Source organism: Annulohypoxylon maeteangense (assembly GCF_022496945.1).
Source record: "Annulohypoxylon maeteangense strain CBS 123835 unplaced genomic scaffold GGS22scaffold_26, whole genome shotgun sequence".
Classification (NCBI taxonomy): domain Eukaryota; kingdom Fungi; phylum Ascomycota; class Sordariomycetes; order Xylariales; family Hypoxylaceae; genus Annulohypoxylon; species Annulohypoxylon maeteangense.
In genome coordinates, this window is record NW_025953273.1 from 56,322 (window position 1) to 313,885 (window position 257,564).

General features: G+C 45.9%; 85 protein-coding genes and 4 non-coding genes across 89 annotated transcripts; 41 read left to right on the forward strand and 48 right to left on the reverse strand.

The window, feature by feature from the left end:
* Window positions 1-10,241: 10,241 nt before the first annotated feature.
* On the reverse strand, window positions 10,242-11,923 carry GGS22DRAFT_83816 (uncharacterized protein). The gene is made up of 5 exons (XM_047968234.1): window positions 11,427-11,923; window positions 11,188-11,325; window positions 11,033-11,114; window positions 10,778-10,965; window positions 10,242-10,719 (listed from the first exon to the last, which is right to left on the reverse strand). The coding sequence occupies exons 1-5, from the start codon at window positions 11,602-11,604 to the stop codon at window positions 10,511-10,513; spliced, it is 795 nt and encodes a 264-aa protein (XP_047814264.1). The 5' UTR covers window positions 11,605-11,923; the 3' UTR covers window positions 10,242-10,510.
* Window positions 11,924-12,050: 127 nt separating this feature from the next.
* Window positions 12,051-15,284, reverse strand: GGS22DRAFT_174838 (aconitase family-domain-containing protein). Its single transcript, XM_047963166.1, has 4 exons — window positions 14,999-15,284; window positions 14,162-14,908; window positions 12,685-14,013; window positions 12,051-12,619 (listed from the first exon to the last, which is right to left on the reverse strand). Exons 1-4 carry the CDS (start codon window positions 15,107-15,109, stop codon window positions 12,446-12,448), a joined length of 2,361 nt encoding a protein of 786 aa, XP_047814265.1. The 5' UTR covers window positions 15,110-15,284; the 3' UTR covers window positions 12,051-12,445.
* Window positions 15,285-17,077: 1,793 nt separating this feature from the next.
* Window positions 17,078-17,863, forward strand: GGS22DRAFT_83846 (uncharacterized protein). Its single transcript, XM_047968235.1, has 3 exons — window positions 17,078-17,233; window positions 17,286-17,591; window positions 17,659-17,863. The coding sequence occupies exons 2-3, from the start codon at window positions 17,362-17,364 to the stop codon at window positions 17,786-17,788; spliced, it is 360 nt and encodes a 119-aa protein (XP_047814266.1). The 5' UTR covers window positions 17,078-17,233; window positions 17,286-17,361; the 3' UTR covers window positions 17,789-17,863.
* A 74-nt stretch (window positions 17,864-17,937) lies between these two features.
* GGS22DRAFT_193204 (DASH complex subunit Dam1-domain-containing protein) lies at window positions 17,938-18,686 on the reverse strand (the record flags this gene model as incomplete). The annotated part of the gene is made up of 3 exons (XM_047965352.1): window positions 17,938-18,136; window positions 18,189-18,313; window positions 18,372-18,686. 3 exons carry the CDS (start codon window positions 18,684-18,686, stop codon window positions 17,938-17,940), a joined length of 639 nt encoding a protein of 212 aa, XP_047814267.1.
* A 1,575-nt stretch (window positions 18,687-20,261) lies between these two features.
* Window positions 20,262-21,828, forward strand: GGS22DRAFT_193205 (phosphatidylinositol transfer protein CSR1; the record flags this gene model as incomplete). Its single annotated transcript, XM_047965353.1, has 4 exons — window positions 20,262-21,029; window positions 21,077-21,118; window positions 21,168-21,267; window positions 21,317-21,828. 4 exons carry the CDS (start codon window positions 20,262-20,264, stop codon window positions 21,826-21,828), a joined length of 1,422 nt encoding a protein of 473 aa, XP_047814268.1.
* Window positions 21,829-21,965: 137 nt separating this feature from the next.
* Window positions 21,966-23,144, reverse strand: GGS22DRAFT_83859 (HIT domain-containing protein). Its single transcript, XM_047968236.1, has 5 exons — window positions 22,837-23,144; window positions 22,635-22,717; window positions 22,390-22,551; window positions 22,269-22,283; window positions 21,966-22,210 (listed from the first exon to the last, which is right to left on the reverse strand). The coding sequence occupies exons 1-5, from the start codon at window positions 22,880-22,882 to the stop codon at window positions 22,103-22,105; spliced, it is 414 nt and encodes a 137-aa protein (XP_047814269.1). The 5' UTR covers window positions 22,883-23,144; the 3' UTR covers window positions 21,966-22,102.
* An 816-nt stretch (window positions 23,145-23,960) lies between these two features.
* GGS22DRAFT_t132 lies at window positions 23,961-24,095 on the reverse strand. The gene has a single exon. It is a non-coding gene; the product is annotated as a tRNA-Arg (tRNA).
* Window positions 24,096-24,537: 442 nt separating this feature from the next.
* GGS22DRAFT_174863 (alpha/beta-hydrolase) lies at window positions 24,538-26,160 on the reverse strand. The gene has a single exon (XM_047963168.1). It carries the CDS (start codon window positions 25,622-25,624, stop codon window positions 24,782-24,784), a length of 843 nt encoding a protein of 280 aa, XP_047814270.1. The 5' UTR covers window positions 25,625-26,160; the 3' UTR covers window positions 24,538-24,781.
* Window positions 26,161-26,550: 390 nt separating this feature from the next.
* Window positions 26,551-31,531, reverse strand: GGS22DRAFT_83897 (UDP-glucose:glycoprotein glucosyltransferase). Its single transcript, XM_047968237.1, has 4 exons — window positions 31,080-31,531; window positions 30,670-31,020; window positions 29,784-30,615; window positions 26,551-29,723 (listed from the first exon to the last, which is right to left on the reverse strand). The coding sequence occupies exons 1-4, from the start codon at window positions 31,226-31,228 to the stop codon at window positions 26,595-26,597; spliced, it is 4,461 nt and encodes a 1,486-aa protein (XP_047814271.1). The 5' UTR covers window positions 31,229-31,531; the 3' UTR covers window positions 26,551-26,594.
* A 408-nt stretch (window positions 31,532-31,939) lies between these two features.
* On the forward strand, window positions 31,940-36,441 carry GGS22DRAFT_174866 (Coatomer, alpha subunit). Its single transcript, XM_047963169.1, has 6 exons — window positions 31,940-32,224; window positions 32,319-32,368; window positions 32,436-32,755; window positions 32,814-34,712; window positions 34,767-35,890; window positions 35,951-36,441. The coding sequence occupies exons 1-6, from the start codon at window positions 32,195-32,197 to the stop codon at window positions 36,191-36,193; spliced, it is 3,666 nt and encodes a 1,221-aa protein (XP_047814272.1). The 5' UTR covers window positions 31,940-32,194; the 3' UTR covers window positions 36,194-36,441.
* GGS22DRAFT_174868 (SAC3/GANP/Nin1/mts3/eIF-3 p25 family-domain-containing protein) lies at window positions 36,442-38,051 on the reverse strand. The gene is made up of 2 exons (XM_047963170.1): window positions 37,176-38,051; window positions 36,442-37,053 (listed from the first exon to the last, which is right to left on the reverse strand). The coding sequence occupies exons 1-2, from the start codon at window positions 37,734-37,736 to the stop codon at window positions 36,760-36,762; spliced, it is 855 nt and encodes a 284-aa protein (XP_047814273.1). The 5' UTR covers window positions 37,737-38,051; the 3' UTR covers window positions 36,442-36,759.
* Window positions 37,798-38,160, forward strand: GGS22DRAFT_193211 (uncharacterized protein; the record flags this gene model as incomplete). Its single annotated transcript, XM_047965354.1, has 1 exon — window positions 37,798-38,160. One exon carries the CDS (start codon window positions 37,798-37,800, stop codon window positions 38,158-38,160), a length of 363 nt encoding a protein of 120 aa, XP_047814274.1.
* Window positions 38,161-40,629: 2,469 nt separating this feature from the next.
* On the forward strand, window positions 40,630-44,958 carry GGS22DRAFT_174875 (uncharacterized protein). Its single transcript, XM_047963171.1, has 3 exons — window positions 40,630-41,426; window positions 41,733-44,361; window positions 44,436-44,958. The coding sequence occupies exons 1-3, from the start codon at window positions 41,344-41,346 to the stop codon at window positions 44,445-44,447; spliced, it is 2,724 nt and encodes a 907-aa protein (XP_047814275.1). The 5' UTR covers window positions 40,630-41,343; the 3' UTR covers window positions 44,448-44,958.
* A 301-nt stretch (window positions 44,959-45,259) lies between these two features.
* On the reverse strand, window positions 45,260-47,912 carry GGS22DRAFT_197505 (recombinational repair protein; the record flags this gene model as incomplete). Its single annotated transcript, XM_047965986.1, has 1 exon — window positions 45,260-47,912. The coding sequence occupies one exon, from the start codon at window positions 47,910-47,912 to the stop codon at window positions 45,495-45,497; it is 2,418 nt and encodes an 805-aa protein (XP_047814276.1). The 3' UTR covers window positions 45,260-45,494.
* A 708-nt stretch (window positions 47,913-48,620) lies between these two features.
* On the forward strand, window positions 48,621-49,896 carry GGS22DRAFT_83989 (solute carrier family 25 member 45). The gene has a single exon (XM_047968239.1). The coding sequence runs from the start codon at window positions 48,847-48,849 to the stop codon at window positions 49,768-49,770; it is 924 nt and encodes a 307-aa protein (XP_047814277.1). The 5' UTR covers window positions 48,621-48,846; the 3' UTR covers window positions 49,771-49,896.
* Window positions 49,872-50,674, reverse strand: GGS22DRAFT_83984 (uncharacterized protein). Its single transcript, XM_047968238.1, has 3 exons — window positions 50,598-50,674; window positions 50,481-50,545; window positions 49,872-50,407 (listed from the first exon to the last, which is right to left on the reverse strand). Exons 1-3 carry the CDS (start codon window positions 50,623-50,625, stop codon window positions 49,973-49,975), a joined length of 528 nt encoding a protein of 175 aa, XP_047814278.1. The 5' UTR covers window positions 50,626-50,674; the 3' UTR covers window positions 49,872-49,972.
* An 894-nt stretch (window positions 50,675-51,568) lies between these two features.
* Window positions 51,569-55,252, forward strand: GGS22DRAFT_84001 (lethal giant larvae like, C-terminal-domain-containing protein). The gene is made up of 3 exons (XM_047968241.1): window positions 51,569-51,898; window positions 52,066-54,161; window positions 54,216-55,252. The coding sequence occupies exons 1-3, from the start codon at window positions 51,780-51,782 to the stop codon at window positions 54,944-54,946; spliced, it is 2,946 nt and encodes a 981-aa protein (XP_047814279.1). The 5' UTR covers window positions 51,569-51,779; the 3' UTR covers window positions 54,947-55,252.
* On the forward strand, window positions 55,253-58,450 carry GGS22DRAFT_84002 (glycoside hydrolase family 3 protein). The gene is made up of 5 exons (XM_047968242.1): window positions 55,253-55,847; window positions 55,942-56,055; window positions 56,159-56,536; window positions 56,631-58,117; window positions 58,172-58,450. Exons 1-5 carry the CDS (start codon window positions 55,559-55,561, stop codon window positions 58,403-58,405), a joined length of 2,502 nt encoding a protein of 833 aa, XP_047814280.1. The 5' UTR covers window positions 55,253-55,558; the 3' UTR covers window positions 58,406-58,450.
* GGS22DRAFT_197507 (uncharacterized protein) lies at window positions 58,451-59,512 on the reverse strand (the record flags this gene model as incomplete). The annotated part of the gene is made up of 2 exons (XM_047965987.1): window positions 58,451-59,029; window positions 59,143-59,512. 2 exons carry the CDS (start codon window positions 59,510-59,512, stop codon window positions 58,614-58,616), a joined length of 786 nt encoding a protein of 261 aa, XP_047814281.1. The 3' UTR covers window positions 58,451-58,613.
* Window positions 59,513-60,728: 1,216 nt separating this feature from the next.
* GGS22DRAFT_193219 (uncharacterized protein) lies at window positions 60,729-61,253 on the forward strand (the record flags this gene model as incomplete). Its single annotated transcript, XM_047965355.1, has 1 exon — window positions 60,729-61,253. The coding sequence occupies one exon, from the start codon at window positions 60,729-60,731 to the stop codon at window positions 61,251-61,253; it is 525 nt and encodes a 174-aa protein (XP_047814282.1).
* Window positions 61,254-61,796: 543 nt separating this feature from the next.
* On the reverse strand, window positions 61,797-62,330 carry GGS22DRAFT_174887 (uncharacterized protein). The gene is made up of 2 exons (XM_047963172.1): window positions 62,249-62,330; window positions 61,797-62,185 (listed from the first exon to the last, which is right to left on the reverse strand). Exons 1-2 carry the CDS (start codon window positions 62,252-62,254, stop codon window positions 61,943-61,945), a joined length of 249 nt encoding a protein of 82 aa, XP_047814283.1. The 5' UTR covers window positions 62,255-62,330; the 3' UTR covers window positions 61,797-61,942.
* A 171-nt stretch (window positions 62,331-62,501) lies between these two features.
* On the reverse strand, window positions 62,502-62,833 carry GGS22DRAFT_193221 (uncharacterized protein; the record flags this gene model as incomplete). Its single annotated transcript, XM_047965356.1, has 2 exons — window positions 62,502-62,566; window positions 62,614-62,833. 2 exons carry the CDS (start codon window positions 62,831-62,833, stop codon window positions 62,502-62,504), a joined length of 285 nt encoding a protein of 94 aa, XP_047814284.1.
* An 800-nt stretch (window positions 62,834-63,633) lies between these two features.
* GGS22DRAFT_84023 (uncharacterized protein) lies at window positions 63,634-74,562 on the reverse strand. The gene is made up of 12 exons (XM_047968243.1): window positions 74,046-74,562; window positions 72,172-73,991; window positions 70,947-72,118; window positions 70,767-70,869; window positions 70,517-70,691; window positions 66,899-70,463; window positions 66,414-66,813; window positions 65,925-66,328; window positions 65,771-65,864; window positions 65,591-65,717; window positions 64,872-65,505; window positions 63,634-64,811 (listed from the first exon to the last, which is right to left on the reverse strand). Exons 1-12 carry the CDS (start codon window positions 74,399-74,401, stop codon window positions 63,933-63,935), a joined length of 9,729 nt encoding a protein of 3,242 aa, XP_047814285.1. The 5' UTR covers window positions 74,402-74,562; the 3' UTR covers window positions 63,634-63,932.
* A 2,390-nt stretch (window positions 74,563-76,952) lies between these two features.
* GGS22DRAFT_193223 (uncharacterized protein) lies at window positions 76,953-77,732 on the reverse strand (the record flags this gene model as incomplete). The annotated part of the gene is made up of 1 exon (XM_047965357.1): window positions 76,953-77,732. One exon carries the CDS (start codon window positions 77,730-77,732, stop codon window positions 76,953-76,955), a length of 780 nt encoding a protein of 259 aa, XP_047814286.1.
* A 2,169-nt stretch (window positions 77,733-79,901) lies between these two features.
* Window positions 79,902-85,816, forward strand: GGS22DRAFT_197519 (P-loop containing nucleoside triphosphate hydrolase protein; the record flags this gene model as incomplete). Its single annotated transcript, XM_047965988.1, has 5 exons — window positions 79,902-81,638; window positions 81,707-82,348; window positions 82,447-84,215; window positions 84,270-84,343; window positions 84,403-85,816. The coding sequence occupies 5 exons, from the start codon at window positions 79,902-79,904 to the stop codon at window positions 85,710-85,712; spliced, it is 5,532 nt and encodes a 1,843-aa protein (XP_047814287.1). The 3' UTR covers window positions 85,713-85,816.
* Window positions 85,817-87,452: 1,636 nt separating this feature from the next.
* On the forward strand, window positions 87,453-91,655 carry GGS22DRAFT_197521 (uncharacterized protein; the record flags this gene model as incomplete). The annotated part of the gene is made up of 2 exons (XM_047965989.1): window positions 87,453-88,125; window positions 88,194-91,655. The coding sequence occupies 2 exons, from the start codon at window positions 87,453-87,455 to the stop codon at window positions 91,349-91,351; spliced, it is 3,831 nt and encodes a 1,276-aa protein (XP_047814288.1). The 3' UTR covers window positions 91,352-91,655.
* A 1,190-nt stretch (window positions 91,656-92,845) lies between these two features.
* Window positions 92,846-94,714, forward strand: GGS22DRAFT_193226 (uncharacterized protein; the record flags this gene model as incomplete). Its single annotated transcript, XM_047965358.1, has 2 exons — window positions 92,846-92,925; window positions 92,980-94,714. 2 exons carry the CDS (start codon window positions 92,846-92,848, stop codon window positions 94,712-94,714), a joined length of 1,815 nt encoding a protein of 604 aa, XP_047814289.1.
* A 203-nt stretch (window positions 94,715-94,917) lies between these two features.
* On the forward strand, window positions 94,918-96,824 carry GGS22DRAFT_84102 (PLP-dependent transferase). Its single transcript, XM_047968244.1, has 2 exons — window positions 94,918-95,100; window positions 95,211-96,824. Exon 2 carries the CDS (start codon window positions 95,228-95,230, stop codon window positions 96,548-96,550), a length of 1,323 nt encoding a protein of 440 aa, XP_047814290.1. The 5' UTR covers window positions 94,918-95,100; window positions 95,211-95,227; the 3' UTR covers window positions 96,551-96,824.
* GGS22DRAFT_197525 (uncharacterized protein) lies at window positions 96,635-99,372 on the reverse strand (the record flags this gene model as incomplete). Its single annotated transcript, XM_047965990.1, has 5 exons — window positions 99,170-99,372; window positions 98,861-99,097; window positions 98,529-98,801; window positions 97,115-98,460; window positions 96,635-97,071 (listed from the first exon to the last, which is right to left on the reverse strand). The coding sequence occupies exons 1-5, from the start codon at window positions 99,343-99,345 to the stop codon at window positions 96,635-96,637; spliced, it is 2,469 nt and encodes an 822-aa protein (XP_047814291.1). The 5' UTR covers window positions 99,346-99,372.
* An 858-nt stretch (window positions 99,373-100,230) lies between these two features.
* GGS22DRAFT_193229 (uncharacterized protein) lies at window positions 100,231-100,521 on the forward strand (the record flags this gene model as incomplete). Its single annotated transcript, XM_047965359.1, has 2 exons — window positions 100,231-100,271; window positions 100,338-100,521. 2 exons carry the CDS (start codon window positions 100,231-100,233, stop codon window positions 100,519-100,521), a joined length of 225 nt encoding a protein of 74 aa, XP_047814292.1.
* A 1,560-nt stretch (window positions 100,522-102,081) lies between these two features.
* On the reverse strand, window positions 102,082-103,594 carry GGS22DRAFT_182313 (DNA replication/checkpoint protein; the record flags this gene model as incomplete). Its single annotated transcript, XM_047963951.1, has 2 exons — window positions 102,082-103,394; window positions 103,453-103,594. The coding sequence occupies 2 exons, from the start codon at window positions 103,592-103,594 to the stop codon at window positions 102,082-102,084; spliced, it is 1,455 nt and encodes a 484-aa protein (XP_047814293.1).
* A 400-nt stretch (window positions 103,595-103,994) lies between these two features.
* GGS22DRAFT_174908 (uncharacterized protein) lies at window positions 103,995-105,341 on the forward strand. The gene has a single exon (XM_047963173.1). It carries the CDS (start codon window positions 104,059-104,061, stop codon window positions 105,124-105,126), a length of 1,068 nt encoding a protein of 355 aa, XP_047814294.1. The 5' UTR covers window positions 103,995-104,058; the 3' UTR covers window positions 105,127-105,341.
* A 3,158-nt stretch (window positions 105,342-108,499) lies between these two features.
* On the reverse strand, window positions 108,500-110,042 carry GGS22DRAFT_174911 (uncharacterized protein). The gene is made up of 2 exons (XM_047963174.1): window positions 109,305-110,042; window positions 108,500-109,250 (listed from the first exon to the last, which is right to left on the reverse strand). Exons 1-2 carry the CDS (start codon window positions 109,944-109,946, stop codon window positions 108,636-108,638), a joined length of 1,257 nt encoding a protein of 418 aa, XP_047814295.1. The 5' UTR covers window positions 109,947-110,042; the 3' UTR covers window positions 108,500-108,635.
* A 1,324-nt stretch (window positions 110,043-111,366) lies between these two features.
* On the reverse strand, window positions 111,367-119,987 carry GGS22DRAFT_182315 (uncharacterized protein; the record flags this gene model as incomplete). The annotated part of the gene is made up of 11 exons (XM_047963952.1): window positions 111,367-112,212; window positions 112,278-112,598; window positions 112,676-116,353; window positions 116,441-117,552; window positions 117,639-118,314; window positions 118,401-118,557; window positions 118,630-118,720; window positions 118,786-119,128; window positions 119,250-119,518; window positions 119,593-119,737; window positions 119,796-119,987. The coding sequence occupies 11 exons, from the start codon at window positions 119,985-119,987 to the stop codon at window positions 111,367-111,369; spliced, it is 7,830 nt and encodes a 2,609-aa protein (XP_047814296.1).
* A 520-nt stretch (window positions 119,988-120,507) lies between these two features.
* On the forward strand, window positions 120,508-122,294 carry GGS22DRAFT_84149 (uncharacterized protein). Its single transcript, XM_047968245.1, has 5 exons — window positions 120,508-120,934; window positions 120,998-121,017; window positions 121,082-121,189; window positions 121,270-121,655; window positions 121,715-122,294. The coding sequence occupies exons 1-5, from the start codon at window positions 120,703-120,705 to the stop codon at window positions 122,202-122,204; spliced, it is 1,236 nt and encodes a 411-aa protein (XP_047814297.1). The 5' UTR covers window positions 120,508-120,702; the 3' UTR covers window positions 122,205-122,294.
* A 660-nt stretch (window positions 122,295-122,954) lies between these two features.
* Window positions 122,955-125,278, forward strand: GGS22DRAFT_84245 (cytochrome P450). Its single transcript, XM_047968246.1, has 4 exons — window positions 122,955-123,407; window positions 123,457-123,607; window positions 123,659-123,718; window positions 123,768-125,278. The coding sequence occupies exons 1-4, from the start codon at window positions 123,354-123,356 to the stop codon at window positions 125,105-125,107; spliced, it is 1,605 nt and encodes a 534-aa protein (XP_047814298.1). The 5' UTR covers window positions 122,955-123,353; the 3' UTR covers window positions 125,108-125,278.
* A 1,000-nt stretch (window positions 125,279-126,278) lies between these two features.
* Window positions 126,279-127,147, reverse strand: GGS22DRAFT_174943 (uncharacterized protein). The gene is made up of 2 exons (XM_047963175.1): window positions 126,532-127,147; window positions 126,279-126,476 (listed from the first exon to the last, which is right to left on the reverse strand). Exon 1 carries the CDS (start codon window positions 127,019-127,021, stop codon window positions 126,542-126,544), a length of 480 nt encoding a protein of 159 aa, XP_047814299.1. The 5' UTR covers window positions 127,022-127,147; the 3' UTR covers window positions 126,279-126,476; window positions 126,532-126,541.
* A 1,152-nt stretch (window positions 127,148-128,299) lies between these two features.
* Window positions 128,300-129,352, reverse strand: GGS22DRAFT_193237 (uncharacterized protein; the record flags this gene model as incomplete). The annotated part of the gene is made up of 1 exon (XM_047965360.1): window positions 128,300-129,352. The coding sequence occupies one exon, from the start codon at window positions 129,350-129,352 to the stop codon at window positions 128,300-128,302; it is 1,053 nt and encodes a 350-aa protein (XP_047814300.1).
* A 1,520-nt stretch (window positions 129,353-130,872) lies between these two features.
* On the forward strand, window positions 130,873-131,667 carry GGS22DRAFT_193238 (serine hydrolase FSH; the record flags this gene model as incomplete). The annotated part of the gene is made up of 1 exon (XM_047965361.1): window positions 130,873-131,667. One exon carries the CDS (start codon window positions 130,873-130,875, stop codon window positions 131,665-131,667), a length of 795 nt encoding a protein of 264 aa, XP_047814301.1.
* Window positions 131,668-132,112: 445 nt separating this feature from the next.
* GGS22DRAFT_182317 (MFS general substrate transporter) lies at window positions 132,113-134,177 on the reverse strand (the record flags this gene model as incomplete). The annotated part of the gene is made up of 7 exons (XM_047963953.1): window positions 132,113-132,456; window positions 132,521-132,700; window positions 132,761-133,298; window positions 133,376-133,593; window positions 133,643-133,833; window positions 133,891-133,946; window positions 134,013-134,177. The coding sequence occupies 7 exons, from the start codon at window positions 134,175-134,177 to the stop codon at window positions 132,113-132,115; spliced, it is 1,692 nt and encodes a 563-aa protein (XP_047814302.1).
* A 2,821-nt stretch (window positions 134,178-136,998) lies between these two features.
* On the forward strand, window positions 136,999-139,198 carry GGS22DRAFT_84282 (putative GMC oxidoreductase). The gene is made up of 4 exons (XM_047968247.1): window positions 136,999-137,287; window positions 137,338-138,160; window positions 138,218-138,800; window positions 138,892-139,198. The coding sequence occupies exons 1-4, from the start codon at window positions 137,078-137,080 to the stop codon at window positions 139,100-139,102; spliced, it is 1,827 nt and encodes a 608-aa protein (XP_047814303.1). The 5' UTR covers window positions 136,999-137,077; the 3' UTR covers window positions 139,103-139,198.
* Window positions 139,199-140,114: 916 nt separating this feature from the next.
* On the forward strand, window positions 140,115-140,900 carry GGS22DRAFT_193241 (uncharacterized protein; the record flags this gene model as incomplete). Its single annotated transcript, XM_047965362.1, has 1 exon — window positions 140,115-140,900. The coding sequence occupies one exon, from the start codon at window positions 140,115-140,117 to the stop codon at window positions 140,898-140,900; it is 786 nt and encodes a 261-aa protein (XP_047814304.1).
* Window positions 140,901-141,503: 603 nt separating this feature from the next.
* GGS22DRAFT_84285 (uncharacterized protein) lies at window positions 141,504-142,770 on the reverse strand. Its single transcript, XM_047968248.1, has one exon. The coding sequence runs from the start codon at window positions 142,700-142,702 to the stop codon at window positions 141,707-141,709; it is 996 nt and encodes a 331-aa protein (XP_047814305.1). The 5' UTR covers window positions 142,703-142,770; the 3' UTR covers window positions 141,504-141,706.
* Window positions 142,771-143,090: 320 nt separating this feature from the next.
* GGS22DRAFT_174954 (dabb-domain-containing protein) lies at window positions 143,091-143,734 on the forward strand. Its single transcript, XM_047963176.1, has 3 exons — window positions 143,091-143,186; window positions 143,246-143,356; window positions 143,409-143,734. Exons 1-3 carry the CDS (start codon window positions 143,121-143,123, stop codon window positions 143,562-143,564), a joined length of 333 nt encoding a protein of 110 aa, XP_047814306.1. The 5' UTR covers window positions 143,091-143,120; the 3' UTR covers window positions 143,565-143,734.
* Window positions 143,735-144,062: 328 nt separating this feature from the next.
* GGS22DRAFT_174955 (uncharacterized protein) lies at window positions 144,063-146,541 on the forward strand. Its single transcript, XM_047963177.1, has 2 exons — window positions 144,063-144,629; window positions 144,777-146,541. Exons 1-2 carry the CDS (start codon window positions 144,550-144,552, stop codon window positions 145,876-145,878), a joined length of 1,182 nt encoding a protein of 393 aa, XP_047814307.1. The 5' UTR covers window positions 144,063-144,549; the 3' UTR covers window positions 145,879-146,541.
* Window positions 146,542-146,741: 200 nt separating this feature from the next.
* Window positions 146,742-149,851, reverse strand: GGS22DRAFT_174957 (uncharacterized protein). Its single transcript, XM_047963178.1, has one exon. The coding sequence runs from the start codon at window positions 149,682-149,684 to the stop codon at window positions 147,123-147,125; it is 2,562 nt and encodes an 853-aa protein (XP_047814308.1). The 5' UTR covers window positions 149,685-149,851; the 3' UTR covers window positions 146,742-147,122.
* GGS22DRAFT_t131 lies at window positions 146,847-146,933 on the reverse strand. Its single transcript has one exon. It is a non-coding gene; the product is annotated as a tRNA-Lys (tRNA).
* Window positions 149,852-150,280: 429 nt separating the features above from the next.
* Window positions 150,281-152,250, reverse strand: GGS22DRAFT_182321 (DUF580-domain-containing protein; the record flags this gene model as incomplete). The annotated part of the gene is made up of 7 exons (XM_047963954.1): window positions 150,281-150,471; window positions 150,564-150,609; window positions 150,667-151,419; window positions 151,469-151,586; window positions 151,658-151,826; window positions 151,885-151,942; window positions 151,993-152,250. The coding sequence occupies 7 exons, from the start codon at window positions 152,248-152,250 to the stop codon at window positions 150,281-150,283; spliced, it is 1,593 nt and encodes a 530-aa protein (XP_047814309.1).
* A 105-nt stretch (window positions 152,251-152,355) lies between these two features.
* On the reverse strand, window positions 152,356-154,536 carry GGS22DRAFT_84309 (major facilitator superfamily transporter). The gene is made up of 3 exons (XM_047968249.1): window positions 154,175-154,536; window positions 153,865-154,111; window positions 152,356-153,812 (listed from the first exon to the last, which is right to left on the reverse strand). The coding sequence occupies exons 1-3, from the start codon at window positions 154,476-154,478 to the stop codon at window positions 152,870-152,872; spliced, it is 1,494 nt and encodes a 497-aa protein (XP_047814310.1). The 5' UTR covers window positions 154,479-154,536; the 3' UTR covers window positions 152,356-152,869.
* Window positions 154,537-154,662: 126 nt separating this feature from the next.
* On the forward strand, window positions 154,663-155,987 carry GGS22DRAFT_174962 (uncharacterized protein). The gene has a single exon (XM_047963179.1). It carries the CDS (start codon window positions 154,899-154,901, stop codon window positions 155,964-155,966), a length of 1,068 nt encoding a protein of 355 aa, XP_047814311.1. The 5' UTR covers window positions 154,663-154,898; the 3' UTR covers window positions 155,967-155,987.
* A 27-nt stretch (window positions 155,988-156,014) lies between these two features.
* GGS22DRAFT_174963 (MFS general substrate transporter) lies at window positions 156,015-158,156 on the reverse strand. The gene is made up of 2 exons (XM_047963180.1): window positions 156,850-158,156; window positions 156,015-156,791 (listed from the first exon to the last, which is right to left on the reverse strand). Exons 1-2 carry the CDS (start codon window positions 157,851-157,853, stop codon window positions 156,191-156,193), a joined length of 1,605 nt encoding a protein of 534 aa, XP_047814312.1. The 5' UTR covers window positions 157,854-158,156; the 3' UTR covers window positions 156,015-156,190.
* A 609-nt stretch (window positions 158,157-158,765) lies between these two features.
* On the forward strand, window positions 158,766-160,842 carry GGS22DRAFT_84365 (fungal-specific transcription factor domain-containing protein). Its single transcript, XM_047968251.1, has 2 exons — window positions 158,766-159,275; window positions 159,336-160,842. The coding sequence occupies exons 1-2, from the start codon at window positions 158,918-158,920 to the stop codon at window positions 160,766-160,768; spliced, it is 1,791 nt and encodes a 596-aa protein (XP_047814313.1). The 5' UTR covers window positions 158,766-158,917; the 3' UTR covers window positions 160,769-160,842.
* On the reverse strand, window positions 160,843-162,260 carry GGS22DRAFT_84360 (putative NAD dependent epimerase/dehydratase). Its single transcript, XM_047968250.1, has 2 exons — window positions 161,417-162,260; window positions 160,843-161,341 (listed from the first exon to the last, which is right to left on the reverse strand). Exons 1-2 carry the CDS (start codon window positions 161,964-161,966, stop codon window positions 160,917-160,919), a joined length of 975 nt encoding a protein of 324 aa, XP_047814314.1. The 5' UTR covers window positions 161,967-162,260; the 3' UTR covers window positions 160,843-160,916.
* A 636-nt stretch (window positions 162,261-162,896) lies between these two features.
* Window positions 162,897-164,914, reverse strand: GGS22DRAFT_174967 (uncharacterized protein). The gene is made up of 4 exons (XM_047963181.1): window positions 164,198-164,914; window positions 163,788-164,148; window positions 163,447-163,735; window positions 162,897-163,389 (listed from the first exon to the last, which is right to left on the reverse strand). The coding sequence occupies exons 1-4, from the start codon at window positions 164,838-164,840 to the stop codon at window positions 163,045-163,047; spliced, it is 1,638 nt and encodes a 545-aa protein (XP_047814315.1). The 5' UTR covers window positions 164,841-164,914; the 3' UTR covers window positions 162,897-163,044.
* A 561-nt stretch (window positions 164,915-165,475) lies between these two features.
* Window positions 165,476-167,702, forward strand: GGS22DRAFT_84391 (HET-domain-containing protein). Its single transcript, XM_047968253.1, has 2 exons — window positions 165,476-165,842; window positions 165,898-167,702. Exons 1-2 carry the CDS (start codon window positions 165,500-165,502, stop codon window positions 167,649-167,651), a joined length of 2,097 nt encoding a protein of 698 aa, XP_047814316.1. The 5' UTR covers window positions 165,476-165,499; the 3' UTR covers window positions 167,652-167,702.
* GGS22DRAFT_84388 (acc synthase) lies at window positions 167,673-169,821 on the reverse strand. The gene is made up of 8 exons (XM_047968252.1): window positions 169,249-169,821; window positions 169,146-169,187; window positions 168,826-169,088; window positions 168,619-168,764; window positions 168,277-168,562; window positions 168,054-168,221; window positions 167,782-167,997; window positions 167,673-167,718 (listed from the first exon to the last, which is right to left on the reverse strand). The coding sequence occupies exons 1-8, from the start codon at window positions 169,363-169,365 to the stop codon at window positions 167,694-167,696; spliced, it is 1,263 nt and encodes a 420-aa protein (XP_047814317.1). The 5' UTR covers window positions 169,366-169,821; the 3' UTR covers window positions 167,673-167,693.
* Window positions 169,822-172,351: 2,530 nt separating this feature from the next.
* Window positions 172,352-174,645, forward strand: GGS22DRAFT_84413 (amino acid permease/ SLC12A domain-containing protein). Its single transcript, XM_047968254.1, has 3 exons — window positions 172,352-173,090; window positions 173,161-173,193; window positions 173,332-174,645. Exons 1-3 carry the CDS (start codon window positions 172,570-172,572, stop codon window positions 174,476-174,478), a joined length of 1,701 nt encoding a protein of 566 aa, XP_047814318.1. The 5' UTR covers window positions 172,352-172,569; the 3' UTR covers window positions 174,479-174,645.
* A 1,127-nt stretch (window positions 174,646-175,772) lies between these two features.
* Window positions 175,773-176,722, reverse strand: GGS22DRAFT_174978 (uncharacterized protein). Its single transcript, XM_047963182.1, has one exon. It carries the CDS (start codon window positions 176,375-176,377, stop codon window positions 175,850-175,852), a length of 528 nt encoding a protein of 175 aa, XP_047814319.1. The 5' UTR covers window positions 176,378-176,722; the 3' UTR covers window positions 175,773-175,849.
* Window positions 176,723-177,237: 515 nt separating this feature from the next.
* GGS22DRAFT_174979 (AhpC-TSA-domain-containing protein) lies at window positions 177,238-178,202 on the reverse strand. Its single transcript, XM_047963183.1, has one exon. The coding sequence runs from the start codon at window positions 178,044-178,046 to the stop codon at window positions 177,405-177,407; it is 642 nt and encodes a 213-aa protein (XP_047814320.1). The 5' UTR covers window positions 178,047-178,202; the 3' UTR covers window positions 177,238-177,404.
* Window positions 178,203-178,899: 697 nt separating this feature from the next.
* GGS22DRAFT_84421 (transmembrane amino acid transporter protein-domain-containing protein) lies at window positions 178,900-181,432 on the reverse strand. Its single transcript, XM_047968255.1, has 2 exons — window positions 179,003-181,432; window positions 178,900-178,934 (listed from the first exon to the last, which is right to left on the reverse strand). The coding sequence occupies exon 1, from the start codon at window positions 181,184-181,186 to the stop codon at window positions 179,438-179,440; it is 1,749 nt and encodes a 582-aa protein (XP_047814321.1). The 5' UTR covers window positions 181,187-181,432; the 3' UTR covers window positions 178,900-178,934; window positions 179,003-179,437.
* A 337-nt stretch (window positions 181,433-181,769) lies between these two features.
* GGS22DRAFT_t129 lies at window positions 181,770-181,859 on the forward strand. The gene has a single exon. It is a non-coding gene; the product is annotated as a tRNA-Asp (tRNA).
* A 530-nt stretch (window positions 181,860-182,389) lies between these two features.
* GGS22DRAFT_193258 (NAD(P)-binding protein) lies at window positions 182,390-183,488 on the forward strand (the record flags this gene model as incomplete). Its single annotated transcript, XM_047965363.1, has 5 exons — window positions 182,390-182,431; window positions 182,487-182,642; window positions 182,700-182,806; window positions 182,878-183,203; window positions 183,298-183,488. 5 exons carry the CDS (start codon window positions 182,390-182,392, stop codon window positions 183,486-183,488), a joined length of 822 nt encoding a protein of 273 aa, XP_047814322.1.
* Window positions 183,489-184,994: 1,506 nt separating this feature from the next.
* Window positions 184,995-186,321, reverse strand: GGS22DRAFT_84453 (carbohydrate-binding module family 1 protein). The gene is made up of 5 exons (XM_047968256.1): window positions 185,885-186,321; window positions 185,653-185,830; window positions 185,441-185,588; window positions 185,160-185,374; window positions 184,995-185,099 (listed from the first exon to the last, which is right to left on the reverse strand). Exons 1-5 carry the CDS (start codon window positions 186,250-186,252, stop codon window positions 185,073-185,075), a joined length of 936 nt encoding a protein of 311 aa, XP_047814323.1. The 5' UTR covers window positions 186,253-186,321; the 3' UTR covers window positions 184,995-185,072.
* A 724-nt stretch (window positions 186,322-187,045) lies between these two features.
* On the reverse strand, window positions 187,046-188,538 carry GGS22DRAFT_84460 (NAD(P)-binding protein). The gene is made up of 2 exons (XM_047968257.1): window positions 188,070-188,538; window positions 187,046-188,015 (listed from the first exon to the last, which is right to left on the reverse strand). Exons 1-2 carry the CDS (start codon window positions 188,100-188,102, stop codon window positions 187,146-187,148), a joined length of 903 nt encoding a protein of 300 aa, XP_047814324.1. The 5' UTR covers window positions 188,103-188,538; the 3' UTR covers window positions 187,046-187,145.
* A 237-nt stretch (window positions 188,539-188,775) lies between these two features.
* On the forward strand, window positions 188,776-192,266 carry GGS22DRAFT_174987 (uncharacterized protein). The gene is made up of 6 exons (XM_047963184.1): window positions 188,776-189,262; window positions 189,347-189,412; window positions 189,472-190,168; window positions 190,227-190,295; window positions 190,383-190,540; window positions 190,602-192,266. The coding sequence occupies exons 1-6, from the start codon at window positions 189,114-189,116 to the stop codon at window positions 191,839-191,841; spliced, it is 2,379 nt and encodes a 792-aa protein (XP_047814325.1). The 5' UTR covers window positions 188,776-189,113; the 3' UTR covers window positions 191,842-192,266.
* A 90-nt stretch (window positions 192,267-192,356) lies between these two features.
* Window positions 192,357-195,786, reverse strand: GGS22DRAFT_174989 (translation initiation factor eIF-2A). The gene is made up of 2 exons (XM_047963185.1): window positions 194,480-195,786; window positions 192,357-194,418 (listed from the first exon to the last, which is right to left on the reverse strand). Exons 1-2 carry the CDS (start codon window positions 195,062-195,064, stop codon window positions 192,883-192,885), a joined length of 2,121 nt encoding a protein of 706 aa, XP_047814326.1. The 5' UTR covers window positions 195,065-195,786; the 3' UTR covers window positions 192,357-192,882.
* Window positions 195,787-196,622: 836 nt separating this feature from the next.
* Window positions 196,623-198,387, reverse strand: GGS22DRAFT_84540 (uncharacterized protein). Its single transcript, XM_047968258.1, has one exon. The coding sequence runs from the start codon at window positions 198,064-198,066 to the stop codon at window positions 197,206-197,208; it is 861 nt and encodes a 286-aa protein (XP_047814327.1). The 5' UTR covers window positions 198,067-198,387; the 3' UTR covers window positions 196,623-197,205.
* A 1-nt stretch (window position 198,388) lies between these two features.
* GGS22DRAFT_197539 (heme peroxidase) lies at window positions 198,389-201,036 on the reverse strand. The gene is made up of 4 exons (XM_047965991.1): window positions 200,190-201,036; window positions 199,888-200,111; window positions 199,374-199,784; window positions 198,389-199,314 (listed from the first exon to the last, which is right to left on the reverse strand). Exons 1-4 carry the CDS (start codon window positions 200,581-200,583, stop codon window positions 198,748-198,750), a joined length of 1,596 nt encoding a protein of 531 aa, XP_047814328.1. The 5' UTR covers window positions 200,584-201,036; the 3' UTR covers window positions 198,389-198,747.
* Window positions 201,037-202,411: 1,375 nt separating this feature from the next.
* Window positions 202,412-203,297, forward strand: GGS22DRAFT_193265 (uncharacterized protein; the record flags this gene model as incomplete). The annotated part of the gene is made up of 2 exons (XM_047965364.1): window positions 202,412-202,846; window positions 202,926-203,297. The coding sequence occupies 2 exons, from the start codon at window positions 202,412-202,414 to the stop codon at window positions 203,295-203,297; spliced, it is 807 nt and encodes a 268-aa protein (XP_047814329.1).
* A 124-nt stretch (window positions 203,298-203,421) lies between these two features.
* Window positions 203,422-205,090, reverse strand: GGS22DRAFT_84551 (FAD/NAD(P)-binding domain-containing protein). Its single transcript, XM_047968259.1, has 2 exons — window positions 204,811-205,090; window positions 203,422-204,756 (listed from the first exon to the last, which is right to left on the reverse strand). Exons 1-2 carry the CDS (start codon window positions 204,886-204,888, stop codon window positions 203,506-203,508), a joined length of 1,329 nt encoding a protein of 442 aa, XP_047814330.1. The 5' UTR covers window positions 204,889-205,090; the 3' UTR covers window positions 203,422-203,505.
* Window positions 205,091-205,292: 202 nt separating this feature from the next.
* On the reverse strand, window positions 205,293-206,392 carry GGS22DRAFT_197543 (putative short-chain oxidoreductase; the record flags this gene model as incomplete). The annotated part of the gene is made up of 2 exons (XM_047965992.1): window positions 205,293-205,851; window positions 205,900-206,392. The coding sequence occupies 2 exons, from the start codon at window positions 206,390-206,392 to the stop codon at window positions 205,463-205,465; spliced, it is 882 nt and encodes a 293-aa protein (XP_047814331.1). The 3' UTR covers window positions 205,293-205,462.
* A 1,890-nt stretch (window positions 206,393-208,282) lies between these two features.
* On the forward strand, window positions 208,283-209,917 carry GGS22DRAFT_197545 (ankyrin repeat-containing domain protein; the record flags this gene model as incomplete). Its single annotated transcript, XM_047965993.1, has 1 exon — window positions 208,283-209,917. Exon 1 carries the CDS (start codon window positions 208,313-208,315, stop codon window positions 209,915-209,917), a length of 1,605 nt encoding a protein of 534 aa, XP_047814332.1. The 5' UTR covers window positions 208,283-208,312.
* A 631-nt stretch (window positions 209,918-210,548) lies between these two features.
* Window positions 210,549-212,139, forward strand: GGS22DRAFT_175005 (putative short-chain dehydrogenase/reductase). The gene is made up of 2 exons (XM_047963186.1): window positions 210,549-212,014; window positions 212,072-212,139. Exon 1 carries the CDS (start codon window positions 210,854-210,856, stop codon window positions 211,670-211,672), a length of 819 nt encoding a protein of 272 aa, XP_047814333.1. The 5' UTR covers window positions 210,549-210,853; the 3' UTR covers window positions 211,673-212,014; window positions 212,072-212,139.
* Window positions 212,140-212,607: 468 nt separating this feature from the next.
* On the reverse strand, window positions 212,608-212,696 carry GGS22DRAFT_t130. Its single transcript has one exon. It is a non-coding gene; the product is annotated as a tRNA-Pro (tRNA).
* A 258-nt stretch (window positions 212,697-212,954) lies between these two features.
* GGS22DRAFT_175006 (metalloreductase Fre8) lies at window positions 212,955-215,888 on the forward strand. Its single transcript, XM_047963187.1, has 4 exons — window positions 212,955-213,869; window positions 213,928-214,839; window positions 215,061-215,717; window positions 215,826-215,888. Exons 1-3 carry the CDS (start codon window positions 213,479-213,481, stop codon window positions 215,471-215,473), a joined length of 1,716 nt encoding a protein of 571 aa, XP_047814334.1. The 5' UTR covers window positions 212,955-213,478; the 3' UTR covers window positions 215,474-215,717; window positions 215,826-215,888.
* A 7-nt stretch (window positions 215,889-215,895) lies between these two features.
* GGS22DRAFT_175007 (ankyrin) lies at window positions 215,896-218,343 on the forward strand. The gene is made up of 2 exons (XM_047963188.1): window positions 215,896-216,485; window positions 216,535-218,343. Exons 1-2 carry the CDS (start codon window positions 216,214-216,216, stop codon window positions 218,210-218,212), a joined length of 1,950 nt encoding a protein of 649 aa, XP_047814335.1. The 5' UTR covers window positions 215,896-216,213; the 3' UTR covers window positions 218,213-218,343.
* Window positions 218,344-220,305: 1,962 nt separating this feature from the next.
* GGS22DRAFT_197555 (FMN-dependent alpha-hydroxy acid dehydrogenase) lies at window positions 220,306-222,067 on the forward strand (the record flags this gene model as incomplete). The annotated part of the gene is made up of 7 exons (XM_047965994.1): window positions 220,306-220,385; window positions 220,447-220,683; window positions 220,743-220,872; window positions 220,948-221,165; window positions 221,223-221,247; window positions 221,358-221,786; window positions 221,865-222,067. The coding sequence occupies 7 exons, from the start codon at window positions 220,306-220,308 to the stop codon at window positions 221,895-221,897; spliced, it is 1,152 nt and encodes a 383-aa protein (XP_047814336.1). The 3' UTR covers window positions 221,898-222,067.
* A 2,976-nt stretch (window positions 222,068-225,043) lies between these two features.
* GGS22DRAFT_197557 (Clavaminate synthase-like protein) lies at window positions 225,044-226,445 on the forward strand (the record flags this gene model as incomplete). The annotated part of the gene is made up of 4 exons (XM_047965995.1): window positions 225,044-225,320; window positions 225,374-225,860; window positions 225,924-226,223; window positions 226,283-226,445. The coding sequence occupies 4 exons, from the start codon at window positions 225,044-225,046 to the stop codon at window positions 226,443-226,445; spliced, it is 1,227 nt and encodes a 408-aa protein (XP_047814337.1).
* Window positions 226,446-227,485: 1,040 nt separating this feature from the next.
* GGS22DRAFT_197559 (amino acid transporter) lies at window positions 227,486-229,747 on the forward strand (the record flags this gene model as incomplete). The annotated part of the gene is made up of 9 exons (XM_047965996.1): window positions 227,486-227,753; window positions 227,822-228,061; window positions 228,122-228,217; window positions 228,269-228,344; window positions 228,404-228,684; window positions 228,750-228,924; window positions 228,988-229,124; window positions 229,189-229,637; window positions 229,733-229,747. The coding sequence occupies 9 exons, from the start codon at window positions 227,486-227,488 to the stop codon at window positions 229,745-229,747; spliced, it is 1,737 nt and encodes a 578-aa protein (XP_047814338.1).
* A 673-nt stretch (window positions 229,748-230,420) lies between these two features.
* Window positions 230,421-231,790, reverse strand: GGS22DRAFT_193275 (Di-copper centre-containing protein; the record flags this gene model as incomplete). The annotated part of the gene is made up of 4 exons (XM_047965365.1): window positions 230,421-231,147; window positions 231,197-231,282; window positions 231,364-231,526; window positions 231,576-231,790. 4 exons carry the CDS (start codon window positions 231,788-231,790, stop codon window positions 230,421-230,423), a joined length of 1,191 nt encoding a protein of 396 aa, XP_047814339.1.
* A 1,367-nt stretch (window positions 231,791-233,157) lies between these two features.
* GGS22DRAFT_193276 (uncharacterized protein) lies at window positions 233,158-234,584 on the forward strand (the record flags this gene model as incomplete). Its single annotated transcript, XM_047965366.1, has 6 exons — window positions 233,158-233,313; window positions 233,369-233,392; window positions 233,450-233,819; window positions 233,879-233,996; window positions 234,048-234,146; window positions 234,200-234,584. The coding sequence occupies 6 exons, from the start codon at window positions 233,158-233,160 to the stop codon at window positions 234,582-234,584; spliced, it is 1,152 nt and encodes a 383-aa protein (XP_047814340.1).
* Window positions 234,585-234,637: 53 nt separating this feature from the next.
* GGS22DRAFT_193277 (alpha/beta-hydrolase) lies at window positions 234,638-235,533 on the reverse strand (the record flags this gene model as incomplete). The annotated part of the gene is made up of 2 exons (XM_047965367.1): window positions 234,638-235,305; window positions 235,443-235,533. 2 exons carry the CDS (start codon window positions 235,531-235,533, stop codon window positions 234,638-234,640), a joined length of 759 nt encoding a protein of 252 aa, XP_047814341.1.
* A 488-nt stretch (window positions 235,534-236,021) lies between these two features.
* On the forward strand, window positions 236,022-237,725 carry GGS22DRAFT_193278 (MFS general substrate transporter; the record flags this gene model as incomplete). Its single annotated transcript, XM_047965368.1, has 2 exons — window positions 236,022-236,387; window positions 236,451-237,725. The coding sequence occupies 2 exons, from the start codon at window positions 236,022-236,024 to the stop codon at window positions 237,723-237,725; spliced, it is 1,641 nt and encodes a 546-aa protein (XP_047814342.1).
* A 25-nt stretch (window positions 237,726-237,750) lies between these two features.
* GGS22DRAFT_197563 (uncharacterized protein) lies at window positions 237,751-239,225 on the reverse strand (the record flags this gene model as incomplete). Its single annotated transcript, XM_047965997.1, has 2 exons — window positions 237,751-238,921; window positions 239,025-239,225. The coding sequence occupies 2 exons, from the start codon at window positions 239,223-239,225 to the stop codon at window positions 237,776-237,778; spliced, it is 1,347 nt and encodes a 448-aa protein (XP_047814343.1). The 3' UTR covers window positions 237,751-237,775.
* Window positions 239,226-240,695: 1,470 nt separating this feature from the next.
* On the forward strand, window positions 240,696-241,661 carry GGS22DRAFT_197565 (uncharacterized protein; the record flags this gene model as incomplete). Its single annotated transcript, XM_047965998.1, has 3 exons — window positions 240,696-240,998; window positions 241,081-241,405; window positions 241,471-241,661. 3 exons carry the CDS (start codon window positions 240,696-240,698, stop codon window positions 241,659-241,661), a joined length of 819 nt encoding a protein of 272 aa, XP_047814344.1.
* Window positions 241,662-248,036: 6,375 nt separating this feature from the next.
* On the forward strand, window positions 248,037-249,207 carry GGS22DRAFT_84638 (ras-domain-containing protein). The gene has a single exon (XM_047968260.1). It carries the CDS (start codon window positions 248,162-248,164, stop codon window positions 249,044-249,046), a length of 885 nt encoding a protein of 294 aa, XP_047814345.1. The 5' UTR covers window positions 248,037-248,161; the 3' UTR covers window positions 249,047-249,207.
* A 786-nt stretch (window positions 249,208-249,993) lies between these two features.
* GGS22DRAFT_84650 (acid protease) lies at window positions 249,994-253,290 on the reverse strand. Its single transcript, XM_047968262.1, has 6 exons — window positions 252,921-253,290; window positions 252,626-252,865; window positions 252,377-252,571; window positions 252,223-252,313; window positions 251,747-252,162; window positions 249,994-251,691 (listed from the first exon to the last, which is right to left on the reverse strand). The coding sequence occupies exons 1-6, from the start codon at window positions 253,192-253,194 to the stop codon at window positions 250,397-250,399; spliced, it is 2,511 nt and encodes an 836-aa protein (XP_047814346.1). The 5' UTR covers window positions 253,195-253,290; the 3' UTR covers window positions 249,994-250,396.
* A 447-nt stretch (window positions 253,291-253,737) lies between these two features.
* GGS22DRAFT_84643 (AMMECR1 domain-containing protein) lies at window positions 253,738-255,047 on the reverse strand. Its single transcript, XM_047968261.1, has one exon. The coding sequence runs from the start codon at window positions 254,962-254,964 to the stop codon at window positions 254,140-254,142; it is 825 nt and encodes a 274-aa protein (XP_047814347.1). The 5' UTR covers window positions 254,965-255,047; the 3' UTR covers window positions 253,738-254,139.
* Window positions 255,048-255,889: 842 nt separating this feature from the next.
* GGS22DRAFT_193284 (DUF455-domain-containing protein) lies at window positions 255,890-257,239 on the reverse strand (the record flags this gene model as incomplete). The annotated part of the gene is made up of 1 exon (XM_047965369.1): window positions 255,890-257,239. The coding sequence occupies one exon, from the start codon at window positions 257,237-257,239 to the stop codon at window positions 255,890-255,892; it is 1,350 nt and encodes a 449-aa protein (XP_047814348.1).
* Between the last annotated feature and the right edge of the window lie 325 nt (window positions 257,240-257,564).

Consider the following 257,564-nt stretch of genomic DNA (forward strand, 5'->3'; position numbering starts at 1 on the left):
ATAATTACCTTAAAAATTAAGTTTTTATTTAATAAATATAATTATATTTATTCTTTTATTAATATATAAAATTTTATAATATTATATATCTTTTTTATTAAAAGTTTCATATTAAAAAATAATAATAATATAATTAATATTACCGAAAACGCCGTTAATAAATTAACTTACTTTTATATATTCGATAAAATTCGTAACAATAAATATAATCTTTTATTATTAACATTAATAAAAAAACTTAATAAAAAAATATTAATTTTTATTACGTTAAATTATAAGTTTTAAACGACGGGCAATTAAAATATATTTACTTTAATATTAAAAAAATCAAAGTATAAAAAAAATATAATATTTAAACGATAACCGATTAAAGTATATTTATTTTAATATTAAAAAAATTAAAAAAATTAAAACATATTAAAAAAAAATTATTTTAATTAAGTATATTATAAATAAATTATTAATTAAAATAATTAATTAATTATAATAATTTAATAAAATAATAAATATTATAATTATTATTTATAAATAATAAGTATTAATATTTTCCGGACTTTTTTTTACTTTTTTATTAAATTAATTTAAAAAATACTTTAATTATTTAAAATAATATTAAATTTTTTTAACATTATTTTAATTTTAATTTTTAAAACTTTTTATTAAATATATTTTTTAATTTAATAAATTCGTTTAATCTTTAATTAAATAAATATTTATTTATTTAAATAATTAAACCTTAAAATAAATAAAAAATTTCTTAACGCATTAACCACTTTTTTAAATCCAAGTTTAAATTATATACTTTATAATTGTTTTAATTTTTTTTTAATCTTTCTTTTTTTAAACGTATTATTCCGCGGTTAATAATTAATAATAACATAAATTAATATTTTTATTTATATATATAAAAAAAAATAAAAAAAAAATTATACGTAAATTATAAAAAAAAAAATTAAAATTATATAAAAATAATTAAAATATAAAATTAAAGTAAATTACGTAACGTGTAATATAACTTAATAACCCGAGCGTAATTTTACTTATAAAATTACTTATTTATTACTTCGTTATATATATTTATTTAAAAATAATAATATTATTACGTTTTTTTATTAATTTATTTTATTACTTTAAAATATAATATTAATATTATAACCCGGCTTTTTTAATAATAACGATTAATTATAACGAATAACGTTAAATTAATATCCCGAAAATTTATTATAATATATATTCATTTAAAAATTATTTTTAACTTATTAAATATTTTAAATTAAACATCCCATAAAAAATTAATATTAAATTAACTTAATATAATTTAAAATTTATTTATACGTTTTTAATACGCGCGTTACCCGATATAAATAAAAAATGTCGAAATGCATAATTAAATTAAAACTTACTTAACGAACTCGTTTTAAAAAAAAATCGGTCTTTATACGTATCATTATAATGTATATATACGTTATTTTTTACGTTTTTATTTAAAAGTAACGAAAAAAATTAACCCATAATATCGTTATTATTATCTTTATTTTTACCTTTACCTTTACCTTTACCCTTATTTTCATCGTTTACATCGTCGATTTTATTATTAATATCGTTAAAATATAATTATAATCGTTTATAAAATTATTTATTATTTAAAAAATAATCGCTTTATTAATCGCCGGGTTTATATTTATTAAATATTAATTTTATTTAACTAGTTTAAAATAAATATAATAAATTCGTAATATTATCGTAAATTACTTCGTTAAAACTTCTTTTTTAACTTATTTAAACGAACGTAAAAACTTTTTATATATCGATTATTTTAAAAAATAATAATAATATTTTATATATAAATAATTACTTAATAACTTATTTATTAAATGTTTTAAAATTAATGAAATATACGTTTTCGTTATTATTATCGTTAAAAAATATAATAACGAAATTAATGAAAATAAACTAAATAAAACGAACGAAAAAAAACTTAATGAAAATTTTACGAAAAAATAAACATAATATATTTTAATATAACGCGAAAATCTTTATATTAAAATTAACGAATTTATTAAACAAATAAAACATATACGTAATTAACTAATACTCGAAAATATTAAAACTCGAATCGAGTTTAAATAATATAATAAAATAATTTTAATCTTAAAGAAAATAAATATTTTTTCGAATAAATATCTTATTACTAAAAATATCGTAAGTAGTTTTAACTTTTTATATATTTAAAAACCGGCGTATATTATTATTTTTTAACTATTATTTTATACTTAAAAGCATAATATAACATTTTTTAAATAATGTTAAACCGGTTATAATATAATAAAATTATAAATTTAAATCGTATATAAAATGAAAGTTACTTTAATCGATAAATAAATCGATACTAATTCTTAATTATTTTTAAAATAACGGTAACTTATCGGGAAATTTTTAATTATCGAAATTATAAAAAATAAGAAATAACGGGTTTATTAAATTAATACGATTAATATAATATATAAAAACGTTTTATAATAACGAAAATATAATTTAATCGTTCGTATATTTAAAAATGTGGAAATAATATTTCTTAATAAATAATAATTTAATTTATAATAACGAATTATTTAATAAAAATAACTTTAATAAATAAAACTTTATTATTTTATCGTTTTTTTTAAATCTTTTATTATTTTTTTAAATATTATTTATAATAATATAATAAACTTAATATATTAATAAATAATATAAACTATTCGAATTTAACGCGTTAAAAAATATTAAATATATTAATTATAAATATTTAAAATAATATATTTTAATTTTAAATATTAATTTTATTCAAGTTATTTTAATTAAAAAAAACACGAATAATAATAAAAACTTTAATAATATTATTTTAATTATAATAAAAACCTAATATATAAAATAAATAATAAAATAATAATAAAAAAATTAACGTTAAAATAATATAATATATATTATATTAAATAAAATATATTATAAATATTAAATATTTAAATAAATAATTACGTATATAATTAAAATAAATTAAATAATTATTCTTTAATTATATAATTATATTTTATTTTATATAATTATAAAAAATTACTTATTTTTATTATACTTTTTACTTTATTATATTTCTTTAATTAAATACCCATTTAAATATTAAGTATTAATTTTTTTTATTTTTAATTTAATATAATAATTTTTTTAAAATTAATTATAAATTATTATTTACTTAAAAAACAAATAATTTTTATAATTATTAATTATATTAAATACGTAGTTTAAAAAAAATAAAAATAAATTTTTTTTTTTTTCGGTTATTATAAGAAAAAAAAAAATACTAATTTACCTTAAATTATTTTATAAGTTCCTTATTTTTACGGGAAAAAATTTAATTAATTAAAAATTAATATAAATAAAAAAAGCTTAATTTAAATTAATTAAAATAATATTATATAATAAAAACATTTTTTTTAAATTAATTAATAAATTCGTTAATTTTACGTTTTTTAAATTATACTTTTCTTTAAGTTATTTTTATATATTCTTTATAAATATTTAATTAATCTTTATATTATTTTAATTTACCATAAAAAAACTCGTTAAACGTTAACCGCGGTTTTTTATTATTAATTATATATTATTTAAAATAAGTTTTTAAATTAAAATAATTCTTAATATACGAATATTTTTAATCTTTTATATACTTTAATAAATGTTTTATTAACTATTTATCGTAAATACGCTACGTTTTTAACGCGAAAAAATTATTAAAATTATATTTATATAATAAAACGCTTAATTATTTTATTAATTCTTTTAATTTTAAATCACTTTTAACACTTTATCCATAATTAAACACGTTAATATTTTTAAAATTATTCCATATCTTATTTATTTAACCGGTAATAATATAATTTATACTTAAATAATATTAAATTTAATAAATATTTTAATTTTTAATAAACTTAATAATCTTTTATCATAAAATATTCTTATATATAACATATAAAACGACTTAATCCAGTATTAAATTTTTATTAAACTTATTTATATTAACGAAAAATTTAAAATATACTTAATAACATTAATATAAATTTATAAAATATAAATTTTAATTTATTTACAATTTAATAATATATAATTTTTCGAAAAAATTATTTTTATTATTATTTAATTTTTTTATTTTACTTATTAATATTTTATTTATAAAAATCTTAAAATATATAACTTTATATTTATTTATAATTTATATTATTTACGTCCTTTATAATTATAATAAACTTATTATATATAATTAATTAAAAATACGTTATTATTATAAACAACGTTTCGATTTTATAATTTATTTAAATAAACCATAATTAAAACCTTAACGTTTTAATAAAAAACAAATATTAATTTAATATATTTATTAAAAAAAAATTAAATTTATTAATATTACACCAAAAAATTTTACGTAAATACGTATTAATATAAACGTAAATCTTAAATTTAATAAAATAAAACTTTATATAACCGTTTATAAATTATATATAATTTAATTTTAAAATTATAAACTTTTTACTTTTTTACTTTTCGTTATTTAATTTATTATTATAACATTATTATACGACTTCGAAATATCATTAATAATATACGTTATATAATTTATTTTTTATAATAAAAATATAAATATACTTACGAATACATTTTTAAACGTTATTTTTCCTTAACTTTTCGAAAACATTTAACGTTTATTTATAATTATTAATAAATTAATTTACTTTTATTATATTACGTAATTATTAATATAAGTTATTAATTTATTTTTTTATACTATTTTCCATTTAAATCTAAATAAAAAAAGTATAATTAATCATTATTTTATACTAATATTATAAATAAATTAAAATTAAATCGTTACGATAATTTTTTTTATAAAAATAATTTTATATAATATTTACAAATTCTAAATTATAATCGAGTTTTTTATAATAAACTATTTTTTATTTTTTTAACTTACGTTTTAAAAATTATTTTAATATATTAATCTTTAATTATTCTTCGCTTAAATAATTAATAATAAAAATATATAATAACTTTACTTCGAAAAATTAACGAATTTCCGCTTTAATAAAATTAATATTTAATTTATTTTTATAAAAACTTCATTATTAAAATTATTATTAAAAAATACGTAAATTAACATTAAAATTATATTTATTTTAAAAAAAATGTAAAATTTCTTTTTATAAGTTATTTTTTTTTAATTATAATTAAAAAATTCGATTTTTAAAAACTCGAAAATTAATTTAAACTCGTAACATATTAACCTTAATAAAAAATAATAATTATTAACTTCTTTTTATTATTCGAATTAATTATTAATATTAACCTATAAACATAAAGTTCTCGCGTGGTACGAATATAATATTACTTAATTAAAACCTTTAAAATCTTTAAATTATTATTCCGTGGCTTTAAACTTTTAATATTATACTTTTTTTTTTAACTTTTTCTTATCTTCTTTTTTTTTTTCTTAAATTTCTTTTTTAATATATATAACGAATTTCTTTAACTTATTTACCCCTTTTTTTCCTTTTATTATAATTTAATTAAATTAAATTTTAAATTATTATAAAATATATAAAAATATACTAATTATAATTATAATTATTAATAAAACCTTCCGGCCGATTTTAACTATTATTTATAAAAAACTAAATTTTTTAATTAAACTTATTTTTTTTTATATTATAATTAATTATAATTTTTTTTTTTATTATATATATCCTTTATATTTATTTTATATATTAATATAATATAATTATTTTTATTAATTTATTTAAATTAAACTTAATTAAAAATATATATTTTTATATTAAATATAAACCGCTATATAATCAAATCGGTAATAAATGATTTTATTCGTTACATAATAACGCGTAATAAATAATTATATAATAATATTAATATAATTATAAAACGAGACGAATATAATATAAAACAATTTATTTTCTTTATAATAAAATTTAAATTAATAATTTTAAAATAAAAATCGAATTTTCCTTACTTTTTAATACTTATAAAATATTTTTATATATAATATTAATCGTTTATATAAATTTATTTTATATTATAAATAATTTATTTACTTATTTAAATATTACTTAAATAATATAATTAATCGTAAAAATAACATTATTTATTATAAATTTTTTAAACGTATATAAAGAAAATTATTAATATATATTATTAAAAGTTTATAAAAATAACCCTAATTTATCACATAACATTTTTTATTTATAATTATTAAAATAAAACCGTTTAACCTACTTTTTTTATTATTATTTTTATTATTTTTTCGTTAAAAATAAATATAAAAACGAAAAAAAACGTAATAAATTTATTAACTTATTAATCTTATAACTTATTTCCTTTCCATTAAATCCGTTACATACTATTTAATTTATTATATATTATAATTTTAATACATTTTTTACGGTAAAATACGAACCGGTTAATCCCTTTTAATACATATAACTTTAAATTAATTTTATTAATAATAAATAAAACGAATATAAATTAAATAAATAAAATAATAACGTTTTAACTTATATAAATAATACTTACACGCAAATATTAAATAAATAATACGCTACTAAAAAAAAATATATTAAAAATATTATAATAAATAAATTAATATACGATAAAAAAAAAAATAAAATAATTTTAAAAATTATTTTATACGTTTACGAATATTATATTTATAAATATAAAATAAAAATAACATTTATAATAATTAAATATTTTAAAATATATAAATTAAATTTAAGTTTATTTAATTAAAATTATTTTTATAAATATTATTTAAAAAAAAATAATATTTTAATCTTTCTTTTAAAATAATATTTAACTTTATAAACTTAACTTAATATTAATATTATAAATTAATTTCAAATTAATTAACGAAAAATCCTTAAATATAATTATTACGTTAAATTTATTAAAAAACTTTAATTAATAAAAAAATATTATATTATTATTTCGTTAATAAATATTATTAAATATAAGTAAATAATTATTAATAATTTATTTAAAAAAAATAAAAATCCTTAAAATAAATTAAAGCTTTATATTAAAAGTAATACCTTTAAAATTTTTATAATTATATATAAAAAACGAATTAATATACTTTTATACGTATAATTCGTAATAAATCTTCGTAATTTTTATATTTTTCGTATTTTAACTTTTATTATATATTTATTTATAAAACGAGTAAAAAATTTAAATAATCCATTCCTCGAAAATAATAAAAAAAATTAACTTATATAATATTAACCGGCATATTTATATATAAATTTTAACCTTATTTTATCGCCGATAAAAAATTAAATACTACGAAAGAAAATTTTAAATTAATTTAACTTATTATTATTAATCTTTAAAATAACGCGATAATAAAATTCGAAAAGCCTTACTTTAAAACGTTTTAAAATTATAAATTTTATTAAACCATTTTTATTATTAATTTATTATTAACGTTTTTTAAAAAAATTTTATATTAATTAAACGTTTCGTAATTTATGCGATATATTAATAAATTAACTTTATTAACGAATTACTTATTATAAATTATAAGTTTTTAAGCTTTTATATTTTTAATTTACGATAAAAATAACTTGGTTTTTTTTTAAAACCGAAAATAAATAATATAAACGAAAAAAGTTTAAAAAAATTTATACGAAAAAAACTAATTACGTTTAATAAAAAAAACTTATTTATTTTTATAAATATAATATAAATCGTTAATGTAAAAATATTATCCGTTTTTTACGAAACGCGAAATATTCTTAATAAAATTACTCGTTAATTTTAATTTTTTTAAAACGTTACTTTATTAAAATCATAATAAAATTTAACTACTTAAAATAAAACTTTTTTAAATAATTAAAATTTAATTATTAATATAAATCCCGTTATTATAATTACCGCTTTAAAATATAATAATAATTATAATTATATATTTATCGAAAATTTTTTTATATTTCCTTATAAAAATTACTTACTAAAACTTAAAATAAATGTTAAAAAACGAAAAGTTAATTAATTCTTTATTAATATTATTAATTTTAAAAACGAAAAAAACGGTTTAATAATACGTTAAAAAAATAAAATCGTTTAATTAATAAACGTAAAAAAAAATCGAAATAACGAGTTACGTAAAAGCCGTAATACTTTAAATTCTTAAATCAATAAAAAATCGTCGACTTTTAAATATAATACTCGTAAATAATCGAAATTATTAAAACTTAAATATTATAAAAAACTTATTAATAAATAATAAAATATTATATAAATAAATAAATTTAATATATCGTTTTAATTATTTTAAAAAATAATAAATATTATATAAATAAGTATTTTATTTTTAAAAATTTTTTATAATATTAATATTATATTAATTAATATTTTAAATATTAAAATTATATAAATATATTAATTTTTATAAACTTATTTATTTATAACTTTATATAATATATTTAAAATATTCCTTTTAATAATATATTATTACGTAATATTATTAAGCTTTAATAAAACTTAATATAAATTATATTATTTAATTACGTTTTTTATAAAATATTAATATTTTTAATTATAAATAAATTTAATATATATAAATAAATAAAATTATTTAAATATAAAACGGAAAAATTAAAACTTATTTAAATATAATAATATATTAAGTTATAATTCTTTTTATATAAACTTAAATTAATCGAATATAATTAATTAAAAATAACATTTTTTAATTTAATATAAAATTATATATATTACTTTATATATTTTAAACTTAAAAAAAATTTAATTAATTATAATAATTATTCTTTAAACTTTATATACTTTAATTTAAACACGTTTTTTTTACATTATAATAATAATAATAATAATAACATTATAAGCGATAATATTAATTTTACTTAATAAATCTTTATTAACGTTAAAAATATATTACGATTTAATTTCTTAACTATTATTCCAAATTATAAAAATAAAAAAAAACCATGTTTTTTATTAAAAACGTATTTAAATTACATTTAATAACGTTCGAAAAGTTTTTAATAATATATAAAAACATATAAATATTTTAAACTAAAATAAATCGAAATTATATTATTATTTACGTAAAACAAGTAATAAAAAAATTAAAAACATATAAATAATCGTTTATTACTTATTTAAATAAACACGAAATAAAATAAAAAACTATAATTATTAAAAGATTAAATTAAAAATAAAAATATAATTATAAAAAATAAAAGTAAAAATAAATAAAAATTATATTAATAAAAAAAAATATTAAAACTAAGTTCGAAAAAATTTTATTAAATAAAACTTTATTTCTTAAAAAAAACATTAAATAATTAATAAATATTTTATTTATTAATCGTAAAGTTATTTTTTTTATTATTAAAAAATTATTATTAAAACTTTTTACTTTTATACTTAATATACTTTTTATTTATTTACTTATTTTCGAAAAATTACTTAATTAATTATTAAATCGATAGTAACTTAAAATTTAAGCTAATAACATATTAAATTATTTTTTCCTTACGTTTAAATATAAAAATTTTTACTTATTTTAATATAATTAAAAATTTAAATAATATAATAAAATAATTAAATTAATTTATTTTTATTATTATAACTTTTAATATTACGATAAATAACGATTATATATTTATTTACTTATTAAATATTTAAATATAATAAAGTTTAATTTAATTAATAATTATTATAACATTATTAAGTAAGTACTTATTTTTTTAATATTTTTATAAAAATAAAAAAATTTATTATATTTATTTAATAAATATTTACTTATACGTATTATAGTTTATAAGCCTTTTAATCCTTAAATTACGAAGTATAATATATTTTCGTCGTATATTGTATTTATATAATATACCTTTTAATACATTAATTAAATTAGCGGGTTAGCGGATTTGTCCTTATGGTCCGCCGTCCCTGGAGCTTCCCGACATGGAGTCCCGTCACTTAAAGTTTCAGGGGTCTTTAAGTAAGTGCTACCTTATGTAATCAGCCTTACAGCCAATTAACTTTTATATGCATACCTTATAGTAACATATATAGTTTATAAGAAATCTAGAGTGATCTCTGTCCCTTTCAAAGATCCTCTAGCATCCGTATGAGCGTTCTCGAGCATCACGAAAATACGAGAAAATTCAATCGGGTTCGAGCCATAAGACGATCCATAGGTAATATTTGAGCGCAATATATGAAGGCATTTAAAAGGTCTATTAGTATACAGACGACCAACCCTCCTTTATCCTTCATACGAACGAGTAAGTATACGACCTCGCCACGATTACACTTTTATAGACCCTCCCGTAAACTCCGTGTCATGCAATGCCTGGGTAACAAAAAACACACATGCTATGTACAACCGTGACTCTCACTCGGTTCGTGACCTCTTTCTTCTAAGAGAGCCGTGGAAACCGTACTAGGGACCTAACCTCTGTGTAGAACCTATCAAGCCTAGTGGTGTCGTCGAGCTGGTTGAGTTACTAGTCGGCAACACCCCGAACCGTCCATACGTCTTCTGATCTACGCTAACATAGTGTGGTAATCGTCCCAGCAGGTTAAGGCGGCCTTCGATCCATCGAAGCGCCTTTTCAGGCGGGGATAAGAACTTGAGATAGCCTAAGCCAACTAGATCACCTTCGATTAGCAACCCAAGGGTAACAGAAATACTGTGAAATGTACTTACATAGGTAACCCGTTCCTACTCCACATAGATGACCAATGAAACTGGTGTTGGGGATGAGAGCCTCAACGACCAGCACTAACAATAGGGGTGTCGTCCAAGTCGGGACATGATGAGTTCCTACTACGAGATAGGGGTTGGTTCGGTACGTTCGAATAGCCTCTATGCCTAGTAGGAGAAACACCCAAATGCTATCCCGCGCGCCCAACATGTCAGCACCAAGAACTCGTTCGAAAAATGTAGGGGTCGTGTATATACCTAGCGCCCATGACGGCCGTGTTTCCTCTTAGCACGAACTTTTCTATGAATATGTATACGAAGGCCGGTAACGTCGTTAAAGCTACCAGGATCATTAACATCAACCACGCTCCAACAAATTACGATCAAAGGCTCATCATAACAAGCGCACTTACGACCAAAGAACAACGCAAGTGAAGTCAAAGTCCCAAACTCGGTCTCGAATCGCTCTAGTAGCGGCGTCAAGGAGAGGATGTTGAATAGGGCGTGGAAAAAGTTGATGTGGATCAGAGGGAACGTGTTCACCCGGTACACTGGATCATGATCGCATCAGTTAGCAAGTGGTCCGATCCAATGCGATTCCCACACAGTATCAAAATCTTCCAGATACAAATTAATATAGGGAATAACTGACTAGTTGTGATGCCCAGTTCATCCGGAATCAGTGCGCCCCATTGCCGCACATCCCACGCAGACTGTAAACCGGCAAGCCAGAACGCCACCATCAGGACTATCATCGCGCGCGTAAACAACGGTAACCGGAACACGTACGAGCGCGCGCGGATCATGTTGAAACCTTGTATCGTCGGCATCTTTCAAATCGGATCGTTCGTTAAGATTCTAAGTTAAACTGTCCCAGCACCTATCCGTCGCTCTCGTTGTATTCTCTTCTAACAGTTCGCTCTCCTCGGAAGCCGAAGCTCCGAACAAGAAATTAGGTCGAAAGGAGCAGCACAGGATACGTCCTGCTAGACTTATAAAAGATGTGTGCTGCGGGTCCGAATCGCCATTGAAAAAAAAGAAGAAGATGTGAGGCAGTTTGGAGAGAGCGAGAAAAAGAAAAGTTGGAGAGGAGGAAATGGAAAGTCGAGTCGTGTGCTTTGCAACCGAAAGTCGCAGTTGCGCCTGCACATAGCCAGGTAACAGCCGTAATAGACAGGGATATTATAAGCTACCGAAGATGACACGCTAGAACAACCGATCGGCGACTGGGCAGAATCTTATCGATAATTAGGTATTTATCAAATAATATGTAAATCCAGAAATGGATGCAATTAAAGGCTACATACAGAATACTTCCTACCTAACCCTTACAGCCCCTATCAACTCCCCTAAACTAAGCTGATGAAAGATCTGCAATAGCAATGGATACTAATAGTCTAACGTCACATGTAGGAAATGGGCTAGCTGACCGACAATGTTTTAACTTTCGTAAATTCATTTTGTACAAAACAAAAAAGGTTCTAATAACGGCTCGAGTAATGTCACGACGAATTGGGAATATAATGATCCCATAAAACATGACATGCGTAACCCAGGACCCTATACACCCCTTGTCCGACAGTTCTGGCAGGCCTCCCCACAATGCGCCTGCGTTCTCCTGTTCCTTTCCTATATTACTAAGCTGGTCGACTGCTTCATTTAGTGACCTTTTCATTTCTTGCTGCGCTTGGCCATTGTGTTCAATGCGCTTCCGTTCTTGAACCATTCGATCTGGGCCTCGTTGAACGTCTGGTTCAACTTGACCTCGAAGGTCTCGCCGTTCTTGGGGTGTACCCTCATTGTTAGGGGTTTCCCAACGGCTAGTTCTGTGCAAAGCAGGTCGATCTAGATTACGAGTTAGTCACTCAGTCTGTGCACGGCAAATTTATTATAATGAGGGGGGGACTCACTCTGTCTTCGGGCTTGATCTTGTCATAGTCGGCGGGATCCGCGAAGGTAAGAGGAAGCATACCCTGCTTCTTCAAGTTGGTCTCGTGGATACGGGCAAAGCTTCGGGTAATGATGGCTAGACCACCGAGATGACGGGGCTCCAAGGCGGCGTGCTCTCGAGAACTTCCCTCTCCGTAGTTCCAGTCACCGATGACGACCCACTTAATTCCCTTAGCCTTGTAGTCACGGGCGACAGCCGGAACCGCGTCCCATTCCTCGTTGGTCGAGTTCTTGACCTTGTTCGCCTCACCGTTGGCTTCGTTGATAGCACCGATCAACATGTTGTTGGAGATGTTGTCCAAGTGGCCACGGTACTTGAGCCACGGACCGGCCATAGAGATGTGGTCAGTAGTGGTCTTGCCCTGCGCCTTGATCAGAATGGGCATGTCTAAAGAATCCTTGCCGTCCCACGGTTGGAAGGGCGATAAGATCTGGAGACGGTCGGAAGAGGGCGAGACCTGGACGCTGACGGAGGCGCGGTCGGCAGGGGGAGCCTGGTAAGTGTTATTACCCGGGTCGTATCCCCTGGTAGGGAGACCGTCACCGGTAGGGGCCTTGAGCTGGAACTCGTTGCCATCCTTGTCCTTTAGCTTGTCGGTTAAGGGGTTGAAGTGTAAGCTTCCAGCGATGGAGAGGGCGACGACTAGATCGGGCGAGGTAACGAAGGAGTGGGTTGCGGGGTTGCCGTCATTTCGACCGGTAAAGTTACGGTTGTAGGAAGAAAGAATGGAGTTTGCCTCGCCCTTCTTGACGTCCCGTCGATCCCATTGACCAATGCAGGGACCACAAGCGTTAGCTAGAACAACACCGCCGAATTCTTCGAAGGTCTGGAGTTGACCGTCACGGGCGATGGTGGCACGAATCTGTTCGGAACCGGGGGTGACAACGAAAGCGGCCTTAGCCTTCAAACCGTGGTCAAGAGCATCGCGGGCAATGGAAGCAGCCCGAGACATATCCTCGTACGAGGAGTTCGTGCAGGATCCAATCAGACCAACCTTAAGATCCTCCGGCCAGTTGTTAGCCTTGACAGCCTCGGTGAACTTGGAGATGGGCGTCGCTAGATCGGGAGTAAAGGGTCCATTGATATGCGGCTCGAGGTTGTTAAGGTCGATCTCGATAAGCTGGTCGTACTCCGCACCCTCATCCTCGCGCAGCTCCTTGGCATAGTCGCGCGAAAAGTTACCGATGTCGGTACGCTTGGTAGCCTTCAAGTAGTCGTACATGCGGTCGTTGAAGGGGAACAGAGAAGTCGTAGCACCGATTTCAGCACCCATGTTGCAGATCGTTCCCTAAAACAACAATTAGCTATCTCTTCTGGTTGGAGTCTGGGATATTCATGCATATCTCGAAAATAGCCTGCGAATTTGTTGCTCCTGAAATTTGACACCAGAAAATGAAAGTGAAAGCGCGTTGCAGGGGCAGCTTGAAGATACATACCATTCCTGTGGCAGAGATGCTGTCAACACCGGATCCGTGATACTCCACAATAGCACCAGTACCACCCTTGACGGTAAGAATTCCAGCAACCTTCAGAATAATATCTTTAGGCGAGGTCCAGCCGTTGAGTTTACCAGTAAGCTTGACACCAATGATCTTAGGGGCCTTCAGTTCCCAAGGGAGGTTGGCCATGACATCAACAGCATCAGCACCACCAACACCAATGGCGCACATACCCAGACCACCAGCATTGGGTGTGTGGGAATCAGTACCGATCAGTAGACCACCGGGGAAAGCATAGTTCTCGAGAAGGATCTGGTGAATGATACCAGAACCAGGTCTCCAGAAGCCGATGTTGTACTTGGCGCATGCAGAGGAAAGGAAGTCGTAAACTTCCTTGTTGATACTAACAGCTCGCTCAAGATCCTTAACCCCACCAATTTGTGCCTCAATCAAGTGATCACAGTGCACAGTAGTGGGGTTTGCCACTGAAGGCATGCCAGCAGACATAAACTGTAGGATAGCCATCTGGGCTGTGGCATCCTGGCAAGCGACACGATCAGGACGTAGCCTTAGGTAAGAAACGCCCCGCTCGATATCTTGTCCATGTGGGTCGTCGAGGTGGGAGTATAAGATCTTCTCGGCGTAGGTTAAGGGTCGGTTAAGACGGCCGCGAACAATAGCTAGGTTCTCAGACATCTTCTTGTAGTTGATGAAGTTGCTTTCTTCCCAGTTATTTTGTTTTACCTGTCATGTGCGGGAAATATTAGTCTCTATTTTCACCCTTCGCCTATTAAGCTGGCCGGGGCTGTGAGTTTTGCGACAACAGTAACCTACTTTTCTGTCTAGGGGAGAATCTGTCACGGTAGCCATGCACCTTCGCATGTTCATGCCAGTCATGACCCGCGACCGGGCAACATTGCCCAGGACCTGTCGAGTGGCCAACATGGTGAAAGCCGTGGTCCCGACAATAGCTTATGAGGGGTTCAGATGTAACAGGGCGATGTAGTGTAATTCCGCTCTTAGGATAGTAGGAAGAGAGGAGATCGTCAAGGGAAAAACAAGACGACTCTAGGAACGAGAGTGAAAAAGGAATTGGTTATTCAAGGAGGAAGAAAAAAAAGATGTTGTGACGGAAGAGAAGAGAAAAAGGTGGAGAGGTTTTGTGGTTTGCGATTAAAGATGCAACATATCTATGTACCTCCGTGCTTGCTGGGTAACCTAGGCCACGGTACTACGGTACTACGGTAAAGGGAAGTTGCCAAATCCTACTGGTCAAAATGGCCGCTTAGGTGGCTACTGCTGGCCCAGGTATGCTGGGTATCAGGGAACTACAGGAAACTACAAGGGAGTATCAGGGAGTATCAGGGTACTTCGGCTAAGACGAAAAGGTACATCCATAGTCCACTGTGTTGCCCGGCTGAACGGACGAATCACAGCGAATCCGATTACCTTCAAGTCAATTCTGTGACCTCACACTGCTTTCCTGGGATCAGCCACCACCACCATCACCTTTGCGATAAAGAAAGCCACGCGATTAGAAGATTACGTATTATGCAATCATTTCCATATGTCAATATTTATTTGAATAATAGGGTCGTCATTATGACCAAAGCTACGATATTTGTTTTCCACGTCCATCTTGACTTGTGAAATCTTTAGAAACACACGACCATTTATTGGCTATTAAGCATCAGTGCCCAATGGAGATACTACGGTTACGCTAAATATTGCAAAACGTCCGAATTTTCTTGAAATCGGCGGAATGTGAACGGACGAAAGCGGTTATGAGGATATTAACCAAACTATGGTTTTGAGCTAACACATGTATTTCCGGACTTAGACCAGACGTTACTTTTATTAGTCGTGTACTAACCAGCGCAGTTTTTTCAAGATCGCAAGTTTAGGTATGCTACACGTTGAAAACACATTTAAAGATAATAAGATATATCATGCAATCGGAATATTAAGTTGTCTTCATCTCTAGCATGTAACATTCTCTTGAGACTTAATTAGCAACTCAATCGATAGGTTATGAGACTTTTTCATGATCTCTTGTACCTAGCTCAAGCCTCATTGGGAGCTGAATTATTATCTATGACCTAGCTCCTCCCGCTTCTCCTTAATCCCTGCACATCTTTGAAACCTTTAGGGCAGTAAGCGCTGCATATCACCTCCTTCAATCAGATGTCAGATAATTGAATTGCTGGATCTTCTCGCTGCAACAATCTTAGAAATGTCGCTGTAATTGTAATTGCGATTACAAACTCCCTCCAAACTATTGGTTAAGCCATTGGAAAGGTATGATAGATTATAGAATAATTATAACCTGAAGTATCTCGTTCCTGGACTCGATGTACCTTGGAAATAACCGCAGGTACCATTTCATCATCTCAAAAGTATCGCCGCGATGCAGCGCTGAATCGCTTCAAAACTGCAAGAAGATCCACATTTAGAGGTCTGCAGGTCAAATTCGACAGGCCGAGACAAATTTTGCTGAGTCTGGAGACCTGCTGTGTGGGTCCGAATTGGCCAATCGGCGAAAGCAATGGATACAAGGGGAAAGGGAAAATGCCCCCACGTTAAAACTTGCCTCGGTGTATGTTTGTCACCGAATCTGCGATTATCCATCGAGTTTGAACGCATCGGCACGAGGGGATTGTTAATCATAAGTTTCTCGTGACCAACGTGACCAAACACTAGACATATGCCAATATCAATATTAATATTAACTAGACATTTTTATAAAAAGATCTCTTGTTGATTAAATTTTCGATTCATTTAACTTTCATAAAATATATAAAATTCATACCACTGCGTTTGTTATGAACTTGTAAGATTAGGATGACGACGGCAATGCCGCTCGCCCGGGACTGCAAAAGCGGATGTAGCCGGATGATATTCGGGAGCGCGGAACATGTGAACCGTCGAGTTAAAAGAACGCATCCAAAAGCTTTGACCACTCCTTGCCTTTCTCATGGAGCATTGGATGACTAACCGGAGTGTTTAACCCCACCAAAAATCTTACACATGAGAAATCTCCAAATCGACTTATCTAATCGCAAAAAAACGGTATACACATACCTGTGGGCACTATTGCGACGAGCACTCATCTTTTAAACAGCCTACCTAACGAAAACATATCCAACCCATATTTACTGGTATAAGTTCGACCGTTGGAGACACCTATACCGCTGAGAATGGGGGTTACCAACAAGCGCACATTATCCAAAACCCGTCGAAAGACGAGAGATCTCGACCAAATCAAAGCCGACTTGCGCTCACCGAAACACTTAGCCCAATTCAAGGCAACGAAGGCACCAGAAGATCTACCAGACTTGGGGAAATGGTATTGCACAGAGTGCGCCAAGTGGTTCGAGAGCGAAGTAAACCTTGTGGTCCATAGAAAGGGAAAGCCGCACAAGAGACGGTTCGTATTTTCCATACCAGCCTATGGTATATGGTGTTGGGTATCTAGTCTAACAAATATGATATAGGGTGAAGCAACTCCACGAAGAACCGTACACCCAGAAGGAAGCTGACGCAGCGATTGGCCTGCGTACCGACAATCATGGTCCCGACACATCTGAGCACACAGCAGACGACGAAATAATCATGGCGACATGAATAATCTGAACCACGCCCTACGAACTCTAGATAGACACTTCTTGTGTCGCCGAAAAACTTATCGCGATGCTGTCGATTAAGAACATAGTTGAGCGCATTGCAAAGTGTGCCTGTATATCGTCGGTTCTAGGTTGAGTTTTCGACCTCGCTCATCTTAAACCACGAGCTCTCGGTCTGACGAGGCCACTCGTGCGACCTCTTCCAGTTCCACCTCTTCCCCTCGATTGCGCGCCGCCGCCTCTAGATGTATTAGGGAGGCGAGATTGACGGGTATCCGGAGTCGCAAACTTTTTCGGAGTCGGTTTTGAGACGGTTGGTGGATTCTCTACAAAGGATGTATCTGTAGTCCTAAACGAATAATCAGAGTCGTGGCCCAGAGCCATGAACCAGATTCACTTACATAAATGTTGTCTCTCCATCAAATTCGCCTCGTTCTGTGCTTCTAGATCGGCCTGTAGGCGGTTGCTGCTGTTGCTCCTCCTCCTCATTAAGCTTTGCCCGACGAAATGATTCCGCAATAGGACCCTGTAATTATAAGGCATTAAACGCTGTATAGCTTCGTAGGAGTACATCGTCTATTTACCTCGGGGAAATCGACACAGAAAGCATTCATGTTCAATCCATACAAGAAACTTGCGAAGCTCTCGCTAAACCGAGCGAGACTCTCATGCATAAGTTGAAAATGCATCATATTCACCTCCAAGTCGGCGACGGCATCGGAGAGTTCGGCAAAAGCGGGTTCGAAGGTGTTCAGCGGAAACGGCTCGCCGCCGTCAACGCTACGCTGAGCGGATTCGCGGAAGGAGGAGCGGGAGGAGGGGCGGAGGGGTGTTGTCGGCCGTGATCGCGACGTGGAGCGCGGCCTTCTCACGCTATCGTGGCCTTCGTTTCCCGACATTGTCTTATTCTGAGATCTGTTGGTGATGGGCTGATGTCCGCCAAAGTCTAATAATCTACTACCTTAGTACCTTAGTAGGATATCAACTGGTAAGCAGTTAAGACTTAGACTGAGCGTGGAAAACAATAGACTCGCGATTTATTACAATTGATGGATTTCTCAAATAAATCGGATCTTGGCAACGGATCCACTATCTAGGAGCAGTGGGGTTAGTGGGGTATTAACTTCGCTGGATTGTATTGAGCACGTGCCACACTACTGCTTGGATATTTCTTTCCGGGGCTAAGAAATCCAAAAGTGACGTAAACCCCTCTATTTTAGAGGGAATAGAGAAGGAACGGAAGCGTGAAGGCTCGCTTGTATACATCATGGATGTATGGCTTGGGTAATCCAAGGTTGTCTTACTTGGGCTTAGCAGGTACTCGGTACTACTAGGTAGTTTATTAGTCAACAAGGAAAGGATTCACTCTTTTTATTTCCAATCCGTACATTCAAGAATCCTACCTTAGTACATACCTACTTTTATGGTTGTATTGTGTTATACCTATTTGTTACGACTTTCTATAGATGTTGTCAAGACTTGACTGCGACTATTCTTTAGTACTCAAGACCTAGAACATAACGAAATAACTATTTATACAAAGTATTCAGAACAACTACGTTAATTTATAATAAATTCGGCGCCGACTTACCTAGTTTAGTCTCGTATGCGCTTTTGGTTTGCGAGACCGAATACGATTGGTTCAAGAAGCAAGGGGATGCAACAATTATTTCCTTATTACACCCTACTACGACGTGCGTAGTATCAGCGCATCCGCATCCGCATACGTCAACCCCGGCTGCCCAGAAGATCCAACCTCTCCCAGAGCTCTCCTCTAACATTTTATTGTCTGAAGTAGTGTTGACTCGCATACCGTAAGCAAGTCAACATCTTGCGACAGGAGGCCTAAGACAAGAACCAACCTACCAACCTCTTTCCTACCTACCTAGTAGGTAGGCTGGAAATCTGTGCTTTGCGCTTACACGGCGACACAGCGGCTCGGGTCCTCCGGACATTAGTTGCGCCCTCTTAGCATTGTCTTGGACCTTATGAAAGCTCCAGCGTCTCGGGCACCGCAGTCATTTTTATTCTCCACAGCTCCGAGACTTGGCCTTATTATTACTCGTCTCGCTGGTCGTCCAAAATCTAATCTGCATTCATCTTCATTTCGTGCTTCGAACATCTTGCGCGCATTCCCTAGCCCCGCCCTCCCTCTGACTCGTCCGTTATCGTCATCAAAACCTGCACTGCCCCGAGGGTGTCTATCGCAACGACATATTTGCGATCGCAAAACTTATCTGCGGCTGCTTACTCTACAACTAAGAAAAGCGCATTGCGAGAAACGAGAATTTTCGGAATTTGGCTACAAAAGTCGGCGGGCCTTAAAAAGTCAAATCTCAGCTGCGTTATATATTATACCATTGGTCGTATTCAGTTCCATCGTATTTTACGGCTGGATACCTTATAATTCCGATCAGCAACTAATCGCCCAGGACCTCGCTGGAGACTATTCCAACGCAGAGGTTGAATTCGCCATGGAACAACTTCCAGGCAGACCGGGGAACCTGACCCCTGAACAGGAAGAAAAGTTACGCAAATTCTGGGAGATGTTTCTACAAGTATGTGGCGTTCTTGGCGATGACGCCGCCGGTAATGATACAGAAACTGCTTCCGAGACTGCGTCGCGAACAGGAACCAAGGAATCTGAAAAACCTAAGAAAAGCCGGATGTCCCTATTCAAGAAGAAGAAGGATAAGGAAAAGGGGACCACTACGCCTACCAAGATCGCGGCGATGGAAAGTCTAAAAGAAAATGACCCAGAAGACAAATGGGGTGAAAACAAGGCATACCTCGATACCCTAGCTACCCATCCCCCAGAGCAGATAAGAGCTACAATCTGGTCCATGGTGAAGCATGACCACCCTGACGCTCTTCTTCTACGATTTTTAAGAGCTAGAAAATGGGACTTACAAAGGGCACTTGTGATGTTGATGTCAACTATGAACTGGAGATGTTCGAATGCCCACGTTGACGATATAATCATGGCGAACGGCGAGGAATTTGCCGCCGTCAACGAGAAGAGCGGGGATGCAAAGAGCAAAAAGTTAGCCGAGGACTTCTTAGCTCAGTTGCGCATGGGGAAAAGTTATTGCTATGGCGCTGACAAGGCAGGAAGACCAATTTGTGTCGTCAGAGCTCGCTTGCATAAGGCAGGCGAGCAGTCAGAGGAAGGCCTTGAATTGTTTACCGTCTACTTGATCGAGACTACACGGTTCATGCTAAGCCCCCCTGTGGACACTGCTGTGAGTGCATTATAATCTAATGAAGAACCCAAAACTAACATCGGCAGTGTGTTCTATTTGACTTGACTGGATTTTCATACGCTAATATGGTGAGGGTAGACATCCCAACTCAGCCTCGGCGAAGCTAACATCCGATAGGACTATACGCCAGTTAAGTTCATGATTAAATGTTTCGAGGCGAACTACCCGGAAAGTCTCGGAGTGGTCCTTGTTCACAAAGCCCCTTGGGTCTTTCAAGGTATGCCATCCGGCTAGAGTTTTGCTTTCGCATTCTAACCAAACCTTAGGTATCTGGAAGATTATTAAGGGGTGGCTAGACCCAGTAGTCGCAAGTAAAGTGCATTTCACAAACAACCTCAAGGACTTGGAGGAGTTTATCGCTACGGACAGGATAGCGACCGAGCTGGAAGGCGCATCAGGCTATACTTACAAGTACAAGGAGCCGATACCAGGAGAGAACGCCAAGATGAAAGACATCGAGACCAAGGAGAAACTACTCCAGGAACGCGAGCTCCTGTATGAGGAGTATGAGAGCAAGACCCTCGAGTGGATCAATGAACCGGATGCTGGGAAAAGAGCGATACTTCACGCGGAGCGGGACGCCGTCGCTAAGAATCTGAGAGAGCAGTACTGGCGCCTAGACCCCTACCTTAGGTCGCGGTCATACTATGACAGGGTAGGAGTCATCAAATCTGATGGAAGCGTCGATTATTACCCTTCAGCGACTGCCCCGGCCCCTACCAATGGAACGGCGGCAGCGATTGCCGCAGGAGAAACGGCTGCTGATGACGTGGACTGAATAGATAATGGGCGGTGTAGCGTAGAGGAATAAAAAGCTCAGACCGGGTGCATGGGAATGGGAAATTCGCATAGAATAGGCATTGTATACATATCATCGAAATAGGATGGCTGGGGTTTCATCATTACCTAATATCTCGTTCATAAAACGACTCTGGTTGTGAATCTTGTCTTATTCAGGAAACGATTCTATTATTTTAGGTGAGCAGTTAGGTAACTTGTTTGTAACTATAGAGACACCATAGCTTCTAAAGTTTAAAGTTATTTTGGTCTAGTTACACTTTAGGCTTGATATCGTCGAAGAGAGCCTTGAGGGCTTCCATATCCGTCTCCTTCTGAGGCCAGCCTACTCCAAGTCCTTCTGCCTCGTTCGGCTTAGGGATCTAGCAAGTACGTTAGTAGAGCGCATGAGAAGAAGGTGGATTGAGGATATGTTGTTACCATATGGAAGTGAACCTATAATTATAAATTCGGTTAGCCAACTTGTCTCATAGTTACTCACTTCTCTACCTAGGGATCGCAATATAAATATGTAGATAGACATGAAATGAATCAAACTCACGTGGTCAACGACCTGGTGGGCGATGCGACCGTTATTCTGTAGGATGTTGAAGTCTACGGCGCCAGTGGCGGTAGCTAGCTTCTTGACGACGGGTAAAATCTCACTTAATTGTTCGTCGGGGATGTCGGTCAGTTTCGCGCCATGGAATTTAGGGATAACGAGCTGTATGTATGTGAGAGTTATGTGAGTTTACTAGCCACTTGGGATCATGTATAAATGATGATTTCGTCGGAATTATGCCTTACAGCGTGGCCCTTGCTCAAAGGATTAATGTCAAGGAAAGCGAGAGTCTTGTCGCTTTCGAAGAGCTTGAAACAAGGGATTTCTCCTAATCTATTGTTAGTTGGTTATATACTATGGAAGCTCATGGTAGTAATTATATGAATCGGCCATCGATGTATCGGTATAGCTTCAAGTAACATTCATTATGAGATTGGAGACACTTGCCCTTAATGATCTTGCAGAAGATACAAGCGGCCATTTTAGATGTCATTGATAGATTAGGATGGATACGTGAACCTTGATGGCACTCTGGATCGGGATATATAATCCGTACTTGTCACTCTCGTCAGAATAATGGGTTCTAAGGTTGTTAAACAGCTCACATTTCGGCTTCACTACTAGTTACAACTTAAGACGTCACAAACAAATGGAGGGGCTCGGAGCTACCCCGCTATTCCTCCGGACAGGGCGGAAAATTATCGGCAAGGAAAGCCATCGCCTCATATTTACATCTCTGGCATAACTATTTGATGGGTTTTATGTGAGGGATTGAGGACAGAGATGCATCGACCAAAAATCAAAATATATTGAAGTCAACTATAATCAATATATTGTTTTGTTTAATGGTCGCAGAAAAGCGTGGAAGTGAAGATAGTAAATGAATGAGGCATCCAAAAAGGAGGGGTGAAAGTGGGGGATTGGGAATTGGGAATAACTTCAGCTAGTATACCTGCGTAAAAGATATGGATGTTAAAAAATAAGATGAAGGGGGGGGACAAGGTGAATTAATGCATGTTAATGGTAGAGACTAAAAATTGCATGGGAAATGGTGTAAAAAAAGAATGCAAAAATTTTGACTAGCAAAATTGAATCTGGAACTTCCAGAGTATTGTTTCCAAAGATTAGTGTAAAGGAGCTTTTTGGGTTACGCAAGGTTGAGTCAGGTAAAAGGCATGAGTCAAGTACTTTTAGGCAATCCCGCTCCTGAAATTTTTGTCATTTATTAATACCTATAACCATACTATGGGCAGAAGTATTTTGACCAATGAAAACTTGTGGTCAATGCCACCAGCACACCGCCTCGACTATCTGGACAGTGCTTGTAGTTTGAAGTTATGCAACCGATGATGCAATATTCCAAAGAGGATAATGACGATTGTTTGTTATTAAGTATCTATTGGGTCAATATCTATTATCTAAAATATGCATAAGTCACAAATACTCGTTATTCGGGCGACTCGACGTACGATACCGTCCTGCTTTACGAGTTATCGTATTCAATACACGACTTAAAAATGGAATAGAAGTATATCTACAGAATCTGTGAAAATGGCAAAAAGATATAGTTGAGGAGCTAACCGGGATCGAACCGGTGACCTAAGGATATTCGTGTAACTGCAATCCTTCGCTGTGGGATGTTAGTGACAATGCCCAGAGGATAGAATGGATAGAATTACTGACCTCTACCACTGAGCTATAACTCCAAATTGATTGGTTGAGGTGGCGACTTTCAAAGTCTACTATAAAGTAAGGACACCTAGTACAGGGTAGTGGCTTCTCCGGACGGATAAATAAGCCGGGCAGCAAATAACGTTGCAGGTAGGTTCCCGGATACCAGGCCGAGCCTGCACTGCATTACTTAACGAAAATCGCTTACGGCTAGACTTTGGTACCAGGTATGTATCTCGGTAGGTAGTAACTAAACTGCATATTCGGGCAGGAAAGAACTTGGCCATAATAAACAACCCGCCGAATGAAATGAAGTTAAATACATAGCTAAACCTTGAAGTTGAGTGCAATACATCGTTGACAGAGGCTGCATGAGAAGATAATGACTTGTACGTAGGTTAAGTAGATGGTTATTGTATACCTACTTCAGTAATTTCGACTACTTATTTCTATACCCAAAATTTTCAAAGTCAGAGCTGGTTGATGCTTCGGCTTATATAAACTCCCTTTTAGTCAATTGGTATTTCACAAATCGTAATCCGTCAAATCATACTAGACTCGTAACAAAGCCTAGTCATCATATCCATATATAGGTAATTATGATAATATCGTCAAGGGGCTGCGAGACAACACGGGACCGAGTTTCTTCAATCCTTTAATCTCCAAGTCACCGTCCGCTCGCAACCCCGAATCCCAAACTCCTCCCAAAGAAATGACCATGCTATTGCTTCACCATAGGTATTCCCTGCGCCTTTAGAAACTCCACCGCATCGTCCATCCCGAACGGCGCGTTGAACCAGTGTCCCCCGTCCGGGTACTCATGCCACTTGACCTTCATGCCAAAGCTTTCGAGCCCATCCCGTAACTGTTGTCCGTACTCGATGAACACGAGTGGGTCATTCTCGCAGTGCCCTACAAATACCGGCGTGTTCCTTACCAGCTCGTCGCTCTTGCTATCCAGAAACTCCTCCAATCCTAAGACTTCCCTCGTCTCGTCGAGCGAACCTCCGGGAAAAGGTAACCAGGCCGAAAAGCCCATGAGCCCGCATAACTTCGGCGGTCTATCCTCTTCCGCCTTCGCATCGGCATCGACGCTCTTCTCGACATAGCTTTCGCCTCCCTCACCATCCTCCAACGCGCCTAAATGCAACAGGACATGCGCCGCTGTTGCGCCCCCTTGACTGATTCCAGCCAGCACGACGCGATCGTACCCGCCGACGGCCCTAGCCTCCCTCCTGACGATACGCCTAACACTCTCAACGCTCTCCTTGAGCCCGAGGGCCTGCAGCTCCTCCCTGTCGGTCATGTCGAGGATGTTCCAGATGTCGAACCACTGGGGCCACTCCTCGCCGGTGGTCTCGACGATGCTGGGCTCGGCCTGCGGGAATACCCACCGAACCGACGGGAACTCGTCTATCAGCGTGCGCCCGCGCGAGTCCCGCGTCCACCGCAACAGCGCGTCCGCCATGTTCTGAGACGTATCGCCGCGCCCGTGCAAGAACACCACCGTGTGCGTGTGCTTGTGCGGCTCTAGCGGCGCTACCACCGAGCAGCCGAGCTCCATTCTTTTTTCCCCTTCCTTCCTTTTCTTTTCTTTTTCGCTTTTGCTTTCTTTCCTGCCTTGCTTCGTTTCTATTCCCAATTCTCCAATTTCTGTCTGCTTTAGGTAGGTAGGTATGTATTTTCTGTACTCGAATACTTAGATACCTAGGAAAATGGCTTGGGTGGGTACCCAAATCAATGCCTTTGTTACCTTGCACTATTCTGGTACAGGAGGTAAGTCGGTGGTCGACCTTACCCACCCTACCTAATTACCCAGGTAGCGGAGCGCGACGGGCAAAGAAATGGAGAATCGGGATAGAGGGAGAAAGAGGCGTGAGGTAATACGCTTGGCATGACTCAGCCCCCTCTCTCCAAGAAAAAAAAAGAAAGAAAAAGAAAAAGACTAAAGAGTATTAAAAAAATGACTCGATGCGTAACTTCAAAATGTTTGCGTCGAGGTGTTTTATTTTTCTCTCGAACGATCGGTAGATCGGTGAGTGTGGTATGGGTAAGCTGGCGTAGATGGGTATAGGCACTAGTAGGTATGTAAAGTGCATGTAAGCATGTAAGACTGATATAATATGAAAGGTGCCGGCCGGCTGCTACCTTATAGTTTTGGGTCCATTGCTGTCCATAGGATTCGCTTATCCCGGTCCTGTGCGCTTGCCAAGCCGGAACACCACGGAGATCGTCGCTAAAAGTCGTGATTTTAATTGATATCCCGCTTCGGTAAAGTAAGTCTAGAAGGGGTTAATCAATTAATTGATGATATCGACATTAATAAATGGGGTTATACGGTAAGCCATATTCATAGTCATCATGTACGGCGTATCCAGCTGAAGGAGATCGTACGCTATGTACGCTGTAGATTAGTTATCCTTAAGTAGGTAAGTACTATAACTACTAGGTATCCACGGAAAAGGAGTTCAGCTAAGATGACTTGATCAAAATGGTTTCATTTACTCTATGTAAGTACTTGTATGCCTGAGATTCTATAGTTCATCTTTCTTCGTCCTAGGTTCGGACTCTTCAAGCGTTCTACTCTTGGTGTTCTTCTCTTCGCTACTACCCGCAAGCACCTTCTGCGTATCATCGTCCGTGATTAAACCTCTCCGTCGTCGATCTACCGCCGCAATCTCGTCATCGTATACGGTCCACTCTGGTACCTGTCTTCTAGCTCGATCTAGTTTTGGTTCCTTAGTTTGTGGGTTGTTGCATAAATCGATGGTACGTGCTTCTTTTTGACTCTCGTCACTGCACCACGTCTCGCACCACAACCACTCTTGGGATAAGCTGTGGATTGGGATGACAAATTGCATATGATTGGGCAAGTCTTGGTCGAGATTGGAGAGAGAAGCCGGGTCGGCCGACAGTTGGTGATAATGCTGCCTGAGCCTGTCGCCGGCTGCGAGTTGCCTAAAACGGCGAAGATCGACTACGTAGAGAGCCGAGATGTGGTATGGATTACCACGGAGGTAATTCTTCCAGTAACCTTGCTTCCAGAAGCGGAAACCCTCCATCTCGGTCCGAGAGTCGCACATAGGCGTAAACCCGTAGGGCGCGCCCTCAAGATCGAGATTGACAAGATCCATCATATCCGTTCTCACAATCTGATCCGCATCGACGAATATGACCTTGTCGAGAGATAGAGGGAAAAGGACATCGAGGAAAAGAATCTTGTAGCCCCAGATTTCACGTTGCTTTTCCTTTTGCTGGCGTAGCCAGTGTGGCCATTTATACGTAACCATCTCGTATTTGAAACCGTACTCTTTGGCAAGATGGGGGATGAAATCCTTAAAGGACGGGGATAGGAATTGCTCAATGAACCAGAACTTGACTGTGTGGTTCGTATTCTTCATAACAGATACCATCATGATATTGAGCATGCGCTCGTAAAGGTGACCGCTTGCGACGGAGAAGATATTGATCTCAGCATGCACTTCGTCCGACACAGATTTCAACTTCGACTTTGATCCGCCGAGAATTCCCTCGGCAAACTTAAGGCCGCGGGAAAGGATATCTCCTCCAGTATCCGTGCCTTCTTCGAGGACATCTTCGAGTTCCATACCGGGTTTTCTCTGGAGCCGTGGGTATAACGTCGTACCTTGGAAGTCTATAAGAGCAACTTCGGTGCCTTCATCACCCGGAACTGCGTTATATCCCTTTGCGCCTACGCTGATGATATCGAAAATCTCCGAGCTTCTCCCTTCTTTGAGATGTATATTGTAATAGCCAGGATTGGCTTTAAATTGGAAATATCCAAGATTGGACATGATTATTGTGTCATCAAAATGGGGGTCAAGCTCGGTACCAAGCAATAATTGCACGCCGCGAGGAGGACTGCTCGTGCTTTCTCGGGAGTGGCCTTCAATGAGAATATGCTCGAGTTCGTAGGTGGCATCTACATCTGCTTTGATGGAACTTAGCTTCAAATTATCCAAGTCATGAACGGAGTATTTTGCTGCTACTAGCCAAGCAGGTGGTACGTCCATGCCCAGGTTGAGGAGAGCTTCAGAAGGAAGTCCTTTGAAAGTCGCACCTAGAGGGCTGACCTTGCCGGAATCGTCAAAAGACGGTGCTGAGTCTAATATGTATCGGTAAAATCTTTTGATAGGAAGCTCTTCGAGCTTCTCCTTCGGATTTAAGAAGATTTGCATGTAGACGCCATCTAGCTGAGATAGAACTTTGAGTATAGCAGCCCACTTCTGCCCTACCTCGCTAGCAGGGTTGATCATAGAAACGAAGTGGATGTTCGCTGTAGAAGGATCACCGACATCGATCATCGTATGAGTTGAGTTCCACTGGTCATACATTGTTGTTCTTAGAGTTGGGGCTGACTCAAAAATCCCCTCGGGTAGATCCGACATGGTAGATAAAGCCGTGACTGATGTAAGTTTCGCGGCGGCTAGAGGTCCCGAAATCTTTTCTGTTAGACCTAGTGCATCTACTGCTCTATATACTGGGAGTATTCGTGCTCCTTGTTCAAATTCGAGAAGCAAGTCGAAATCGCTCTCCTTGAATGCCGAGCTAGCAGCAAATGGGCCAACTACACGACCATTAAGGATAAGCAGCTGGGAGCCTGGGATGATGGCGGCGGCGGTAAGAAATCGTGACAAGGCAGCGTTGTATCCATCATCCCGCACGTCGATTGCCCCTGATAAGAGTAGCTCGAGGGTTTCAAGATTCTCTACCTCCAATAACTTGGTAACATCCTTTTTGAGTAACACGTTGGTCTGATGCGCATTACTGGATGGTAGAGGGTTATTGATGATATCAAGACGCACACCCGGGTTGTTACGTCTGAATGATAAAGCCGACAATAAAAGATGGAGACCTTCTTGAGAGCTTAGATCAGCGACAACAGTAAGAGTAGCCCACGTTTCCTTGCTCGTGTCTTCGCTTGCTTCGATGGCAGGAATCTGATCGAATAGATCCTTGTGCTCCGAGTATAGCTTGTTGACGTTTAAGACAGTGAGGGTGTTATCGCCCTCGGGGAAGATGTAGGAATTACGTCGGGTTGGTGCACCCTCTAACAAAAGACCCGGGATCCATGTTTCGTCGTCGACCGAGCCCATGAAAATACCCTGTTGGACTATCTGTAGATCACTACTCATCCTCATACTCATCATCTGAAGCCATTTATCCTGCCGGGGTATAGCTAATCCATTGAGAAATAATAGAGGCACTTCAGGGTTGGCATTGAGTCGTTCTACCCAGTGCCTGGAAAGTTCAACTTGCTTGGCATAATGTTCTGACTCGAGGACCTCCTTGAATGGGAGGGGAGTCGCTTCAGCTTTCGGAGATCGATTTTTGATAGCCTTGTCGAAACTTGCTTGCCCGGAATGGCCTCCTTTGCTACAGGCCTCTAGGTAGGACATCAAGCTAGCTAGCCCATAGTTCTCGAGGAGGTGGTAGACCACCTTTGCTCGTTCCTCGGCTTCCTTAGTCGGCGTCAAAGGGACCAGCCCGAAGCGGACAGGCAATAGTCTCTTAATGAAGGATTGAAGTTGTTCGACGACTAGAGAAAGGTCTTCCGGTTTGCTGAAGTCAACTGGAGCGATAAGGTTGAAAATATCTTTACGAATCTGAGGGACCTGCCCCGGGTACGTCCTTTGCATGAGCTGTAAAATGGTTGGTTAGTTACACCGTAAGGCACATTTGATTAATGCATAACTACTTACGCTCATAAGACTCTTGGGGTAATCAGCATAACGCTTGTCTTTCTCGATGTTGTTTAGCCATACAATAACACGGCCCTCTTCGATTTCGTCCCGCCAGTCGAATCTACGAGGTTCATCGTCGGACTTAGCTATTGTCACTTCTCGGTTCCCCAATAAAGAGACAGCCTCTTTACCAGTTAGACCCAAATCCGTTACACCTTCAATGAGCTTTCTTTCCCTTCGAATGCTGTCGACGAGACTAAATGGGTCAATTTGTCGCTCAATGAGTTGGACGCCGTTCATCCAAAAGACATTCATTCCAGCAGGAACTCCTAAAGCCCGGTTATGACGGTGCTCCTTAACGAACGCGTCTGAAGCATTGTGCGCTGCGATTGAGGCCGAGAACTTGGGGAAATCCTGGGTCAACTTGATTAAGGTCTGAAAAGGGTCATCGCTTTGCATAATGAAAGAACCCGCCTTGAGTCCTAATGATGCTAATTCGGAACTCGATAATGGCTTCAAGTCAGTAACCTCCTCCTCGCCGTCGAGTACAACATCAGTAGGAGCGGGTTTGTCTGCTGAATCTGTCTGAGCTTCGGCCTCGCGATCGTCAATGACGATATAGTCCGTGCGCTTTAGTTGAAGTTCTATTCCGTACCCGCCGACCGGCAGCGGCTCTCGTTCTTCAGCTTGATCGACACGATATCGAAGCCGATAAGTGACTTCTCCCTTTCGGGCCATATCCACTAGGGATTTGTGAAAAGAGCTGAATTCAGGCTTAGTGATATCCGCATATAATATCGCCTCAGAACCAGTACCCAAAGTACGATCGAATGGGAGCGATCGTAATTGTCTAGGATTGTATTAGATAAAAATGAACAGACTTAGAGATATGTAGAATACGTACGAATCTCCTGTAATCTGCCCTTCGGCGTGCGTAAGTGAAGCCGAACAATACTGCTTTCCACCAAGGAGTATCCATTCAGCACAGTCAGCTCTGGCTGCTCCCAGAGAAGGCGTTACGGCTGTATCATAGTATTGGTAATGCGCCTCTATTCTCGGAGCCGCTGACCTCATGGAGAGAGCAAGTTTAAATGTGGATAACGCCTTGGGGGTCTGCATATGGCCATCCTCCTTCAGAACCTGGAGGAACTTCTCATAGAGTTCCTTATCTGTCTTTGCGTTTGTAAAGGCACCGTCGGCGATACGGTCGAGGAGTGGGAAATAAGACGTCGCGTTCTCTCCAGCAGCGGCTTCTCTAGACTATAGTTAGCCACACACTATCCCGGAGTCTATTATATATGGATAACAACCTACAAAAGCTCAACGATATACGGGGGCGCAGGAAAGGCAGCTCTCATGGCAACATTGACAGACGGCCCAGCTACGGCATGACCCGTATTTAAGCAAACTGTTGCCAAGAGAGTGGCAGCAAGGCCACATGGCAGTTTAAGAAGTCGTATCATGGTGTTTCGATATCGTTTGTACAGTAATGCGCCAGGCGAATATACACGAAACTTGAATGGATGAGAAAAGAATTAGGATAGCTCCGTCGCAAGCTCTCGCAGGCGGCAGAGCTTTGGATTATGGAGTTTACAAAACCATATATTTCAAACTAGGTTAAGGACGATATTCTGAAGTCATGGCGAGCGAAAACCAGTGAAAACCAGTGAAACCTAAATCGGTTGCCGTTTGTAAATGCAAAGTGGCTTTTTGTACAGAATAGGTCTGGACTTTTGATAGGGAACTTATCCAAGCTTCCGTGTAAGTGAACGAATATTAATGAATTGAAGGTGCAATTGAACACCTAGACGAATAAATGGAACTTGACCAATTAAATTTACCTAAACATTTAGAGTTGCATGAAACAGCCAATGAGAATAAAGAAATGGAGACCTGAAGCTCAGGAGAGCCAGGGGTTTTACGTTAATGGCTGGCGGTTGCTAGTTGAATGACCATGCTAGAGCTTTGTTAGGTAAACTGCCCCTCTATGATGTACTCGATACAGGATCCTGAACCAAAGCTATTCGCAAAAAGAGGTGCTCGGTACTTGATCTAAACGATAGGGATAATTATTATTCCGACAGGGCACAATCAGGACAGCTGGAACCTGCGAACACTGAAGCACAAGCCACATGCAAGCACCACAACGGCTAGAACCTTGTCAGGAAATAATCCACCAGTCCACCGTCACTTTTGGGGCCACGAATTGACTTATGTATGTAATTGCCTGAACAATACCAAGAGTTGGCGTCAAGACGATACTTCTCAGAGCCTCACAGCTCACTTCCTGTCGCCATACACTACACGCCATAATCATCTAATTCTCTGTCGATCAATTTCTAATATTCGTCACTCAGTTTTGGCGCAACCTTTCTTTCCTATTCATGACCCAAGCTTAGGGGCTACCTGCTGCCTCTATCGTCTTCACAATGCAGGCCTCTTCGGGAATGCTAACCAAGGTATGCACACTACCTAGTCTACCATATACTCATTGCCATACCTTAAAGCCTAGTCGCATACTTCCAAGCCAACTACTGACGAATTCTGCTATAGTTCGAGTCCAAGTCCTCGAGAGCGAAAGGCATTGCCTTTCACCCAAAGAGGTCGAGATCCCTTTTCGATATACCTATAACCGTCACCGCCGTTCGTTGCTGACTTTTAAGTGATTAGACCATGGATCCTCGTTTCGCTACACTCCTCCACGATTCAATTATGGGACTACCGCATGGGTACCCTCATCGATCGCTTCGAAGAACATGACGGTCCCGTTCGAGGCGTCGATTTCCACAAAACACAACCCCTGTTTGCCTCCGGAGGTGACGATTATAAGATCAAGGTCTGGTCATACCAAACAAGGCGCTGTCTGTTCACCTTGAACGGACATCTAGACTACGTACGAACCGTCTTCTTCCACCACGAGCTTCCATGGATCATATCAGCTTCCGACGACCAGACGATTCGGATATGGAACTGGCAAAATCGGTCGCTAAGTATGGACTATAGTTGAATCAGGATATAAGGGGCAATATGTGCTAACACCAATTTTAGTTTGCACGATGACTGGCCATAATCACTATGTTATGTGCGCCCAGTTCCATCCCAAGGATGATCTTGTAGTATCCGCATCCCTAGATCAGTCCGTTCGCGTTTGGGATATCTCTGGCTTGCGAAAGAAGCACTCCGCCCCAACCTCCATGTCGTTCGAGGACCAGGTTGCTCGATCGAATGCCCAGCAGACCGATATGTTTGGTAATACCGATGCAATGGTAAAATTCGTACTCGAAGGTCACGACCGCGGCGTCAACTGGGTTTCTTTCCATCCCACGGCTCCCCACATTGTCTCCGCCGGCGACGACCGCCTCATAAAGCTATGGCGATTTAGCGAAACCAAGGCTTGGGAAGTGGACACCTGCCGTGGTCATTTTCAGAACGCTTCTGGTTGCTTATTCCATCCTCATCAAGACCTGATCCTATCGTGCGGCGAGGACAAGACAATTCGAGTGTGGGATTCGCAGAAGCGTACTGCTGTCCAGTCCTTTAAACGAGAAAATGATAGATTCTGGGTTATTGCGGCGCATCCCGAAATCAATCTGTTTGCTGCTGGTCATGATAACGGTGTAATGGTTTTTAAGCTAGAACGAGAGCGTCCAGCTTCGACTGTCCACCAAAACAATCTTTTCTTCATCACTAAAGAGAAGCACGTTCGCTCGTACGACTTCCAGAAGAACGCTGAAAGTCCGACTTTGTTGTCTCTGAAGCGACTCGGTAGTGCCTGGGTTCCTCCTCGGACGCTGTCATACAACCCTGCTGAACGCTCTGTCCTTGTCACATCGCCTGCTGACGGTGGCTCGTATGAGCTAATCAATCTTCCGCGAGATGGCTCTGGCGCTTTAGATTCTACAGACTCAAAGCGCGGCCAAGGAAATTCGGCGATTTTTGTCGCCCGCAACCGTTTTGCTGTGCTTAATACATCTACTCAAACTGTCGACATTAAGGATCTCTCTAATAACACCGCACGATCCTTTAAGCCACCTATTGGCACTACCGACATTTACTTTGGTGGTACCGGAAATCTCCTCATTATTACTCCTACAGCCGTTCACCTCTACGACATTCAGCAAAAGAAGAGCATTGCGGAGTTGGCAGTGAACGGAGTTAAATACGTTGTCTGGTCTAATGATGGCCTTCATGCGGCACTTCTGAGCAAACACAATGTCACAATTGTTACTAAAACGCTCGAACAGGTTAGCACACTTCATGAGACTATTCGGATCAAGAGCGCAACTTGGGATGATGCGGGAGTTCTCCTTTACTCTACCCTAAATCACGTCAAGTATACCCTCATGAATGGCGACAACGGTATCGTCAGAACTCTCGACCAGACAGTATACCTTGTGAGAGTCAAAGGTCGAAACGTCTACTGCCTTGACCGTTCTGCCAAGCCTAAGATTCTCCATATTGATCCGACCGAATATCGCTTCAAGCTGTCCTTGGTCAAGCGTAACTACGAGGAAATGCTTCATATTATACGTACATCCAGTTTGGTCGGCCAGTCCATCATCTCCTATCTTCAGAAGAAAGGATACCCAGAGATTGCGTTGCAATTTGTACAGGACCCGACAACTCGTTTCGAGCTCGCTATAGAATGTGGCAACCTCGATGTGGCTGTAGAGATGGCTAAGGAGCTGGATCGACCCAAGCTTTGGATACGATTAGGAACCGAAGCCCTGGCGCATGGAAACCACCAAGTTGTCGAAATGGCCTACCAGAAGCTGAAGCAATTCGATAAGCTTTCATTTTTGTACCTTGCAACCGGCGACCACTCAAAGTTATCGAGAATGGCTAAGATTGCTGAACACCGAGGTGACTTCACAGCGAGATTTCAGAATGCGCTATATCTTGGCGAGGTTGAAGACAGGATACAGATGTTAAAGGAGATTGACCTATGTGAGTAGTACTACTTTAATTTTTCGCATTGTTTGAAGACTGACAAATTTGCAGATCCTTTGGCATACATGACTGCAAAGGCTCACGGCCTCGAGGAAGAATGCCAATCAATCTTAGAGGCAACTGGCATTACCGAGGACCAGTTGACATTACCTACTTTTGGCGAGAGTCTCACCCCTCCGAAGCCGGTTGTGCCAACTTACAAGGCTAATTGGCCTACGAAGGCGACTTCGCAATCCTTCTTTGAGAAAGCCCTTGCCAGCCAACTAGAAGGCATAACCCTTGAGGATGAACCTTCAGCAGCCGCCAACGGATTTGGTGAGGAGGCTGTGGATGAGGATGTAGCTGCGAAGCGAAATGGTGGATTGGAAGCTGAGGACGACGAAGACGCGGCTGGTTGGGATATGGGTGACGACATTGCCCCTGAGGCCGAGAGTGACTTCGTCAATGTCGAGAGCACTGACGCTGGAGGTGCCGGTAGTAGCGAGGCCGATCTATGGGCTCGCAACTCACCATTAGCTGCGGACCATGTCGCTGCAGGTTCCTTCGAGTCAGCTATGAATCTTCTTAATCGGCAAGTCGGTGCTGTTAACTTTGCACCGCTCAAACCGCGTTTCCTTGAAATTTATTCGGCATCAAAGACATTCCTACCCGCCTCTGCTGGGCTACCCCCTCTAGTTAACTACGTACGCCGGACGTTGGACGAGACAGACCCTAGGAAAGTCCTACCTATCATCCCACGAGATATTGAACACCTCGCTACCAACGATCTTCATAAAGGATATGATACCATGAAGGCAAATAAGTTGGACGAGGGTGTGCAGATTTTCAAGGGTATACTTCATGCTATGCTCGCAAACGCTGTTTCAAGCGAGACCGAGGTAGCAGAAGCGAAGAAGCTTATTACTTCGGCAAGCGAATACACCGTCGCTATGTCGATTGAGCTTGCACGAAGAAAACTAGGCTCTCCGGATACCGTGAATGGCAACCCTGCTCTTCTCAAGCGAAGTCTTGAGCTCTCAGCATACTTCACTATACCCAAGATCGAGGTTCCCCATCGACAGCTTGCCCTTCTAAACGCCATGAATCTGGCTTCCAGGAGTAAGAATTACAGCTCTGCATTGAGCTTTGCCAACCGCATCCTGGCCAACGGCGGTGCCAACAGAATTCTTGAAAACGTAAGTTTCCTCTCCCGCGAACACTCTCATATTATTACGTGACTTACTGACCTCGAATAGGCACGCAAGATAAAAGCACAATGCGAGCGCAACCCTCACGATACGGTTGAGATCGAATACGATCAATTTGCCGAGTTTGAAATCTGCGCAGCCAGTCATACTCCTATCTACAGCGGCACTCCTTACGAGGAGTGTGCGTTCGACGGGTCCAAGTATCACTCTAAATACAAGGGCACCGTCTGCGCAGTCTGCGAAGTGTGTGAAATCGGAAAGCATGGAAGCGGGCTCAAGCTGTTTGTTTAGATGGTTGTTATTCTTGAAAGGCCAACTACTGAGTAATGTTACACGGTGGGTTTGGCTTGTGGGTTGAGAGAAAAAGGCATTATTGCTGGACGGAGGGGGATAGGGGCTAAAAAGATCACATTAGAAGCCTGGGATGAGGTAGTCGTCTAAACCAAACGAGTCCATGTCGTTGATGCAAATAGGTAGTAGTTGTGTTTGGAACAAAAATCATGAAGTTTCTCAATTACGAGTTTCGAATATTCATCGCGTGCATTCAGAAGACCTTCACTCATAGTTGCTGTCTATTGGTTGATTTGCGTTTATTCGTACACAGGCTCATGAAACTTTCTAACCGTGTCCTATCCACGGTATAGTCAGCCTAGCATGTCCCATCTCTCATATCTTATGGTGGTATTATTATGTCTATCGGAACTCCCGCCCCCCGCGTAGCTCATTAAGCTGTCAGTCACATCGCCATCCAACCTTGAGTTTTCACCGTCCCGAGCCAGCCTAGTCCTGCTCGCCCTGGTCCCAACTTCGGAGAATTGATTTTGAGTCCTAATAACGTTTTGTAGAATCAACCTGATTTAGACAATAGTCTCAAGCTCGCGGGCATATCCAAGAGCGTTCTCAATGACCATACGGCTGAACTCCTTCTCGTCGCCCTCTTCCTCAACACCCTCGTCTCCTTCAGCACTTGCGGTCGATGAAGGGAAGTAGATTTGGCCATCACGGACGTCCCAGCCGCGGTGGCGGGCGAAGTCGACGACAGCACCCTCGGAGTCGAGGAATAGGAGAGATTTGGTACTACTTAGAGGGAGGGACGGGTAGGCGCGTTCGCTGCTAGAGGCAATTTCGGAGCGGATTTGAGATGTTAGAATCTATTTTGGTTGGGTTAGCTGAGTTACTCGTAAATATTAATATAGGAGTAGGAGTATGGGAGGGGGAATGAGGTAGGAATATATAGCAAAAAAGAAAAATGCAAGATATATCAGAAACCCACCTCGGAGAAAACACCATATTCTTCACTAGGCACCTCACGGCTCTTCATCGCCTTCCATACGCGGTCGTAGCTCCCCTCCATCAGCCACCGCTCCAGCTTAATCGGGTAACCCAAAAACCGGTCTTCCTCGATCTCGCCGGCTCCACCACCCTCCTTTGCCCGTGTCCCCAGTGTCTCCAGCTCGGAGTGGAATTCAGAGTACCGACCCTGCGTCAGTAGCAGTAGGAGGTACAGACCCGTCACCTTGTTGCGCTCGGCGTTGTTTGCGGGCGAGGAAGGCAGCACGGAGGCGGAGAGCTCGTAGAAGGGCTGTAACTGCGATACATATCGCGTGAAGGCGTCAGGGTTGCGCGAGCGGATGCTGAAGAGCGCGCCTTGCTCGTAGATATCCCGGGCTAACGCCAGGTGCGCGGGTGAAGCGGGGGAAGGGCCCGGGGTCGCGGCTTTGAGGGTGAGTAACGAGATCTTGGCTTTCGAGAGGAGCGTGTTGGCTTCGCCGTAGCTGAGACCCGGGTTCGAGCGCAGCTGCGTTAGGATCTGCTGTAAGGTGCGGTCGGCCATTTTGGTTGGGCTCGGGGGTGCTGATGGGGTGGATGGTGGGGATGTGGGTGAGGATGGGGTTATGGTGATGATAAGTCTGGGCTCGCTGGCGTCGTCGAGCTTGGGCTCTTTTGATTTCGTGGGAGACGGAGAACGGGATTTCGGTGTGGGAGCTTTGATGAGCTCGGGCTTCCGAATTGTTCCTCCTGAAGATCTCCTAGACGAAAGATTCTCAACTATTCGGACTGGATATTCGGAGGGAGTTGGTGATGACGATGACGATGATGTTAAATTTGTTAAATTCGGATTTGGATTTGGATTTGGATTTGGATTTGGTGGTTTGGTGATGCAAGGCAAGCAGGCTGAGAGGCTGACGAACGACGAGAACCGACTAGACCCACTTTGGGGAGATGTGGATGTGGATGTGGATTTCCTCCTAGCTTGATGCCACAGGTGGCTTGACCTCTGGAAAGCACTTGTGGCTGGGAGGCTAAGACTTTCTAACACCTTCATCCTTTCTCCAAGATTCACATTAAAAATTAAAATCCGATCTACCGATACCGATCACCGATTACCTCTTTTGGAATATGGAGATATGGAGAGAGTCACGAATGAAGTTTTCAAGCATGTCTCAATGTCTCATTTTTTTTCTTCTAATATAATTGGTATTATGATTTATTTTATGTGTCTATCCTTTCAAACTACCTAGGTAGCGAGTTGTTGAAATACCCTTATCGTGGTGGCCGGTGGAATTGGTATGAGTTGTCAGTTGATAGCTACCTAGTACCTACCTATTGCATGTCCCACGAGGTGTTGGTCATGCGTCGCCTCTTTACTTATTGGACTTCCCATCGATGCCGCCCACATGGGCGTGGAGATCTGGAGTTCACATGACACATGGACTTCAGATGAACCCATGTTTCACTGCGTCCTATCGACCGCCTGAGCCTTTGAAGCCAGCAAACAATTCCTCGACCGAGATTCCTTTCCTGCCGAAATCCATTTCGGGAATTAGGACAACATCATACACATCTTTGTGTCATCGTTGTCCGACATATTTCGTATTACTTACCTACATACATTCTTAAACCTTCTCTAATTATTCCATTCGACTAATCCTATGATTCTCCATAGAACATCAGGATGATATCGATATTTATTCGATAATTGTTCGCCAACTTACTATTCGCTGGATTGACATTTATACGACAGGAGCATCCTTGTACATCTAAACGACAGCAAAAGGATCGGCAGGAAATTGATTATTCGGACAATGCTACGATGCTACTACTAACAGTGGGATCCCGGATCTCTGAGGCTAAGGTACCGTACAGTACATCCTTCAATTCAGCTCTAGCTGCGGCTACGCTAACCGCTGCGCCAAGAAGATCCTGAAATAGAAACATAATGAGGCTGTGACCTGTTCAACTTCTATCTGGTGGATCCGTGCGAGGTACCGTCGTAAAGCTTATTTCGCCTACAACTATGTATTACCTACCTATCTACCCAGTACACCAAAAATGTTGAATCGTGTTGTTTGGGTTGTTTGGTTATGTAGAAGTATGTCGCCGGCGAAAACTAACGAAGACATGGTTATATGCTTGTCTCTTTTTTATTAGCTTCCTTTTCCTATACTATTTTCCGCACCATTTTCTACGAAGGATGCAGAAGCTTCATTTTACTTCGTAGTTAAACTGCCTAGGTAAGTAATCGTCACGTTGGCTGTGCCCGTCCGAACATTCCATTCATTTAGCGCCAGGCAGCGGATTTTTCTCTTAATTCCTACCAACCTGAGTCAAGTAAGTTAGATGGTTTCGGCCGTCGAACTGCATGTCAAATAGTTAGTATCTTCTAGGGTAAAATGAACCTGGAAGAATTATAATAATAAAGAAGCTCGAGGGTCCTCACCTTGGATTTTGATTTCTGTATTACCCCATATCTCGAATAGTCCTGCATACCTCCTAAATGCTTCGAATGCTTCTATTTCCATGATGTTGCTGTTTCTTCCATGACATAAACCTTGTCACTTTATAATACGACCGACATTACCTATTTAATTATCAACCATATAGATTACGAAGCCTCTAATTAAACCAACAACCCATATTTGAGAAAATGATGACGCAACGTCCGGCAGTTTACGTGTGGCCTGAGGTAGTAGCTCCGGATATGTCACCTAAAATCATCGTAGGTATGTAAGCAGATAACCCCTTTTTCTCACATTCCCCAGTTCTCGGTCCCCATTCCCCATTCCCTTGCTTTCCAACACCTCCCTACCACCTCATCACTGGAACCCAGGAAGTTGTGTGGACGAATTGGACGAATAAGACCGACCAAGGTTTTCCCGGTCCAGCAGATGCCGCGTGGATATTCCCGTTAGTCCCTGACATGCGAGTACCCGGCACCGAGCATTCAGGGCAGCAACTTTATGTACGACCCCATATTCGGGACGATCATGCAGGGACGAGTGGTACATACAGATCGTCTGTACGAAGCCGTCACCTCCCAGCCTTTGGAAACATATAGGCTATGAGGCTGTGATGTCAGGACATTTCATACGCGTTTGGAATATTTGGTGACGCAGGAGTTTGGATCGATGAAAGGCTTACGTTTAAGCCATTTTATTTCGGTACTTCCATGGCAGATGAAGAAGGCACCCCCCTGAAGAAATTCGCATGGAGGAGAAGCTGTTACCTGTTGCTACGTGCTAGGCACGCCTCTAGCACGTCCTAGGCCTATAAAATTCCCCCAAATACCAAATTCCGACCTAGGTGGAACCCGCGCAGGTGGCTTAGCGTTTTTGGTCTAACCGGTCTAACCTATCAGGGGAAGTGGGAGGGTGGCAGCAGGATCCCAGTAACGGAAAGCGGTATCTCTGAGCCCCTCAGCACTGGGCAACTACGCTGAACCTTCATAACTGGCACTTTTGGAGAAATAAGAAACGACAAACCTGAGACCGTTCAACAACTGTTATTTTGGTTATTCTCCCCTTTTTTCGCCGGACCCGGGAAACTGAGACTTCTCTCGTAAGACCAAAACTACTTGGGTATTCTGCAAAAATTTGGAGCTATTCCTGGATCATAGGACGGGTTACCTAGGGATTATCCTTGCTTTTCCAGGCAGCCAGGTCAGATCAGGAACTACCCAGTACTTCCAGTACTTCCAGTAACTATTGTGGATTAGGACTCCTTAGGAAGTCAAGGACCAAGAACCCAAGGAACGAACAGCGAAGTGGGAAATGCGAAATGCGAAGTTAGAGACACGCAGTTCTTTTTTTTGGCCGCCACTTCGTCTGTTCGTTCGCTCGTTCGAAAATAGGGGACCCCGCAGCACGCACCTACATCACCCAGTACCCGGCATCTAGCATACGCCCAGCACACGCCTAGCATTAGGTACCCAGTCAGTCAGCCAGTGCATCCAGTAACCCAGTGCACCACCCAGTACATCCACCACGCACCTAGTTTTAACTAACTCCTTACCTACCTTACATACCTTTCCATATTACGCCGGTCAACAAGCTGGTTCTCGCTTGACTATTGGCTCAAAGAACGGGCAGGCTGACAAGTACATCTTATCTTAATTTTATGCAGCTCCTCACCAGCCTCAAACAAGCGAAGACGATTTCGAAATGCCTAATTTTGGAGCAACTTTCTATCCCGGTGGTTCAGACGACTACTATATGCCCGAAGTAGTAGCACCGTCACCACAAAGGTGCGTTTTTTTAGACAACTATTATCTTATTATTATCTTTGAGACCCCAATCCCGCACATTAAAAACATACCTATACTGCCATATACTGCCATATTACCATATACTACCATACATACATCATAATCTCATACAGTCCATACAATCCACACAATCCACACACCCACACAACCCACCGTACACAGTAGTGTTATGACTTGATTGCCGACATCTGACCTAACACTACCTGACCCCATCACCGGCTTGACTTAGCTTACCCAACTTACCTGACTTACCTAATATACCTCCTAACCTTTCGCTCGTTTTAGGGTAATGCCAGAAGTTCCCGAAAACATGCAGCAAGGTCTTCAGCGCATGGAATTAGAAGCTCGCTCTGTCGAACCGCGAGGCACAGCATCGCATCCTGAATCTGGTCCTCGACACGCACGCGAACCTTCTCTTTCCACCGTATTAAACACTAAGGTCGGTAGTTTTGGGCAGCAATACCAACAAGGCCGGAACCCCGCCACCGACTACAGTCCCGCATCCAATTTCAGCCCGTCCAACTACAGCCCTTTCCAGGAGACACAGGATCGCAATCCCCAATTTGAGAGGAATCTCCAAGATATGCGCGAATTACCATCATTCTCCCCATTTCCTAAAGTCCAAGGAGAACACATACCTCCCAGCGATGAGGAGAAGGAAGCAGTTCTGGCCGAGAGCCGCGAACATGTCCTCCACTCTAACGATCCCGACATGCAAATTTGCTGGGCTCGCGATGTCTTATCATTCGTAGAAATAGCCGCCGAGGCCGCCATTCGGGAAGAAGAAGCTACGCGCGGGGCCAACGATCAAGGTCTGCCCGTGCGGACAGCGACGCCTAAAATCGAGCATGAGCTGCGGATCGACGCCATTAATATTGTTACCTATCTCGCAGATCAAGGCCATCCCGAGGCCTTATTCATAAGAGGAAAGTGGTTGGAATTCGGCAAGTTTGGAAAACGACAGGATAAGAAAGAGGCATATACCTGCTATTCGACTGCTGCGCAAGCTGGTTGGGGTCGCGCCGATTATCGAATTGGTATGCTTTACGAAAATTCAAATGACATGGACAAAGCCATGAGGCATTACCAGATGGGTTTGGATGCGAAGGACTCCGCGGCGATGTACCGACTGGGCATGATCAACCTCCTAGGTCAACGAGGTCAACCAAAAGACATGGCGAGAGGGTTGGATTTGATACATTCTGCTGCCGATACAGCTGATGAAGATGCACCCCAGGGTGCTTTCGTTTATGGCATGCTTATCGGAAGGGACCTCCCTGACGTTGCCGTCCCTGATAAAGTCTTGACATACGATGTTGGCGTCGCTCGCCAGTACATTGAGAAGGCAGCTTATCTTGGTTTTGCTAAGGCCCAGCTAAAGATGGGGCAGGCGTATGAGTTATGCCAGCTCGGTTGCGACTTCAATCCAGCACTGTCGCTACACTATTACGGTCTCGCGGCTAAGCAAGGTCAACCCGAGGCGTCTCTAGGTGTTAGCAGATGGTTTTTGTTCGGCTATGAAGGGACATTCGCAAAGAACGAGGGCCTCGCGTTCAAATATGCCCAACTAGCGGCCAAGGCGAAGCTACCAACTGGAGAGTTTGCTATAGGTTATTATTACGAAATCGGAATATCAGTCGAGAAAGACTTGCGAGAGGCCCGAAGGTGGTACGAGTTGGCAGCAGATCACGGCAATAAAGATGCTGCGGAGCGGCTGGATAATCTATCACAATCTAAGACGTTGTCGAAGAAGGACCACGAAACGACGGCTTTGGCAAGGATCAAATCGAAACATGGCTCCCAGAGGGGCCAGAGACCGGACCGATTTAAGCAAGCAAACAACCCGATGCCAGCCGTGTCCGAAGACCAGAACTCCCCTAGGATGTCGCCACAGCCATCTCCTGGACTAGGCAATTTTGACCATACCGATATGCCTGACCCATCCCGAGTTAATACAGGCGGTGCCAACCGACCACCAGCCTTTACCGTTAACCTACAGGGGAAGGCAGCAGTGCCATACCCTGAGGATGATAGGCCAACAAATCTGGCTCTACGGCCGAAACCTGCTTCCGTGCCTTACCCCGAAGATGATATTGGGGGCATGAAGCCGCAGCTATCGCCTTACTTTAACCCTAGCATCCGGCCGTCAGGAGGCCCAGTTGCGGATCGTCCAGGAAGTTCTTTTGGAATCCGCACGCAGTCCCCTAATGCCGCTGGTATACGTCCTTCGCATTCCGCCGGCCAGCTCCCTCTCCCCCCGGCTGGTATGGATCCAAACCGTGGCCGGCCAGTCTCTGCCGGTTGGCAACCGCAAGTCGCAGGTGATTATAGGCAGCCTAGCCCTGGTCGGGCTCAAGGCCGCCCTGTAACGGGACAATTCGACCAGCGACCTCCTCCCGGAGCTTATGACCAACGACTAGGCCCCGCCCAACCTAATACGCATAATAGACTCACGAAGCAAGGCCCACCTCCTGGGCAATTTCCGCAAGCTGGGTACGGTCAAAGGGAATCATCCTTACCGTTACCTCATGCACCTGGTTCTCGGATTTCTGCGAACCCGTACGATGCTGGAGGTCGGGGCATGCCTTCTCCAACTATGAGCGGCGGTATCGGTGGTCCTCATAACAACTCTTTCCCACAGGGAGGTTTACCCCAAGGGGGTCCTGGCGGCGGAAGAATATCAAGCGCTGGTAGACCTGGCATACCGTTGAAAGAGCGCCCCGCCCCGTTGGATAACGTAGGTCGTTCGAGTGCACCGCCTCAACAAGGGAGACCTGCAGTAGCGAGTCCTCCACCGGCCACTACGCCTACGTCAGCAGCGTCTGCACCGGCTTCAAAACCCGCGGCCAAGCCTAGCGGTCCTGCTACTTTTGAAGCCATGGGTATTCCTCCTGGAAAGCAAGACAACGATTGCGTAAGTTCCTTCTTATCTTATGCCACACCTCATACTTCCATAGTAACAGCATATATTAACTCTTTGGGATTTAGGTTGTTATGTAATGGATCGAACACATCTTGCTTAGTATAGAATGGATGCGGGTTTCTCAGTTTTTATCATGATACCACTTTTGTTAAAACGCCCACGAATCAAACGAAATCTTTTTTCATGCCCAGGAAGGACGATATGTCGAATAGCATGATAGGGTCGGGCGAAGCCGTTGCGGCCTGTTGGATAGAAGCTAGGGCTGGGCATCACATCAAAAAGATTCTTTATAGCATGGCAAGACTAGGGCGTTACTTGTGGTTGGACCTAATGAATGATGTACCTAGGCGTAGCACGAGCCTTCGTGGGAGACGGGTTCCATCGCGAGGGTGGTGAAATATCAGCGTGCCCGATATGGAATTTTGATGAGGCTTGGATCTCTTCTCGTCAATTCGTTGATAGACTTATTGAATATTTGACATTGGTGTTTTTCGGTATCATCTAGACGTATTGAATGAATGATGGAATGCCTTGGCTAGAGATGGGAATGTGTGTATTGTACAACTTAGCTTGTTTCTAATAAACTGCTTTGGATATTATGAGGAGGTATTATGTGCAATTGGCGTCGTAAGAGTATTTTATTCGATACTTTGAGAAAACTGGTCTCATAACGACTCCCACCAAATCTTTCCCATGCGGTTGTGTAGATAGATAAATATGAGATGACAGTGTCGTAATAAAAGGGGGAATATTTTATATTTGATATTGTACAAAGCCGAGAGTCGAAATAAGATAAGAATGCGGTGTACGAGCCATCTATCCTCATCAATTATTCCTAGGTGTGTACACTTGAAAAGTCCATACACGAAGACATTTCAATTCAAAATTTAGGTAGTTTTATTGAAGCAGTATGTACCTAGCTAACACCATGCTATGTTGTACCTTTGGAACCCGTGAAGCAAGGAGCCAAAAAACCATCATCCCAAACACCAGCAAATGCGTCATGCCATCACTCCGTCTTGTAGCTCATCATTCGAATACACCGTGCCAAATCTATCATCATAGAGAGCGAAGCAAAGAAAGCTACCTCTTCTTCGATCTGACTCCAAAAAGTAAAACGTAGCCTAATGCGAGATATACTGAAATACAGCAGATACTTCGTTCTCCCCACACTCTTGACGTAGTAGTAGATCTTGTATGGGCATCAAGTCCTTGTTGACAAAGTGGTTCCAGGTGCTAGTATCACCGTAGAGCATGGCCTGCGCTTTTATGTATTGCTTGCCATCTGGCTTGCATCGCTTGCACTTGAAAGTTTCGTGCGTATCGCTCAACGTGTCCGGTCTGTACTGGAAAAGTTCTCGAAGACTATCCAGGGAGAAGTGGCGCTCTACGTCTTCAGCTGAGTCGACGACGCAGGATGATAGCGACTGTTTGTGGGATTGACGCTGGAAGATCTTCTCCTCGATGGTTCCGGTTGCGATGAAACGGTAGACAAAACAATCCTTCTTCTGCCCGTCACGCCAGACACGAGCTAGAGCTTGCTGATCGGCAGCCGGATTCCAGTCAGGGTCGAAGAGCACAAGTCGGTTAGCACCGATGAGATTGAGACCGCATCCACCGGCTTTGCTGGATAGCAAGAACACGAACTCATCGCCGTCTGGATCATTGAATCTGTCGACAAGCTTCTGGCGCTTGTTGACATTCATCGTGCCGTCGAGACGTAGATTGCCGTATCCACGATGACGACAAAGTTGAGCAAAGAGGTCGAGGGTTGTGGTATAGTTACTGATGAGGACGATCTTGTCGTTTGTGTCTTGTCGGATACGCGCAAGCATGCGGTCGAGCACCTGCATCTTGCCGGAATACCAGGGCTTGATGTCACGGTCACGACCGCGGGAGTCTTTGGGAGCATAATCTTCTGGCCAGAATTTTTCGCAACCTGGTAAGTCATCTGATAGATTTAGTAGATCTGGGTGATTGCAAAGCTTCTTGAGCAAAGTGATAGCCTTCAAAGGTTGGCTTCCTTTACCACGCAAGAGAGCTTGGATATCTGGACTTTTGATGAAGTAGTTGTATAGATCTAACTGGAACGGAGCTAGATTGCAGAATACGACATGCTCGTATTTGACGGGGAGGTACTTTGATAAAATATCGTTCGTACGTCGGATGATGAATTTGTTGACGACACCGAGTAACTCAGTCAGACATTCATCTCCCTTTTTGCGTTCGGCTTCACCAGCATCTGCATCTCGGCCTCGTAGAATGGGGAGCTCGAATCGCTTTCGGAATTCGAGCCGATTACCAAGTAAACCGGGATTGGCAAAGCTGATGAGAGAAAAGTATTCCGAAAGGTCATTCTGGATAGGTGTACCAGAAAGAATTACTCGCCTAGTGACCCTGAGGTTATTTAAAGCGGTAAAGGTCTGACTATCTCCATTCTTTAGCCGATGACCTTCGTCGCACAACATCAGTCCGATTTGAGTGTGCTTGAGTTCCTCAACATTTAGTCGAAGTGTCTCGTAGGAAACGATAATAACCGGTCGGGTGACCGCACGACCGGTTGAAATAGCCCATTGGCGTAGTTGTCTGGTCAATTCCTCCTTGGATGCTTTGCCGTCGATTGCAAAGGGTGTGATGGCATCTGCACCAAGCCACTTGGTAAGCTCATTGGCCCAATTTCGGACCAAACTGGAGGGACAAGCGACGATCGCTTTCTGAATAGTCGTCTTGCCGGCATCTGGTGATTGCTTGAGGAGAGTCCAGAGAAGTGTGATACACTGTAGCGTCTTTCCCAGACCCATTTCGTCGGCCATAATGCAACCATTGGCCTTCTCATCAATCATGCCAGTGACACATTTGTACATGAATTTGACACCTTCGATCTGATGTGGTCGTAACACCTTGGCAAGCCTCGGATCGATGACAACTGGTACTCTCGGATGTTCATTGTCAACTTTCTTCCTGATACCTAGAATCTCGGCCAGACTTTTATGGACTAGTGGTGCATCCAACTCTTCCTTGGTCATCTCTTTAGCCTCATCTTCTTTTGGTTTGTCTGGTACTTTTGGTTTATCATCGACAGTCGGATCATGAAGAACGATTGAGAACTCTCCACTTGGATCGTGCAATGGTTTCGCGACGAAAACAGCTCCCTGTCTCAGACCAAGTGTTGGAGGCGGGCGATTCGGATTATAGGCTGAGCTATTCTTATTGATTAAAGGCACACAAAATGCCTTTCTGAAGACCTTGTCTTTATCCTTGGCTTGAAAAACAGGGAATCGGTTCACATCTCGATTCGCCAAAGCTAATCTGTCGGCATTCGTGTATGGTTTGTCCCCATCGTCATCGCCACCAGCACCTTTATAATCAACCCTCTTTCGTTTTCGAGCTGGACGATCGGTGGCTGGAGTTCTCGTAGCAGAGCCTGGGCATTTGAATGGTTTATGTAATTGGTCTACGGACTTCTGCGAATGAAGACGTTTTCCCGGTGCGTTATTCGGCTTGGCCATGGGAGTAGAAGGAGTGCTCGCCCTATGCGACATTAGTAACTAGACTGCTAGATAACGGTATTGAGGGATATGCTGAATACATTTTGCTAAGTGCTCCTTAGAAGAGAAGCTATTCAAGGTAGAGCCTCTTCAAAGGTACACTGTAGCGAAGAAGATCAAGTTTTAGATTTTAGGTCGCAGATTTCTAAGGTTGTCATTTGGGTTTCAAGGTTTCGGCGAATTAGAAATCAATTCAATTAACAATCCGGCATATTGTTGACTTCTGGAAAGCGCGACGCGCCGCTCCCGTATCTAGCGGGGAATTGACACCAAGTCACATGATCTTGTATGATGCCAGGGTGTTTTGCTACTATTACGTAATAATATAATTGGCTCCAACTCCATCTCCGAATTGATCGTCATTTGCTTCTTTCTATTCGAGTAACTTTCCAAACCTAAATATATATTTATTCCAGCTTTTAGAAAGCAAATATGGATGTCTTATCTTATCGATTCGCAGGCCGATGCCTACCTAACCAAGTATACCGCGTAGTTTACGACGTGATCTCTCCGCTAATCCAGGAACCTTGAAGCTATTACAACTAAACTCCGCTCTTTAGAGTTAGCTCCATTTCTCCCCCCGCGTTGAAGCGCTATCACATGGGAGATGGAGTCTGTATTAAGGGGTTTACTCTTATATCCATAGCGGGGTTTATTTGGTAAGTAAATGGCTATATTGATTTTGTCTTCTAGGCCTATTAGATTCGAATCTTTATCAATGGCATTCATATGTCTTCGGAAAATCTGACATAATTCGCGCTTATCATTGCATGGGTACTTCATATCGGTTGATAAATCCGTCTTTTAACCCCTCAAGTCTTTGTTCTTATCTACTTGGTACATATAGGTATCCACGCCACCCCCTTATTTCTAGCGAGCTGTGTATGACCTGGAGGGGACAAGAACTTTGTATAGCAAACGCTAGAGTATGTCCGCTGACTTCTGGGCCGGGTACATCAGCGGAGCTGTTGGCATATTAATCGGCAACCCGCTAGATCTCATCAAAGTGCGGCTACAAGCTCGCGATACGATAGCCACTCAGACCGCCACGTCATATGTGCGACAGTTCGAGAGCAAATCGGCTTTGGTCGCCGGAACCGCAGCACCCGTGCTCGGGTACGGCGCCTTGAATGCTCTACTATTCGTCTCATATAACCGTAGCGAAGCGGCTCTCAATACCGCATTTAGTACCCAATCGAATCTTTGGACGACGTGGCTGGCTGGTGCCATCGGTGGGCTTGCTACATGGGTTGTGAGCACTCCTACCGAGCTCATAAAATGTCGTGCTCAATTGTCTTCACCCCCCGAGTCAAGCTGGACCATCGCTAGGCAAGTCCTCAAAACCGAAGGCATCAGGGGTTTGTACTTCGGTGGTGTCATTACAGCATTGAGGGATAGTATCGGATATGGATTTTACTTCTGGTCTTATGAGCTGAGTAGCAAATGGGTCGAGTCTAATCGGCCGAACGCCTCGGCTTTCTCACAAGACGCCGCGAAGGTCTTGCTTTGCGGGGGCTTGGCTGGCGTCGTCACTTGGGCTAGCATATTTCCCCTTGATGTGATCAAGACTAGGGTTCAGGCGCAAACTTTCGGCGCGGAAACAACGCCTCTGCTTGGTTCTCTCTCCGGACAAAGACGCTTGGGTGCCGTTGATACCGCTATAAACGCGTATAGAGAAGGAGGCGCGCGAGTATTTTTCAGAGGATTGACCGTATGCAGCGTCAGGGCCTTCATTGTCAACGCGGTCCAGTGGGCTGTTTATGAATGGATTATGCTCGAACTCGGTCAAGGAAGAGATAAAAGATTAGGCCAAGATGACAACACAACATTACGAGCGAAAGAACTGTATTGATATCGCACATAACTGAGAAGTAACCGAGTAACTCGACCGAGAATACCCCTCATTGCTTAGACATCTATTTGCCCCTGAGGGTATCTCGTACCAACTTAAAAGATTGTGGTACCACACGAGTGGCTCTAACTACTATCCCTATTGGTCTCGTTCTCCAACTCTAGCAAAAGAGGCTCCATACCACATTCTTGGTAGTTAGTCCTCACTCCCCTTGTTTGGGTGCCTTATCGTTAACATCAGGGTCATCGATAGATGCCTTGCAGCCATATGATTTGGCGCGGCGTCGCGAACGTGATTCTTGGTCTATTTCCCTCTTTATCTCATCTGGTGAGGCTTCTTCCAGTCTCTTAATGCGATCTCTTAAGCTTGCGTTCTCCTTCTTAAGTTTTTCCTCTCTGAGGCTAGCCATGTAGGCTACACTTCGCTCTGTGACCATGGCCGTGACGTCGTGGAATTCGGCGATGAGCCCCTTTAAATGGATCTTGCGTTGCTTGATATCCGCCTTGGTTTCACGGATCTCCGACATGGCGGCATCAAGTATCGTCGCGGCATTTGCGAGGCTCGACTTGAGATCTGCTAGCTTATCATCCTCTTGACCTGTTTTCGCAACCTTGGCCCGTGGAGCTTCACAGTCAGACTGATATAGTCAGCGGTGGTTTCTCTAGGTATCTAAACGCCAAGGACCTAGGCGAAGCATGGAAGAAACTTACGTCCCTTACTCGCTTCCGAGAGCTTGTTGGACCTGTGTTTCCGCTCGCAACTCTGGAATCGGCAACTACCATCATTAGACGTTAAACTAGGCCTCGGGGCTAGGCAGAGTTACTTACTACCATTGTCCCCCGGAATGAACGGCATCTTGATGGATATTAGATTCGTTTGGAGTGAATAAATTTTGATGAGAAAGTTGATGAAGGAAGAACTCCCAATTCCGTAAAGTCACGAATACTAAAAGTGCAAGCTAGAGAGTTATCTAAGCTGCTGCTATCTGGTGTGAATATTAACGTGAATATGAATGTGATGAGTCTGCTTCACCCCCATACAGCACTAAAGCGATACTCTCACATCATTGGAGGTGATTAAGCCACTCGCCGAATTAAGTAACACCCATGCTGCTATGGTCGCAGTTAAAGGACGAGGTTATTTCATGAAATTTACTTTTATGCTAAGACGTCCTTAAGGAGGATCTGCTACTGTTCCTACTTGGTATGCTGGAGGAATATTTAGTAGTATTTTTCGAGAGAAGAGTTACATAACCTAGTAAGTAGGTACGAATGGTAGTTAAGAACATGGAACTCAATCTTCCTTTATAGAAACAGAAATCATGGAAGTTTTTAGAAGTAGGTATGTAAATTAAGTATCTAATGTATCTGGCACAATGCAGCGATAATCATAAGAGAAAAGTCATAGCAATGATATTCTGTGAATTGAATGCATCTGTTGGATTGAAGCATTCAATTATTGATGAAAGATGTATCTTGTTCTAATTCTATTATTACAAACAGAAACTCTTAGGAAAAGTTCTTCTTGTCTCAGTGAGGTCACGTGAGTAACCAGATTTTGACAATATCTCCAAAGCACAGACAGGATAGCTATTCAGCACAGACCACCTGAAATACCTAATTCCACATGACAGATACAAGGAGAGAAAAGTGTATCTGACAGCATCATTAATTGCTGACATAACATGCTTACGTACATTGCTTACATGCCAGACCTCCTCGGATTAAAATGCTTACATAAAAGATCACAAAAGTGATTACGTTATACATAAACTTCCTTACATAATTACTTACATAATAAAGTAGTTGCTCAGTGCCGGGTTACCGGTTATTGCGGGGTCTTCAAAGTTTGGACTGTTTCAAAATAGCGATGACGTATGTTCATCAGGGTCCTGGAACAGGCAGCCTCGAACTATCTTTGTCCTAAAGTCTGAAAGTTTTTAGTTACATGAGATAGTTACTTGAAGTAGCATTCTCCCAATACTAACAGCCAAAAGATCCATCAAAATCATGGCGACCTTTTTTCGAGGGAAGCAGGCGGGTATGCAAAATGACCTGTCGGCGAACATAATCCCGGGTTCATTTGCGCCGGATGATCGTGCGCGATACGGAATCAATTCCCAGATTAGGTATGCCATTCACAAACTCAACTCATCGACTAATGTCGGACATAATCATCAACCCGTCACGAACCACTATTTTATATCTACTACCCAGTTCCCAGTTCTCCATGTTGAGCTATCAGTTAAGTATGCTGTAATTAGTCATCGAATCTAACCATAGTCTATTCATGTAGCTGCATCGCCTATGAGCCTATCCAATCTCTTCTCGCCCTCGGCACAAATGAGTCTAAATTTGGAAGTGGAAGGATATATGTCTTCGGTCAAAACCGTGTCCAGAAGTTGCTGGTTCCGTCTCGGTCATGTTCTTTCGCAGATATCCAGTTCTGCGCAAACCGCTTGGTCAGCCTCGATACCAAGAACGAGGTAGCGATATGGAATCTGGATACCGGTAAACGCATTACTGGCTTCCGTGCCCCAGGTGTCGTCTCGTGTATGGTTACCGACCCTATGTTAGATTGGTGCTTCTTGGGCATGCAAACAGGCGAGATATGCGCATATGATCTGGACCGGGAACGTATGTCGTCCTTTCGCCTTCCCAATTTCTGGACGGAGAAAGATCCCAAGACAAGGGCTGTCGCCTTAGTGTCAATGCAGTTACATCCACGCGATATAGGCAAATTGTTAATCGCTTATACTCACGGGGTGGTCGTTTACTCATTCAAACAGAATATACCTAATAAGTTTTTCGAATATCAAGTCCCGCCGGGGGCCCCGGGTGGTTCGGGCGCCATGGTCGAGTCTATGAGACGACCAAAGGTCACTCATGCCTTATGGCATCCTACCGGCACCTTCATACTAACCGCCCACGAGGACGGCAGTTTAGTGTTCTGGGATGCTAAGGATGGGCGTGTAGTTATGGCGCGAACATTCTTTGAAACTAATGTCGATCAACCAGTGCCAAATCCAGGGTCCTCAGCACCAAAACATCCGTACGTACGCATTGCCTGGTGCTGTAAACAGAACCCAGAAGATAGTGGACTACTTATTGCAGGTGGCCAGAAGTTGGATGAACCTTCTAATGGGCTGACCTTCATTGATCTTGGAATTACGCCTAACTATGCTACTTCGTCGTGGCAAATTCTATCGGAATATACGAAAGGTAAACGCACGAATGCGTTAGAGACCCCTCCTGGAGTCGAGATCACCAACTTCTTCTTGATTCCTCGTCTATCGCCCCATTTCGCTGGTTCCCAGGACCCAATTGCCGTGATGACATTGCTCGCATCGGGAGAACTCCTCACATTGAGTTTTCCAAGTGGCTATCCTATTTCGCCAACAAATCAACTCCACCCATCCATATCCTTCGTTCACCCATTTGCCACACACTTCGCAGTTACTACCCTCGATCGTGGTAGGTGGCTTGGAATGGTCGAGAACCGAAGTCAAGGTGAGCCGCTGCTGAAGGGAGGCGCACAGGCACCACACCCACGCCGACGATTCGAAGGGCGGACTATCATCCAAGTTGCTCATGCGGATAGCACGATTCGAATTTGGGATGTGGGCCATGGCGATGAAATCGAGAACCCCTCACAGTTACAGGTCGATATTGCTAGAGCCCTTAACCGTTATGAAGACGTGGGGATCACAGCCATGACCCTGGCTTCTACCACGGGTGAATTTGCGGTTGGCACTAGCAAGGGCGAGGTAGTCATCTACAGATGGGATAGCAATAAGTACTTCGGAAACCCTCCAGATCAACACGTCGAACCGAACCCTGGTGGGATCTCAGATATCAGTGTTAGGGCTGAACCGTCCCTAAAGAGCGGACTCATGCCGTATTCATTGTATGAGATGATGCAAGGGTCAATTAGCGCCATAAAACTTTCGGACGCAGGTTTCCTTGCTGTTGGATCCGAGAATGGGTTCATTAGTATAATTGACCTTCGAGGGCCATCGGTCATGTTCCAGGCATCTATGGCAGAGTTCATAAAGCAAGAGAAACGATCCTCGTTTCTCAGAAGCCGCTCTAGCGTTTCCGCTAGCAAAGAATGGCCGGTAGTATTTGAATTTGGTGTCATGACACTTGACGACGACAAGTACTCTAGCATATGTTGTTTTGTTGGCACAAATTTGGGCAAGGTCATCACATTCAAGTTATTGCCATCTGGAAATGGATATAATGCTACCTTGGCTGGCGTAGCTAACTGCAATGATAAAGTGGTATCTATATGTCCTATCGTCGCGGACACCGGAAAACCTGCCTTAGCTACAGCCCACGCAGTTGCCGGACTCCGAGAGGGTAGGCATGTAAGCGGCCTACTTGTAGTCGGTAAGTTATCCTTGTACGGAACGATATTTTCAGTAAGCGCTAATTCTCTCCTAGTCACGCAAAGCGAAGCTCGCATTTTTAAACCAGCAACTGCGAAAGGAGCATCGAAGTCTTTTGACGACTACCTTTGTGATGCTGCTACGGTGACCGAATATGAACTACACGGAATGGCGTTGGTGGGTGTGTTCGGGGACCGGATAACAAGGGCCTTCAGTCTACCGGGTCTCAAAGAACTTGGAAGTTATCCGTTACCTATGATGGATGGCAGCCGAGGCAGTAACTCGGCGATAACTGAGGATGGGGAGGTATTCTGCTGGACAGGACCATCCGAACTTGCGCTTCTTCAGGTATGGGGAAGTGGCCAAGAGATAGAGAACACGGCCGACAAACTCGTTAACCCTGATCTGGAAGTACCGCCAAGGCCAACTATTTCGAATGTCCAATGGATTTCAGGCACCCAGTATGTCTCCCCGACGGATCTGGATCTCCTGATCGGCGGACCCGATCGACCTCCTAGTAAGCGAATGATGTCTGCGACGGCAGCAATAGAGCGAAATCTTGATTCAGGACCTAACTCGGAATACGCGGGGACTGGGAGTCAAGAAGGCTGGGGAGAATACCTCACTAGGCAACTAAACGAGAGAACAGAGAAATTAAATCTGGTGAATGATAGCATGGATTCCGCCGCCGACGCAAGCCAGAAGTGGGCCGATGACGTTGGCAAATTTGTCAATCAGCAGAAGAGGAAGATGCTCTTTGGAAGCGTTACAAGCAAGTTTGCTTAGATCGTACGTATTCATGTGCTTGCGGTACAGATACCTACCTACCAAGCCTTCAGCTATTATGGACTGTGGAGTTATGAGAGTGGCATAGTAGAGGTATTCCCAACCACGTCGTCGACGTAAGACTTCATGTTGACGACTAATGAGCATATTTATTTCTTCCTTTATACGGTCTTAAAAGCTTAGTACTGAATTAAAAACTCATATTACCAGGGAAACTACCTGTTTTTACTAGATGTGTCGTACCGAGACACTCGACACTCGACTTTATCCTCCGACGGTAGATCTCTTGCATTCTGCCGCAAATGAACGAACTCAATCAGGCAATTCAAGTTCGGTTATTAGAACCGAAGATGCGATCTGATTGATCATATATATTTCTGCTCTGCTGTACTTTAGTTCTTTGGAATACATGCGGTAATTGGTTCCGTCTGTAGGTCTGAATGGCGCGATCGCCTCCACCTCGAACTCGAAATAACGATACTATTCCTTCTTCATTCTTGTTTTTCAGCTTGCCGTACTTAATAGAATTTTTTACCATTAACGGCTTTAACTGCGAAGAGAAGAAACTTGCTAGTTAAAGAACGCTGCTTAGGTGCCTCCTCAACAATCGTGATGCGCATCTCCGCTGCTGTCGTCTTCTTCCTGGCGGCGCGCGGCCGCGCACAGCTTGCCACATTTGAACCGTACTACCCGTCGCCATGGGGAACAGGTGGTCCTGGATGGGACGAGGCGTACGAAAAGGCTCGCGAGTTCGTTAGAGGGCTGACGTTGCTTGAGAAAGTCAACTTGACGACCGGCACAGGAAACCAAGCGGACTTATGTACAGGGAACACAGGTTCGGTACCGAGGATCGGGTTTAGGCATTTGTGCTTGCAAGATGGACCGGTGGGGGTACGGTATAGTAAGTTGAGATCAAATTTCTGGATCTGAGGATTAATTAAGAGTAAAAGGGGAGGATGCAAATGAATGAAATGTTAACCTCTGCGAATTGGTAGCCGATCTCAATTCTGTCTTCCCGGCGGGTATTAGCGCAGCGGCAACCTGGTCACGGTCTCTACTACGAAAAAGGGGTGAGGCGTTGGGTGAGGAATTCGGAGGGAAAGGGATTGGTAAGAAATCTCTATTAACTACTTAACACGACAGTTGAACTTCTTTACATCAACTCGCATTTTAATTGTATATGGCGAGGGACTAAACATGAGTTGGTCGCAGACGTACACCTCGGTCCCGTCGTCGGACCCCTCGGTCGCGACCCCGCTGGCGGCCGCAACTTCGAAGCCTTCGGGCCGGACCCGTACCTATCCGGCGTTGCAGTCGCCGAGACAATCATCGGGAACCAGAACGCGGGCGTGGTGGCCAGCGTCAAGCACTACGTGCTCAACGAGCAAGAGCACTTCCGCAGCGGCATTAGTTCGAATCTCGACGACAAAACCATGCACGAGGTTTACCTCTGGCCGTTCGCTGATGCTGTGAGGGCGGGAGTCGGGAGCGTTATGTGTTCGTATAATCAGATTAATAATAGTTATGCGTGCGAGAATTCGTACGTACTTAATAAGCTATTGAAGAGCGAGTTGGGATTTCAGGGGTTCGGTGAGTACGCTTTTTTTCCTTCAAAGGTTGGGGCATTTGAAAAAAAGAGGGGGGAAAGATAACACGACTAATCAAACACTTTCGAATTATCTAGTGGTTTCCGACTGGGGCGCTCAGCATAGCGGCGTTGAAAGTGCACTTGCTGGTCTGGATATGACGATGCCCGGCGAAGGATTCGGAGCGGAAGGCTACTCAACGTACTGGGGAGGTGCTTTAACCGAAGCCATGCTCAGAATCGATATTCCGCAGTGGAGACTTGACGATATGGTTATTCGGATTATGGCTGCTTTTTATAAGGTTGGCCGGGACACCAAGCAGATCGACATCAATTACTCGTCCTGGACCAATGAGACCGAGGGTCCGCGATACTGGGCGGCCAAGATGGGGAATACGACCGTGAATCAACATGTAGATGTGCAAGGGAAGCACGGCGAGTTAATCCGCGAAATGGGAGCGAAGGCGACCGTTCTGCTGAAGAATATTGACAAAGCACTACCTCTAATTGAGGAAACGGTGATCGCAGTCATTGGCGAGGATGCACAGGATAACCCAGATGGGCCTAACGGCTGCGTCGACCGTATTTGTAATAATGGAACGCTTGCGATGGGGTGGGGTTCGGCGACGGCGGAGTACCCCTATCTGATCTCACCGGCCACAGCCCTCGAAAAGCAAGCGACAGAAGATGGCACGGCATTCATCAATGTCAAGAGTAACTTCGACCTCGAAGCTGCCAAGTCGGCCGCAAGAAACGCGTCGGTTGCTATTGTGTTTGCTAATGCAGATGCGGGAGAGGGATACACGACACTCGACGGCAACTTTGGCGATCGTAATAACCTGACACTCTGGAAAGGCGGTGATGAATTAATCCAAGCCGTTGCATCAGAGAATTCCAATACTGTAGTTGTTATACACAGCGTCGGCCCAGTCCTGATCGACCACATCAAGACGAATCCGAATGTTAGCGCAATCGTGTGGGCAGGCCTTCCGGGGCAGGAATCAGGAAATTCGCTGGTAGACGTATTATACGGGAAAGTGAACCCACAGGGACGTACGCCGTTCACCTGGGGCAAAGACGCGAAGGATTGGGGTGTCGAAATCCTAGTGAACTCAACATCGCGCGAACCGCAGCAGGATTTCTCCGAGGGCGTGTTTATCGACTACCGGTACTTCGACCAGAAAGAAATCGAGCCTAGCTTCGAATTCGGCTTCGGGCTCAGCTACACCAACTTTAATTACTCGGGTCTGACGACCGAGCTCCAGGACGTGGGGCCGTATGTACCGGCGAGCGGAGAGACTTCGCCAGCTGGCATGTACGGTTTTCAAGATACGGACCCGCGTAATGCGGTAACCCCGGATGGGTTCGAAAAGATACCACGATTCATATACCCCTATATCAATAATGCAACTCTGCCCGATTCTACGGCCAATATCCCGGAAAACAGTCACAACAGGTCCGCTCAACCGATTTTACCGGCAGGAGGACCGTCAGGTGGAAACCCGGATCTATACAAGGTCCTATATGTCGTTAGCGCAGACATTACAAATATAGGGGAAGTAGCTGGGGCTGAGATCCCGCAGCTTGTGAGTGCCTCTTTTCCCCGCCCCCTTTTCGTGTCTATCTAACGTGTGAATTAGTATCTTTCGCACGGTGGACCTACTGAGCCAAAAGCTGTGTTACGTGGATTCGACGAGATATTCCTTGACCCCGGAGAGACGAAGAAGGTCGTGTTCAATCTAACGTATCGTGACCTGAGTAACTGGGATACTGAGGCTCAGGACTGGCGTGTTACCGAATACCCCAAAACGGCGTACGTTGGAGCGAGTTCGAGGGACTTCAGGTTACAAGCAGAGCTTCCTATTCCGAAGTAAGGGTTTGGCCTTTTTTTTTTCTTATTAGGCACACATCTGTTCAAAAAGGAGAGAGTAAAGTAGATGCTGTATTGATAATGGCATGTACATTTATTCTGAATGCCTTAAAATCCGAACTCCGCTAAACTCGCTGAGAGTATGACATGCTTTGGTATCTATCCTGTCGAATCCACCGCATCCAGAAATATGCTTAAAATTCCACTGTACTTTAGTAACGACCATTGTTCCAATTAGAAAATTGTATCCCCTGAGGAAATTGCTGGTGAAGGTAGTCTTGCGAGGGGTATGGCTGAGACTGTTCTGCTTCTGGTTCAGGCTCAGGGTCCTCTTGAGGAATACTTGAAGGATGCACGAGGTGTGTCACCATATTGAAGAGGTACATGTCGATCATGTCTGACTTTTCATGGGCTGCGACGGTCACTTTTCCGATCTTAGCGCGGTTAAATTGCTGTCTGTACTCTCTGAGCATCTTCTGCTGGCCTTCTAGGAATGGATTTCCTGTAACCAGTGTTCGCCATCCGGGGCTATTGCGATCACTGTTTTGCATTAGCGTGCCTGTCGAAGTTATGAAGATGAAGATATGTGTGCAGAGAAAAAAAGGGGGTAGATGCGTATTTAGACGTACTGCTCGAAAGTTAGCTTATCACTGGATTACATGTAATCTTGAAGATTCTAGTCAGATCATACCAAGTCAACTACTGCCCAACCTATCTCTGGCAGGGGTATCCCTCTCTCACTGAAAGCACTTTCGATACAGATATAGGCTTCGCTGTTGGTAATGAAGGTAACGGCGATCTTTTGAAGAGAAGCCAATTCTCCTCCCGCTGCCGTCCAGTTGTCAACGATAATATCTCTGTGTTTCATTTTTGGCCTCGGTAGATCCTGCGTGTTGATGTGGCTGACCACATAAGCATTATTGGGGAGGGAAATGGTGTATTCGGATATCTTCCGCCGCCCCCATTCTATCTGCATGTCTTCCCACAAAGCCCTGTCCTTGTGCTCAGCGTCCATCCATTCCATGGCATTCTCAATCCATAGTGGTTCGCGATCAGCGGGAGATCTGCTGAGGTGGAAGCTTTCGATGCTGGCACCCCGAGATATCGACATACTTTCTATTCTCGAAATGATAGGTAATCATGCGCTGGAGAAACTTTACTTGGTAAAAAGCGAATGTATACCGTAAGATGTTGATTCCAAGGTTGAAAATTCGCAACGAATATTAAGTGTCAACATCTTCGATAAAGGTAGGTCGCGCGGTTGCACAGGTAACAGCACCATCATCACAGGTGACGACGGTTGGTGTTGATACTCACCTAGTACCTGCCTCACCACAAGTACTGACTTGGATATCTACTTCCTGTTTGAGCTGAAGTGATTCATTCGTGAGAAAAGATCGCCCCATTGCAGCTTCTCGCTAATTGAGAACCTGATAAGCGCCAAGTAAGGACTAAGTGACTACACATGATCGACAGTACGACCGAGTACTCATTGATTGTACTACAGCCGCGTTGAACGTTGATGTATCGCCCCTGCGGACGTCATTCTATTGGTCGACTTTGAAGAACATATACTTGAACGTGTAAATGGAAGGAGAATAAGTGGTAAAATCGAATAGGGGGTGAAATTTGATATTTGAAGATATAGATAGATAAGAGAAATAGAAATTCGATGGAATGCAGCTGGTAATATAGTAACATGAGCAAAATAAAAAAATAGAAATGCTAAAAAAAAGCTGGGAGCTGAATTGAATTCAGAACCTACGAAAAACCCAGTCAGGCCAGCCTAGGCGTCAAGTGCAGTTACCCGCTCCGCCATATCGGCATGCCTCGTCGAAGTTTTCTCTAACCTCATGTCACCCAGGATACGTCCTTTTTGTGGGGTCGGTTGCGAGAATGTTGTTTATTATTCCATATAACCCTCATGCAGTCCGGAAATATTCCGGTTGATTGTAGCGACGGTAAGGTCTGAGATGATGACTCATAGGTGGATACACTGGTGGGTTTCCCGGCCACCAAACAGGTATATAAACAATGTTGTAGGTAACCGTATACTTTCTTATGCAATTTTACTTTGAGAATGGAAAGGCCTGTCAAAGGAGGTATCATTCCGCCCCTTTCTGAAAAGGGGTTCATATGTACACATACGAATTTCCATATCTCCGGTAAAAAGATAATAATATTGTCGACATCTAGAACAAGAGAAGATAAAAATTGCTTGCTGCGCTTTGATAAGAACATAAAAGAGACCTTGTTCACAATCCTTTGACCACTTAATAATGCTATTGTCGAGTTCGCCTTGAAGGCACATACAATAATACCCTACAATGGAGATTATTCAACCTCAAAGCCCTCCTACGGACAACAGAATTTCTATAAATTTGACGGATCCTCGAAAAGATTCTATGACTATCATTCAAAAACACAGCAAGAGAAATAACCAACGCTTATACCAAGGTAACTATTCAACTATTCTACAACTTACAAATTTCGTGAAGAACTCAGTCAAAATGGTTCCCTCAAAGATCTACTCCCCCATCAACATCTTCTGTATCTTCGTCATCCTCTTCATCTCAGTTTGCATGAGCCACCCGACGAATTGCACTGAAATCCATAACCACACTAGTGCTGCTACCATCGATAGCCCCTTAGGTGGTCCTAAAAACCACTCTATTGGCTTCATCGGCCAGCAGCGTAACATGACCGCCCACGCCTTTCCGGAAATGCAGGACAGCCATTACAAACATGGAGAGCCCTGCATGAGTGAAGGTGCCAGGCCTGACTCGATTGTGTCGAAGGGCTTCCTTGCTACATTTATTGCTATCATCCTAGGCGTGGCATTGTCTATGTAAACTAGGCGGAATGAGAGGTGATAGGTAAGTAAACGTAGATATAGAGGCGATTGTTAGCACAAGCTGGATACGATATGTCTTTGTAGATCAAAAGATTAGTTATATACTTGCTGCATAATGTTAACATCAGATTGTAATTGCACTGTGATGCGTTGTAATTCGAAATAAGTCAAGAAAATAGACACAACGATGAGATTAGTTGATATGTCTCTAGGGATCAGACTTATTTATATGGCCCATTAACATTTCGTGACATAGGTATCTAGGCAGGCTTAAAGTTGTTGTCGCGTCCCGATGAATGCCCCTTGATAACGGATTACCTAATCAACCACCCCTTTGCTTACCTAACATTTCCATAATTCATTGCTTAGGTAATCGTACCGATGCGAGGGAAGAAGTCTTGATTAATGGGTCTTTGAGATAATGCAGGGGCATTTTCTATTCCTTTTGATACATTATTTATCAATATATTCTGTCAGACATCTGACCTTCCTCCAAGTTGGTAGCTAGAGGTCTATGGGATCGGGATTCAGCCCGTAGAGTCCAGGAGCAGGACAGACAAAAAGCTTCACCTGTATATATACCGTGTCCTCCATAGCGAGAGTAGTTAGGAGCTCCTCGCGCAACAACGTCGTTGTTTCCTAGTATTTTGGTTCCGCCTCGTGACACCCCTGAAGCTCTGTACGCATCTAGTTGGGCTTGCATTTACAAACCTGAATGCCGCAATACGAGTAATTGCCAGTATTCAGAGAACCATCATCATTGCAGCTGACAGAGTAACGTTCCTGGCACAGTTTCGTCGAGTTCGGGGTACCACAATCGGGATGGTAGCCTGCCTGCGAGGAAGATGTGTTGACAATGTCTTCCGTGCGTTTACCGGTCGGCGTCGCGTTAATAGCGGTAGTAGCTAGGGCGAGTAGAAGAAGGTATGTCTTAAGAAAGAAAATTAGCTGATTTGTGACGATGCGACATTTTCATACGTTCGATTCTGTTACCTTCATGATGTTTGATGCGGCATAGCGTATATCACAGCGCGTTATGTGGAAGAGAAGAAGAGAACCAAATGCGTGTGCTGCTGGAGACGTACAATTTTGGACTTGTCGCAAATATATCCACCGAGGTAGTTTGCTTGGTTTATAGCAAACATGAGAAGATTAACTTCTATTGTATGGTGTCATATAAATTGGACGATAGAACGCAAACCGATGTGAGCGAAAAAACCTGTTAACTTCCGCTCGACACATTTAATCATATTTCGTCCCAGAGATCTGGCACTTCGTTGGCAGTAACCGGAACAGCCTCCCTGCATTGTTCTATAGTTGTTAATTAATTGATTCTGGTATATATGACTTGAACTTACTAAGCCATGGGTATGCTTTTGCCTCTTCCTCAGGACTCATCTTGCTATTCCGTTCGTAAGCTTCCTGGAATAATTTATTGATGTCTTCCTTTGTCATGCTTCTGATTCTCTTCTGCTTAGTGTTGGAATCAGATCCGGGATCCTTGTTATCCGATTCTTGACTTATTTTATTATCGGGCGAAGATGTTTGCGATTTCTGGGATTCGGTAGTGGAAGGCATTTTAAAGGTTGTAAAGGTTGTAGAGAATTTGATTATTAAATTATTTTATAAAAGTTGAGGGTTTCAAGTTTTAAATACTTATGTCACAAGCAGAAGTTGGCGCACCAAAACCAAAAAATGAGGTTTTAAGGTGAAAGTGCTCTACCGATTTATTACGGGTAAAAGGTGGTATATGGGGAGCCTGAGCCTATGTAAGCGAGCTTACGTAAAGATTTCCAAGAGCTCTTTTTCTCGCGATAAGGTTTAGGTTTTAAGTTTTTCTATGAGGTGAGGAGCCACCATAAGGGAGGCCATTTTTAGGTTAAGTGCGCTAATTCTAGGGGCTTTTATGTTCTGTACATAGTACCTAGACAATAGCTAAGAAATGGATAGCATCTCCGCATTCATACTTGATTGATATCTAAGTAATTAAGGTATCTTATTATTGAATTCTCCATTAAAAGGTCGCTCATTGGATATAATTTGCATCGTATGCGCTGCATTGTAAGCATACATACACTCTCCTAGGTAGTAGGTTGTTATAAAGCTTTGTCTTGAGCTGTCGCTAAGCTGTTGCTGAAGATAATGGTGCCCAAGGATTGACTGGAATGGCTCACTATAACGGCTCACTAAGACCGCCTATAACTCTAGCGCTAAATGGCGCCAAGTCCCTTGGAATGCAGTGGGCGAAAACCAACGGAAGGTAAGATTGCGCTTCTTATGGTGGGGGTGGTAATAGTTCAGGGCCGTGTATATCAAAATTGGTTTGCACCGTGCGGCATCTTTCTTTAGTGGTTCAACTCCCTAGATTATAACGGTTATCCACTAGAACTTCGCGATCATAGCGCCGTTAGGTCTTGGTTTTAGCCTAAACCCAATACAGTATGAAGTCACCCCTTTCTTATTTAATCACCTTCCTAACTACTACGGAAAGAACAGAGAACAGAGGTACGAGGAAAATACCATTCATTCCCTCGCATGTGAGATAAGAGTTACCATTCGCAGACCCTAAAACTTTCAGCTCTGAAGGCTTCTACGCCTCATATACATCATTCATCATTCATCATTCATGTACAAATTCCTCTGACAAGTACCCACAAATTATCGAAACAAGTCCCCTTTACCTCCCTTTACGCCTGGCCGACCGCTTTCCACGAATCGAGCTCGGAGATGGAGCTTCGGTACTTGATTTATCTGTGTCCTCCTCTTCCATCCGATGCATGTCAGATTCATCATACTCAATAGTGATTTGGTCCTCATCGTCTTGGATCTCCGCCGAGGGATCATAGTTTCCCAGATCCATCGCCTCTTCACCTCCTTCCTCGGTATTGTCAGCCTGGGTTATCCCAACAGGAACAAGACCTTTGCGACGTCGCACGGCATCTGCACGGCGGAAGAACGGGCTGTCCTCGCTCAGCGGCTTTCCATTGCATAAGAAGCCCATTGGCGTGTGAGTAAAGTCCTGACCGCGTCGACGAACCGCTAGATACTCCTGCGTGAATGTGTACGGCTTGGATGTAAGACCCTTGAGCTTCTGGCCTGTTGGTATGGAATTTGGCCTAGGATTAGAAGCGACTCTTTGCGATCCATCTGGATCGCTCGATACTTCGCCGGAGGCCGTCTGTTGGTCAGTATCCATCTCCGAACTATCAAACTCATCCATTCCAGGCGTAGACAAGTCAATTCCAAGCATGTTGCAGATGCTATGGTACTCTGACCAGTCGAAATAGAGCCTCCCTGCAAAGAAACCAAGCTCGGTAGCGAGCCATTCGGAAGGCTGCCAGTCTCCAGAAATAGGTGGCATAGAATAAAAGCTCAGCTTGTTGAAGTGCATCATTCGTCGGGTGACAGGTGCCGCATATGTCAAAAGACGGGTTGGGCTAATCTGTCCCCCCCTCTCTGTCTCTTGTATGATTTGAATTAGGTGCTCGGCTTCCTCTGGTGTCACAACAATTGCAGCTTCGGGAGATCCTGTATGGAGAATCCACTGTACAGGGCGCTATATGTGGGGGATTAGGTACGTAGTAAAATAGGGGGCGGGGTAGGGGTGGGGCAATACCATAAAATTGTCATTGGCCGATTCAATGATTAACTTGACAGTCCGCTCGAATTCACTCGAAATGAAAAGCTGCGAAGAGCTTATGTCGTAGTTCACCTTATATTTTCTCCCAAGCGCTGTCCTTGCCAATGCTCTCAGTATATGGATAAAATGGTCCGACCCGGCAGGTATTCTACCTGTCCTGGCAAAGGTTTCTAGATCCCTGTGAAGACCGGGGAACTTGTGAGGCGTGTAAGGTAACGGCTTTTTGACTTGTCGCACAGCCTCAACCTCATTCTCCATCTCTCGCTCCTGTTCAACTTCCTGTAGTGCTGAGGCATGGACTGCTTGGCCAGTGTCTTGGAAGTTCTTCTTTCGAGACTCGAGCTCTTTGGCAAATCCTGCTATTTTTGGATTTGTCTTTGCCGATGCGTCTACCTTGGCTCTAGACTGAGGCCCGTACAGTTGTTGCAGGGTCTGTCGTTCCTTGTGTTTAATAGCATTAATGAAGGCTGCTCTGTGATCGTCATCCACTAGGAAATTTGGGAAATCCTCAGCTGCTTGCATTCGGTTGCAGTAATCTGTACCCTGAGAATAATAAAGAGGCTGCAGCTGCTCTATCCCATCACAGGTATTGCTGATGAGCCAGCGGATCCTGCAATCCCATTAGTTCTTGCTTCTAATAAACTGCGGTACATGGCGTCTTTATATCAGTATAGAAAATAATAATTTCAACCTACACGTCGTATGAATTTATCCACTCCGAATCCACTTTACCACATAAATCTCGAATGCTTTGATTCACCTCGGGCGGAGCGAAAAATGCCACTGACTGCGTCGTACCGAGTTGGCGGAGTCTCATAGCAGCTAGACCGGGTTAGGTTTGTTGTATGTTTGAATTGGTTCGTTAGCAAACGTACCTTGCACTGTATGATCCTTTGTCTGGGATAACCCTAGGGTGAGGGCAGCGCGAGCGTATTGACCAAACTTGAGATCAGTTCCCCGCGTATGGGCCTTGTTAAAGTAGGTAAGCTTTAGATCTCGGATGGATATTCAATAGGATGAGAAACATACCTCATCAAGGTACACTAGAACTTCATTTAAGTTGTCTGCGTAAGGCGAAGCAAGCAGTGGGGTCTTAGTTCCTTGCTTTGAGAGGATCCATGGACTATCGCCCTCGAAGTACAGTGCCACTACTGCGCGACCGTCTACCTTCAACCAGTTCTCGGCCAACTCCTTGTTTGATTGTTCGAGAATTTGAGCTCCAGAATCAATGAGAATTCGGATATCGCGCCTTCTCAACATATGTAGAAATGAAATTTCACTAATGCGTTTTTGGTTCTGGTCGACCATCACACTATAGCTTTTGGATCGAGGCTGTAGGAGGTATGTGAGCACCTCTGCATTTGTATGAGACAACGCAGGCAAATCATCCTGCTTGATAGTTAAGGGCAAGAGTGGCTTGATGTCATTTGTGCCTGCGTAAAGGGAGTTGTCAACAATTTAGGTTCATTTGAAGGTGAACGGGGGAGTTGAGAGGGGTAGGGATGATGTGATACTAACCAGAGAAGCCGGTAGTCAGTCCCCTTGACTGATTCAGGGACTTGTTCTTATTTGGTTGGCTAGACTGGGTATGAGACGGTAAAGGTATGTCCCAGCCGTTGGACTGCAACCGAACTTTGAACTGTTTTGCGTGGGGTGGAAAGACAAAGTTATTCATAAAATAATCGATCACCGGCACCTTGAATCGCACGCTGTTCCAGATTTGGCCCATTTGCTGAGAATCATCAACGTTGATTGAATGCCAGTCTCTTAAGTAATCTGGAAAATCTTCGTCTTCGGTCCATTTATCATACTCGGAAGCAGGATCATCGGACTTCAAGACAGCTTCTAAAGCTTGACGAGTCTGCGATATACTTATACCGCAGTAATAAAAGGCTAGGGCAGTTAATAAGATAGCGACCTGGTATCAATCAGTATTTGCATTACGCTTATCCCTGGGACTATACAACATTTGAACCAGTATGAGAACGGAAAACTTTACTTACATCGACATGACCAAACTCAGATTGGTCACTTGGAACTCCTTTTGCATGAAAAGGAACTGCTACCGGATCTCGCAAAGGGTGAAGTCCATATTGAACGCCGTATCGTTTCTTAAGAGACATTATAAGAATCCGATGAACGAACAATCCACGAAGCAAGTATATGGTCTGTCTTATATGGGGTCGATCAGGACACAATCTGCTGATGCGATCCAAACTTGCTTGCCGAACTTTGCCACTGGAGAGAAATTCCTTGATCGCAATGCGATCTGCCGGTTCAATTGAATCAATTGGAATTATGCCTCTGGCACCCCGACAGACATCATACCTGAGGCGGATAACCAGTTCCTCCTCAACATCTGGTCGGAGGAAGAAGACAAAAGGGAACCCTCCATGTGGGCGTCTCACAACCTCGATTGAATATCGGTAGCTGGTGGCTAGCTCGTATAGGTGCATATCCATTAAGCCCAAAATTTGTTCAACCACTACCCATCGATGCGGATGCCCGTCCACAGTCATCTGTGACCCGGAAGGATATATGAGCTGCGTCTTGACGGCGAGAGTATGGTCGCTCTCATCGAGAATGTCCCGGGCACATGATTGAATCCACCCTTGGACTCGAACCATCATGTTAGCTTCGGGAATCTCTTGGTCAAGCACCCGTTGAAGACCAGATAGCATGAACGACATTTGATGTTCTGGAAGGCAAAGCATTATCCCGTGCTTTCTCTGAATATCACGATGCAGCCTGTGAAATAACTTGATATGGCCTTCCTTCGTCGAAGTTCTCCGAGAAAAAGGCACATGGCTGATCTCTCTACCAACTAGACCCCCCAGGCGACCATGAAGTAGTTGAGCGGTTGTTTTCAGTAGGGCTTTAGGTACAGACACCCGAACAAGGTTTTTGCCGTCTGCAAGTAAAACCGCAGCCATCGGAATGATACACGATGTCTTGCCTTGTCCCATATTCAACTGGAGGACGCTATTGGCCTTTGACTCTGGATCTATTATTGCTAGAGCGACTTCAACTTGAGTTTCACGAATCAGCAAGTTTGATTCAACTTCAAGTAAAATCCAGTCTGGATAGTCTTCTGGTCTCCAATTACTATGACCAGTATTTATTCGTTCTTCTTCGTAACGAGCGTGTTCATTTGAATTCTGGTATGACTGCATTCGTAGCTGTCTTTGCAAGCTTGTAATCGATAAAGCGAAATCCAGTAGTCTTCCCTTCATCCCCGTTCCGAATGAACGCTTAGTGGTCGCTCGAAGTTGCTCGAGAAGGGTAATCCGAGTGATAGCAGGCCATAGTTGACCATATTGCAGCCAAAGTATTTGTCTAGCAGAGTATACAACATTTGGTTGCTCTACTGCAGATTCTATCTCAGCTAGGATTGATTTTACAAATGCCTCCAGTTGATTGACTGTATAGTCATTAGATGACGGCAAAGCTGAGACAGCTGCGGCTTGAGAACTGTGGATTCTAAAAGCAGCTAAACTCTCTTTCAAGTCTGCCGCGTACCTTTTTTTAATAGCCGATTTGGATTGAGAGAATCCGTCGATGATCTGCGCTAATTCCGACGAAGCCTTTTCTGTCGAACTATTGCGGAAAGGTAGCCTGGGCTGTGGTGCATCCCCCCCAGGATTGATGCGTTGTTTTGTGATATTTGCCCTAACTTTGTGAATAGGCATTCCCATCATGTCATGACTTAGGGTGGGTAGCCTGTAATCTGGTTGTTGGATATTAAACATTAACTCAGAAGGAACAAAGTCTGGCCTTTGAAACTCGATATCCGAATGTCTTTGGTTCAGAATTTCCTGTACTGCTTGAAGGTGTATATAGAATTCATGGTTCCGGTATGTTCTTTCCCACTCGGGGCGCACATGGTTCAGAGCGGCGGGGACGTCTATTAGATAGGAATCTTCTGTATGCTTTGCGTTTAGATTGGGAGTGGGCCATTCGTGTATTAGAGCTTGTGCCAACTTTTTACAGTCGGAGCTTGCTTTTTGTGCATGGGCAGCCTTGGCCTGGTAGACCTTTCGTTGGTTTCTACCGCTGGCAAATTCCATCAGGGGAGGATCTTCCGGAGGTGGTGCTTGGAATGGCTCGATAAGCTTGACTAGAACGTCAATTTGCGGGACTTGGTGTGGCCGGAAGCTGCAGTACTCATCATAAGGAGGAAGGGACAAAGATTGAAGATCATCCCAGTGAGCGAATGCAATCAGCGTTCGAATCAAGTGCATATTGGCGTTCGATCGGAACGAAATTACCCCCAGAAAGAACATGAGCTTAAATCGGCCTTGTATATCTTTTACAGCGTTGACAAGTGGGCCGAATTCTCGACGTATATCAACCTCGAGGCGATCATGTAGTGTTATCTTGTCGAAATCCTGATTGTACCCTTTTATTACGAGTGATTGGGAGAGATTCACTGCAAGATCTCTCACAGTAGACATGAACCTTGGTTTGTTGCGTATTAAAACGGCCGTCTCCAAGACGTTGGAATATCGCGAACTACTGGCGCGGGGATCGTGTCTTGATTCGTACACAGTATCATCCGGAGTGTCAAGGGATAGTCCATAACTGCATCTCTCATAATGCTGGCGTCGGCGTAGAGCGCGCAAGTCTAGATGAGTATCACTGGATGATGATAGCTTTTCTGTCTCCATCTTTTGGGGATGAAAGGCATCTAATCTATCAGATTGAGAGATGATCTTGTCGGCTAAGATATGGAATTCTTCTCGTTGGACCAAGGTGGGTAAGTCGTGATTCCAGATCTCCTTCTTCATGACCTTGAGGTCTTCAGGATAGTATTCCCGCTTCGGAGAGAGTCTTGAAAGAGCGCATAGTATGTTTGTTGGGAGGACTGTTAGTGGTGCCCATGGTTGGGATATACCCGAAGTCAAAATGGATAGAGAGCTTTCAATTCCAGTCAAGCCCGTTAAGGGGTCCGGTAGAATGAAGGAGGTGAGTGCGTGTATCTCGGCTTTTTTATATACAAGTGCAGGCTCCGAGGCGCAATCAATGCGACCGAGAGTTGTATTGACCATAAACCGTATATAGTTTGCAGATGGTGTTTGAGGGTGTGGGATCTGCACGATCACCTGAACGTGGCAACCTCGCTTTCTTGCTCTGAGTAAACCCAACGGCGCAAGAACAAAGCGATCTTGGGGATTTTTCAAACTGCGACAAACCAATTTACTGTCAAACCCATACCAAGTGTCAATACATTGGGAAGGGTCAATCTCGGCTTGGAGATGCGAAGATTGTAGTAACTTGTTTCTGTTGACAAACCACCTAAGCTGCATTCGAGGCATCTCGACGGTGGGTGAAAACTTGCCGCCCGGCTGGTAGATTGTCAAATGCATCGGATGTTCGAAATAAGCAAATATTCTTGACACGCGGTTGAATAGTGGACTATAGGGGTCCACCAGCGTCTCTTTACCCTTCGCACCGGGCGTAAATCGTGAACATGTCGATGTTGTAACATCTAGTCTCCAGTTGTGTGGGTGGGACTTCCAAATATTCTTGGTTTTTGACCGAATCTCGAGGATCCCGGTAACAGGGTCGCTACAAATGTTAGCTGCGGGGTGGATTTTCCTGAAGCTTACTAGCTAACTTACAGCCAATGAATACAGTTATCAATAAGGTGTGCCGGGAGGTCAAACTGATTTCCGTTGCGGAACTTCTCTCTTGGGATCAGTTCTAAGACCCGGTTCTCTTTAATGGCTCGAATTATAGTCTCGGCGCCGTCATACCCAATATGTGTCTCATAACCTTCCCTCTCAAAAGCCAAAACTAGATCAAACATCGAATTAGCCAGAAACTTTCCATTCTAAGTTGATAGAAGGAAAGAAACGAGGGGACACGTACCATGAGTCATTCCGGGACTTGTTGAGGGGTATTTCATAAGACTTGTCTGGCTCCCAAAGAGTTCCTCGAGGATTATCGTGCTTTTTGGATCCGTAGGGAGTTTCTATAATGGCGAAGGTTAGTACTAGGTATAGATTGTTTGATACAAGACGATAATCCGACTAGGATCCAAATACTTACACCGAGTGGTTCCCCATCCACTAACAAGATACCAAATATATAATTGTAGCTTGCGCTCCCTAACCCTTCGATTACATCATTCAAACTAATTTGAATCCACCCGTCATTTTCAAAGGTAATAGCAAAGAGCGATTTTGATGCGGCAGCCGGCCACAGGTTCCGAAGCGCAGCATGAAGAGGACCCCCCGAGTGCCTCTCAATCCACTGCCGTATTTTATCCTTTAAATCATACATCATCCTTAGATCTCTGATGAAAGAATTCTTCATGATTTGTCCGAGGGAGGCGATATTATCCGGGATATTGTCGTAGACCGTTGCACTACATTCGATAAATATAGAGATATCCTCCTCCTTGAGATATTGGTTGATTTCAATCTGGTGCGAAGCATATGTTCTTTTACAGAGAAGAGCAGCCCATAGAAGATATGACTGGCAATTCCTCTTATTATCCAAATCGCCCGTGGAATACATCTCTTTTCGTAACATCCTTACCCACTGTAAGGTGATCTGTCTAGCTTCAGAAAGCAGATCTAACGACTTTATTGTCAAGTGATTTGTACTCGGTGCCGTAAATGCAATCAATCTAAGAGTCAAAATGACGACGATCTCCATTAGATGGGTCTCGCGCCAATTAGAGGCAATGGCCTCTAGCTTTGTCTTGAGCTGGTGTAGCAAGGCTTCACAAAAAGAAATGTCTTCGAAAACATAATGGATAGCTCCAAGTAGCTCGTGGTGCTCGTCTGATGGACCGATCTGATGTGCTAGATGATCAAGCAACATGGTTGTCGTTTCTGTAGATAGGTTGAGATTTGATGATCCCAGCTCTCTCAAGATAGTGATCCACCGCCGACGTTTGCCAGACAAGAGGTATTGAAAGGCTGTATATTCGTGTGGGTTAAGACTGGATGGACAGTGTGAATGAGATGCGGCGATCTCGTATGAGGATGGACCATCGCCATAAGCATTAAAGCTCTGAGACTCGAGGAGATTTGAGAATGGAGAACTCTTCGGAAGCGATAACTTGCAGTGATGCTCAAAGGTGGGGCGTGCTGGTCTATGGCCGGGCCAGGATTTAAAGGCCTGGTCGAAATACGATAACTTGAGGCCGTTCGGATAACACACTTGATCGAGATCAACGGGGAATTTCTTCCCCCTATAGTGGGTCATTAAGACTAACTGATGTTAGTAATAACCCTATTAGAGACCGAACTGTGTTGTAGCTTACATGATTTCGTCGTAGATGCAAGAGATATACTGCCAGGAACTCTGGCGTACATCTTTAACCCCGAATAGTCTTGTAAGCATATCCTGGGTTTAATCCCCACTTCCTGCGATGGTTTCGCAACGCCATGTAAGATCGCCCACGTCGCATCGCGATAGGAAGCAAGCGCCTCAGGGCATCTGAGTTCGAACACTATCGCCTTTGCCATTACTGTGTTCTCAGGAAGCGGCGACTCAAATGCTCTTATTGTCATACGGGATCTCCGTTTATCTAACTGACACTTTGGACAGGTGTACTGATCGTGTGTCGGGTACAACCCATCCATCGACTGAACGTAGACGCATGTCGCAGAATCATACTCTCTAGTCAGCATCTCGTATTCGGCACTCATTTCACGCCATTCTTGTTCTTTCTCCTTTAGTTGCTGCGCGGAAGTGGACTGTATCTCGGCAAGTATATTTGCGAGTGGGCTAGAACCTGAAGATCCGTCGAAGTACCTCTCCGCGAAACAGCCTTTGCATGGGTCGTCAAATAATGTGGCCCGACAGTCTCCCGATCGAGATATACGGCCTCGGATATATGACTCAACTTTACGCGCACGCGAGATGTCGGATAGTAAGGGGAGGCGGAGAATTTCCAATAAACGAGCGGTAAAGACGGGGTGAAATTCATATAAGAGAGGAAACATTTTGCACGCGGCATCGTCAAGAGCCGTCCATGTCTCCATCAAGGTAAGGAGCATGATCGACTTCTGCTCCACATTATCATCGTACTGGCCATTGATTTGGCCGATGTAATCGTGAATGACTCCATGCAGTTGCTGAACCCGTGCTGATAAGCTTATTGAACCTAGGGATAAATCGGAAACTGTGTATCGGATCTGTTTTTCCTTTTCAAAAAGCTTAAGAAGTTTATTACTGGTAGCTTGGATATGAACTTTGGGTTGATGGGGAGTTGTAAGAGGTTGGGCTGTCCTATATGGTATCGTATTTTGAAACCTCTTACGAGCATTGTTTAGATATTCACGACTCGAAAAAAGACTTAGGCACAACTCCTTTGGATTCGCTTGACGAGGCAATGGTGGAATAGGCCTAATCATTCCTTTCTTTTGTTGAGTCCAGACTTCATTGATTCTAAAATCAACAGCCTCTAGAGTCTTTTTGAATAGAGGGGTAAACACGCGGTTCAATTTACCGTAAACCTCCTGAATGATTTGCGGTTGCTCTAAGCAGTCTCGGTCGAGCTTGTAGAGGCGACGACATAGTTTTGCCTTGAGGAAAGATTGATCCTCCAATGGAACAATGTCTTCGATATCATCGAGTATTATACCATGGATGATGCACATCCAGAACTTATACTGGATTCGGCCGTGTGGTCCACCAAGAATGGTTGCCAGATAGCGGGCTATACCGACTCGAAGAACAAGCCAATATGGCAACCTTCGCCAAGGTGCATTGCTGGACCAGCAAATATCATCTCTCACCCTTTTCTGAAGGAGTGTGGGTGAAATGCGTTTGCCATTCGCCTCTAGGACCGCGGTGAGAAAAGACGTGATTAAGGCTGGATCTGCATTTTCCCTATTTTCGGTGACCTGGTGCCCCGATTTCGTCGCATACTCGGAGAATTTCTGGGTAGATTCGACGGAAGCTTGCTCTAGGAATACCGAAAGACTGTCGATAAAAGCATCGTCGTAGAATGTCGAAGAAGGTACCAATACGGCAGTTCCGGGGAACGTCCACGAAAGAGTTTGGGACGCCAGGACGGATTCACGCTTGGGTGATGCCTCGAATGTTTCAAATAGAATATTTCCTCTCAATTTTGGACTGTAGGAGTATTGTGAGTTTGATACTTACGAGAAGGGTATGTGATCAACTTACTCAATAGGCTTGTGAATGATAATGCCTGCATTCTGGGCTGCCACATGAAGAATGATTACATCGGAATCGCGAAGCTGTTTCAGATGTATACTCAGTTGGCTTCTTTCTAGCTTCCCGCCAATATTGAGAGCTTTGCAAATTTGAAGCGAGCGCCTGAGCGAGTCCCAGATTCGCCAATAGGCAGGATCTTGGGCGTCTCTCATTAGGTTAGCAGCAACGGTTAAGCGATCTACCAATGCACGCTCAATTTCGTCGATGCTAGAGTCAGATTCTTGTGGTAACTTCACAGGTAAAGCTATATGGTTGAAGAGGCTCTCAAGAACCCCAGGTGGGGTGCTGGTGGTTTTGAAATCCATTGATGTGAATGTATTATCATAGTATGCGGGAAATATCTGGGTACTCTGCCTGATATGATATCGGACGCCAAGGAAGTTCAAATATCGGAATTTGTAGGTATAAGAAGTAGAAGGATTGTGATAGCTAGAATCTGCGAGTATGGGGTGCTATGGTAATTTCGTGGGGGGGGGAGGGGATTCATAGAGTATTGTAATAAAACTACATGTAGGTAAGATTAACGGAAAGACTTTGGAGTCCTCAATGACACGGGAGGTATCACGCTGTGACGTGGTCGAGGAGCTAAGGCAGATGTAGGCGTCGAAGGGGACGAAGGAGACGAAGGGGAAGGGTTACGAACATAACGGGAACGATAAACTTGTTGTTAGTTGACGAGAGTAAATCATTATTTTTAATATATGTACCATAAAAGATTCGCCGTATGATGTGAATTAATGCTGTTCACTGTAACCAGATTGACGAGTCAAGGGTTCAGCTGGTGTTGTGACCTCTCACTGGAACCACTTGGCGCGCATATGAGTTGGAAGGCAGCGAACCAATCTGTTTGAATGACTTGTTTGGTGTTGAAACGCCGGAAAGTAAAGCGGGAGGCAACCGAACGAGGGTGAATGAAGTTATCGATCGACCCAGTAAGGCAGCCCGAAACAAAATCAGTCGTGCTTGCCCTATTATCGTGATTGGCTACATGATTACATAACTCGATAATATGACCTGTCACCTGTTACGCGGCAACTGCTGGCAGCTGGCATCCGCCATGGATTTCGACGGAAGGAAGTAGAAAAAGTACGCGGTACATACTTTTGAACCGTGAAATACAGCAATGAAGGCAATTGCACTTATGTAGCTACTAGGTACTAGGTATGTCCATTTCCATACTAAAGCTGTTAGGTAATAATAGTATAGCTAGGAAACTATTATAAAAAATTATAATCCGTATTCTCGTTTCGAAGATAATAATAATGAATTGTTTGACCCTTCAGGTTCACGGGCGTTTGAAAGTATCCTTACAAGGTTGGCAGCTTCGATATGGGTGGATCAAGAAGCTATAATAAGCCATCCTGATTGGATAACTATTACTGAGTAGTAAGCGGGTTATGGCTTCCTTATAATTGGTCCATGGTCAATTGATTGATCGCATTGTCCCGCAGCGGTATCCACTACCTAGTATTTTAGTACTATGCGTAGGGATATCAATTTGCTTCGAATACATTTTATACCTCAGAGCAATATCGCTAGTGACATCCTGCAAAAAACAACAAGCGAACCTCGCTTGAAAGTCTCTTTAGTTAAGACTTGAAGGATTTCCACTATGTTGGCCGGATACCTTTAACTATGGATAGAATACGAGAATACATTTTCGCAGAGTGGGAAATGTTAGGTAGGCATAAATTATCCAAGTATGATGACTCACGATAATACGCGAGATGTGACAGGGGGATTAGTAATAAAGCAAACCAGCAATTGTCAAATCCATGGATGTACTATACAGCTCGCTTATGGCGGTTATAATGTTGAACCTGCATCGTATTCTATTTATGTGTATGGGTCATTTAGGATTTTCTTTTGGCGAAATATGTATGCATTCATTACAGCCTCATGTTTTAGGCGGCAACAATTATATGTATCTTCAACATTGGTAAAGGGGATCAAATGGAATTTGACAATCCCGTATGTGGCTATACCTAGATGGGGCTTGCGGCAGTGTCTTAAAAGATTCGCTCTCAAATATCTGACCGTAAGATGCATTCGTCATGTGGCGCTGTGAGGACCGGTAAATCGCTAAAAATCTGGAACGCCATAAGAATTTATCTAGGCGCCTAGTTGGTCGCACTGAAACAACAACGTCTTCCCTTCGTAGGCTTGCTTATATTACCATCGGCAATGAGACGGATACCAATCGATCTGATCTGGTAAATCGGAGGGATCTCGTGCCACGTGCTAGGGTACGCACTAAATTGAAATGGAAGCACATCTCACGTTTTATTTGGCTAGACCAGGATCTGCAGGATGGGGCTGGTCAGCTCATAGGGCTGAACAAGACCCACCCGTATAGGCCACGAGATACCGGCTTAGTCAGTACATAGTATACTTCTATAGCATCGGCCTATGAGATCGTCGTATCTATAACGACAAGTTGTTAAATCATTTTGCAACCTTGTCATGAACAGTTCCAAGAGTACCATCAAACGAGAAACGCCTCCTTATACCGGAGGATTGCTCATTCTTCACCGAAGCCTAAAATCAGCAACTGACGTCCTACTAGAGACATCAACATGCTTACTTACATTGATATCATGTATAGAATGTGCATAACGTGATATTCATATTCAGCCGAACCATGCAAGAAATATTGTTAAAACAGTCTATTGTAAAAAACAAGAGTAAATACTAACTACATGAGTACATTGAAGTGTAAAATATCTATCCCAGACCGCATCTATATTTTAAGTCATCCATATTTCCCGAGTCCATGCCAGCATGGACTAACTCCCACTTTGCCAACCTCTAAACTGTAGCGTGAAATTGATACCCCGATGCTATTCTATTGCCCCTTTAAACCAACATAATATTCCGAGATGTGACGTAGATGGTCCGAACAGGGAATTTAGCTCTGATGGCGTCGATGACTGGATCGCTAGCAACATCCACCACTGGAAGTCCACTGCTAGACGATCTACTTGCGAATCTAATTGCAGGGGCAGAAAAGGTGACGTGGCGTCCATCGCTAGAATGTCTGTCGCCCTCCGGGACATTGACTCTCTGGCGCATCTTTCCAGACCTGAGGTCGATTTCGGCAATAAAATCCTCGCTTGTTCTCCCCTCGCGTCTCCTTTTCTGCGCTGGTTCGAAGTTTGTAACTAGTCTTGACTCGGGATCAATCCAAATGGTTCCCCCATCGACGTGAACGTGAATGTAAGAGCACGCTGCGTCCAATTCCATACAATGCGGGCCGGTGTACGGGCTTATGTCGATCGTGGAAGTAATGTCGCCAATGGAAATATCGAAGATGGAGATTTCATGAGATAGTTCGATAGGGGCAAAATTATTGCCCTGCCTGTGACGTTGGCTTATGTAAAGCAGGTTCCGGCTCCAGTCGTGGACAATCTCCTGAGGCTCTGCAAGGAGGTCATCGAGTATATAGACGCGATAAGAGACTGCGACGTCTGCGAAGGTGCACGGCTGGCTTTCCGATCCACTCATTTTGGATTCTGTATCTTTTGCTTCTCCGTGGTTTTCAGAACTGTTCTTAGTCGCAAAGATATTCCGAGAGCGATCTGTGCTAGGACGAGTCTGAATGAGATCTCTGCTTGTCTTCTTGTGTTGAGATCCCATATTGACGGGTGTGCGGGATCAACTTATATCGTTCTACGCTTGCCTCTTATTCGGAGGCCCCCACCGTCACCGCGACTCGCGTTGACTGTATTATTGTAGGTACCTCGAAGAAAAATAGATTCACCTGATCTACGGTGCAAGTAGAAGATCTGTTTGAGGCGTAACGTTAAGTCCAATATTTCGAAGAATAAGAGAAGGAAGAAAAAAAGGAACGTGCCCTGCTACGCCATCTCGTTTTCACGTGTAGGACTTCATGATTGATGTCAAATATCGGGACCACGGCGTATTTCCAACGCACCCGGAATGCGATTCCCAGTAGTTCGGTAATGAACCCCCATCATTGATTATTCCCCTGCAAATATCTATCAGCTCAATGCTAGGGCTGACCAATCACAATCTTAAACGGCAACCCAGCTCGTAAGCCGTAGCCAATCAGGAAATTAGCTTCACGAACGCAGCCTCATTACGGGTGCTAAAACTAGCGGTCCGTTAGGATTCGGGGGTTTCAAAAATTACTTGGGATCTGAATAGGCATCAGTTTAACCATACGACCCCGAAGTCTGTACCCGGATTCGGCTCGCTATCTGGTTAAAAAGTAGCCGCAGTATCTTAGATGAGCCTGCGGCCCCACCCGGACCATCACGGAGTTCGCTCGAGGCATATTCATCGGATTTACCTCTAGTAAGCAAGATTACCTATTTGTCAAATTTCTAGGTCTGCGCGCGGGACGACCTATAAGTCATGCTGGAACTCTCTATAAAACAAAATTAGCTAATTCGAGTCACGCGGATATAGTCAAATAGTTTTCAAATACTTACTTAGGTAATCATTAGTAGTTACGTGAGAATGTCGTCAAATTTATGAATATTGAGGCTTAGAAAATGTTGCTACTTTTGTGCCTTTAAAGGATAAGTGGAATGTTATATCTCGAGCGTTAATCATATAGGCATGTGCCGCCTAACAACCCATGTCGGCTCGTTTAGCTATGTAGTAACTAAGGAATACATATAGCCACACCTGCATTCACATTATACATGTATATACAGGAAGTCCTGAGCAAGGTATACCTGAAGGAGCGGTGGTTCAAAGCTGCCTAGAATGAATATAGACTCTGCAGATTACATGGTTCTTGCTGAAAGTCTGCTGTTATACTAACTAGCAACCCATAGTAGAGACTTTCTCTAAGTAAGGCTTTCACTTACTTAACTACTAAGTGAGTTATAAATCACTAGGTGCTTTGTTTCTAGACCGGGATGGCTACTGATAGATAAATAAAGTGATTATTAGTAGGTACCTATGTAACGGCACCAGAAAAATAAATATATCAAATTTTCTTTTCGAAATTTGTCACTTCGTCTATTCATTAAAACAGCTTGGCCATCAGAATACTGCGTGTCTACTAGGGAACCGCCTATATTACTGGGCTAACTCGGTGTATACAGCAGATTCCCGTGATAATATCTCGTCTAGCTGAAGACTTATGAACTCGTGTCTGACCGAGAATCCGTACTTGATACTTGCCTTGACTGCCTAGGTACCTAGTATCTCTAGGACATACTACTGAGTCTGTATGTATTTACTAGGTAGGTATACATACATGCTCTGTACGAGGCGAGTACATTCCCAGGTACCTATGACACTCCTGAGCTATCTTCGATTTTATGTGCTGTAAACCGGTGATTCTGTCCGTGATTCGGTTCACTGCATCAATCTTGATAAACACAGGCACGCTTTACCAGATCCTTTTCATCTTTAACCTTTCCTTCATAATTCTAAGGTTCTTCATCCTTCTCTTCACAAACTTTCCATCCCCAAATTCACTCACCTTTGCTTTGCCGCTTTTGCTTTATCCTACTGCAAATCACAAAACGGAGGCTCCAAGGGAATAGCCAGGAGCCTCCAGCATTATAGGTACATCAAACCTGTACTTAATCTCTTTTTTCGACATCTCTTGCTCTCAAGTCTACTCCCCGCATCATCTTCTGCTGAGAAAATCCTCAGGGTAACCAAGTGACCATGGCACCCCAAGAACAGTGAGTTATTGCCTTGGTTATTATATCTTTGCTTTATATATATTTACACTATTCCCTATTCAATATACTAATTATTCACAGGAAATCCCAGGATCACGATGATGCCTTCTATAGATGGCGAAGGATCATTCCACGAATGACCCAAAACAACACATCTTCCTTTGGCTCTAGATTGCCATACTTCTTCCAACAGGGACAATCCCTCGTACAAGGAAATACCGACACCGTTCAGAGTGTAATCACGGAACTTGCGACAGAAGAAGGTATTATCTCTGTCCGAGAGATGATAGATGAGCATATCCCTTTTTGCAAGAATGATATGGAACGAATCAATCTTTGGAGAGCTTGTATTCGACCTTTTTTCCAGATACTAACCGAGCCGCGAGTAGCGCGGTCCGCGATACTGGAACCACAAACGGGAGCTATATATGCTGTTGTTGTCGGGTTCAATGCCACTAGGCTTGAGATTCTTTTCAATTTTCTGCTTGGACTGGCCGCCAAGTGGAAGGCTCCGTTTATCCAGGTCGGTGATGGATCTAAGGATCAATTCTTGGAACTCTGCGTCGCAATTCTGTTCAGAACAGTTGACTACAATGTCCAAGGAGTGAACGGAGTAATTATGCGGCTAGTTGGTAAACTACGGGATGTTATCGATGGGCTTGACCGTAGCTTTTGGAGTCTACAGGCGACGAAGCGTCTTGACTACATTCAAACACGTCTCGGTATGGTGAAGAGTGCTGCCCAAGGCGCTGTCTCAAATCCTCATTTGCCTTACCATGCTACTTTCACACAGTTCATTGATCTTCCCGGAGCTCTGTCAAAGCGGGGACCACGCCACGATAATGACTTTGAAGATATAGGCAATATTCGGATTTTACCAACCATGTCAGAACTCATGTCTGACCGGCAAGATTATCGACCAATGCGCGAACTTTCCCAGTTACATTTACCGGGAATTCAAGGGTTAATCGATCGTCACTTTCGATTACTTCGAGAAGATACGGTTGGGCAGTTGAAGGAAGGTATCAGCCAAGAGCTTCGAGTTCTCGAAAACCCCGGCGATAAACCTCTATCTTACGAGATACAGAACTATGGTCGCAAGTATTCGTACAGCATTGTGGATGTTGTTGATACTACGTGTACACGTAGGCGTGGGCTTGAGTTTCATCTGAGACTCAAACAGCCGCCACCAGCGAGCGAAATGACACCTGAAGGGCGTGGAGACTGGTGGAACATGTCGAAGCGCTTGGAGATCGGCGCTCTCGTTTGTTTCTTGGAAAGAGACACTGCCGTATTCTGTGCCGTCTCTGAATCTACCGTCAGACCTAAGATTGACCCACTCCGTAAACCCACCAGCGGAATCCGAAATCGCCCAACTGTCGAAAAGCGCGATCTACACAGTAATGCGGATTTCGCATACGTCAGCCTAAGCTTAGCCGAACCCAGCGATACGGATCTCAGAGTAATGCTTCGCGCCATAGGATCAAAGAAACCTACCCAGAGATCCTTGGTCGAGTTCCCCGGAGTGTTGGTGCCGTCATTCAAGCCGACTCTAAGCGCACTTAAACAGATCTCCAAGACGTTAGATCTTCCATTTACTAACCTTCTTGCACCAGCACCAGGTAGTCCGGCTCAAGTTGCCATTCCGCCTCCTCTGTACACGGCGAAACCCAACTTTGCCTTCAGTTTGAAGTGTCTTACATCTGATGGAAGTAACCCACTTTTCGGACCTAAAAACAACTTAAACGCTCGTGATCTTTCCCGTCGATCCAGACTAGATGAGGGGCAGGCTCTAGCTCTTTTGAACGCACTGAAGAGAAGCCTGGCATTAATCCAAGGACCGCCGGGCACAGGAAAAAGTTACACTGGTGAGGTAAGCTCTTCTTCCTGTCTATCAAGTTACCAACGATATATATAAAACAGATAACTAAGTGAGTATAGGCAATTATCAAAGTTCTTTTGGCGAACAAGAGCACGACAGAAATTGGGCCTATCATCTGCGTCTGTCGCACCAACCACGCCTTAGACCAGCTTCTTGAAAATCTCTGGCACGGTGGAGTGAAGCAGATTATCCGGATTGGTTCGAGATCCCAGTCTTCGATCCTTAAGAATGTGAACCTACGCAAGGTTGCACAGGAAGTAGAGCGCACCAAATCCGAGAAAACGGCATTATGGAAATCTGCTACAGCATTAGAGAAAGCAGAGAAAGCATTGAAGACATTCATAGAAGGGATACGGACATCACTAGTCTCCGAAGGGGTAAAGGAGCACATCAAGACTACGGCGATTCTATTCCATGAGGCGATATTTAACACGGAGCCGGGTCAGTGGACTCCAAGTACCACCGAGAATGATAACGCCCACTTACGCCGCTGGGTTGACGCGGGTATGGTATCAGAGAATACACCCAGAGCAGTCGATTTCCTAGTGAAACAAGATCCCAATACACTGAGCCAACAGGAACGATCCGTTCTCGGCAAAATGTGGGTATCTGCCATCGTATCTGAGTTGGAAGTCGAGTTTATCTCTCTTCATCGCGACCATTGGCATGCTAAGAAGAGACATGAGACGGTCCTAAGTGAAGTAAGTTTGATATCTCGTTTAGTTGAATATCGTCTCTGCTCAAAACTGAGGCTCTATGATTAACGATTGCTCAATTACTAACGGAGCCTCTCGCCTAGGTTGACCTTCGCGTACTTCGAGATGCCGATATAATCGGCGCGACAACCACGGGTCTGGCCAAGAATCTGAAGGTATTTCGAAAACTTGACTCCAAGGTTCTACTTTGCGAGGAAGCGGGTGAAGTTCTCGAGAGCCACATCTTGACAGCGTTGCTCCCATCGGTGGAACACGCCATCCTCATTGGGGATCATCTTCAATTGCGTCCCCACATTGAAAACTACGAGCTGTCTGTAGAAAATCCTCATGGAGAACAATACTCGTTAGACGTGTCTCTTTTTGAGAGGCTCGTTAAGCCTTTCCAACCAACCGATTTGAAACTACCGTTTGATATGCTTGGGACACAGAGGCGAATGCACCCGTCGATCTCCAACCTGATCAGAAGCACTATCTACCACAACTTGAAAGATTCTGAGCAAGTTAGTGATTATCCCGAAGTATCTGGGGTGAAGAAGCGACTCTACTGGTTCCACCATGAACATCCCGAATCAACATTTAGTCCAAATAGCCTGTTGGATACGTCTCGGACGAACTATTTCGAGGTTGAGATGATTTGCGCTTTCGTATCTCATCTTGTACGCCAAGGTGTTTACGGCCATGACGACATTGCGGTCATTACGCCATATCTTGGTCAGTTGCATAGGCTGAGACATAGGCTTCAAGAATCGTTTGAAGTTGTGATGGAAGACGAAGACCTCGAAGACCTGCAGAAAGAAGGTTTCGAGGAGGCTCCTAGTGTCTACAAACAAGACTTAGGAAGCTGCGTACGGCTCGCGACAGTCGATACCTTCCAGGGAGAAGAGGCGAAGATCGTTATCATTTCCCTGGTACGAAGCAACCCAGATTGGCAATGTGGTTTCATGAAATCTACGAACAGAATCAATGTCACTCTCTCACGAGCTAAGCATGGGATGTATATATTCGGAGACTCGAATACGTACGGTGCAGCCCCTATGTGGTCACACATCATCTCCATACTAAAATCGACCGGGAATCTTGGCACTAGCCTTCCCCTGCAATGTCCAAGACACAAGGATACACTTATCGAGATATCAGGCCTTGAAGACTTTGATCGATTATCTCCCGAAGGAGGTTGCGATGCGCAATGTCTCCAGACACTCGAGTGTGGCCATATGTGCCCCAGTACGTGCCATGCAGCACAATTACATAAGGTCACCAAATGCCATGAGCGATGTTCGTTGTCGAATAAACCCTGTGGCCACGACTGTTCGAACCGTTGTGGAGAGCCATGTGAAGAGGATTGCTCAACAATACTTGAAGGGAAAAGGCTCCCTCTACCGTGTGGGCACTTCTTGACTTCTCCCCGATGCTGGCAGACTTTGGTGCCCGAACAAATTAAATGCACTCAACGCAGGAAGATATCTTTGCCGGGTTGCAATCATAGTGTGGAGGTACCTTGCCATGAGGATGTCTCCGCCGGAGACATTATATGTCGCGCACGGTGTGATCATACTCTCTCATGTGGTCATAGATGTCCAGGTACTTGTAATACTTGCATTGTTCGCGAAGGTGGGAGAGTTGTGGAGGAAACTCACCAAGCTTGCATGAGCATTTGCGGTAGAAGCTACGGCGCTTGCGGTCATGTCTGTACACGACCGTGTCATCCAAATGAGGAGTGTCCTCCTTGTGATATGGATTGCGATGTTCAATGCGAACATATGATCTGCCGCGGGAAATGTTCTGAGCGATGCGCTCCTTGCAAGATGGATAAATGCTCGTCCAGATGTCCCCACAGCCGTTGTACCATGCCGTAAGTTTACTTAGTCGAATATGCTAGGTTGATGCTAATGCTAATACTCAATAGGTGTGCGGCGCCATGCAATTGGATCCCATGCTCCAGACGTTGCAAGAAGGTCTTACAACCTTGTGGTCATCAATGTGAGTGTTAATTATTTTCCTACAGTGTGGAAAACATCAATGCTAAGAGTATTATTTAGGTCCATCTCTTTGTGGTGAGGTCTGTCCCGATGAAAAATATTGTCAGGTTTGTGCATCTGAAAATATCAAGAGCACTATGGTGGACATGAACAACCTCCGAGAGTATCGTGACGTTGATTTGGACTCGGACCCTTGCATCTTCCCAAATTGCGGCCATGTGATGACAGTATCGAGTATGGATAGCCACTTAGGCATGTCTGACTACTATGACTGTCTTGATGATGGTACGGTCATCGCTATCAAGGGTTCATACAAACCCCTTTCGAGCGTTACCATCAAAGCTTGCCCGAAATGCCGAGGAAGTTTGCGGAACATTTCCCGGTATGGAAGATTAGTCCGTCAGGCCTTGCTGGATGAATCGACTAGAAGATTCGTTCGGTGGTCGTATGCTCAATCGGTTATGCTAGAACGACGCCTTCTAGACGAGCAACAACGACTAGAGTACCCGAATAATTCCGAGAAGCTTCTTGAATTCTTTAGCAAAGGAGGCAAGCATGAAGTGGGCGGCCGTCAGCTTGAGCACATAATAGCCATTGAAAATTGGATCAACAATGGTCGATATAAGAAGATCATAGCTCTTTTCTTCGATATGTTCAATCGTATGGATCATATTAGAGACGAAGAAAGGCCATACAGACGAGTATTTGACTGCGTCGAGGTTCGCCGTATCAAAGGCGTAACAAGCCAACCTGATTTCAATCCTTCTTGGGTTCAGACTTGTGGTGAGCTTTCAGCCAGGGTCATACTTTTCCGTTGTTACCTTATGGTGTTGAGCGACTTCATAAAGTTGAGAAATGATGCGCCAGAGAACGGTGCCACAATACACTTCTGGTTGGACCAACCACTCGAGAGCTGTGTGATGTTGATTAAGTTGGCGCAGGCGACCGGTTATGTCGTCCAAGAAGCGGAAGGCCACCTCTTCTTTGCGCGACTCATCGCTCTCATCCAACAGTTAGCTACATCCAAGGAACGCGGTGATCTCGAGGCAGTTGGTTTATCTAACGCCATCATAACCAAGGCCAAAGCCCATTATTCAGAAGCGAAGAATATCGTATCTGAGCATCGATCGGCCGCATACCTCGGAAAGGAATTAGACGGCGTTGGGAAGATGCTTAATTGCGGTGTTTTTTATGGTGGGATGTCGGCGCAAGAACGGCGCATCATCTACAGGGAAACGGCTAAACGATTCAGCGGAACTGACCCTTGGTACACCTGCGCCCACGGCCACCCATTTACCGTGGCAGACGGTACGTTTCCTATGCCTAAGTGCCCGGAATGTGACGCGCCTGTTGGGAAGATCGACCCCTAATTCGAGGTTCGTGTTAAGCACGGCGAGGTCGTTGGTGTTGTCATAAATCCCTCTTTCTCGTTATCGCTTTTATAAACACGTAATCGGCTCGCTATAGACACTTTTTGTTTTTTAGAGGCAGAACAACGAAAGAAGAGATGACTCGCCCGTTTACTGGGTACCGCTAAATGTTGGTAGGCAGGGTGATATTTTACCTGTCACTGTTTGATCGCGTACTCATACCAACTACCTAGACAAGAAATCAACAGGAATTTCCGTATTCTCTTTGTGTTTAATAGTGGTTGAATTGTGAAAGTACCCCCTCCCCCTTGCTTTTGTACCGACGCCCCACGCGCCCCGATCGCCAACGGTAAGATTGATTTTTTCAAAGATGAATTACTCCACTTCTAGAACAGGGATGCGCTATAGTATATAGGGCTTATAGCGCCTGAATTCCCCTATGAGCACCTCCGGGGCTATTAACAACAGAGCGTATCTCCCTAAGGGTTGGCAGAATACCTAGTGTCGCGTAGTTGTCCTTAGTCACTAGTAGGTACTAGGTAGTTTACCTTGGTAGTAAGCTTTTGACAAGGACATTAATAACTTTGTAACTTTATATTATATTAATTTTTTTATAATAAAGCTGGAAAGAATTTGTTTCGAAAGGTCTCAATCTGGGATATTGAACGATACACTTTAGTTAAGCTGTTGTAGGTTGAAATAGTTGCACACGTATAAGGCGTGTATCGTTAGATGTCAATAACTTTATTCATAAACTATCTTGAAGGCGAACGGGTGTACGCAAGGTATATCAATCAAGTAGAGTTGTCGAGGACCAACCGAATATATAAGATAGATATTTTCAATTGAATGTTTAAGAAAGCTATTGAGATATAAAGCTGAGTGTGTGTAAGGTAGAATATATTGTAGTTATGGGAGTTGAGGCTTTGGAGGTGCGCATCCGATTCAAGTCTTATAGAAAGACGATCGCTATTGAGCGCTGTAGCTTACTAGGTTGGTGGGGTTTAGCGCTGTGCCTACGCTCTAAATCTATAACGTTCCCCGCCATAAAAGTGGGTTACGTAATCCTCCTTTCCAAAAAGTGAACGATCTTAGTGTTGAAACAACAATATTGAATCTATTGATTATCACCAACTTGAGGGAGGAATATCATGTATACTCGACGGGGAATACATCAACGTTGTTATTGTTTAAAATTCTCAAGTCTTACCACCAAGAGACAGCAGCATGCATAAAAGTCATGTCCCTTGTCTCTCAATGGCTCGATCCCAAGATAGGGAAACCTTTGACAAACCAGTCTCCGAATAGCTAGGTCAATACCCAAGTCATCCAGATCTCTAGTAGTAATTATTATTCATGCGAATCTGTATAATTAATATCGAGGCTAACTATTTTAAATATTAGACTTTTTCTTTTGCAGGGATTTACCTGGCTCATTTAACCATATCATTGTAGTGGTTCGCTTTCTATCATTCTGATGTCATCACAGGATTAGTTGAGATGAGTTGAAAGGTTTGGGAACCCCAGACAATTCCAATGATTATCTACCTACTTACTCCGCTATTTTTCGAATTCTTAATTATTGGACATATAAATACACTCTGTTTCCAGGCCCGGATTAGGGGCTTCTGGCGGTAGATATCAACCTTGGGTATCTCCGCCCAGTTTTGGGAGGGATATTAAAAGGTATCGAGGAATCTTATATTAGGAATTCAGTATCGACCTAGGTTGTACATCGGTATGGTTCCGCCTGCTGCCATGAAGAGGCGCGCTTCGAGCGTTAGCACCGACGAGCTAGCTCGACAACTTGATGTCAACAAATATCACCAGCCGTGGCTCGACTCGAGGAAACTGAAGCAAGTTCCTGCAAACACGGGACCCGATGAAACCCGATCGGTACGATGTTCTCACGATACGACGCTTACCGCACTCGCTCAGTTGGCTGCCTTAAGATTGAACGTGAAGCGCGGGATGGTCTCTTTAATCGACTCGAATACGCAGATAATCCTTGCCGAAGCTACCCAGACCGTTTCGCTCGTTGATGAGAGGCGACACGCCCCTGACGATCATATATGGCTTGGGAACGTCTCTCTTCCGCGGCAGGATTGCATGGATGAGCATGCTTTCGGGGCTTCGACAACATTCGAGGACGGAGAGGGCCGAAAAGTGGAGGTGCCAGGCTTTGTTGTTAATGACGCCTTGGAGGATGATCGTTTTAAACATCGTCCGTATGTCACATCTGGAGCCAGCGTTAGATTCTATGCGGGTGTACCGATTGTCACGAAACAGGGGTACGCTATCGGTGTCTATGCAGTCTCTGATACTCAACCGAGACCTCAAGGTATTACTCTTGATGAGGCACAGTTTATGGGAGACGTAGCGCAAGTTATTGCCGACCATCTGGAGAGGGTTAGTGAGTAACACCTCTATTTATTTGTTAAGTATGTCAAAGATGAAAACAACTAACCATGGACATTATAGTGGATGCGATTGGCCGTGTGTCGGAGAGGGATTTTATGAGAGGCATCTCATATTTCCTAGAGGACTTATCCGAATATAAATACCAACTCAGCAAGACAGACCGTTTCGTACAACCACCTAATAATAATACTAAGCGACAATCGGATGTTCAAGCAACCGATCCTCAGAAGGAACCTACGCGAGGGCGTCTTAGTCAATCTAAAGCGACCTCCCTGCCTAGGCCCAGCTCAATTTCTCGTATAAGAGGCAGTACTTCACGCGATCAAGTTGATGGGGTTCAAGTACCCCGATTTTCTAGACAGCGCGTCTCTAGAGGAAGAGGAAGAGAAACCTCTAATTCTTCAGATGACAATATTCGCAGAATCTTCGCCCAAGCCTCCCAATTGCTTTGTCAGCAAGCTAATGCTTCCGGTTGTGTATTCACTGATGCCTCATCAGGCCTATTCTCTCGTCAATCCGAAGGAGTCTCACCTCATGCCGATGACGACCCTTCTTTGGTTTTAGATGTCAATTTCGAATCTACAGAGGACGAGGAAACTGATGGTGATGTTATTGAAAAAGATGACGAACTTTCCCCAGGATGCGGGACTAGCCTACCACAGACAAATTTCAGTGATCGGCCTGATGAAATGGCGAATATACTCAGCTCAACTGTCGTGAATGGTCCCGACGATAGGCACCGCCGAGGTATGGTGAAACGAAAGAATCTGAAAAAGCTAATCCTACGCTATCCATTCGGTAAATGTTTCTACCTGAATAATGGACGCGTCGTATCGGATCAAACCTTTACTTTCGATGAAGTGATTGCTGGGGGCGGTGCGAGCCATTTCGTGCTGAATGCATCGATGAATAATGCAGAGGAGCCGCCCCATAAGCTATTGCCGCGGGAACTTCTTAGTTGCATACCAGACGCAAAATGGTTGATATTTTTGCCGCTTTTCTATTATGCCCAAGGCAAGTGGTTTGCCGCAGGATTTGTTTGGGGCGATGACTTCAAGATGGGCGACCCCGACGATGTACTGCCCTATTTTAAGACATTTGGGTCGTGCATGATGAGCGAGGTAGCAAGCATGGAGGTCATCAATACTAACATTGCGAAATCCACGTTTATTGCTTCAATCTCTCATGAACTCCGCTCTCCTCTTCAAGGTATCCTAGGAGCTGGGGAGTTTTTGGAGGATACAATGACTTCAGCCTATCAGACAAGTCTCATAGGAGCAGTGGAAACGTGCGGTAAGACATTATTAGATACCATCGACCATCTCCTTGATTATGCAAAAATCAACAACTTGAACCGGGCGGGCTCCTCACGCTTCACGGGGTCAAAAGATGGCAAGATGTGGAAAAATACACACGGCATCGAGGAACCTCCATCGGCTACCTTTGACCTTGCCATCCTCCTTGAAGAGGTCGTCGAAGCAGTTTTTGCCGGCCAAACCTTTCGGAAGATAAATCTTCGACATTATGATCCGGTCAACGATTCGACCGCGCAAATAAAGTCGATGGGTATTGATGATTCATCAACGACTCGGGAACTGATCCACTCCGGTAGCCATAAGTTCTCTGGAAAAGTTTTCTTAGTTCTCCATATCCAAAAACAGGAATCGTGGTGCTTGGAGGGGCAGACAGGGGGTCTTCGGCGCGTCATCATGAACGTGGTCGGCAATGCAATCAAGTACTGCACGACCGGGTGTATTGACGTGTCACTTACGTCGAAACAAGTGACAAAATCCGATATCGAGGTCGGAATTTCCATTAAGGACACGGGAATTGGCATGTCCCAAAACTTCCTTTCCAACCATTTATTCAAGGCATTCACGCAAGAAGACTCTTTTATGCCAGGTACAGGACTCGGTCTCTCAATCACATCTCAGATTGTTCAAAACATGGGGGGCGGGATCAGGGTTGATAGTGAGAAGGGAGTCGGGACACATGTCAATATTGCAATTCCGATGAAGATCGCTACTACAGGGTCGTGTGACGGTGTCCAGAGCGATGCCCTGCGTGACGCGATGAAAGCTACCAAGGGAAAAAAGGTTTGCCTCTTAGGCCCCGTAATTGGTAGCAGGGAAGGCCCTAACAGAGAGCTCTCCGTGCTCGAGTCTTCTATTGCTACTTTTTGCCGAGATTGGTTCGATATGACCATTGTCGAAACCGATTCCGCCGAGGCCAACAAAGAGACGGCAATCTACATATATGCCGAGCCGCCACCGATAGAACGTCTGGTGGAGGAACATTTAAGTCGGGAGAAGGAGAGAGAATATGACAAACCAGCCTGGCTCGTTATATGCACGAATGCCTTCGAAGCCGCTGCACTGCGAGCAGCTGGTATTCAGGATCTCGTTTCTCTTGGTAGAACAATCGAGGTTATTAGCCAACCTGTGGGCGTCCGTAAGCTTGGAAAAGTACTGTTACAGTGCATCCAGCGATTCGAAGCTAATGAGGAGAATAAAAAGGATGGTATCCAAAACGCGCGCTCTAGAACACCTTCTCCGTCTAGTGCACGATGCAGAGGAGACGCCGTGGAGGTCGAATCCAATTCTTCATCGGCGACACCTAGTCCTGGCAAGGGGCCATGTAGACCATCACTCAAAGATTTCAAGTGGAAAACGGAGCAATTGCAGCCGAAAATCCCTTTAGGCAAGAGAATCATCCCCATATCGCGTACTAGTGACATGTCCAACTTTTCGGTGACGCAGCGGAGTCGCACACAGTCCAGGGACCTATCAGCTCAATTGCCCCGCATGCTTCTCGTCGACGACAACGCGATCAATCTCAAGCTCCTAGTAACCTTCATGAACAAGATCGAGTTACCGTACGTGGAGGCTACTAACGGCCTGGAGGCGGTGACCAAGTTTAAAGAAGCGCCGGATCAGCAGCACTTCGACTTCGTGCTCATGGACCTCCAGATGCCGATTATGGATGGTCTAGAGGCGACAAGACAAATCCGGGAGTTCGAGCTCGAGAAGAGGGCTACCGGCAGAGCGACGGCGCCATCGGCGAATGTCATCGCGATCACTGGGGTGGGTAATGAGGATATGCGGAAGGAAGCGATGGAGGCGGGTGTTTCGCAGTTTTTGACGAAGCCGATTAAATTTAAGGCGCTGCAGCAGATTCTACTGAAGCAGTCTACGATCGGGGACGGAGAAGGACTTTGATGGAGCGTTGGACCCTGATTGGTGGTGTTGATGATATTTATGGCTTGCGATAACTTCTTGATTCTTCATTTTGGATAGGGTTGTTAGTGAAAGCTTCAATTGATATTTACCTACAAATTGATTATGTAATATCTTTCAGCTGCTTTCTGTCACTGGCAAGGTTCCATCTTTTCTTCTATGAGTACTGGGTGGTTAAGGATGCTTTGCAGCGAAATATTACATTGAAAAAAACTGATTGTCATTCTGAAGCTTTGTAGACTGATGAAATAACCATTGTTGTAAGATATAAGTAACAATATCTTGTTGATGCTGAAAGTAAATAGATGCTTTGAATTCTTTGGTGGTAGGAAAAGGGTGACAATGCTGCATGACACGTGATCTACAAACCATTGCTTTCTTAGTCAGCTTAGTAATCAGATAGTTGACCCCACCCCCACCTTTTAGTCTCGATCCATCAATCAATTTGAATCAATTTGTCTTCCTTCGTCTTTTTCCTTCCCTAACCAACATCACGCATGAAGAGTCAAATTCGTGAACGAAAACCAAGTGAGGCGCGAGTACTTTGGACGATAAATATCCTCTCTTGCATACCGTCTTCCGATACTACTTTATACCAGACACGGTACTAACACCCAATCAATCAATGTCTCACCGAGCTCTTCAGTGTTTGGTGGCCGCAGGTGGTTCTCTAGGGGCACAGGCGATTGGCTGAGAGGCCTCATAGCCGCCAACTAGCATGATGCCCACCACCAATAATACACAGGCGCGCGTCTCTATCTCCAGTTGTCGAAACATCAAGATGGAGAGACCTCAAGTACCCTTGAAGCGCTTAGCCAACCTTTCTTCAAGCCCAATCTACTTATGATACAACGGTTAGTTGCTAGCTTTACTAAATCGTCCTCTGCCAAGATGGACCGAGAAGCCTTACCCAATACAATATTATTGGTCAATCTCTCCCGAGCTGTCTGGTCCTCTCGACGGGCCTCAATTTTATCTTACGAGCCCATCTTGGCCGAAACTACAGCAAAACCCGGTCCCTTTAACGTCATGGGCCTGGACCCGATGGTAAGAATTTCCAGATGTGCGCAATCACCTTGTCCAATGTTTTTCTACAAGATGAGACCTTTCCCCCATTACTCCGGCGGGTGAAGATCTTCGAAGCAGGTGATCATTTTTCTAGATATTTCGCGGGTCGTCTTCGTGATCGTGTGAGGCTCTTTTTTCTCCGCTCATTTTCTTTGTCGTTTATCAATAACCATTCTCTTGTTTACTATTGTCTTCCCGTGGCTTAGCCCTTGTTCGATTCTGAAGGGTATTTTCCACTTCTTTGAGACATTTTCGTTCTTTATCGCCCCGACAGAGTAATATGAATCGCTGTTGCTCCATGCCTGCAACATCTTGATATACTTCTGTTCGGTTTCGTTTTTCCTTTTCTCTCATAGACTTTCCTTTCTTTTTTTTTTTTCCTTACAGAAAATTTCAAAATCATTCAAAATGCTCATCATAGTTCTGTTCTCACACCTCCTTTTATTTTCCGAGGCCTCGGCGGCAGGTCCGCTGAGGAGAGGAGAAAGGTACGTCCTCGAGAGGATAGAGAGGGTTGATGATGGCCGACTAACGCGTTATAGATTAAGATGGCGGAATGTAGCAGGGGCATCGAACGTTTACAATTTCGCGAACACTTCTAGTGTAGCTATTACGTCGATAACGTCTGTAGAAAATGAAGCCTCTTCGCTACCATCGCTTAGCGAAACGTCAACACAGTCTTCGTCTCAAAATCTAAACTCATTTGTTACATCAGACTTGGGCGCCTTGTCAAGTTCATCATTAACTGCGGTTGCTTCGAGTACGAACGCTCCGTCGAGCCCATCGAGCCCATCTGGATCCGCATCTTCCACTTCAATCTCCCGATCATTCACTGTCGCCGAAAGTAATACTATTCCCGCCATTAACATATTTCCATCCTCCACAGTGCTTGTTGGACCTTCCCCCACCAATGGAACCATCTCGAGCTCGACCGTGAGTGCCGCATCATCTAGCGTGGAGAAAGGACCATCAACAAGCTCGACTAAACTTTCTATGTCGACTTCTTTATCACTCCCGCTTATGTCAGCATCCTCAGCTATTTCCAGTCCTGCTTCTGACTCAGAACTCCCGTGTACCTCAGACCAAAGCGAGACTAGCCAGCCAACATCAACCAGCGTCACTTCCGCATCAGCATCTGCATCATCAGTCTCATCGTCTGCTATTAATCCTTCTACATCAACCGGAAACAGGGGAATTGGTGCTACGAGTAGCTCTTTGGCTTCAAGTGCTGTTACGCTTGCACCATCGAGCTCTGCGGTATTCGTACCAATAACAAAATCATCATACACATCTCACTCCGTGTCAGCGACTGGATCAACAAATGATAATATCCCCACCATAATCAGCTCCATTCCAGCTTCCAGTACAACAGTATCCCCCGAAGTGCTTGCCAGCAACTTGGCTGATGCAAAGCGCTATAATGAAGTCTTCGCTGGATTGACAGAGCAGTCCGCTTGTACGGCAGGCCAAGTCGCCTGTGTCAATGGAAACATTGGTCAATGTTCCAGTGGCGGCACATTCGACATAATCCCCTGTGCCAGCAACCTAACTTGCTACGCCTTGCCGATGACGACAGTTACTGGTGTCCAGATTGGTTGCTGGGATGATGCTACCGTCAAGAAGGCTCTGGGTGGTGATGTGCCTTCTGTATCTAGCTCAAGTTCGAAAGCATCTGATGGTTTAATCACGGTGACGATCACTCCAACTTTTACCGAGACTGCTCAAACTACAGTAACGATGAGTCCATCTACAGAGACGTCTTTGTCTACCAAAATATCTTCGACGACCGATGCTTCGGTGCCTAGTTCTACCGAAGCCCCCGCAAAAACAGTTACCGTCACCCATTTCATCCCTAGCACCTTCAGCACCGTAACCAAATCGAGTTCGAGTTCAGCTCCTCAGATAATCACAGAAACCGTCACCGTAACCCCCTCTTCATCCAGAACCTCATCTTTGACTTCATCCTCTTCGATTATTTCAATACCTTCGCCGCCGTCATCTACTAGTACATCCACTCGAGTCCATTCTACACCTACGGATTCAGGCCTCCACGTCATTCCAATCGAGACCGACGCTATCGGTCTCCCAGACTTCCCTGGGTTACCTGGTAATGATAATAATGGTTCTCCATTTGCCACAAACACTAGGCATTTCGGTTTCAGCACCGCGACAAATGCTCAAGCCCCTGCCACGATCACAGTGACAGAGAAGGAGACAGAAACGGTAACAACAACTACGACAGATATGGTGACGACAACTGCTACTGTAACAAATTAAGTACACATGACGAAATGTCTATGCGTAATGAGGTCTCGAGGCGTCTTTTGAAATTATATCTAGCACGGAGTTTGAGGAATATTGATTATTATCTAGGTACATATTTTATGGGGTTGGTAGTGCAGGAAAAGGAAATACCCTTCTTACTAATATTTACTTCAATTTACTACTTTTAATATACTTATACCTACATTTCTATTTTTCTATGTCTCATTCATCCGTTGCCAGCCGATATCATGCGAAAATATCTCCTATGCCCGATGTATCACGTACATAGAGTTGACCTGGGTGGTTACATTGGGAGAAAGCGAAGCGGGGTCGACAGACGTATAAGAGGCAATGGTGCAATACCAATCGATGGCAATTACAATTGCTCTTATAGGAAGGTAAGATATCGAGATCGGTTGGTATAATTTGAATAAACTCGACATCATTTTTTCGAATTCTCTTCTGGTCCCTCGTTTCATCATCATGTTGATAGTCACCTTCACTACAGTTCCGTAATTAGTAATCATGGTATCTCGTCCACTCTCCAGGAAAACACTCCATGATCCTGAAAACACCAAAACTTCGCCCAGAGAAAATGACACCAACGAAGATAATCGCCTGTCGGAGAAATTCGCAACATTCAGACACCTAGTCCCTATCACCCAAAACCCCGACGTCATCTTCCTCAACTCCGCCTCCGCTCCACCCTCAAACCTCGTCGTCCACGAGGCCATCACAAAGTACTCCTCCGACGCCCTCTACGAGCCGTACCCGTACGCAAAATGGCAAGGCACCCGCCAAGAAGCGCGGGGGCTCATCGCCAGGTGCATCAATGCCGAGACACCGGAAACGCTTGCGTTCACGCGTGATACGACGGAGGGGTTGGGAGGGTTTATACGCGCACTGGCAGGTGGAAGGGAAGGGTTTGGAAAAGGGGATAATGTGGTGCTGGTCGATAACGAACACCCTAATATGGTGTACTGCTGGCTCGCGCTGCGCGAGCAGGGACTCGAGGTCAGGATCGTGCCGACGGTCGAAGAGGCCCGGAGGACGGGGCGGATACGTGCTGTGGGGCCGGATACGCTGAGACCGTATGTGGATTCACGCACTCGCGCGGTGGGGATTAGCTCGATTTCGTTTGATGCGGGGCAGATGAACGATGTGGAGGGGATTTGCAGGGAGTTCAGGCCGAGGGGTATACATGTTTTGGCGGATGTCTCGCAGCATGTGGGGATTGCGCGGATCGATGTACAGAGGATGGACGTCTCGGCCGCGGCGTTTAGTCTGCATAAGGGGTTGAATTGTCCCACTGGGATAGGGGCGTTGTATATTTCTCCCCGAGCATTCGCGGAGTTGGGGGATCCGGTCCCGCCGATTGTTAATATGGCTGCCGTGCGGAATATGAGCGAGAATTTGCTGGTTAGTGCGGATGAGCCCGTGGATTACTTCCCGGATGCGAGGAGGTTCGAGCATCAGAATATGAGCCTTGTGGGTGTGGCTGCCGCGGCGGCGTTCACGAGGTTTTATCTCGGGGTTTTGGGTCCTGCGGATGTGGAGGCGTATTTGTATAATCTGACGGAGTTGCTGAAGCGGGAGTGTGAGGGCTTGGGGATTGGAGTCGCGGGTCCGATGGAGAGGGGGGAGAGGGCACCGCATATTTGTGTGCTGGAGCTGGCTGGGGAGACGTGGGGGCCGTATCTAACCAGGGTTTGTGGTGCGAGGATTACGGTGAATCGGTTGGGGATTCGGGTCTCGTTTGGGTTCTTCAACTCGGTGGAGGATATCAGGAGGCTTGTGAAGGTGCTAGAGATAGGGGTTGCGAAGGGGTTACGAGTGAGAGGCACATAGTAGACATGTCCTGCAATGACCTATAGATGACATTGCCTTGAAAGACCCAAACGAGAGTTGCCTGCCTATATCACAGTTGAACCTCTACCCGTCAAAGCTTCCGAAGCATCTCTTGATAAAAGTAGTACGCTTCCAATCATCAAGATTCGCATAATACGATCTGCAAACCTCCTCCCTCAACGGACATCCTGGATTTGCTGCTTCCAGGAAAAGACCACACCTCGAGAAGGGTTTCAATAAGTCGTCTTGAGGGTCTTTCCCGGTCCCTAGAAGCAGTTTAAGATATCGATCATCGTTTTCTTCCAATCCCTTAAGGAGGAGTTCCATATCAAACCGGGCGGATAACCAAGGGTCATTCTCGCTCAAACGGCGATACGTCAATATTTCTGCCTGTATGGCCGCCCAGATCATTCCCAATTGTCTATTGCCGCAATAGACTAGATTCTCTCGGGAAGATCCTTTATACATATGGGTACCGAAATCGCAAGTCTGGATATTTTTGAAATCGCTTATGTCGGTTTCTGGTCGGCGCTTCCTGATATCATGCTCAAGAATGGCAATTACCTAAGCATTTCCAACCTGTTCGTATTTTGTGTGACCATGTTCCCCCTTTATGTGAAAATATTTCCAACGCTAGCTCTGCAGCATTCATATATTTGTGCTGACAATCCTCGCTCGTGTCGTATCCTACCCATGCTGACATTGGAACTTGTACAGCAACACGGGGATCCGCACGAAAGGTCAATAAACAGACGAGACAAGATACCATCCCAAATAGACTTTCGCCAGGGATGCCATCCTCAGCGAGGTGGTATGCGGTCAAGATTAAGGCATGGAGAGGTCCAACTTGAAGCTTCAGCCCACAGTGACCACAGCGCCTCAGAAACAATCCACTTGGCGTATTGATAAATGGGTGATAGGGCCGAGCGAACATTATAGATATGAAGTGGCATACTGCTTGAACCGATGTATGACAAAACACATGTTTCCACTGAGGCGGGATTGTCGATTGCCCTGAAGCATACAGCTGTCGAATACAAGGCGAATCCGCATCCCATCTCCCGCAAGGGTCAACACCCTGCCCAAGATCATTTGATTTATCAATGAAGGAATCACTTATGACTCGAAGCGGGACAGTACTATGCGAGCGGAGGATGGTAACAAACAGGGTGTCCAACACGGTGTGTCCGTTATTGTCAACGTAGTTGGCACGAAGTGACATCTCATTACCTAAATTGTCGAGTAACATCTGTAGAACGAGACAGCAGGTCTTGGCCCCATCCAGGAATCTTGCTGCTAGATGAAATGGGAACACGTTCGAAAACCACGCTGGAAAGTTCCCTTCATAGTTGTAGATGATACTGTTTATGGCATCAAGATTGCGGGACATGATAGCGATGCCGAATATCTCTGCTCGAAACTCATCCGGGCGCTTTTCTATAATATCCGATACTGAATCAGCGTCTAAGGGGATTTCCTCCGGCTCCACCGAATTGAACAAATTCTGATGGAGCCCCTGGGAAATGATCGCTCCGGGGTCTTCAGGGGGGTCAGTAACAGGCCATTCGGGCCATGTAAACTCATCATCATTTATATCAAATCTGCGTTTGCCTTTATCCACTAAGGATTCAGAGGGCGTTTGGTCTCTTTGATAACGAGGTGGCTTATAATGGATAGCCCATCTGCAAAGCTGCGTCGGATTGTTGAGTGGGGGGATATATGCGAGGCGTGGGAGGAATTCCGATACTTGGTTTCCCTCAATGCGATTCTTTGGCACATATGTGAATGGGTTCCTGGAAGGCGACATGGAATCTACTAATTTCAGACTCCAAACCATAGGCCCTTTACCCCAGTGCTTCATCGTTGTAAACGAGTAAATCCAAAAGTCATGGAGCCATGCCGCGATATGCCTGATGGAGGACGATGAAGGTTGTCAGCATTAATCGCACGCAGTAGAATACTTAAAGAGGTGATATACTTTCTCTCCTCCCTATCTATTTGCGCCATCAAGTCGTACTCTCTGCCTCCCAGAAAGAGCCTAGCTCTATCTAAGAAAACCTTTCTCTGGATTAGTTCTTTGGTCGGTGAGATTGTACCATGATTTCCAGAAGCAGAGTCGCTCTTTTCTAAACTGTTTATCATCAAGTAGTCCGGGGAGGCAGGGCCTGCATTAGGTGATGATGCTTGTGATCGGTCGTATCCCCCGATATTATCGACCAAGGCCGTATATAGGGGGTTGTATCGAAAGAACCTAGGGAGTAAATGAGTTCAGTGACCTGCTTCAGGCTATCCCTTGTTGCTTCAACTTACAATCCCGGGGTCCAAGTCAACGGCTCACTATGCCGAATACTCTGATTGATATGTCGCTTGAGTTGTTTTCCATCTATAGCTTTTCTTATACCTCCTTGATCTATAGTCACGTCGGTTATGCTCCTTACATCTTGCCGACGACGTTTTCCGAGTGAACTAATAACAGCATTCTTCTCTTCTGTCGTAGTCCTCTTCTTGACCCCCCACTTTTTGAATCGATACCGGTAGTGAGGAACTCTGATCATTCAGATACTTGATTAGATATCACACTACTCAGGCAGATAACAGCAATATAGCCACGATACTAACTGAGCATCAAAGTCATAGCTATCTTTCATTCGCTCTGCAACACGTGCAATCTTTTCGTTTTCCTCCATATAAATTTGAATGATTGTTGGTTTGAGACACTCCCATCTTTGGTCATGGGGGACGTTCATGAACTTTTGCACGGAGCCCTCGGCAGCGACAGGTAATGAGGAGTCCATACTGATTGGATATGTACGGCTTGTGATGATATCCAGAGGTGAAAAGAAGGGGGGGAGGGGGAGGGGGGAAAGTGAACAAAGCCTTTCCCAGTTCTGGGGAAATAATAATGAACATAGAAAGTCCAACTAACTGCATTAGGAAGAAACAAAAGGAGAGCAGCGAATCAGAGTCACCCATGATTGGCGCAAAAAGAGACCGGCCAATTAAAAAACGAAATGCGACGGTAAAATATACACTAGGTAACCACTCCTTATTTTGGCCGGTAGTGACCGCCAGAGGGAATTTGTTTAGGAGGCATCATATATGAACAAAAGGATACTGTCCAATTATGAACATCTACATATATAGGCATTTTCATGATAAATCACCGCCCTGGAATAATACATCCATAAACACTAAACGTAACTTGCGGGTTACCAAATATAGAACCACAGATCATAGCCCACAAGGAGAATGGCCAATCAAATCAACTACGTCTGTGTACTTGATGTTGAATATCGAAACCTTTTGCTTTTTCATGTGTAAGGCTTAATAGTATCAATGATGTTTATCATAGGCAACCGTGAGCACATTGAAGCTATGAAGAGGGTCAGGTACTACAGGAATACAGAATAAAATGTGGTTCCGTGTAGATAAATACCTAGGTCTTCTCCCCTATTTTCTCTTCCTTTTCCCTACACTTTCCTCCTCGGAGCTAACTCCTCAACTGATGAAATATCTGTAACTCGCCTTGAGCTTTCTCGGTCATCTCTACGGATACAGCTTTAGTTCTTCCAAGACATACGACACCCATCCAGTTTTGCTTAGCATCCTTAACCGCATTGTCTTCTATCTGAGCTTTTTACCTTATATTTTTTTATCTCTTCTACTTCGATCAGACGAACATGCCTCACGAGCCATCCACCGCTGGTCATAAGAGCAAGTCGTGAGTGATACTACTTAAATGGATATCATATCTCGTGGTATACCAGTTCTGACGTTTGAGTAACAGTAGCCGAAGACGTAATAGAGCGAGCAAAGACAACGATAGTACGAAGACTCATCGTGGATCACCGGCACCTCAGCCTCCGGACGTATCAGACCATAATGACGCTGCCTCACGGGTCGATAGCGACAAATACAACCCTGATTTTTATCTGCTCGGCTTTGGGGCTCAGTTTGATGATAAGAAGTAGGCCTACATGGATAGACATAGATGGGTGACTAGTACATACGTGTGGCTATACTATAACACAGTCATCAAGTCTACTAGGTACTTTTCTTGGGGCTGGACATCCCCATGAGTTATGTGTACTATCACGCTAGGAATAGTCGCCAACCTGATGGTGTATCCCGAAATAAACTATGTCTACCGTCATCAGATAAATTCCCTGGAGAGTATTGAGAGGATATCACAAGGTTTCATGACTTACGAAGTATACGCGGGAGGTTTCCTTAATTGCAATAAACACTTATAGATTCCTGTTATCAGATAGATCAATTCATTACTACCTTCAGCTACCTAACCATGCTACTGACATATCAGTACATGTATTCCAAAACACGCTGAAAAAATAACCTCATATCTAATTGTTCAATTTCAAGGCTTATAGGGTTTAACCTGACCTAAATTCCTTGGGAATAACATTTCATATTGTGACTAGGTAATTCATGAATCTCTAAAATTGAAACTGTTCCATGATTAATCATAGTTACAGATTTTTACACTGTGAGTGCTGACCATCTGTAATTTCATTGACCATAGTCGACACATAGAATACAATATATCAGTAGATATTACATCGGTAGGTGAAGTGAAGAATATACTGCTTGACGAATCTACGAGATTAGAATGGCGTCAAGGAAGGTAAACCATGTATTATACCAGATGTATGTGTGTACACATTCATTCTATTTCTATTACTTAGTCCCCTATAGAAGTAAAGGATTTAGCGCTATTACCGCTATGATTGCAGGCAGGTTTAGTGATCAATGATGCTATCTAGTACCTAATTTGAGCCACTCAAATTGTAGCTAGCCCACTAAAGTACTAGCTTATAACAGGTTAAACAAAGCCTTGAAAATATAACTAAAAATACATTTCTTGCATTGAAATTTGGCTTAAATAGGTAGGTAGAACGCCTCTCAATAATGAATTGAATGATACAACTTTTACTTATTTAGAACCATATAGGCATTGTTAAGCTGTTATTGAACTGTTAGTGAAAAGAGTGCGCCAAGTCCCTCTAAGGATATTCTTACAGGGGATTTAGCGGTAAACTGGAGTGTTTATGCAGTGCCCAGGTGTACCTAATGGCACTAATCGCACCATCAAAGGTTCCAACCTTGGAAGTCAAATCGCTCGCCATCAGAGCCCAGTCATAGGTAGTAGCGAGATGAGGTACATGATATGATAGATGTCCTTATTGACCCGAGCCCTGCCATTTTATTATCGTATCGTGTAACGGCATGCCAGGCATCTCTCTCCTTAGTCAGATACCATATCGTCGAGAATTCTAAATGACTATTTCGGTGTGATCACCACATGGAGTCCGGGGGGGTTTCACAGGCACCATGTGAGAGCATATCGTTGCGGAATCATGTTTAATCATATTTGATTCGGTGTCTACCTGCGTACCTCTTTATGTACGATCGAGCCCTATGGCATACGCGTAATGAGAGCCAGCTTGGACAAGCTGCTGCGCTTGTTTCTATTGTCTCAGGTTCTAATCATCGCAGGCTTGTCATCCAGAGCCTCATCTGCGGCGTCGGAATCTACTTCCGGCCACCGGTCCCTTTGCTCCATAGTTCCTCAACTTCAACCTCTTGAAGTTCGCGTGTGCTAGCTCATTAACCTTCCTGGTCGCCTTTCGTACCGGGCCCTCCTCCTTGTCTGCCTTTTTGTCCACCTTCTTGGTCTTTCCAGCCTTACTCTTCTGCTTAGGCTCCACATCCTCCTCGCCTTCTTCTACAGGATCGAATTCTGAGTCAGATCCCAAATCCAGTGGTTGTTCATGATCAGCCTTCGTAGCGTTGACCTGTGTCTCGGGTACGACAACCTCGGAATCAGAATCAGGGTGTTCTCCCGTAGATTTCTGGGGTCTCTTGGTCCGGGTTGGCTTCATATTCACCCGTTTCGTAGTACGTTTCTGTCCCTTTTTCTTATAGATCCTCAGCGGCCGCCCATCACGACCCACGTTGTCTTCTGTTGGGCTGTCGTAGAGACCCTCGTCATCAAATCCACCAAGAAGTTGTCCTTGACTGTCAGGCTCAAGAATAGTGTCGCTTGGCATGGCGGGTTTAGCGGGTTTCGCAGGTTTCGGGGCGATTGAAGGATCCGCATCGTTTTCCATATCATGCAGGGCTTCAAGGTCATCATCAAGGGCCTCTTCCTCCAGCTTCCGTAGACTGGCTACTACGCTGCTTAGACTGCGACCGAGTGGCTTGCGTGGTAGACGCAGGGGTGCAGGGGATATATAATCGCCATTCTCATCAACTGTCGCCAAAGGAACCCTTCTGAGAAAGGATGGGGTAGACAGTTGCAACTTGCTAACCGAAGTCGGCGTTCTACCTAGAGCGGTATTGTCTCCTTGTCGCTTCGAGGGAGTCTTAAAGAGCACGCCACGCTTACTTGAAGATACCGGAGTTCGGCCTAGTTGTGCTGTATTGTCGTTCTCCGCCTGACCAGTTCTCTTGCTAGGGGTAGCATGTATCTTGCCATCTTGTAAAGATCGGCTGGGCGGGCCTTTTGACGGCGTATTCTCCTCATTTTCATCCATTAGATCAAATAAACCTAATATTCGTCCATCTCTATGCGGAGTAGGCCCAATTGAAGTGGGTACAGCTGGACTAAATAGCTTTCGCGTAGTAGATGGCGTGGCGAATAACTCTGGGTCTATGATTCGTTCGCGTAGGTGAGAGGGTGTCTCGACGGGCTTTGACCGTTTTGAAGGTGTCTCGGCAAAACTTTCTTCTGGCACGCGCTTCCGAGATGATGTTGATTCTTTTGGAGGTTGGATCTTTCCGGCGAGGATATCTCGAACTTGATTATACTTCTTGTACTTCTGAGCTAATAATAACATTTTATTAGCTCTTTCAATCCTCCAATCTTTCAATTGGTAATATACCTATATCTGGGTTCTGCTTGATGTCCTCGCGACGTGGCTTGGTGCCGCCATTGCGACTTGCCCAGTCCACTTCGAATCGCTTCAAATCAGCGCGCAATTGCTTGGATTGCTCCTCATATTTCTGTCTTTCATTCTCGTTCATCGTGAGTCGTAAAGTGTGGTGTATAAGGTGCAATGCTTGACCCTGGAGGCGGACGATTATTAAGTTATTAACGAGGGTTTAAGAGGTCAATTGTAAATTGAGCTTTGATTGTATTTGGAGTGTCCCAAGGTTGCACGTTCTTGCATTAGGAACGTCAATTAAAAGTCGCGAAGTGACCGCGACAAGCTTAACTTTAATTGATCCATCGATGGTACGCGACGCGGTATGAATTAGTGGGTTGGTGGGGCACTTACAGGGCGTAATACGAGAAGACGAGTCCAAGAATGACAGTACGTCAGCGCCACTAGTACTCCAGGAATATGTACCTATGTACCCATACAATCCTAGCGGCAGAGCAGTCCCGTAATTTTCTCAATTGACTCTTTGTCTACAACCCAAAATCGATTTTATCTCATTTCCCACCACTTTGACTTTTGGGTTTATCAACGCTCTTCACATAATACATGGACGCAGACTCTGATACAATTGATATACGATCTAAAATACTCCAAAATACACTTATAGAAGTAGCATCATCAAGAAACCCGGTAGAGCCCGATAAGTCAGACGAAACATGTTGCGTCATCTGCCTCGATAACATCACCGACGTTTGTGAGGCGAGACCTTGCGGACATCGAAACTTCGATTATCTATGCCTCGTCAGTTGGCTCGAACAGCAAGCAAAATGTCCGCTTTGTAAGAGCAGCATAGATGAGGTCTGGTACGACTTTGAGAGTGATAAACCAGACGCGAAGAGTAGGGTATATCTAGTTCCGAGTCCCAAAAAGCCAGTCCAACAGCAAACGCTCCTACAAACCTCACTATCTCGAACACGATCTCGAACACGAAATACTATTACAAGGCCAAACCGACGACGATATGAAGAGGCGCCTCGCCGAAGGCCGACTGTAGACGAAGCTCTCCTCCGTCGTCAAGATGTTTACCGGGATCAGCTTTATTCTCTGCACGTAGGGTCTAACTTGAGGTCAGGTCACCGAGACTTGACTCCGAGGGTTTTTGAATCGGACCCCGAGATTGTTTCAAGGGCACGAACGTGGCTAAGGAGGGAACTACAAGTCTTCGAATTTCTTCGCACCCCGCCGACCGCGCAATCCAGCGACGATGCCATGACGAGAAGACGAGCGAACAATGCTGAGTTTCTGCTGGAATATATAATCGCAATTCTAAAGACGGTTGATATTCAAGGAAGCCAGGGACAGGCTGAGGAAATGCTGAAGGACTTTCTAGGTCGCGATCATACCAAATTACTCCTCCATGAGCTGAAGAGCTTCCTGCGCAGCCCTTGGTCGTTGGAAACTTGGGATAACAAAGTCCAGTACCCTACGGCGAAGAAGCGCCCGATAGCTGAAGATGACGAAGATGGCTATCAACTCGAACCAAGACGTCGGAGGCAGGCGATGGGTGACAGTTCTGGTAGGCGAAAGCGATACACAGGCGATTCGTATCGGCCTACTTATTCAAGCCAACATTATAGACGAATGGAACGAGCTCGCCAAAATAATCCAGATTAAATATTTCCACCCTACTAATCGTTCTGCGCTAGTCATTTAGTGCTAATCGAACGTGAATGTTGGTAGTATGTTAGGACAACAAGGCCAACTAACACGATTTCTCCAATCCTGAACTATATTATTACCTTCGTAACCTGTTGGATATAACGATGAAACGTTCCCTCGAGATTCCAGATCAGGATAACATTCCGTGCTTTCTTTGCGCCATATGAGAGTGAATATAGATTGATAGAATTAATAGATTTTCGCGATACTATCTTCGCCATACTGATCATGAGCCATAGTTTAGTATTACCTGCATTCGTAAGTACCTTCCCACACTCCAGACTCATGTTTTTCTTTTTTATCGAAATGTCAGTATTCCCTTCAACTTTCCCCCCGGCCAGTAGCTACACTAACAGGTCGACTAAGAAAAGTAAGCTACATAATAGTTAGGACTTGTACAGCGGCGTTTCAAGATAGTGTGGAGGCGATGTATATTGTATGACACGCTATGGATTATATATAATTTCCTGATGATAGATCATACGTATTGGTAGCTAGGTCAACTTGAGATAGAAGAAATACTACATCAACTATCGTATAGCTACCTAAATTTGGTGCAATGAGAAGTGGAATGGGAAATCGTTCTTTGGGATATTATATAGCTACTTTGATAATGTGCAATGACTAGATACATCATAATTAGATAATCCATCCAACTCATACGGTTCATTTGAAGAAGGAATACAAGTATTTAGGTATCATTTTCCATTTAACCCTAAAAATTATGCTGCTCTTATGTACATATGTAGGTACCTATGTAAACCACATGTACCTAGTAATTACCTAGTACTAAGTACTTCGTTACCTAGAAGAAGATTCTATAGCCCCACAAGACTTAGCCCACTACATAGTACATGTACATAGGTACTAGTTGGCGGACAATCGCTGGGCGATGTACCTAGTATCTCGGTACCCCCTGTAGATTAGTGTGGAGATCATTTTATTGAATCTCTGAATACAAGTGGATAGGTACTTCGGTACGTGAGATTTATTAAATATTTCATTGGTTGAGATAAATCAAATCTAGAAATCTTTTTTAAGTACCTTTGTACTTATGTATATATTTACATGATTATATGATTGGCTGATACAATGCCTTTTTGGGAATGAACAGGGATTATGATAGGTCAGATAATTTTAACTTATGTACTACATAGTACAAGGGCTGGCCCATGATCTAGATCCACTAAAAAAAGGCTGAATATCAAGATCAATGCACAGATATCCATAGCAACCACCACAACCAAAGACAATTACCATGTTTTAACGCATATATACAGCTACATTTATTTTATAATCGCTGACAGTACTGTGAATTAAAATAATCCTAATTAGGATTAGTGGGAAACTGCTCTTACCAGTTCTAATCAGCCTGCCTCCCACTCCCCTCGTCCTTTTCTATATAACACCGGCCACCCTTCACCAACTCTTCCTTCTTTTTTATTTTACATCACACCAAAGTCACCCAAGCCCAGAACCAAAACCCAGGCAAGCAAAACTGATCTCCTAGCACTTTCCCAACAACCCACTTCTCTTCCCTCTCCCACACCCTCTCCCTTTTCTATCCAGACCAAAGTACTCCTACCAATCTTTCCTTCCTTTCTTTTTTCATGGTTATGCAATCCACCAATTCACCCAGCCCAAAATCTCCGAACACCAGGCAACAACCTAATCTATACCATCATCACCTCATCAACCCATCTAACCTTACCTATCACCATCCTTCACTATCATCGATTATTATTGCCACCGATATAGATGACGTTGCCATTAACCATAATTCACTGCCACTCGTTACTTGCCCTCCTAATCTATCCCCAATCAGCCCTATATTACCGACACCTATTCACACAATATTTCCTACTCCTATCATCCATCATACCCCACATCCACATCCATCCCACCTTACCCCACACTCACTTCCACCCCGCCTTACCCCCCCACCTTACCCCCCATCCTCTACCCTACCATCCCTAACCACTCAAACTTACACATAATCCATATCAACAACAACTTTAATCACACTAACACTGAACTTAGGTACCACGTCTCTTATCAACACTTTTAGCACATCTTGTGCTTATTCCTATTATCATTTTCCCTCAACCTCTTATCTTTTCCTTTGCTTCCTACTCATTACATTCTCTTTTTTTACCTTTCGCCCATATTCATATTGACCTTTGCCCATTCTATTCCTTTCTCTACTTCCCCTTCCCCCATACTTCGGATTCTCTATACTCATCTATTCGTGGATTACAGGGTGGGCTCAAAGATTGAAATGGACAGGTTCTTATGCACTACTGGATTTTGCACCTCTAGTGTATAGACTCATGATCCAATATTTATCTACCCTAGGTATAGTTTTCTTGTTCTACTTCGGTAGTTCATGTAAGCTTACTTGGGATGGATGTCCGCACTGGGGGCTGTTGGCACTGGGGGGTCAAAGAACAAGAAACTATTTTTTTTAAAAAAAATTGGGAGGGAGGGAGGCAGAAAAAAAGGATCAAAAAAAGACTGAAAAAAAGGACAGAAAAAAAAGTAGAAAAAAAGTCCAAAAAATAACCAAACGAAGGGATCTGGGGGTCTTAGGCGGTACTGGGGGATTTACGAGGGTCCTGGGGGTACACATATGGCGCAAGGCCTGAGATAACCGGCATCATTTATCTCCAGGTTTTGATCCGTATCAAACAGATTAAAATGGGCAAGCCGCTTGCGACAGGAATCTCTACATCTTCCTGACCTGCAGCGACATGGTCCAGACATACTTTTACCTATAGAAAACTTTCTTCAGTCCTTCATTCTCATTATCTCCTTAATATAGAATCTGTAAGCGGGGACTGAGGGAACTCGGGGATCCGTGAGGGGAATTGTGGGGAATCGCGGGGAACTGGGGAACTGAGGCTACTGGGGGAATTGAACTGCTTTGAACCAAAAAAGCAGTGTAAGAAGAGCATAAAAGATAAAAAAAAAATACGCAGAAGAAAAAGTAAGAAGAAAAGAAAACAAACAAAATAGGAAGAAAAAAGAAAACGAGCAAGAAAAAGAAAGAAAAAAAATCAAAAGGCATGCATGAGGGGAACTGGGGGACGAACCAGTGACTGAGATCGGAGATACGCAAGCAACTCCTTACTTGCCAAACTATCTTCTCAACTCATTGTCCACAAAAGAATAAAATTGGCATCGTCTCAGTGATAGCAGCTTTCTATAGCCCTGCTGCGTGAGACATGCCAGACATATTTTCACTATACCCATACATTAGGTAATCGTTTATATAGGCACTAGGTACCTAATTTACCAATACCTACATAGCCCTGGTGTTCTCATCATTAAGGCACTTCTCTATTATTTCTCTAGTGCTTTATTGATAGTGACTGGTCCGCCTAAAACTCCACTGAGATACAGCCAAAGCGTAGGGACTGAGCCACTAAAGAAATCAGCCCCGCAGTGCGGGGTATGAATACGGTTCAAGCCATTATCGATCTCAATTTATCCCTAGAACCAACATGAACTCTCACAACCGGATGCATCAATTCTCCACGCTCATCCCAGTATCTCGGCACTGACACACATCCGCTATTCATCAACGTCACTCTCTTCACCGGTACCAAGTCTCCGACATACATCTCCTCAACCAGCTGCCATATTCGTCTTCGATTGCGCAGGCCGTTCGGCACTTTCAACGAGCTACTCTCGGCATCCCAGATGGACCATGCCTCTTGGCTGAGTTTACGGACGAGCAGCTCCCAATTGGGTTCCCGGCTCCCATTATCGCGCTTCCATCTTAGACAGAAGTCCCTGACGACGGCGATGTCGACGTCTTGTAGGAACGGTAGGCATTCTCCGCGGAGTAGTACCTCACGCCATGTCCATTGCGGTAGTAGCACGTTGCAAGTGCTCGACATACCGTTACGAGATACTAGAAACGAGCACACATGGTCTTGAAGCTCGGGTGGGAGCGCTAGGAATCTTTCTTGGAAAGAGACGGCTTCTGGAATGGCTGCCACTGCTGGTGAGAGGCTCCTTAAGTTCTCGAGAACTGCTGTCGTCATGTCGGGGATGTTTAAAGGGTAAGCTGCTTCCTGAACCTCTAGTTAGCTACCAATAGGGAGCAACTTATAGGAAGATTTACATACCCATCGCTCCAAGTTCCCATCAACCACACCCGGGAAAGACTCCGACAATATGGGAGCTAGTCGAAATGGCATATAATAGCTATGGGGCAATTGGATCCGCTGAGGCGATGCTATGAAATCAATCGTCGAGCTCATAAGATATGTATCATCAACTTTAAAGCGCATGCGCAGAACTTTCCACAAGGTGCGCAAGTCGCGGACGGCGATATCATGGGGCGAGCGACGCATGGCTGTCTCGGCTACCTCAAGACATGCGGCGTGCGTCGCAATATAGTACGGTGTCACCACCCATTCGCCATTTTCCTCATGGCCATACGAACGGTTTGACTTTACTTCCTCCTGTTGAGTACTAACGTCCCCATTTTCGTCAGCGGTGATAATCCGAAGACGATCCTTCTCGATCACATGCGCACGGTCCTTCCGGATCTCTCGCGTTGCAGAGATATTAAATCTCTGAGCATTATGTTTCTTCCCGTCCCGATAATGCTCCTCTAATTGCTCGAACTCCCTATCCGGGTCGCTGAGCAGTACGGCTTCCGCCTGCCATTTTTCGGCTTCGCTGAGTTGATGTGTTGGCGGCACGATCGCGTCGCCGCAGATGGTGCAGCACAGTTTCCCCATGTAGGGCACTGGGCTCGACATATCAATCGTCAGCGGATATCGAAGACCTCTTGTTAGATAGAGAGAAAATCGAGGAGACAAAGGCTGTTATCACAGCTGTGAGCATTGGCGCAACTATGGCATGGTGGGGTCTTTCTACTAATAGCTGACGGACCGGAGTAACTCACCAACGCCCATTTATAGATACCGGCATGTGATTGGCTTAGAGGGGGCCGTCGGATGTCGAGATGTCTTACCGCGGGTGTGGTAAGCATGATAACAAGGATCTTTCCGGCTCAGCTCTTCTCATCGCCCAATGAGCTTCTAGTTCCATACTGTACTGAATTTAGGGCGTCGTATAGCGAATAACTACCCCTTACGGTCGCCCCCTACTTTAGCCCCCATCTCAATCAACAAAGACGATAGTTATTAATAGAATATGGATTATATAATATTCATTTTTCGGTCGTGAAATGATTATTCGCGTATATACGACATTCTCATCCCTTCGTACGAGAATTTTGATCAAGTTGATGATTTATCCTATCTTGGGTAATGGTTTGGATGGGAGAGAAATCAGAGCCTGGTATCGCAATCAAGGGTAAGGGTTGGCCTCGGGACACAACAAACAGGTATGCTAACACGTCTTTGGGGCAGAAATGATTCATTGAAGGCCATAACAAATCATGAAGGCCCAGATTAGGCTATAGACAATAAGGACAACAAAGGGGAACCGGCTATGGTGGTGACTAATGATCTAGTCACCCCTTTTCCGTGAATCCTCTAGGGGGCCAAAGTTTGTAGACTTAACAATGCCTTTTAACAATAGAATTCATTACATTTCCTTCTTATTGTTCTAAATGTTTCAAACAGAGCTTTGTCTTTATTGTAAGGCTTCTGATGGTTGAATCCGCGACCATGATAAATGGCAACTTATCCCACCGCGGATCGTCTTCCTACACTTACAAGTCAACCTATACCAAACAACCCTTACTACTTTATTCCCTTATCTTTTTCCTTCTGTCATTATATATATAGGATCTTAGATCCACAAACGAGAATTTTCACGATGTGCGTTGCAGACAAAACAGACGTCCAATGCCCCATATGCTGTAGATGGTGGTCGTATGTCCGAAACTACAGCCCCGTCTGCGCGGATCCTAAGGCATGCACTCCATACTGTCCGAATTTGGTGGTGAACTATCTGGGAACCAGAACGGGAGAATGCAAGGACTGTGAAGGACTATTATTTTAAAGATAGGAAGAGGTAAGCCAAGCCTCTCACCCCCTCAGTTATGAGTATAGGGGGGATAGATGTCTAGATGCCCATGGATAATAAACAGCAAGCTTCATATTATGATATACCAACTATACTTACCTAGTTATTCCCCCCGTAGTCTTGATATCATGTGTGACGAATCCCTTGCGCCTTGTTGCCCTCCTGTTCCTCTCATCTTCCATGCTATTTACCAGCCACCTTTTTAACAACTAGCTGTCCGATTGCTATAATCGGCACTCCACCCATAATCTCAAAGATCGCAACATTTGCTCCGAAGTCAATCCGGATCCCGTTGCGTAGTTCGACTGCCATAAGCGAGTCGACCCCGTAATCTGATAGGCCTTTGCGGGCATCCACCTCCTCCACATCGACACATAACGCGTGAGCTAGCTTCCCCTTTAGCGCGTTAACTACGACCTCACTCCGTTTCTGAGGAGTGCTGGCCTGCGCGAACAGGATAGACGGGTTGGTGACTTCGGATGATGCCCCCGCGACTCCGGCGGTATGCTTACCGCTACTGTCATAGATGTTATCAAACCCGGCTACGAACGGTCGGTCTAAAAACTCCGGAGGTTCCTCGCCCCGTGCTCTAAAATGAGCTGGTATAACGGCTCCGACAAGGACTTGGCTTCTCTGTTTCTGATTTCCTTGATCAGGATTGCAGAAGTGCTCTAGCAGCGCTCTTAAATCGTCCTCCTCTACAGCATCCATATCTTTCGCCCGCTCTCGGTGACGGCGATAGTCGGTCCGCTCAGCGACGATACCGATTGTGCGCATCCAGCCTAGGTCGAGCGCCACCGATGAGGGGTGGCCGGCTGAACTCCGTATATGCGCGAGGGCGTCCTGGAAGGTACATCCGGCGGCGTAGTTAGACTGGCTCACGGGTCCGTAGATCCCGGCGAGGGACGAGAGGAGAATGAAAAAGTCGAGGTTGTTAGGCAGGAGGGTATGGAGGTTGTAAGAAGTATTGACCTTGGACCGAATGGTTGTGGACCATTGCGCATGGCTCATGTTCTCGAAAATAGAATCCTGTTGGTGTAGAGGTTAATCATGTAAAGTCCGCATAGAAGGGCATAACTATGTTTGTAGTATACCTGTAATGCCATGGCTGCGTTAATGCAGCCGCGAATCGAAGGTAATGTGGTAGAGCACTCTTCCAGCAACGCCGACAGATCTGAAGCAGAGGCTACGTCGCAGCGGTGAGCCACTACACGGCAACCTCTCTCCCCAAGTTCTTTCACAATTCTGGAAGCTTCGTCTGAAGAAATTCCCGACCGTGACGGGACAATCAAATTCTTGGCACCTCGGTCCGCCATCCAGCGGAGGATGAACCGGCCAAGGCCACCGAATCCTCCGGCAATAATATACGATGCGTTAGCATTAAACTTCCACTCGTTCCCCTGGACTGTATATTTCTGTTCGAATGATCAGTCGCTATAATCTTTGAGAAGCCCGGCTTCTTCCACTGTAGGGGTATATGTATAAAGCTCACCGAAACCATATCTGTATCCTTCATCGTAACAACCGTCCTCCCCACATTCCTCCCACTCTGCATATGTCGAAACGCCCCCTCCACCTCTCCTATAGGAAACACAGTCAAGGGCCCTGGCACTCTGATCTTTCCACTTTCCACCAGCTCCAGAACCTTACTAACTAAACTCCTCGACAGTCCCGCGTCAGTCAAAGAGATATGCAGCAGATCCACGCCCGAGAAGCTCACGTTCTTCGCGAACCCGCTCATAGGCAAGACCGAGTTGCTGCCGATATCCGCCTTTCCGATTTCGATGAAGCGTCCGTAGGCAGCCATGCACTCCCAGCTGGCGCGTAAACCGTCGCCCGACAGGGAGTTAAGCACGACGTCGACACCTCGCCCGCCCGTCATGCGAATGACGCCGCGAGCGAAGCTCGTGTCGCGGCTGTAGAAGATATGATCATCGGGGATGCCGAAGCGGTCGATTAATAGTTGCTTTTTATCGTCGAAGCCGACAGTGGCGAACACCTCGGCGCCGAGGAACTGTTGGGCTATCGCGATCGCCATTTGCCCTGTGCTCCCGGCGGCCGAGTGGATCAGGATCTTCTCGCCAGGCTGTAGCCGCGCCACGTTGATAAGCGCGTGATAGGCTGTCATGCCTGGGTTGATGGCCGCGACAGCGTCTTGAAGAGAGAGCGTGTCCGGAATCTTGAACACCGCGTGCGCCGGTGCCCGCGGGTGGCTTCGCATGCATCCCGGGCTAACTATAACCACACGGTCGCCGACGTGTAGATCATACTCTGGAGGACAACCAGGCCCGATGCGTGTGATGGAACCGGCGCACTCAAAACCCAGGCCTTCCTGGGAGCTGAGGCGGCCTAGGGCGATTAATACGTCGCGAAAGCTGACGGGCCAAGCGGCGGCCGCAATTTCGACTTCACCGACCTGGAGGATATCGGCTTGTGTGGCGTCGTCTTGGACAAAGTGGAGGGTATCTAACATGCCGGCAGTGCCCACCGATAACTTGAGGGGTGGACCGGGCTGCCAGCTCTTAGATCGGAGACGTGGAACAATGCGGTCTACACGCTCTTGATCTAGCTGTACCTCCCGCGTCAGTCTCCCGATAAGTAATTGGCCATCCCGCACCACAAACTCCAACTCGGTAGATGACAACTGGTCAATGAAGCACGATTTCAAAACCTGGGTTATAAAACTCCCCTCGTTACCCAATGCACATGATTCGATAGTTAGGGAGACGAGGTGTTTGCTGCTCTCTTCGGTGCGGATTCCTCGGAAGAAGCCGATAGCTAGAGCATAGTGTGCGTATGACTCCCCATGGTGAGCTGGAGATGTCACCCACAACAAGTTTTGTACGCGCTGGATAAGTCTCCGAATATCTTGGAAGTCTGATTCGGACATGTTGGCCAGATAAGGTGTACCGATTTCAAGAAGGGATACGACCGTCGTGGCGGTCGATGGCTTCCATTCGTCCCGCCTAATATGCTCTAACGATACGATGCGCGACTGAGGATACTGATCAGCGATAGTGGCTGCAACGTCTCGCTGTGTAGTAGAGTCCAAATTTACAATAACTTCCAGCTCAGGCTTGGAGTGGTGTTGGTCTCCGTTGACTAGCAGTCCGTTTAATCGCTGATGCCCAGCGACGGCGGTCGAAACCATAATGCTGCTGAACCACGAGCCGTCGTGTTGCGAATTTTCTAGCGTCAGATCAGCACCCGAGAAGCCCGTCTCGAGCAACAACTCGTCCCATTGCTGCACTGTTGCAAGAGGCGTATTTAGTCTCCACTCTTCTGTCCCCATCCACCAACCCTCGAGCAGACCAAATCCTACATTGATACAGGCGCTCTCTGGGGACGTGATCTCCTGAATAATGAGACGTCCCCCAGGCTTCAAAAGTTTGCGGATTCGGCCCAGCGAGGACGCCAAGTTCGTCGTGGCATGAAGTACGCTTCCTGCAATGATGACATCGTAAAGGCCATTCGAGTCGTCAAACCCTACCTGATCTGCCGGCTCCTTCTCCAGATTAAATGTTTTAAAGGTAATCCTACTCTCCTCGCCAGTGACGCCCCGGCCCTCAGCTGATACAAATTTCCTTCTAGCCGCGTCAAAGAACGCCGATGAGATATCTGTATATGTATATTCTGCAAATCTCGTCCCCTGAAAGCCGTCCCTTTTCTCTAAATCCCATAAGATATCTAAGACCAGACGCGTCAAGCCGCCCGTCCCCGCGCCAACTTCTAAAATCCGTAGTTTGGGATTCTCATGTGATAGTAGGTCCATAAAGGTCTTAAGCCGCCCATCGTAGACGTGTTGTTGGAACAATACATCGTAGAATGACTCGGCCGCCCCGCTAGAGAAGAGGAGGTTTAAAGGGTCAATCTCACCACGTAAGACGGAAGGGAGAGCGCGTGCGACGGTGGGCAGAATACGACACTTCGGAAACTCCGAATCGCATTCATCAAGTAGCCATTTTAGGGCTAGCTCACCGAGTGTCTCATCGAGATCTCGGCTATCAACAACCCGTCTGAGCAAGGCGGCATATTTACGTATGTGGCTGGGACTTGAGACAATCTCTTCGGGTGAAACTTCATCGAGGGCCTTTCGTGTGGCCATGCGCATGGCCAATTCTGCTTGGGGATATATCTCTTCTAATATATCGGTAGTGGTGTCAACCTCGCTGCGGGCTACAGTAGCTATGTCGTGAATGAGTCTCTGTAGCGCGGTGGTACCTATCGAGCTCAATTGAGGTTTCCACGATAAATTATACAACAGGTTGCGTCCCGCCTGAGCGACGTTCTGGTCGACTACCCCGGACTTCGCTACTTGAGCTGCAACGAGGTGTTCTATCGCACAGAGCGGCGTGCCGTCATCGCCTAGCGCATACACAGTGCCCTCCACCCCCGTCGAGCCGCTGCCACCTCCGTCATTGTGCGCCATGAAACTCACACTCACGAATCGCGTTGCCTGTTTCCACGTTCGGGCTGGAAACCAGGCATTAGCAAGCCTCTGTGGTACTAATGTCGGGACCGGCTTAGCAAGCCCACAGGATACTTGTGCGAAAAGCAATTGCATCAGTGTATCAAGAACGGCAGGATGCACAGGACTATGACTCTGCTCTTCCGCTTCTGTCAGTATCTGGGTCATGTCGACTTTTGCAGCTGCGGCCCGGTTTCCATCCCAGACTATATTTGTCAACAGCTGGAAAGCTTCGCCGTATGCATTACCGTGGTCGTGCGTAAAGTCGTAAAAAGCTCGACTGTCAACGGCTAGCGAACAGGACGCCTCTGTCCGTCTCCCGGTCTCATACATCGACTGCTTTTCTAGCCGCTTCTCACGCCCGCCGTCCACTTGTGTACATCCCGGGCTTGTCTCTTCAAACTGTACCTGGATGTCGGCCTGGAAACACTCAGACCACCGTTCCTTAGAATGCGAAAATATCCTGACACTGTACCATGTAGATTCTTTCTCATGCGGCCTGTGGACTGGGTTTAGTCTCAGTTCGGTCTCGGTGGCGTCCGATATGGCTCCACCGACAGTGATTGGGGCAAGGAATGTGGCTTGTTTAAATAGGAAGCCAGCGATAGCGCGCGCGTTTGTGTTTGTAGCCACCGTTTGAGATACGGCTTCGATCGCCATTACCAGCATGCCAGTTCCTGGTAAGATTGTGGTACCGCTGACCTATGGCGCGTAACGACGGTTAGTATGAACTGAGCATACCTAGCTGCCTATGTGTATAACAGGCCTGGCGGATGAATATACACTTACGACGTGGTCAGCCAACCATGGAATCGCCTCCACAGAAAGCCAGTTCCGCCACCGGGGTTGTAACGGGTTCCAGTCATGAGCCCGTCTTCCTAGAAGATATCCCCGCGAAGACGTCCGGAGGCGAAAGTCCTTGCTAAGTCGTGACTCATGCCAATATCGCCGGCTGTGGTCGAATGGATATGGTGGACAGTCAACGAGGAATGGCATCTCGCCCTCTGTCTGGCCATTGGCCGCCAATATAGACAAAGGATATCCACTGCAGAAGAGGGTTCCTGCAAGAGACAATGTGGTTTCTACAGGTGATTTTGAGCGCGTCAGCATGGAATGGTACCGCATAGAGGGAGCCCCCTCGCATACTGGGCGTTTGAGAGCACTGTGCGGTCCAATCTCGACTAGGTCAGTAACGTTGGCATTCCTAGCGAGGTGCAGGACAGCATCCGTAAACCTCACCGGCGAGAGTAAATTATCTACCCAGTACTGGGGTCTTGTAAGTAATTTGTGTTCTACGGGGCCACCGGTAACAGAACTGATGATTGTAATACCAGGACCGGATCGCTCGCCGTGATTGTCGAGAGAACCCATTAGTTGGAGGTACTGGGCCGAAATGACGCGCATGGCAGGGGAGTGATAAGCGATGCCTGTGTTAATTTTGTGAGCGAAAACGCCCTCCTCATCTAGCAGGTCCTTCAGTGCTGTTATAATATCCGCCGGACCGGAAAGCGTGAGATTAGTGGGACTGTTGAAACAGGCGATGTGAATCCCAGTAGCATTCTGCTTGTCGTTTCTATACTGTCGGGATGTGTTAAGCCTGCTAAGATATGATGGAACCTCAGACTCGGTCAGGTTAACGGAGATCATGGCTCCCGGGGGTTCCGCAATGGAGCGGAGACTCCTAGCGACTAGTCCACGGAAGTAGGCAATTTTACAAGCTGATCTTTGCGAGAGGGCGCCGGCAGCGTATGCAGCTGCGATCTCTCCGCTCGAGTGGCCAACTACAGTTACCGGTACCACGTTGAAGCTGGTAAGTAGGTCTACTAGCGCTATCTGAAGAATGGTGCACAATGGCTGACTGAGATCTGGGTCATGAATTCTCTCTGCGTCGCGAAGGCCCGCTGTGTATCGTGTATGATTAGTCGGTATACCTAAGAGGAGGTTTACGCAGAAGGGGGATCCGGTATTAGATAAAAACTCGACTTACAAAATACCGACCACTGACAGCCGAGGCTAGCTAATATTTTATCTGATTGTTCCAGACTCTTCTTGAATAAGGGATATTGTAACAGCTCCAGACCCATACCGGTGTACTGTGCTCCCTGTCCGGTAAACACGAAGGCAATACCAGTCCCTTCAGGTGATATCCTGACCGGCTGCGATGCAGGAATAGTGTCAAGAGAGCTGTTCGTATTCGATTCTTTTCCCGTAACAGCAAAAGTCCTCCATGGCAAAATACTTCGCCGCGAGGCAAGCGTGTAAGCTAGCTGGTCCAGAAGACGGTTATTGCTAGTAAGATGGACACGATGCCAATAGTCTTGGTACGCAGTCAAGGTGCGTCGTACGGCGTTTGAATCTGCGGCAGTCCAGACGAGCAATCTCATTCTTCGACCCTTGGTATACGAATCATCTCGTTTCTCGTAATTGCCGTTCCTTAGAGAGTCAACCCGGTCGTTGATGATATTCAGCATATTGCCGTTACTAGCCGCGTTGACGATCGACGGAGATGAGACGCAATGATGGTAGCCAGCTATCCCTCGGCTCTGCAGGAAATTCAACGCGTCATCGAGAATTATGTGCGCGTTAGAGCCACCGGAGCCGAAGCAATTGACAGATACGCGGCGTAAGCCAGGTGAAGGCCAAGGAATGCATCTAGTGGGCACCTATTCCCGTTAGCTTCTTATCGGTCATGCGTCAACTTTGACGAGGGCGTCAGATGTCAGTATAAACGGGTTAAAAAACAGCATACCTGGACATTATAGAAATCTGCATTGATCTGCGGATTCATGGTCTCGAAGAGTGCTGTTGGAGGAATAATGCCTTTTTCGAGAACCAGGATGGCCTTGAGGAAGCTAGCAAGTCCACTTGCGCCCTCGAGATGTCCAATGTTGGGTTTGACGGTCCCACTGAATATCAGTCAGAGGTATGACCAGGCCCGAGCTAGATGATGAGGTGGCAGGTAGCCGGTATTAACTTACACATATAATGGCTCTTGAGGCGAACGGGATTCCCTGAAAACTTTCCCGATCGCCGTCATTTCAACCGGGTCACCAGCTGGCGTCCCAGTCCCTGAAATCAAGCAAGCACGTAAGACTAGGAAGATAGATATTGAGTTGAAAGGGAGGTCTGCTCACCGTGCGCCTCGACATATCTTGTACTTGAAAAATCAAGACCAGCCTTCTCATACACGTGCCGGATTAGAAGCTCCTGTGCGTCCGCACTCGGCTGCGTGAGTACAGGTGTCCTGCCGTCCTGATTGGACGCCGATGCTCTGATAACTGCCCGTATAACATCACCATTTTTGATGGCGTCTCGTAACGGCTTCAGGACCAGGGCAATAACCCCCTCGCCGCGGGCGTATCCGTTCGCGCGAGCATCAAAACTAAAGCACTTGCTATCTGGGGATAGCACATTCATATTCGACATAAAAAGCGAACTCTCGGGACTAAGGAGCGCGTTGGATCCAACTACGAGGGCCTAGATAAACGTGATCGTCTTACATTAGCATCCCATCTCGTCCTATATTTTTTGTACGAGCTCGGAGAAGAGTGGATGTAAGCATAGCCAGATTATGAGTGGTCTATGAGTTTTAACATACGGCAGTAGCGTCTCCTCCCCGCATAGCTTTGCACGCCATGTCCAGTGCAATCATGCTACTCGAGCATGCCGCATTGATGTGTACACTAGGCCCACGCAACTGAAAGTACCAGCTCAACCGGTTCGCCAACAGTGCCGGCGCTAGCCCTGTTATTGCTTGTCTTGGAATTGCATCGGGATCCTTGGTAAGCATATGTAGGTAATCGTCGAACATGGACGCCCCAAACACTCCCGTCATACTATCGCGGAGGGACTCGATAGGTATGCCAGCTGCACATTAAAGTTAGCGTCCCACCCAACATATATACCTCTCATAGAGAAAGGGGGGTCTATGGATGTCTTACCATTTTCAAAAGCCAGGTAAGCAGCTTCCAGAACCCATCGTTGTTGCGGATCGATAGCAGCCGCGTCTTTAGCTGTGATAGAGAAAAAAGGTGCGTCAAATACGCCTGGATCATCTTTAGTGAAATGAGCTCCAAAGGTTTGCAGCTAGAGGCCCTCCTGTTAATAATGTAGAAGTACAATACGAATAGACTCGGGAACGAACCGTGTTGGGTTTATCTGAAGTGCCATCATTGAATGAGTCGAGTTTGGCGCGGTCTTCTGGCCAGTCGGTCATCAGATTCCTTCTCTCCTCCATGACGTTCCAGAAGCTGTCAACATCCACTGCATCCTGTGGCAGCTTGAAGGACAGACCCACGACAGCAAAGCCATCGTCAACGTCGCTTGAAGAGCTCATCAGTCTGACGGATTGGAGTCTGGGTACGGAGGCGGTTTGAAATGTAGCAGTCACGATTAGTGCAGAAGCCTCCGTGTCCTCGATGTGCAACAGATAGAAGGGTAGGAGGAGTATTCGTGGGTAGTTCCGCACATTCAGGACATCCAATACATTAAAATGCAATTGTCCATCGTCTGCCTGTATGTAAGTCGTTCTCACCAACTCTAAGATATTGAAGCCGCGTATCAAAATCCGATCGAAAACGCCCCTGGCGCCAAGTTCTTGAAAGGGAAACAAAACCTACTATAGTGTGTGCCCATGTAAGCGTAATGCTTACCTTTCTCATCACGGTTACATTGATTCAGCCTCACAAGCTGCCTAAAAATCTGCTTCCACACCCTATCCACATAAGCCCTCTTTTTATTCCCACCAACTGCCGGTTGGTACTATTTCAAACAGTACCAACAGGGCCGATATTACCCACATACTGATCCACACATGCAGAAAGATCGTCGCGGTGTTCGGTCTCCTTCAAATAGGTGGCATCTTAGTTTAGAAAGAGTCGTCTCGGAGAGTGGGTAAGAATGCTCCGGAGCGGCGCATCAGACAGGTAAAATAGTACCCGTCCATCCTCCCAATGACCGCGATCTAATCAGTCATCTCCCCCCTTTCCCCCTTTTCATTTTCATTGTATCGTATAATTCTTTAGTTTTTTCTCAACTCCAGAGTCGCTGCTATGTCATTATCTTTGGATAATTTTCCAAATCTGTCGCCCAAGGAGCAACAGGAGATTCTCCAAGGCGCCGCACTGAAGCCTCCTAATGGCGTGATCTCCAATTTCAAGAACCCACCCAACGGCAACGCCTGGGGACTTTTCATCATCGTCTTTTGCCTCTTCATGACGACAGTGGCGGGCCTGATGAGATTATACTCACGTTTCATCCTCAAGAAGGCACACGTTGAGGATTGTAAGTATCCAAAACCGTACTTTTGCCCGCCTCGCACCATCCTAGTAACACAGTATACCACAGACCTAGGACTTCTAGCATATGTACGTCCCATATTCTCTCCTAAGCTAGCCGCGTTGCCTTTGTTTCTCACCTTCCTGTATCTAGGCAGCTTTTGTAGGTTGTGCTGGTAATCTCTTCGCTATCTACCACATCTCGGGATTTTTCGTGCACCAGTGGAATGTCCGCCTCGTAGACTACCTCGATATCGCTGAGGTTCGCATTTTTTTGTTTCCCCCCCTTTTCCCTGTCAACTTTGTGCTGTAGCCGATTATGTTTACACGCTCTCGTGGCAGATACTCATCATTTTCACCATATGCTACTGCCTTACCATGACTTTCGCCAAACCTGCCATCTTACTCGAATGGATCCGCATCTTTGTACCTCACCGCGAGCGCAATAGCTTTTACTGGGTGGCTTGGGTGCTTATCGTCACCAATGTGATGCTCTACTTCTCAGCAACCATCGCCACCATTTTCAACTGCACGCCGCCTAAGAAGTCATGGGAGCCATGGGTTGAAGGAATCTGCTCGAATCGAAGGGCGTTGGATGTGGGCGTGGCCTTCTTTAATCTCGCCATTGACACGTTTATTCTGGCTCTACCACAGAAGATAATATGGAGGCTTCAGATGACGATGAGTCGGCGGATCGGTGTCGCTACCGTTTTCTCTGTAGGAGTGCTGTAGGTTTTTACTTTTTCCGGTATCCATTGATTCACTGCTAATCGGCGCACTCCTATAGCGCATGTGGCTGCGCCATTGGGCGCTTGTACTACAATTGGATTGCCGAATATAGCGGTCAGGGCGATACTACCTATAGTATCTGCGCTCTTTTCTTCTGGGCCTTTGGAGAGCTGTCATGCGTCCTTCTCGTCTTCTTTGTGCCGTGCATCCCGAAGGCCATCGGCGAGAACCGTATCCACAAGCTAGCGTCGTTACTGAATAGCCAGAAATCAAACAAAGAATCGTCCAAGTCCAGGAGAGCTAATTTCTGGCCGCCGACAATTGGGAACGTATCAGTGAGGCCGAGAGAGTACCGCGCGATGGGCGATGGCGGAACGAGTGTAGTGAGTCTGTCTGAGCTAGAGCCTAGGGAAAGGACGGAGCATAGACGCGGTGCGAACATTGATGTCGAGGTGGCTTTTTCGAAAACATCGGAGGAGGCCCATCAGCCGTCGACGTACCAGGAGACCGAAATCGTAGAGCGGCAGCACCCATGGATGCGATCTTAAGCGGGTTGATACCTGAAATAGAACGGAAATTGTTACTAGCACGATATGTATCCACCTAATAGGAACATGGAATTCATAACCGCCATCAAATTCATTTTTCCGACTTACGAGTCTGTAGTGAAGATTCAGCCCTAAGTTCAGTAACCTAATGCGTTCGTAGGTACCTATTGTACATTCGCATCAATTCTAGGTAATTAGGTACTTACTTGCCTATGCCACGGGGTCAGAAAAATGATCATCGCCCCTAAGACTGTGCCTTCCCACTTTCGTATGCACAGTGCATCCAATGAAACCATTTCTAATTCTCACTGCCGGGGCAGCGGGGACATGTAAGATTCCAGCCCCACATCATAAATAGGCACCAAATACCTACCTGCCTACATACCTACCGTGAGAGCACTGAGGGGTATTTTAGATTTCTTCATGGTCCAGCCTTGCTGACTAGGAGTACATACCTAGCAGCCTAGGTAACTACGTCAATACTTGGTTCACACCCATCCTGGTGTATCGAACAGGCTGACAGATAGCGTACGGGAGGAGCCGGAGCCACGCCACCGCAGATCCCGACTACAAACACGTACCTTCGACATTCGTTTGGGGTGATACAAGACATACATTGCATATCCGCTAAGCCCTGAATAGCTTCAAGTCTTATGTACCTAGGTAGGTAGGGTGATACAAGACAACCAACAGCTGCAACACCTGGCCATAAACTACCAGCCCCCACCCTAATTCATCCAACATCCGCCAGAACACTCTCATTCTCTTTGTGCTCGTGGGGCTGAATGGCACGTAGAAAGTAATATACCTACCTAGTAGGCAACCTTGAAAGTTCTAGTTGGTTAGGATTACGTTGGCTTACCATACATCGGCATTACTACCGTTATGCTTTATTCTCTTTCTTCTCCCAACAGTTACATCCTATGTAACCCCAAACGCTGAAGCCTTCATAGGACCCATTTCGTAATATCGAGAGCCGCGTAGTTTTAGTTCTTTGCGCGCGTAATTTTTCTAGAGCCTCGTTTCCCCCTTTTCGCCCATCCTTCATGTTTCTCTTAGTCCCCGACTAAGAAATTAAGACTATTTGTTATTTGGTTGCTTTAATTCATACTCTATTTTGCCTCGGGCATCTCGCAAGCCAAAGACAGAATGCCAGCACTCGCATCATACGCCGCTTTGGCTGCCTATTTCCTTGGTCCTTTGGTACGTGGTCTGAAGCTCCAACATAGCGAGTAGTGATTAATCATACCAGATACTCTTCATACTAGTGTCCAGATTTAATTCTCATCCCTTGAGCAAATTTCCCGGGCCACCGCTAGCCCGGTTCACTGACGGCTATGCCGCCATCCATGCATCTCAGAGACGGCTTCACCTAGCCACATATCAAGATCATCAAAAATACGGTACACATGATCATACTTTGACCTGGACTTCTCACTGATGAGCACAAATAGGCCCCGTGGTGAGGCAAGGACCGAATCGGCTCGTATTTAACACAGTAACAGCTCTGCAGGGTGGGGATATCACATACCCCGAAACATCGGCGTTATTAACAAAGTCCAGACATCTACCTCAGCCAGCGGGTGACCAAGAGTAAAGTCTATCTAAAATCGCTTCTTAGTACCAGTAGGCCAAGCATGTTCAATGCCCTAGACAGGGCAGAACACAGCCACAAGCGGCGAGTAGTCGGGCAGCTCATTACGGAGCGGTCCATGCGCCTCTTTGAGCCAACCATGACGCTAAAGATCAACGTGTTTCTCCGCCAACTTCTCGCCTCCACCGAGAAGGACGAAGTCGTCAACATGACGATGCGGTGCCAGCGCTTAGGTGCCGATGTCGTCGGACTTCTCGCCTTTGGGTATGAGCTGAACACACAGACTGAGGACACCAACACGATAATCCCAAAAGCCATGAAGGCGACCAGCTACCGCATAGGCCTATACATGGCATGGCCGAACATCTCATTTGTCGACCCCGTGATCCACTGGCTCGGCCGGAAGCAGATCCCCAAGTTCTACAACGCGCTAAGGAATATGATTGGTACGCGTATGAGCATGCCCAAGGACTCGGCATACGACCTCTACGCGGTAGCATCTGGAGACATCACACCTAACGGCGAGAAGGGCCTTCAGGGTACCGACTTGTGGTCTGAAGCATCCTTCTTTGTCATGGCTGGCGGCATGACAGTGTCTACGCTCATGAGTGCTGTTTTCTTCTACCTCACCCGCCACCCGGACGTGTACGCACGTCTAGCGGCCGAGATCCGTACCACTTTCACCTCAAGTGAAGCCATCGCCGGCGGTCCACAGCTTAGCTCATGCAAGTACCTCCGCGCCGTTATCGACGAGACTATGCGCGTCGCACCCCCGACAACAGCTACACCCTGGCGTGAGGATGACGTCTACTCAGCCACGCGGCCTCGGTCGGACAGTCCGTGGGTTGTGGACGGGCACGTCATTCCCCCTGGGGTCGCTGTCGGAGTGAGCCCGTATAGCATGCTGCACAACGAGGCATACTTCCCCGACCCGTTCGCCTTCCGCCCCGAGCGGTGGCTCGACGGTGAGGACGGTAAGGACGGTGCATTCAACGAGGAAACGCGGGCTATCATGCGCCGAGCCTTCGTGCCCTTCGCGTTAGGCGACCGTGCTTGTGCCGGAAAGGCCATGGCGTACCTAGAGACAAGCTTAACCATCGCCAAGACACTGTGGTATTTCGATTTCGAGACCGCTCCCACAAGCGCGGGAAAAGTAGGGGGAGGAACTCCCGGCAGGACAGACGGTAGAGATCGAGTGGACGAGTATCAGCTCTACGATATATTTACAGCCGACCATGACGGGCCGAATGTGATATTCAGGCCCCGTGCCCAGTTTATGGACGAGTTGAAGTTGAAAAATGACGCATGACAGAAATGCAAGTCAGGAAATTCGCGAACGTCTGACGCAGAAAGTTAATAGACAATCATTCAGGATGGTGTCAGAAAAAAGTTGCCCATGTGGTAATATCACTGTACTGCACTGTGATTTAATATATCCCCTGTGTTACACAGTCACCTATTATGATCCGAAGTAGGATTCGTACGATACCTATAAGCGGGCCAAGTGCATATTCAGGCTTACAGTCAACCGATAAACCCGTCACATGGGAATACAATCCCATTGTATAAAAATTATAAGCCAAAAGTGACTCTTCGCGTTGTTGCACAACGACTGGTAAGTGTAAAATTCCATTGAGGGAGTTCTTCCACAACTACCAAGTGCACACATAGATGATGTTTCCCTCCAGATATATAACCATCGTCGGCGCCTCAGATCCAGAAACATGTACTCATCACCAACATCATCATCTACAAACATACCTACAAATCTATCAAAACCATCAACACTCACCATCTCATACTTAACAAAAACCAACTCATTCAAGATACATTCCTACAACATGACTTCTTCCCCTGTGGACGTCGCGACCCGGGATCGCAGATCAAACACGTACACATGCTCGTGTGCATCTTGCGCTTGTACAGAGAAGGTCTCGTCTTCTGGTATGATATGCAACTATTGCTCTAGCAATCATCCTAACTAATAAATACCGGATACCATCCCAGAGCTCATATCCTGGAGATGGATACATATATGTCGGCTACTTGCCCCGGACTGGTTGTCGTGTAAGATTCCCCCTGAGATCATGTATTAAAGACATCTAGTCTGCGTGTTGGAGATATCTTCAGATTTTGGGTACTCATGTACCTTCCCTCAAAACGAGCATGTTGGGAGTTTTGTCATTCTGAATTGGGAGTTTTATATTGCGAACAAGTTGAATCTTATATCTAGAATGTAATCTAGTGATCATTGTAGGCAATCTCAACCATTATCCTACTTAGCACCTACCCATAACTTGGTTTCCAACGTTCTTATTATTGATTAACAACCCTAATTACAATCTATCTCGCGAACAACGTATATCTTGCTAAATGTGTGCTGTATGATGAAAATTTAGAGAAAATGGGTGATTTAAAGCTAAAATAGGGGCACAACTGATAATGTCAAGGGTCAACCCCTATTTAATTGCAGACAGTGAATGCAGACATAAATTGACCAATTCTAAGCTAACGACTGTCTAATAAAATGATGATCCAATTCACCTGGAATATAATACTAAATGAGCGTTCTTCGGAGACCCATCAGGGTCCCCTCAAAGGGTCCTTGTGACCTCCGAGCAATTCTAACAACAATAACCCCCAGCGAGTTTCGGCATACAGGTCGAAGACGCTATACTCTATCATTCAATTAGCTTCTAGCCATGTAGGTATCGATTGATTTCAGAGTCTTACACGTCAGATCTTAATCCAACAGGTATAGCTTGTAGTATGGTCCAGCGCCGTCCATGTTGATGCAGGACTGATCCGCATTGATTTGTTTCTCTATACCAGCTGATTGGCTGGCGTCATTGTATCGATGGGCCAAACACGGCTTAGAGTTGTGGGAAGTGGAATGACACTTGATGAACCCTCCGCCGCTTCCAATGATGCCGTTGTCGGCACAGTTGAAGCTGATGTTGTTGGCATCCTTCTCACATTTGTCATCGTAGTAGAGCTGGCACCAGGTTGCTTGGGTTGCAGGGAGCAAAAAGGCAGTCATGAGAGTGCCGATGAGACCGGAGAACTTCATGGTGATAGAGATGTGAAGAAGGTTTGGATATGGTCTGATTGAAAGTATTGAATTGTGTGTGAGATGATGTTGAGTGAGTTGGGGATAGGCAATAGGGAATCTTGACGAAATATTTATATTTTTTCGTTCATTAAGAATTGTATTCATCTCCATAAGGCTGTACCAAAAATATCACAGCTGAAATTTCAAGGAAACGTCCAAAAGACGATCATGACGAGTTTCTTATTCCTCTTGAGATTATGGCTGCTGACATTGCAAAAAATAATGAGGCTCGTCTTTTACTACTTGGGTATAGTCCGCATTCAAATTCATAGAAACCATCAATTATTTCTAAGTAAAGCGCAGTTCGTGATACCATGTTTGAAACGAGGGGGCGTGATGACTGCCTTGTAGGAAGAAAAGGTTATATATTTTGACGTCGTCAGCCATTCCACAGAACACAAGATTTCGAACTCAGCCGCAACGCCGCACGCCGTCGTGTCATCGGATCGGCAGTGGTAACATTATCTCTGCGCAGCTAGTCGGAGCTGTGGCGCCCGTGAATAATAGATCGCCGTAAATTTTTGGTGGGGGCTCGGTGCTAAGAATACCTAACGGCTCATCTTATATTGTGGCAGCTGAGGTGGCTTTGGAATCCACCACCTTGTGGATGAGTTCCTGCCCGTCCTAGTTTCGTAGGACGAGTACACAACTAGATACATTTCGTTTCATGCCCAAGCAATCTCCGAGAACTCGTAACGAGATCCTGGCGTTGGCGATCATTCATTATCAAGACTCCGTATGATTTTCCCCGATTATGTCGAGCTTTGCATATGAAGCATCAAGAATAGGTAGGGTTAACTTTTCCTTTTTTCGCAAAAGAACAGAAATCCTCCTCACTGTGTCTCGTCTCTCTTCCACACAAATTCTAGATTTTGCTGTTCACCGGCTGCCAAATCTTTGGGTTCTAGCACTATGCGTTCACAATTCGTAAAATAATCGAGGTTCGTAATGTTATAGTATAAGTTTCGGGATACATATGGATGCGGTCGTGACATCCCAGCACTGCTATCAGTTTCCGACTGGTATCATGCTTTATAACCCTGCCACCAAGCAGTGACATAGTACCTAGTTTGGTCTGAACTAATAAACGTTCTCATCGGGAGGAAACCACTTAGGAAACCACTCTCTGTATAGCACCTCCATCCTAAATGTGTTAACGGCCCCTCCGTCCATTGCGAACGGCATTGGCACGGCAGCGTCTCCCGCCTCGCTACCTTCCCAGTCCGACCAATATTCCAGAGGGTCGTCTGCGAAAGCAATCTCTCCGTTACGATGTTGAAACTGCCATATCTCGGTAGGACAACATAGTAGTCTTCCACCGGGGCGTTGAACAGTAACCCTGTGACCATTGCGATAGAGCGGTTGAGGTCGCCAATCGAAAATGGATTCCTAGACCCACCATGGTGATTCGCGTAACCGCTTGATATGTGAGGCGAGCTCGCGAGCCTCGATTGGGTCCTGCTCCGGATTCGGAATAACATCATTATCGGGATCAGCGTGAAATACAAGCCCGTGTCTATCCCTCCAGTCTCCGTTCTCTTCATCCAACAATTCAAAGTCATCTGCATAATCCACTAAGGCAGTTAGCCGTCGGCTATCGAGGATAGCTGCAGTCCTCCAAGTATCAATCCCATAACCAAGCTGCCTACCACGGACATACGCAAATTTGCTGACTGCAATATATTCTTCCAGGGTTCGGTTCTGCAATATGTCGCTGTTCTTGAACGAGTCGTCGAACAGGATAAACACAGAATCCTCGACATTAGAGGGTATGATGATAAGATCATCTAGCTTGATTTCATTTGAGAGTATCATATTTACGAATGTTATGATTATCCCCGGGGGCATATTTTCGTCTGCTCGGAGAAATCTAAGCGTTTTTGCGTGTCTCTTGACGAGGCGGATTAGTCTGCGATGGCTAATCCGCGTGTCCGTGATGTGTAGATAGTGTAGTCTGGGAAGATGAAATGTAGGATGGCTTAGGACAACATAGGATCCGTCGAAAAGCGGACCTGTTTCATGTTTTGTGATATAACTCCTCTCAAAACATAATCGAAGGTGCGTAAGACCCTTCGCTGCCATGATGAAGTCGCGTAGTTGATGCAGGTCCTGACGGGTCTTTGTCATGCTGATACACAAATCGAGATGCGTTAATTCTGGGAAGAGGGTAGGAAGGTACTTGAGTCCTATGTTGGGCAAAGCGCTATGTCCATTGGTATCGGCATAATAGAATCGAGTTAATCCAAATTTTGGATGTTGTGGGAAACTCGGCATCCTCAGTCCAAGATGTAAGAGGGCGTGAGCAGACTGGGTTATGTTGGACCCAATGGAACCTAAACCTGCACTCAGGAGCTGAGCTGTTATTGGATAGGCAGTGGGCGACTTGGTTAATAGGCGACATGGGTGCATCGGTTGGCAGGCTAGAGTATGTAGTCTGGGCATGGTATCCAACGCCTTCTAGAACTGTATCATGAAGTCCTCGAGCTTAGACATCTCATTTTTAATCGAATCACTGGTATTCCGATCCCCGCTCATGGCAAACTGTAAAGAAAACCAGAATAGATCCCTTATTTGAGAAGCTAGTTCGAGATAGAAGAGCTGCATATTTGCATCTTCCTCGAGCGAGTTGCGCGATGCCCGAGTGTCATCAAGACCAGCTTGATTAGGGAGATACCAAGAGGGAACGTCGTTGCCGATTTCGTACCATACGAGCACTCGAGGGCATCTTGAAAGGTGAGGGCGTGCTGCAATTTTGAAAAATATATCGCGATCTTTTTTCAGCCGAGAGATGCATATTCGGTGGAATAGAAGATCGGTGGCTTGACCTGTCTAGGATCTTGACACCTGCCTAAATGACTTGAGGTCATCATACGTAATTCCGATACAAGTAAATATAATGTACAATATCTCTGATGGCAAGTGTTGAGTCATGGTGGCATACTAGAGCTTTTCTAAACCTATGGCGGTGTTTGTTTGACTTGGTGTTGTGTGTTGTTTTGCGTTATGGTTGAATCGAATAGAACCAGTTGGAATAATGTACCTAAATATGGTTGGGAGGTAACTGCGTTCCTTCTAATAGGATGGTTAAGAGTGTTCTTTCTAACATTATACTTACCTACACTATAAGCTCTGGATGCAGTTGGCCACAGGAAGTCGCAACTTGTACGAAGTAGTATGAACGACGCCAAGACCAAGGTTACTTCCAGTACTTCCCCGCAAATTGGTTCATGGCTATGGCTTCAATGATTGAAACAACATTATACCCAAGACATGAACGTCACTGTCACTGAACGATTAGTACTGGATAGTCCTGTCTTAAAAAGCATGTTAGGTAGTTACTACTTACCTAGTATATGAAGTGCTATTGTCTGACAATTTAAGCAAGTAGGTATTGCGTTTAATACCCCGGAGTCTACTCCGCATCCACAGCTTACGAAACCTGTCGCAGCGGTTTGTTAGCGCCGCGTCCACACGAATTACCTAACCCGGCTTACTTATCAGATGTAGGTAGGTAGTAGGTAAGCAAGGCGGAGGCGTGGGCGAGAGGAAGAGACTTTGAGTTGGTGAAGTCCGAGACAAGAATGTATCGAAAGAACCTGATTGGCTGTCGAGATGTCTCATTAATAAATCCTGCTCCTGCTCCCCTCTCCGACACATGTCAGCGGCAACCGGAGTTTCTGCATTGCGGCTTAAGGTGACAACCTGTCGCTCACCGGTGACATCTTGCCTTAACTTCTTTTGCTTCAAAACAGCCTGTTTTGCATGCGTCGATTCTTCTTTTTTGTTAACATGTCCATATAAAGCCCGTGTTTCGTAGTTGAATTCTATTCGGACCCCAAGCCACATCATCGTCGTCTGACATCCCCCCCGCATCATAAATCGCGCCAGGGATAGTAAGCAGCGCCTTAACCACCATTTAATCATCTTAATAATACGTCCGAAACACCCGCTATACGCCCATCATGGCGCGCAACGGAGACTCGACGCTGCATTTGCCGCGCATCCTCTGTTTGCACGGCGGCGGCACCAACGCCCGCATATTTAGGTTGCAATGCCGCGTCATGTCGAGGATGCTGGAACCCTACTTCCGGCTTGTCTACGCGGAGGCGCCTTACGAGTCCTCCGCCGGCCCGGACGTCCTGTCCGTCTATGCCGAGCACGGCCCCTTCAAGCGCTGGTTGCGCTGGCTCCCGGATCAGCCCGAAGTCGAGGACGACGCCGCTATCGGGGAGATCGATGCCCAGCTTAAAAGTGCTATGGAAGAGGACGATCGCCAGGGCGCTACGGGGTTGTGGGTCGGCCTGCTCGGGTTTAGTCAGGGCGCTAAGTTAGCGGCGAGCCTACTATTCAGACAGCAAATTCGAGCGGCGAAATTGGGGACCGCGGTGGCAGGCTCGGATTGGAAATTCGCGGTGCTTATGGCTGGGCGGGCGCCCATTGTGAATTTGGCACCTGACGTGTTTAGGTCGTCCATGCTGCATCACCCGTCGCAAATCGGGCTCATAGGCAGTCCAGATCTGATGGAGATAATGAAAGGGGAACACATCTTGAACCTTCCGACTATCCACGTGCACGGTTTAAGCGACCCGGGCTTGCATCTACATCGCGAACTGTACGAGGAATACTGCGACCCGGCGAGTACGAGGTTGGTTGAGTGGAACGGAAATCATAGGGTACCGCTTAAGGGAACAGACGTGACCCCGGTAATAGACGAGATTTTAGATGTTGCAAGGGAAGCTGGGGTGTTGAAGGGCTGAGATGATGTTGTTTCTACGCGTATGTGCGTGATCTATGGATAACGGCGTGACGATGATATATTCCATTTTTTATCTGGTTTTTTCTTCAATTGGATTAGATACCGTTTGCGTGGTGCATTTTAGATTTAGAAGGAATTCAACATGGAAATGTTGATGCTTGCTTAGATATCTCAAATATCCCAGAGGACGAGGTAATGAAATAGACTGGAAACACATATTACTTAGATTTGCTTATGTATTTAAAGCATATGTGATTTGTCATGTATTCAACTATGCAACAAACCACTCATTACATAATACGATTTATCGGCGATTTCAATTATTAAATCAAATTCTAAAATTTGGAACCGGCCACGACTTGGATCCTTCACCTTCTTCATAACCTAACTCACATCCGTCTAATCCACCTAACCTGTCTTCTCTAACCCATTCCATTCCACTCCATCTAGTGTTGAAATCGGAAATCTAGACGTTTATTTCCTTCATCAGTTGTTGTCGAGAGATACTGGAGCTTCTCATCGTCCGTCATTGCATTCCACCTCTTATCTCTGTACCTGTTCCTGAGGACATAATACACTTTGGTGAGGCAGTAAAGGACGATGTTCATTATGAGGATTCCCAAAAGCTGTCTGTTACCCCTGCGATATAGAGGCGCATCATCCGCGCGGTATATGTTCGACGATATGATACCGCCGGCCTGGCAAAACATATTGTAGCACGCAGCCGAGACCGTCCGAGCGCGCACTGTATTAGAGTTGCGCGAGTTCCAACCGACCTGAATAGGATGTGCTATCAATCGCATGTTAGCGTTTCTACGAGAATGGAAAAGAAGAGGTCGGTAGATAGGATTCACCATTTGGATATGCCAGCAGGAGTGTGGTCACGGCCCAGATGACCCATCTGCTAACATTCGCCGTGTTCGCGACATTCAAATAAATTAGGAAAGGCAATATCCAGAGTTGTCCGATTATGGCAACGAAGGTAAGTTCCTTGAATATCTCGGCGGCGTATGTGAGGGAGAGCATCGTGATAACTACATCGAACAGTTAGCGACTTTTACCACTACCGTTTTCTCATAGATTCTTCTTCATACTGTGGAGTACAGTCCATGGGATTGAGAGTAAGTTTGATGTGAGTGTACTGAAATTCATCTGTCGGAGGGAAAGCGTCAGGTATTGCTGCTCTGGCGTCGACGGGATCTGGAATGTAAGCCCGAGGATATACAGCGGCCAAAGATCGAAATCCTTGAGACACTTCCATAACAGTCTCGGCGTGATTGGCTGTCGGTTATGCATGTCGCTCTTACTCGGGTCCTCGCGTAGGACTCTGTTGACGATGATAGTCTCTTCTCGAGGCGTAAACCACCCATTTTTCCCTCGGAACCAATTGGCTGTCTGGCAGGGACCTGGTGGCATGAGGACGAATGAGAACAATCCGACTATTAGAGTTATCAGAGCTTCAAGCAAGAATAACCAGCGCCAACCAGCGTATCCTAATACGCCTCTCATTTCTAGGAACCCGGCGGCTAGGAGACCGCAGAGGATATCGGCGACGCTCATCATAGTCCAGAAGAAGCCGAGACGGATAGATAACTCATGATGCTTATAAAAATAGGACAGATAAAGAATAACCTGCGCATCAAACATTTAGCATTTCTCTGACATGAGACAATCAACACGAGAGCACACGGCAAGGACGAGGAACTTACGTCGGGGATGAAGCCTCCTTGTAAGAATGCGAGAAGAGCACGCGTCACCAAGAACGAAGTCCGACCCGACAGCCAGAATTGGCTTCCAGCCACGATACTCCACAGGACCATCTGCGAAGGGATCCACCTGTCCGGACCCATCCACTTCGAGACAAGCTGAGAAGGAAGTTCTGCAATCAGAAATGCCAGCTTAAACACAGTATTCCCCAGATTATAATCTACATTATGGTTAACACTATTCGACATGACGAAGAACAAGAAGCGTACCATTCGTGGTTAAATGAAGGTCGATTAGGAAGTCGTCGGTTAGAGCTTGTGCTAAGTTTGCTCTATCCAATTCCAGCGCCATGAACATGATACAGGCCCAAATCATGATCCTGAAGTCGATCTTGCGGATTATCGCATACTCCTCTGACCACGTCCACCGAGCTTTGGGGTCGAAACGATGCGAGTTCTCCCTGACGATACATGTGAGATCCCGCCAAATTTTTAAAACAACCTACAGCATAACATACCAGTCATCTCCAGGCATATACGTCTCCGCTGTCTTGGGATCATCGAAAACGCTGGGCTAAATAGTGCTCCCATGTTAGCGATTTGAGTGAAGTCGGATCGCGTCGGGCCAGATAATTGTTACCTGTGTGGCAATTGTTTCTGGGTCGAAACCCCTTGCGCGTTGAAACCAGAACCTCTTCTCTTCCTGGGGAACGCCCAGTGGTTGGATGCCATCACTGTCGAGCGAAGTAGTCGACTCGGTGACAATTTTCTTGTCGTCACTACTCTTAACAATTACGGTCGCCATCTTGATGATGAGTTCGCCCGGGTATGAGCTTGGTCGATCTCAGAACTCCCGCCTCATATATAGAAGTAGAGGTGGAGAATACGCCACGGTACCGGCTGGATGGTATCATTTGCAACGATAATTAGCTACACGCATCGGGCCAACGCCGCCGCGCTTCCTGGGATCTCCAGTGTGGGGGTTCACATCCGTCCCGGATATTGAAATACCTATCGATCTGTTACCCAGTTTATGGCTACTGCACGAGGCTGCGACCCAAAAGCCAGTAGACTAATTTCAATTCAGTAAGTCTACAGTGAATCTTTTCACTTCGCTATATTAAGACTATTGTGTCTAAAGACATTCATGCGCCCGCCTAATTCACTCTCCGTAAGTAATATGATGTTGTTTTACGAAGCTCCAGATATTTTACAACACCATGAACCATCGGAGATGGTTCGCCATATCAGGTACTATGGCCGCCAATGGATTCCCAGTCTTCTAACCTTGCAATGACGAATATGTGGTGGGGTTCAGAGTGTCGACATGATATCCTGATCTTAAATAACCCACAAAATCACAAACAGTGCCGGTTAAGATGAGTTATACCACGAGGTGATATCGGGCAGAAATTTTCTGTTAGCAATGCTTATCAATAAAAGGAATAGGCCATCATTCTTCTTTCCAGATATATATATCTATCAGCTCTCAGTTATGCCTGTTGAAAGCATTGCAGAATGAGTTTTCGAGATCATAATGATGCCAATTGGAGGTTAGATGTCGTGATATATCGCCATCGGATCTCCTCCCGATCATCAACAATCGCTCAACTCTCATTCGCCATTATGGGAGAGCTGAAGATTGCGCGTAAGTCCCCTCTAGATAATACTTGATTGAGATGCTAGACACTTAGATGTTACGCGTATGTTCTAATTCATCGGAGAATAAGGGGCGAGATAGCGCGAGTTTTTTTTGATTACGTCATCAACTGTCTAACATGGTATCAAGAGATTGAAGTCCTCAGCTCAAGATTATTCTTTAATGAGCCATATTTTATGCGTTCAAGATATGTTTAATCGCACACAGGTATCTTTTTAAGATTTCTTAATAGATATCGCAGTTATTAAGTATGAAGTAATAAGTTAAATACATTCATACGATGTGTCCCAATGGACTTACATTCGAAAGGTTCTAGAAGGCGAAATGTTTCCACGACCTATGCCGAATACAATCTAACCCAATAAGTTATCAAATCGTGGGGGTTTTTTGTATGGAGTTTGGGTCTTAATAAGAAACATCACTGTTCATCTTCGTCGCGTCAACGTATAAAGATCTTATTGAGAACCGTTACGGCACAGAGGTTCGAAAAACGAGTCTACTAATTAACCTATCTTACATACCACTATATTAATTAGGTAAGTATTTCCAGTATTAGGTACTTATTATCTATCCAGGTACCTATATAAATAATTAAGATGCAATAGCAGTTTATGAGTGAGGAAAGATCATTGTGTAGACTTGAAGCCATATCATGAGATAACCCTAAGCGCAGACATCAACTCTAACCCCAACCCTTACCCTTACCCCAATTCAAAGTGATGATTACCTACTTAAGTAATCTGACCCACCTTATCTTTTTAATCATTAGGTATTAAATTACGTCCCAAAACCCCTTGGAATGATATATCAGTAGGCAATAAGTGCGAAAGTCTGGTACAGATCTATAAAATGTGAGAATGCTAGGAGTTTAAGGCAGAATTAGCCCTAAAGACAAGGTATGTAGACATGGTGGTCTGATTTAGTTCGAGTTGATGCATGGGTTAGTCGGGAGCTTTGGGTCAAGGCGGATTTTGGAAGATATCGCCGAGCCTAGAACATGGCACAGAACCTTGGCTTTGAGGCACATAGCAAAGTCAGTACTACGTATTAAGTAGTCGGCAAAGACAAGAAAAGAAGGTGGAATTGACAACGCTGATCCTCCAGGTTTGCTGAGGCCACAGATGCAATTCTCGGGTCCTAACCCTATTCATATATAAAATGCGACCGTATCGGTAGGTATCGGATAGTCGGATACGGACACGGATCCGAGTATATCACGGAAATAACAACGGGACTGTTCTTGCCTATTGTTTTACATCTTGCCTGAACCTTAGCGGCCGGACTGCCGATCTCTTTCATACCGTCGCCGATTCGAAAATCCTCCATATTACGGTGCGGAATGATTCCGAAGCCATAATTATATAACACTACCTAGGTACCTAGTAATTAACCAACTCCTACTACTACACCAAAACATCAAAAACAAACGTTGAAGATCCAAATTTATCACACACTTGGCGAAAATGGGATTGGTAGTTTTAAGTAATTTGGCACTTACTCAGGGTTCAGTGAAGGATAACTCGCTTATCTCAAGACGCTTTCCCATTTGCGACACCCTTCGACACTAACCGCGGACAGTGGCGGGGCATAACAGCTGGGAAGATATCCTGGGATGGTACCTACTACATACATGGCGATGCACCCCGGGTTGGATAAAAGGCATCTCAAAACTGGGCGTGCATCCTGCGGGATCAAATATTAGACTAGGTATATCGTTTAAACCCACCACTTGATACCATTCTTCGAAGAGTCTATAGTTGTCCCTGCATTTGTCTTGAATCATTCTATAGACTTGGGTTACGAATGTACCAACAACGGCTAAAAGGTTACCTAGCTTGTGTAACCTACCTAATAATTGGATCATCTTACCAACAGTCCGCGACTTTGACCCCCTGAGTATTTGTGTCACAAGGCAGAAATTCCCCGCTCTAAATTTGGAACGGAACACGCCATCAGCTTATTTGTACAAACTCTTCAAATATATCTCCCGAAGTTCCCTTGTCATCTTTTCTCATATGCAAAAGTAGTAGGGTTTGAGCCAAGACATGGCGACTCAATTTTTCGATTTTGTCATAATTGGCGGAGGGACGGCCGGGTTAGTCTTAGCTAACCGTCTCTCCGAGGACCCGAGCCAACGGGTTCTTGTCTTAGAGGCTGGCGGTGATCTGACCGGGGACCTCCGAATCACCACCCCAGCCTTTTTCCAAATTCTTCTCGGATCAAAAGCCGATTGGGCCTTTGAAACCGAGTCTCAGGTACGCCCAATTCTTTGTTTGTTGGATCTGGTCACTAAACCCCGTTTAAGTTAAATCTTGGGGGTAGACGTGTGGCTTTAAATCAAGGCAAAGCGCTGGGGGGTTCGAGTGCCATCAACTCTCACGTATTCATACCTCCTTCTAAGAGCCTGGTTGACTCCTGGGAATCTTTGGGGAATGATGGGTGGAATTGGGACGCCCTTCAACAATATTATGCAAAGGCATATACATCACCATACGTTGACGAAGCCACCAAAAACTCGTTAGGGATAGATGGGTGGGCTTCGAGAAACGAGTCATCAAAAGGCCCAATACAAGCCTCTTTTTCCGGTGACAGCTCTCATCCCATCCGGAAAGCTTGGACAGAAGCTTTCAAGAGCAATGGATATTATATGCCCACTGACCCTTTTCTAGGGGCTTCTGTGGGAGGGTTCAGTACTATGGCAAGTATACATCCAGAGACCAAGGAACGAAGCTATGCTGCTTCGGCATATTATAATCCTATTAGGCACCGGGAAAACTTACACATTTATACAAACGCCTTAGCCGAGAAAATTCTCATCGATGGCAGTCAGAAATCAAGAGCTTATGGAGTTCAATACAAACAAAACAACAAGATAAAGACTGCTATTGCTGCGAAGGAGGTGATATTGGCCGCAGGTGCTTTACAGTCCCCGAAACTGCTAGAACTTTCTGGAATAGGGAACCCGAGAATACTTGAGAAATACAAGATTCAAGTCATCAAGGATCTACCCCAAGTTGGTGAAAACCTACAGGATCATCTAGGTTGTTACGTAAGTTACGAGGCAGCCGACGACATTGACACACTCGACGATCTGGTACGACACGATCCGGAAGCACTTGGAAAATCTAGTACGCGATATGAACCTATTTTCTCTAAGACTAACTGTTATTGACACAACACGATAGTGAAAGAATATGCATCTGATAGATCAGGCATGCTTGGCTCTCTTGGTGTTTACGCATACGCGTATATGCCTTTGGTTCATTGTATTTCTGGCGATAGCCGTCGTACGCTGAAGGAACTACTGGATCAACACAGACCGACCTTGGGGAAACAGCCCGACGAAGCTCGGGACCGTATCTACTACGATACCACAGAAAAAACACTGCTGAACCCAAAGGAACCGTCAGGAACCTTTCTTGTCGCACTATCGCAACCTCCAACCCCAATGGAGCCCGGGTCGAGTTCGACAGGTCCTCTGAAAGGTAAATTTATTACGTTTAGCGTAATGCTATCACAGCCTCTTTCTCGTGGGAGCGTCCATATCAATTCCGACCAGATCTGCGCATCTCCTCTCATTAATCCCAATTATCTGTCAAACCCCTTAGACCTCGAGGTCCATGCGCGCCATGTACAATACATTGAAACGATCGCCACATCGCCTGCGTTCAATACGATACTCAAGCAGCCCCTCCGCCGCAGCAATTCGTCGTTTGATATGAATGACTTAGACCAAACTAAGGACTATGTTAAGTCAAGTGCAGCATCGTCAGTACATTTCATTATTCCCAAGATCCCCTCATTCTTCATTTCTTTATCTACCATGTAGCCAACGTCGCTGACAAAAAAAATACGACAGGGTATGGCACGTATGTGGCAGCTGTGCCATGCTTCCAGAGGACAAGGGTGGTGTTGTGGATACGCGACTAGGGGTCTACGGAGTAGAGAACCTGCGTGTAGTAGACGCGAGCGCCATCCCGCTAATTAGCACCGCCAGCATGCAAACTACCGTATACGCCTTCGCGGAACGGGCTGCCGATTTGATTAAGGAGATACATGGGTTGAAATGATGGGAGTTGGGAATTGGGCAGATACCTAGGTAACGGAAACAATTGGGAGTTGATGGAATCTGTATTGAAATGAATTGCTAAGTCGATCTAAGAAGCTGAATCAAACATATCGATATGTATAAGTCGCTATTTTATATTATATTACCCCTTGTCCTTTTAAACATTATCATGCAAACACCTAGGTATCTATCCATAATTAAGTTGCGCAGATTCGTCCATTACACATGACTACAGGATGAACCCGATATCCCCTCTACAAAATGGGAGCCTTGTCAATTATTCAAAACTGCCTAAAACGGCGATAACCTTAAGAACAAACATATGATAAGTAACAGATAGATACTAGATATACTTCAAAATGGGTTAATAGAGTACCTACCTAGGTATTAATCTACCGTTCGCGCTGCGAATTTAAATGAAGCCTAACATCTCTTGCCTACCGTTAGATAGGAGTAACCAAGCAGACGCAACAAACACCACAAATGCGCAAAAATGCAAGCGATCAAAAGCAGGTAACTGATTCAACATATACTCCCCACAAGTAAACCAAGCCATCACATTCCATCTCACTCCATCTCACTACTCAAAGGTGCGTCACGCAACCAGCATAACCCACAACAACCCATGTGTCATTCGCGACGCAAATCAAGTTATCCACGAAACACCGGTACCACACACCTGACGAGTCGTGAATGGAGCAGCGGGACAGAGCTATAGCGCATAAGGCATGCCACGTAAGTGAGAACACGTCGAAGACCGTGATTCAGGCCCAGCACATCCTACCAATAAGGAACGTCTTTTTAACGAGCGCCGCCCCAGTCTGGAATCTGGCGATCTATTCGCTGCTTCGAATTCCGAAAAAGACCGCATTTGCGAACCTGATCGTTTTTTTTTGGGTTTGATACCTTATACTATACTATACTGCCTACCAAATGGGGAGTTTATGGAAATATATGTTGTCGTTGCTGTGAATGTGAAGCTACATAGGAAGAAACCAACCGGGCCAAAAAAAATGAACGACCGGCGCCCCAGCGCCGCCGCCTCCGACGACACAAGCAGCGTGTACTCCGCACAGACACTCCCCCCGCCGCCCCCGGTCGCCGAGACAGCGCGCGCCTCACAATCGAGCTTCGCATCGCGGGCATGGATCTTCGGTAAAGTGCCCAGCTACCACAACAGCCAAAGACGGCCGCATCTAGACCCGGTCGCGATACGGGAAAGCGTAGCGTACCCGTCGGCGTCGAGCTTCGAGGCGACGATCGAGAAGGGCACGGCGCGGTGCGGGAGACGCAATTCGACGAAGCCGCAACTGGTGGATTTGGGCGGGTTGAGGAGGACGGTGAAGCGCATGACGACGATACGCAGGGGGTCGGAGCAGCGGAGTGCGGTGGGGGTTGGGGCGGGGGCGACGCCGGGGACGTTGAGGGAGGCGTTTGGGCAGGCGGGGGGTGTGGAGGTTAGACGAGAGGAAGAAGTGGCGCGACCGCAGACGCAGACGGACACACAGACGCAGGCGGAGACGCAGAGACGAAGTGGAGAGCGGGTGTCTCAGACTATTACGTTTAGTCCGCCGACGGACCTGCAGTTGGCGACGATGATGTACCACGAGACCCAGAACGATATCGTGAGTCGGACGAGGACGGAATCGCCGACGTCGCGAGTACCTGAGATGCCGTTCCGAGATAAAATAAGGGGGAAGCATTTTAGTCGGACGACGGGGAACCTGGAGAGGGAGGTATCGAGTTATGCGAAGTATAAAAACCGGGGGTGTACTTCGTCGCAATGCGCTGTGATATGATAATAAGGGTGGATCATCCAGTGGTTATAGGGTTGAGGGCTTCATGACAGCGGGCGGCTTAGGTACATGGAATGATATAGAAAATCAAGGAGTTTGGGTTCGGGAGATACCTATTCCCTTAGAGATCCTCCTAATGGGATGAGATGTGTATCAATGGATCATAAAGCTGTATATAGGCAGTTATAAATATGAATATTAGCGTTGTTTGTCTTGAATGAGGTGTGTTATTCGGTTCCGCGCTCTTCGACAAGTGAAACGTAACCATCACTTCACCTTTGGTCCACCATATTCGTGTCGCTTTCCCTTAGCTTTGCTTGACCTGCACTATTCTTCCACACCATCTACCTTTTCCACTCCCCTTTCACCTCAACGTTCACCTCTGCCAACTCACACCCCTTAGAATACAACTTGTTACGTTTAATGCCACCAAAACAGCTATCGCCGAACATCGCTGATGAAGTGTTTATCACCGAACAATTAAGGGTCCTGAATATACTGTCTGGCGTCAGCCATGGCCGTGAAATGGCTGCTAAGTATATGTCAATTTGTACGGGAGTAGTCTGAGTGATCGCGGGTAACCCCAGTAGCCATCAACCAGAATGGGGGTAATGCAGGTGTGCCTAGTAAGTCCGATGGAATATGAATGCCAGCACATATTGGATACATGCTGGTTGAATATAGAACAACCGAAGTGATCACCACGCGGGGTAGAAATAGGAGACAGCTTTTACGATATTGATCAGCAGCAGTCCTCAGTCAGAAATGAGCAACCAAAGATAGATCAAGATCTTTCTCTAATATTGCATTTACTTCTCCTCCGTAATCTTTGCTTCTTGATTCTTCGTCTTCACCCTTTCGGCCCACTTAGTGATGTAGTTGATGTCTATATCGTGCTGTTCGGCTGGCATATACATCCACTTTTCCGATTCAACGCTCCAGCCTCTGTTTGGGAGGTATGCTTCCAGCATATAATAATTGTCTCTGTGGAATGGAAAGTCGAAGCTTGGTGGTCCACTCCGCTCTAGGAACAAGTCTGAACCCAAATCCACGTCTTCTTGTTCCATCCGGAAACGTCGCCGCCTATTGCCTTTATTTGCGGCTTGGCGACGAATAGATCTTGTCGTCGAGTCTAAATGGGCCTCGAATAGCCGCGCGTGCCAGAGAGGACTGTGTAAAGCCTTGCGTACAATATCAGCATTTGATGATATTAGAACCTGGTTCCATTTAGGATTGACTCCCCTGGGGATCATTGGAATGGGCTCCCCAGCATCCAGATGTTTTTGCCAGTGGGCGAAGTCCGGGATTAGACATAGGGATGACCATCGCAGTAAGCAAGTTAAGCACGTGCAAATTTCCGCGGGATCGGGAGGCTGCACATGTAGGTAGGGCTTCTTATGAATGACAAGAAGCTCCTGCCGATCGAGACTTTGGACGTAAGGTTGGATGTTGGGATCGATATGTTTCATTAAGATAGGAAGCCGGAAGCATTTCTCTAAGCAGACATAACGCCAACTTATGATAGACCTGGCAATCCGACGCTCATCCAGAATGATGAAATTACGAAAAGCTCGGCTAACTCGTTGGAGGTTGAAGATGTCGCTAGGTCGAAGATATGTTAAGATACCCAAGACAAGCTCATAAGGTAGGTCCAAGAGATTTTGCGATTGAGATTTCGGGTTTTTGACCTTTTTCGCCTGCTTCTTCCGGGCCCTCTCTGTACGTTTGGAGCGGAGAGTGAGGGTTTCCGTCTTGTCTTCTAATTCCCCTAACTCCTCGTCATCCGGTCCGTCGATTTTTCGCATATCGACGTATTAGACCTAGTTTTAAGATATCCAAGAACGCCTGATTTATCTTAGATTTTATGCCGATTCTGACTTCAATGTTGTTGATTTAGGCAGTTATTGTAATTGTCGTAAATCGGAGTTAAGAAGAGGGTAGTGGAGATTGGAGGTTGACCGATTAGCGATTGAAGATCCCCCCCTCAGCTAAACCAATAAGGTTGCCATCGGTCATCAGTAGCCGATTATTGGGGGCATAGCTGCATAATTACGCATAATTACGCAGAGTACGTAGAAGAACTTAGCCGTTAGCTTATTGGTGCTAGAAGACAACCTTTGATAATAGGTCGCTGACGAAAGACGAAAGTATATAAGAATGGGTATCGAACATCATGTAACCCATCCAGAAAGATGAAAACCCTAAACTTCAATAATCCTCACAATGACAGTCTATCATATCGTACAATTTCAATTCAAAGCGCTCGTGCCGCCCGACGAGGACAAAGCCGTGAGTAATCGTTAACACAGATACTTACGTGGGTACCTAGGTAGACTGACTCTATTCAGGCTTGTCAGCGCGTACTAGATCTTGAGACAAATTGTCTCCATCCCGCATCTCAGAAGCCCTACGTGAAAGTGCTAGGGGGTGGAAAAGATAATAGCCTTGAGGGTCAACAGGTTAAGTCTTACATTAATTGTCCCGATTTCAAGCTGACCCGCCCTGTGATAGCACGGGATGACTCACGCATTCATCCTTCAATTTGAGAATGAGGACGATAGGAGATATCATGTTGAGAAAGATCCTGCTCAACTAGAATTCGCCGCGAGTATCCGAGACATACTTGAGGAAGTCCAAGTTATCGATTTTACTCCGGGAGTGTTCTAAGTTTGAGACCTTTGTATAGTGGGTGTCAATTAGGAGTTTGTCGTTTGTCGGAGTTGAAAGGTGGTTTGAAGATGACGTCCATTAATTTGCAACGATGGTCTAAAGTATCTACAGGGAACAGAGGACTGTAAATTGTGATCTATCCAATTTGAATAGATAGGAAAAAGAAAAGGAATAATAATGGGTGATTGAATACTATGGAATTTGAATATCCTTAGATCTCAATCACAACTTTGGAATGCATAGGAACGCACAATTTGGATGGATAGGAACATTGGAGGAATCTAGAATTCTTCAGGTTGCTGGGAAACTGCACGTAAGCACAAGCACTAAAACTAAACTGGGTTGGTTAATTAACAGCCCTACGTCATCCCCCACCTTAGCTCAAATAGCCTTAGCTAGCAGCAGGCAGGCAGGCTAGGTGCACTGCTACGATAACTGGTACTGGGATGCTGGGGGTACTGGGGTACTGTACCTATCGTTTGCAAACCCGCAATTAGCTGCTACAACCGAAAAACCATCAGTTCGATGTTCATATGTTCATCCTCCATTCTTGGTTCTAACCCATATTTCCTCTCTTCAACTTTAAACCAACCAACCTGATTCACTATTCCGATTTGTTTTCAACAAAGAATCGACCATAACCTCCTTAATTGATACATAGGTAATCTGTCAATTCAACAATTAGGAGGCGATCTTCTTGACGCCCGCGACTGATCAAAACAGTCCCTTGTCTTCTTCTCTACTATTCCGAAACCCCACCATCCACCACCGTTTACCATCTTTCATCCATTAACCATCAACCATCACATCAGCCCATATCACATCCTCATCCTGCTTTCTGCGACGAACATCCTCCCGAGTTCTAACCGAGACGCGCTAACGACGCGAACCTGCTAATCCGAATTTGAAATCGATTCTCGATCATTCTTATTCCTCATCATTCCATCTTTTCTCCTCGATAATCGTAATAAAAACAGCAACCATGTCGCAGCAACCGACAGCGCCAATGCTTATCAACGTTCCTCCACCGCCATCTAACCCAGAGACGCCGTCGGATATGCCGTATGTTATTTTTGGCTCTTTATACTCAGAACCCGCACCCCCCATATGCTCGACACAGTTTGCCATCCCGCGCAGCTTCTCTGTACCTACCGTTCTATATGGCCGTCCTCCATCCAGCCCTTCATTCTCTAATCTGAGCAACTACAGTGGAACGCCGACGAGTACTACAACCTCCCTCTCCGCCCTCTCCACGACTGCTATCAAGGATGGCCATCGAGGCCATGCCTTCCATAACCTCGGAGGTCCCCGGCATCAACACCATTCATCTACGAATTCCCTTGAAGCCGAACGGGCTGATCGAATTAGCCGGCTTGCCGGCCTCGAACGTGTTTCTACTCTCCGCGCCCCTAACCAAAACCAACACGGCGGGAATGGCAATGTCGCACAGCCTGCGCCCGTTCCAACGGCCGCTCAACAGGCAGCAGCGGCTGCTGCCGGTCTAACGCCCGCCTTCTTTGATTCGAACGGTCAGCCGACAGCTTTGACTAAGATAAGCACTGTTGGTACGGCTTCTGCGACGGGTAGTGTCGGTGCGCGAACCACAACTGAGGCGGAGCAATTTGCCGACGCTGATATGGACGCCGATCTGACTGAGGTCGATGAGGATGGCATGTCCATGGATACGAACTACCGCACTATGGATGTCGACTCTACCTCTGGCCCCATGGACCCCATGGACGAGGACATATCAAGTCGCTCGGTTGGAGGCTTTGAAGACCGTATGAGTGATGATGGTACCGCCAGCCTTGTCGCCTTTGGCGAGGGCGCAAACAGCACAGTCAGTGGGCCCATTTATCACCGCCGACCTCTACCCGGTACCGCTGGCGCAACTGGCATCTGGGCCTTGGAAAGAAGCAGCTCTGGTCTTAGTCAAGAGGCCATGAATCGTAATCGAGATATGCGCGACATAGGAAACGACACCCCTATCAGCGCATCCGCCGCAGCAGAGACACGTCAAGCCAAGTACGTCGATGGTGTGGCCGTCGATGGTGGCGGCCACGTCGGTACATCGGATGATGATGTCTTTGTCGACACCACAACCCGAGGACCTGTACCCGTTCAACCCGGCCAACCCCGAACCAGCGCACTCCGTGAAGGTGTGGGTGGTCCTGCTACAAGGGAAGCCGCCGAGCGCATCATCCGAGAACGTCTTGATAGTGGAGAAAACACACGCGCCCCAGTCCTAGGTAACCCCTCCGGCAAAGATGGAGATAAGCTAGGCAAGTTCTACTTCGAGGAGAAGAAGTAGAGTCAGCCGGACAACGGAGCAGGCACTAATGGGAGTGGGCCTGAACAGTGCGCAGTTGATTACTAGGTTTTCTTTTACATGCTTCTATTATAGGATGGAATGGTGTTGTAATGGCGTAACGCGGACAAGATAAAATACCACTAAACCATGGCACAATAGTGGTAAGGGTGGTTCAACCAACTGTCTTTTTTACCCGCCTACTACTGGATGATATGGTTTTTCTTATCGTACGAGGGCGGGAACCTGGACCTGGAGGAGGCATACATGGGGATACAAATCGCAGATCACGGCTTTGACCGTGTATTACCTGCGATGGCTTGATACTTCAGAAGAATAGGAAAGAAGAGGTAAGGGCTATTTTGATTAGGATGGTCCTACTTGTATGTTAGGTGATTTGTCGGCTTGGGCATAGGGCGGGCGGTTTTATGGTCAAACCCGAGGCCCAGGATTGCTTTTAATACGACGTTGGACGGATTTGCCGTTGAGTTACTTTTATGAAGGTTTGTGTTCTGTCTGGGCATAACAGCGATGTTAGGATCCTTCGTGTGCTTGGTGAGACGATATGTATGAATATGTAGCCTGCAAGGAATGCGATCATGAGGATACCTCGGTTTCTTAATAGGTCCTTTCGAAGTGGAACTTATCCACTCTAGAATCTAGATGTCTATACCCAACTCCACCAGAAAGAGGAGCCGCAATAGCAGTGGAGTCCAGTATATTAACAACTATACTAACCTCGTATTAGATGAGCCCTACTTCCGTACACTAATCTCTTTAAACTTCTCGAATCAAAAATTAGGTAACTGAAAGCACAAATTCCATTTCACTTGATTTGCCCTTTGAAGTTTAAAAAAGTTTGGCGATTACACCAGCAGCAAAATTCGTGTATACATAAAAAGTATGGCGTCTAAGTTGGTTACCGCTTACAGACTCATACCAGACAGGCTAAGTGTTACCAAAAATAAGACCGCCCACGGTGGGACTCGAACCCACAGCCTTGGGATTTATTTTCTACTAATAAAAGTCACACGCTCTAGCCATTGAGCTACGCGGGCACTTGAGTAAGATGTGTGTGTGTGGTTGTATGATGGTGTGGAAGTGGGACTTATATGTGTGTTGAGCAAACTTGCAAGTCTAAGATGATTACTTGCTACTTTCTCACACTGGGCCAACTCCCTTTAGCTTTCTGTCTTTTCAATATCCCTTTCTCCTTTTGAAGGCTTAGTAAGATGTTAAGATGTGGCTTATACGATCTTGATGTCGACAAGTTTCGACACATCCACGTCGAAATACTTCTGTCCGAAGAAGCGGGTGGATTGGAAGTCTTCGCCCTGCATAGATCCGTGAAGGTAGCACTCTCCCACAAACTCGTACGTAGATGAGTCTTCGGATGTAGCTTCCGTGGGTTGTAGGTTGCTCTTTCCTTTCCCATCTTCACTTGCCCCTTTTGCCGTTTTTGCTGCGGTGCCTCCTTCCACTTCTGCCTCTGCTCCTTCTGCGTTTACTTCTGGCTCTTTCCGCTGAGGTCGCAAAATATATGGAAAGAAGCCTCCCACGCAAGCGACAACCAAATCTCCTCCTCTCACACCATCGTCGACTCGCCCCAACGCATCCTCACTCATCTCAGGTAGCGCACCGCGGACAGCCTTCGCATGCACACGTGCCATGTTTGGATCCCGTTCATTAAGATAGTTTTGGAATTGCTCCATCATCATCCTCGTCATTGGATCGTTCATCAATCTCCCTAGTTCCGGCATCCTCCTCTTCTCTACCTCATCTTCCTCGTCCTCCTTTCCATCTCCATTCCCACGCTCCGTATCCCGTTCCAAATTTGGATCAATAGCCTTAACATCCTCCACAGCGGATAACCCAAACCGTCCCCCTTGGGTCCAGAAAAGACGTCGCCCGATCGTGTTGTGAGCTAGTAAGGCCTCGTATGGCCCTGCCTTGCCGCACCGTGGTAAAAGTGACATGATTTCCGGCGAAGCGCGCATCCGAGCTGCATTCTCTGGTAGCTGTAACTCGTGCATACTGCAGTCAAGGGCTGCTAAAATCCCCTCTTCCGCGAGTATGCTCTCGAAGGCATTTCCGAGGCTATCGGGTGGTGCGACGTTATCGCCGAGCGTGTCGGAGGCGGTCTTGGAGCCGCCGGAGTTAAGGATTAGGGTCCGCCAAAAGCGTTGGGTGGTTGTAGTGAAGGGTTCGTTTGAAAAGGGATTGGGAGGCGAGGGAGAGTCTGATGACGAGGAGTTTGAGGAAGAGGATATGGCCTCGTGTAGTTTCTGGAACTCGGTATAACATAGTCGCCGTGCGTTGCCCGCGTTGAAGATGGGCGACACATGGACGATGCGATCGAGTGGTCGGGCCTGTAAACATAACGCGTTATCCTCGGAAACGGTGATCGGCTTCTTCGCTGTCTCGGGTCTGATTGTCTCCCACCAATGTCGCATGCCACTAATAGGATTAAATAAAGAACCAATCTTGGGCGGCATGGCACCAAAATCAGGGACCCAGCTCGGTAGCCCCTTCAACCTCCTTGCGCAAGGAGGGCGCTCTGCATACCACAACATCAAGTCCTGGCGCTCAAGCACCGAGTATCGCGCCATCTCAGTAAATACCTGCTGCGGCGTCTTCCCATAATCGATAGTCGGCAAGGGCTGCGGGCCTGCATTGTGATGTTCCACTCGCCTAGACGGCGTCGCAATAAGCAGCATCGAAAACACGCTCTCCCTCACATCCCGCGGCCCGCAATCCCTCGCCGTCTGCACCATCGGCAACAACTCGATCGACTCGCCCAACCGCCTCCTCCTCTCCGCAATCTCGATTTGATTCGCGATCTCAAACCCCTTAAACACAGACGGCAACATCGGCACTCCAAAGAACTTCGCTTGATACAACGGCATAGCGCGCGAAGCCGCAATATACGAAGACCAACGAATATTACTCCTCCCACACACGACAACCGGCGCTCGCGCCAACACAATATCCGCCACAGCCTGAACCGAGCTCCAATACGAGGCCCCAAAGACATCATAAATCTCGTCCCAAATGCCGAAGTCAAAGGAATTCAAATCGCCCGCTCCGCTGTTTATCAAACTCCCCCGAAGCCCCTCCATCTGCTGCATGGTCGCCGCAGACAACCTGTCGTCGGGCCCGAGCCCGACACTACGACACGCGTCCTCGAAACGCCGGCCCATCTCCGCGATCGTCGCGAACGCTTTCGTTGTCGACAAACCTTTGTCCGCGCCTAGCCAGCAGAGGGTGCGTTCGGCGCCCTCGAGGACAGCGCGCTGTGTCCCTGCTTGCGCGCTTAGCTCCGCTGGGGTGCGGCCCGCGAGAACGTCTGCCCAGAGCGTGCGCGGACGCTCCTTACGTCGGAAAGTGCGTAGTGCGTCGGCTAGGTGTTTGGGAATGGCTTGGGACACGCCGTCTACGGATACTGTTTCGGTGGTATCTGCCGCCGATGCGGACCGGTCGTACGAAATGCATTCATACGAAGTGTCCTTAAGCACGGCCTCCGTGAGCGTCAGTTCGATAGGCGCGTCCTGGTCCTCGGCTGGCTGTAATATGGCGAGACGAGCTGTGGGAGCGTCGCGGGTTAGGAGGGTAGAGAAGGGGTTGCTAGAGGAGGCCATGGTGCGGGATTGAGGCCCTCGTGAGAGGTGTTTGGGAGAAGATGAGAGTGAGGATGAGGGTGAGAAATTTCTTAGTGGCGCGGCTGAGCTGAGAATGATTCGTGCAGGTCTCGTAACCGGACACCTACTTCTCCGCACTACGAGTCCGAATTTTGGGTAAAACCGTCTCATAATATACTACCTCGCGAATTGAAATCACGTCGCGATGGATGAGACAGACAGGCAGGCAGACATTGTTGCCTATAATTATTCCCCTTGCCTGTCCGGAGGGAGTCACTTCTATTGTGCGATGCGGCTACGGTGCCTAACAGGATCGGATATTGCTGCTGGTCTAGGTCATGCTGTTGGTCTTGGTATCCAGCTATCAGGTAACCAGACCGGGTTTGCAGCCTAGACTGATTGAGCGAGTCCGACTGCAGGGAACGTTTTAGCTGAATCGAGCTAGCTGCATGGCCTAGATCTCAGCCCTCTCGGGACCGCGGTCCCCTATTTTTAGGCCACACTCCGGGTGAGTTACTGCATTTATTCAACAATAGTCGCAGAAAAATTATCACTTTGCCGCAATAACGTTTTAAGGAAGAGAAGTTCCGACGCATTAAATGATTATTACTATCTACATCGTCCAGTTCCAAATCGGCATTATGCTGGACTTTACTGCAGCGCAATGGATCTGACCGCTAGATTAAATTAAACGGTAGCACGGGATTGCTCGCAGTGCTATAGAACAGAATCCTTCAAATCACGCGTCCTTCTCTCGGGAGTAGCGTTTAGGTATGGATAGCTACCTGGACCTGCGGGTAGACTCGAACCATCTCTCCATACAAGTCGGGATGGTTCCGCATCAAGGCCTCCGGATCCCATGCCGATGCTACAAATATCGTATCGATGCCGCTGCTTATCGGTGTGGTGAAGATGTTGCAGATCTGCAAGCCGATGAGGAACGCGAACGCCACTACAACTGTTATACCCAGTTAGCCAATCGGTCATAGGGGGTACTACACCGACAGGTCGTTCGCTTATACAAACCCAGACCTATGAAAAAAAACTTACCAGCGGTATAAGAGCCGTCAGAGTTATACGATGGCTTGGTAAATACCTAAGATAAAATGTAAGTAAGCCGTCTTCCTCTCTCAATTTTCATGAGGAACCTTACAAGATACAAATACGCAAGTAAACTTGTCGCATAACCAACAAAGGTAGCTCCCATGGAGAGGACCGGACCGATGAGACATTCGTTGACAAGCGCATCGATACCACGATCTTTGATCATAGTCCATGTGTCCTTCGCGGCAGCGAAGTAGGGTTTTCCATACAATGCGATATAGGAGAAGGCGTAGCGATTGAGAAATTGTACTGCCCAGTCTAGGAGCCCAATAATGCATCCCAGGATCCAGAACATAACCATGCCCACTATGTTACCTTCGGCAGCTTCATTCCGCTGAGCAACTGAACATAGTTGTCTTAGAAAGTTGATAATAGCCACCACTAGCGAACCAAGAGAAATGGAACCAAAGCTATATGTAAGTGCTCTTCGGAGACTGCCTCGGGTGGCACCCCTAGGGAGGTTCTGTGGGTGGAAATACCAGGATCCGTAAACTCCAGAAATTGTTGTGTGGATAGTATTTTTCAACCATTCCGATATCCAATACATGGCGAAAGTGATGAAAACGATTAGTCCCTTAACTTTAGCATTGCTGCAGCCGCCAGCCCCCTCAGCGCAAGCCGGATTTTGCCCCGGGGAGTATTTCGCATATACCGCTACGAGGGTGACAGAGTACCATGCAGCGAGAGCTGTCGCGCATAGGCCACCAAGTGCGCTAACGAGGTAAACATGGCCATAACTCTTTGAGACATCGACAGCTGTTTTGAGCATGAGGGCGCTAAAAGGGATTCGCGGGATCCAAGTCTAAAGAATCAGTGAGAAAAAGTGTAGATAAGTATGGGGGTAGTCTTACAATGAACGCAAATATTAGGAAGGCAACGAAGATCAAAAATACGATACCGCCAGAGTAATAGTGTCGCGTTAACATATATATTGCCGTAACCAGACCAAAGACAATATTGAGAATACCACTGCGACAATCAGTATTTAGGTACCTAGTAGGTATGTCATATTCTTCTATGGGGCTTCTGAATTGACTTACGTTATCCATATGAATTGTTTGGGAAATTGGCGAGCCAAAAGTACGTAAACATAACTGAACACAATTGCGACACAAAGACAGAAGGCAAATAGAATGAGGGTATTCGTGTTGAGGCCGACTTTTGATCCAGAATCGTAAATTCCACCTCCCTGGAAACTTTTCGATGAAGCTATGGTAAGTGAGTATGAGGTGCAGTAACTTGAGCTGGGATTAGCAATTCCACTAACCATAGCCATTGATAGAAATGCCTGAAACCGCTACGAAGCCCGCGCAGACAGCCAGGAACTAAATTCGTTAATATTAAATCTTAGTACTGGATTGGCAGCACTACACACAAGAATTCCAGCCCAGATATCGTTGTATTTAGGACTCTCAAGTTTAAAGGTCTGTTCAAACATGGGCTTCTCGTTACCATAGCCATTTGTGTAGTTCGGATCCGGACCCGGAGTCGGCCCCTGAGGACCGGGCTGCCCATACTGAGGCGGCGGGGCATACTGAGGTTGTTGTCCATATTGGGGCTGTCCAGCTGGATTAGGCGCTTGCTGCGCATTGAAGTAGGCGGCAGCTTCGCCGCGGGGTCGATCGTCCGTCATCAATGAATTTGATGAATACAAACCCTACGCGACGGTCGAGTATTCTCTTGTTAATTAACTCAATCAGAAAATAGTAGCATCAAGGTAAGTTTTCTAGAAAAGGATGAGGTACTCACAGAAGGAAAACCAAGTGAAACGGATATTGATGTTGTGCTAAGGTGGACAAAGAAATGTTGTTGAGGAATGAGATGTTTCAGCGCTCCAAATTTACCTGTAGCACCTACTATCGACACCTACTAATAATGCTGTTTCCCCAAAGACAGAAGATTGACATCATAGCCGCACTAGCTAAAGTTTGTGAAGATTATTTTGGAAATAGCCATATGGATTGGAGTTACCGACAACTTAGGCTCTTCCCAGTTCTTCACAGTCTAAACTTGAGAAGATTCAGTCTATCCCTATTCTTTTCAAGTCCAACACTGTCGCACTATTCATTGGTAGCCCCTCATGTCGATGGCGTCACAGTCGTCCCACAACAAACGGGAAGTGGATAGACGAATCAATGTCAGCTTGTATCGCACGTTACCATGGATGGGTCATGAAACTATTAAATCTTGGTCACCACCAAGAAATTTATACATTATTCGGATCTGTATTGCCGTGCCGTGCATCCGCTACATCACCGACCTCGTTGCACTCTAACTCCGAGGAAAACAACGCTTGCGCATGTATACAAACATGCGCTCACATAATAAGGTATCCCATAAATGCCTGTCGAGATACCTTTAACCCATAATGCAGCCATCAATGGAGCACCTATCAAGGAACCTAGGATTTTTACCATCATGACGATGGAGAAGATATGGGTTTCTGGCTCTGTCGTATCCGCTGGCCGATTATCATCCTTAGGTGCTACCGATGGGGACTTCAACAAGCCTAAGTTGAACACCGGAAGCGCGGATCCGAGAGAATATAGCAGTAAAGAAGGAAATAAAAGCGAAGGCGTGATTGAGAGCGCGATAGCAAGTGCACCTATTACGGAGATGACCAAGCAAATCCGTGAGTACTGGACATTATCCCAGTCGGACAGCGTTGGGGGTTGATTCGGTCCCTGTGTACCTCTGGCCCTGAGAATTCCCGGGATAACAAATGTGAGGAGTGTGAAGTTTACGATAGCCTTAGCAGATAAAAGGTACCCCGCCGACGCAAATTCCCAGTGATATCTTTTTGATATAAATTGAGCGAGAAGAGTAGTATCGGAACTTGCGAGGGAAGTGAAGAAGAAGCTAATAAGTAGAAGGATTAGATTCCTAGGATGACTTCTGATGATAGAGTGGAGAGTATGGAAACGTTTAACGATGGGCTTTAATATGCTGCTATTGGAATTTTGCGCCTTCAAAGTCGGGGATGATATGAGAGGTCGACGCTGCTCATCTTCCGGTGCTGATGGGTTATGCGTAGGATCTGCAAGCAGTGATATCGTAGGTATGGCTAACAATAAGAGGCAGATACCTATCAATAAAGGAAGAAAGAGGTTCAAAGTCATAGTTGCACCAGCAAGACCAGGACCAACAAACGTTACCACGTATGATATCGCATTTGTCCAACTGAAATAAGTTGCTCTGAGACGTCAAGGTCAGCCAATAAACCATCACATGTTCACAAAATCCTTACCTAACGACGTTGTCATCTGTCAAACTAGCTGCGAGAGCATAAACGATAGAATTCAGGACGCAGTTACCGCCAAGAACGGAGAGGCACGGGCCAACAATAATTGCTTTTAGAGGCAGACTCTCTTCGAAATAGCCGACCATGAGGACCCAAGAAAGCAAAAATAGTCTCGGGACGATATTAAGCCAAAGGACCGTTCTGCGGCCATATTTCTCGGCCACAAATCCCAAGGGAATGGTCATAACGAAATCTAGACTCGCATCAGTTCAGCTGGATAATAGAGCACCCTAGACCCCGGCGAAGCGTAACTCACCACCAACGATCCATAATGTTTCCATAATACCTACTACCCAAGCCAAACTCTTCTGGACGTCATCAATTTTGCAGAGCGTCTCATTGATATCTCCATCGTTGTCGATGACGGATGGATCGTGGATTTTGTAGTAATCCCGACAGAGACGTCTCTCGATAATTCGGTTCAGTGGTAACTGATAAAGACTTGCCGATAAATTAACTAGGAGTATCAAACCTAAAAGGGGCGCTATCGCCAATTTTGGACGAGGACGACGGCGCGTCTCAGATATTGGGATGTCCACATCATCGCGTGCGACATCCATAGTGCAAGAGATGTTAAAATAATTATAAAGAGTGAATAGAGGTTGTTTACGACAGCAAGCTCAAGTGTTCAACGGGTTTGGATATTATCATGCGTAAGAAATGTGGGGAATTAGATTAGTAGATAAGGAGCCTTGATTAATGTAAGAAAGCTTCTATATCAATATTTTGGTCTAAGTACATATCCTGATATTCAGCTAAGTGTATATACAGGACTACCGCTTCCCAACTGCTTGACTGTTTCGATTCAGAAGGAGATACCTAAGGAGTCTGGGGAAGGTTAGAATGGAAGATAATGATATCTTAATTGATGTTGTGATGTTTTCAAACTCTACTATTTCCCATTCAGCCACCTTTACATCACTCCAGTATCGTATGATCAGCCTTTATCTAATAGTGGCTACTTCTCATCACAATACGATATGGAGAAGCACATGACGTTTGTTCCAGTGAGGCTATCCGAAGTTCAGCAAGAGATAGAACGGCAAGGGGCAGCTAATCCTTATACCCCGAAGGAATTTGACACGTCTTCATACGCATCCGAAGACGCACCAGGCATGAGGTTACCATCCGAACTGCCGTACTCTTACAAACGATGGCTGGCTATATACATCGGCAACCGTTCCCTTCGGAATTCCGACCTTCAAGTCGTCTCTATTCCCAATTCGCAGATCAGATTTCTGCTAGGCGTAGCCAGTACATCCGTCCCAAGGGGTAAAATCAACGAAGAATACCGCTCGGACCTCAATGACAAGATCCTGCCATTATTTATAGACCTCAAATTTCCCGAGAAGGGTCTTTTCATGCGGATCGAGAGTTGCTCCGCAAACGACGCCGTTCAAATAAATCCCGGGGGAGCATTGCATACGGTAGACCAGGCTATCACACAACTTCTTACTTCGAAAAAAGTTTTTGATGCTCTTATGTCATCTCGCTTCCAGGAAAGGACAGAAAGGCTGTATTACTATGGCTCTCCAGTATTACCAGAACGGCGACATGCAAGTTTCGAGAGGACCATTAGTCGCAGGGAGCCTTTGGAAATATTTTTCCTGCCATTCGACGACCGAATAAAACCAGAAAGAATATACCGCGTTTTCTGCCCACCTGGTTGGAGATTCCGGAAGTGGAGGCCGCAGATGACGGCTATTAGTCAAAAATATTGGAAACAGCCATGGATTTGTTCAAGCGGGATTACTAAAACGCAGATGATGGAGAGGGCAAGGCGGATTGTCAAAGGATGCGATGACGCTCGAAAGTTAATACTGGAACATATTGACGTCGATGACAAGTTGGATTTGTGCCTGCTCCACCAAGGTTTAGTATTGGATGTCTTCATTGACGAGGAATCGGACACCTCATTTATCATCAAAATGAAGGTGTTTGGTATGATGTCTAGCTGTGGATCTTGCTTGTTTGAATGGGGGCGCGACCGTGAAATATTGAACCGCGAAGGGAAAGACGATGTGCGAGAGTTTCGGGTTACGTGGTAAACGGTGATGGAGAGACTAGCGTGTGAAAGAACGACGCGCATTAATTTACAGTAGTAGGAATAGAATGCATTCGCCTTTATTTTATCGCTAATACAGGTGTCGGTCCAATGGCCGCCAATAACGCCAAGGCAATAAGAGGGGTATTCCGGTAAGCCCTTCAAAAATATCCAACCTTACATCTATCATGTCTATGTACAATGTGGCAATGAGATGTACTTAGCGGTTTATTGCTGTGCCATATTCTTCTCTAATTCATCTTTTTCGTCAGCGGTTAACTCAGCTGACGCTTGGCCAATTCGCGTCGTCGCAGCACACGCTAAGACGACGCCAGCCAAACCAAGACCAGTCCAAAATCCGACCTGGTACTTTTCACGGAGAGTGGGATTCTCCTCCGGGTGGGAACGAGCCCAAGACGAGACGGCCAGTTCTGCTACGCCGAGCCAAAATGCCATCCCTAGGTACCCGAGGCTGATCACCCACCCGGCGGCAGTGGCCTGTAAACGCCTTGGCATCGCAGTTGTGGTGAAGACGTTCGTCACGTTATAGGTGATATCTATACCTATGGTACCGCATATCATAGACGGAAATATATACGCCCAATAGATGTGACCGGACGAAAGTTTGTCTGGTCCGTCTTGTGATGGGATTAAAGGGAATAACATGACGCAAAGTAGGTAACCTACGCAAGAAACATATAGTAATATTTGCCCAGATAATATGTGCAGGACGAATCCCCCGGTAATTGCTAATATGAAGCCACCAAGAGCTAGCGGGATGAACCACACTGCAGTCTGTAAAGGGGTTGCACGCAGAACATTCTGGATACTAATTACTGCTGTTAGTGTGGGTTTAGCAATGGCGTGAAATATGGATGGTAACTTACTAAAAGCTAGCATAGAATAAGAAGATGGAGAAAACGCCAAAACCGCAGAATGTGAAGCCAGAGATCCGCTTCATATACTTTGGGCGGAATAGATCAATGGGAACTAGCGGTTGAGCTGAGACCCACCCTTGCACATATACCGCCGCGCAAAGGAGAAGACTGCCAATTACGAAGGTGACATAGATGTAAGGTGTTTTCCAGCCCTCTGGCGCATTGCCTCCGTCTGTGAGCGCGAAAACGACAAGGACTAGTCCCGGGACGATGGTGCAGGCACCCCACCAATCCATACGAACTTCGGGGCCGTCATGTCCGAGGTGCCGCGGGATAGTGAAGAAGCCAGTAACGATTAGAAGAAACACGAAACCAGATCCGACGAAGAAGTACACTCTCCAATTAGCGAGTTGTCCAGTCACAGCGCCTAGGATAATACCGAAATAGAACCCTATGCAAGCTGCTGCACCGTACAGACTGAACACGAAGTTCTTGCGCGGTCCTGGCCGGTATGTCTGTCCCAGGAGCGTCAGGCCCGCCGGAAGAAACGCAGAAGCTCCAATGCCTTGCATCGCACGACCCGCGATCAACATAATTGGGTTCTTGCTGAAACCGCATATGATCGACCAGATCAGGAGCCAGATGTGACCACCTAGGAACAGATTTCGACCTCCATGTTGAGAACAGAGACGGGCGAACGGAAGGAGAAGGGCGGCGGTAGTCAAGTTTATGACACCGGCTGGCCATGTTTGTTGTGATTCCGGGATCTGTAATGATTCGGTGATCGCGGGTAGGACGATGTTGAAACCGCTAATGAAGTACTCGCTCATACATAACGAAGACACGATAGCGAAGACGAAGCCGGCTTCGGCGGCCCAGTTGGAGAGTGTATCAGGTCTCTCGCGACCTAGACGCTCGATATCGGCTTTGCTAAAGCTTTCGGTGTTGCCGTCTTCACGGACTTCGGAGGCTTCAACGAATACGCCATTTCCGGCCTCCGCCGGTACGGCCATGTTGATTTATGAACGGTCGGTATGTATGGGTACCTAGGTATATAACTAATCCGGATATCAAGGATATAGCGGGTGAAGACCAATGAGCAAGCCTATGAGAAGCCCCTTAAAAACCAAAGTCCAATAAACTTGGAGAGAGGAGGATATTAATAGAGCCATCGTAAGAGTTTATATATGGACGGGTTAAGGAAACTTTTACTATGTTGAGTCAGAATTGTATTAATAAGATTGACACAGAAAAATCGGTGTCAACGTCGTCAGTCTGCGAGAAATGATTCTTGGCCACCACATTGAGAAATCGGTTGAATTATGTGATTGACCCTTGCGGATGTTGTGGATGTTATGGCTATTAAAGAGGATACTTGGTAACACATGTTAGACTTATTTAGTCTCTGATTGGCTAATAATCAGCGAGTAAGAAGTAAGAGAAATTCAATCCAGACCCACTAATATGCACGACTTGAGTCTTGGCTGCCCTTTTAGGTATAAACCATACAAATTGTACATGATGTTGGATAAAAACCTTAAATCGCCCCTCGGTGCGGTTCCTTCTAAGCTTCCAGACTCCACCTGACGTCCCTGATCGGATCCTTTTACAAATCACTTCGTGAGAACATCATCATTATTCACCGACATCGTCAACCTTCTCGACATTTCATTGGGCCGTCACGACACCAAGACACGGATCTGAGGTTACCATTCGTCTATACCTGCCAGGATCGAGTTTCAAATCGCTTCCAATCTCTTGTCATTCAATAGGAGAAGTGCCATAATAATAAAATCCATGCAATACTGGAAAGTCTGGACGTAAGGTCGTCCAGTCAAGCTTTACTTAGCCCCGATTCGGATCATATCCAAAATTGGAGACGAGCCTCAGCATAGAAGCCCCTCCTTTTGGTCTCGGTTGGTTGCAAATGCAACAAGTTGCTGTTCCTTTCAACAGTACTCACTGGCCCCAACCTATCCCGTTCCATCCGATTAACAGATAGGAATTATCACCCTTCACCTACTACACATCCTCACATATCTACTATCACTATAGTACCCCTTATCTATCCAATTCTATGGTTGCGACAAAGCCTTGTCATAACTGTCGCCGCCGTCGCATTAGGTGCGATCGTTCTGTTCCCGGATGCCACAAATGTACGAGCACCGGACGAGAGTGCTCCGGGTATGGTAAACTGTATAAGTGGGTTGATAATGCAGCATCCCGCAGCCAAGTGACCAAGAAGGATCCCGCGGATCTAATTCCGGAAACGAGGGAGCCTCTCACACCCGAATCTGACGTCAAAGGCTACGTCGAACAAACACGGGTGGTGGCATATCAGGAAGTTGAACATTGGTCTAATCCCCTGAACTTCTCATTGCTGGACCCACTATTCCAAGACCTCGGAGTATCATCACGACATTATCTAAATTACTGTCAGTCTCATTCCGGTTTCCCCCACTTTGTGGCGTTGTGAATCTAATAAACATGCCCAGATGCCGTCCGTTTTTGCCAAGACCTGATTGTATATGATGCCCCTCAGTACGGCGCCAATCCTTTCAGGGACCTGGTTCCTATGTCTCAGGAGTACCCATTTCTCCGCGAGATCGTCATCGCAGCATCCGCGTTGCATTTTTGGAACACCAAGCGCTGGAACAAAAATCCGCAACCAGCAGCTGACGCTCTAGTTGATGCCTTGCGTGCACGGCATAAAGCTATCAAGTCACTACAGACTACGCTAGACCGTCTAAAAGCCGCCGGTGATGTTGATGTTGACGATGTACAGAAAGACGCTTTATTAGCTGCTGTTCTCTTCTTCGTCAACTTTGCGCTTGTCGACTCGGGAAAAGGTGGCTGGCGAGCTCACATGGGTTTCGTCGGCAAACTCCTTAGTCTGCGAAGGTCCAGCAGTTCCCAACGTAAAGAGTTAGATTTCACTGAGGAGTTGCAATCAGATACCCAATCCCTTTTAACCCTCTCAACTTTTGAACCTCTTATTCCCTACGCTTTATCTTATCCCCCCATCCCACTCTCAACGACTTTATGTGTTCGTGATTACATTGCCTCTGACTCGGTGGCTTATTATATCTGGAGCAGTGCGCTGGATTCACTTGTGTCGTCGACAAATGAGAGTATCCCAAGCTACTCAGCATCAAACGAAGACGATATTGATATCCTACCAATTCTTTTCCGTACCGAGGCCAACAGTTATCATAGCTGCCCTTCTCGTTTACTGTATGCTGTATTCCGGACTTCGCAATTAGCGAGGGATATCAAGGCCAACGAGACTAGCATGCTGAATGATAGGCAAGTGCAATCATGCCTTGAAATCCTTAAAGGGGTCCAAGTGTTTGATACCAATGCCTGGGCAGAGGGTATATGCGCCAAAATTGCTGCAGAGGTGGGATACCTGGACGAAACTGAGCTGGAGTATCGTAGGCATATCGGCAATACTTTTCGCGCAGCAGTATGCCTGTATGTTCTTCTAATCGCTCCTAACCTAGCAGGCCAAGTCACTCGACATGCATCGCTCAGTGAGCTCGGGGAAGATGTTTTATCCAACCTTCCCAACACTGCAGAACTCACAAACACGATTTTATACCATCTTTCATTTATACCTACCGACAGCCCCTTATTCAAATCTGGTACCTGGGCTGTATTCCTGACGGGTATCGAGACAGCAAATCCAGCCCATAGAGCATGGGTGCTAGATCGATTCCGGGAGTACAGAGTTATCTGTCCCTGGGGGATGATCACGTCAACAATGGAGACATTGGTGGAGATGTGGCAAATGAGAGATAACACACCAGTCGAGGGATTGGATACCGGCAAAAGGCTCAGTGAAGAATTTACCACATCGCGAGAAAGGGACAATATAAATTGGCTGATACAGCTGCAAGGCTTAAATATTGATTGCTTGATTGTATGATGTTGGATACACCGATTTTCGAGACTCTAAGCTTCGAAACTAGACGAATGGGCCATGTCTTAGAAAACGGTAGCGCAGAGTCATATCCTAACCGCCTAGCAACTAGATTCTCAAGAGTTCCGTCATTTGTTACTTCTCTATCAGCCCCTTAGTGCGCAGGAGCAGGACTCGGGTTGCTCAAAATCTCCTTCGCAGCGGCTACGTAGGATCCTTGTTTAATTTCTTCCAAGACTCCCACCTTCTCCTTGATCTCCCAGCCAAGCTCCCTCTTGGCCTTGGCGCTAGAAGCACGGCACGGAGCGTTGAGGAAGGTAGCGAAGAAGCTTCCGAGTTTCTCACTCGCCTCGGCAAGCGTGTGGTGCTTGAGGGGAATGTTCATCACCTCGCTGATCGCCTCGGCGAGTTGAAAGTTCGTGACGTCCGTGGCGTTAGTCGCATTGTACACGGACCCGGCGGGAGCTTTCTCGGCCGCGAGTAGGTACAGCCGTGCGGCGTCGTCGACATGTACAGTCGAGGTTACGGACTTCCCTCCGTCGACGACGATTAATTCGCCCTTTGCGGCAGCCAATTGCACTATTCAACCAGTCAGCCCCCACATTTCCCTTCACAACTAACTATAAACCCTAAAGCACGAAGCGCAATACTCACTAAAAATCCTAATCCCACTTCCTCCACGCCCGTACACATACGGCGCAAGCCGAATACTCGAAACCCGAATGCCCTTCTTCGCAAGCGACAAGTCATACTGCTCGATAAGATGTCTCGGCACAATCGCGTTCTCGGGATATGGCGCCGTCTCGTCCGTCTCCGCACCGTTCGCGTCCGGCTTCGCCATCAACGTCCCGCTCGTCATCACCAGCGGCTTCCCGCTCCCTGCCATCCCCTCCGCGAACGCGTCCGCGATCGCCGCTTGCGCTTGCACTACGTGTCCGTACCCGTTGCTGAGGTCGTAGTTGAACGGGTCCGCGAGGTGGATTACAATGTCGGCGGCTGCGCTCTCGTCTCGCAGGATCGAGAGCGAGGTTAGGTCGCCGCGCACGGGGACGGCGCCGAGCGCGAGGAGCTTGGCGTCGCTGGAGGGGTTGCGGGATAGACCCCGCACGGTGTGCCCCGATGCGATGGCCATGCGCGTTATGCTGCTCCCGACGTAGCCGTGGGCGCCGGTCATGAAGATGCGCTGGTTGGGGGGGAGTGGCATTTTGGTGTTGGTTGGGGGGTGATCTGGTGATGGGTTGGAAAGGTTGTTTTCTGGAAATACTGTTGAGGTTGTGTATGCTATGTATTATGATATCTGCTCGCGAGAGCAGATGTGTCTGTCTTTATAGATCTATATGGAGATAATTAAACCCGAGATACCGGACAGTGATGGGTTCCGTTGTTGTTGCTTTGCGGTTGGCGTGGATCTTCGCCGTTGGGAAGGGGTTTTGAATGTCTCCGGGCTGGGTATTGGTAGGTAATTATCACGCCGTCGCGTATGTCATTGTTTGGGCTGAAGATCGGTTGGAGTGGTAGCTTCATGGCGTCACCTGTGTGATGCTAAAGGGGGGAATTGAGACAGGAGACAGGTACCACATAGGGTAAGCGGACTTGAACTAACAGCCCTGTATTTACGGTTAATCCCCGCGTCGTGTGCGTTACAGGCTACGCTCATTAGCTACGAGTCTTGCATAAGTGGGAGGTGGTAGGGAGGTGATATGGCGTTTTCACGGGGATACCGGGGTTACGTTGTTAAGCTCCTAATATAGAATGTTTTTAGGGCCGTTTTACGGATTTGCCTGTTTTGGCATATGGGGTTGGGTTTGACTCGTCCGAAAGAAGACTCGATTTTCTGGATTCAGGTTGATGTTGATATGGGATATTCTATTGATCCGTACATAGGTTGTTTGGTAAGCATGGCTGGTTTTAACTCCCGTCGGATGGTATCGTGGTGCTGCGGTCATCCGGCTTTGCGGGATTAGAGATCCCGCAGGCCTTCGGTTCAATTGGTTTAGTGGGAATTCCGTCAGCTTAGTGATTAGGAGGCGTGTATGTACCTAGTATGTTGTTCTATTGGCATGCTGTGCTACTTGAGATGGATTCTAGGTAATCACTAGTTCGACTATGTATCATAGTAAAAACAAGTTTCATTGGTATTACTTACTGTCTACCTACTAAGTGCCTACCTTAGAGGTGCCTAGCAGATAAGTTCCATTATTCTTACATGATCGGTATGCCACTCTCTGTTCCTTAACTTTTCACTCCCTCTAAGATATCCCCTTATAGCCGACCCAAGTTTCTCATAGTCTCAAGATATCGTCTTTTGCACCCACCCATAAAATAATGTAATTAGATATGTCATCAAACGATGGAGGCCAAGGTGTCTGATCAACGGTCTTGTCTTTATTCGCCCGTGCCCCGAGCCTGTCCAGAACGGCATCGAAGTTTCTGGCGAGATTATCTCTAGCTTGCTTTAATCCATCCGAATGCCCGCCCCGTAGAATGACAAAGTCCAGACGTGTGAAAAAATTGGTTAAGCTCCTGATTGTCTCCCCCCATGGATATTTACTATCGCTGCTGCATGATAGGATGTCTACCTGCTCTCTTAATAAGATGCAAGCAGCTGCGAAGCCGTATAGAGCGACCTTCAATGTTAAGTTAGTTATACCCACTCACTACTCCTATGGGCCGGACCTACTCACAATTGAAAAATATCCTCTAGGAACCTGTGATGTCAAACGTCCTTCAGGCAGATCTATGCGCAATACTGCGGTCATCATTTCCCGAGCTAGTGGAAATGTTGCATCGTATTTGTTAAGCTCATAATATGCCCAGAGTTTAGCACAAAGATATTCAAGGTATATCGACGTTCGCAGCAGACGAATCTGATATCCATTGCATAAGATATCATCGAGATCGAAGTCATCACTGGGGCACCTCAAGTAGTCCGGAATGGTGTCCCAGATATCAGAGTATCTTTTTATTATCGATCTAGAAATCACACCGTTAGCAAGAAACTCGTACTTTAATGGGGAAAACTCACTCGATATCTGTCGGTGATACTTTCATTCGGTAAACTTCATCGTTGAAGCTGCTGACGATGTAGCGTAGCTGAACCCAAAGCACGGCGCAGTATCTCGGTTCTTTGAGTGGCCAGGAAAGGTCCACAAACGCCATCTCAGTGTCATCGCTGATATCTTCCCATTCGAGTTGGAGCTTTGAAATCATCGGTGGCCGCTTAGAGGATACACATATCATTTTGTCGATACTGTATGAAGCCGCGAATATACAATGGCGCATCTCTACGACGCTCGGGGAATAGTTTGCGTCCGTGCATTTTGCGTATAATCCGGACTCGGAGGTGGCAAGCGCGAGATCATTCACCTGCCTCCTGGTTCGGTAGTCTACCGGTATCAGCGCTAATGCCCCCAGTCGGTGATTGGATCAGCTTACCGTCATCCCCGTAAAGTTGTGAGATGACCATGAGATTCTGATAGATAGAGAGTGCCCCAATATCACTGATGAGTCCGGTTTTGCGACAGATCTCCATACATGAGGACGAGGCCTCAACCATATCAGAGATTAGACCATCGCGACTCTTAAAGCCAGCTAGAAGTTTGGAGTCAGGGGGTAGTAGTATTGCGGAAGATGCTACCAGGGCGCAGAATATCCCTATACTTTCCCAACGAAGATTTTTATCAAGAAAGAGATCGAAGTAGTTGCTGGTGGGACTTTTCCTGTCCTCATGTAACACCTCCGGTCTTGTATTAGTTGAGATATTTCCAGCAATCTCGCATAATCCAATTCCTAGATGCAGGGGGTCATTTTCACAAGGGCCAATGGTATCCAGGAGGCCCAAAGCAAAGGCGCGAGGAACAATACAGACCTCGCTGATATCCAAGTAATGGCGAACGATATTCGAGAGATGTCCTATCTTGGGGGTAATAACGGTTTTCAAGATCTTGCAGCGTATATCAAGCTTCCAAGGAGCTTCGGGCGAAGCAACTTGATCAGGAGTCTGGGAAAGAGAAGGTCTAGAATCAGTAGGAGAAGGGCTGGCAACTGGAGTGTCGGGGAGTCCACGTATCAGCGTCATGATCGGGTGAAGTTAGAAATGCAGCAATATGTTCTGGTTGAATGAGTTTAGGGAAACTGGTCTTTAAGAAGTCCCATTCTCTTAGATATTTGTACTTTTAGAATAGTTGAAAATATTAGGTCAAGATCACTTAGAACCGGGCTTGGACTGTCATGGCTATAGAATTTGATGTGTGTTTACACCGGACCAATCATATCAATAAACAGGGACCGGCGACCTTTATTTCAATCAAACCGGAACTATTTTGAGCGCTGAATATCAAGTCTCCGGGTTGATTCATACCTAGATACAGCGTTTGTTTATTCGTTTGCGTACCTCCTAATCGCAAGATAACATGTATGAGTCGGAAGGCTATCATTTATGATATCAGATTTCAAAATTCAGATTCTCGGGCATGTGCATGATGCATGATGCAGGGAATGGGGACGAAGATCTATGCCTAAGTGGGTTACAATTTAGAAAGAGAGAGGGTGTCCAGGCAGCCAGGTACCTATCTTACGGTACCGTAATCGAAATACCTAGACCGTAACATAACTGTCTGACTTCATGTTGTACGGTGTCATTAGCTCGCGCCACCATATGCATGTCAGCCGAAGAATCCTAGAGGGGTTGGCGATCTCTCTCCCCTCTTCCCACTCGCAACCTGAAGCATTTTCGATATGCGATGCCAATCGTGCAATTGTCTCCAAGGCGTAGGAGCTCTTCTCACAGAAAACGAGGCCGAAAATTTCCCACAGTTACCAAATCGTAACTTCAAGAATGAAGATATACCTTGGTCTACCTTTTTACAATCGGCCAAGACTTGCTATTGCTGCGATATTCTTCTTAGGGGGATAACAGGGTGTTTTAGTCAACAACAGCTCCTTCTTTCCAATGTTGAACGTGTAAGCTTTAGGTTTCTATATAATGATTGGATAGGGGCAGGCAATAGTTGCGAAAAGCTCATTACTTGCTACCTGAGCGATGGAAGCAAATTTGCTCTTGAGTTCTTCACGCTGGAAGGTATATCATATGTCTAGCAGCCTGTTTTCTGCCACTACTAAAGATAGCTATGTAGACGATGCATGCCCCTGTCCAGAAGCCTGGGAGGACGTCCCTACGTCAACAAGGACATCCGCAGAAACGAGTTCGGAGGAGGCTTTCGAGGAAGCGTGTAACTGGCTCGAGAACTGTAATGATGAATACCATGGAGATACAGTACCTAACGGAGAAGACCCGAGAGATTGGATATCTTACTGTGTTCCCTCCTCGGAAGCCCCGAAGTCGCTAGCAAAGCTACCTGCTAGGGTAGTGGACGTGGGTAGACATGGCGGCACAATCAGGTTAGTTGAAGGAAATGGACAGGCTCACAGATACATGTGTCTCAGTCATTGCTGGGGGCCACATCAAATTATCACGACCACGAAGTCGACTCTTGTTGATCGAATGAAAGAGATACACACAGGCGAATTGTCCAAGACTTTCAATGATGCGATATTGATGACTCGGCGCTTTGGGATAGATTATATTTGGATCGACTCTCTATGCATCGTTCAGGATGATGCAGCGGATTGGGAACGCGAGTCTGCTAAAATGGCATCGATCTACCATGACGCCTACTTAACTATCGCAGCCACAAGATCAAGCAGTGGTGATATGGGCTTGTTCGCAAAGACTCCGGATTTCGAGGTCTTCGGAACTACTCCAGAAGGTGAAGAATACTACCTCGTCTTCCGGGAGAAAATGGACCATGTTCTATGGCGAGATACCACGACATCCAAGTTTCCTCTGATGACCCGGGCATGGGTCTTCCAGGAACGAATTCTCTCCGCACGAGTCCTACATTTTGGACACCACGAGCTTTTTTTCGAATGTCCGACTACAGCGTATTGCGAATGTGGGAATATTGATTTCTTGGACCAAACCACGACAGACATACCTATTCCAAACCTCAAGAAGATGTATTCTACAGCATTAAACTCCATGGTTCGAACTCGGAGTGGTAAGTGGACAAATAAAATGTGGGTTAAAAAGGCTGGATATTTTATTGCACGGACGTGGCGGTCTTTGGTAATGGATTACACATCCCTTCACCTCACTATTCCTAGTGATCGCCTACCGGCTCTAGGTGGCGTGGCCAAAACATTCGCAGCGAAGAGAGGTTCGCCATATCTCGCAGGGTTGTTCGGGGATTCGCTTCTTGACGACCTGTTGTGGAAGACTTATAACTGCAAGAAGCATCGACTACCAGAATGGAGGGCCCCTTCGTGGTCGTGGGCTAGTATCGATACACATGTCAATTACCAAGATGGGATAGTATACTATGACGAGGAAATGTTCCTAGACGAGCCCGACGAACGAATCGAGTTTGCATCTATCGATGGTTTTAGATGCGAGCCCGCTGGGTTAGACAAGTTCGGCCGAGTCAAATCTGCATCACTTCGCGTGACCAGTCAAGTTTTACCGGTGACTCTCCTTCTTAAACCTGGACTCGACCACCAGGGGCGCCAGAATTACTGCGTTTATGCTGAAAACAAGGAGGTGACGCCTCGAATCTGGCCAGATTATGACTTGAGTCAAGCCGGCCTCTACAATGTCCTTCCAGGAACCGAAGTCTATTGCCTAAGGATGATTCGCCTAGTGGAAGAAAATATAGATATGTCTTTAATTCTTAGAGTTGTTCCGACTCAAGTCGGAAGGATCTTCGAGCGTATCGGCTTCCTACAGCTCGAGCCCCGTACCCCACAGATCGATTGTCTGGAGCCAGAAATGAGAGACATATTTGCCGCAGCACTAGAGAAGGCAGAAGTTAAGACTGTGGATATCATATAATGAATATATCTCAAATGTTAGATACGTAAAGATATATCATGATTATTGGTCTAAAACGCGTGATATTCTGAATATTTTTATGAGAATCAACTTCATTGAGTTTCCAGTGTAAAAGGGGTGGATGACTAACCTTCTGATACCCTCCCTAACAGAGTCCTCTTCGAGACAGAATACGAGTCGGAACCTGCCAGGACTTGGGGCATGGTATGCCTCTCCTGTTGCCATGATAACTCCTGCTCCGGTGAAACGTTGGGATAAAAGCCTCTCAGCAGCCCACCCATCCCCACTAGTCTCGCCAGTTGGTAGAAAGGGGGTTAGATCGAGCCATATAAAGAACCCGGCATTCCTAAAGAAACATTAGATACCTAGGTAAGTTACTTCTTCTCATCCTAATAGGCTTACCCCTTTTGATGGAATCCTATGCCTGCCTTATTTAGGAGGTCTTCAGTTACCAAACGAGCCCGGGTCAATGAGAGCTTCGATTTTTCAAGAAACTTCGCAACATATTCTTGATCTTCGAGGATCTTGGTTGCTAGATCCATGGAGTACTGGGAAGGAGAGGAGAATCGGCTTCAGGCATATGAGCAACGACTAGAAAAGTCCTCCGTTTATGACGAAGACTCACCATAAGGCACGGGTCGCTTTGGTGAATTCGTCATTCTGAGATATAACGCAGCCCAGACGCATTCCGCCCGATCCGAAATCTTTCGACATCCCATAAAGCACGTGAACTAGATTAGGATCAATGATGCCAGTGTAGTCGATAGCCCGCACCGAAGTAAACTCCTCTGAAGGACGGTCATCCCGATTGTATACTGAGAGGGCATATATCTCATCGCTGATAAGATGGATCCCCTTAGACGCACACAGACGCATGAGCCCAACCAGAGTTTCGCGGGGATAGCATTGTCCTATTCCCAGCTTTAGTTCATCCGCTTCTTTCCCAAGGCCTTGATGCATCTCGTACCTAGAGGATTGTGAGGGTTACATATTATCAATGCTGTGATTTTGACGCCTCGGGCTTCCGCGGCATTATACCCAGCCTCGTAAAGGGCGACGCAGTCTGGCGAGAACTGGTCCGTATCGCCAACTTCTACGTACTCGGGCGTCACGCTTGAACGCCTTTCTGTCAGATTCAAGTGCGGGGCGACTACAGAAATAGGTACCAACCTACCTTGTTCTGATCGTGAGGTCCCTCGAGAAAGCCCCGTATATAGGTTTTCCGAGCAAAATAGATTCGCTGTGGCCGGGATTACATGTGATCATGGCGCAGACTTCGTTTAGTTCAGTTACGCCGGCGGCGAATGTGATCTCCTCGGGACCGATCTCCTTCACCGGCTTGAAATGCGTGTTTACGTGCTTCGCCATTGCGGTCCGCAGACGCACTGTACCCGTGTAACCTTCCCCATACGCACACAGGCTCTTGTCAAACTGGCTCTGCACCTCGACGTCTTAACATTGCACAACAGAGATCGAGATGGAAATGCGCCTTACGTGCTCGTTGATGAAGTTGGTTAGGTCTTCTTGTCCTAGCCACTGGAAGCGACGTCAGTGGCTGCATTTGTGTCCGTTTCACGGAATCTAAACGCCGACTCACATTCTCCGCATTCGAGAAACTCACGATCCCATTTGGGTTTCTTGTGGGGTGATAGGTGTTCAGATACCCATGAGCGTAGCGCATCTTCGCCCAACTTGATCCCCTGGCTGACAGCATTATGCGAGCGGGCCCTGAAAAAAAAACAAAAAAACCGGGATGCTATTAACTGTAAATGATTTTCAGGGGGTGCTTTTCCAGAGGAGTTCTAAATTGGAGATACGGTCAATTCCAAGATGGGCCTTTCTTATATGTTGGTTCACAGCGGAGGTGCGACGGATCACAGCATGAGCGAACAAATTGGAGGAAGTCGGTGCCTAATTGGCGCCCCGGAAGACCAAATGCGGAGCCTGAAGCCGAGCACCGATTGCCGTCCGGGTTCTCAATGAGGGCTCTCGTCTCTTTCTTTCCGATTCTAGGTCAATAATTTTGGTTGCAATTTCCTTCTATAACGCCGTTAAGTCTGATTACTAGATAGGTAGTGTATTGCTGTTGGTTCCTGCTTCGCTACTTGTTATTTATTAGCGTTATTGAAACCAACCTACCAGGTTTAAAAAATAACGGTGGCAGGTATTGATGCTTGTAGAAGCTTGTCCTGAGTATCGTATGAGCTGGTTAGATCTTTAAGAATCCCAACATTCATTCCAAGTAACGCTGCACCTACGCTGCAGCACCATAACCGTTGCCAAGGGGTTGAATTTGTATCCGTAGATAAGCGGTTGTGGAGTAGAGTTTCCACACTTGTTTAGTTGTTCCTGCGTCGGCTTTAGTGCGGCACATGCATCTCGGCAATCACTGTGGACGCCGATTTTCCCAGAATTTGTTCGTCCACGGATTTCGAGGCTCTCATTCATTTACTGATCTGCTAGAATGATTTAAGTATTACCATCTGGGCGATGTTGTATTAACTTCTACTAAACTATGACGAGACGATGCGACACAGGTGCACGACGGACGGCAATTGCGGGCTAACTCGGCCGATATTTGAGTGGGTCTTCCTAAAAATTTAGAGTCAGAACTCAATCGCGACAATGCAGTGAATCTTCAAGGTTGATTTTAATGCATATTATTTACTTAGGTGCCGATATACTTAAGAAATCTTTTGACACTGTTCGGTATCATCTATTTTGTCGAGCTATCTATTCTTAAGAAATAAAAGTGTTGGAAGGCATCGTGGACATATCTACGCCGCGTCATTACCATTGAGTAATTTCCCAATTTCCAACAAGTAAAAACGATTCCCCACTGTAGGACAAGTCTAAGCTTGGCGCCTCTCAGCCCTAGAACTTTTCCGTACAATTACGACCCTGGTTGTCAGGATTCTGTATGCGCCCCCACAATCGTCACCATCTTCTCTCCGACTGGACAAATTGTCAAATCCACCGAAAAGATTGCCGTCTCAACCGCCCCCGAACCGTCTCCGCCTTGCAACTGCAAGCCCCATACGGCGCCGATATGGATATAGGCATGATGGTCGATGAATGAAACGAATTCTCGGTGGGGATTATACGGAAGATCATTCTGCCTTACTTTATCATTGTTCAACTCCAACTATATTGAATTTAAGAACTGAGCCTTCATCATGATTGCGAGAAGGCCTTCTGCCATTTATTGGCTTCCGTGGCAAAAAGTTATGGCAGTAATCAAGACCGAGGCCCATTAAAGATTCGGTGTTCTAAGGATAAGAGGTAGGTAATCGAATAAGATCTAAGCAGAGTTGAGATCTGCAGACGAAGAAACCTGGAGACACACCCACGTGCCACTTTTTGTGTCATTTCTTACTTAGGAAATCCGAGGCATACATAATGTCAAAACCTGCTAACGGTCGACAGGCAGGACTTCGCGATATCAACAAGCATAATATCTGAGTCATGGTTAGGAAAATTCACGTAGAACTGTTATAGTTACCTAATTTTGATACTTTATTTCTTTACTACCGAGGTAGGTATAGATTTCGTCTTTGTCCATTGGTATGCGAAGGTATGAGGCTACGCGAATAATAAAGAACATTTCCCTTCGCCGGAAAACTTCAATTGGACTAATTGCGCCAAGGCACTATACCTAATTCGAGTTAGGTACGTGAATACTACCACGACTTGGACTGCTGGATCAAAACTAAAGCTCACCCAAGAGGAACGAAATTGTATTTACTGTCTTGTCCATATAAACCCTCATACAAAAAAAATCAACACCTCCTTAAGGCTGTTAACAACAAGATTAAAATACGGTCATTATAATACCTCCTCCGGAAGATGGGTATACCTCGCAATATCAGCTAACCAGATGCCCTCAGAAAGGCAGGTCCGTCGATTTTTTTTTCTTTTACCAAGGCAAAATTACGGCATCGTGCATCCTAGCCTACTTGAATCCTAGAGAGGGAAATCTGGTGGAGCTGAACCCTTGACATACACCCGGAGGTTACGAGTCTGCGAGCACGTATATCGGTGTCTTGGCGGCGTATTGGCTTGAAGCCTAGTGGGCGACGCGAGGGGGAGAAGGACATTTACTATTCCTTTCATCTGCAGCGCATCCTTCACGATCATCGGTGTGAATGTCTCACATCGAATGCTACATAGGTACATGTACTATAGTAACATCGTGGCATCGCTGCTTGACTTTGCCGAATTCAGAGTCTCGGTCGCAATCGATCAATTCTAAGAACCATTAACCGTTACACAGTTGCAACTTTATTGACCCAAAGGCTAAAAACTGGTATGTCGCAACCTCCCGGGATTGTCGATCCAGTTCAATTGACCAGTGGCTGTTAGCGCACTGCCAGCCCTGGAGAGCCCAGCGAGCCCCAGCCTACATCACGCGAACAGCGGTGTAACCCCCACCGACTAGCGGGTTAGCCTGGTTAGCGTTCTTGGGGCTGTTGGGGCCACTGTCGGAGAGGGGCAATAGCGGCTGATTTCCCCACCTTTACTGCGCTACCCTGCCGTTTCCTGCCATACCCATGTCAACGATGATGACATAGGTCAGCATACAGTTGCAGTCACGGTTGTACCTGAAGGAAGTAGAGAAAGTACAATGCAAAAACTACATGGGCTGATAATCTCTTGAATTCCTTTCCAAGAATTTTCCTTTTTCTTATTTATTCTTGTCTTGTTCCCATGCGAACTTTGGAGAATTGTCACCTGAGTCACCCCTTTTCTACGCTATAATTATACAGCATTTTTTATAACATTGTTTCCGACTGCGGAAGTAAACAACGCCATTGCGTGCGTAATATAATGGTATCGGCGCCTCTATATTTCCAACAATCCTCTTATACAATATCCGACATTCCGCTGTCTCAGCGGAGTTCGCTCTCTTGCTCTCAGTATGGCGGCAGCACAAGATAAACCCGAGCCAGCTTCGGCGCATGCTAACCGGAGAGTTATCGATGACGAGAAAAACGATGCCTCAAGTGGCGATATCCGTGAAACCCTAGTCGAAGTTTCGGCTGAGAACCAACTCCTTCGCCACCTGGGTAATCGCCAAATCCAATTGATTGCTATCGGTGGTAGTATTGGTACCGCGCTCTTTGTTAGTATCGGCGGTGGTCTAGCTAAGGGCGGTCCGGGTAGTCTACTCATCGGATATACGATCTATGCGATTATGGTCGGCATGGTAAATAACTCCATGGCGGAAATGGTAACCTACATGCCTGTGTCCGGATCCTTCATTCGAATGGCCGGGAGATGGGTTGACGAAGCATTGGGATTCATGGCCGGATGGAATTTCTTCCTCTACGAAGCCTGTCTAATCCCCTTCGAGATCTCCGCTATTAACCTTGTTCTTGGATTTTGGCGAGATGACATCCCTCCTGCAGCTATTTGCGTGGCATGCATTGTGTTGTACGCGTATGTGATTCCGCACTCGGCTCCTTTCCATCACTCCACTGAATCACAAAGTGATTAACATATGTGATAGTATCATCAACATCATGGCTGTGCAGTATTTTGGGTGAGTACTTGGTTTAAACGTTCAACTTAGACTCTTTCATTCTCATCATCGCGTGACCTTGCTTGCCTTACACGGCCCGCGCCCATTTAGACAAATCGGCCCCCGTAATGAATATTTTTTGCTAATTCAATATTTTAGCGAGGCCGAATTTTGGCTGTCGAGTGGTAAGATCTTGCTTATTTGCATCTTATACATGTTCACGTTGGTTACTATGTGCGGAGGTAACCCCCAACACGACGCCTACGGTTTTCGATATTGGTCAGATCCGGGATCTTTTGCCGAACACATACATACTGGTACCTTAGGTCGTTTCGAAGGCTTCCTCGGCGCTGTGTTTTCCGCCGGCTTCACTGTCGTCGGACCTGAGTATCTCGCCATGGTTGCTGGAGAGGCGGAGCGTCCCCGAACCTATCTTAAGAACGGATTTAAAACGGTTTACTGGCGATTTGGCGTATTCTTCATTGGAGGTGCGCTCTGTGTTGGTATTGTTCTTCCATATGCGGACCCCACACTACAGAACGCCGACACGGGGACAGCAAACGGCTCGCCTTATGTCATTGCGATGCAGAATATGGGCATCGGAATACTGCCCCATATTGTCAATGCTCTAATGATCACGAGTATCTTCAGTGCAGGCAACGCCTACACCTATTGTGCCATGCGATCCTTGTACGGACTAGCGTGCGACGGCCAGGCACCCAAAATCTTCCAGAAGACACTCAAGAACGGCATTCCAGTCTACGCTTTCGCTCTCGTCATGGTCTTCCCTTTTCTTTCGTTCCTGCAGGTATCGAACAACACGGCGCAGGTTGTGACGTGGCTAGCAACACTCACCCAGGGCTCGCAGATGATCAACTACATTGTAATGAGTTTAACGTACATCTTTTTCTACAACGCTACAAAAGCTCAGGGAATAGATCGCCGTTCGTTACCCTATTATGGCTACTTCCAGCCGTATTGTGGTTACATTGGAATGGCGTGGATGGTTATTATCGAGGGCATTTTTGGATATTCCGTGTTTCTACCGGGCAAGTTTAATGTCGGAGACTTCTTCGCATTCTACACCATGGCTATGGTTGCCTTCTGCACTTTCTTCGGCTGGAAGATCTACAGACGTACGAAGTTCGTCGCCCCCGCGCAGGCTGATCTTGTATGGGAGAAACCGGCTATCGATGCATACGAGGCCTCCCACAACGAGCCTCCGACCCGTTTCCGAGACGAGATAAGGGCAATGTTCTTTGGAAACAGGAAACGAGAGAATTACATGGGCGAGGATCCGAATTAAGACCGAGCAATCGTGTGGCATATGCGACTGGCCCCTAAATACCCGAAATGGTTAAGGGGGATAGTCGTATATGCTTTGGATATCTAAGGGGGCAAAAGGGGGCATGAAATCTAGCGTGGGGATGATACCATAAAATGTTCAAAATAAAGTCAACTTTGAAATCCAGCTGTTGGTTATCAATCGCAAATGAATGTCAATTTGTTATAAGAACTGCTAACGAATGATAGGATAGAATCTGATGATAAGACTAATCCCAACTCGGCAAAGAACTTTTGTGCGTGTAATCCTGCACAGCAATAGCAGGATCCAGGGAGGGTATGTGAGATCTGATAATCTGAGTCGGCTTGGCTAGACCGGGTCCGGATTCGGAATTTAATGTGAGAGCCAACCCCTGTAGAACAAATGCTGAGTGGTATTTTGACGGTCAGCCTTCTAGATGCATTCTCGCCCGGGCCTATCTGCTAGGGCGCAAGTGAAAGAGAGGGCTATTCTTATCGTCTAATTCGACTCCCGTTTACTTTGTAGAGGATGTCCTTTCACCCCCACCATAGACCCTGAAGTGAGCTCGGATAGCGACTCTATCGTCACCGCTTATATCTCGTTTAGGCCTTGTTTACCAAGTCTCCTGCAGCTAATGTCGACGCAGAGACAAGTTGCCCTCTACAGGGAGCTAACACAGTTGCAGTATCTACCTAGCTCTCCGTCCGTTGATCAATCGATAAGAGGCTTGCTTGTCTTTACTCATGTTGCGTAGGTAGCATCGTCGTTAGCGCGATATTCGTGTAAGTGCTTTATACTACGCTATCGACTTCAAAGCTGTATAGACGGCAAACTTACTTGCATTAGATCGCACATAAGATAGAAACCTCCACAACCCGTTATCCCCATTACCCACCCCCACCAAACCCCTGATTATGCGGCTGATTTTCTATATCTGCAGTAGCCAGGGTCATGGTTATCTAGTCGCCCGAACTACATCTCGGACTATCTCGGAGAAGTCTCGCGTTTGGTGTCGGCATCTTATAAGCTTTCTGTCGGTGTCCGTTTTGATATCTTCCTGCCTCAAGAACACGCCGCTTTAGTTCAGTTAAGTTGAGGACATGTAGCCAAGAGCACAGGGCTGTTATCATGAACACGTAGATATACGTTGTGGGGGATTCGTATGATCTCGCAATGTGGTACAGATACGACAGAAGACTCGTATAACGTAACAAGGGACAGAGCACCTAGAGGTATCACGATGTTATTTGGACAACCATCTAGTTCCAAAAACCTCGTCAAAATGTCAGATAACGGGTAATATTCATTTCAATAAAGCCATCCATCCTCAAAAGCTAACACACAACGCACCCCCTAAACCCCCCTCCTCCCTCACATCCCATCCTTCAACATAGCATCCACCATACGCACATGCCGATCCCCATTCGTCGCGCTCCACTCACTCTCATAATTCAACCCATACGGCCAAAAGTGTCCACCCCCACAACTAATCTTCGCACTCGCGCCGTCAAAACTCCGCAGAAGCGGCAGCGCGGTCGGCCAATCTCCCGCCGCGCACCGGCGGTTAAACTCCGCCGTCTGTCCCACTCCCAGCGTGTGCGAGATCTCGTGCATCGCCGTTCGCTCCGTCATGTACGCCCGGTCGGACCCGAACCGCAGGTCCCCGTTATACGAGGCCTCGGCGGTCGGGACACCGGGGGCGTAGTACACGCGGATGGTCTTGGACGCGGAGGTGAATTTCGCGTAGTGCGCTACGGCGGCTGTCATTGCGGCTTCGATTTTTGCGTATGCGGAGGTTTGGTCCGCGGTGGGGTTGCTGGCTTTTTGGAGCGACCAGGTTAGCGCGCCCGAGGCGGTGGTGGTGGATGCTAGGAGCGCGGTGAGGGTTGTGAGACGCATGGTGGCGGTTGTGGTTATGGTAGTGGTGAGAGTTGGGGAGATCGGCGTAGGGATGTGTGGTGCGGGACGTCTGTATAAGAGTTTGGTGTTCCTTTCCCCTGCCGATCTTGGATGCGGTCGATGCCTTATTATATACAACTCTCCTAGCCTAATATCGCCCGACGGGAGATTGGCGAAGGCGGCATTGGTTCATGGAGATATATTACTCCAGCTTATCTACTCCCCATATCGACCTAACGTTTTCGGATCGATGTCCTCCGATATATGGGGTAGAAAGCTACCTCGCGACCTTGGCGATCTAGGGTTAGAAGCGATTCAATGCTATGCGTGCTTGGCGCGTCTCCGTCAACACGAGATTTAGATTAGATCGCATGGTGGTTTAGAGACGATGTAGCCTTACCGGATAGGAATTCAAGCTGAGTATGAACTTCATATCCTAATTGGTGGACCTCCGCGTCCCGGTACTTGATAGCCTCAAGCCGAGGCTACTTACTTGGCGACAGGGACTTTCTATCTGCTACAGGTAGTATAAATAGGAAGGTATCAATTTGGTCTTTTATGCCGATTAAGTTGTCACGTATATTTCCCTGAATGCCCAGATGAACTTAGGTAAGATAATGGCTTATTCATCAAATGCGCATAGGGGCGGCCCCTTTTCATGTTCTACCTCTCCACATTTAATTGGAACAAAAAGTATAGGTACCCAATGCATTCGGTATACTCTCTGAGGCATTAAGTAAATGCGGAATAAATGATACGCATGATTAGAATACAGCAAAAATCGAGATGGTTTATATCGGAACCTTTTCAAGAACCGCGATGTATTGAGCTGGATCGCGAAATTATAGGGGGCGACAGACTTGAGATTCAACACGTATGTATTCTGTATGGAATTGAACATCCCTCAAAGACGCTACCTACTATCTAGGAACGTGAGTACGTAAGTTGGAACATAATCATATCTCCACCAACAAATGTAATACCTTTATTCATCCTCCACCTCAGCCCCTCCACCAACCACCAACCTCTATAGCGCATTAATCCACCCCAAAACCTCATCCGGCTCAACCCTCTTCGAATAATTAGCCTCCAAAAACAAATTCCTCACCGTACCCTCCCGATCCACGAGCAGGGTCGCCGGGATCGGCACTTCCAGAGAATCATCGCCATTCCTCTTCTTCAAATCATTGCCAATCTTCGCAAACACCTCGCGCAGCTCGCTGGGCTGGGCCCAGACAATCCCGAGCTGGTGCGCGTACTTATTCCCCACGTCGGAGAGCACGGGGTACGTGAGCCCCTGCTTCTCGGCGGTCGTGAGCGAGCTGTCGGGGAGCTCGGGGGTGATGGCGACGAGGGTCACGCCTTTGGCTTTGATCTCGGGCAGCTTGGCTTGCAGGGCGTGCAGGGCGATGTTGCAGAAGGGACACCAGCCGCCGCGGTAGAATGTTATGAGCAGAGGCCCGGCGGCGAGGAGGTCGGTGCTGGAGACGGTTTTGTTGAGGGAGTCGGGGAGGGTGAAGGAGGGGATTTTTTGGCCGACTTTGATGGCGTTGGTGGGGTCGAAGGACTTGGCGAAGTCGAGACGGGTTGAGATGATGGGGTCTCGGATCTCGGCGGGGGCGTGGGAGAATTGCTTGTCGACGTTCTCGAGTTCGGTTTGGAGAGACATGGTGGCTGTAAGTGGGTTTTTTGGAGGGGGAGAATGTGTATGGGTTTGTTGTAGTGGTGTTTGTTCAATGAGTTAAGTTGACTGGAGATTGATGGATGATGTCCAGAAACCAAAACTACCTAGGGAACCGCAACGCTCTTAAATATCATTGTCGTCGCCTGTGTCATCAAAAAGCAAACAACAGAAACCATGCCGTCTCTTCGTGAATCCGAATAAATGTGGGGTATGATAGCTCGCATCTTTTCCGAAACAGGGATCCAGATTTGTCACTACCCATCACCGCATATGTCGTCAGCAATTATAGCTGCAAAGCTGAGGGATACCTATTTCCTAAAAGGGTTCGAAGGAGCCAATCGTGGTGCTTCTAGTGGTGGGGTGAAATAAAGCCCGCATTGCTACCACGGACTAGGCAACCAGTCGTTTTTATAACTTAGATCGTCGTAGAAACCTCGCTCTTAGATTCCTGTTTAGATTTCACTTCCTCTGATCGCTTCGAGCTTACAAATATTAGCGATGATGTCTGAGGAGGGATGTTCTCTTGTTAAGTTCATCGAAGTGCAATTGTGGTGGGATCATTGGATTGAATTTCCCTATATTATGATTTGGTACCACTATTAATGCCATGCCGTTCTCGTGAAGGAGGCCGGGATGTCAAATCGTCCGCTGGAGATAATAAACCTCCGGTGATGTTGGTGCTAATGCAGGGGTGAGTTCCCCGTGCCATGGGGCTGAGAGGAATATATGAGTCACGCCAATGGATATGCCATGGGTCGATTCAGCTTTCACCTCGCGAGGTAACCGAACACTGAAGTCGGCGTTTGGGAAGCTGTGGTTGTTAATAATGATTTAAATCTGAGAAAATATTCTAGGTCGTCTCTGTTTACCTACCTACGTTTTCATTAGTACGTGCTGGTCTTAATTGCGACACTGCGAGAAGAAATCTCTAGGCACCATACAGATCATAGATCCATAGCTAATATTTCCAGATGGACCTTTCCCTTACGCGACGTCGTTGATAGATTGCGCGAGTCTTATTATTATGCCTGTTGCCATGGGGTGCTTGTGGAAACACTGTCGCGAATAGTCTCCAGAGCCTAATCCTGACAGGCAACTTATCTAAAATAAGAAGAGTGTAGTTAGTAAGTACAGGGAATTTAGCCAGTGGTATTTCTTTCGAAATCTCCAATCTGTAATAAACGCTCAACGCCGGGTTTCTACATCCCAATGCCGATATAATATCATGAGTGATCGTGATACAGGATCGATTCGCTGCCAAACAGGACAATGACACCAATCCTAATCCTAATGAGTATCCTTATTCCAAAATGCAATTTTCTTTATAGTCGCTTCCCTCCGTATCATTTCGGTGGGGTATATGAGTAAATAGACGCTTAGTGCATAAAACTGTTAGCGATGGTGATGGCTGTGGTGTAGACCATAGCGACTGTTCCAACCGCCATAAACAAGAGATCTCCGGCTTTAGCCTGCCACGAGGTTGCGACGCCCTTGTAATGTAGATATGCTGGATAAATGTAGACAAGAGGCACACAGGCAACGGACCCGATCAACGCAACGAACCGATCGAGGTTCGAAGCGCCGATTATCGATACCAGTCCGCACACGACAACTATGAACGTTCTGAATGCGTTCTTGATCCACTTCGTTTTGGTACTCTTTTTTCCTGAATGGGAACCGAATATCCTACCCTCGAGGATACGTAGAGCGGGGAAAAGCTGAACAGGGGTTCCGACTAGGACGGCTAGTGAGTAGAGGAATTGAACTGCGTTGACGAACTTGCTATCTTGAGGAAAGTTGTTGATAATTTCGATCTGTGTATTTACTCCAAACGTAGCATAGCAGAGGGCGCCCACCGCAGTGAATAGAACCGTGATGATGAACATGACAAGACCAAGAAGCCATTCGAACCGTTCGGGTTTCGTCATAGAAGATTGTATGGGCAGAATAAGTCCTATACCCTCGAAAGTGAAGATTGCCGAACCGACCGTCAACGTGTACTTTGCTGGGTTGAAGAGAACGACACTTTCGTGAATGCCGTCAGAAGCGAGGTGGGCGATGTCGTAGTAGTAGATATAGCCTACACCAATAAGGATGCAAACATCCGCGAGCAGTGCGAAAGGACTGAGTTTAGCTATATTCCTAATGAAGGCCAGAGGTATTAAAACAATGAGCTGTATGAGGATGAGAGTCGTGGGCGATAATGGACTGTTGCCATGTGCTACGGCCTGGAGGAAGGACGTCATATTTTCTGCGACAAAGACTATTCCGGCGCAGACGAACCCTAATTGCGACAGGGTAATGGATATCAGAATGACCTTGCGCATTTTGTCGCCTGATATGGCTTGACCGATTTCTCCGTAACCGCCGTTATACCGTGCCTTACAGGCAAGAAGCAGATGGAACGCCAACATCGTGACTATGGATATGACCAGCATAGTTATGGAGGAGAATAATATGCCGCCATTCTTAAAAGCTTTAGGAAGAAACATGATACCAGTCCCAATGAAAGCCTTCAATAAGGTAAAGAAGGTTTTCTTGGTACTGGTCTTAGCTGAGCGCGACGCCCGCGAAGACTTACGACGCCCAAGTAGTGGCCTTGTCTCAGGTGATCGTTCTTCCTCGCCTTCTTCTCCTTCCTCACCTTCGTCGGATATCACCGCTTCATCGTCGGAGTCGGCAAGGTCCTCGCCAGCAAAGTTACCGTAGAGCTCAAGAAACTCGACAAAATTTCGAGTAACCGGAATCCTAGCGGCCCAGATCTCGGGCTCTTGCCGCTGACGTATGAAGGCTCTACGAAAGCCACCAGGGGCCAATTGGTCGCTAACGGTCAAGAGGTCAGATTCGTTGTCACCGGTTAAATCTTGTGGGTGGTGAAATGTGGCGGCTCGTTTGTGCATCTTGACCCGTGCAGCAGTCTTAAAGAGATCTCGGTGGATGTCACCTCCTTGGAGCTTTAAGGAGGATTCGCCTAAATCCTGGTCTCCCGCATCTTGACCGGAAACTGATGGAGCACCAGAACTACCGGGTGCCCCATCAAATTCGGCGGAGTATCCAGATGGTAAATGTCCGGAGACGACATGGGCGTCGTGCTTTGATTGATCCAATATTGGGGAGTCCGACATGATGCCTTAATTGGAGTGGTCTAATTAGGTACGATCTATGGGTAAGTTATACATGAGAAGTGTTATTGGAGCATTGGAGCATTGAATCAAAAAAGCGAGTGCTGGGTGCAGTGCTCTAAGTCTGTATAATGTTTACATTAGATCTAATTGGGAAAATCGTGTGTTTGGTAATTGTTTAATTGAAATTGAGCTGTTGCACGAAGGAAGATGAGAGAGGAAGTAACTGCTGTTTGAGGGTGATTCTTGAGAAAACCTTGTTGATGAACTCATAGAAAACGGTGAACCTTAAAAAAGACCCAGCCGCCATATCGTCAGGCCGACGATTAGCTGGGTGCCAGGTGGCACCAGTGGACCCTCGGATTGTGCCGAACTCACCGCTAAGAGCCGATACAACCCACTGTAATTGGTTGGACCAGATTAGCGGGGCTACCCAAACACAGCTAGAAATTTCTAAATGCACCTAGTCCGGATTCGACAAAGAACAACCAGGCGATATAGAGCTTCTTTCCCTCAATGGTCGGCACGTGAGAATCCAATCGCCCTCCGAAGAGGGTTTGTGGGGTACCATTCTACCCTGTCTAAGTCTCGATTGGTCTAGTGGTCAGGATACCTGCTTGTCATCTTTCGAACGACAGTTACGCAGGTGGCCGGGGTTCGATTCCCCGATCGAGAGCGCATTCGCACTTTTCTTTTGCCGATTCTGTTAATTGAGCAATTATGCTTTCCTTTTTGTTAAAATGATGTCGGCAGATATCTTGTTGTTCTTCAAAATCGTGTTATTCTTCGGAGTTGACCAAATTCTTCAGGACATAAAGAGCTTGTCTTGCATTATGACCGCGCGACGAAGTCAGCTCGAATACCAACGGTTACTATATGAATGCATGGAATTACCAATTCTGCTATGCGACAATTGATATCCATCCGTATTTCCATTGGAGGCTTATTAACTGTTGATTTACAATCATGAATTTGGTTCATCCTACGGACGGACGAGGGCGGACGAATATGAATGTAATCAGCTTAACCCAATTAAACCCTGCTCTTCAATGATACACATCGTGTGTCTTCAACATAAGCAACAGTGATATTTTTATATAAATCATCTGCCTTCCCTCCATCATTTAGATATGAAGAAGCACCAGGAACACACTTCATACACATCAATCAACATTCCTACCCATTCAACACAATTACCAAGAAATCATGCCTTCATATGTAGTGACAGGAGCCTCCCGAGGACTCGGGGTAAGCGTTTATAAAGGAGCCTTGACGGTATAAGCAATACTAATTTGTGTAATAGTTCGAATTCATCCGCCAGCTATCCGCAGATCCAGCAGCCATTGTTATTGGACTTGCCCGTGACAAGGCAGCCACTGAGAAGAAGGTTGCAGCCGAGATCGGGCGTTCCAATATTCATATCTTCCATGGAGATCTCGTAGACTATGAATCACTAAAGGTTTGGCGGCCAACCCTACCTCTCTAGATATTTATGTCATATTAACGGCATGCGTAGAAAGCGGCCGAAGATACGTCTAAGATTACAGGCGGGAGACTTGACTACTTGATCGCCAATGGCGCCCTTGTCGGTTCTATGTCAGCTTATAGAAGTTTGAGCGACCTGTGAGTTCCCCTTTCCTCCTTATAAACTACTCTCAACCCTCCATAGATACTAACATACTTCGACAACGTAGGGGTGACGATCATAAAGCCCTAGAGGACGATCTACTTGCCGCCTACAAAGCCAATGTCATCGGCAACATCAATTTGATCAATGTCTTCTTACCCCTTATCCGCAAGGGCGACGTTAAGAAGGTCGTCTTGATCACATCGGGACATGCCGACTTGGAATTGGTCCGAGACATCAAGTTATATATGGCCGGCCCGTACGCTATGAGCAAAGCAGCCATGAATCTTGCGATTGCCAAGTACCACAGCGAGCTAGGCTCAGAAGGGATCTTGTTCATGAGCATTTCGCCTGGAGCAGTGCAGACGTCTGGATATACTGATCCAACTGGGTGTAAGTTCCTCCCTCTCTCTGTCCCAAAGAATTTCATTTGTACTTCATTTTAGCGTTCCGTATGTAGCTTTAGCTGATTTATGTACCGAAACAGTGTCAGGGAAAGACAAAGCTGGTCTTGACGCAATGGTTAGCGGATTCGCAAAATACGCGCCGCATTGGAAGGGTGCTATCATGCCAGACGAGTCCGTCAAGCTCATCTTTGAGGTCATCAATAAGTCGAGTGTTGAAGGTGGGGATGGAGGTTCCTTCGTGTCGCACTATGGCAATAAGCAATGGCTATGAATGTGGTCATCTGTAGGAGTCATATACAACCACTAACTTAGAGCTTGATGGTATGTGTGTATAGCAATAGGATTAGAACTTTTTACATATCTCAAATAAAACTATCTCATTGATAGACCAAAGAATGGAAGCAGGACTTGTTTGATTTGTAAATTAGGTACTTCGTGTGTCATATTTCGGCGTAGGGTCATTTGTCAACCTTCTTAGTTCCTACATCCCAAACGACATCTATCACATGGCGGCCCGTTGGAGCCAATTTAAATTGCATGCTTCTAATATTTATCACTGAATAGATGCATTTGCTTCTATTTCCATAATTACTAGATATCAATAGGTCGCTCTACACATACACGTGAAATACATTCGTAATGAGGGCCATGAGAGACGGGTCAGATGACTCGAGGGACTAATATATATTTATCCTAAATATTATGAGAAGATCAGGTGTTCCAAATGACTTCGTTCAGCCGCATGTAGTTTCAAAGAAAATAAATAGACTATTTCCATAATAAGGTGATCGTCGGCTTGCTCTTTGTTACCCTTAATGACTTATCGTAAACCTCATGCACGGTCCAGATAGGTGTTAAACTGCACGTTTCCCCAGAACTGGCTCATTATGAGGCATAGCAGAGTTTTAGGAGTTTGCCAATCTAGAAAGAATGACGAGCTATCTATGTAGTATTTTATACATGTCTATTTAAAGGCAGGCTTAACCCCCCCTTTTGAGACTTACCTCCCAAGCTTTTATCAATCCCCTCCAAGGTACAGATCAGAACCTATCTATATAAGTCTTTATATATTTCGCATATCATTCGTAAGCGTACATAGAGTTGTAACTATGTATCCACCGCCTTTAGACCAAGCTCGCAGTGGCTATGATACCACTACGAACAAGCCCCCGCCATGCACACCGCCAACACAGGACGGGTAGACCATATTCATATGTTATTTTCAGACTAGCAGCTGCGGCAACCTCACAAGGTTGTTGATAAGAGTTGCGCCTTGTACACATACAAATATTACTTTGGTAATATGGATTCAGCAATAGTAATATGCCAGTTTAAAGCTCGTGGCAGGATGTGTACTGGCTGCATGGAGCGCGTCTTGAAGGTAACTTCCATACGCTCCATGGATACCTCGGATACAGGAAGAACAGCACCAAGACTTCCAACACCACTCAATCAGCAGCATCACAGTTGTGGCCCGTGGAAGCAACATCGTTCCTTACATATGGATACTTACCAGGAGATACGTCATTGGTAGCGTGAACTTTGACATAAACCTCATCAATTTCACTTCCTCATACACCACTTTATCTACCAAGAATAACCAACAAGAATCCGCTTGCCGGGGCCCTCACGAGCAGCGAGCCAAAACTAACATCCGGCCTCCCGTAATAGAGAAGCCGGGACGACAGGGAAGGAAGTGAAGACGCTTGGGAACGAGATGTTACCCAGCCAGAGCACAACCAGTCTACGACACAACATTGAAGCCGTAGCAAATGAGCTAGCGATGACGAGTAAAGAGCAATGATCGCATTAAAGCAATAGGTAGGTATGAATATTAACTTCCTGCACCTATAATTCACGCACACTGCGAATAATACTCGTTCTGCAAACTGCGTGTTAGATATCTTCCAAGTAATGTTGAGAGAAGTGACTGAGAATGTACCTGTTTCGTGCATGTGAACCCGCTAGCACACGACGTGCATCCCGTGAACCCGGACCCCCCGCATTGCTCGAATTGAGCCCCGCTGCAGGCCGAGGGTGCGGTGGGCGATGTAGCGGCCGCTGAGGTCTTGGCGGAGGTTACTAGTGTCGTGGAAGACTTCACCGCGGTTTGGGAGCCGGCGCTGGAACTCGCTGCGCAGGTGAATGGGTCGGGGCCTAGGTAGGTGGGTATGTGTTAGTGGGTGATTAAGGAAAGAATTTGTTCGAAGGTTGGGGGCATACCGGGGATAACGTATTGGCTATCCTTGCTCATGGAGTAGATGTTGATGAGAATACCGGGGTCATTCTGCTTGTAAATACCTGGAAGGCTGTAAGTCGTGGGCGTTTTCGTCGCCGAGCCTCCGGAGATGTTGATTTGTGCGCATTCCATCTATATGCGCCGTTAACACCGAACCTACGATTGTTTTGAAGAAAATGAGTGGATCAACACATACATAAAGTTGCGCTCCGTTGGCAGAGCTGGCGCCGTGTAATGCGATCATCTCCGCGCGCAGAAGGTATTGGCCATCCGGCAGACAGTCGGGGATCGTGATCGGATGCTTTCCTTGGTTATTGATAACGTTGGAGGTACCCCAGACTCCGTTAGTGTAACCATCTTCCTGGATCTTGAACCTAGAGAGCTATGAGTTTCGGGATTAGGAAGAAATGGCTGTCTATCGGGCTTACCAGCCGTTACCGTATCCCACGTCGGTCGCTGCGTTGTCGACCTTCTTGAGATAGGCTAGTGTTGGGCCAAGATGGCTGGCGTCCATAACATCGTTTGGTCCGGAAGTCAGGGTATGTCTCCAAATCGCATTGACTGTGGAGCCGGCTTTGACGTTGATGATCTTGTCGGACGGCGTAGTCGGGTTGGGTCCGCCGTTGCAAGCGACATCGTTGGTCGTCACATCGGTGATAGGTCCGTCATAGGTTGGGGTTCTGATGCCGTATGAGACTGGATTCGTCACACTATCGGCCTCGAGTTGCACGAATATCGTGTGCGCGGTTGCTAGACCGGCACCGGCAACAGTAACTGCTAGGGAAGAGTATCTCATATTGTAAACTGTATATGAAGGAAGGCTATGACAGCTGAAGTGATCGTCCTTGTCGATAGATTAAAGGTGTAATCCTGGGGTCAGTCTCCTCTATAAATAATGCCCATGTTCGTATTCATGTTCATCTCAGGGGCACCTACCCCGGAATCAAAGACCATGTCACGCGATACCTACCGACGACATCATAGCGAAGGACCATGGTGTGGCTCCTTCACGAAGCTTGATTCTACCAGTGATGAATAGCGACGCGAAGACTAAACGGCGAATTTTCTACAACGATCCTAGAGCATCGATGCGTTGCGGTGCGGTGGGATGGCCGAACGATCAGCGGAGGTTACCCGTCCGGATCTATTTTCGGAAGGCCGGTGGTGGACTAGCAAGGGGTATAATAGACATCGCAGACCTATATAACGGGCAATTAATCTGAAAGGATCCAGGGGCTCGGAAATATATTGGACAATCCCGTTCGTGCATCAGGTGCATGGAATCTGCTTCCCCACAATCCTCGGCACAGGATGGCACCATATCCTAGCTAGGGCCGGGATGCCGGCACGATGTCAACCATGGTGTACATGCTTCGAACTTGATTAAAGCTGAAAAATCGGTATCATCTCCCGGATTGGCGCGAATTTACGGAGTAGTTATTTATTCAGCTACGCCTTGCGGTTTAGCTACCCGTTAGTAAGATGTGACTGAGATCATATGTGTTCGATTAAAGAATCATGAGAAATCAACCCGGCGGGGAATGATCTGCAAAGAGCGAAAGACCAAGAGAATTTACTATTTTAAAAAGCTTGTGAATCCAATTTCATAGTATTTCAATTGGGTTGAACTTAGCTTATTCTGTAGGTAGTCATATGCTACCTACTATTCCGAGACGACTACACCGGAACCTATTTAGGTACACTCTTGATCACGACCTCCTCGACTTCCGCATCAGTCAACTGCTTGATGCCGAAAAGATCATTGTCAAGCTTCGTGAAACGACCTCCATACCCTTCACCCCAGACTGCGGCCCTGAGGCTCGTGATGAAGACAAAGAAACCGTTCGGTTGTGGCTTCTTGAGCTCCTCCTCTCCCTGCTGAAGCCCCTCGGCAATCGATATGACGTTTTCTTTCCACCCATCCGCGCCAACAGCCTTCTTCAAGTATCCCGCTAGTTGCTTCTGACTGATTGTGGCGTCTTGGATGTAGACGGGACGGTTCTTAGTCGCCTCGAGATTCTTTAGCACGCCTACCACGGCCTTACCCACAGTTTCTAGGTTAGACACTGAGTACTTCTGGTCACCTCCGTCGGGATAGTCGATCTCCTTGCTCTTGCTCTTGGCTAAGAATTCAACTGTAACACCCCAGTTCAAGAAAGGTCCGTTAATGATAGCTGTCCAGGTTAGACCACTCTCGGCGGCTGCTTTCTTGGCGGCGTTGTGGACGGTGATCTTAGACGCGAAGCCAGGGAGCGCGGAGGTCTTGGGGTTGAAGGTATCGCTGCCGAAGTCGGATGTGATGAAGCGCTTGACTCCCGCCTTGACTGAAGCATCGATCAAGGGAATCTGCACATCAAGAGCTTCGGATGCCAGAGTCGCGACGACGGCATCTTGCCCTTGGAGAGAATTCACCAAGGAATCCTGGGAAGTGTAATCCACAGGCTTAACGGTGACAGTTGATGGGAAGGTGTGGCTGCTGCCCTGGCGAGTTAGAGCTGTCACCTGGAAACCAGCCTTCAAGAGCTGCTCCAATACAGCATCTCCAAGGTTTCCTTTAGCCTACATCATGTCAGAAAGCTCAGAATAGGCGATTGGGTAGGTTTCGTTACTTACTCCTGCTATGGCGACCTTCGTGATGGCAGACATATTGAATGGCGATATCAAGTACTAAGGTAAATATTTCTTGTTTGATGAGATGAGATGATATGATATGATATGAGATAATATGGATGATTGATATTGATGTGAAGATATTTCTGAACTATTCTCGGGTGAGGGAGCCATTATATATTGAAATCCCGTTTGCTTTTCGCAATGCTAATCCGATTATACATCATCGCTTCCGCGGAGGCTCGGGCTCGGAAGCTGAATAGCGTCATACAAAACTCTAATGTCGGAATAATTATCTGTCAACGTTTCACGACAGAGATGATTATTATCACATAATCAGTTCGAGGCTCAACATCCCACCTGGCACTTGGTAAGTCGATGTACTTACACTTATACACATTCTTCCGCCTACTTCAGCATAGTAAGCGTGTACTATGCCGTAGTTGGGAGAAGTAGAGAAAGAGAATTAAGGGAAGAGGAAAGAGATGTGGGGCACTACGGGGTAGTGGATTGCATGATCTGAAGTAAGGAAGACCCACCTCCCACTTCCTTAATGGGCATCCCACATCCCACATCCCACATGGGATGACTAATTTTCCACATACGGTGTTATCGGGTTACTCCATCTAGTACCGAAATCTCCGTCATTTCTTTAATTCTCTCCTCTATTTTCAATGTTCTTCGTATTAGACAACTCAACCTTGTTTTAACTACTTACCTTGTACCTAACGAAACTATCCACATGGTGATGTGGGAGGATTAACAACGTGTAATCTTACAGGTCATTCTGTCAATACCTAATCCCGAAGTCATCAGTGAAAGTAGACAGTCTAGACTACCTTCGCCGTTATCCCGATTCCCGATTCCCAGCCCACTTCCCACTAAGATCTAAGATTGGGAGACAGTGAGATTAGGGGGCCAACTTGTCCGTCCCGGGATACACGCGAGGTCATCCACTCTGCCACTCTGCTACTTCTAAGTCCTCGCTTGTAACATAGATTGCTTACGTGAAGCGGGGGTGATGATTAGGGGGAATAACTTACAGATATGTCCTCTTCACAAAAGAGTTGGGAATGTTCCTTTCCTGGTTGTGGTAAAAAGTTCTCTCGAAAAGAGCATCTAACCCGACATAACCTCGGTCATAATCCAGAACATCAATATAAATGCCACATATGTGGACGACGTTACGCAAGAAGGTACCTATATATTCTCATCCCTTACTCGTTCGTTACTTTTATGTAATCACTCAATGTCATCTTGCTAATCTGAATATTACCTAGCGATGTATTCAAAAGACATGTGAAGCAACATAATCCCCAAGATACCCAGTCTCCGGACTCACGAAGGTACGGCTCATCCCATGACTAACCTAGTACAATCACTTACATATTTTATTGTCCTTTAGAATATGCTTGGCATGCGGTGACCGAAATACTCCATGCGATGGGAATTCGCCTTGTGGAGCATGTATTTCGAATTGGACTAACTGTCGTTGGATTGATTCAGACAATAGCCATGCGGCTACTGCTGAGCAGGCCGTCGTGATACCACCCAGTAGTCACACTCAGGCAACATGGTTTCAACCCAATCCAGAGGTTTGGATGTCTCAGCAATTCTTAGCAACGCATCCATACCTCTCATCGGTCCCGAATGACTTGAATCCAGAACATCCAATTCAGGGCGTCGGCACTATAGAAGCTACAAATTATACGCCTCCTACGTCAGATATTAGCGCCACCAATGTCGAGCCTATGCTCTATGAGCCATCAAATCATAACCCCCAAGATTCCCCTCAGCTAACCCCACCGCTAGCATCGTCGCAGCAGCGGAATATCTCCAGGTCGCCGGGGTCCGCCGAGGTAGTGATAGACCTACAAGCTAGCATCGACAGAAATTCGCCCGAAACCCAAAGGCTCATTCAGCTATTCTTCGATGAAATTGATCCGTACTGGCCTATCTTGCATTCAGCCACATTCGAGATAGAAGAGGCTTCAACGACCTTACTAGCGTCTGTGATGATGCTGGCCAGCTGGTTTGAAAGCGGACATGAACATCATAAGCTTGCCCCCTTGATATTCGAAGAAGTAAACCGGATTCGAACGGTGCGAAAAGAAATCCCAGGTCCCGTTTTATCTCAAGCGACTAATTATTATTTAACAGGACCTTACTCCGCCAATCCATTTATTGCAATGTGTTCTATTGTATATAATATATGCTACGAGCAATCTGGTATGTGTGGTCTTGGGCATAAGCTGAGCGATGCCTCCATATACAAAATTTCAATTTCGTAGATACGACTAACATTGGCATTTTTAGACTACAGATGGAATGGTTGCAAGAGCACTCAGCCTCGACGCATGGCTAATATCAACATGTCGGTATCTAGGAATCTTCAATGGCCAATTTGCGTGTCAGGAAATGCTCGGAGAGGGTTGTCCATTTCTAGCGTGGCGTGCACAGGAACAACTAAACAGGTACGCGCTTTTCCTTCCCCTAGTTCATCGTTTCAACTAATAGAACGGAATGTTTGTTTAGACTTGCGTTCTCTGTTCTTCGTGTCGACGCTTATCTCAGTATCCTATTAGACCATCCCCCATCGGTGCGATATCAGGAGCTTTGCATTCCTCTACCTAAGTCTCGTCAGCTCTGGGCCGCCGCCAACGAGCCAGAGAGACGTAAACTTCAATGGAACGAACCCGCTGGGCGCGAGAAAGCGCTCTTTTCGTTCTTTATGCGCGACGCTCTTAATCCTTCTCGCGAAGGTACTCTTCCCTACTGTCTCACCGACGTCGACTACCACCTGAGCACGTGCGCAACGCAGACGCACATCTGGGAAGCGGCGCGCGAAGCTCATAGCGCCATGTCGGACGAGATCGCACAGGTGATAGATCCCCGTACTTTTGTCGAGCGCGCATACCCACACCTGGATCTCTGGCGTGATAAGCGCAAGGAGCACTGCGAGATTCTTAGCAGCTATTTCGCGGGCAATTTGACCGGCGACGAGCATCAGCTAGGCCCGCTAACATTCACGCTAATGTATATGGCAAATTTGAAGCTACATTCGCCCATGAACGTCTTGCGCGTCAAGGGCCATTACTACAAGTCGCGTCCAGGCGCCTCTATTCCAACCCGCAAGCCCCGCGCCCACCTGCATAGCTGGATATCATCTCCTTGCCCACGCTTCGCCCTGTGGAATGCGGCCCAAGTATGCCGAATTTTCCTCATCGAATCTGGGCGCTCCGGCGCCCACACCAATAGCAATGGTAACAGTTACCACTCCCGCGCACGCCTTCGCCTTAACCCATTGCTCATTCCCGGCGTTTTGATGAGCGCTATTGTGGCCTGCTCATATGTCCGACATACACAGACCTGCGGATATTGCCGCGCGGCCCCCTCTCCTCATACACCATGTTCCGACACAACTAACCCCGCCACCTCCTGTACCGCCTCTATCAATACTCCCGCAAATAACAACATGACTTCCACCCCTCCTTTCCAAAACCCTCTCTCCTTTAATAATACCGCTATGACAGGCGTCATTCCCGAAGAGGAAGCGATCAACTTATTTAGCCTGAACGACCATGACCCGGTCCTGCTTAATTGGCAGCTCACGGGCCACGGAACTCCGTACTGGGGCACCGGGGACGCGCGGATTCCGCTCTGCGCTTGCAGGCTCCAGGATATCGCTAGCTGGTTTCGAGAGGCGTTTGCCGACGACGAAGGCGCCGAAATGGAATTCGTTATTTTTCTAGCGGAGTTAAGTCGCGAATCGTGACTTTGTACACCTATTTAGTTGCATCGCATTTATTAAATCGACTGGGTGTCTTTTTTATCTATACTTCCTAAGAGCGATCTATTTTCTTCTTCTTCTCCATCTCAGCTTGGGCGGCTCCTTACTTCGAATATATAACAACCTTTGGAAATTTGTATGAGAGGAATTCATGTCACGAGCGTTCGCGGTTCTGGGCGTATAGATGGATGATTCGACGAATACTATTATTATTATTATACCTAGCTTAGATGTAGCTATGTAAGTATATACCTACCTAGTATACATGGGTACATAGCTACGGGGATGTAGCGATTTGTAGCTAGTTCTGTCGTTACAGGGCGCGAGGGTAGAAATACTTAGATGCAGATGACATACGTGGGATATGTGTGTCGTGGTTTAGAAAATATAAGTTAAATGTTACCTACCTACCTATCCAGACGAGCTTTGTTAACGGCCTGGTAAAGATGTATGCAAGTAACTATACAGAGTTCTTGGCATCATGCCTTAAGACATAAATACCTGCATATTGTCAATTTAAAACTTTACACCTACCAACCTACCTAGGTACATTTCACACCCAGTCAAATAGCAAGTTCAAATCATAAGACACGAGAACATCAATCGTCATATATTCATCGCAAGCCCGTAACCGAGGCATTTCAATCACCACTTCATCATCATCATCATCTTCTTCTTCATCCACACAAACCCAGCACTGCAAAAACACGGCTTGATTTGGAAACTTGAATCACCTCTTCAGGGTCAAGATTGTATTAGATAATATCGCCCTGACTCGCAAGAGCAGCACCGCATCCTCATCCCCACATCCACGATTTCCGGGCATCGAAAAACAGCCGCGTGCCTGTGAACATTCATTTTCGTCCCCTAAACGCCGGTTGCAAAGCCACGATGATACCAGTGCCTCTAGTCCAAGGCCCCGCCACCGGAAAATCCCGTTACCGGACTACCCAGAACCGGGCCTGACATATCGATGTTGGGTAATGCACCCCATTCCTTCCCCTAGTTTCTAACTAATGCTGAAAATCAATGAGCCTCCTTCTCCATGGCCTCTAGCTCCTTGACGACTGCGGACTTCGTCGCGATCTTCTTCATCTGCGTATCCTCCAGCTTCTCGCCGCCGGCGTGTCGCATCTCGAGGTCCTCGATTGCGCGGATCTTTTTCTGCAAGCTGCGCAGTTTCTTAGACGCCGGATTTTGACTACCAGGTGAGATCAGAGAATCCGGAATGGGAGCCTGAGAAGTCTGGATCTGTGGCGCGAGAGGCGCTCCATGTCCGTAGTGTCCGTTCTGCCCGTTCTGCTGAGTGTTGCTGCGATGACGTCCTTGGTTACCACCTTGGTTTCCACCTTGGAAGTTGTGGCGCGAGCGACTGCGATTGTGTCTCTGCTGGTTGTGCTGGTTCCCGCGACGCTCGGGACTACGTCCCTCATTTCCAGAGCCCAGACCTTGATCCCGAGCTGGGGGAGCCAAGCCACCAGCATTGTTCAATCCGTCCTTGTTCTCGACGTCCTTGGCCTTCTTGTTGTTCCTCTTCTTTTTGTTCTTGAGCGCCGCTTTCGAAAGATTGTCGTCGCCGTTGGCGCCAGGCCCGTCACCTGGAGCGGCACCGGGAACGGTACGAGAGCCCGATTCGAGGAACTCTGCACCCGGAATCTGGCGGCGCGATCTCCCAAACCCATTCGGACCAATGTTTTGAGAACCGTTCGTCATGACATGAGCGGCACCTCCTTCATCCTCACGTCTGAAATGAAGCGGGGTGGACATCCCTCGAGCACCTGGAGGACGATAAGCACCAACAGGCTTGGACGGTGTCTTGACCGTTCCTAGATATGCGATCGCCGAAGAATGTGGGGTCGGAACGGGGTGCAGAGGGTCGGAACGAGGGAGGTTCTCTGGAAGAACCGGTCTCCAAGTAACGTTGTAAAGCTCTACCATGTCTTCATGATACATGATCCCTCCTCCTACATGCCATAGTTTCACACCGTTATCAACACGGAGGCGAGGAGACGTAGTTGCTGTCATAATGTATCTGCTATCGGGACTCCATTGGCACACACTAGGATTGCCACTTTCGATGGTGCAAACCTTGCGGTAGTCCTTCTCCAGATCGTAAACATCAATCTGACCAGCCAGGTTGCCAAAACCAGCAACCAAAGCGAAGCGACCGGTCGGTGAAAATGTAATGGTATTTCTCGGCGCGATGGGGAACGAGTGAGTGGCGATGGCGCGGTGATTGAATATGGTCGTCTTTGCAGGCATGTAACCGTAGATAACGCCGAATTCCTTACCATTCGGAGACCACGAGACGTCGTGAATTGGACCATCCTTATCCAAGGTAACGCGAGCATCGAGAGAGCCGTTGGCGCTGAGGAGGTAAAGGGTTGTTTCGCCGTAGTAGCTCTTATTCGACTTGTCAACATCCGTTTGTGCCAGCACAATTAAGTTCGTTCCCAAGCTATTCCACTTGAACTGAACCTTGTCGCCCTTAAAGAAAGTCTTTTGCGAAATCGGCGTCGTAAATTGGGGGACGTTGAAGACTTTGACGGCGGCGGGTTGTCCCTACAAGAATATTGTTAGATTTGAGGATTAGGCAGAAATTTAAAAGGGCGATAGGACCTACCTTTCTCTCAGGAATAAAGACGGAAACGTTCTGACTTTGACCAGGCGCAATAGCAAAATCAGTAACACCCTCAACTCGAAGCTTGTTCCAGACTGTGCTAAGGTCATTGCTATCATAGAATTGAACTTCATTAGTAACAAGACGAGCACAGAATTTCTCATCAGAAGTATACTGGAGGTTCCAGCCAGTCTGTGACTTTTGAACAAATCGCCCTAAAGGTTGCTTCTCAGCTCCCTCGGGGAGGTCTTCGACAGTTCGCCAAATCTTAAAGTTCTTCGTCGCATCGCCAGCTTCGTCTTTTGCGGGGCGCTCCCAGGTGCTTAGGAATGAGCCGTGGGGGGAGAAAGCGACCTCGAAGACATTGGAGATAGTTATGTTGGTCAAAACATGACCAACAGATGCATCGACGACACAGACACGTTCGCTGGACGCCCAGGCGAGATATCGACCACAGGGCGAGTAAACACAGCACCTCAAGTTTCCTTCGGGTTGAACGAATCCAGGGAGAGGTTCATAGACAGGGTCGGCGTCAGTGACGCCGATAACCTTCTGGGTTCGGTAGGCAAACTGCAACGGACTCGCCATGACTAGTCAAAGTCACAGAAGAATGCAATTGCAAGATTGATGGTATGTTCTTCTTCTTGTCGTTCGTAAGAATCTCTTACCCGAAGCTTGGGGAAGCGACCGGCGTACTAGACAGCTGAGTAGATTTATCAAAAATTTTCCTCGATTGGTCTAGTCGGAGCTTGAAGGCAACGGCTATTCTTGGTATTGGTATGACTACCTATTTAGGAAATATTAGGTAGAGGAGTATCTCGGTAGACTTGTAGTCACTTGATCGCCTATCTGTAATGATAAGAGTAGAAGAACTTGTGATAAAGTCGTAATGAGGTTGAACGAGAATACTACTACTAAGCCGCGACGATGATTCTGATGGTCTTCGGTATTGACGATGCCGATGTCGATATCGATGTGGGTAGATGTAGATGTAAATGTAGATGCCGATGCAAAAGGCAAACGCAAATACAAATGCAAACTACTGCTTTATTGTCGGACCAGACTGACCAGATAGAATGACGGAATGATAGGCGTGGGATACGCACGAGACGCACGCGGGGAAGGCGGAGAACCAAATTGAATAAAACGGCAAGAAGAATAGAAGGGAACTTGGCAGGTCACCCAGAGATAGAAGATTGACGAAAGGCGGTGGGTGGACGTGACCGTGACGGAACGGAAGCTGGAGAAGTGGGTTGGAAGAGAAAGAAGGATACGTGAAAGAATAAGAGAAGAAAAAAAAAGAAGCGAGTCATGCTGATGATTTGTTTCTTGGTAGTACCCTGGAAAGTTTTTTTGCCATCAGGTACCGACAGACATCAGCCACAACCCAGCCCTAGCAGCCTGCCAGCCTGCGGTGAACTGTACGGGCCAGACCCCAATAAACCCCAATAACCCCTGCAGTGCCCAATTGGCACTTGCCCTTTCCCCAAACTTTTCTATTTTGGATGCGCGATGCGGCTTAAGCATTGACTTAACCGCTTAACTTGATTATCTAATCGAGCACATTAGGTACCTGCACTGTTTAGCTATTTCCTCAATTTTGAAACATGTGTGAGAGCACAACATGTACTTATTTATGGTAATATTAAGCAATTATTGGCAGAGGGTGGGAAAGAAGATTCTACCTAGGAAGTTTTCAGCCAGCACATACAGAGGTACCTTACACCAATAATTGGGCTGTGAACATTGAACGGCTAAACTGTCAACCTTAACAACGTCCAGATGCACACGCCTTCTGAATCAAGACGCTGAATGACTTTAACACCCAAGTATTAAACAAAGAAAATAGGATCCGTTGTAGTACAATTGATTAAAATTATGCTATATAGGTATGCACTTCTTTTCTCAGACATTTCAATGTTTATTAAATTAGATGCAGCAAATACAAGTTACATAGGTACATCAGTCGGGAACCAAGTTGGCAGAATTCAAGGTTGTGGCTCAACGATTGAAACAAGCTCCGGTCTAACGTGAGATCTAGATCTAATAGATGCATGACCCGCTTGGTGGAATATTATGAATTTGTTTATACAGTGTACCTATGAATGGAAATATTGAGCTTAAGTTGTAACTTGGCATCTTCTAAGTTCAAACTCGCTTCGAACCCAGTTCCATTTCAGTTCATACTCAATTCAGACTCAGTTTTGTCCAAGACTAGACTAAGACTACTTCTTATGGATCTAACACGATACGATGCGAAACAAATCACGACAAAACAAACTTGGCAAAGGTCATATGAATTGCCTCACCTTGCGCGTTTGTTCATTCGTGCAAAATGACACCACCAACAGGTGACTAGGTCGTGATGTGGCAGCAAACCCTCACAATCCACCGTCTCCGTTCTGTTAGAAACGAATCACATTAGTCACAAAACCACAAGTTTATTGTCTCACCGTAACCATTCAATAGGTTAACACAACGGCTTCTCGGATCTTACCGTTAGTCTTTTGTGGTCAACGATTTCAGAGAATCTCCGAAATAAGGCAAGACGCTTACAAAATGACAACATACAATTATATCCTATCCTTCAAACGATTATCTACCTATGTATTATGACTTCCGGCCAAAGATATAGACACTGATGGATTAATACTATTAATGGTCATAACCTCTCATGGCGCCAACCCACCAAACTTCATATTAAACAACGGATCACCGAAAATATGGCTCTAATCCAGCAATTCCGTCCATACCAGATACAGGTTCCCCAATTTCGACTTTTCATATGGCCGGATCTTCTTTCCATCTTCGTCTGCCTCATATAGCCACGTAGGGAAGGTCGCTACAGTAGAACTTCTGAAGGGTTTCGGAGGGTTAGACCACACATGATGAAGTTGTGGGGCCCCACAGTTGATTTGGATTCCTCGATATCCCTTGGATTTCATCTCGAGCATAATGAACCTCGCCAGCGCTTTCATGAGTCCCTGGCCATGATATCCTTCTCTCGTGCCTGTACCAACTCGCTCGATAACCTGACCCGCTGCTGTGGGCTCCCACGATCCTTTTGGACGCGGATCGTGATCTTCAAAGTACTTTCCCATGGCCCCATTTAAAGGGAGAGCATCATTAGCGGCATCCCATTCCTTCTTGTCACCTGGGAGAAACTTATCATACGATAAGCCGAAGCCCACAAGAGGAAAATCCAAAGCGTCGAGTAGTTTCTGTCGCCCATCATTGTTCAACTCAGGATCATCGAGGTCGAAGTCATCCCAGTAACACGAGCCGCCCTTAGCAGCAGACTCGGGTCTCTTGAAGACAAATTCCTTATCCCAAATGCAATATGAGAGTCCGTTCTTAGCTACCATCTCAGGCATCTCGTAAAATCCTTTACAGACATGATGTGCCCTCAACGCCTCGCTTGCTTGACGCCCTTCGTATATGGCGCTCCATATGGGCGACCCGAAGAAGTGAGAGAAGTATGAGAAGGCAGAGATCCACCTTGAGAGATCGGGCGTTACTTGACGAATTTCATACCTCGGTGGTAGTTGGATACCGTGAGTGTCGTGTACTGGGGCGCCTGGTGCTATCATCTTCTGTTGCCTTGTCTGCAATTCAACGAGGCTATTCCGTTCCTGCAGATTCGGAATACACCGCGGCCTGATGTAGTTCGGTTCGCTTAAACCAACTACTATTTATATTACACCGCTCAGAGCTTTGCTCTAGTATAAATGAACAGGTTATAATAATCAATCTGTCGCACGAGCGCAACATGCGGGACATAGCAAATCGCATCCCAAATGCAGCAAGGAGCTCGCTGTACATACCTGTCAGGGGGCATGCGGCCAATTACATGTTTCTATTTGGCCAGCTATGTCACATCACTCGCAACGCCTTTGAACACATTAGGAAGCTGACTTCTCTAGGATGACTTGGCAGTCTGCTATCATGACTCTTGACAGGCTTGATATTTCTGCAAGTGCTGTTCACGAGAAGAAGCAATACCCACCTAGTTATAGATCATCGATTATCGTCAGACTATGCACCGCCGTGCACAAGCTCTCTAAGGAAGGACGATATGGTTGGCGCAGAAACCGCTCGAAATAGCTATTGGATAACGGCTAGCCTTACTAGAAACGGTATTACAGTCATTCTCGTGTAACGCGCGAGTAAGTTCTGCAAAGAGCCTTACTACGTAACTCTTCTTTCAAGCCTCTCACTACCTCATGCGAAGGCATGGTTCCGACATATTGTCTAAAGGCTGTCCAAAGGCTTTACCAGCCAGCAACTCCAGCATCGAGTAACAATGTGTCGATAACGTCTTCGCCGAAGAGTAAGCTCACACTCACAGAGCCGATGGGATTTCCGATCGCAACAGATCCAGACCAGTATCCGACATTGTCCAAGGGACTCGACCCTTCTTCGAGTTGCACATCGCTTCGAACGATCTTGGGAGCTAGCGTAAGCGGCTGCGCGATCGGAGTCGCAACTTTCAACGACATTTGCGACGGGTCAAAATTAATTTGGTTATTCCTTGCGGCGACTGTGATAGACACTGTCCTGTCTGCTACCTGGGTTAAGCTTGGAACTACGAAAGCCTTATCCTGGATCTGGAATACTTGGGTCTCGATTCCCATCGCTACAACGGCAAACGACGACGCCCCCGATACATTACCACTCGAAATCGAGAAGTGGGAGTATTGAGTCGTGGCGTTCGTTTGACTATTGGACAGCTTGAACGCAGAGATGCCTAAATTTTCTTCGGGAACTAAAGTCTCCGTATAACCGTTCGAGAAGGTGATCGAGATTGGATCGTCCGATACTGCTCCGGTGTATAGCACCTAGTTATCTCTCAGCTCTGTGTTGTTACGAAGCTTGCATTATGTGGCGCATCGCATACCCTGATTTTCCCGGTGAGAACCAACTTATTGTCGCTCGTGATATCCCAAGTCACATTGATTGGTTTTATGAGCGCCGGCTCGATCGCTGGCTGGAGCTGTACGGCTGCTGGAACAGTGTTAAGCATCCGTCCCAGCAGATCGACACAGGTGTCTTGGAATTCGTCTCCCTGTGCGTACAACTCTAGCATAGTCTTGTTTCTGTCGCTCTCATACAGTCGAAGATCCGATCTACTCGTCTCGTTAAAGCTAGTCACAAGCGGGCCGCCTCTCTGCCCGGTACCGTCGATGTACTCATGCACTACCGCTGAATCGAATACTGCCCTGGTACCGTCAAGATTAACTGCTCCATTTGTATTGTTTGGAGTTATCGCAGACCCCTCTACGACGGTCGGAAATCCACCGGAGTGTACCTATTTTGGCATCAGTTAATACTGGTTTGTGATTCAAATCTTTTGGTTGGATATCTCTACGTTATCTGAGTACAAGCAACAGGTATAAGAGGGTTTCACTCACTGATCCTATTGTATGGCCGCATGCAGTCAAGGCAATAGCATCTGACTGATTGAAGCCTGCTTTCTTAAATTGAGAAAGCGTATCTTCCACGCTCGTACTCGGCTCCGGTACTCCTGTCTTAGGATCGGCTGTCGTCGCATCTACTCTGCCGTACTGGTAGGGTATGTACTTTCCTCCACAGAGGTGCACCGACATCACCGTGCCAATAGCTAACAGGTCGGCCACTTACACGAGACCTCATTCAGTACGGAATGCTCAAGTTCTTAACAACCGTACTGGGATAGGGTGTATTGATAGCTTACTAGGAACGAACTCGTTAACGAAGGGCTTCCAGAATGTGAAACTGTCGTTAAACGCAGAGCCCGAGTTCTCTTCGCGACCAGTCTCGAACCCAATGCTGGCGTCCAACCCACCAGTCCCAGCAGCAATATCAGCCGTGGCAAAATCATGAAAGGCAACGCGCAACCATTGCGCCGACGTCGTTCTGCGGGAGTTGATCGCTGGCAGGCCCACCTCCGTCACATAGTTGTCGCAAGGCGTGATGGCCGACGAGAAGTTGGATGCGTACGCGCCCCAGTTATCAACGAGAATATGTTCCAGAGCTGATGCCGCTGGGTTGGGATAATAAAACATGGCAATGGCTGGTCTAGCGGCGGCGTTTAGGAGGGATATGGCAATATTCGAAGCGACACGCATCTTGTTGATTCAACACCAGCTTGGATCAATGATTGATTTGACAATTTTTGACGCCCAGAAGAATCGTCATGTCTTTATCCAAGTTTCAGAGTCATCGCGTTCAACTATCTGTCCTGTAATCACGGTAGTTAGGAACAGATTGGAGGCAAGACACAACTCACCAAGACGACTTCATTTTATAGACGGGGAAGAGTCCGTGATAAGTGGACCGCGAACCGGCATTTATAATCGACCGGATACAACGTAACAATTAACTAACCGGCCGATTTCTACTACTTTTACTCGGGGAACTAGGTTAACCGCATACTATACACATGATGCGTTCTTATCGACTCGGGTTACCATTAGATAAATTCTTACTGGACCGCCGCGTGGGGCCAGGGTTGCTGGCACGATGACAGGGTGGTCAGCGATCCGTGCCATCACAATCGTACTAGGCCCGCGAGCGATGTCACCTAAAATAATCTTGAAACGTACGGGAGCCAATGCAAATCGGGTTCTCGAAATGCTTGTCTTCTCCGCTCGATGCTCGATACCCCGGCTCAGCACGCTATTATTGACGGGAGCCTGTGAGGTTAACAATGTGAAGGACTAAGCGAGGTGACCTCCACGTTCGGAGACTGGTCCGATTTTAGTAAGCTTCTCATAAGGCGGACATATATGCCCGGGAGTTGCATGGCCCTGCCCTTCATTTTCGAATGGGAGTACGAGCAATCTGGTAATGGAAACATGTCGCTTCAATCTATCTATAGCATTAGGTACGTCAATGAGCAAGTGGTATTACTAACAGGCGCAACTAGGCTCTCCAAAATCATCGCGGTTAAGGTCATCTACTTAAGTGCTCTTCTAGTAGGCCGACATAAAGGTAATGAGCAATGAGGACAAAACGAGACCGCATAGACCGAATTCTGGGAAGACGGTCTAACTGGGTTACTTGCAAGGAAATTCTGATCGATTGATCTTCCGGGCTACCTTACCGGACCAGCCCCACGATTGAGGCTACATCAGTCGTGCATGGACGCAACATCACGCTGCGGCTCTGTCACAGACAATTTATATGCGATGAATAAGTTTAGCACACAAGGCGCCATCCGATTGAAGAGGTGGTTCGTCGATTATGAGTCGTTTACCTCGGCCCCGGTCTGGTATCGGGTTATCATAGTACGAGCCGGTAACTTGACTCTAGATGTCTCAGCACAGCGGCTTTAATGAGTAACTAGGTATATCACCATGATGGCCATATGTTTGTGCGAGACTCCTGTTCGGGGGGTTATCTCATTCTTAACAATCTTGCGGGGACCATTCGGGGCTTGGGGTTGGGGTTACGATAACCCCAACCCTAACCCGTACCCCAATTTATATGGTTCAAAAAGTTGATGAGAGTGCCATTTGTCGAATTCCAAGCCAGTAGCTTTTTACGAAGAAGTCATTAAACCTCTAAGTAAGCAGGGGAACTGCTCGCACTTCACATACAACCTTAGTGGTTCTCTCAGGCGGCGTGGTAAGCGTAGAAGACTTTATCCGGTGTCAAGACAATAGCATATGGATGCATTTCCCATATACCGGTTATTTTGCAGCCCGGTCATGTTAAACGATCTGCTTCCGCTCCCAATTATCCGTTTATAGCTTACTATGTGCCGAAATACGAATCATGGCGTGCTCATTCATCATCAAGAATTTGTCCCTTTTGCTGTTTGCTGTACAGCGAGGTGTGTCATTTTAGGGCCTGGTGTTTGACATCTGGCGGTTATAACATCGCGATTCTTGTATTTTGGAGCGCGTATGGCTTGATACACATAAGGAGGGCCGCATAACTCACCTAAGAACCATGAAAGCAATATCGATTCTCTCCTCCCTAGCGGCAGCCGGCCTCGCGTCCGCGCAAACCGCACCCGACATCATCCCAACAATCCTCGGCATCCGCGGCGCCAACTCAGCCGGCTGCTTCTCAGCAACAAGCATGAATCTCGCATTCACCGCGAACAACCTCAAGCTCGACTTCGCCGACATGCGCGCCAGCGTGACCCCTGCCGACCCATACGACTCCGAGGCCGCGATCTGCGTCATGTCCATCGAGCTCGGCGCGTTTCCGCAGGGCTGGCGGATGGCGCTCGCTGATATCACGTACTCCGGCCACGCGAAGCTTAGCGGAGGCGCGCGTGTTAAGAGTTTCGCGGCCAATGCGTATTTTCAGTGGGAGCATCTTAAGGATAGTAGTTTGGTTGTCGATGCTTCGGTTAAGAATGCTTCGGGCTCGTATCTTGTGAGACCCCGCCCCCTTTCTATGCCCCACAGTGTTCATAGGATGGGAGCACTAATGTACTGCTTTTTCGCACATGTAGATGAACGTCCCGGAGATGCGCGTCGATTTCGGCGCGACCGGATTCTATGACCAGGATTTTCTGGTTAATATCCCGAATCTCGGGGTGGCGTGGTCGCCGTGTTTCACGGGCCAGGAGTATACGTATGATGATAAGATGCAGGTGCAGTTCCAGTTCCAGGCGTATATGACGAAGGAGGGTTTTTCGAAAACGGGTAGTGGTGTGTTTGGTCGTGCTGCGGGGCCGGCTTTGACGGCGGATTTTAGGGTCGTTTGGGAGAAGTGCGATTCGTCGCAGAGGAATGCTTGGGGTCAGTTTAGGATGGGCGATTATGAGACTTGTCAGCGCATTGGACCTGGTACTACTGATGGGCAGCCGACTGTGAAATGGTGAGGGTTGTGGTATCCTCGGTCGTTATTGGGTACCTCTAGGTAGTCATCTATCAGTTAGGAAGCAGATGGGATCACACTATCCCATATCAGGATCATGGCTCCTTCTCGAATAAATGAACTCAGAGTAACATAATGTGCGGAAGGTTTCCTGGAGCAATGCAAAGTACATATATTCTTAGATGCTGGTCTACATACGAAATATAACCAATTTACATAACGGTCGCCCACTCGGGATACACCTCCTGCTCCCTGGGCACCGACGCTCTATTCCGATCCTCAATATGTTCCTGGAGCGGAAGATCCTGATGCTGGCTCCTCACCCCCATATCCACCCCCCTCTTATGTATATACCTCGCAAACCCCACCGTCTGCCTCTTCCACTCCTCCCTCGTCACCCGCCCCGCGATATAATCCGCATACAACATCGCATCAAACGCAGCCTGCGAAGTCGACGCCACAGTATGCGGACGGAACCCCGCCAGCGCATCCCCAATAAGCACGACCTTGCCCCCCAGGTACTCGTTATTCGGCGTCAGCACATCCGTCACAGCCTGCACAAACGGCTTCGTCGTCCCGCACACAATCTCCGCAAACTGCGGCGGCAGCCGTTCCCGCGCCAGAACCCGCTGCTTCTCCCACGCCGCCTCGGATATCGCCCCCGGCGGCACCGTGATCTGCCGTCTCCGCCCCTCCCGATCCGTCATGATTTCCTCCAGCTCCGCCGAGCCCGCGGGGAAATTCGTGTAGTACACGAAATTGACCAACCTCTCCCCCGGCTCCACCGTCCCGTCTTTGCCCGGGATCAGGTACGCGAGGATCTGCACGCCGGGGCAGTGGAAGAAGGTGAACCGGTTGGTGAAGGCTTCGCGCGCCGAGGCGCTGGCTTCGCTTTCGATGAGGGTCCCGCGTAAGGCGCAGTAGCCTGCGTATTTACGCTCGACGCTCGGTTCGAGGATCTTGCGGATCGTGGAGCTGGGACCGTCCGCGCCGATTAGGATGTCCCCGTATGTGCTGCCGGAAGCGCCGGTGCTGGTCGTCCAGTGCACGCGGATGCCAGAGCCTTCTTCTTCGAAACGGGTTACTTGACGGTCGTGCTCGTGGGTTGCGTTGCCGTGAGATGGGTCTGGAGACGGGACTTTGCAGTAAGGGCTTTCGACGCCGTCGTAGTTGGCGCGCATGAGGTAGTAGGTTAGGTCCCAGGACGTCATGTTCTGCACCATTTCCTCCCGGTGCACGATGTTGCCCGCCTTGTCGAGGTATTGTCGCCGCGCTGAGCCGACGGCGATGGGGCGGTCGCACCGGTTGTAGCGCTTGAATAGCTCGAGTGTGTCGCCTCCTGCGACAATGCCGGCTCCTTGGTCTTGTAATAGGGGCGCGGGGTTGCGCTCTAGTATCGTGGTGTCATGGCCGAGCGCTTTTAACGCAAGTCCGGTCGCGAGACCGCCTAGTGATCCTCCGACCTATTAATCATCATTAGAATCAAGGTTTGTTGCGATTTTGACGATTTTACGTACTATTACGAAGTGTAATTTTTTAGACCCTTGGCCTTCCGCCGGCGATTGAGTTGTAGGGATAGCCATGGTCATGCTCATTTCATCGATCAATTATCTCCAAATTTCCCCATGGGGTATGAAGTTAAATATTCGGCGATTAGGTCCAGGTGATAAAAGTAATCCCGTTGGCTGATGAACGTATGTCCTGCGAATTAACCGGGAGGGGTCCTTGTATTGGATGCGCCGGGCTTTACGTCACATTGAAGTAGTCGGCGTCGAGCGGCAGATGCCTCATTTTGCCCTCATATATTGGATTAATTACTCATATACAGTATATCTGATAAGATACAGTAATATTAGCCGCAGTTACGAATGAAGGGCTCTCCAATTTCCGTGTACTAGACCGCATTACTTGGTATTACTAAGCCGAAGAGGACGAATGAATAAATTAATAGAAAAAACGTTGAATTTTCATGACAAATGACTTGTAAATTTGGAATTTATGTCACCACGTTAAGATGTATCATGAGCAAGTTTGGCCCAAAATTCAAGACTTCATACTCATGCTGTGTTTCCTGCCGGTACCCCTGAATGACGGCGGCACTCTCCTAGCATGGGATATTTATGCGACCATCTCAACAACTGGCTTCCGGATCTCCTTTTCGAATTCAACTTATCTATTCTCAACATTGACATTATTACAGATGTCCCCAAATACATCCATCATATGATCAATACTGTCTCGAACTTCATGGGCTCGGACCGCCATGTCAACCCCCAACGGGAGCATCATCTCATTTTCGTGACCCTTTCCTATACCTTCGCCGACAACTACATCATATATCGCTTGTGTTGCCTTTATATGGTCGCCGGGGACTTTGAAGTTACCTGAACCCATGATTTCATAGATCTTGCCTGTCGTTGTCCCGTTGTAATCAGGGTCCAGAGGCTTCAGCTTCGGTTCAACCTTACCAACCATGGGCGTATTGAAAGTTCCCAGATACACCAATAGAACGCGGACATTAAAATCCGACATCTCCTTGTGGAGCGTTTTGGTCAGTCCTTGGATATGTTAGCCTTAGAACCGTTTAAAAAGGACGTACATATTACCGTCAAGGGCGGATTTAGAAGCGCCGTAAAGACCTAGGGAATTTCGAGCTTCCATCCCGGAACCGCTGCTGAAGTTTACGATCATGCCCGAGCGTCTCTTTCGCATGTGAGGCGCGACTGCTCGTGTCAAGCGGTATGGGCCGAAGAAGTTGGTCTCCATCATATGTCGAACCTCTTCTTCACTGAAAGACTCGACAGGGCCTGTCATGCCGAATCCAGCGACATTAACTAGGATGTCGATCGCGGTTCCGCGCGCCTCGATATCTTCGATAACTTGGCCACAATTAGATTCGTCTTGGTCTAGTCGTACACATTCCCCTCCATTCTTAGTGAACTCTTCAATAAGTTCCGGCGTACGACTCGGGTTTCGAAACGCTGCGATGACATTGTGTCCGTTAGCCTGCGCAAGGCGTGCCATGGCGAGACCGAACCCTGAGGAACAGCCCGTAATCAGCCATGTTAATTTCTGTTTCGTAGAAATTTCGGAAGACATGATCGTCAGTTATTATATCGAACTCCTTGCAATAGGGGTACAGTGTGAACGAAATTAGGTAGGTAGAGAACAGATAGTTTTCTCATGTGGCCCCTTGAGAGATATTTATCTACGATGAAACTATGAAACGGTTATGAATTACCTTCGCTAACTTGTTCGCTGCTGAAATGGTAGCAAGACGGGTTTACCTCTATTCTGGCGGACTTTAGCGGGTTAACTCCATAATCCGCTCACTAAATGGCCGCACAACACTACTCTCGGACCTACGATCTTTTGGAACATACCTAGGTGAGCTTTATTTAAACTATGATATGGATTATATTAACCATAGCTCTGCTATATCTACTTGATGCTCCCTTGTTCATATGAATATTTAGGTATCTATAAGGTAGATAATCTACCTACTTATATCATGAAGCGCTAACGCAAACGTATGTGAAATGGAAGACAACCTGACATACTTCGAATTTCAACCTGAAACTGGATTAAGAATATTTGCGCGAAAGATTTGTTATCGCAAATATGGCGATCATGCCTTGTCAAATGTTGAAATTATCATGAAAGGTTGAGTTGAAATGCTTGATCAAAGTATGAATTTCTTGGGGTTAGGGATAGGGTTTGGGTATCTTATTATTAAGCATCCAACGGGCATAAAATAGACCTGATCCTAGATACCTACCATATTAACTCATTAGGATTATCTTTCAATATGCGAGTAGTAGGAAGGAGAAAGGAAGTTCATATTTCAGGGGGAAGACAAAGAAGTAGAAGCAAGCGGTGGTACTTACCTGCCGATTCCGCAGTGACGGATGAGGATTCATCTTAAAAATTACATGATTAATGCTAACATTTTACACTCACTAATGGGATTATGGAGTTTGCATGAAATCTTGAATTATATGTATCTCAACCATATTAACCGAATACCACGAGTAATTATATTCAACTAAGTGCTAAGTAGAAATATTTGATACCTACTGGTAAGATCCAAATGTCGCTAGGGGTCGAGAATAGATGGAAGCTGGGTTAGGTGAGTCTTCAATAGAAATTACCAACTTTGTGTACTACTAGTAAAATATCACAGTAACATGGAAGAACCATATGTAGGTAGCTAATCTAGTATAAAATACCACATCTTGGAATATACTATCTGACTACGACTTTATCCAATGGGTCCGGTGAGCTCTTGACAATATTCGTTACCTGCCTTGATTGTTCCTTTGAGCATGAACCTAACTCCTGGCCAATGCGTTCTAAGTCACGCTGATTGGATGGCACAGTACTCCACATTCAACTTGTAGACTAGCCGGCGTTTCCTTAGGCAGTATCGTGAATGCCCTCGTTGCCTCCTTTGAATACCACGGCAACCACAACATCCAGCGGCGGTATTCCGCATCAGTCATTTGACACATTGACCAATCATACCCGGTTTCGTAGTTACCCAGACTATAATTATGTGCCTTCTATTGCAACTTCGTGCTGCCCGGCAAGTGCAAAAATGGGTGTAATGATGCCGTTCCCCTTTCCTCACAAATATCGGCTTTATATGATCCACCCTGAGAAATTTCATACAACACAAGAATGATTTTATACAACTTTACCGTTCTTTCCTCATGTTCATTACCATACACCTCTTCCATACTAACCGCTGACTTTCTCGTTCCAGAATTTCCCCTAGAATTTAACAAGATCAACAACGAAACGGTTCACATTGTTGAACTTACCCATCTACAAACGTCGACGGACTTACAAAATACCTACCTAGGTAATCACGACTTGCGATAAGGTAACGCTTCCCTTGATAAATATTAATATTATAAGCAATAATAATTAACGGCGCTTTTTTTTTCTAGTCGCGAAACCTAGGTATCTTTCGCGTCCTCATTCAACTACCTATTCAATCCGCTCTCCTACAACATCATGTCATCCTCATCTTCTCGCACATTGGGAGAGCAGAAGCTCCCCAATGATATTTTCTACTACATGGTAGAAGAAGGGCACATAGAGTCATGGAGAGACATGTGCTCCCTCGGCGCGACAAGTCGCGCCCTAGCTCGTGCCATAAGGCCATCAATTTATCGAAAGGATGTCTATCGTTGTACCCATCAAGAAAATCCCTACGTAGTGGTAGACAAACAACCCCCCGCTACCGTTTACAATATGTTCGCTGCGGACCGCTCGAAGAATATCGACGTTTCAAGCGCCGAAGACGCCCATAGTGATGTGCAACGGCCTATCTCTCGCAAGGACAGTCGCCGATATAGCCACGACAACTCTTATCTGTCAAGACACGAGGCACATTTGAGGCGACATACCCGTTACCACTTGACAACCTCGGCGATACATTGGGCAGCAACTTACGGCTTTGTTAAGATGACTGAGGATATCCTCAACAATGCCCTCTACATCAATCACGAATACATCGACCTGAAAGTCCGTGGAACAAAAACGCCGCTTGCGATCGCCGCACAGAAAGGTCACATCGAGATCATACGCCTGCTTATTAACAAGGGAGCCTTTGTAGACGCGCCATCCCCTTACTCGACTACTTACACTAGGCAATGGTGCAGTAATGTAGCTACGTACATCGGAGACAACCCTGCCTGTCGGGGTAGACGAAAAAAACATTTCTGTACGCCTCTTTCACACGCCATCATGTATGGACAAGAAGAAGCCGCGCTCCTCTTGGCACAGCACACCGAGCATCTGAACAACGATGGTTGGCGTCACAAACCAACCATTATATCCCCCCTTACCCAAGCAGTGAAGAAGAAGATGGTCAGTGTCATTAAGTTATTGCTCTCTCGAGGATATGACGACGGCACCGAAAGTAAAATATACGGCGAGGAGTTTGAGCGAGAATGGGAGCCATTGTGCTTCGCCGCTATGCATCATGACGGAAACGAAGAGATGCTAGGTCTACTTCTCGACAACGGCGTCGACATTGGCGTCCTAGGTATTTGGGGGTGGTCAGCCATCCAAGTTGCCTCCAGCCAGCACCATTTCGACAATGTCCGCTATTTACTCAGCCGCGAGGATCCTAGTTTTACCGGTTTACGACTTCGGGATGTCCTGTTACTAGCTGCGATGCACGACTGTAATTTTGAAGTTGTGGATGCAGTTTGTAAGCACATGAATGCAGCAGGTGCATTTGAAGTAATCGCCGAAGGGGTTTTCTACTGTGAGCCTAAGGTACGCGATTACCTCGTCAACATCCTAACTGCGGGGATCAATAGAGATTATCTGCGACCGGGTCAAACATGGCTTCATTGGTTTATTGAGAAGTACAAGAATCAAGAGTATCCCAACCTATGGAAGGAAACGACTATTCTGGTGAAGCATTCCAAGGGGTTGCTTGATATCAATGCCCTAGATGCAGATGGATACACAGCTCTCGATTACGTAGACATATTCAAAGTTAGGAAGGCAGAGGATAATATCAGGGATCTGGGGGGTCTTCGGGCGTGTGAATTGACAGAACAGGGAACGAAGAAGATTACGGAATCCTCAAATGATATCGATTAAAGCCAGGCTTGGCTGTAGTTGGTGGTGGCACATGATACCGAACGGATGGGTTAAGAGATATCTATGTTAGACATCGGTCTTCCTCTAGGTTAGTAGCTAGAGGTCCATAGGATCGGGATTCAGCCCGTTGAGTCCTCGTGAGGGTCCTGTTGGCCGTTAGTTTTAGGAGTAGGGTAGATAAAGAGATTTACCTGGGTGTATACCGTGTTTTTTACAGTAAGAGTAGTGAGGAGCTCTTCGCGTAATAACGTCGTTGTTTCCTAGTCCCCCGGTTCCGCCTCGTGACAATCTACAACTTTGCTTGGGATCCTTACCAGTGGATCTAGTCAAAATGCAAGACAAACAAGATGCTTTCAAGTCTACTTGAACTTAGCTGGAACAAGATAGCTCTAAATCGGCTATGCTTTTGCTGATATAATCTTATGAATTCCGTGAGTGGTACCCAAGTAAAGTCTACGAATCTAATGGTTCTTTCAAAGGAAGTAACATAGGTAGTATAGAACCTGTAATGTATCTTAACTCTGATAAGCATCAAAATCAAGAAGAAACGTGATTGAATTCTTCATTTTATAGATTTAAATTTTGGATTTAATCCATGTAACATTCAATCAAAAGTCAAAATCATGACTGAGCGATACTCATAGTTGATGGTAACATTCGAAGCTGTGGAAGCTTTTACCCCTGTTTTTACCCCGCCGTCAAACCCTCTGTAGCCCCTATCTCAACAGTGCAGATAGCGGCATCCGCTAGGTAGGTGTTAGGCCCATAGGGACCTGTATTTAGGTGAGATCGTTCTTGGACTTTGCAGTAACCACACTCCCTTTCCTAGCAACTATCATCAATTCTACCTCCTAACCTTCCGCAATATCACATTTCAACTATCCAACCTAGACGATACATAAACCATACGCCAATCCCATCACGAACCCAAACTAGATGCCGCCCAAAACCATCCTAATAACAGGCTGCGGCCCTCACGGCATCGGCTCCGCCCTCGCAACCGAGTTCCACACGCGGGGCCACCGCGTCTTCGCCACAGGGCTCTCGGAGTCCCTCCTCACACCCCTCCAAGCCATAGGAATCGAAACACTAACCCTAGACGTGACCTCCGCCTCCTCAATCTCACGCGCCGCATCCCACGTCTCCAAACTCACAGAAGGGAAACTGGACATCCTAATCAACAACGCCGGCATAATCCACATCCTCCCCTTCGCAGACACCTGCCTCACCGACGCGCACAACCTCTTCGACGTCAACGTCTTCGGCACCATCGCCGTAACCCACGCCTTCCTGCCCCTCCTCCGCTCCGCCGCACAGACACACGGCGATGCACTGATCGCCAATATCGTCAGCATAAACAGCACCCTCCGTCCCCCCTTCTTCAGCCTCTACAACGCCTCCAAAGCCGCCGTCGAAGTCCTCAGCGCATCGATCCGCCCTGAGCTCGCCCCCTTCGGGATCCGTGTCGTGACGGTGAAAACCGGGAGCGTGGAGACGGATTTATTCGCGAATGCACCGGTCGTCAGGCTTCCGCCTGGGAGTTGGTATGAGGCCGCGAGAGCGTTTATTGAGGGGAAAGGGATGCTGGGGTTTGCGCGGAGTGAGAGGGTGGAGGTTTATGCGAGGGGTGTGGTGGATGAGTTGGTGCGGCCGAGGGGGAGGAAGGTGCTTTGGAGGGGCGGGTTGACGGGGGTGGCGTGGGTGTTGGGTTGGTTTGGGTGGGAGGGGATGATGGTGAGTTTGCGCTTTTCGTGAGAGGGTTTGCGATGTTGCGCGCGCTACAGAGTACTGGGATTTTCTTTGCTGACTAAGTGTAGGATGGCGTTTACATCCGGGAGAACAAGATAAATCTATGCGCTAATGTCGGTTCTTGAGACGGAAGGAGGTAGTCTCGGCACTTACTTAACCTCGTGGGGCATCTGAGCGGCCGGACCTTCGCCGGTGGTTAAGTACCGGCCCTTCTACGGAACATCGCTGAATTCTCGGTCGATTGGAGCTGTGGATATGGTACTTGTTTCCTTAGACATGTAACCTAAAATACAGTATCGGTTTTCACATCTAAATCGCATATTGCAATAGAGAAGGCATTAGTGGTTTGTGAGTATACCTCCATTAACAACTTCAATGTAGCATTAACTGACTAACCGTGAATAGAGTGGTAAAATCCATCGTTGCCATCGATGGGCCCCGCGTTCGATTCGCGGCTAATGCATTTATTTTTCTCTTTTATTACCATTATCTTTTTTAAATATCCATAATTTCAATTTTTTCTATATTTTCTACCCATTTTTTTTGCTATTCTCCTGAGATAGTTAAGTGTGGGGGCACTTCCACATTCTGAAATTAGTAATACCGATGAAGACTTTTCCGTTCGTGAAACTAGCATTGATAATTATGCAGTTCGAACTTATTTAACTCGTTAGATGTTCCATTATTAGATCGTGTTTAAATTAACATCGGAACAGAATAGTACCCCATTGCTAAACGTCGTCTTGTCATGAAAAGATCTAGTTATGAAGGGAAATTTTGATCAGGCAAGCCACAACTTAGCAGATCGTGGCTGTTTATGTGGCTACAACCCTAGGACAGGTCGTCTTAGCGGATTCCTCATACACAAATCCTCAACTACAAACGGGATATCATCAGAACAAAAAGAATAAAAAGTAGACATCAAATTCGCAAAAATAGAAGGGTTTGGCCGGGGATTGAACCCGGGACCTCTCGCATATCAGCTTTAGGTTTTCCCTAAGCGAGAATCATACCACTAGACCACCAAACCAGATACGTCCTGAATCGAACGCGTCTACACTTCATTTGATGAATAAAAATTGTGGTAATGGCATCCATATAACTGCCTTGAACCGGCGGTCAGTGACTCGAAATCAATTTTGGAGTTGTGGATAGGTGCCGAAATTGGACCAGTCAACTGTGTCGGAAGATACCACGCTAGCAAGTGGGGCGTTTTGCTAGCTCTGACGGGACTAGCATCGAGATCGAGGTCCCGCTAAAGCATCCATCTTCACTTATTAGTCATACGATGTGGCACTGGCAAATATTGCGCACCTTGAAATGTATCCATAATTGTTTTTTGACCTTCTATGTTACTGGTTTTGATATGTGAAGCTATTTCCTGAAAGATGAAGAGAATGTGTTCTTTCCAGCCAACTTTGTTGTACGTCGGATCGTGGTCAGCCATGAGATACCGACGGGATCGGAGTATCTGAAACGTGGCTTAATCGCGATCCGTGTACGACTGTGGCTGAAATGTCGATGTCGTTATCGTGGCACTTGTGACAGGAATCACAATCCTTCCACAATCTCACTCATCAATGCCAGGAAGAAAAAAAGCCTCGACCAAACCCTCTTAGGTGCTTCGGTATCCAACGGACCCTAGTCGCAACTCTCAAGACGGCCTTCAAACTTCCGGAAAGTCTAGCCCAGTTCTAGAAGGTCTCGGGGAGTATCCGTCCGGGTAAAATCGTAGCGCGACGGTACACACACATAAGCCATTTCCTACCAAGAAAAGCGGGATTCAGCCCCGGAGCTGATTTGTCGGGGAAGATGGGCTGGCCCTACCAATTCATCGACCTCGACGCCGAGCAGAAACACGCCAGGCGTCAGGCTCTCGATAGATACGCCGCCTATGCTCAGCTTTCCGCATTGGTTCCCATTGCTCTAGTCCTGCTCTTCCGGTTCGTCTCATGGCTGGTAAAACGGTTTTCGCCGGAACGGCAGCGCGGAGTTTACGAGGCTGTTCCGGCTTCTCCGGCTTTGAAGCAGAGGAGACGGAGCACTACGGGCGTCTGGGTTAGCACTTTTCGAAGGTTCGTGTGGTGGCTAGGCGATGATGTTACCTTCCTTGGGGTGAGTTGGGGACAGCGAGATCAGATATTCGTTGGTTTCGCGTGGACTGTTTGGCTCGTGTTTTTGTCTATGATAGGAACTGGAAATGGTAAGTCTTCCTATTCAATGGAGTGGGTCTTCGGGGCATGAGAACTGACTTCATCTAGATTATCTTCACCTGACAAAGCGATTTGGACAAGTCGCGCTGTCACAATTTCCCTTGCAATACTTGATGGCGCTTAAAAGTTTGAATCCTATTGCTTTCGCATTCGGATCTTCCCATGAGCAAGTCAATAGATGGCATCGTGTTCTTGGTTGGGTCATTTACATCTTGCTCTTCGCACATGCATGTCTGTACCTCAACTTCTACGTTCAGGAGGGCATCCTGACTGAACGACTTGTCCGTCTCATCCCAGCACTTGGTCTTGCCTCGATTATCGGCATGAGTTTCATGAATGCCACTGCCATTAAGCTCATTCGCCAGTACTCGTACCGTGTTTTCTTCATCACACATCTCATAGTGGCAATGCTACTTCCACCAGCCATTTTCTTCCATTCCCACCACGGAGGTCGTCAGTATGTTATTGAGGCGCTCGGTGTTTTCCTTGTCGATATCGCCAAACGCAGGTTCGATACCGTTACAGCTCCTGCAACCCTAGAGCTTATCCCCGGGACGAGTCTAGTCAAGATCGTAGCGGGAATCCCGTCCAAGAAGATCGATCGCTTTCGCAAATATCCCGGTATGCACGTTTACCTGAGCATTCCGCCTGCATCTCGTCGTAGCTCTATCTTTTCGCCATCCTATCTTCTTTATGAATGCGTATTCAATCCGTTCACAATTGTCGCGGTTGACGAGGAGTCCGGGGATTTGACTCTAGTTGCGCGACGTCACAGAGGTCCTATGACTAGAGCCCTAACTCAGTTTGCGGAAGAGGGATTAGATGGTACCAAGGTATCGCTCAATATCGATGGTCCCTATGGATGTGCGACATGGTTCCCAAATTTAGGAGGCCCAGAGTTCCAACGCGTTCTTTTAGTCGCCGGTGGGGTTGGTGCTACCTTTATCTTGCCTCTGTACCGGTATGTAAACCCATTCTCTATTCTGCCCATGGTTCTTCCCTATTTCTCATTTGCGCGAATGCTAACCAGAATTTAGTAAGTGGATAACGTCTTTCAATCATAAACCCCACTCTATTCACAAACGGTATTCCCCTCATGGCTAAATAGGAAGAAATTCCACATATCGATATCGTGTAACATGAAAACATACATGTTGCTACAGAAGGCTAACACTTCATAGGATTAATTGCGAATGAAAACCCAGCAGCTCACGTACAGATGGTCTGGGCAGTCCACGGTGCTGGAGATGCGACTTGGCCTGTCACCAATACCACGGAGAGCGTTTTAGACGACGAAAACATCCACCTATTCTTAACCGGAAACATTCTCACAAACACCAGTTCAGTCCCTAGGTCGAGCGACGAAAGCGAAGCAGTAGAATTAACTAACATATCCACCAATGCCGAGCAAATTCACAAACGACCCGATTTACAAAGGATTGTAGATGGTTTATTCCGACAAGGGGTAGAAGAACGAGTTGCTATATTAGTATGTGGTCCGGAAGAGATGGCTCGTGAATTAAGATCGTATGTTGGACCCTATGTGAAGAAGGGCCGTGATGTGTGGTGGCACAATGAGAATTTCGCGTGGTAATACCAAGTTCTTTCTTGGAATGATCGATCGTACCTATGTAGGCATAGAAGATGCCATACGATAACTTGAGTTTGATATAAGAGTGGGAAATACCCTATTGTCTGGTCTGTCTGGTCCGAGCTTCGTCTTTTTTTGGTGAAAAAGTAGAAGGTTCAGCCTTTGCTACTTCCTACTTTTTAGGCCTTTACTTTAGAGATGACTGATACTTACACACTTTCGAGGTAGTAACAATGTGACTCACCTAGTAAGTAAAGTGACCCCCTTTTCTTCCCCTATACCTGTCCCCCCGTCATGAGATGACTAAGCACGTGATTACCTGAGCTCAGCGTGAATATATTTAACTCTCTCTTAGAAACAAACATTCTTCATTTTTATTGTCATAAATCGAAACTTCCAGCATCTATTAGACTAGTACGCATTGAAACTTTGATACTTTCGGTACTCACTCTATTTCCCGCCAGCTCATGAAAAGCTACCAAGTACCTCTCTATCATCCTATCAACCAACATCTTTCCAAGTGGAATATGGATTATTTCCAGAACAATCACTCCCAGCATTATTAGCATTCCCTATTCTGTCCAAATATTTCTCGTCGGTCGCATAACATCAGAAAGAAACATTTACTACTTTTGCGTATCATTTCATCATCGGTTTTCACATCAATTACCTACTCAAGTCTGCTGAACTTCTAGGTCCTCCTGCGATCTTCTTCGCATTTGACCCCATACGCGGCCCTGGAGATGGCTCGACTAGAGGATTTACCGCACGAATTATTTCGCGAGATTTTTACGTATCTTTCCCCTCGCGACACAAGCACTGTCTGTGTCCTGAACAAGAGACTCCACTGGCTGTTATTCGAAGAAATATTCCAAAGCGCTTACCGAAGAAAGGCCACGAGCGAGCAGTCGGGAACAACAGTACTGAACACACTGTTCTTTCATGCATTGAAGAATGATTCGATCAACTTGGTGGAATGGATTCTAAGGCATGAGGGCGAGCTTGATCTGAACGGGTGAGTAGCAATGTCCACACCACAAAAGATGAATGCTAACTAAAGTCAGATACATTCCTAAATATCTAGAGGGTCCCATTACGACCTACACAACCGAGATCCTTGAGGCTGTTCGGGCAACCCCCAACATGACTTACCTCCAACTCGCAATCCTCAAAGACAACCCGAAGGTTGTATCGCGCCTAGTCAAGTATGGAACTGATCTCAACTCCAATATGGGCGATTATCCCGATTTAACACCCCTATACATGGCATTGGCACAGTGTCGCGTCAGCAGCCCTAAAGCTCTCGACAATGCTCTTCGAATCGCGTGTACATACGCTTTCCCCAAGACAGTACACTTCCTATTGAAGAATATGGCAAATTCCAATAGCCAGAGCTCTCTGGGCTATTCTGCCTTGCATTATGCAGTGTCGAAAAAGCTTCCATACCGTCGATTCGAGAATCTTTCGTCTACATCCTGGGGACTTATGGTCGAAAAAACCGTCCGCGCATTGCTCGACTTCAACGCAGACGTAGAGTTCAAAACGATCAACACACGAATCCACCAATGCGGCCACAATTGCTGGCACTCGTTCAATTGCGATAGTTCGGGGCAGACTGCGCTTCAACTTGCCTCCGGCCGCGGGTTGAGCGAAGCAGTGCATCTTCTCCTTGACAAGGGAGCCGACCCCAACTCAGCGAATGGAGATGGATATAGTGCTCTGTACACGGCTTTGGCTCAAGGACATGTGCCTATCGCAATCCGTCTTCTAGAACGCCTATATGCAAAAATCAATCCAATCGTCCACGAACAGACCAGGATGACTGCCTTGCATGCTGCTTGCCGTTTTGCTGTACCTGACGTGGTTCTCCGTCTGCTAGAACGCGGAGCATGCGTCAACGCTCCTGATTCCCGTGGCATCACTCCTCTCCACGAGGTGTTGGGCCAGACCTGCTTCGGTGCAGAAGATGAGGTCCTCAGGACCTTAGACTACCTTGATGAGTATGGCGCCGACCCTGACATCGACACGGGTGCACAAATCGGTAGCCCAAGGAAATTAGGAGAGGATCATCCTATTCCAGAGGTTCGGGTCATGTTCATCAAAGAGGCCCCTAAGGAGTGCAAAATTAGTGGATGGTTAAGTCGCCCAAATCCGAGCAACAAGGAAATGCAAGCAACTCCTTCTATCGAATCCGCTCCAAAGGCTCTTGTAGTTCAACCGGCAACTCACGTTCATGAAGTAGAAAGCAACCGGGCTCCAGACCACGTTGATGATTTCGTTAAGAATCACTCTGCCTCCCAGAGCGCCCCAAATGATCAATCCAAGAAGTCGCAGGATCGCCGGAAACCCCGAAATTCTAAGAACCCCTGGAAGAACTTACAGTCCATGGATAGTGCGGCCGCGGTGCAGGAGCTAGGGATACCTAAAAAGGGAGCCAACGATTCGAAGCCGAAGCGGGGCCAAAATGTTAAAAAATATCAAAATTCTCCCGACATGACTCGAGGTTCTCGCCATTCAGGTGAAATCAATCAAAACAATTCTCGCAGTGTGGAGCCCCCTGCCTCACAGCCAACACATGCTTCTGCGGCGCGGTTCTGGAAAGATTTACCAAAACAGCAAGCTCCGAAGGCAGAAGCCCCCCGAGGTGGTCCAAGAGCAGAACGAGGGCAGGAAACGCATCAAGCTTCGAACAAAGCTCGATCGCAGAAGACGAAGTGGAAGCCTGTAGAGCATGGATGGTAGATAGTACGGAAACCCCAGAGATAATCGATCTAGCGGTGCTTACATTTAGCGATGTTACCTTTGCTCCATAGTCTCGTATAGCTAGCGAACCCTCATATGTAATGAGGAAATAAAGCGAATTTATTCCCGTCATAGATCGCTTACAACTTGGAAATATGCTCTATATACCCAAGTCGGTGACATGTTACCAGTAAATGCGGGAAATCGTCGACGACATCGGCGACGCTAAAAATATACACCCCCTGTGCTCTGCCAAGCCAATTTTCTCATCGCGCGTCCAACTACGCCCCGCGAATTTGAGATTAATAATTATTGTATGACATATGCAGAATATTGAATAAGGGACGTATTATATTTCCCAATAATTATTCCGAAGGACATGGATGATTACGTGAGCTCATCGAGGTGAGTGAGATGCCAGCATATCCCCTTCTCATCTAAGCTGCCAAGCGCGAGCTGTGATTCAAGGATATGGACTTATCATACGGCCTCACCAATCCCATTAACAATCCATCCATGTCTTCTTCCCGCCCCAAACTGGGATAAACTCGGCGCATTCCTGTTATGTTATACGCTGGTAATTAACTAGGTCCGCCCAGCTGCTTGGGTTTGTATTTTCCCACCCAGACAATTTTAATCACCGGGTCCTGCGGCATAAAGGATCGTCATCGCCTCCCTGGGCGCCGTAACTTCTTCCGTCTTAGGGTCCGCACGCGTCGGAGAAAGTTGGGAGAAAACGGTAAAGGTTCGGCCGTCATGCTTTCTGCTTAAAGGACAAGTTTGAAATCTACTCGGCCGGTTTCGGTTTAAGGTATAATATGTAGGTGCCTAAATGATGGCATTGATGGCGCTTTCACCATGTTTATCTTTTCCTTCCTACATACAACGCATTTACCACGTTGAGAGTTTGGGTTGGTTTTATTTGATCCCATCCTACGGCGAAGCTTCTATGGATTCACCAACGCAGGTTGAAAATTTTATGGCTCGAGTGGATGTCTGCTGTTTAATTGAGGCTATTCAGAACATTCGCACATTATTACGTACCTGCCTTTCCCGTGGACGAGATCCGAATCGCACTAGAACTCGGGATATACCGCTAACGGGCTTAGTGTCAGCTACTCCAGGGCTGTGCTTATTAGTTAGCTCCCCAACATCAGCTAGTTGGTTAGTTCGAGAGCCAGTCCGGGAGTTCTGCAAGGTGTAGTCGAATTTGGCTTATCAGATGCGAGGAGGTCTTTTACATACACCTACCTACCTAAGAAGGTATGTAGCACGGCGGAGGCCAGCAGAGGCCAGCGAGCAACACAACATCGTGGCATATTTCCCCACTGATTTTCGATCATCATGCACTGCAACTTCGCGTGGCCTAGTCAGCGGAGCCATGATCAAAGTTACCAGATGAGGTTAAAATGTAGTATCCACCTGTACCTTGCATCTGTTGGTAGTATGATTTTAAGCAGGAAAAATAGCCCGTTCTAGAAACATATCGGTAGCCCAACCGAGCAACGACGGCGAGTCTAACCCGACAAGATCTGTAACACTCGCGGGACTTGATTACAGGGCTCCGAGGACCTGCCGAGATCACTTAATCGTGATCTTTTAACGTCCCCAGAGATTCTAAATGAACGTCATGATGCCTTCCATACGAGAGAAGAGCTGGTCCGAAATAGGAAAGAGACAAGGTGAATGACCTGAGATACGCCAGGATATACAAAGTACCGAATCCTTAGACGACCATGATCCCGGCACACCTAAGCAGGTCGCATGCGCCTACAATTTTAAGGTGGATCTCCGCTCACGACCTCGTCCTTGTGAAGATTCCTAAGAAGTCCTAAGAATTCGGCTCTTGGCGCCGATGACAAAGGTGATCAGCACACTAACACATGGCTGATTCCTGCCTTCCATATTGGAGATGACCAAGACGGGGCTAACCAAGGTTGACGGGGTGGACATTGCTTATAATAAGATGAAAGGATCGTGACTTTCCAACACCTTTTAAGTGTGCCACTTCCCATGAGTATTCTGAAGCACTGTCACCACCAACTTCTGCTTCTAGTCTACTTCTAGTCACTCATTCGCTGTAGTTGTTCAACATGCGTTCTAACCTTCTTTCTCTTTGTATGCTCGGCGGAGCTTTAGCCGCTCGACCTTTCGTGAACGAGCCGGATACAGGGTGAGTCCACCGGGACCTAGCGCATAAAAATTAGGAATTTGAAGGACTTACGGAATAAAAGATTCGATGAATACTTCGCGAGTTTAGCGACCGGCGAGTTGCCGCCGCTGAACAAGTTGGTTGGTCTGCCAGACTTCGATGCGGCGGCACGGAGACATCTCCCCGCCATGAACTACACCTACTATCGTAACGGAGCGGGAGGGGAATGGTCGTACCGGAATAACCTTGAGGTCTATAACCGCTACAGACTGAAGCCTAAGACCATGGTAGATGTCACTAATATCGAGGCATCGCTCCCGTATGCTCACCTATTTGCCCATATCTTTCCGGAAGCATTTTCTTACGTGTATGATATAGGACCACGATTCTGGGCCACAACTTCTCCGCGCCATTCTTCATCACCCCCTGCGCCCGAGGTGGCTACGGTCACGTCGATGGCGAGAAGGGTCTCGTCGAGGGTGCCGCAAACGGAAACATCCTCTACATGGTACGGACACAACTTACCAAGTCCATCCCCTTTACCTCATGCCAAGATTTCGCTGACATCAGCGATCCTTCATAGCCGTCGCTATACGCCAGCTTAACGATTGAGCAAATCACCGCTTTCAAGAAGAACGACCAGGTCACTTTCCAGCAAGTATACCTCGACTCGAACGACACCGCTACCCAAATCATCTTCGACCGCGCCAAGACAGCGGACGCCAAGGCCATCGTCTTCACCATCGACTCCGCCGCAGACGGCAACCGTCACCGCGCCGCTCGCTACGGCGTCGGATCCGCGTAAGTCCCAACACCCCCTCATATTCAGCTCTTGGCATCGACTAACGCGTCATCCAGCGACTCCTCCTACACCGTCATCACCGTAAGCCCCTCCCCCAAGCCAAGTCCTTGCGCCGCACACCTATGCACTGCAATTTTTACCTATGTCACCAACCGCCTAGAAGTTAGCTAACACGCAGACTCTCAATGCAGTGGGACTTGTATGACCACCTCACAACCATGACCGACCTCCCCATCATCCTCAAGGGCATCCAAACCGTCGAAGACGCGCAGGAAGCCGTCCGCCACAAGGTCCCCGCGATCTACCTCTCGAACCACGGGGGCCGGCAAATCGACGGCGCTCGCTCGCCTCTCGAAGTCGCCATCGAGCTGCGTCAGCGCGCGCCTGAAGTGTTCACTCAGACGGAGGTGTATGCGGACGGTGGCGTGCGGTACGGCGCTGATGTCGTGAAGCTGCTGGCGTTGGGTGTTAAGGCCGTGGGTGTGGGACGCCCGTTCATGTATGCGAATGTGTACGGTACCGAGGGCGTCAGTCGTGCTGTTGAGATGCTGAAGCATGAGATTGCGATCGATGCGGCGAATGCGGGCGTTGCGGATTTGAAGAGGATTGATCCTAATATTGTGAGTTTTACCCCTCCCCCTCCTTTGAGCGTTGGTGGTGGTGATGTTTGGTGGGGTGTGTGTGCTAATGCTGGATAGGTTGACTGGACGCCGAACTGGGCCTCTGCTTAGATGTAGAAGGCGGTGTTTGGGAGAGGGGTGTTGATGGATGGATGGATAGATGGATTCTTGTATATATTTTGGTACTGACTCTTTGATCGGTTACTCTTTTACTAGTAGATACTATTGGATTAGATGGTGATGGTGGTTACATAAAAGATGAATCGTTAACTTTATTTTGTGGTTAAGATTTGCGCGGGCTTGTGATAGAGAATACGTTGCATGTGATCACAGCTATCCCCTGTGCTGCACAAACGGTATCCACTACAGCATATCACGTGTGAGTTACCCGATTAAGCTTGTTAGGGGATAGCTTCTCTATTTTGGAAAGGATATTAAGACGAGACTCAGTAACGAAGCTGTTAATCTTTCGTCAACCTAGAATTTCCCATCCACTTGGATATTCGAGCATGAATCGACTCATCAACCAATCGTTGTGAGTCTTCCACTCTTTGTTTTGGGAATGCCTTCTCTTCCTACTGGGGGCTACTCGGGACCGCTTTAATGCCAAGAAATGACCAGATCTTCCGAAACGTGATCCTTCAAGAACAAAATATATACATGTCTAATCCCTTGTCACCGAAGAAGAGTTTATCGATCATGCTTCGAATCCCGGTAGTAATTCCCCACTGCATTCTGCTTATTATAGATCTGGGACTTCATGTGCCGATCCTCCTTCTCTTAATCTAACCCCAAACCGTCGAAATGATAAGTGCATAGTCGAGTGACAGTACGTATTGAAATCACAGACCTATAGATGGGAGGATAGATTTCCTAAATGTAGCAGACCGATTTGGTTAACAGCATTCTCTTATCCAGACCTCTTAACCCTAACCCTAACCTCAACCCTATCCCTAACCCTTTCTAAGTCTAATGTTAATGGTAGATGGAAATTTTTTAGTTTTATGTTCTATCATGTACCTCACATCACCTACTAAAGCATGCCTAGAGAGCCACTATGGAAAGCTATTCTATAAGTGAGCCCATGAATTGGAAGGATCTGATATCACTCATTGCCTACCTAGTGATTATGTAACCACCGCTAACATACCTACCTAGTAGGTACCCTTCTACAACAGGACAACTTACTCCAGTTGTTTAGTAACGTTAATTCTAGGAGCCATTGTGATAGCTACTTATGTATTTTAATTTTCATGTCATATTAATGACTCTACGTCAAAGTACGCAGTTTGCTATTACCTATCTTATACATAGGTACGCATATGTCCCACTATACCATGACTTACCCCTGAATAAGACCGATAACTCATAGATTGCGAGTCAGGCATATTAGCAACTTTGTCAAAATGACTGGTTATGCTGGCGGACTATTCACACATGACTATTGGGATAACATCGAACTCACAGATGTTGTCAGACATCGGTCTTCCTCCAGGTCAGTAGCTAGAGGTCTATGGGATCGGGATTCGGCCCGTTGAGTCCCCGTGAGGGTCCTGTTGGCCGCTAGTCCTAGGAGCAGGACAGACAAAGAGCTTCACCTGTATGTATACCGTGTTCTCCATAGCGAGAGTGTTAGGAGCTCTTCGCGCAACAACGTCGTTGTTTCCTAGTCTTTTGGTTCCGTTTCGTGACAGATGTAATTAATTTCGATCCGTTGTTTAAATGGTAGATCAGCCATCTCCCTGTGTTGCCCTCCACCAATCTTGGCCGTGTCATTGCGCTTTCGTGACATGCATCAGTTTCGCCTATGCTACCTAGATAACATTCATCACTACCAGATCATTATTTCTGACTCACTTTATAACTTGCCAATGAGAATGTTATTCCATGCATTAAAATCACCAACTTCCGTATTTAAAATATCTGAACCTACAAGCTCCGTACCCTTTTCAAAATTTCGGGAATCTACCTTCTCAATCCATTTTAAAGTAAGACAACTGCTACAAGATACCAGCACCAACCCCACGATGTGTAAGGAATGGATCAGTTATCAAGGCAGATGCGGCCATTCAGTCAACAGGATCGTCAGAGAAGAATGTGACGAAAGGAAAGATTCTGGAACATGTCCGCAAGTAATAAAGTACGCAAGCTGGTGCACTAGAGAAACGCTCCAGGAATTGAACGTCGAGGTACATCGTTGTGATCGGTGTTATGCTCGGCAAATGGAAAGGTTTTACCAAGACGTCGTAGCATCGGCTCCAAATGACGAATCTATCCCACAATTGACCAAGATGCATCTGCGCATTACGATGTGGCCAGACCTTTCTCCCGAAAAGATGAACCAAATCCATAAAGAGGCAATGATGAAGTGGAAATGGAGCCGGACGATCACTGACGTCGCGGAGGCAATGGTGATTAATAACGTTTGCACATATTATGAAGCCCAAAGTACTTTAGCGATGATCGATATGGGGATTCATGGTGGACAAAAAGGGGTCGAATAAAGGGAATTAGTTAAAGGGGTGTAAGACATGGCGATTAGGATGGATTTGTCGAGCATATGAATATTGGGCGGCTGGATGGAGATATTGAATGGTGACACTTTGAGATAAGAGATGAAGTGACTAACGCTAATGATATTTATCGAAATATAGGTACCTACCTAAATAAGTGTAATTATAAAGGTTATAGCAAAAACACAAGTTACCTAACCCCCATAGTACGTCCGAACCTCTGTAGTCAAAGCCGCTCCTCAGATTGAAATTCGGTGACCTAACTGAGTAACTATATGTGACCCATATACGGTCAATGAAGGAGTACTTAGGTAATAGAGTATGATATGGAATAATTGTAATTCTCCAGGATAATTCGATATACCTACCCAATTACTATCAGTTGACTGTTAAAATATACTGTTTAGGGAATGCCCCTTTCCTGCTGACCAATCAAACTTTGATATGATGCTTACATAATCATAAACAACAAATATCACGACCTCATGCTCCAGGACTGGAGATATAATTATTGCTAATAATTATTATCATTGTATGATTATGTTTCACCGAGAGTAGAAATGCTGTGAGTCTGATTGGTTACTTAGTAACAACCCATGCCACCATAGCAATAGGTGATATTGTCCCCAAATGACGCAATCCAAGTCTACGAGTCTATCTCCAACCCGGCCAACATAACATAAAAGGGCCGCTAAGCGTGCATAGAATTATTTAGAATGCCGGGAGGGGCAAATCTTGAAAGTTATGGCCACCGCCACGTACGTTACCACGCCTCCGGCCCTGGCCCCTCCAGGGCAGCCCGACATCTCGTATCACCCAGACCCTGCGAAATATCAGGCGCGTAGAGATAGGCGAATCAAGTCTGGCGGGCTAGCCAACAGCCTCCCTAAGGGACTGCCTCGGCAACTCACTGGGAAGTTGGTCTGGGAAGGCGACAAGCTCGCGGAGACGTATGAGTGGACTTATGTTCTTGAGCCAAACCAGCTCGATGAAATTGATCTTGCGGTGAAACACTTCAAGTGTAGGTGATATCTCGTATGTCCGTCGATATCGTACTGATTGAGCTCGACTTAGCTCTCGGTCTTTCTCTGGGTCATATAAGCCAGCAGACTTTCCCCTTGCCAAGATTACACTCTGAACTTCGACGTCTTTCAGACGAGCTTCATAATGGCCATGGCTTCTTCGTGATCCGCGGCCTACGTGTTGATGAGCACTCGCGTGAAGAAAACATAATCATCTATGCTGGTCTCTCAGCACACATTGCCCCCAAAAGAGGTCGCCAGGATAAGAAGTTCGATGGCAAACCTGCGGCCGTTACATTATCTCATATTAAGGACTTAAGTGGCCCCGGAAATAATGCGGTGATTGGTAGTCCGGCTTTTACTACTGACAAGCAGGTATTCCATACCGACTCGGGCGATATCGTATCTCTGTTCGCTCTTGAGACGGCTGCTGAGGGTGGCGCAAGTAAGCTCGCCAGCACATGGCGGGTGTATAACGAGATCGCTCGTACTCGTCCTGATCTCATCCACACCTTGACGGGGAACTGGGATATAGAAAAGTTAGCTGATATTTTACGATGCTTTTCGCGGGACATCAATGAGCTAACAACCAAATCTTATAGCTTCGCAGAGCGGAAGTTCATATCAAGGCCTCTGATGTATTATCAACCAGCCACCGATTCCACCCCAGAACGCGTGGTATTACAGTACGCCCGTAGATCACTCGTCGGATTCGGCGCGTTGCCTCGAAGTCATAACATCCCACCCATCACCGAAGCCCAGGCCGAAGCACTGGATACACTACACTTCCTCGGGGAAAAGTTCAGCGTCAACACGTATTTTCAGAAAGGTGATATCCAATACGTGAACAACCTGGCGCTCTTTCACGCTCGAGATGGGTTCACAAACACAGCGGAAAAGCAGTAAGTTGATCCTGCGTCTGTCCCACTCCTAACTGAAATTTGAGTAACTAAGTTCGCAGGCGACATTTACTACGGCTTTGGCTGCGCGACCCTGAAAACGCTTGGGAAACACCAGAGCCGTTGAAGTGGAAGTGGACCCAGCTCTATGAGGGATGGTCGCCCGAGGATGAGGTTTTTCCTCTAGAGCCGTATATTCGAACAGCGGGCAATAAGAGCGGTTGAGTATTTATATTAGCTTTTATACCTCGTATAGAGGCTTTGATATCGTGTATAATCCACTGGATTAGACATATTCCGCGTGCAACCAATGATACGTTGTAGAAAGCGATCACGATCGGTTCTTTTTCAACAACCGCCATATTAATGACTGATGCAACGTAGATTGTGTTACCGCTTGGCTGGATCCAAGGACTTATGGTAACACGATCTGTAGCATCCTGTGGTACCATCACAGCCATGGCATGTGGGAAACACTACGTTGAGATATTCATCCCGCGACTTGCACATAAAATTTCACAAGTATGATCTAGCATGGTATAAACTATTGCCATTATCATATGATAAGGACGTTATTTCTAAATTCTAGCTAGCAACTTGACAAGGTAGATCGTACGTAATTATGTGTAAGCACGCGTCTAACATGCACCGGCCCACGCTCCGCGAGATCTGCCAAACCCGGAGACGATGAATTTCGACATGAACAAATGATGAACGCGAAATATGCTGTTATGCATGATGATCCCCGTCCGCTACCTCTTCTTCTAACTTAATGGAATGTTCCGTAACATCGGGACCCCCGTGCTGCATGGTTGTCATGATGGGTTGCCATTGCGTGATTGCCGACCCCCTCTTAACTAGGAAAGTCAACGTATTTTTTATTATCTAAACAACGAACCAATCTCGAGACTATCTGTTCTTGACCGAGACAATATGGCTTTATATCGCCCGCATAACAAGTTAAAAACACTCGAGTGGGCCGAGGTTCTATCCGTACGCGCGTTCTAGAAGCCCATGTAGCTTGCTTCAGAGCTGTCAGGGCCGATTGTATCATCCCGCGCTCTTATATCGCACACATCTAGTATCTCCTTGGCGCGCGCCCGTTATCTTTAAAAGATCGCGATCGGCCGCCACATGTACCACGGTTCCGATTGATTCTCGTGCGACTATCTTGAGATTCATATCGACAATCTTCTCTCGTCTGAGATTGAGAAGCCATTCGTCTCCCATAATATCGAATCCGTCCGGATGAGCTTTTCATAGCCATGGGTATCCCGAAGTTTTGGGCGCGGGCCACGGCCACAGAGGTGCCGGCGGCCGAGGCCAATCCATCTCATTCCGATATCTCGGTTATTCATGATGGCAACCTCGCGTATACTATCGAGAAGGCGGAAAATGGGTCGAAGCCATCTTATCAAGAAGCCGCCGGCGCTCCCGTCGAGTCGCACTCTCCGTTGGGATATCATGTTGGCTGGATAACGGTGATTTTCCTTAATGTCAACCAGATGATCGGAACCGGCATCTTCTCAACACGTAAGACTTCATGATCTTCGAGTTCCACTCTACGAACTTGCTAACAACGTTCCTTTTTACCTTCGCAGCCGGGACTATCTTGAACAGCACTGGTTCGGTAGGACTTGCTCTTGTCTATTGGACCATTGGATTCTTTTTGGCCGTCACGGGTTTCAGTGTATATCTCGAATTAGCCAGCTATTTCCCGAATCGATCGGGCTCTGAGGTCGTTTATCTGGAGCAAGAGTACCCTCGGCCGAAGCACTTCTTCCCAGTCTCGTTTGCGGTTTTCTCCGTGTTGCTGTCATTTAGCAGCAGCAATGCAATTGGTGCGTAGAATCACTAAACCGAAAATTCATAGTTCGAGATGATTAACACTTTGCAACTAGTCCTCGCGAGATATGTGTACCAGATCGCTGGTACTACGGGGACCGATTGGCAGTTAAAAGGTGTGGCGATCGCTGCCTACACCATAGCGACTCTGTGTATGGTACCCTCCCCTGAGAAAATATGACTAAGTCTAATAACCATACTAGTCGTGGTCGTCCACAATACATACTCGCTTTGGCTATCAAATTTGCTCGGATTCGTCAAAATCCTAACCCTGATCTTGTTAGTCCAGGTCTCCCAAGAATAGTCAAGTATTTCAACTGACAAGATACCGCTTGCAGCATCAGTATTACCGGCCTCGTGGTGTTGGGTGGAAATGTTCCCCACATCTCCGACCCGACCGTCAACTTTCGCAACGCATTTGAAGGCACGACATCCAATGGCAACGACCTCGCTGTTGCTCTTGTCAACATCATCTTTTCATACTCCGGATATGCGAATGCATTCAATCTGGTAAACGAGATCAAGAACCCTATTCCGACATTGAAGAGGAATGGTACTATTTCCATCATCACGGTGGGCACACTATACATCCTCTGCAACATCGCGTACTTCTCCGCAGGTAGGACACACGATCCACTATTCCTCGACTTCCCCTATTCCTTAGAGCTGACCGAAAAATTCTAGTGCCTAAAGCTGAATTCGCTAAGTCTAAGGAAGTTGCTGCGGGCGTCTTCTTCATAACTGTCTTCGGCAGAGGAAGAGCGGAGCAGGCGTTGAATGTTCTGGTCTTGCTAAGTGCATTTGCGAATCTTCTCGCCGTGGTTATTGGCCACTCACGAGTGATTCGTGAAATTGGACGGTAAGACGACCCCTAAAATCCGCTGCTCATGAATATGAATGCTAATTGTGTCGTCTGTTCTAGACAAGGCGTGTTGCCGTGGACTGAGTTCTGGGTATCCACCAAGCCTTTCGGTACCCCAGCCGGCCCTTACTTTCTGCTCTGGGTGGTGACGTTCATCATGATCGTTGCCCCACCAGCCGGCGATGCGTTCCAGTTTGGTAAGTTTGATTTCGCAAGCTCTCGTTCCGTGGGATTACGTTACATACTAACTCATCGAAACAGTTGTCAGCTTGGCCACTTATCCGAATGGTCTGTTCACTCTGGCTCTTTCAGTTGGAGTCTACCTCGTCCGTTATCGACGCAAGCGTGCCGGCCTACCGAGAACCGAATTCAGAGCATGGGACATCGCCGTCATCTTCTACATCCTGGTGCAAGTATACACCGTCTCAACGCCATGGATTCCTCCGAAAGGCGGTCCCTATGCCGGCACGGTATCTTTCTGGTACGCCACGTACTGCGTTGTCGGCATCGCCATTATTCTCTTGTGTGGTCTTTACTATGTTCTGTGGATGTTCTTGCTACCGAAGTGGGGAGGATATAAAATCCGGCCGGAGATCCTAGCTGTTGATGAGCATGGCGCGAATACGCATCGCCTGGTAAAGGTGCCCCTGGATGAAGTGGAAAAGTGGGACCAGGAACACGATGAAGCAGGTCGCTTACGACGGAGACGCGTTGGAAATCAGGAGAGTCTTTCGCAAGGCGATAGCAATGATCTGGAGCCAAAAGTCGTCTAGATTTATTTATTTATGGTGTTTGGATTATGCAGCTGGAATTTCTTTGAAATACTAGTGGCTACTTCGTACACATGGTCATCGTCGAAATATTACGTAATCCGAAATATACCCGCACTGTGTGGCGTCTAATTTTACCAGTGGCTTGCCTGCCTAAGTTCCAGCGGTTGTCCACTAAGTTTTAGCGGATAGATCACTATTTGGTCTCAGTTTTAGCCCGGCGTAAGGACAGTGATAAAGCATTACTTCTCCAACAACACACTGGGCGAGAAACCGCCACAAGGGTTTAGGGTTAGGGTTAGGATTAGTTATGACAAGCACGCGACAGATTCCGCCAGACATTCCATACAGAGTTATGATAAACGAAGTCCTTTAATGAAATTTCAATCCAACTTCCAGTATAACACATGGATTACTACCGAGACGTGACAGTGTACGATTGTGACTGACTCGCGAAACATGTAAGGACTATTTAACGCAGGAGATAGTTCTCATTACAATGCAGTACATTGAATTGACACATCTGACACTCTATTCAAGAACATTTGACATTGACAACTTGGGAGTGCCCCTTATTTAATTGTGGATCTTGTGTGTAGGGAACTACAAGGTTGAACCCCTTTTCAGCCTCGACGGGGTATTTAGGGTTGAGAAAATAGGGGCGATCTCCATCCACCAGTCGCTAACCCCGCAATGAATATAAGCATTGCCACCAAGCTAGTTCTATATGTACGTGTAGCAGAACGGACCGTCGTTGATACTCATGAGCTCCCTCATTGTGATTGGATAGCCACCGGCGTATGAGAGATCTACGATGTCATCCAAGATCGTATTAGGTGACGGAGGGTTATTCAAGAAAGTTCCCGTGCCTGAGATGGCATCACGACGATTCTCGTAATCAAGACTTTGCCACGTCCACCAAACTAAATCAATCATGCCGTGGTGAAGGAAAAAAGCTGGATCTCCAGGCGAAACGAAGACATCTGCGCCTGGGTCGCCACCGATGGTATAGTGACCACCACCGTGGACGCCAATAGATCCCGAGCCAGGAACACCTTGCATGACTAACTGGAAGTCAGCGATATTGCTGTTTTTCTGGATAAGATTGACGATGGAGGTTGCATTTGCGTAAGCAGAGTTGACACCAGCAGATATATCCCTCTTTAAGCATCGAGGGTTATACTTAAGTCCACTTCCGGTAATAGAAGATCCATTATTGATTGGAAGGCTCACGGGCCCCAGGTTCACTATCATGTCCTTAAATGGACCGGATGTCACGCAGCCACCCCCGTTTCCAGGTTTCAGATAGACCGGAGGTAAATCCCCGAGTGTCAAGACCAAAGGACCTTTATTAGGGATTGGTGCACCGTCGCCGGACATACTATATGGTGAGCCATCAAAAATTGGTGAAGATGCTGGATCTTCGGCGTATATTCCCCAGTTCCAATATCTAAACTAGGTTGGCTTCACTCCATCTCGGTGATCGGTTATAGACTTACGGCTGGTAGCCTGTGTAACCACATTCGTTCCTCAGGGCTTGTTCGTAAGTATATGTGAACCAGCGATGCCACGCAAGGAAAGTTCCCTTATGGATTACTCAAATTTAGTTGAAGCTCCTTAGGTACAAATAAAATTTTGCTTAAAAAGCGGAGTGCTAGGTACTAACTGAGTAGTGAATGTTTAATGTCTGGTTGATGTGGGTAGCCACAAAATCATCGTACCGCGATCTAGCTCCAGGAACTACACTAGCAGGCGTCTTTGCCGGCAGTTGTTGCAGACAGAGGACGGCATCAGTATACGCCTTACGCTCCTCCATACTCAGGGACCCCCTAGTAACATGTTTAGCCTCGTCAACTATGGGTGTTCATCTTAACCCACCATGGATGGCGGACCCTAAGGTTCTCGCTGGTGCATCTTTGACCAATTTTCTTTGGGCCACCGAGTCTGCTACCCAGTATATCAGCTTGCTTGGATCCAGCTGCTTTGAGTAAGTTCTCTAGCTCTATAAGAGACTTTCTTGTCTCATTATGAGTGATTAGGCTAACCGCAGAAGCGATGAAGAAAACTGTGTAAATTAGGCATATAATATGCATTGTGAAAAAGACCTATAAGCTCAAATAATAACGAAGATGAGACAGGTTTGGTAATTTACATCTAAGACATATTACGTATATGATACTTGTATGATGTAGTAATAGATGAATACCATCGTAGATGAAAGAATTATCCTGGAAACATCTTGATTTTCTGTCGGTGCATTCCCGCTTTTCAACTGGGAGCTGACAGCTAGACGATTCCCCTTTTACATCAAGCATCCACAGATGCATATTGTATGTTGGTATAGCCTTTCTCTAGTACGTCTTTCCCATACCATTAGTCTAGGTAGATAAGATGTCTTCTTCCTATACGTTAATCGGTAATGGTCTAGACTCCTTCTTTATGCATTGTGTTCCTTTCTCTGCGAGAAAGGAAGAAAAAACCAGAGGTAAGACGGACTAGCTGAGTCGAAGCACCAATCACGTATTGTACATTATATACGTAGTATTTCCAAGGCGAGTAGTCGCGGACTACGTCTGCAGGTGAAGTCCAAGTCCGTGAAAATAGCTTGGCTCAGGGTTACTATGCTAGAATCAGCTTAGTCGATGAGATCTCGACTAACCGGACCGGACAAAGAGATCCGAAGGACATATAGCAAGGATATCAATAATACATCTATTACCACTCTAACAATAACTGGACCTATTCTTTTCAATAATATTGGATGCATAGGTAGCTTATGTACGGACATCGCATCTGAGCTCTTTCTTGGTATTATAACTAACATGTATAAGATACTCGAAGGTCCGCAGCCGTGTCTAGGTATATAAAATGAGATAAATATTGGTAAAATAATCTATGGAGCTTTCATCTCATAATGGATATAAATCTCGGTTTTCTTTCTTACCCATGTCAAGATTCACAACAATTCTTCACTATTCATTACATCATTATGAGAGTACCGTGCGGCCCCTAAACCAAACGTGAATAGAGTTTCAATTCCCGGTTCTAACAGTCTCTAGGCTATTGGTCATTTGTCATCCATAGACTGAACTAGGCCTTGTCTTAGTGCACATAGGGCTAGACTTAACAATAACTTGTTAAGATATCTATTGAGTCGCTTGCATTCATGCCGCCCTCCTTCACCTGCATCAATTTAGGGGTTCCAGTTTGAAGAACCGGTGTCGTAGCTGATCCATACTTCCTACCACCTGGATCATAAGCATCAACCATACAGCTTAATCTACGATTCATTCTATCGTTTAGTTTGAACCCCTCTTAGAAAGTGGCGGGGGTTGAGCAAATAGCAACTTCACTAAGAGATTTATATATATCATTAACAACAGCTAATAGTGAAAATAATTAACTAATTCTTATAATATGGCAGTCGCTCTGTATACATTCTTTGTCACCAGCTTCGACAATGTCGGCGCCGTTCTTACTCAACACCGACCTGCCAGATGAAAGTCGAGGTCCAGATATCCTTGCAGCGGTGATATCAACGACATTGACTGCGTTAATAGTTGTTTGTCTAAGGATATATGCTCGTATATGGATGTTACGGAGATTTGGGGCAGATGTAAGAAGCCACAGCGTGAACATTGGGAAATGGTATTCTAACTGTGAATGAATAGGATTATGTGATACTTCTAGCAATGGTACGAACTTTCCCAGTATCGTAGACGGCAGCAAATGATTAACTTATTACTAATTAGCTCCTATCCTTGGCTGGGATGGGAATTGTCATCGCGGAAGTCCAACACGGAGTAGGACGTCATGCTATATATCTTAATCCAGAGATAACCAGAATGGGACTTAAACTAAATTTCATTTCTCAACCAATATACCAGTGGGCTATCCCAATAGCAAAGGTATCGATAGGGTTATCCCTTATACGGACAGGACCTACAGTTATCTTAAGACGTATTATACAAGGCCTCATAATATTCCTCTTGGCTTTTACATCTGCTCGGTTTGTCCTTTTAATGCTCCAATGCATCAATATGCCGGCGATCTGGGACCCTCGTGTTCAATCCAAGTGCTTATCACCAGAAACTATGCGAGGTATAAAGTACACCAACTCAAGTAAGTGTTCTCTCATCAGTTATACTGCCTAAGAAGCCGTCACTAATTCCTTGTTATAGTCGTCAACGTCATCACCGATATATTTGTTCTTTCGTTGGCGGCCTTTCGACTTTGGACTATTCAGACTAATACCCGAGCAAGAATACTTTGCGTTTGTGTTCTTTTTGTTGGTGTCATGTAAGCACTATGTTACGATACGGTCTAACATTGGGTCTAATTGGTTTGTAGCGCGTGTATTGCAGGAGTTATGAAACCAATATCTCTTATGAAAATTGAGAGAACTAACGACGCCTTATGGGACTCAGCCGACCTTACTGTGTGGAATCCGTGAGTCCCCGAATCTTTTCATTAATAAGAAGCAAAACTCACAGTCGTATTAGCGTCGAGTTAAATGCCGGCATCATTGCGGCCAGTCTGCCATTCATTAAACCCATATTCCAAAGACTTCAGGAGACTACGGCTCGCTCCATTTCATTTTCGACAGCAGACTCATACAGCCTGCGCCCCTTTTCTAGTTCCAATAGCGGTCGAAGAGCATCGAAGTACTTTTCACCTCAAATCCAAACAAAAATCAGCGCTCGGTGCAGAAGAAACCCAGACAGTTGGATGAGTAACATTAGCAATGTTGAGAGAGGGGCCGAGAATATCCCCAATGAGATCACTAGGACTACTGTTGTAACAGTTGATTCGACAGCTCAGGGGAGAAGCATGGCTTCAAGTGCGCAGCAGAGCTTTTTTCCGCAGGCATTCGAAGACAAGCAATAATTCATAGAAAGCCACAAGAGCCGTCTGAAAATGACGCTTCGCGACTAGGTAGTCTACAAATACTTCCCGAAAAACTCGGCAACCTGGTTATAACCCCTCTCAAATTCCTTCTTATTATTCTCGTCATCCAAATTTGCTCTCGCACCCATCCAGCCATGGAACATACTTTCATACGTCTCCACAACCCCTACCCTCCCGGGCTTTTCCAAAATCTCCTTATACTGCGCTACGATATCGGCCGGCTCACCAGGCGAAGCCAAGCAAATATGCGGGGCCGTCAGGGCTTCCGCATCCGCGGCTTCTAACCGGCCCGGATGCGCGGTCCCGCTTGCCTTGAATACTCTCCCGGGTCCATCGTTACCTTTGCCAGAGACCAGGACAGCAATCTTGCCGCCCCAGCATAGTCCGAAGACACCCCAGCGGTCACCGGTCGAAGGCCACTTCTCACCAGCCACCTTGCGCACCTCGATGACTTTGTCGGCGTTCTTCGGGATCGAAGCTGGCTCGCTCAGGAACTTTTCAATAGCCCCTTTTTTTTCGTCAGTGTCGGGCGGCATCCATGCCTCTTGCATGTAAACCCCCTTGCAGAAGTCTGGGACTATGACAAGCGCGTTGAGGGATGCGGATAAACGGTCTGCACCTTGCAGGGTTTGAGGGGCCGGCCCGAAGACGTCGTAGACGTCGATGATAGCAATTTGGGGAGACGGGGGGCCGATAACGTCTAAAGGGCGTTAGTAACTCCGAAGATAATAGCATTGAAACTTTGGCTTCATAGGTAGATATTCACAAATGAAAGATATGAGAGCACCAAAAACGCCAGGCACTACGCTAGATCATGCTTTAAAGAAATTCTCTTACACGTTTTTAATCCCGCGATAATCTCATAAGTGCCCTTTGGAGTGTAGTCTGAAGACACAGGTGGAATTTCTCTACACCCTTTGCACTCCATGTTGATTTGACGATGGTGGTTGATGGTACGTAGTAACCTCGAGTTGCAATTTCAATGTGCCAAGGAAATCAACCGCCTAGACCCATGGGAACAATTGAGAGATTAAATATTTAAAGATCCTACATACAACGGAAATAGGATATAAGTCTCAACCAAACCGTTAATGCAGCTAGAACTCCGCAGGAATCGGTGCACTACGTAGTGTGAAACCTGATATAGCCGGTTTCGGCTCCGGTCAACCCGCTTGATTCGGAACCCCTGAATGTGGATCGGTGCCGGATCGGCGAACGGGGTAGAGATTTTGACTTACTCACCAATACAGGCTTGACGATAACTTTGAGAACTCCATTATAAGTCATTATTTCAGTGTTTACGTTGCTAGAACGAAGACGTCAATTGAAACCTCATTTTCCGGCACTATTGCATTGAATTTCAAAGAATCTTTAGAAATTAGTGGATTCTACCTAGTTTACCTTCATACTCTTGATATGGCTGGAAGAGAGAGAGCGGAAGAGTTGATTTCACCAAGTCCCCATTTGCAAATGCGAGAAATTAAAAGCCCATTGCGAAGAGAAAACCTGGGAAGTCATACGAATGAAATTCTTAAGTCGGGAGAAGCCGCGGGTGACGATGCTTCCAAAGATATAGAGTCCAGAGAAAAGGGCGTGCAAACCGTCGAACCCCCTTATTCAGTCTTCACCCACCGAGAAAAAGCTGCGATGATCATCACCGTGTCTTTCATGGCCATCATATCACCCCTATCTAGTGCAATCTATCTCCCTGTGCTTCCATCACTTGCCCAGGATCTCAATGTCTCCGCATCTCTAATCAACCTCACGGTGACAACATACCTAGTAAGCCTCTTGGGAATCTTGTATCCTCCATTGATAGAAGTGCTGATAGCCATCCAACTCTAGATATTCCAAGGAGTTGCGCCATCGTTTATCGGCAACTACTCCGACACATACGGACGTCGCCCAGCCTACATGATCTGTTCCGTTATCTATCTAGGAGCAAACATAGGCCTAGCGGTCCAGAACTCCTACGCCGCACTCCTCGTCCTCCGCTGTCTGCAGAGCTGCGGAAGCAGCGCGACAATCGCGCTAGCCAGCGCCGTATCCGCAGACCTCGCCACCCGCGCAGAACGCGGGAAGTATCTCGGATACGCCGCGATGGGCGTAACTCTCGGTCCGGCACTCGGGCCCGTGATCGGGGGCCTCATCAACCAATACCTAGGCTGGCGAGCGATATTCTGGTTTCTCACAATCCTCTCCGGCGTATTATTCCTAATCCTTTTTCTCTTCCTCCCCGAAACAGGTCGAAGCGTCGTCGGAAACGGCAGCATTCCCTCCCCATGGTGGAACATGTCCCTCCTAGCGTACATCAAGCAACGAGGCCAAGGCATCACCCCCGACACCACGACCGCCAAGCCCCCACGCCGCCGCCCCAACCCCTTCGCCTCGCTAAAACTGCTCTTCGAGAAACAAGGCGGCATCATCCTCGCCTTCGGCTCACTCGTCTACGGCGGGTACTACATGCTCCTCACGACCCTCTCCACCGAGCTATCCACCCGCTTCGGCTTCTCCTCCGTCATAATCGGGGTATGTTACCTCCCCCTCGGCATCGGCAGCCTCTCGTACCGACACACAGGCGGCTACCTCCTCGACTGGAACTTCCGGCGACACGCGCGCGTCGCCGGGATAGCAATCACTAAGAACAGGCAGCAGGACCTCGCGGCCCTGCCGATCGAGAAGATGCGCCTGCAGATCTCGCTGCCGTTTGTGTATCTCGCGTGTGCGGCTGTCGTGGGGTATGGTTGGGCGATGCAGACGAGGGCTTCGCTGGCGGGGATTGAGGTTTGTTTGTTTTTGTGCGGGCTGTTTATTTCGGGGATCACAAATGCGCTGAATACGCTTATTGTCGACACGCATGTTAGCTCGCCGGCGACTGCTGTTGCGGCGAATAATCTGTGCCGGTGTCTTGTGGGGGCCGGGGCGGCGGCGGTGGCGTCGCCGTTGATTGATCGGATTGGGGTAGGTTGGACAGCGGTGTTCGTCGCGGGACTCTGGGTTATTTTGAGTCCTCTTTTGTGGTTGGTTATTGTCAAGGGTCCTAAATGGAGGCAGGTAGAAAGCGGGACGGGTGATAAGGGGCATGCTGAGAAAAATGCGAAAGATGGTACTTGTCGTTAAGGCATGCTTTATAACATCCCATACCCTTTATTTACCCCTATTGATGTCTTTCACATCTCCCTCCCCAGCTTACCAAGCTCAGTGGCTATATAACTAGACATCAAGTCCTCAGGTAGAAGCCCATGCTCCTTTCCCAAAGACACGGTGAGGAACTTATCCGACTTTCTCGAGTGCTTCAAGTAGAATTTCTTAATACCCTTTTGGCTAAGCTCGTGCGTGGTATCCTTGATGTACGTCAAGATTCGATGTACTAGTTTCATACTGAGCTCAACTTGATGATCCGAAAGCCACTTATCAAACCCAGGCCATTCAGCCATGGTACATAGGTAGGGCATGAATTCATCCGTATGCTGGACGGTATCTCTGAATTTTGGATTGCGCAATAGTCCCACCAAAACGTTTCCGGTACCCGAAAACCATAGCTGCGATCGCATTATGTCGTCGTCCTCATGGTTGTACGTTATGTGTGGAAAGAGCGCGGTATCCCGGCTACTTACTAAAGGCGAATCATGGTCGTCATCCCTAGTTTTAAATATATCGTAGGATCCAGGACTGGGCCCCTTATCTTCTTGATGATAGTCACTATGCTGATATCGGCCACCTTCGATCCGATCTGATTCTGAGCTCATCTCAATCTGCCCGAATTCATCCCTGGATGCCCATTGTCCGAGACCGAGACACAATTTGTGAGTAACCTGGTTGGGATCCTCCACGACCAAAGGATGGTCACCAAATCGGTACGAAACGACACGTTTGAATTCATTCAGCTCTTTGAGGCCCCTCAAGTCGCGTCCTGCTAAATGATATTTTTGAACTACATTCGTCCTCAAATGGTTACTCGCAGCATAATGAAAGGGGCCTTGAAGCTGGGAGCTGTTGAGTGTCTTCATGAAGGTAACTCCATGCTCTGAATGAATGTTGAAGCACATTCCTTCGATATCGTCATCTTCGCGGTTTCTGTGAATGAGTTGGTCGTGGACTGTACGAAGTATAGCTGATAAAGTTTCTGCGTCGGTGACAAAAGACGCAGATTCGATAGCATTGAGCTTTTTGACTCCTTCCGCAGCTCGGCAAAGGTCCTCATACGCAAAGCGTGGACTCACTACGCGATTGCATAAAGGGATTTCGAATTCAAGCTTCTTGGATAGGAGTTCATCGACAAAAGGGGGTTCTCCTTGATTTTTTTCGTTAGTCTCCTGGCTTGACAGTAAATATGAATAACTTGCCAGGTATGGCTAGAATGCGCTTATGCTCCGATTCATGCGTTCTTTGTGTATTAGGAGTTTGCGATATACGAACGGCCGGGATTACAAAAGCACCCTCGGCAATGTCGATTGTGGTTTTGTGATCTCGACTAGGTTGGTTTCCACCGTGAGTACCGAATGTGAAGAGTTCTCTGAAATCAAACTTATCCACTGCGCATGACGATGATTGCAATTTCCAATCTTCTTCTGCATCATTACTATCAGGAATCAATGCGATTCGGCTGGCAATCCTCATACTTTTGGATTTTAACATTCTTCTACGAGATTGTAGAAACTCTAAGGTCGCCAGTGAGGGGTAATCATACACGTCCCGAACCATGGATCGAAATATAGGTATCAATAGTGGAGTTGAGGGGGTATGTATACGGATTTTGAGTGTGATCGGGTTTTAAAGGATCGTAAGGGTCTGATAAGCGAAGAGTGAAAGTTGGTTGTCCCAATGTAACATAACAGTAAGCAAGTAGTTAGTTATATTTCAAGTCCGAAGTTACATAAGTATTTCCAACGATATTCCGTCAATTCTAGGCGTGTACAAAGTTGACGCGTCTTGCTTGCAAATAGGAAGGGGGAAGGGTTGAGGATAAAATGCTTAATTCCGGAGGTAGAACCCCACATTCTTGTGGCACGTGACCTTGGTAATCCAAGTCTCGGGACTATGATCATAGAGTGACCCGGAACCCAGAGATCAAGACTACAGTACATCGTCTCAAAACGTTCCTAGAGCTTCTTGGAGATAAACCATTTGTTTATCTCTAAAGTCACATGTATTACATAAAATGCGACTGGGACAAGCCTATGGAACTCATCTCGGATCGTATTAGTGTATCTCGATGGTCACGTGGACCCCCAAGGAGAACCATGGGACTTGAATCCGATGGCTCAAACCGGTTTAAACTGAAGCATTTCGCACTGTGTGGCTTTTCATTAAGTGGCTGGTCTTCCTAAACAGGCTAGAGTTATAGCGAATATCCACTATAATTTAGCGGACAGATCACTATGAGGTCCCGAGTTTAGCCAGTGTCTAATACAGTATGGAAACATTGCCTATCCAACCACGCAGAAGGTATCCAATATCTAGTTCAAACCTTTGACCCGAACCTTCAAACATTTCATCTATTGTAAAATTCCTAACAGCTACAAGGGAGCTGATCAGTCTTGAGTCCGTTACTAAGCACCCGCACGACTATTCTCCATGATGTGGTCCGTGAAATTAGACCAGCGCTCTCATCAAATCAGTCAGTCGAGTCGAAACTTATTTGATTACCAGGTAGTCGGATTGATTAGATGTGTAATGAAAGTGGATAAGTACTAAGCTTTTTAATCTAGTATTAAAATATTTATTTTTACAGGTATTTCGGTATTTTCTCTTCATGATATTAGTTATATTAGTTAATTAGAACGCGTATAAAAGTGGAACCAAAATAAAGCATTAAACTGATGCTACTGACCGTCGAAAAAATAACCATTTGAACTGGTTAATCGAAAAAATGGCAATCTGAACTGGTACCAGCTTGAACTGACTGAATCAGGTCAGTTTTGGTTCTGATTTGATGGTTGCGCTGACAGGTGGGATTGGTGCGATTTTCGGCGACGGGTCTGCCATTTGACCTTTACCCATAGGACTAAGATATCCTTTAGCGGATCTCAATACCAACCTCACCGAGTTCTCAAGCATTTTTCTTGTAAAATGTCTTACTATCATAAAATGGCTACCTGCGGAACATGCGGGTCTAAATTCGATAATTATCGGGCTCGGTTGGACCATATGTTCGAATGGGATCATGATATCCCTGAATATGAATGCGACAGTTGTTTTTGCTTCTTCCCCTCGTACGGCGCAGTCGTCAACCATATGAATTGGATGAATCATTGGCGCTTCAAGTGTCATGTCCAAGGCTGTTACGAGTCGTTTCCAACCGAAGAAGTTCAGCAGGACCACGAGGCCGAAATACACTACTACTGTGAACCTTGTAACCGAACCTTTATCTCTTACAACAACATCAGGATGGTAAGTAATAATAGTTCATCCTACAGTCAAACCAAGTATAAATATCCTCTATCAGCCATTAATCTGTACCATTCATTTCTAGCACCAAAACTCGCGCATCCACCGCGGTCTCGACGTTCCATGCCCCCATTGCAAGAAGAACTTCGTAGCCGCCACCGGCCTTTCACATCACATAGAGAGTGGATCCTGCCCGGGGGCCCCAAGTTCAAACCGAGATCTAGTTTTCAGAAGAATCCGATCCAAAGATACGAACCACATAATATCTAATAAGCTCCCCGGTTGGGACGGCTCTCCCCGCTACCAGGCCACGGCGTTAGCGTGGAACGGAAAGGCGTTCGAGTGCTATCTATGCCACAACACGTACAAGCACCTCCAGTATCTGAATCAGCATCTCAGCTCTCCTATACGTAAGTAGCTGCTTTCCATACATTTATGCCACTCAGAGACGTTATAGCTAATACTACGTTTATAGATCAGCAGAATCTCTACCATTGCCCTAAGCCTGGGGCCTGCGGTCTTCTATTTACCACTCTTGCTGGTCTGATGAATCATCTCGAGAGTGAATCTTGCGGCTACACCAAGTTTGAAAACGTCCAGAGAAGTTTTGAACCTATCGTATATTCTAACCAGCCACCTAGCTATCAAGCGGGATGGTGGTATTGATACATGGGTACACTGTTGGAAGACATAGTGAGGTGCCTCTGATCTAATTACATCGAAGTCTAAAATTCTTGTTCATGCCAAATTAAGTCACGGAAGGAGACCGAGCATTGACGAATCGCAGGCGCATTCAGTATACTACCACACTACCCGAAAGCAGTCTATCAGCTGTTTTTAATACCCATTCCTGAAAACCGATCATAATAACAGTCAGCTAAAGCTGTAACATTTCATTCGTTAAACAACCTAATACATACCTAATACACTCATTTGGCCTTTACTATCCTCTGAACACTCAGTTTCCCTGTATTATGGCGAACAACAACGCTGTAACTAGTGCATATGATACCTACCATAGCGGGAAATAGTGGGAGCAGACAATGATTGAAAAGTTAAATAATCATTAGAAAACGCTAATAAATTCGAGCAATCATTAGTCCTTACAACAATCATTAGGAAAATAAGAATCATTACTCACTTTTTACAGCTGTCGGACTGAAAAAAACAGGTTGAAACGGGCCGTCAGTCAGGTGACCTGAGCGCCAGCAAGGTCGATGATACTATTATTTCCCACCCACCACCCTTCAACCTTTTATTTTTTAAAACTTCTAAGTTTTTTTTTTTCAAGATCTTCAACATCGCCGTCTCTCCCCACCTTGTCATACAGCAAAAGGCCCACCCACCTTTTGCTGCAGCAACCATAACACTTCTTCTAAAAAAAACTTAGAATATTTTTTTTTCCTTTTCCTTACAACATCACTTTTTACAAAACTTAAGATTTTTCCACCTTCTTTTCCACCTTCTTTTTCACCTTCTTTTCCACCTTTTTTTCCACACCACCAATATCACCAACAATACTTGGAGATTTTTACTAATATGTTACGTTAGGTCATCATCATCATTATCGTTACACTAAGCGCAATGGATTACTAGATCAGTATCTGTAAACCTGTAGACCTGTAGACCTGTAGATCGTAGATCGTAGATCGTAGATCAGTAGACCTAGTAGTAAATCAGTAGCAGTAGATCAGTAGCAGTAGATCAGTAGCAGTAGATCAGTAGCAGTAGATCAGTAGCAGTAGATCAGTAGCAGTAGATATTGTAATAGTAGATCAAACAACAGCCTTAGACTAGTAGAATAATAAATCCGGTGACTTGTAAATAGTAGGGAAAGTGACGAGGAGGGGGAGGGGGAGTGGATAGAAAGACCCACCCAAATATAACCTCCTAATGATTATTTCAGGTTTCTAATGATTGTTTTGACTTTCTAATGATTGTTGATATACCAATCATTTGTAAATGAAGGATTGGATATGATAATGGACAATGATTTTCGAAGAAATTAATCATTATCAGTCAACGGTAGTTCCCGGTATGGTACCTAGGTAGCTATATTGGCTAGCTTTGACGAGTATTCATGTGTGTTCAAGCATATTATTACGAGAGATCCCGTCTTGTAGAGGACTCAACAACGGCTAGTGGTCTAGTATGATTGGGATTTGCTTCGTGGGATATCGTGAGAAATCCCTAGTAGGTTCGTTGGTTTCTACCTAGCTTACCTTTCCAGCAAGTATACTGTGTTCCCTCGGCGTAAGTATGTGAGCTCCTTGCGCAAAAGCATTGTTATGATACTCCTTCGTCTTCTTATTTGAAAAGGGAATAAACTGAATGGAACGGTCAGATCATAGTCAATAATACATGACCCTTCGTCCACTGCTTCAACATAGCTCTATGCAACGGTATCATTATTAACTACTTATCCTAATTGATAATTGGAAGGCAAGCGATTCGCCCACGAGCAATTATCAAACATCATTACCTGTATCAATAACTAACCCGCGCTCTAATACGGTAATCAATTACTGTTTTTGTTCTTATACAATTTATCTAGATAGATTATCTGCCTGGGTATGGGAAGGTTTAGTGTAAGAAGAGTAGGAAAAGAAGGCTAAGGTAGTAACTGATAATAAAAGGGGTATTTAGCCCCTGAATCTTAGATCTTGCCTTTCAGGTTGTATCTTGTAGGACTTCCTTATTTTTACTTCTCACATTTTCAAATGATGTCATTTATAACAAAGATGTCGCAATGATTGAATCCCATTGCTGTTTTATGAAGTTAAAGGCCTTAAGTTGAGCATTTGATAAACTGACCTTGCCTTTTTTCTTAGGGGTGGGGGTGCTTAGAAATCTAGCATAAGAAACTTTTTAGCTGGTCACCTAAGGCGCTTGCAAACAAGAATACGTCTTAAAGTTAGCATATCGTACGTTAAAAGCAAGAGAAGAGCGTGAGTTGCAAGCTAGTTTTCACTACTTCATGTTGCATTAAGGATAGCAATTGCGACTTTGACTTGGTCGAGTATGGTAATGGGACCGGCGTAGTACTACCCCCAACGCCGTTACAATTTACATATGCACGATCGCCTCATATAATTAGGGACACGCTGAAAAGGTTCCTAGGCACATTCAAGCAATGGATGGGATTGGGGTACCTTAATACATTATCTATATCGCGAGCCAATCATCAATAGGTGCCACTTGTCTAAATGATCGTAGGTGTCACTGCCGCCACGCTACACATTCGACAACGACGCTAGTACCGAGAAAAAAACTACCTACCTCAAGCAGCAATTATGGCATGTGACTGGATCTAGACCGTTTCAAGTCCATCTTGTGTTAGATTTCTTACAATAGATATGCCGGGATCTACATGGTCTGCCGGATGTGTGAGATGTGTTTAATGCGATGCGTACCTGGTTTTCCGTTTTCGATGTTTCGTCGCATCTTGAATTTTTAATTCAACTATTCAGTGGCTCGGTGAAGGCTGGAAGCTAGAAGCTATAGCGTATACACGTGGGTACGCACATGGACCCAATAGCTCATTGCTAGCGCTCAACTGTTCTACGCCATGGCACTTTACTAGCAATTTCTACCGCTAATTGATAGAAATGGCGGGGTTCAAGAACCAGTCTGGGCGCTGTCAGGACTCTAGATTCTGGATACGCTATGACCCCTTTTCCAAAAGGCCAGGGGCACTAATCCCTGATGGCACGTGTATTCTATTATCCTTTAGCACGTTTAGCACATTTAGAGCTTCATAATAGTGGCGCTAGTTTTATTTCGCAGGGGACATGATCGATTCTCCTCATGGTGTTCGCGAAACGTGGATAAAGTACGCTAGGTATATCGTTAACATTATTACCAGTTCTGCTCATCCACAGTGCGTGCCGTGGTGATCCTTCAGAAATTCTCCGACTAACCTGTCTCCCGGTAGCAGGGCGGAGAAACTGACCTGGACGCTTGGCGAGTTGCTAACTTCAAACAGGTAGACGATAGATAGGAGGGAATACCCGCCACGTCCTAGCAGGGAGGAGGCCGGTCGTAGGACCCTTCCCACTGTAACCGTCGAGGCGGACTGTGCGCATCTTGAAGGGCACCCCCCATCTTCGTGGTGATTGCATCGTTTTGGCTAGAAAGAGATGGCCAGCGACGGCCTAAATATGTGTGACCGGGGTCTCGAATGAGATGATATCAATTTCATCGGGTTAATGAGTTGAACGGGCTTTTTAAGTGTAGCCCATCAGAACTACTCCACATCGCATCGCGAAGTCACTCGCTACGATAGGCTTTCTGAGCGGGAACAGATGCTTTTGACTTGGATGCATCGCGTTTACCAGCCCATTCAAATGCCTGTCGAAGGAACAGGGCTGATAGATAGGTTAACTGCAGCGTAGTGTCGGATCGGCAGTCGAGGAAACAGGTTTACTTGTTTTGAACCTAGACAGCTAAGTGAGCATCTTGAGATTGGGCGGAATTCTGTCTCTTCACGATATATCCCACCTTACACCCGCACCCACGCCCATCTCAATCATTTTTCTCCTATCAACAAGAACGCCCTCAAGCCTCAAATCGCAACACCTAATTGGTTATTAAATCCCACGAGAGAACACTACAGCAGCATCATGCGTCTTGACCTGCATGTACTCTGTAAGTGTGCGACCCCCGAGGATCAGGGAGGGAGGGGAGAGTGACCGGCAAAGGAAGCCGCACCTATCACGATTGATAGTAACCCAACATCACAAACCTCGGCGGCTCTAAAGATGACGTTCGGCGGGCAAGGAAGAGATTCCTCCAACGCCGGACTCCTTTTCGAAAAAGCATTCTTATTATTCCCATTTGATGCTTTACCGTGTCACCATGTAAGTGATACCCTAAATTCTGCATGGCCGAATATCTAAAAGCATGACCAACCTAACTGTCAGCTATCCGAACCACTGGCACCACTATTTTACCCCCTCCAAGATTGCGAATCAATCGTCCGATGAAGGGGAGGTATGATACACATACCTACACACCTACACACCTACACGATAGCTTTGTCAATCGCAAACAAAGCTTCATGTAGGTGACGTGGGATTTTAAAACCTTGGATTGATTGATGCCTAAGGTCACTTGTGATGACTCTGTCGTGCTGTCGTGGTCACAGCCTTTCAGTACTCCTTCAATATTTCAATCGCAGCCGAATGCGACGTTTTTTGATTGTTCTTTTCCACCTTTTGTCCCTTGATGCGTATCACCTTGCCTCGTTATATAGCCCCCCCTTAATCTTAGTTAGACGTTGCTATGACATTGAACTTCTTGGATCTTCCTAATCATAAATTTACCCAGACAGCCAAATAGAAGATATCTTTATTATTACTCAAAACTTTCTCTCTTCATATCGGATCTCATTGGGGTTTTTATGCACATCTCATGTACATCATAAGTGCCTACTTGCGTCACTTGTGGTAGCAGCGTTTCGTCGATCAGCCATCCGATCTTTTGTTCTATGCCTCGGGTGTTCGCGAGATTTTTAGTTTCCATAGGTTCCTAGTCGTTCGGCGATTATTTGCGGTTTGTTATATGTTGACGATCAGCAGAACGTAGAGGCTCGAGCGTTAGGCAAGACAGACAAGATTTGTTTAGGTGTTGACGAAAAGGTCTAAAAGGGCTAAAAGGAGGGAACACTCGGATGGGATTGACAAATTGAACCAATCCGCATCATTTTCAAACCTTACAGGTACCTGGCTGCCATAACAGCTGCATGGTGACCCCTGAGACCCTGAAGACCCCACTTGGAAACTTAAAAGAGAAACCCCATTGCCCCACTACTACCACTACCGTAAGTACATGTACCACCTTATCCCCTACCACCACGCTCCACGTTGAAGTATCTAATGTACCTACCTAGTACCCTAGCTTGCCTATCACGCATCCCCATCAAAATCCCATCCACCCATACCTTCCATCTATTTGTTGCGTCTAGTTGTGCCTGGCTACTGCTGCTGCCACCGCTTGCTTGCCCCAGCCATCCGGGTTAAGACCACGGCGGTGGAAAGTTTGGGACTTAGAATCTTACCATCGTCAACTTTTTTGTTACTTTGCACTTCTTCTTTTCTCCATTTCCAAGTTTCAAACAGCTAACTTGAATCTTCACCCTCACCCTCGCGACGGTCACTTCAGTCACACCTTACATCCTAACAAATAATCGCCTTCTTTAAACCATAACCATAACCATAAATCATCAACCATCGAAACCCAACTTCCAAAGAACCCACCTTCTCTTTTGGGACATTCGCTACGAGTTTAGATTCTTACCTTACCTACTATCTACTAGGGCTTCTGCGGCTCTTACTTCTTCATTCTATCACTGCCCAACCCATTTTACTGATTGGCTTTGGTTTCGCGGTCCAAGCACACGTTTTGACGTTCCAATCGCATTCCATCCCATCGCATCACGTCACATCCACACGTTCACACGTCTACGCTTCCAGTCCGTTTTCTTGAACGGCACGCATTACCAAGCATTACCTAGTTTGGATCAACCCATCCCAAACGAAACACAAAACATCTCTCTCTTCCGCTTCCGCTTTACCACCGCATTACAATCTTCAAACTGCTAGTTAGCTAGATCAACGCTTCCGAAACTCCTTGTATCGAAGATTTCATAAATAACGACTCGATAACCACTCAATCCTTCATCTCCACGGTCCACCCGGTGGTCTGGCTCAACTTTCCCGTGGGCGCTATAAGTCCTGTCTTATAAGTCAAATTTAACGGCGGTTAGACCTAAACGGGGAATAGGCGTTGGATTCTGGTGGAGCTGCTCCAGGTAGAGAGAACCTCGGACCCTGCAACCTTCAACTCCTTCTGGTGGTCGGAGGGCAACCGGGAAAAAGAGAAAAAAATCACCAGTGATCCTATTCTCTTGTGCCATATACTCACTACACACCAAACACTACACATACCGTCATTGTCTCTTCGAAAAACGCTCCTTACTGCACCAGCCTGCGAATCAATCATCCACAAAATCGATCTGTTACAGTTCCCACTCGCAAGTCCGTTCATTCTGACTAACGACGCACGGTGATTCCCTTGCCTATTTAGGCGCATGACTACCACTTGAAAAAGAAATAGACACCAAGCATAGAGAAGAGTAGAGTAGAGTTACAAAACCAATCGCAGCAATGCATCCCAATCAACAACAATATCACCAACCACAACAACCGCCTATGTCAGTCCCACAACCACCGGTACCTATATCGATCACGATATGCGGCGATGGCGGATGCGGTAAATCGTCTATCACCCTGCGACTAGTCCGATCCCAATGGACGTCCGAGTACGACCCGACGATTGAAGATAGTTACAGCATCACACGGCGCATTGACGGGACAACGTACCACCTTTCGCTAACTGACACGGCGGGCCAAGAAGAATATCGCGGCATGTGGGCATCCTCTAACCTAAGCGCCGACGCCTTCCTCCTCGTCTACGACATCACCTCGCACGATAGCCTCGACGCCCTAAACTACTTCAACGACCTCATAGATATGGAGGCCGAGACACGGTTAGACAATGCGGCGCGGGCGAGGAGGGCTGGCTTAGGGGCAGGGCAGAGGAGAGGGAGTGCTGGGCTAGGAGGAGCAGGCAGTGGCGCAAGGACGATACCACCGGTTAAGATAGTGGCAGGAAACAAGTGCGATCTCCAAGAGTCACGGCAAGTGCCGGCAGCACAGGGACTCGACTGGGCTCGGAAACGCGGGTGCGGCTTCATGGAAACGAGTGCCCGCCTCGAGGTGAATATTGAAGAAACATTCGCTCTTATCGTCCGCCGAGTAGTCGAGGGTCGTCGCCTGGCGGAAATGGGCGTACTGGATAACACTGAAATGGACCGTCGTGGTGTCACGAAACCCTTAACACCTTTGGGAAACAGCGACGACCGGGACACAGATATGGAGAAGCCTGGGCGCTCGGGGTTAATGAGGGGGCCACGGCTTGGCGACGGCCAAAGGTTAGGTTTTGGGGGAAGAGGAAAAGATGGGTTTTGGAGGAGTTTACGATGTTGGTAGGGTGAAGCTCGCTCGACTATCAAACTTCCTAGAGTCGACTACTACCCGGCTACTACACGTCATGGACAAAATTGCAAGTTGTCACTGGGAGCTTTCGAATGATAAACGCGAGGAAAGAGACGAATACGTTGGTCTTATGTCAAAGACTACGATGCTCAGGGATGACTTATGGAGAATCGCTGGGGTTACTACATGAAGCTTCTCAGATGAAGACTCACGATATACCACTTGCAGCCAAACCACTTCAATTCCATATTTGCAGTCGGCTGACGAAAGCGAAGAATTCAATGGGGTATCTTTTTAAATCGGCATCTCTTTTCAAATGACGGTACAGGGACATTGTATCTCGGAGATACCATACACAGGCGTTCTACACGGCGGGGAAGCGGACGAGGACGGGAACTCGAACAATGGAACAATGAAGCATTGGGGGATAGGGATATTCATGTATCTTCCTCTCGTTTTCTTAATGAGCGCCCGGGGAGGCGAAAGGAGGAGGGGGGAGCAGATATGTACGGTTATCTTGCGGACTTGTACATCTGGAAGGTTTGGGTTGACTTGTGGGTGTGGAACGCACGGCGTAGCATGGCATGGCATGGCATTGGCTGACGAGGATTCGAATGGACGGGTTGAAAAGCTAGGTACCTAAATAGGTGGTACCTACTATGAGCGTTCTGTTTTTGGTAATGAACGACTTCTTTATTCGCCCGTTCAGGGTATGGTAATGTTGACTGACTCCTATGATGAACATAATTGCGGTTGGTTGGTTGCTGAGAATGGATGTGTCAAATGATCGATTGAATTCCCCTATACCCAACTTTAGTCATTTCTTAGTAAGATCTTTAGTCATGTTTCGTACTAATATCTTAGTAACCATTTTTCGCAATTATTCATTAGTAATATCTTAGTAATTCATTTAGGAAGACTCCTGAGGGGGAAGATGAACGTTAACTTCAAAAGATTCGAATTAAGTCTACTACCTAGGTATCTAAAGAAACTACGAGATATCCATCTATCTGCTAATTGAAGCCGGGCTGGTTTGGATGTCCAGCCTACCAAGTCCTATCCTGTCATGATTCTACCCCTGAGAACCAAATATCCCCCATAACCGTGCCGATATTCCTAGGTTTATATCCCCATGACATTCATCCATTACCGCTCAAGTATCCTTCTTTATCACCATATTTCCTTCCCTTATTTCCTCCGATTTCTTCCCTTATTTCCTCCGGTTTCTTCCCTTTTGGTATCGTAAGTATTCATTCAATCATCAACCAGCAATCTGGCGACCACCCCTATCCCCTATCCCTCAACCCCAACCCCACAAACCCCTTTAACCAAGCATCAACCCCATCACACCAACACAACCCACGCAACCACCATCGCCGCCAACAACCCCACATCAACCAGCACTCTCTCCCCCCCTCTCATCCTCCCCGCAGCCCCAGACATGGGAACCACAAACCCCGTAGCCGTAGCCGTAGACATACTCTTCGTCGGCGTCGGCGCGTTCGCATTCACATTCATCCCCACCCCAGCGCCAAACCCCCGACTCGGCGCCGCCGCGATGACCGGCGCACTCGCACCCACACTCCCGTTATTAAACGCCCAGCTCGCGTTCCCGTACGCGACGCCCTGGGAGGGCGGGGACGGAGGCGGAGGCGGGAGCGGGTTGGAGTAGGAGAAGAAGGTGGTGGGGGTGTCTGGGGCTACGGAGATGGATTGCGGGGCGTGGGTTACTGTTGGTGCTGGGGATGGGGTTGGGGTTGGGGAGATGGAGGCGGAGGGGTGGGCGAAGGTTGTGTGGGGTGAGGAGGTTGGGGAGGATGAGGTTGATTCGATTGATTCGATTGAGATGGGAGAGGGCGGGGGAGGGGGGGAGGCGGCAGGGTGAGCTTTGACTGTCACTGTGTCGATTAAAGTCATGACTCTTGTAGTTGTCGCGCCTACTGTGCAGCCATCATTGACTGCGTCGCAGGCAGTGACTGTATAAGTGCTAGTCTCGCAACGCTCGGTAGTAGTGATTTCGATTTTCTGCGTTAGGATCGTGGTTGCGGGTTGCGTTACTTGGACCACGGCAGGTTGAGCCGGTGTGGGCGTGATGGTTGGCTGCGGCATAGGTTGCGTCGGGACCTCAATGTGGGCTAGAGACGGGGTGGGCGGAGGTAGGATGTCGCCTGGGCAAAATGTGGTGACGAAGGATTCGTGATGGGTGTATTCTTGTTCGCTCATCGTGTATACGATGTGTCGGAACATCGTACTAATGAAAGTCTCCGAAGCAGTGAAAGTCTCATGGTATTCGAAATGCTCGGAATGATACGCAAAACGCTGCGCTGACTCTTCCATCTCGCCGCCGTCGTTGTCATCTTCGTCGCAGTCGCATTCACCGTCTTCGGGAGCAACCGGCGCGGCACTCGCTTGCCTGTTCAACGTAGCAGTCGTAGTAGCAGCTGGTGGTAACAGAGTCTCAGTACAGTCCGGACCGGATTCAACAGGAGATGCTGGGCGCACAACGACCGGCCTCTCGCAAGAACCAGGAATGTTAGCCGCGGCATCTACACCTGCAGGAACGGGGACTAAGTTCGACTCTTCGCCGCACTTAGCGTAGTTCGCCATGTATAGCGCATTGTTGCTTTGATCGAATGTGACTTTTGGCAATTGTCAGTTTTATAACATTCAGGAAGTATACAAGACAGAACTCACCATAAGCCCCTCTCAAGAACGTATCACCCAAAATCCAGACACCAATGTCTTTATTATACTGGGCTCCCAAAAAGCACTCATCACCACCATACCAGATGAAATCGGCGTAGCTAACCGTGATCGTGACCTTTTCGTTACCTTCACCTGCAAACTCGAAGTCCAAGCTGCTATCCGTTGAGTTGCGCAGGTCGCACGGTACCTTGTAGCCACCGCTGCCATCGGATGTAGCGCCTGGGAAGCCTGCAGCTAGGGCCGTTACCATGGATTCCGGGAGCAGGGAGAGCGTTGTCCCGGAGTCAACGACCACTTGGAGGGGGAGACTGGTATCGTTGATGGGCTCACTTCGGCGGGAGATGGCGTTGTCGCCAGCATTAGGGGTTTGCATGGATAGAGAGTTGAGTGTCACGACGTAGTGTCTATGTAAGTTAGATTGAGGACGCTAATTCAATTGGGATGCGGAAAATGCTTCGACTTACGGGTCTTTGGGATCGGTAGGGACCTTGGCTAGGTTTCCAGAGTATTTGTTGGTATCGACTCCACCGAAGACCATTTCTCCCGTGATGGCAGCTGTTTAGCATTATTTAGCATACATCATATTCAGGGGTCTATGATCATATAGTATTAACTCACCAGAAGGACCAGGTTGACCTCCCAAGTCCAAACTAAATAACTTGCTATTTGTATACCCCTGATCGGCGAGCGAGTCGACGATGGACGAGTAATTAACGACACCGCCTCCCTGGCCGCGTCCAAGACCTAATATGCCGAACCAGACATCACTTGACGTATTCGAAACGCCGAATTGCTGCTCCTTGATCTGGGCACCTAATTCATATCGTCAGTAACCCCTATAAACAGAGAGAGCTAAACACAACTCACCAGACAGGTAAACATCATCCTTATAATAAACCCCACTCGCGCTTCCCTGGCCATACTGGATCCCAAAATTCGTATTTAGACTCTTTGCAGTAGGCGAAATAGTCGGGTCATAGTGCCCAAATGCCTCGCAGTAGTCCTTAACGTTCGCCGCCGAGCAATTCGGATTAACCCACATCTCGAAAGAACCGGTGTCAAGCAACACGCTGACAGTTTGTGGATTGTCATTTCCACCGATCATCACTATCCTCCCGTTAGCAACTTCTTTTCTCCCATAATCAGGACTGAGAATACATACTCTCCGCGAAATAAGCCGCGCCATAAACCCCGAGGACATCCGTGCCGAAATATCTCCTGGCCAAGCTCGTCGTCGGAACACCGCGATGTTCAAGGCGCCTCAGCGGAATTGCCAAGACCTCATTCGTGTTCTTATATAAAGTAGTCGCGTCCACGGATCCATTATGCGCCGTCGCGTTCGCCATAGGGAACATTCTAGCCGCGTTTGCCGCGCCCGTCAGCGAGCCGGCTACCGTAAGGGTGAGTAAAAAAGAGTGAGGAGAAAACAACGACATCTTTGCTGCGTGCGACTAGCCGAGCTAGTTAGTTAGCAACTATGCAGTCGGAGGAAAAGCGAATGAATAAATAAACGACTTGAATAGCCAATGAATGATGAAACAAAAGAGAGGAGAGGACGAGGAGAAATAGGACGCATCGTGAGGTATATCATACAGCTGGGCGAGGAATTCGAAAGCGATAACTAGGCGATGGGGCTCGCTAGCCTGGTTGCTAGCCCTGTTTCGCACGAGGTTGAAGAATGCGGGACACATGTTCCAGAGACAATTATTCTCTCCGTTGCTGAGAATATGGCGGAGGGCTGGACTCCTGAGACATTTGTCGATATGGCAACCGATAAGTTCTAGGCGAAGGGCGGCTCCATTGACCTCATGCCAGGGGAAGGCCATGTCCCTTCTCTCGTAGATGAGCAGCTGGTATGAGATCCTAGCTATTGCGAATAGGCTCCCTCATCGATTATGAAGGATCGTTCGGCCAACGAAGTCTCATGATGAGACGCCTCGTGGGATTAAAATTAGACTTTGAGATTTACCACATTCTCAAGTTCCAACCTATCCCGATTTATCGTTGTTACAGTGAACATGTCCTCGTTAGTAAGGGATAGTAGGGGAAATGACTTATATGAAGGGCGACACTTAGAACCAAAGAGGAGATTGGCCTAAGGATAGTTGTAAAGTAGGTTATTAGATTGGCAATAGTATTCGAAAGCATTCGCAGGAAAAACGGGAGAAGCGACCCTGCTCTACCTGTATCATCAAATCATCCACCACCACCTGCACTACTGACGCGGTTACTTCTTCTGGCGCCGTGCTCTATACTCCCTCCCTTTCCACAAACGCCTATACCGCCCCATATAATGCGTCCGCGTGTATGCTTTCTTTCTCGCGTTCTTAAGCGCGTACCTAGACCCGCGTGCCCCTCCCTTCCTCTGAACCCGTTCGCGGTTACACCTCTTCCTCACTTTTCCGATCCACCCAATCCCGCCAGCGCTTGTACTCGGGGTATCTTATCGACTTCTTCTTGCCCTGGTATCTCACGACGTTCAAGTTGACGGATTGCCACTTATCTCTTCTACCACCCCAATTGGCCTTTCGCATGAGGCTCACCAGCGTCTCTTCCTTGGTCCATCCCTGCTCAGCCGCCACGTCTGGGAGGTACGTAGCACCGAACCGTCTGCCGCGATCTGTGAAACTTATCCTTATCCCGTGCGTCCCGATCTCCCAATCCATTTCGTCGTCGCAGTCCTCGAAATTCGTAAGCAACGTAACGGCGACCTCGAGAGATGGTAACTCCCGCTGCGACATGGGGTTGAATCGCGTGTCGTGGATTGCCGAGGTGATGGCGTACGAGCTAAGGCCATCGTCAAGCTCTTGCGCCTCGAAAGTGCCGATGCAGCCCCGCAGTGAAGTGTCGTCTGAATCGGGATCGACTGTGTTCCATGTCACGAACAGCGGCGACTCGGTAATTGGAGGTTCGGAGTCTGGGAGAGAATCGGTGGACGTAGCAGCGGTTTCGGTGCTGAGGGACATACTGGAACCTGAGGCAGGAGACGAGGCACTCGATCCGGAATCGTTAGAGTCGGCTACCCTCCTGAGGGCCGGGATGCGCTTCTCGAGGCTCTCCGTCTTATCGGACAGGGCTGCCGCCTCTAACTCCTTGCTATATTCTTCATACGACTCTTGGATCTCTTCGAGGTCCAAGGGTTTGCGTCTCTCGAAGTACGCGACCAGCGTTTCGAAGCAGTATAGACAGTGTTCGACTGTAGCCATTTTTGCTCTAATTATTATCGGGTATCTCGGCGGTTAGGTGGTTAGGTAGTAAGACGACGGAAGATGACGCGGGCGAACCCTTCAAGGAGAAGGCAACCGAAAATCGAGTCCGACGCTGTCGAGTCGTTGCATGAAAGTCGTCGAGGTAAGATTCTTTTTAAGAATATTCAAAGGGAAGTGCAAAAAGGTAAAAATGGTGAAAAGGCTGTTGGTAATTGCCATGAATTGGGTTCAAATGGACAGGCCATCAACCAGCTCTCACCCCGCTTTCTGTTGGAGCTATGGGGAATCGCGGGAACCTTAAACGTACTTGGACCTTCTTGATTTGTCCATCTGAATGCCATATGCACAACTTTCATAACGCTTATCAACGACCTCGGAACCCGATCTAAGCTAAAATAAGCTAAAAATAAGATTAATAAGGCTGGCCTACGTCACGCGACCCCTGTCAGTCATTCTTGGCATTTCAGCCTCACCGATCCCCTTCCCCCGTTTTGCCCCGCTCGGGCGATTCCGGATCTAACACGGCATGATTCCGATCTATCTACGGCCTACCGTCGACTAGATTAAATGCATGATTCATTTTTCTATTCTATCGACATCCAGATTTACGGGACCATTAGATCTTATTTTTCTTCATTCAGGCACTAGTCGAAATCGTCCTTGTTCGAAAATTTCAACGCGACCCAGATGTGAATAAGGGGCGCTAGACGTATGCTAATAAAGATGTCGTCGGAAGTATCTGTCTAGAGTGTTGAACCATGCCATTGTATCTCTTAGTTTGCCGAAAAAAAGTTTGTCGAAATGGTTATGAATAATACCATGATCAGTTGACCTCGGCATGTCCGTCACTCGACACATCCATGATGATTCAGGATTGATCTTCAACGAACTCAATCTAATCACCCTTGAATTCCGGATGTATTCAGCCGCCAGCAATCACATCTCCTTTCCACGGTTGCCCATAGAGGTCTTCGTAATAGCTCTTATCCATACCGGCCTGCTCTCTGGCTTCAGCGTTGAACGGACCCTTCACAGCACCTCTGAAATGTTTTTGCACATTGCTCCGGAAGACTTGTACCGGATCAGTACCTTCCTGTTGACAGATCCAAGTAAGCCATCTATGTCCCGTCGTAACATGTGTGATCTCGTCATTATGGATGATATTCAAGACGTCGACGCTCTCGCCGTCTTTGGCATTTCGGAATTTCTCGATCGTCAGGGGATTGACATCGAGACCCCGGGCTTCGTGAACGAGTGCGATGACGCTTATCCTAGCACGTAGGTCGTGCGCTGTCCTCTCGGCCGATTCCCATAAAGCATGGTGAACTGGAAGTGCACCGAAGTAGCTTCCCAACTCTTCGAGCCTCGCTCGTAGAAGAGAGAAGTGTTTTGCCTCATCATTCGCGACCTTCAACCAGTCGTAGAAAAACGTTCGTGGCAACTTCTGTGAACTGTCGTTTCCGTCTAGCGAGATCGTGTGAAAGGAGGCGAAGCGGACTATAATATCGATGGCGAGGTCGATAGCCCATTGTTCTATATTTGCGAGAGCGTGGAGCATCATTATCCTGTTTTTAACATTCCCTCCCCTGCCAGATTTAGGCATACGCCCCGGTTTCACCTGGGTTAGGTTCTGCCTTGGCGGTTCTTGGGGAGGAGTCGCACTGCCAGCCCCGACCTGCATAGGAGAGGGAGACTGTTCACGCGTTGCGAATAAAGAGAAGAGGTGTGTGGTGAGTTCGATCTTATGCTCAGGGTTAGAAGTATTCAATATGTGAACACACCAATCACATAAAGAAGCACCCTCGCCAAGATAGGTTGGGGCACCTGAGGGCTCGACTCTAGGGCCATGCTTGAATTTCACTTTCTCGCTGACAGGCTCGATCTTGGAGAGATGTAAACCTTCGGCCTCTGCGACATGTATGCTCACCCTTCCATCTTGTATGGCAACCGGGAAGGTGCAGGTTTTGATACCATAGCTGGACTCACCGGTCTCTACGTTGAAGTCATATGCGTGCCACGGGCAAGAAGCAATATAAGACGAGTCTTCGATATCTATGTGAGCTTCAGTCATAGGCCCGCCTGCATGAGGACACTCTGCTTCCATCGCATAGTAAGCCCACGAATCAGACTTTTCCGTAGCTGGTAACGCTACCGCATCCGAAGGTTGAATTTTCGGTAGGCGGAAAAGGACAAGGCGCTTGCCATTGGACAGGGTTACGGAGTGCCTGGCGTGTTTGAGGTCAGCTAAACGACCAATATCGACGACCGACATGGTGCAAGTTTTCAGCTGTCTAGCTTGTGAAATAGGCCCTAATCGATGTAATTTCAATCCATAAAATCTTCTTGTCAGCTTAGTACTCCAAACAAGAAGCATGATCTGATATCGAATATGTTGGTCTGATGGTTTGACTTTTTCAATTTTGACAGGATTCAACTGAGCAAAATTGAATTGGTGCAGATGAATGTGGCTAGTGTGGCTAGTGTGGCTTATACAGTCTCCCCGGGGGGGGGGGGGGGGGGGGGGGGGGGGGGGGGGGGGGGGGGGGGGGGGGGGGGGGGGGGGGGGGGGGGGGGGGGGGGGGGGGGGGGGGGGGGGG

Bases quoted from the DNA above. Each gene is read 5' to 3' on its own strand.
- GGS22DRAFT_174957 (XM_047963178.1), bottom strand. From the start codon at position 149,684: ATGAGACGGTTTTACCCAAAATTCGGACTCGTAGTGCGGAGAAGTAGG.
- GGS22DRAFT_84245 (XM_047968246.1), top strand. From the start codon at position 123,354: ATGCCAGCACTCGCATCATACGCCGCTTTGGCTGCCTATTTCCTTGGT. The intron at 123,408-123,456 runs GTACGTGGTCTG...TAATCATACCAG, and splicing joins CCTATTTCCTTGGTCCTTTG to ATACTCTTCATACTAGTGTC. The intron at 123,608-123,658 runs GTACACATGATC...GAGCACAAATAG, and splicing joins TCAAGATCATCAAAAATACG to GCCCCGTGGTGAGGCAAGGA.
- GGS22DRAFT_84360 (XM_047968250.1), bottom strand. From the start codon at position 161,966: ATGCCACTCCCCCCCAACCAGCGCATCTTCATGACCGGCGCCCACGGC. The intron at 161,342-161,416 runs GTGAGTATTGCG...CTGGTTGAATAG, and splicing joins AAGTGGGATTAGGATTTTTA to TGCAATTGGCTGCCGCAAAG.
- GGS22DRAFT_83816 (XM_047968234.1), bottom strand. From the start codon at position 11,604: ATGCCGACGATACAAGGTTTCAACATGATCCGCGCGCGCTCGTACGTG. The intron at 11,326-11,426 runs GTCAGTTATTCC...ATCATGATCCAG, and splicing joins TGAACTGGGCATCACAACTA to TGTACCGGGTGAACACGTTC. The intron at 11,115-11,187 runs GTAAGTGCGCTT...TGATCCTGGTAG, and splicing joins ACTTGCGTTGTTCTTTGGTC to CTTTAACGACGTTACCGGCC.
- GGS22DRAFT_174911 (XM_047963174.1), bottom strand. From the start codon at position 109,946: ATGTCGAGCCCAGTGCCCTACATGGGGAAACTGTGCTGCACCATCTGC. The intron at 109,251-109,304 runs GTATGTAAATCT...CTAGAGGTTCAG, and splicing joins ATGGGAACTTGGAGCGATGG to GAAGCAGCTTACCCTTTAAA.
- GGS22DRAFT_174979 (XM_047963183.1), bottom strand. From the start codon at position 178,046: ATGTCTCTCCAAACCGAACTCGAGAACGTCGACAAGCAATTCTCCCAC.
- GGS22DRAFT_83846 (XM_047968235.1), top strand. From the start codon at position 17,362: ATGGGGGTTACCAACAAGCGCACATTATCCAAAACCCGTCGAAAGACG. The intron at 17,592-17,658 runs GTTCGTATTTTC...AATATGATATAG, and splicing joins GGAAAGCCGCACAAGAGACG to GGTGAAGCAACTCCACGAAG.
- GGS22DRAFT_84453 (XM_047968256.1), bottom strand. From the start codon at position 186,252: ATGAGATACTCTTCCCTAGCAGTTACTGTTGCCGGTGCCGGTCTAGCA. The intron at 185,831-185,884 runs GTAAGCCCGATA...ATAGCTCTCTAG, and splicing joins GTGGGATACGGTAACGGCTG to GTTCAAGATCCAGGAAGATG. The intron at 185,589-185,652 runs GTATGTGTTGAT...CGGCGCATATAG, and splicing joins CCAACGGAGCGCAACTTTAT to ATGGAATGCGCACAAATCAA.
- GGS22DRAFT_174962 (XM_047963179.1), top strand. From the start codon at position 154,899: ATGGAGAAGCACATGACGTTTGTTCCAGTGAGGCTATCCGAAGTTCAG.
- GGS22DRAFT_174955 (XM_047963177.1), top strand. From the start codon at position 144,550: ATGTCGCAGCAACCGACAGCGCCAATGCTTATCAACGTTCCTCCACCG. The intron at 144,630-144,776 runs GTATGTTATTTT...GAGCAACTACAG, and splicing joins GAGACGCCGTCGGATATGCC to TGGAACGCCGACGAGTACTA.
- GGS22DRAFT_174875 (XM_047963171.1), top strand. From the start codon at position 41,344: ATGCCTAATTTTGGAGCAACTTTCTATCCCGGTGGTTCAGACGACTAC. The intron at 41,427-41,732 runs GTGCGTTTTTTT...CGCTCGTTTTAG, and splicing joins GTAGCACCGTCACCACAAAG to GGTAATGCCAGAAGTTCCCG.
- GGS22DRAFT_175006 (XM_047963187.1), top strand. From the start codon at position 213,479: ATGGGCTGGCCCTACCAATTCATCGACCTCGACGCCGAGCAGAAACAC. The intron at 213,870-213,927 runs GTAAGTCTTCCT...GACTTCATCTAG, and splicing joins TATGATAGGAACTGGAAATG to ATTATCTTCACCTGACAAAG. The intron at 214,840-215,060 runs GGTATGTAAACC...AACACTTCATAG, and splicing joins CTTTATCTTGCCTCTGTACC to GATTAATTGCGAATGAAAAC.
- GGS22DRAFT_175005 (XM_047963186.1), top strand. From the start codon at position 210,854: ATGCCGCCCAAAACCATCCTAATAACAGGCTGCGGCCCTCACGGCATC.
- GGS22DRAFT_84551 (XM_047968259.1), bottom strand. From the start codon at position 204,888: ATGAGCATGACCATGGCTATCCCTACAACTCAATCGCCGGCGGAAGGC. The intron at 204,757-204,810 runs GTACGTAAAATC...GATGATTAATAG, and splicing joins AAAAATTACACTTCGTAATA to GTCGGAGGATCACTAGGCGG.
- GGS22DRAFT_84421 (XM_047968255.1), bottom strand. From the start codon at position 181,186: ATGTCGGACTCCCCAATATTGGATCAATCAAAGCACGACGCCCATGTC.
- GGS22DRAFT_83897 (XM_047968237.1), bottom strand. From the start codon at position 31,228: ATGATACGACTTCTTAAACTGCCATGTGGCCTTGCTGCCACTCTCTTG. The intron at 31,021-31,079 runs GTAGGTTGTTAT...ACTATAGTCTAG, and splicing joins CCGTATATCGTTGAGCTTTT to AGAAGCCGCTGCTGGAGAGA. The intron at 29,724-29,783 runs GTAAGTAGTTAT...ACCATTTTACAG, and splicing joins ACCCCAAGAGTCTTATGAGC to CTCATGCAAAGGACGTACCC.
- GGS22DRAFT_174978 (XM_047963182.1), bottom strand. From the start codon at position 176,377: ATGCGTCTCACAACCCTCACCGCGCTCCTAGCATCCACCACCACCGCC.
- GGS22DRAFT_174989 (XM_047963185.1), bottom strand. From the start codon at position 195,064: ATGGCGAGTCCGTTGCAGTTTGCCTACCGAACCCAGAAGGTTATCGGC. The intron at 194,419-194,479 runs GTAGGTCCTATC...ATATTCTTGTAG, and splicing joins TCTTTATTCCTGAGAGAAAG to GGACAACCCGCCGCCGTCAA.
- GGS22DRAFT_84391 (XM_047968253.1), top strand. From the start codon at position 165,500: ATGCGATGCCAATCGTGCAATTGTCTCCAAGGCGTAGGAGCTCTTCTC. The intron at 165,843-165,897 runs GTATATCATATG...ATAGCTATGTAG, and splicing joins TGAGTTCTTCACGCTGGAAG to ACGATGCATGCCCCTGTCCA.
- GGS22DRAFT_84001 (XM_047968241.1), top strand. From the start codon at position 51,780: ATGGCGACCTTTTTTCGAGGGAAGCAGGCGGGTATGCAAAATGACCTG. The intron at 51,899-52,065 runs GTATGCCATTCA...CTATTCATGTAG, and splicing joins GGAATCAATTCCCAGATTAG to CTGCATCGCCTATGAGCCTA. The intron at 54,162-54,215 runs GTAAGTTATCCT...ATTCTCTCCTAG, and splicing joins AAGCGGCCTACTTGTAGTCG to TCACGCAAAGCGAAGCTCGC.
- GGS22DRAFT_84388 (XM_047968252.1), bottom strand. From the start codon at position 169,365: ATGCTGTCAGCCAGGGGATCAAGTTGGGCGAAGATGCGCTACGCTCAT. The intron at 168,765-168,825 runs GTAGGTTGGTAC...AAGGCGTTCAAG, and splicing joins GACCTCACGATCAGAACAAG to CGTGACGCCCGAGTACGTAG. The intron at 168,563-168,618 runs GTACGAGATGCA...AGCTGGGAATAG, and splicing joins TAACCCTCACAATCCTCTAG to GACAATGCTATCCCCGCGAA.
- GGS22DRAFT_174967 (XM_047963181.1), bottom strand. From the start codon at position 164,840: ATGACGCTGATACGTGGACTCCCCGACACTCCAGTTGCCAGCCCTTCT. The intron at 164,149-164,197 runs GTAAGCTGATCC...TGATACCGGTAG, and splicing joins ACAACTTTACGGGGATGACG to ACTACCGAACCAGGAGGCAG. The intron at 163,390-163,446 runs GTGAGTAGGTCC...TTAACATTGAAG, and splicing joins CTAGAGGATATTTTTCAATT to GTCGCTCTATACGGCTTCGC.
- GGS22DRAFT_174868 (XM_047963170.1), bottom strand. From the start codon at position 37,736: ATGGCCGACCGCACCTTACAGCAGATCCTAACGCAGCTGCGCTCGAAC. The intron at 37,054-37,175 runs GTGGGTTTCTGA...CAACCAAAATAG, and splicing joins AATATGGTGTTTTCTCCGAG to ATTCTAACATCTCAAATCCG.
- GGS22DRAFT_84365 (XM_047968251.1), top strand. From the start codon at position 158,918: ATGGTTGCGACAAAGCCTTGTCATAACTGTCGCCGCCGTCGCATTAGG. The intron at 159,276-159,335 runs GTCAGTCTCATT...AAACATGCCCAG, and splicing joins ACGACATTATCTAAATTACT to ATGCCGTCCGTTTTTGCCAA.
- GGS22DRAFT_84650 (XM_047968262.1), bottom strand. From the start codon at position 253,194: ATGTCGTTGTTTTCTCCTCACTCTTTTTTACTCACCCTTACGGTAGCC. The intron at 252,572-252,625 runs GTGAGTTGTGTT...GATATGAATTAG, and splicing joins GGATGATGTTTACCTGTCTG to GTGCCCAGATCAAGGAGCAG. The intron at 252,314-252,376 runs GTGAGTTAATAC...AATGCTAAACAG, and splicing joins AGGTCAACCTGGTCCTTCTG to CTGCCATCACGGGAGAAATG.
- GGS22DRAFT_84285 (XM_047968248.1), bottom strand. From the start codon at position 142,702: ATGCGAAAAATCGACGGACCGGATGACGAGGAGTTAGGGGAATTAGAA.
- GGS22DRAFT_174863 (XM_047963168.1), bottom strand. From the start codon at position 25,624: ATGGAGCTCGGCTGCTCGGTGGTAGCGCCGCTAGAGCCGCACAAGCAC.
- GGS22DRAFT_84460 (XM_047968257.1), bottom strand. From the start codon at position 188,102: ATGTCTGCCATCACGAAGGTCGCCATAGCAGGA. The intron at 188,016-188,069 runs GTAAGTAACGAA...GACATGATGTAG, and splicing joins CGAAGGTCGCCATAGCAGGA to GCTAAAGGAAACCTTGGAGA.
- GGS22DRAFT_83859 (XM_047968236.1), bottom strand. From the start codon at position 22,882: ATGACATCTAAAATGGCCGCTTGTATCTTCTGCAAGATCATTAAGG. The intron at 22,718-22,836 runs GCAAGTGTCTCC...ACAATAGATTAG, and splicing joins CTTCTGCAAGATCATTAAGG to GAGAAATCCCTTGTTTCAAG. The intron at 22,552-22,634 runs GTAAGGCATAAT...ACATACATACAG, and splicing joins CTTTGAGCAAGGGCCACGCT to CTCGTTATCCCTAAATTCCA.
- GGS22DRAFT_174838 (XM_047963166.1), bottom strand. From the start codon at position 15,109: ATGTTGGCCACTCGACAGGTCCTGGGCAATGTTGCCCGGTCGCGGGTC. The intron at 14,014-14,161 runs GTATGTATCTTC...TTGTTGTTTTAG, and splicing joins GCATCTCTGCCACAGGAATG to GGAACGATCTGCAACATGGG. The intron at 12,620-12,684 runs GTGAGTCCCCCC...CTCGTAATCTAG, and splicing joins AGATCAAGCCCGAAGACAGA to ATCGACCTGCTTTGCACAGA.
- GGS22DRAFT_83984 (XM_047968238.1), bottom strand. From the start codon at position 50,625: ATGCCGTTCATTCCGGGGGACAATGGTA. The intron at 50,546-50,597 runs GTAAGTAACTCT...TAATGATGGTAG, and splicing joins CATTCCGGGGGACAATGGTA to TTGCCGATTCCAGAGTTGCG. The intron at 50,408-50,480 runs GTAAGTTTCTTC...TGACTATATCAG, and splicing joins CTCGGAAGCGAGTAAGGGAC to TCTGACTGTGAAGCTCCACG.
- GGS22DRAFT_84023 (XM_047968243.1), bottom strand. From the start codon at position 74,401: ATGGATTTCAAAACCACCAGCACCCCACCTGGGGTTCTTGAGAGCCTC. The intron at 72,119-72,171 runs GTAAGCTACAAC...AACATCAGTTAG, and splicing joins TGCATCTACGACGAAATCAT to TCTTAATGACCCACTATAGG. The intron at 70,692-70,766 runs GTACGTGTCCCC...TGTTTGATCTAG, and splicing joins AAGTCCCGGAATGACTCATG to TTTTGGCTTTTGAGAGGGAA.
- GGS22DRAFT_84309 (XM_047968249.1), bottom strand. From the start codon at position 154,478: ATGGATGTCGCACGCGATGATGTGGACATCCCAATATCTGAGACGCGC. The intron at 154,112-154,174 runs GTGAGTTACGCT...ATGCGAGTCTAG, and splicing joins AACATTATGGATCGTTGGTG to ATTTCGTTATGACCATTCCC. The intron at 153,813-153,864 runs GTAAGGATTTTG...TTGACGTCTCAG, and splicing joins ACAGATGACAACGTCGTTAG to AGCAACTTATTTCAGTTGGA.
- GGS22DRAFT_84643 (XM_047968261.1), bottom strand. From the start codon at position 254,964: ATGGCTACAGTCGAACACTGTCTATACTGCTTCGAAACGCTGGTCGCG.
- GGS22DRAFT_84540 (XM_047968258.1), bottom strand. From the start codon at position 198,066: ATGATAGCACCAGGCGCCCCAGTACACGACACTCACGGTATCCAACTA.
- GGS22DRAFT_174963 (XM_047963180.1), bottom strand. From the start codon at position 157,853: ATGGCCGTACCGGCGGAGGCCGGAAATGGCGTATTCGTTGAAGCCTCC. The intron at 156,792-156,849 runs GTAAGTTACCAT...AGCAGTAATTAG, and splicing joins TTATTCTATGCTAGCTTTTA to TATCCAGAATGTTCTGCGTG.
- GGS22DRAFT_175007 (XM_047963188.1), top strand. From the start codon at position 216,214: ATGGCTCGACTAGAGGATTTACCGCACGAATTATTTCGCGAGATTTTT. The intron at 216,486-216,534 runs GTGAGTAGCAAT...AACTAAAGTCAG, and splicing joins GGCGAGCTTGATCTGAACGG to ATACATTCCTAAATATCTAG.
- GGS22DRAFT_174908 (XM_047963173.1), top strand. From the start codon at position 104,059: ATGGACGCAGACTCTGATACAATTGATATACGATCTAAAATACTCCAA.
- GGS22DRAFT_84002 (XM_047968242.1), top strand. From the start codon at position 55,559: ATGCGCATCTCCGCTGCTGTCGTCTTCTTCCTGGCGGCGCGCGGCCGC. The intron at 55,848-55,941 runs GTAAGTTGAGAT...GCGAATTGGTAG, and splicing joins ACCGGTGGGGGTACGGTATA to CCGATCTCAATTCTGTCTTC. The intron at 58,118-58,171 runs GTGAGTGCCTCT...CGTGTGAATTAG, and splicing joins GGGCTGAGATCCCGCAGCTT to TATCTTTCGCACGGTGGACC.
- GGS22DRAFT_83989 (XM_047968239.1), top strand. From the start codon at position 48,847: ATGTCCGCTGACTTCTGGGCCGGGTACATCAGCGGAGCTGTTGGCATA.
- GGS22DRAFT_84413 (XM_047968254.1), top strand. From the start codon at position 172,570: ATGGCGGCAGCACAAGATAAACCCGAGCCAGCTTCGGCGCATGCTAAC. The intron at 173,091-173,160 runs GTATGTGATTCC...CATATGTGATAG, and splicing joins GCATGCATTGTGTTGTACGC to TATCATCAACATCATGGCTG. The intron at 173,194-173,331 runs GTGAGTACTTGG...TCAATATTTTAG, and splicing joins ATGGCTGTGCAGTATTTTGG to CGAGGCCGAATTTTGGCTGT.
- GGS22DRAFT_174866 (XM_047963169.1), top strand. From the start codon at position 32,195: ATGCAGGCCTCTTCGGGAATGCTAACCAAG. The intron at 32,225-32,318 runs GTATGCACACTA...ATTCTGCTATAG, and splicing joins CTTCGGGAATGCTAACCAAG to TTCGAGTCCAAGTCCTCGAG. The intron at 34,713-34,766 runs GTGAGTAGTACT...ACAAATTTGCAG, and splicing joins GTTAAAGGAGATTGACCTAT to ATCCTTTGGCATACATGACT.
- GGS22DRAFT_84282 (XM_047968247.1), top strand. From the start codon at position 137,078: ATGGCGACTCAATTTTTCGATTTTGTCATAATTGGCGGAGGGACGGCC. The intron at 137,288-137,337 runs GTACGCCCAATT...ACCCCGTTTAAG, and splicing joins CCTTTGAAACCGAGTCTCAG to TTAAATCTTGGGGGTAGACG. The intron at 138,161-138,217 runs GTACGCGATATG...ACAACACGATAG, and splicing joins GGAAGCACTTGGAAAATCTA to TGAAAGAATATGCATCTGAT.
- GGS22DRAFT_174943 (XM_047963175.1), bottom strand. From the start codon at position 127,021: ATGGAGATGAATACAATTCTTAATGAACGAAAAAATATAAATATTTCG.
- GGS22DRAFT_84638 (XM_047968260.1), top strand. From the start codon at position 248,162: ATGCATCCCAATCAACAACAATATCACCAACCACAACAACCGCCTATG.
- GGS22DRAFT_174987 (XM_047963184.1), top strand. From the start codon at position 189,114: ATGTCCTCTTCACAAAAGAGTTGGGAATGTTCCTTTCCTGGTTGTGGT. The intron at 190,169-190,226 runs GTGCGAAAAGAA...ATTATTTAACAG, and splicing joins AAGTAAACCGGATTCGAACG to GACCTTACTCCGCCAATCCA. The intron at 190,296-190,382 runs GTATGTGTGGTC...TGGCATTTTTAG, and splicing joins TATATGCTACGAGCAATCTG to ACTACAGATGGAATGGTTGC.
- GGS22DRAFT_174954 (XM_047963176.1), top strand. From the start codon at position 143,121: ATGACAGTCTATCATATCGTACAATTTCAATTCAAAGCGCTCGTGCCG. The intron at 143,187-143,245 runs GTGAGTAATCGT...GACTCTATTCAG, and splicing joins CGCCCGACGAGGACAAAGCC to GCTTGTCAGCGCGTACTAGA. The intron at 143,357-143,408 runs GTTAAGTCTTAC...GCCCTGTGATAG, and splicing joins ATAGCCTTGAGGGTCAACAG to CACGGGATGACTCACGCATT.
- GGS22DRAFT_197539 (XM_047965991.1), bottom strand. From the start codon at position 200,583: ATGCGTGTCGCTTCGAATATTGCCATATCCCTCCTAAACGCCGCCGCT. The intron at 199,785-199,887 runs GTGAGTGAAACC...ATGCCAAAATAG, and splicing joins GCGGCCATACAATAGGATCA to GTACACTCCGGTGGATTTCC. The intron at 199,315-199,373 runs GTATGCGATGCG...AGAGATAACTAG, and splicing joins TTCTCACCGGGAAAATCAGG to GTGCTATACACCGGAGCAGT.
- GGS22DRAFT_84149 (XM_047968245.1), top strand. From the start codon at position 120,703: ATGTCATTATCTTTGGATAATTTTCCAAATCTGTCGCCCAAGGAGCAA. The intron at 121,190-121,269 runs GTTCGCATTTTT...CTCTCGTGGCAG, and splicing joins ACTACCTCGATATCGCTGAG to ATACTCATCATTTTCACCAT. The intron at 121,656-121,714 runs GTAGGTTTTTAC...GCACTCCTATAG, and splicing joins GTTTTCTCTGTAGGAGTGCT to CGCATGTGGCTGCGCCATTG.
- GGS22DRAFT_84102 (XM_047968244.1), top strand. From the start codon at position 95,228: ATGGTATCTCGTCCACTCTCCAGGAAAACACTCCATGATCCTGAAAAC.